Raw genomic sequence first — 229,799 nt, 5'->3', positions numbered from 1 at the left:
TCCAGCCACTGCAAACAAACTCCAGACATATGTGCTCCTTGCGTATCTGGTTAACATGGGTCCTGGGGAATCGAGCCTCGAACCGGGGTCCTTAGGCTTCACAGGCAAGTGTTTAACCGCTAAGCCATCTCTCCAGCCCTCTTCTCCTTTCTTACAGGAGAATTCAACTTTGTGTCAGACTACTGCCTCAAGCAATGAGATTATATGTGATTGGTGTAGGTCACTCAGCATAAAGTCCTCAGCACTCATCCATGGTGTCAGAATCTCCCCCTTCAAAGCTGAAATTATCTGTATGCGTGTGCATTTTCTCTGCCCTCCACCCACTGTCAGTGACTGTGCTTTGTGATTGTGAATAATGCTGCTGTGAACAAGAATGTACAAATTACCTGCTAATTCCAGAAGGTAATCAATTGATGGGTCATATGATTTCTTAAATCCCTAATATGGGCTGGAGAGATGGCTCAGAGGTTAAGGCTCTTGCCTGCAAAGTCCTAGGACCCAAGTTCAATTCCCCGTACTCATGTGAAGCCAGATGGCACATGGTGGCTCATGAATCTGGAGTTCGTTCTCTCTTAAATAAATTTAAAAAAAAATAATTAAAAATCTATCTCTTATTGCCCATGCCAGTGTCAATAGTGATACCATCATAGGGGACACTTTTTCTCTAGTGGAAAAAAAACGACTGTATTGTAGACTACAGAAAGGATGAAGATTGCATGGTCAACTCTCAAGGGTCATGCTTCATTAGAGAATGGGTGAACGAGGGCTGGAGAGATGGCTTAGCCGTTAAGGCGCTTGCCTACAAAGCCAAAAGTCCCAGGTTACATTCTCTAGGGCCCATGTAAGCCAGGTGTACATGGTGACGCGTGCGTCTGGAGTTTGCAGCGGCTGCAGGCTGTGGCAGACCTATTCTCTCTCTCTCTGTCTCTCTCTCTCTCTGGCTTTCTCCCTTTCTCAAATAAATAAACATAAAATATTTAAAGAAAATGAGTGAACGAGTTAAGAGTACAGAATTCCTACACTTGGGACTATTAACATTTGATTCACACCTGCATGCGGGTCTAAAGAGTCAACTAGCCTGCAGCAAAGTAATGGCTGGGCTGGAGAGCTGGCTTAGTGGTTAAGGCGCTTGCCTACAAAGCCAAAAGACCCAGGATTGATTCCCCAGGATCCACGTAAGCTGGCTGCAGAAGGGGGCGCATACATCTGGACTTCGTTTGCAGTGGCTGGAGACCCTGGCGTGCCCATTCTCTTTCTCTCCCTGTCTCTCTCAAATCAATAAAATAAATTAAAACAAAACAACACAAAAACTAATGGCTGAGAAGGGTTAGTTAAAGAGAAGGCCAGAACTTTCTGATTTCCAAGTCGACCCAAAGAAAGACGATTTTTTTTTTTTTTTTTTTTTTTTGTCCCTCGAGCGAAACATTACGCAAGAAAGAACGAGAACTATGGAGCAGTGACCCAAAACACCATTTGATACAAACTGTCCGTTTGGGCGGCTGTTTAATCTCTCTTACTGACTCGGTGGACAGTGAAAGCTAGCCTGCTTTGTGGAGGCTCAGCGGAGTCCTGAGCACCCTAGGAGATGGGGGGGGGGGGGGAGACGGAGAACTCAGTCCATCGGTACCGCGCCCCCCATCCCCATCCCCATCCCCAGGGCACGCAATAAGACCCGCAGAGGCGCCGGCGTGCGGCACTGATTCAGAGGCCTCCAAGACCGGGGCGCACGCGGAGAGAGGTGTGCGGTTCGCGGCTGTCCCCAGGTTCCCCAGTGTAACGCACAGGGGGTCGGGGCAAGTGGGGAGGGGGCGTGCGGAGAGCTCCGGGGTCCAGCGAGCCGCGCAGCCCGCGCAGCTCCCCCGGGCTGCGGGCCCGCGCCCCGTGCCCGCCCGCCGCAGTCGGGGAGCCCCGGGCGCCGGCGGAGCGCAGGCGGGCACGTGGGTTCGGCCGCAGCGCGGCGCCAGGCTCGGGTTTCCCGGCCTCGCGGGCCTCGGAGGGGGAGGGAGGGAGGGAGAGTGTTCCTCCACCCCACCCCTCCGCCCCCCTGCACTCTGCACCGGTCCGAGGGAATTTGCGGTCGCTGACGCGCATCCTTCTTCGCGCGAGCCACCTGCAGCTCCCACCCCGGGGCGCCCGGCTCCCGGGGCGGCATCGCTGGGCTGGGCCGGCGCGGCCTGGGCACCGCGGGCAGGGGGAGGCTCCAGAGGCCATGCGGGCGTTGGCGCGGCGAGGCGGCGGCCCGGTGCCGCTGCTGCTCGGTAAGACCCCCCCCCCCGCTGGTGACCCCTCGGCCATCGCCGCCCCCCAGCTCGCCCCTCCGCTCCCCTCCCCCGGGCGCGCCCTCCCGCCCGGGCCAGCGCGCTGCCTCCCCGCGCCCCCCTCCCTCTCCCGCCGCATCGCTCCTCCGCGGTCCCCCCCCCCCACCGTCCCCAACTCCCAAGTGACCCTCCCCAGAGGGTCAGGCCGACGGTGAGGTGGACATGGGGGCCGGGAGAGAGGGGGGGGGCCCGTGACACTCTGCGGTCGCCACCCCGGTCCAGGTGTCCGGGGACCACGCCTGACCCCCCGACCCTGGGATTCTGTGGGTGCCCGAGGGGGAGGGGCGCCGTTCGGATGGATGGAGCGAACTCCGATGAGAAACTGCGCCGCATCCTCCTCTTTATAAAAGCGGGTCATCGCCAGGAACAGACGCCCCCCCCCCAACCTCCACCACCACCACCACCACCTGCGCCAGATTTCGGTGGGATCAACGACTAGTTAGTTCGAAAATATTATGCCAATGGGATTTACAAATTCAAATGCCAGCTGCCTTTTCCTCCCACATTCTCTTCTTATCCTAGGATTAAAAACCCCAATGGGATTTTTTTTTTCTTTCCCAAGGACTCTGAGGACTGTCCTCCCAAAATCACCTGCTTGGGTGGCATAGCTGTGATTGAAAATGGTAATGACGGTAGAAAAGTCCCCTTCCAATCCGGTTCGCGTCAGCTTTCTATTTGGAAATGTGAGAAGGTTTGGATCAAATTTGAGTTGAGGGAGACCGAGTTCTGCGAGCCTGGGAGCTCCGATCCCGCCCCAGGTCCGCAACCTTGGGGCCCCACGCAGCACCTCAGCCCCGGCTGCCCAGTAACGCTGCGTCCACCTCCAGCTTCAAAATTTAAGGATTCCAGCTTGAACTATGGCAAATAGAGAAAATCTTTGTAATATAAGTGGGTAAAAATTCTTTCCAGTAGCTTTTTTTCCCCCCTTTCTTTCCTTTTTTTAAAGCTTCATTAAAAAAAAAAAAAAAAAGCCGGTTGTGGTGGCGCACGCCTTTAATCTCAGCAGTTGAGAGGCCGAGGTAGGAGGATGGTTGTGAGTTCGAGGCCAGCCTGAGAGTACATAGTGAATTCCAGGTCAGCCTGGGCTAGAGCGAGACCCTACCTCAAAAAAAAAAAAAAAAAAAGAACAAAAAAAATCAGAACTATCAAGTAAATGTACAAAAACCATTTCATACTTTTTGAGCATGTATCATTACTAGTTGGTAAATAGGCATATTTAAAATACTTAGTACAATATGCTTTGCTTTTTAGATTCCATTAATTGAAAAACTTAGCTATTGTTGAGTGCTGTATTAGTGCATTTTCAGTAGCAGAAAAGGCATTCTAAAGATATTGAGGGGGTTGGGAGTTTAGCTCAGAAAAAAGAAAAAAACAGAAATTGCACCTACATTTAAGCTGCAACGGATTTTTTTTTCATATTTAGGAAAAATCTCAGAAATTTCTTTATCCTTCTGCAGGTTTTCCTAAATGAAGTGTAATTGGCACACAGCAGATAATGCACCAATACTAAAGAGCCAACCCAGTTTTTTGTTTTTTTTTTTTTAGTTTTCTGAGGTAGGGTCTCACTCTAGCTCAAGCTGACCTGGAATTCACTATGTAGTCTGAGATCCAACCCAGTTTTTATATCCACCTATAAAACCATTAACAGCTGGAGAGATGGCTCAGCAGTTAAGGTGCTCGCCTGCAAAGCCTAACAACCCTGGCTCAATTCCCCAGTACCCATGTAAAGCCAGATGCACAAAGGGGCGTATACATTTGGAGTTTGCAGTGGCTGAAGGTCTTGGTGTGCACATTCTCTCTGCCTCTCTTCTCTCTCTCTCTCTCTCTCTCTCTGCTTGCAAATAAATAAAATAAAATAAACCATCACTATGGGACAGACACTGAGTAGCTCAGTGAAGACTGTCTCATTAGCACCTGGCTTCTCATTTTCTCTTGTTTTTAAAGTTCATGTGATTGAAACCATTCTCTCTTTCTGCAGGGCTGGGGATCAAACCAGGGTGCTCAAGTTTATTAGGCAAGCGCTTTGCCACTGAGCACCTCACTAGCTTTATTTACTGAACATTCTGATCATGAGATTCAACCTTGTTCTGTGTAGTGTGGTCCTTCAAACAAAACGCAAGAAGGTGTTCTTTTTCTTGTTGTTTTGAGGTACGGCCTCACTCTAGCCCAGGCTGACCTGGAATTCACTATGGAGTCCCAGACTAACTTTGAACTTGTAGTAGTCCCAGGCTGGTCTTGAACTCATGATGATCCTCTTACTTCAGTGTCCCCACTGATAGGGTTATAGGGAAAGTGTGGGACAAAAGGCATGTGCTACCATGTCCAGTTCTGTACTTTGTGCTTCTTGCTTGCCTTGCCTTACCTTACCTTACGTTACCTCACCTCACCTCCCCTCACCTCACCTTACCTTACCTTACCTTCTAGCCTAGGAAATGAGTCAGAGGAGGAGGGAAAGAAGGCTGTTGGGAAAAAATGATTTGGATTGGAGGGGAGACCAGCCCTGCTGACCTGATGTGGTCTTGTTGTTTTTTCAAGATAGGGTCTCACTCTAGTCCAGGCTGACCTGGAATTCACTATGTAATATCAGGGTGGCCTCAAACTCACAATGATCTCTTACCTCTGCCTCGCAAGTGCTGGAACTAAAGGTGTGCGCTACCTGATGTTAAAATCCCTTCTGACTCTTTTTTTTTCGAGGTAGGGTTTCACTGTAGCTCAGGCTGACCTGGAATTCACTATGGAGTCTCAGGGTGGCCTCGAACTCATGATGATCCTCCTACCTCTGCCTCCCTAGTGCTGGGATTAAAGGTGTGCACCACCACACCCAACCCCTCTGACTCTCAGCAGTTGAGTTATAATTCTTACCATTATCTAGGTTTGGATTAGCTATTGATTTTTTTCCTTAGGTCCTTCACTTCTGTCTGTAGTAAATTATCCTCTCAAGATTAATTGGAGAGCTAAGGAGATGGCTCAGAGGGTGGGTGCTTGCTGAGCGAGCATGAGGACCTGAGTTCAATCTCCAGTTCCCATATAAAAAGCCAAGCAGGGCTGGAGAGATGGCTTAGTGCTTAAGGCACTTGCCTGCAAAGCCAAAGGAGCCAGGTTCGATTCCCCAAGACCCATGTAAGCCAGGTGCACAAGGGGGTGCATGTGTTTGGAGTTCGTTTGCAAGAGCTGAAGGCCCTGGTGCTCCCATTCTCTCTCTCTCTCTCTCTGTCTCTTTCTCTCTCTCCCTCAAAGAAATGAATGAGTTTAGCTAATAATTTTAATAAATAAATAACTTTAATAAATAAATGCATGCCTGTAACACCAGTGCTGAGGAGGGAAGAGAATTACTGGGACTCTGTGGTCATCAGCCAGTCTAACCACAAAATGTGGAGCTCCAGGGTCAGTGAGAGACTCTTTCTCTGGGAAATAAGGCAGAAGGCCGGTAAAGTAGGACATCCACCACCTTCCTCTGCACCCCATACGTATGCACACGGGGAACATGCCTCTGCACACACATGCACGCATAACACACACACACACAATCCAAAAATAGAGTAAGTGGAAACTCTTGCCTTCCATTAAAAAAATAGATCTACTTTTTCTAAATAAAAAGATGCTTCTGGGAACTCTTAGTTGTTCGTTAAGATTTTGTTGTTGCTGCTGCTGTTGAATTCTCCTCTATTTAAAAAATAATACGGTGGTGAAACATTACAGGTAGAGGAGGAAACTTCCTTCTATTCTCAGGGAAATTTCCAATAAGGAAAATGAATAGAAAGCGCATATTAGGTGAAAATCTTCTAATTTAACGTTTCTTTTTTTTTAGGATATACAAATACTTTTCTAAATTTATTTGGCATGAGAAAAATATTACACACATGGGAATATATTTTGACTCAGATAAACACAAAACCATATTCAAGAACACTGTAGTTAAGTTGGAGAGCAGTAATGATATTGATATATATATGTATATATATCATATATATGTATATATATCATATATATGTATATATATCATATATATGTATATATATCATATATATGTATATCTGTCTGTCTATCTATCTATCTTATGGTCAGGATTAAAAAGAGTATATCAAAAACTGGAAAAGCGTATTTATAGAGCAGCAGAATTAAACAATGTGGCCAAACTACAATGCAAACCCAGTAAACACTGAACACTCGTTTCTGTGTGAGGCACAAGTAGAACAAAGATGAAAGAGCCAGAGATGCAGCCACTTCTGTATGAGTGACCGATTTTATTTTAGTTAGTGAATTCCTGGTCTTTGTCTTTCCTCAGGGGAAAGTATGTTGGCATGAAACTTTCTTATAGTTATGGTTATTTAAAAAATATATATTTATTTATTTGAGAGAGAGAGAGAAAGAAAGAAAGAGAGAATGGGCACGCCAGGGCTTCTAGCCACTGCAAACGAACTCCAGGCACATGTGCCCCCCTTGTGCATCTGGTTTGCATTGGTCCTGGGGAATCAATCCAGGGTCCTTAGGCTTAGCAGGCAAACGTCTTAACCGCTAAGCCATTTCCCCAGCCTCTACTACTGGTTATTTTTATTTGGGAGGCAGTTGATGGTAGTGGCAAAGAAGGAGAGCCTTATCTGCAGTTATTTTGATCACTAAATACCAGTTAGAGATTTAAGATATTTAATTAATTTAGTTATTTCTTGTCTTTCTTTCTTTTTTCTTTTCTTTCTTTTCTTTTTCTTTTTTTTTTTTTGAGAGAGGGTCTCACTCTAGCTCAGGCTTACTTCGAACTCACTCTGTATACTCAGGGTGGTCTCGAACTCACAGCAGTCCTCCTACTTCAGCCTCTCGAGTGTTGGGATTAAAGGTGTGTGCCACCATACCCAACAATTTATTTATTTGGGAGAGGTAGAAAGAGTGAGAGTCAGGTCAAGGGAGAGAATGGGCACGCCAGGGCCTCCAGTCACTGCAAACAAACACTAGACACATGAGCTACCCTGTGCATCAGGCTTACGTGGGTACTGGGGAATGGATTATGGGTTCTTAGGCTTCACAGGTAAACACCTTAACCACTGAGTTATTTCCCCAGCCCCAATAAGAGATTTATCCATCAGGCTTCAATGGGTGAAGAAGTTTCAACCAGAGAAGAATAGCCATCCAGGGTTACTTATTTATTTATTTATTTATTTAAGAGAGAGACAATGGGCATGCCAGGGCCTCCAGCCACTGCAAACAAACTCCAGACACAGGCGACCCCTTGTGCATCTGGCTAATGTGGGTCCTGGGGAATTGAACCGAGGTCCTTTGGCTTTGCAGGCAAATGCCTTAACTGCTAAGCCAACTCTCTCGCCCCATACCATACCAGGGTTTTGGCCATTTCAAGCTACTTAAATATAGACGTTATGTTGAAGGCTTATGGGAAAGAAAATACTCTTCCATTTAAAGTAAAGTGAATGAATGGGCTGGAGAGATGTCTTAGTGGTTAAGGCATTTACCTGTGAAGGCTAAGGACCCAATACCCAATTCCTCAGGACTCACATAAGCCAGATACACAAGGGGCGCATGTGTCTGGAGTTCATTTGCAGTGGTTGGTGGCCCTGATGCACCCATTCTCATTCTCTCTGTCTCTCTGCCTCTTTCTCTCTCAAATAAATAAATAACTAAATGAAAAATAGACTGTTCTGCCATTAAATATGGCCACCTTTTGCATTTTGATAAGAAGCAGTTTGAGGGGCAGTTGTTTGGGCTTTTTAAAAAAAATTTATTTATTTATTTGAGAGCGACAAACACAGAGAGAAAGACAGAGGGAGAAAGAGAGAATGGGCGCGCCAGGGCTTCCAGCCACTGCAAACAAACTCCAGACACGTGCGCCCCCTTGTGCATCTGGCTAACGTGGGACCTGGGGAACCGAGCCTCCAACTGGGATCCTTAGGCTTCACAGGCAAGTGCTTAATCGCTAAGCCATCTCTCCAGCCCTGTTTGGGCTTTTTGAGACAGGGTCTTATGTTGCCTGGCCTGGCCTCTTAACTCAATATATAGCAAAGGATTACCTTAACCTTTTTTTTTTTTTCTTTCTATTTTTCAAGGTAGGCTCTCACTCTAGCCCAAGACGACCTGGAATTCACTATATCTTTTCAGGGTGGCCTTGAACTCAAGGTGATTCTTCTACCTCTACCTCCCAAGTGCTGGAATTAAAAGTGTATGCTATCACACTTGGCAACTCCTTTTTTTTGTTTGTTTGTTTGTTTAAAGCTCTGTGTGTGTGTTTCATATGTATGTGTGTCCACGTGCTTGTGGAGGCCAGAGGACAACTTTGGTATCATCCTTAGGAATGCTGTTCCACTCCTTTGAGGCAGTTTCTTGCTGGCCCAGAACCAGTTAGGCTAACCGGTCTATCCGGAGAGCCCAGAGTTGTCCACTCTCTGCCTCCCCAGTGCTGAGATTACAGGTCATGCCCTGCACGGACGTGGGTACTGGGGATTAGAACTCAGGTCCTCCTGCTTCTATGACAAGCACTTTACTGACTGAGCCATCTCCCCAGCCCTGATCTAGAACTGTTTTTTTTTTTTTAAGTAGGTTCTCACACTAGCCCAGGCTGACCTGACATTCACTATATGTAGTTTCAGTGTGGCCTCGAACTCACCATGATCCTCCTGAGTGCTGGGATTAAAGGTATGGACTACTGGGCTGGAGAGATGGCTTAGCGGTTAAGCGCTTGCCTGTGAAGCCTGAGGACCCCGGTTCAGGGCTCAATTCCTCAGGACCCACGTTAGCCAGGTGTACAAGGGGACACAAGCATCTGGAGTTCAGTTTGCAGTGGCTGGAGGCCCTGGAGCGCCCATTTTTCCTCTCTATCTGTCTCTTTCTATCTCTGTCTATCGCTCTCAAATAAGTAAAAAATAAAAAAAAATTAAAAAAAGGTATGGACTACCACATCCAGCTATAGAATTCTTTTATTGATAATTTTATATGTGTATATATATTTGTTTGTTTGTTTGTTTGTTTGATTTTCAAGGTAGGGTCTCACTCTAGCTCAGGCTGACCTGGAATTTTACTTTGTAGTCTCAGGGTGGCCTCGAACTCACAGGGATTCTCCTACCTCTGCCTCCCAAGTGGTGGGATTAAAGGCACGCACCACCATGCCTGCTGACGTGTATATATTTTTGTTTATAATCTCCCATTACTTTCTCTGGTCCCTATTCCTTTACCCCTTCCATAAAACCCCTACTTATTTCCAAATAGTTCCTTTTCTACTTTGATGTCTGCCCTGCCCTGCCCTTTCGTTTTTTGGTTTTTCAAGGTAGGGTCTTACCCTGGTCCATGCTGACCTGGAATTCACTATGTAGTCTCAGGGTGGCCTTAAACTCATGGAGATCCTCCTACCTCTGTCTCCCAAGTGCTGGGATTAAAGGCGTGCGCCACCACACCCGTGTCTTTTCTTTCTTTTCTTTTCTTACGTATTTGTGTGACCCACTGAGCTGAATTAGGGTTGTCTACATGGCCTTATTTACTAGAGTACATTTCACTTAACTTATGCTCTTCATTCTCCTTCCTCTACCTCTCAAGTGCTGGAATTACGTGCCTGGTTTGAGAGCCTGTATATATATATATATATATATATATATATATATATATATATATATATATATATATATATGTTGCATTTTTTTATTTGAGAGAGAGAATGGGTGTGCCGGGACCTTCAGCCTGCTGTGAATGAACTCAAGATGTGTGCGCCCCCTTGAGTACATGTGCAACATTGCACGCTTGTGTCGCTGTAGGTCTGGCTCTGTAGAACCTGGAGATTTGAACATGAGTTCTTAGGCTTCGCAGGTAAGCATCTTCACTGCTAAGCCATCTCTCCAGCCCTATTTTTTTTTTTTTTTTTGAGGTAGGGTGTCACTATGTTAGCCAGGCTGGTCTTGAACTCCTGGACATAAGCAATGATTCTGCTTCAGCTTCCCAAATAGCTGAGACTATAGGCTCAGGCTGTAGCACCCAGCAAGAAGCCATTTTCTTTTTTAAAACTTATTTGCTAATTTATTTATTATGAGAGAAAGAGAAGCAGACAGACAGAGAGAGAGTGAGTGAGTATGGGCACCCCAGGGCTTCCTGCCACTGCAAACAAACCCCAGATGCATGTGCCACTTAGTGCAGCTGGCTTTTCATGGGTACTGGGGACTCAAACTCCAGGTATTAGGCTTTTCAGGCAAGTGTCTTAACCACTGAGCAATCTTTCCAGCCCAAGAAGTTGTTTTCTAAATGGTTCTTTGAACAAAATGACTGATGACATCTTATTCCCCTTGAGCATTCTTGCGCCATTAAGAAGGCCCACCACTGTGGAGCATCTCCACAGTTCCCTGCATGTCTTCTCCTGAAACTCAGGAGCCCCTACCACGCAATGTTCGACAGAGAGAAGGGGCGGGGGAGAGAGAGAGAGATTGAATGGGTGCACCAGGGCCTCCAATCACTGCAAACAAACTCCAGATGCATGTACCACCTTGTGCATTTAGCTTTTTGTGGGTACTGGGCAATTGAACCTGGACCCTTTGGCTTTGCAGGCAAGCAGCTTAACCGCTAAGCCATCTCTCCAGCCCAGACTACCCTAATTTTGATTAGGCTCAAAAAAGCAAGTAATCTCAAGAGTATTGTATTTTATCATTGTCTCCCCCCACACACACACTTTTTTTTTTTTCTCCTTCTAATTTTGCCTTGAGACACAGTCTTGTTCCATTAGTCAAGCTGGCATCAAGCTCTCAATCCTGCCTCAGCCTCCCAAGTACTGGGATTACCAGCTCTCATTTTTCTTAAGTCTGGAAGGATCTTGCAGATAAAAGGAGTAGCAATTTGGAGAAGGGAAGTCGAGGGGCTTGAAACTGGCTTGGCCTGTCTTGCAGCTTGCTCTTTCTAGCCTGCTCTGTCTTCATTCATTCTGACATAGCAAACTCTCACAGTAGGAGTTGGGTCTGTGTAGATTGTTTTGGAGATCGGTTGGATGGTTTTTAAATTTTTTTTAATTTTTAATTTTTTAGAGAGAGCATGGAGAGCATGAGAGAGGCAGAGAGAGAGAGAGAAAGAATTGGCACGCCAGGGCCTCAGCCACTGAAATTGAACTCCAGACACTTGTGCCACCTAGTGGGCACGTGTGACATTGTGCTTGTCTCACCTTTATGCATCTGGCTTATGTGGGATCTGGAGAGTCAAACATGAATCCTTAGGCTTCACAGGCAAGTACCTTAACCACTGAGCCATCTTGCCAGCCCTTGGATTTTTTTTTTTTAGTATTTTTATTTATTTATTTGCAAGCAGTGAGAGAGATACAGAAAGAGAGACAGACAGACAGACAAAGGAATGGGCATGACAGAGCCTCTATTTGCTACAAATGAAATGAACTCCAGATGCATGCACCACCTGGTCGTTAGGCTTTGCTGGCAAGCGTTTTAACCTCTGAGCCATCTTTCCAGCCCTGGATGGTTTTTTTTTGTTTGTTTTTTTGAGACATAATCACATAGCCAGGGCTGTACTGAAGCCTTTCTGTGTGCTAAGGCTGACCTTGCTTTTAATATCTTTCTACCTCAGCCTCCAAGGTGCTGGGATCACAGGAGTTCATCACCACAGCTGGCTGAGTTTGTGATCTTAAGATTCCCCCCCCCCCACCATGACTTCCAAAACTGCATTTATCATGTCTCAGCTAGTCATATTTACATGGCCAAAGGATTTTCTGTTTTTTTTTTTACAACTTTCATTTTTTTGTTTATTTTTATTTATTTATTTGAGAGTGACAGACAGAGAGAGAGAGAGAGAGAGAGAGAATGGGCATGCCAGGGCCTCTAGCCACTGCAAACGAACTCCAGACGCGTTCCCCCTCTTGTGCATCTGGCTAACGTGGGTCCTGGGGAATCAAGACTCGAACTGGTGTCCTTAGGCTTTACAGGCAAATGCTTAACCACTAAGCAATCTCTCCAGCCCGGATTTTCTGCTTTTTGAGGTTTGTGAGCTGTGCACTTGAACGATCCAGTTACCGTTGGCCAGTGTTTTCTGTGGCTGAATTCTCAGGATCTGAAGTAGTGAGAACTTCTGTAGAAGTTGCCGGTGGTCGTTAACTTGACTCATATAGTTCTGTTCTTTGGGTACCAACACATGTAAAGGAAATATAAAAATAATATAAAGTACACGCACAATGTTCTTTTGTGGCTAGAGGAATTGCATAAGACCCTAAAAGCGGAACTATTGGAATTTTTTTTAGGTTAAACAGTATTTTTTTTTTTTTTTACTGCTGTCACTATAAATAAGTTTAATTGTTGGTCAAGAATCCTCCATGGAATTATTTACAGTGACACTCGGCAGGATAATGATGCTGCTTCTCTCAAATGCTGTGTTTTGATTCTAGGATACTCACTGAATTGAGTCTTCAAATACTTTGCTATTTGAGTTAAAGTTTTCCTGATGCCAGATAATCTGTTGTTGGAGGAAATGCAGATGTATATGTTAAGACTCTCAACACAATTAGGAAATGTTCTTTACTTTGGTGGGGAATGGCTCTGCTCTCAAGTTCCTCATTTCTGAAGAGGAGACCACTCTTGCCATAGGTGAGGCCCATGCAGCGTGGCTCCAGGCCTCGCTCACCCAGGAGCTTTGCAGGAAGAGCTGGGCGTGGTGGCGCACGCCTTTAATCCCAGCACTCAGGAGGCAGAGGTAGGAGGATTGCAGAGAGTTTGAGGCCACCCTGAGACTACATAGTGAATTCCAGGTCAGCCTGGGCTAGCATGAAACCCCACCTCAAAAAAAAGAAAAAAAAAAAGGGGCTGGAGGGATGCCCTAGCAGTTAAGGCGCTTGCCTGCAAAGCCAAAAGACTCAGGTTCGATTCCCCAGGACCCACGTGAGCCAGGTGCACAAGGGGGCGCACATGTCTGGAGTTCATTTGTAGTGGCTGGAGGCCCTGGTACACCCATTCTCATTCTCTCTCTCTCTCTCTGTCCTAATAAATGAATAAAAATAAATAAAATTTTAAAAATAGATGTATTTTAAAAAAGAAAGAGAGAGAGACAGAAAGGAAAAAAGAAACAACAACAACAAAAAGAAAAACAGAGAGATACAGTCAGAAAGTATTGTTAGGATCCATTCAGTGAGATGTACAGTTTCCCCTCTCTCTCTCTCCCTTTTTTTCTTTCCCACCTCTATTCTTTCCATAGGCACTTAAAAATATTTATTTATTAGAGAGAGAGAGAGAATGGGCACACCAGGACATCTAACCACTGCAAACAAACTCCAGACACATGCACCACCTTGTGTATCTGGCTTACGTGGGTCCTGGGGAATCGAACCTGGGTCCTTTGTCTTTGCAGGCAAGCTCCTTAACTGCTAAGCCATCTCTTCAGCCCAAGGTTTTTGTTTTCTTGAGACAAAATTTTGTTATGCAGTAAGGCTGGCCAGGAACACTTAATTGTCCTGCCTCAGCCCTCCCCCCCCCCCAAGTGCTGGGATTACAGGTGTGAGCCACCACACCCCCACACTCAGGTACATTTTGGGAATATGATGAGGACTTGGCCTCTACCATGGAGATGAAGAGACTCTGGATGGATTTCAGGAGGTTCATTATATTGTGTGTGTGTGTGTGTGTTATTTTATTTCTTTCACTTGCTTTTGGAAAAAGGATCAATTGCTTTTCAAAGGGATCTTTCAAAAATAATAAAAAAAGAAGGTAAAACCCAATGCTGCTAGTTGTGGAAGGTTTTGAACAGAGGATGTGTTTATTTTATTTTATTTGTATTTATTTGAAAGGGAGAGAGACAGAGAAAGCAAGAGAAAGGGGCACGCCAGGGCCTCCAGCCACTGCAAACAAATTCCAGATGCATGTGCCACCTTGCGCATCTGGTTTTCGTGGGTACTGGAGAATAGAACCTGGGTCCTTAGGCTTCATAGCCAAGTGCCTTAACTGCTAAGCCATCTCTCCAGCCCAGAGGATGTGCTTTTTACAAGCTTTTGCTTTTTTTTTTTTTTTTCTTCCAAGGTAGGGTCTCGCTCTAGCCCAGGCTGACCTGGAATTCACTCTGTAGTCCCAGGCTGGCCTTGAATTTACAGTTTCCTCCTACCTCTGCCTCCAGAGTGCTGGGATTAAAGGTGTGCGCCCCCACACCTGGCTTGAATGCATTTCTTTAGATGTCTGTGTGAATGATGCATCGTGGATCAGCAGGACTATTGCAGAGAGGCCAGCTAGGGAACTGTTGGCATAGTCCAGAGAAGTCACGGCCCCAACTGTTTTAATGTGGCAGCTGTAATAGAGATGCTGACCTGAGGGCAGATTTGAGAATAATAAAGTCATGGTAGTTGCTTGGATGGGATGGGAGGCATGGTGAGAAGTCAGAAATGCGGCCTGGAGCTGGATGTGGTGGTGCACTAACCAAGGAAGAGAGAAGCAGGGACAGAGGAGGTTAGGGAAGGAAGAAGCTTGAGGGCCACCCATATATAAGCTACCCTCAAAGTCCAGCTTGGATCTGATGGGTAAATAGAAGGAAGCTAAAATGGTGGTTAAAATCATAACAATTTAGTTGGGCGTGGTAGTGCATGCCTTTGATCCCAGCACTCGGGAGGCAGAGGTAAGATGATCACCATGAGTTCCAGGCCACCCTGAGACTATGTAGTGGATTCCAGGTCAGCCTGGACTAGAGTGAAACCCTACCTCGAAAAAAACAACAAAAAAAAGAAAGAAAGAAGAAAGGAAGGAAGGAAGGAAAGAAAGAAAGAAAAAAAGAAAGAAAAAAAAGAAAGAAAGAAAGAAGGAAAGAAAATGGGGCTCAAAGAGGTTAAATTCCATGTTATCAAAATGAAACTTCCACAGGAGGGAATTGAAACTCAAGTCTCCAACTCTTACAGTTGCCTTTGTCTGAGGTGGCTTGACAATCCCAGGTTTGCGTTATGTGACTTAAATCCATGATCCCGCACTGGAGAGCAGATCTTCTTTATCTGTCTCGTCAAATATTATTATTATTATTATTATTGAGACACAGTCTTGCTGTGTAGCTCTGGTTGACCTGGAATTTACTAGGTAGACCAGGCTTGCCTTGAACTTGAGGTGATCTTCCCGCCTCTACCTCTCAAGTGCTGGGATTACAGGTGTGCACCATCACACTTGGGTTTCTCTCTCTCTCTCTCTCTCTCTCTTTCAGGATGATGGTGACACATTATCCATAAACCTTTTCTAAAGTTACATTTAGCGAGTCGTGACTTTCATTTAGTAAATTATGTCCCTTTAGATGTCTGATTCTAGAGTTTCTTTGAAGCATCCACATAACTGCTACAACTATCAAGATACAGACACGTGCCTGCCCTCCCAAACTCCCTTTATTTTTTTAATTATTTATTTATTTATTTGAGAGCGACAGACACAGAGAAAGACAGATAGAGGGAGAGAGAGAGAATGGGGGCGCCAGGGCTTCCAGCCTCTGCAAACGAACTCCAGACACGTGCGCCCCCTTGTGCATCTGGCTAATGTGGGACCTGGGGAACCGAGCCTTGAACCGGGGTCCTTAGGCTTCACAGGCAGGCGCTTAACCGCTAAGCCATCTCTCCAGCCCCCTTATGCTCTGTTTAATCGGCCCTACTTGCCACACCTCACCCTGGCAACTAGACATCTCTTTGCCGTTGCTATCATTTTTCCTTTTCAGAATGTAACTTAAGTCAAATTGTAAAATAATGGTCTTTTGAGATAATTTATTTATTTGAGAGGAAGAGGCAGACAGAATGGGTGCTCCAGGGTTTCCAGCCACTGCAGATGAACTCCAGACACATGTGCCACCTTGTGCATCTGGCTTACGTGGGTCCTGGGAAATCGAACCTGGTTCCTCAGGCTTTAAGGGCAAGTGCCTTAATTGCTAAGCCATCTCTCCCCTTGTTTGAGGTTGTTTATTTGTTTTGTTTTTCGAGGGAGGGTCTCACTCTAGCCCAGGCTGACCTGGAGTCTCAGGGTGGCCTCGAACTCACGGCAATCCTCCTACCTCTGCCTCCCGAGTGCTGGGATGAAAGGTGGGTGCCACCACACCTGGCTCCCTCTTTTGAGTTTGTAATTTCACATATTATACTTTTTTTGAGAATTATTCATGCCATTTCATGCCAGTAATTTTTCCATTCTACTGACCAGTTGTGTGGGTATTCTAGAGTTTATCCACTAAGCAGATTTCTGCTTGTTTATTTGTTCCCAGTTTCTGGTCATTATGAATACAGCAGCCAGAAAAGCTTGACCACAGGGTTTGACTTGACCAGAGTCTTAATTTCTCCTGGATAAACATCTAAGAGTTGTGTTGGATAGTGGATTTTCTTTTGTTTGGTTTTTTGAAGGAGGGTTTCGCTCTAGCCCGGGCTGACCTAGAATTCACTATGTAGTGTCAGGGTGGCCTCGAACTCACAGCCATCCTCCTACCTCTGCCTCCCGAGTGTTGGGATTAAAGGTGTGCGCCACCACACCCGGCTGGATGTTTTCCTAATTACTTATTTGGGTCTGGGGAGATGGCTCGGTGCTTGCAAAGCCTGCTGGGTAGGGTTCTATTCCCCAGTACCCATGTAAAGGCAGATGCACAAAGTGGTGTATGCATCTGGAGATTGTTTGCAGCACCAAAAGGCCCTGGTGCACCCATTTTCTCTCTCTCCTTCTCTCTTAAATAAATAAAGTTTTGAAATATGTGTGAGTGTGTGTGCGCACATGCACGCACGGCATGGCATGCGTGTAGAGACAACTGCAGATAGCTTCAAGGTGTCTGTGCTCCACCTCTCGCTCTTGCCAAGATCGCAGAGGATTACAGATGAGCTGGCCCCGGAGTTGGAGATTCCTCTGGCTCCCCTCCGGTTGCTGCAGAAGCATCGGGATCACAGACGTGGGCGCCACTTTGCAACTGGCTTCGCGTGGGTGCGGAGAAATTGAACTCTAGCCGGCAGGCTTCGCGTGCAAGCGGCTCTTGACCTCTGAGACATCTCCCCAGGACGGGAGAGCGGACTTTCTACGTGCTGAGTTTTATGGGAAGCGGCCAGGCTGCTTTTCAAAGTGACTGTGCCGTTCTCGTCTGCCCAGGAGGGCCGGGGAATTGCAGTTGCTCAACAGGGTTGTCAGCCCAGACTGCTGTCTGCGTTGCTTTTGTTTCTTGACCATTGTTCTGAGGGCGCGGCGGCAGGTCACTGTGGCTTTCGCTTGTAGTTCTCTAATCACTAGTGATGTTGGGCAACTTTCCATGCACTGAAGTGTCATCCTGTGTTTTGTTTGGTGAAGTGTCTCCTAAAATGTTTTGCCCACTTTATTTACTTATTTTTAATTTTTAAAATATCTTATTAGCCGGGCGTGGTGGCGCATGCCTTTAATCCCAGCACTTGGGAGGCAGAGGTAGGTGGATCGCTGTGAGTTCAAGGCCACCCTGAGACTACATAGTGAGTTTCAGGTCAGCCTGGACTAAAGTGAGACCCTACCTCGAAAAACTAAAAAATAAATAAATAAATATTTTATTAGTTTTTTTTCCAAGGAGAGAGAGAGAGAGAATGGGCACACCAGGGTTTCTAGCCACTGCAAATGAATTCCAGATACATGTGCCACTTTGTGCATCTAGCTTTATGTGGGTGCTGGGGAATCGAACCTGGGTCCTTAGGCTTTTCAGACAAGTGCCTTAACTGCTGAGCCATCTCTCCAGCCCCTTGCTCACTTTTACTTTGGTTGGATCTGTTATTTTCATTTGGTGCACACAGATATATATGCCCCATGTGCATGCATACAGAGGCCAGAGCAGGGAAGCTGGGCGTAGTGGCGCACGCCTTTAATCCCAGCACTCAGGAGGCAGAAGTAGGGGGGTTGTTTTGAGTTCAAAGCCAGCCTGGAACTACAGAGTGAATTCCAGGTCAGCCTGGACTAGAGTGAGACCCTACCTCAGAAGGCAAACCAACAAAACCAAAATAGAAAACAAACAAACAAGCAAATCAAGTATTCTATTCTATCGCTTTTCTGCCATATTTCCCTGAGAGTCTCTCGCTGAACTTGGAATTTGATGGATTTTTTTTTTTTTTTTTTTGAGTTAGACTGGCTGACCAGCCGGCCTCTTGTCTCCACACTCTTCATCACTGGGATTACAGGCATGTGTGGCCACGCCCATCTTTTTACTTGGGGTTCTGGGGCTTGTACTTAGGTCCTTATGCTTGTGCAACAAGTGCCCTTACCTCATTCAACCATCACCCGAACCCCTCTTTTCTCTTTTTTAAACACACACACACACACACACACACACACACGAGAATGCGCATGCCAGGGTTCTTTTGCCACTGCAAACAAACTCCAGATGCATGCACCACTTTGTGCATCTGGCTTTATGCTGGTATGGGGAAGTGGAACCTTGGTCATCAGGCTTTGCAACAAGTGCCTTTAACTGCTGAGCCATCTTCCCAGCCTTCTTTCTGTCCCTCTCTTTAAAATTTTTAAAATTTATTTGAGAGAGAGAGAATGGGCATGCCAGGGCCCTCAGTCATTGTAAACGAACTCCAGACACATGCTCCACTTGGTTCATCTGCTTTACGTGGGTCCTGGGAAATTGAACCTGGGTCCTTTGGCTTTGCAGGCAAGCACCTTAACGGCTGAGCTATCTCTCCAGCCTCTCCTGGGATTCCTTAAATTACCAATTAGCTTGTGAAGCTCCGTCAGTGAGCTCTGAATTCATTTGAAGACCCAGTCTCAAAGGATCAGTGGGACGCCATGGAAGAAAGCACCAAATGTTGACATCTGCTTCTGCGTGCTCATGTACATGTCTGCCACACACATGTGAACATGGATACACACAAGCACACATACACATACACATACAAAACAAAGTAGACCTTGCTGGACATGGTGGCACACGCTGTCAATCCCAGCTCTTGGGAGGCAGAGGTAGGAGGATCACTGTGAGTTTGAGGCCACCCTGAGACTGCATAGGGAATTCCATGTCAGCTTGGATGAAAGCCTACCTCAGAAAACAAACAAACTAACTAACCAAAAGGACCTAACTAGACTTGAAAGGAACAAAGTGTCTACCACAAATTTAATTGCATCTCAGAAAAAAATTTAAAAAGCCCAAGAATATTGAATAGGGAGCTTTGTGCATAGCTCAGTGGTAGAACGTTTACTCATTTGTGGTGAGAATGGAGGGAGTTGGCATGGTCCTAGCTATAGTTAGCATGGTAGTTTGAACATATGCCCCCCCCCCATAGACTCAGATGTTTTCTTAAAGTTGAGTTGTGGCTTTACAATGGACTGTGTGTTTCAAGCACCTGGTAGAAAAAGAATTGGAAATTAGGTTTCCAGTGTGACCATGTTACTATATTTAATGAAGACCTTGTTTTGAATATTTGAATAAAATTATTGAATAAAATTATTTGTATTCAGAATAAAGTCCACTGTTGAAGTGGATGCCAGTAAGATGATTACATTGGGAAGAACCCATGTGATTAGAATCTACCAGAAGCCTGACACAGTGTGGTATGTGCCACATTTCACACGCTTTTCAAGTCTCTGTTGTTCTTCCAAAATTGTATTTGTAAAAAATGTTTAAAATTCCTGAGTTTTGTATTTTCTATATACTTTTTTTTTTAATCTTGCTGGTAAATAGCTTTTTAAAAATATTTATTTATGTGGTTATTAGAGAGAGAGAGAGAGAGAGAGAGAGAGAGAGGCAGTTAGGGAAAAAGAGAATAGGTACACCAGGACTTTCAGCCACTGCAAATGAACTCCAGATGCATGTACCACCTTGTGCATCTTGCTTATCTGGTTACTGAGGAATCGAACCTGGGTCCTTTGGCTTTCTCAGAAAGTACCTTAACTGCTAAGCCATCTCTCTATCCTGTACATAGCTTTAAAAAAAAAATAATATAGCTGGGCATGATAGCTCACGCCTTTAATCTCAGCACTCAGGAGGTAGCAGGAGGATCGCCATGAGTTCGAGGTCACAGACTACATAGTGAATTCTAGGTCAGCCTGGGCTAGAGCCAGACCCTACCTTGAAAAACCAAAGCAAAAGTAATAATAATCAGGACAGCAATAATAGTAACATGAAAGAAAGCGTGTTTACGTTTTGTTAGTGATCAGTGACTTTGTTTGTCCGGCTGGTTGTACATTGTTGACACGTCTCTGTTTAGAGTGATGAGTGAAGGCCTGCGGTGACTAGCAAGGGACATGCACGCTGTCCCTTCCGTGTGTCCATTTCCTGGGTAGCTGAGGTGCAGAGACTCCGCTCTAACCTGGACCATGGAACGAATAGAAACGGACGGCACTTTAAGTGTTAATAAAGCTGGTATTTACTTCCACCCATACACGCCCACAAAAGACGCATTTGTAGCTTCAGCTCTTAGCAATCACACTCCTGCTACAGGGTGGGCGTGTCACGGGGGGCGGGTGGAGCTGAATTCCAGCCACAAGGCCTGCAGAGCGCCAGCCGAGTCCCCGTGGTTTCGCTGCCAGTTCGTGTTTTGTTGCTTTTGGGGTTTGCTGGCTCGAGATGGTGGCTCTCTGCCTGGATGTATGGAAGCAGTTTCTTCCTCCGCGGATGAAACCTCCCCCCTGGATCTGTAAGCTTGAAGGGAGCCCCTCTCTCCCCTAAACTCTGCCTGGTTTGGATGTTCATCGCAGCGATGTGGAGCTGGCTGCAACAGTTAGCAATGCATGCAAACTGATGCCGAGGGTGGGGCATCTCTGGGGGAAACCCCGACACTGCCGTCCTTCCCCATACGGCGTGGGGTGCTGTGCGTTCTGTGGTGGTGGCCATTGCGTGGGTCTTACTCGGGGTGCTAAGATATGCAACTACAGCTGAGTCCTCAGGAGGGCCGTTTCCTATGGTCAGCAGGGGGTGGGGTAATCCCCAAATGGCCACCTTCATCTATGTGGTATGGAATAACACACAGGCTTAGTGAGTGGGGCCTGCCATGGGGTACCGTTGAAGGGCTAGCCAAGGCACTGATGTCCCCGAGAGTAATCCAACTAGGACAAGATTGCCCACAAGCCATCTCAGTGCTCACATGGCTGCTGCTATGGGCAATAAGATATGTAGCTGAGGCCAAGATGGCTCCCAGAGAGAACTTGTTTGTGTAAAAATAAAATAAAATAAAATAAAATAAAATAAAATAAAATAAAATAAAATAAAATAAAATAAAATAAAATAAAAGAGTTACAGGGGTTGGAAAGATAGCTTAGCAGTTAAGGCACTTGCCTGCAAAGACCGAGGACCCAGGTTCGATTCCTCAGGACCCATGTAAGCCAGATGCATGAGGTAGCACATGTGTCTGGAGTTCGTTTGCAGTGGCTAGAGGCCTGGGTGTGCACATTTTCTCTCTATCTGCCTCCTTCTCTCTCTCTAATAAATAAGTAATTTTTTTTAATAAAAAGAAGAGAAATGGACGTGCAGCTATTGTCCTCTGGGTCAGTCCCTGATTTGGCAAATAAATGAGATCAGAGAGAATGAGGGAAAGGTGATGGAAAACGCCGCTCAGATGTGACCTGTAAGAGAGAGGAAGGGAAAATGGCCGGTTCAGCCTGCAGATGGAGGTCTCAACGATGCTATGCCTCAGGAGACCGTGAGTTGGGAGAGACTGTTAAGCAAGACCTGAAAGAAGGTGGCTTGTGAGGCTATGGGTCATGGGTGCAGATGTGATCAACCTTAGAACGATGGAGGCTGAGAAGGTCCTAGTTACCTAATAACCCATCCCTCCTTGGGACAAAGGCAAGGGGAGGACAGTTGATCCCTGATGGACTGACTCATACGAGCCACCAGGGACAGCTGGTTATCGCTGGCTGAGGTCCCCATGAATGTCAGAGACTGGGCCATGATAGAAGGACAGGCTTTGCTGAGGGGAACTGGGCGTAAGAGAGGCAGTCTTTGATGCCTTGTTTGCCAGGTCAGGTAAGACTGTGCCCACAGGAGACTTAAGAAAGAAGTTTGCTTTTGGTGAGATTGCCATTTTCACAATATTGATTTCTTCCAATCCAAGAACATGGGATGTCTTTCCCTTTCCTAATGTCTTCTGCAATTTCTCGCTTGAGTGTTTTAAAGTTCTCATTGTAGAGATCCTTCACTTACTTGGTTAGTTTTATTCCAAGGTTCATTCGTTCATTCTTTTCCTTCCTTCCTCCCTCCCTCCCTCTCTCTCTCTCTCTCTCTCTCTCTTTCTTTCTTTCTTTCTTTCTTTTGAGACAATTGTGAATGGGAGTGATTCCTTCATTTCATGTTTGTTGTTAGTATAAAGAAAAGCTACTGATTTCTGTGTATTTATTTTGTATCCTGCTGCATTGCTAAAATTTTTTTGTTTGTTTTTATTTACTTATTTGAGAGCGACAGACAGAGAGAAAGAGGCAGAGAGGGAGAGAGAATGGGCACACCAGGGCCACCAGCCACTTCAAATGAACTCCAGATGCATGTGCCCCCTTGTGCATCTGGCTAACGTGGGTCCTGGGGAATTGAGCCTCAAACCGGGTTCCTTAGGCTTCACAGGCAAGTGCTTAACCACTAAGCAATCTCTCCAGCTGTGGAGTCTTTAGGGTCCTTTATGTATAGAATCATGTCACTTTTGGTTAGAGAAGCTTCTCTTTCCAGATGGCAGTGACCACTGAGATGACCCAAAAGGCACCATAGTGTTGAAAAGATGTGATGGAGGAATGTTCGCACTAAAACATCCCTATCACACCTTCCAAAGCTCAGGGTCCATTGCGGAAGAGGTGGCGGAAAGAATGTAAGAGCCGAAGGAAGGGTAGGACTGCTTACAATGCAATCGACCAGACAGAAATTGGCCTCAATATCCATGACCTCGCAGTACCTAGCACTACCTCCCCAAGACCCTCATAACAGGAGGAAAAGATGACATCAAAATAAAAGAGAGACTAAGAAAGAGGGAGGGGATGTGATGGAGTGTAGATCTGTGTAGGGGAAAGTGGGGGAGGGGAAGGAATTATCATGGTTTATTTTCTATCAGTTTGGAAGCTGTCAATAAAAAGGAAAAAAAATAAAAAAGAAAAAGAAAGATGTTGATTTAGCAGGATCCACAGGATTGGTTGAGGCTTTTCTTGGTGGGATGTGATCTCTGTGAGGTATAAGAGGCATTGGCAGATCTGAAAGATTTAGACCAATAAGTAAACCAGGTCAGTAAAGCGATGAGGCAATTTAGAAGAAACGAGAGACTCCAGCCGACCCAGGGGGCTGTTCCACTCACTCAGAAGCAAATGTTGCAAGATTTGTGTCAAGCTGGAGTTTCTAAAGAAAGAACCACAGAAAGCCACATGCTTTGTAAGAGAGCCTCTTTAAAGCCCGAAGAACAGTTCTCAGAAGGCGTGCGTGATAGACCAGTGCAGGAGAAAAAGACTAAGTTTATTCCAGGGTGGGCAATTATGCTCCCAGAGTGAGCCACATACACTTCTTTCTTGCCAAAAAATAAAAATAAAAGTAAAAATAAAAATAGAAATAAAGGTATGCTGAGGGTGGAAATTCCCCACCTTGCTCGAGGCTGTCACAACAGCCAGGTGTGGCTAAGGGAGGATGGCCAAGTCTGCGGCCTCAGTGCTGGCTCCTAGGAGCCTGTCAGATCAGGGGAGCCAGCCTGAGGGACAGACAGAGCAGCAGTTGGGACAGCAGCCACTCTCCTCTTTGGCCCTGGGCTGGGCCAAGCAGCTTGAGCATGTCCCACTAAGTCCATCCTGTAGAGAGATGCAAGGAGGCCCCGTGAAAGAATTCAAGAGTAAAGAAGCAATATCTCAGGCTGAGGAAATGGCCTAGCGGTTAAGGCCTTTGCCTCTGAAACCTGAGGATCCCGGTTCGATTCCCCAGGACTCATGTAAGCCAGATGCACAAGGGGCGCATTTATCTGGAGTTCGTTTGCAGTGGCTGGAGGCCCTGGCGTGCCCATTCTCTCTCTCTCTGCCTCTTCATCTATCTCTCTCAATTAAATAAATAAAATATTTTTTTAAAAAGAAGCAATATTTCTGTTTGTTTTGAGGTAGAGTCTCATTGTAGCCCAGGCTGACCTGGAACTCTGGAGTCCCAGGCTGACCTTGAACTCTTAGAAATCCTCCTACCCGAGTGTTGAGATTGAAAGATTGTACCTCCATGCCTGGCCCACTTGGAAGCTTTTATCAGCTCATATTTCCTCTAGTTCTGCATCTAATCAGGTATAAAATCTTCAAATACCACAGTTATATTTCTAAAAAAAAAAAAAAAAAAAAAGAAGAAGCAATATTTCACAGAAAATATCTGTAAGAGATACAGAAGATTAGATGGGATAGCGCCTCCTATCTATGGTGTTGTGCCCAACCTTGCTCTTTGGAGGAAACAGCTAACACAAGCAATAGAATCTTTGCGTGTAGTCTTGGCCCTTGCTAACATTGTTTGGATATTCCCTCAGCCACTGACGCTCAACACCAGCTGGTGCCTGCTTGCAACGGAGAGCCATGGATCTTCAGAGATCCTATCTGCCTTCTGTAAGAAAGGTTTCATTACACATAAGTGTGGTGCTTTGTTTGATTAAAAAAAAAAAAACAACAGCATTTTGGTTTTGTTTAAAATATTTTCATTATTTACTTGCGAGGAGAGAAAGATAGAGAAATGGGTACATTAGGGCCTCCCACCATTGTAAATGAACTCCAGATGTGTTAAACCACTCTGTGCATTTGGCTTTTTGTGGGTATGGGGATTCGAACACAGATGGTCAGTGTTGCAGGCAAATGACCTTTAACAGCTGAGCCATTTCCCCAGCTCTTACACATGTTTGTTTGTTTATTTAGTTATTTAGTTTCCGCCACCATGCCCGGCTATACATTGTTTTAATGCTAGCTTCTGAGTGTTTCACAGATTTAAAAAAGTATCTCAAAGCTGGGTGTGGTGGTGCACGCCTTTAATCCCAGCACTTGGACGGCAGAGATAGGGGGATTGTTGTGAGTTCGAGGCCACCCTGAGACTACATAGTGACTTCCAGGCCAGGCAGGACCAGAGTGAGACCCTACCTGGAAAAACAAAACAAAAAGAAAGAAAGGTGGACTTACTTCTTAGCACATAGGTATTCTCATTTACTATACCAGGAAAAATTTCAGCTATCAAAAGAGATCTTAGGGATGGAGAGATGGCTTAGTGGTTAAGCGCTTGCCTGTGAAGCCTAAGGACCCTGGTTCAAGGCTCGATTCCCCAGAACCCACTTAGCCAGATGCACAAGGTGGTGCATGCCTCTGGAGTTCGTTTGCAGTGGCTGGAGGCCCTGGCGCGCCCATTCTCTCTCTCTCTGCCTTTCTCTCTGTGTCTGTCGCTCTCAAATAAATAAATAAATAATGAACAAAAAAAATTTTAAAAAAGACATCTTAAATTTAGAAGAACTAATGAAAGTATGGTAGGCTGAAAAAGCTAAAAACTTGGATTAATCTAGACAATTTATTATCAGTTGTTCATCTTTTAGGCATAATGGAATGTAGTATAATTAGACCCAATTTTTTTTTATTTTGAGGTAGGGTTTCACTCTAGTCCAGACTGACCTGGAATTTACCATGTAGTCTCAGGGTGGCCTCAAACTCATAGGGGTCCTCCTACCTCTACCTCCCAAGTGCTGGGATTAAAGGCCTGCGTCACCATGCCTGGCTAGACCCATTTTTTATTGATTACAATAAGTTCTCTATTCAATGAATAAAGGTTTTACCCAATAGAAAAACACTTAAGAACACAACAATCTTCAAGAACCCTGTCACTGTAAACAGGGAATTGGGTGTTATATCATGTTAATAAAGGATCAATTTAATGGAAAATGAACTGTTTTGTATGCATTGCTAAGACTGGAACCACATTGACCTTAGAAATTTAATTGCTTTAAAAAAATTATAATTATGTGGGCTGGAGAGATAGATGGCTTAGCATTTAAGGTACTTGCCAGTGAAGACTAAGGACCCATGTTTGACTCTCCAGATCTCACATAAACCAGATGCACAAGATGACACAAATATAGAAGGTCACACATGCTCACAAGGTGGCACACGTGTCTGGAGTTTGACTGCAGTGGCTGGAGGCCCTGGCATGCCAATTCTCAATCTCTCTTTCTTATAAATATATATATATGTAATCATGTCCTCTTTTTAAGTTTAATTTTCAAATATGCAATAATCAGAACTTTAATCTAAACTTCTTATTTAAACATTTAATTTACAAGTATATTAATCTTTCATACCTCCATTCTCTGGTTAGGAGCCTGGCTCTTCCCTTTCTAATAATACCATGGACAAAGGAAATTGGACCTGTCCTTTAATGACCTCCAAGCCTAATGTCTGCCTAGATATCTATAGTTCTCTCCTTTGAGAGTTGAGACCCTAAATTCATTTAGGAGATGGGTGTCAACTTGATCTGGATATTCAGGATGGAGTGATATGAAGAGGGGTTTTCGTACTTTCTACTCTTGGTGACTTTTCGGCTTTAGCAGATAATCAAAGAGGACCCGGATAGATGGAGTTCGACTGTTGTAGGGGCTTCAGAAGGAAGATTGATGGAGTGGTAGAACCCTTTAGAGGAGTCCAGTTGTCTCCTGGTGCCTGCTTGACCTGAATGCAGGGACTAAACCATTGGCTGCCCTTTTAGCTCCTCCGTCCTCATTGGCTTTAGCTTTTAGCTCTTCCGTCCTCATTGGCTTTGGCTTTTAAGTATGGCTGTTGAGCACCCAAAAAGTCAGTTACACTAGTCTCCTGGTTTTGGCTTTCAGGTAACATTTAGATAAAACTTCAACAACAACAACAAAATCATTTTAAATAAATCTTGACTTTGTGAAGACCCAGTTTCCATAGTAGCTAAAAGCCTAACAGGCATAGTAGAAAACAAGTATAACTGAATTTTAACCTTGATTTCATGAGGCGTGACAACATTAAAAATTTACCAACTTATCAAATGAATTACATTCTTTTTTTTTTTTTGGCATTTCAAGGTAGGGTCTCACTCTAGTTCAGGCTGACCTGGAATTCACTATATAGTCTCAGGGTGGCCTTGAGCTCATGGTGATCCTCCTACCTCTGCCTCTGAGTGCTGGGATTAAAGGCGTGCACTACCACACTTGGCCTGAATTACATCCTTGAAAGAGCTTGTGAAGATGAGAGAGCTACCAGAGACCATGAACAATGTCCTATCTTGCAAGCATTTAAGCAAGAGACAAAAATTCAGAGAATTAAAGTCTTCCTATGTCAATCCTTTTTAACCACAGGCATCTTTAGCATTTTTGTATTATGAGATTAAATAATAGTGATCTTTGTTATAAGATAGTAAACCTTTTTCAGTTTAACTCCCATAACTTTTTACAATTTCTAGTTTATCTTTAATCTCTATTAGAGATTGGAACAATCTTTTACCTTACAAAGTCCTTTCTTATCTAAAAACTATGTTCCTTTCTTTTAAACCTCTTTACTGGAAACATACTTTGTATTTGATATTTATATATCTTTTTACTTGATGGTCCCTTTCTGCATTATTTTTCTTATTGTCATTATTGTTTTCATTATAAAATTTGAAATTCTTTTCCTTTTTTTTTTTCTTTTGAGGTAGTGTCTCACTCTAGCCCAGGCTGACCTGGAATTCACTATATAGTCTCAGGGTAGCCTTGAACTCACAGTGATACTCCTACCACTGCCCCCGAGTGCTGGAATTAAAGGTGTGTGCCACCATGCCCAGTTCTAGAAATTATTTCCATATGAAAACCCATGAAGCTGTATTTGACAGAAAGCATGTGTATTGTGTCTTAACAGTTACAAATACTGACAGAGCATATCAGCAGCCCTGTGCTGTGTTAGTAAACCTACATTAATCAGCTTGTTAAAGAGTTAAATCTCATAATCCCTTAGAAACTATCTACAATTTTGACCTTTTACTTGAATCTGTAAGGCAGTTTTAGAAAGCAAGATTGAAACTTGGCATTTTTGTATACCCACGTAATAAGAATGAAAAAGCATTTTTTCTTATAAATCCGAAACCAGAAATGAATTATTATTATTTTGGTTTTTCAAAGTAGGGTCTTGTGCTACCCCAGGCTGACCTGGAATTCACTATGTAGTCTCAGGGTGGCCTCGAACTCACAGTGATTCTCCTACCTCTGCCATATCCCCCTCCCTGAGTGCTGGGATTAAAGGTGTGTGCCATCATGCCTGGCAGAAATGAATTATTTTAACTAATCATATTTTAATACTTTATTTTAATAATTGCATAATATTGGTCTTTAACAATATAATCATTTCCTTTTTTTAGCTTAATTTTCAAATATACCTTAATCAGAACTTTAAACTTTTTATTTAACTATTTAAATACATATATATATATATATATATATATATATATATATATATATATATATATACACACACACACACACACACACATCAGTGAAACAGTGTCTTTAAAGAACTGAAGGAAAGATAATATGAATGTAAAAAATGAGTAAGAAACAGACGCTTTATTAGATGTACAAAATCTGGAAAAAAATAAACTTATTGCTCAGTCAGCAATAGGAAATGTTAAATGCAGACCTTTGGACAGGGAGAAAACAAGATGAGAGTCTGGGTCTACCTAAGAGAAGGAGAAACAGAAAGGATAACTAAACCGGGCGTGATGGCGCACGCCTTTAATCCCAGCGCTGGGGAGGCAGAGGTAGGAGAATAGCCATGAGTTCGAGGCCACCCTGAGACTCCATAGTGAATTCCAGGTCAGCTTGGGCCAGAGTGAGACCCCACCTCGAAGGAAAAAAAGAAGTAGTCTTTTCTTGTTTAAGTTTCCTTCAAGCATTATTGACTAAAACAAAAATAATGCCAACGTCTTGTGGGGCTTATCATTTATGTAGAAATGCAGGGCTCCACACCACAACACCTGAAAGGGATGGAATAGAAACGCTGTCGCAAGTTCTCCTTTTCCCTGAGGTGGTGTGGTGTTACTTCAAGGTACATAGTGCGAAGGAAAGGTTGCATCCTACAAACTTTGAAGTGACTGCTAAAAATTTAAAAATGCATTGCCAGTGACAGTAAGGAATGGAAACGAAGTGGAACCGTTAAAATAAAATTAACGGCTCAGGGAGTGTTGCAGAAAATGGGATCGAGGGTTAGATTGTAAGAGCCACAAGACAGGTAGAAAATACCATGAGGCACAGCGCCCCCTAGAGACAGAGGCCCTAATCACCCCACAGTGCACACCAATAACCGAATGGAGGTGGGCCCAGCAGGGAAATGGGGGTGGGGGGACCCGACATATTACAACTTATGTTTAAAAAGTTAAATTTAGAGCCAGGCGTGCTGGTTCATGCCTTTAATTCCAGCACTTGGGAGGCAAAAGTAGGAGGATCGCCATGAGTTCGAGGCCATCCTGAGACTACATTTGTGAATTCCAGCTCAGCCTGAGCAAGAGTGAGACTCTAACTGGGAAAAAAAAAAAAAAAAAATTAAAAATTCAGTTACTTTCAAAGGTGGCAGAAAAAGAGGCAAAGGAATGAAGAACAAGTGAGACAGAGACCAAAAGATAGAGTTAAACCTAATCACACCAATGGTTTCATGAATTTAAATAACTTAAATACCACAATTAAAAGGCAGAACTTGTCAGATTTGGCCAAAAAAAAAATAAAGCTGCAATTCATCTGGTGATTCAAAAAATCCCTTTGAAAATTACTGCTGACCTTTTTTATTTATTTCCTTTTTCTTTTTCTGTTTTCCTACTGAAGCAGGGTCTCACTCTAACCCAAGCTGGCCTGGCACTCAGTGTATAATCCCAACTCACAGCGATCCTCCTGCCTCTGCCTCCCAAGTGCTGGGATTAAAGGCGTGTGCCACCACACACAGTTCCTACTGTTGATCTTTTGTGTGAAACTAACTTGGTTCTATTCTAAAATTCATATTTAAGGCAAGAGATCTTACAAGGTCCTACTTTCAAAGATTCTACTTTACAAAGAAGCACAACACTGGGCGGATTATTTATTTGCTTTCTAGGCTACGGTAGAGTAACAGTAATGAAGAAAACACAAAATTGACACCTAGATAAATAAATAGATTGATGGAACAGTGCACTGATTCCAGAAATAGATGGTCCATGTATCTATTTGACAAAGGTACAAAAACAATTCAGTGGAGAAATCAAGGTGTTTCAACAAATGATGCTAAAACCATTAGATATTCTTATTCAAATGTATTCGTATGTAAAACTTTGATCCATATGCCAAATCACGTGAAAAGTTAATTTAAAATGGATTCTAGGGGCTGGTGGGATAGCTTAGTGATTAAGGCATTTTCCTGCAAAGCCAAAGGACCCAGGTTCGATTGCTCAGGACCCACGTTAGCCAGATGCACAAGGGTTAGACAGATATACAAGAGGGCACATGTGTCTGTAGTTCATTTGCAGTGGCTGGAGGCCCTGGTGTGCCCATTTTCTCTGTCTTTTTCCCTTTTTCTCTGTCAAGTAAGTAAATAAAAAAAATATATATATTTTTTTTTGGTATTTTGAGGTAGGGTTTCACTCTAGCCCAGGCTGACCTGGAATTCACTATGTAGTCTCAGGGTGGCCTCGAACTCACAGCAATCCTCCTACCTTTGCCTCCCGAGTGCTAGGATTAAAGGCGTGCGCCACCACGCCCGGCTAAAAATAAAAAACTTTTTACAAAAAGAAAGAAAGAGAGGAAAGAAGGGAGGAAGGGAGGAAGGAAAGGAAGGGTGAATGGTGTTTCTAAGGAATGACAGGCTGTCCTCTGGCCACATGCACGCACATGCGTGCACACATACACATTTAAATAGTGTAGTTGGGAGGCAGAGGTAGGAGGATCGCCATGGGTTCGAGGCCACCCTGAGACTATATAGTCGGATCTAGTTCACCCTGAGCTAGAGTGAAACCCTACCTTGAAACTTCCCCCCTCCCCCCAAAAATGTTTAGAAGCTAGCTATGTTGTCTAACTGAATGAGTGAGCTATGGGTTCAGTAAGAGACCATTTCTTTCTTCTTTTTTTTTTTTTTTCGAGGTAGGGTCTCACTCTGGTCCAGGCTGACCTGGAATTAACTCTGTAGTCTCAGGGTGGCCTTGAACTCATGGCAATCCTCCTACCTCTGCCTCCCGAGTGCTGGGATTAAAGGCGTGCGCCACCATGCCCGGCAAGAGACCATTTCTCAAGACCATGAGGTGGGGACTGATAGAAGGCATCCAATGTGACCCCTGGCCTCCAAACATAGGCTCACATACACCCACACCCATGCACTTACACACACATGTGAATGTATGCACATGCATGCATACTGTACACACGTACTCATGCAGAAAAGAAAAGTCATTCCAAGGGACTGGGCCACACATCTATAAAACCAGGACTGAGGTGGAATGATCCTGTGCTTGAGTTTAAGGCCAACGAGGGCAACAGAGTGAGGTACTGTCTCAGGAAATGAAACACAGAACCAGGTGTAGTGTGTTACACCTTGTAAGACTGTGGTCCCTCCACGCTCTCCTGTTGGTCAGTTTTCCCTGATTACATTCTGCCTTATTGTTTTGGGGTAGGATAAATACATATTTTCCGCTTAAGGTGTGCGCATACCAACATGGTTGTTTTGATTTTGTTTTACAGTTGTTTTGTCAGTAATGATGTTCGGGGCTATTACCAATCAAGATCTTCCAGTGATCAAGTGTGTGTTAATCAATCATAAAAACAATGATTCATCAGCCGGGAAGTCATCACATCCCATGGTAAAGTAATACTAAAATATAGTGGTAGCCATTTGGCTCTAGAGACCATATTTAAAAAAATTTTTTTTTTAAATTTACTTGCTAGAGAGAGAAAGAGAGAGAGAATGGGTACACCAGGGCCTTCAGCCACTGCAAATGAACTCTAGATGTGTGTGCCCCCTCGTGCATCTGGTTTATGTGGGTCCTGGGGAATCAAACCTGGGTCCTTTGGCTTTTCAGGCAAGTGCCTTAACTGCTAAGCCATCTCTCTAGCCTGAAGCCATATTATTTTTTTGTAAGCTGCTGGATCTGCCATGGCTCCTCTGGGTATTTTATGTGATACGCATTCTTATCTGGTACAGGAGCAGTACCTGTCCTGCTAGTTACCCTGTATTGGTGTGTGTGTGTGTGTGTGTGTGTGTGTGTGTGTGTGTATGTGTGTGCGTGTGCATGTGTGTGTGCATGCATGCGCACAAGGTCCTGGACTGGGTCCCCAGCCCTGAACATCTGTAGCTGGGATCCATATATGAGGGAGAACATGTGGCGCTTGGCTTTCTGGGCCTGGGTTACCTCACTTAGTATAATCCTTTCCAGATCCACCCATTTCCCTGCAAATTTCATTTTTATTTACTGTTGAAGAGAACTCCGTTGTATAAATGTGCCACATCTTCATTATCCACTCATCAGTTGAGGGACATCTTAGGCTGGTTCCATTTCCCAGCTATTATGAATTGAGCAGCAATGAACATGGTTGAGCACGTACTTCTAAGGAAATGAGATGAGTCCTTTGGATATATGCCTAGGAGCGCTATAGCTGGGTCATATGGTAGATCTATTTTTAGCTGTCTCAGGAACCTCCACACTGATTGCCACAATGGCTGGACCAGATTGGATTCCCACCAACAGTGTAGAAGGGTTCTTCTTTATCCACATCCTTGCCAGCATTTATTTTCATTTGTTTTCTTGATGTTAGCAATTCTGACAGAAGTGAGATGAAATCTCAAAGTAGTTCTAATTTGCATTTCCCTGATGTCTAAGGATGTAGAACATGTTTTTAGATGTTTATATGCCATCTGTATTTCTTCCTTTGAGAACTCTATTTAGTTCCATAGCCCATTTTTAAATTGGGTTGATTTTTTTATTGTTCTGTTTTTTTAGTTCTTTGTATATCCTGGATATTAATCCTCTGTCAGATGTGTAGCTGGCAAAGATTTTCTCCCATTATGTAGGTTGTCTCTTTGCTCTATTCACAGTGTCCTTTGCTTTATAAAGGTTTATAATTTCATGAGTTCCCAGTGGTTGATTAGTGGTTTTATTTCCTGACCAACTGGGGTTTTATTCAGAAAGTCATTGCCTGTGCCAATATGTTGTGGTGTTTCCCCTACTTTTTCTTCTAGCAGTTTCAGAGTTTCAGGTCTGATATTAAGGTCCATGATCCATTCAGACTTGATACTTGTGCATACAGAGAGATAACAATCTATTTTTGTCTTTCTACATACAGATTTCCAGTTTTCCCAGCACCATTTGTTAAAGAGGCTATCTTTTCTCCATTGAATATTTTTGGCTTTTTTTTTTTTTTTTTTTTTTTTTTTTTTTTTTGAGGAAGTGTCTCACTCTAGCTCAGGTTGACCTGAAATTCACTATGTAGTCTTAGTGTGGCCTTGAACTCACAGCACTCCTCCTACCTTTGCCTCCTGAGTGCTGGGATCAAAGGCATGTGCCACCTTGTCCAGCCCATTTTTGGCATTTTTGCCAAAAGTCAGATGGCTGAAGCTGCCTGGGTTTACATCTGGGTCCTTTATTCTGTTCCATTGTTCTACATGTCTGTTTCTGTACCAGCACCTTTCTGTTTTTGTTACTACGGCTCTGTGATGTATCTTAAAATCAGGCATTGTGGTACTGCCAGCCTTATTTTTGTTGCTCAAAATTGTTTTGGCTATTTGACATTATTTGTGCTTCCCAGTGAATTTTAGTATTGTTTTTTTTTTTTTTTCTATTTCTGTGAAGGATCCCATTGGAATTTTAATAGGGATTGCATTAAATGTGTAGATTGCTTTTGGCAAGATTGCCATTTTCACAATATTTATACTTCCAATCCAAGAACATGGGATGTCTTTCCATTTCCTAGTGTCTCCTGCAATTTCTTTCTAAAGTGTTCTAAAGTTTTCATTGTAGAGATCTTTCACTTCCTTGATTAGATTTATTCCAAGGTAGTTTTAAAATATTTTATTTTTGTTTATGTATTTATTTAAGAGAAAGAGTGAAAGAAAGAGGCAGATAGATAGATAAAAAATGGACACCCTAGAGCCTCTAGCCACTGCAAACTCCAGATACATGCATTACCTTGTGCCTCTGGCTTTACATGGATGCTGGGGAATTGAACCTGGGTCCTTAGGCATTGCAGGCAAGAGCCTTAACCTCTGAACCATCTCTCCAGCCCAAGATACTTTATCCTTTTTTGAGGCAACTGAATGGGAGTGTTTTCCTTATTTTATCCTCAGCATGTTTGTTGTTAGTATATGGGAAGTCTACTGATTTCTGTGTGTTAATTGTGTATCCTGATATGTTGCTGAAAGTGTTTATCAGCTCTAATAGTTTGCTGGTAGAGTCTTTTTTTCTCAATTTTTATTAACATTTTCCATGATTATAAAAAAATATCCCATGGTAATACCCTCCCTCCCCCCACTTTCCCCTTTGAAATTCCATTCTCCATCATATCCCCTCCCCATCTCAGTCTCCCTTTTATTTTGATGTCATGATCTTTCCCTCCTCTTATGATGGTCTTGTGTAGGTAGTGTCAGGCACTATGAGGTCATGGATATCCAGAGCATTTTATGTCTGGAGGGAGTGCGTTGTAAGGAGTTCTACCCTTCCTTTGGCTCTTACATTCTTTCTGCCACCTCTTCCGCATTATACCCTGAGCCTTGGGAAGGTGTGATCAAGATGTTACTCAGTACTCCAGTCACTTCTTTCCAGCATATGATACCTTCTGAGTTGTCCCAAGGTCATTGCTATCTGAAAAGAGAAGATTCTCTACCCAAAGTGAGAGTAGCATTAATATAAGGGTATGAATATTAAGAGAGGTGCTTACTGGGCAGTTTGATAAGCATAGTATACACATTTATCCAGACATCAGCAGATGTTATACCTCTAGGGCTCATGACTACCCCTGTTATAAATTTTCAGTATCAGGGATGTATTCCCTCCCATGGAGCAGGCCTCCAGCCCAATTGGAGGGCAGTTGGTTTTCACCAGGACAGATGTGCCACTATTGCACCCGTTGGCTCACTTGGCCTGGCTGGCCAATTATAAGGCTTGCAGTGTCCACTGTTGAGTATCTTCACTGGTGGTATCTTTTTCTCCCATTGAACTACACTAAAAACAAACTCCAGATGCACGTGCCCCCTTGTGCATCTGGCTAACGTGGGTCCTGAGGAATCGAACCTTGGTCCTTTGGCTTTGCAGGCAAACACCTTAACAGCTAAGCCATTCCTGCAGCCCCTCTGTTTTTTTGCTGGAATGACCTGTCAATTGATGAGATGGGGTATTGAAGTCACCCACCTTCACATTTTGGTAGAAGAGTGTATTGTGTTTTTCTGCTTATTCCTCCCCACTCCCAGGCTGCTTTGGTGTGGCTACTATGCCACCATCTTAACCAGAAGTCTATTTTAAAAAATTATTTATTTATTTGCAAGGAGAGAGAGAATGTAATGGGTGCATGAGGGCCTCTAGCCACTGCAAATGAACTTCAGGTGCATGTGCCGCTTTGTGCATCCAGCTTTATGTGGGTACTTCTTTCTATCTCTGACTCTAATAAAAAAATAAAAGAGAAACTTTATTTAAAACAAAAAAGGCCCTGTGTTCAAAGAAGGTCTGTTTGTGGTACTGAGGGCTAAGACCTTAGTGTTCAAAAATTGTTTTTAAAGTTTATTTACTTGTAACAAGAGAGAGAGAGAGAGAGAGACAGAGAAAGAGAGAGAGAAAATGAGAATGGGTACACCAGAGCCTCTAGCCACTGCAAACAAACTCCAGATGCATGTGTCACTTTGTGTGTCTGCTTTTAATGTCACTGCTATAGGTCATTAGGCTTTACAGGCAAACACTTTAACCACTGGGCCATCTCTCCGGCCCTCGATGTTTAAATTCTGAGGGTGGAGGGGGCCTACAGTTTAATCTATCACAGTGCATCTAACACTCTGGAAATGTAACCCAAGGCTGCTAATTTTTCCTGTGGAGAATTGTTCATAGAAGGATTTTCAGTCAGCAACATGTTATTTTTTAAAATATTTTTATTGAGCCGGGCGTGGTGGCGCACGCCTTTAATCCCAGCACTCCGGAGGCAGAGGTAGGAGGATCTCCGAGAGTTCGAGGCCACCCTGAGACTACATAGTGAATTCCAGGTCAGCCTGAGCCAGAGTGAGACCCTACCTCGAAAAACCAAAAAAAAAAAAAAAAAAAAAAAAAAAAAAAAAAAATTTATTTATTTATTTATTTGTCAGAGAAAGAGGGAGAGAGAGAATGAGCATGCTAGGGCCTCCAGCCACTGCAAATGAACTCCAGATACATGCGCCCCCTTGTGCATCTGGCCAATGCGGGTCCTGGGGAATCGAACCTGGGTCCTCTAGCTTTGCAGGCAAACGTCTTAACTGCTAAGCCATCCCTCCAGCCCCAGCAAGATGTTCTTAATAGGTCGCAGCACACTCAGGGGCTGGGTGCAGAATGTCAGCACGCATGTATTTGACACAGGCTCCGTGCTGAGAGGCCACGTCAACCATAAAAATCGTGAGTTCACGTTGCTCTGTGTACAACGTAGGTGCCGGAGTCCCCGGAGGACCTCGGGTGCGTGCCCAGGCCCGGGAGCAGAGGGCCGGTGTACGAAGCGGCCGCCGTGCACGTGGACCCGTCCGCGTCCGTCACGCTGCAGGTGCTGGTTTCCATCCCCGGGAACATTTCCTGCCTGTGGGTCTTCAAACACAGCTCTCTGGGCTGCCAGCCACGCTTTGACCTACAGAACAGGTGAGAAAGGGCACGGGGGGGGGGGCGGGGGGGCACAAGGACTTTGGAGCCATATTTTCACGCACAAAATGGGGTTCGTTTGAAATGCCTCTTTTATTCTTTGGCTCACTCAGGCTGACCTTAAACTTGAGATTCTCCTGCCCCTGCCTCCCAAATGCTGAGATGACCAGCATGCATCACCACGCCCCGGCTTGGTGTCTTGTAACTCTATTATTATTATTATTATTATTATTATTATTATTATTATTATTATTATTATTTGAGAGAGAGAGGCAGATACAGAGAGAGAATGAGCGTGCCAGGGCCTCCAGCTACTGCAAACAAACTCCAGATACATGCGCCACCTTGTGCATCTGCCTTTATGTCAGTCCTGGGGAATCAAACCTGGGTCCTTAGGCTTCACAGGCAAGCACCGTAACCGCTAAGCCATCCCTCCAGCCCGGTTACTCTTATCTCTAGTGAAATCATGAACTAAAAATAGAGTTAGGGGATGTTATATATCTGTCAAAACCCATAGCAAGTACAACACAAAAAGGGAACTCCAATGGACATTAGTTAATGATAATGCATCAGTATTATTTCATCAGTTATCACATACTACACCTGTGCAAGACAGTAATAAAGTGGAAGAATGTGTGTTGGGAAGGGCACATTTGAGATTTTCCTGTACTTTCTGTTTAATTGTGTTCTGTAAATTTAAAACCAACCTGAAAATAAAATCCTTCACTTAAAAAAGCATATATGTAAATTAAATATGTATTGTGTAGAGAAATGTAGGGAAACTGGGAGAGGGAGGAAAGTCATGACAGCTGAGTGACTGGCAAAATGTAAAAACAAATAATAAATATAGAGATTGTGTGTGTGTGTGTGTGTGTGTGTGTGTGTGTGTATGTGTGTGTGTGTGGTGTTTGTTCCTTTCTAAAAAAATTTATCTGTTTATTTGTGAGAGAGAGAGAGGCAGATACAGAAAGAGAGAGAGAGAGAGAGAGAATGCAGACATGCCAGGGCCTCCAGCTACTGCAAATGAACTCCACATGCATGCGCCACCTTGTGCATCTAGCTTATGTGCTATTGGGGAATTGAACTTCGGTCCTTAGGGTTTGCAGGCAAGCGCCTTCACCACTAAGCCATCTCTCCAGCCTGGTGCTTGCTCCTTTATGTGCTGAGGTACGTGTGTGCTGAGGAGAACATCAGGTGCACCTCCTCCAGCACTCACCTGCTCCAGCCACTGTGGACACACTCCAGACACATGAGCCACTTAGTGCATCTGGCTTACATGGGTACTGGGGAATCGAACCTGGGTCCTTGGGCCTCACAGGCAATCGCCTTAACCACTAAGCCATCTCTAGCCCACCTGTCTGGCTTTCTTTGCAACAGTCTCTGACTGATTCTGGAGCTTGCTCCCCTACAGGTTACAGAGGTGTGTGTGGCTCTGCACAGGCGTTCTGTAGGTCTTGGGGATTCAAACTCAGGCTGTCTCCAGCCGCCCCCTCAGGCCCTCATGCTTGCACAGGAAGTGCTCCTAATTACTGAGCCATCCCTCCAGCCCGAGAATTTTTCTTAAGTGTTGAGTTTCTAATTAGCTACTGTGTTATAAAAAAAAAAAGTTATAAAATTTTTATTTCATTCTTGTTAAAGTAACAAGCAAGTTCTTTCTGGAAAATGCTTGGGTAGAGAACATTTGATTTTATCTTTAGGTATGTGTGTGTGTGTGTGTGTGTGTGTTTCCATGGTAGGGTCTTGATCTAGCCCAGGCTGATCTGGAATTCACTCTGTAGTGTCAGGGTGGCCTGGAACTCAACAGTGTTCCTCCTATGTCTGTCTCCCGAGTGCTGGGAATAAAGGTATCTGCCTCCACTCCCAGCTTTGATTTGATTTATTAATTTTTTTTTTGTTTCACAGTATGATCATAAAAACATGCAATGTTGGATGATAGCCACAGAATATTGTAGAAAGACATTGATTATTAGTAGAGGACAGTAGCCTCGTTATCTGGATAAGAACATCTGAGCCAGGATGTGTGGACGCAGTCCAGGCCTCTAGCTGTGTACTGCGCGTGCAGGCTGCTGTCCGCCTGTCGTTGAAGCCGGCTCGGGCGAGAGGCAGTGACCACTGCGCGTGGCTTGACTCTGAGGCCGCCTTTCTTTTAATGCTCCAGGATGGTCTGGCTCTTCTTAGATATAATGAAATCACACAGAGAATGGAACTCTAAAGGCCTCGCAGGGGTTTCATGCTCTTTAAAGGACTGAGGTATGAAAGGAGAGCTCTGTGACTGACTTCTGCCAGTCATACATTTGTATTTTTTTAAATTTAAATTTATTTATTTGAGAGAGAGAGAAGGAGGAAGAGTGAGAGAGAATGGGCATGCCAGGGCCTTCGGCCACTGCAAATGAACTCCAGACACATGTGCCCCTTTGTATAGCTGGCTTACGTGGTCCTGGGGAATTGAAACTGTGTACTTTGGCTTTGTAGGCAAGTGCCTTAACCACAAAGCCATCTCTCCAGCCCCTGTATTTTGTTGTTGTTGTTTGTTTGTTTGATTTTTTTTTTTTTTCGAGGTAGAGTCTCACTCTAGCTTGGGCTGATCTGGAATTCACTACGTAGTCTCAGGCTGACCTTAAACTCATGGCACTCCTCCTAACTTTGCCTTGTGAGTGCTGGGATTAAAGGTGTGTGCCACCACACCTGACTTTGTGTTTAAAAAAAAATAATTAGTTACTTTTTTTATTTGAGAGAGAGAGATAGAAGAGAGAGAGAGAAAATGGGTGCACCAGGGCTTCCAGCCACTGCAAATGAACTCCAGACACATGTGCCATTTTGTGCATCTGGCGTATGTGGGCACTGGGGAATTAAACCTGGGTCCTGTGGCCTTGCAGGAAAGAGCCTTAACTGCTAAGACATCTCTGCAGCCCTTTTAAAAAAATATTATTTATTTATTTGAGAGAAAGAATATATTTGTTTCTCAAGGTCAAACAAGGTTTTGATTTCATTCTAAAATCTTGAGTTTGTTCTAAATCTTGGAGCACATTCATTTTCCCTTCCTCTTTTGAGACTATTATTCACTTCTGCTTTCTGGTTACCTTTATATTGGGGCTAAACCAAAGCATATGTCTGTTAAGGATCTTGGTTTAGCTGGGCATGGTGGTGCACGTCTTTAATCTCAGAACTCAGGAGGCTGGAGTAGGAGGACTGACATGAGTTCGAGGCCACCCTGAGTCTATGTAGTGAATTTCAGGTTAGCCTGGGCTAGAGTGAGACCCTATCTCAAAAAAAAAAAAAAAAAAAATATATATATATATATACACACACACACACATACATATGTGTGTGTGTGTGTGTGTAATCTTTAAATCAGCATGTATTAAACATAATAGTGAGTTTCATTTTGACATCTATACGTATATGTGTGCATTTTGATCATACTCATCCCTCGTCACCCTATCTTATTCCTTTATTCCTCTTTCTCTTTTCATGCATTTTTTTTCGCTTTCTTTTTGGTGTAGCAATAAGTTTAATTAGGGTTCCTTATAAAGGCATGCATGAGGGGTTAGTTACATGAGCAACTTACTAGTGGCTATCCACACCCCTGAAGGAAACCTCTCCTTCCCTAGTAACCATGAACTGCCTATACATCCTCAGGGAGGGTGAGCCTCTCGCCCTCTGTATCAGAGTGTTGATAGGAGCAATCTTGTGTAAATCTTGTGCAGGTAATCACGCCTGCTGAGCATGCAGGAGTGCACTGGGAATGCCATGCCTGGAAGATGGCATTCTGTAACATTCCACTTCTTCCTCCAGCTCTTATACTCTTTCTGCCCCCTATTCTGTGATGTTTCCTTTGCTTTGGAGGGGGTGGCATAGGTGTCCCATTTAGGAATGAGCATCAACAATCAGTTATTTTCAGAACTTTGACTAGTTATGAGTCCCCACAGTCACTGCTACCCGTCGTGGAAAGATGCTTCTCTAACCAAAGCTGTCAGTGGCATGAGTCTGTGGACATAAACACAATTTTTAAAAATCATTTTATTTATTTATTTATTAGATACAGAGGGAGAGAGATTGGGCACATGAGGGCCTCTAGCCACTGCAAACAAACTCCAGATGCATGTGCCATGATGTGCACCTGGCTAACGTGGGATCTGGAGAACTGAACCTGAGTCCTTAGGCTTTGCAGGCAAGTGCCTTAACTGCTAAGCCATCTCTCCAGCCCTAAAGACAAATATTTGAAAAAGTCATTTGACAGACCCATCATGTCCATTTAGCAAAACTGTAACAGTAGCTTCCCCACTAGGGCCTGTGACCTCCTTGGCCACAGGTTTTTGACCAGGTTTTCAGTACGAGGTATAATAAATTCTTTCGGCTTCAAATCCAATCACTGAATGGCTGGTTAGTCCCATAAGAGGCATGGCACTCTTGTACCATGTGGGCACATCTTGCCTGGCAGGTCGGTATTGTAGTGCAGAGTTCACAGCCAAATTAGACTATTGATGACTTCTCCCTCCGCAACCTTCTGACCCCTTCTGACGTAGTGAAAGCTAGCCAGAGCCGGGTGGAAGCTTCCATCTCTGTCCCAAGTGGATGTCTGTATGCACTGCAGCCCACGCAATAGGGTTTTTACCATATGGTTCTGGAGGACCACCAACAGTTACAGCAATATCCCTTGTTGTTCTGGGGGCATCAGGTACCTCCCTAACCAGCAGTTCAGGGAGGTCACCCACTTCTGGCATGGCATTTTCTTACAGCCTCTGGGTGGCTTTACCCATCCATGTAACACTCACAAATGGGGGCTTGGCGTGGAGCTTGCTGGAAGAGCATTTGTCTAACATGTGCAAGGCACCAGATTCATGCCCAGCCCTGAAGACAAAACATCACAAATGACGCGGAGAGCAACTGAGAAAGAAAGCACATCACCAAAGTCAATGTACAGGAGCAAAGCCGGCATTGGTCCTACTAGATGCTCCTTGCAGGGATGGGCACTTCTGCTCCTCAACCGCAGCAGGGCTCCCGGATCACGGCTACTGTCCCGTTGCTGAGGGAATCTTATGCAAATGCAGATTCTTCTGATCCAGGAGATCTGAGTGGAGCCAGAGACTCCTCATCCCTTGTCTCCCCCTCAATGATGCTAACAGTGCTGGAGCAAGACCATACTTGGAGGAGTGAGGATCAAAACATCAGAAGAGGGCCTGGAGAGATGGTCTGGTGGTTAAGGTGCTTGTCTGCAAAGTGTAAGGACCCATGTTCACCTTTCCAGATCCCATGTAAGCCAGATGCACAAGGTGGCGCGTGCGTCTGGAGTTTGATTGCAGTGGCTGGAGGCCCTGACACACCAATTCTCTCTCTTCCCTCCCTCTTGCTTGCTCTCTCTTAAATAATAATAATAATTACCAAAAAAAAAAAGCAGAAGACATGGAGTGAAGTCCAACATCACTAGGAGAGGGCATCACGAGATTCACGTCTGAAGAGATGCCCGTAGCCACATTTACCCTCTCTGATGCTCGAAAAGTCAAAATACTGGCATGGAGATGTTTTTCCCTTCTCTTGCTGTGGTGTGCCAGCTAGCGTGGTTACTGCGTCATAGGAAAATGCCCGCTACCCATTTTGTTTGCATTCTTTTCCGGTACAGACAGGGCCACGCCTGTGCGTTCTTTGTCTCACTGTATGCCACCGTGCCCTCACCCAGCTCTGCAAATAGGGACCTTCTGTAGCCTGATGCAAGTCGGTCACGGAGGGCGAGTGGCCCCCAAGGCTGTGTTTGATCCTGCCCCCATCTTCCCCCCTAGGCTGGTAGACATGAACTGGGGTGCTAGGATGGAGCTCACTTGGTTTCAGTGGCGAGGCTAGTTAAAAGTCAAGGTCAAAGTAGCCATTCTTAGGGCAGGGTGATGGGTGTAGGACGGCTGTGTTCTCCATGGAGCAGCCCTTGTGGCCATAGTCCTGGGGAGCCACCGACTCGCCTTCTGACTCAGCGTGACATTTTCTGGTTTTACTTTCATACATTTCCCAGAGTAACCAGTTCTCTTCTTTCCCGTTTTGCAGAGGAGTCATTTCCATCGTCCTTTTGAAAATGACAGAGTCCCAAGCTGGAGAATACCTACTTTTTATTCAGAGCGAAGCTTCCAGTTACACCATATTGTTCACAGTGAGTATACGAAGTAAGTCCACCTTGCTACTAGCTATCCCCAAGTACGGCCACGGAGCAGCCTCGAGACCACTGCCTGCGACGGCCACCCGACACGCAGCACTTAGGCTTCCCCCAACGTGGAGCTGGGATAAATTCCCTTCAAACTCTTCACATAACCTGCTGAGAACCGAGAATGTGACATCATTCTGTGGACTCTCAGAATGTGAAAGCTGGCTTAAATCTTGGCACAAGGGTTAGAGAGATGGCTCAGCAGTTAAGATGCTTGCCTGCAAAGCCTAAGGACTTGGGTTCAATTCCTCAGTACCATGCACAGAGTGGCATATGCATCTGAATTTTCTGTCTGTCTCTCTCTATCATATACATTTAGTTAATTAATTAACTTTTATTTTATTTATTTCTTTTTATTTTAGATAGGAGGGCAGAGAGAGAATTAGCTTGCCAGCCACTGCAAATGCCAGATGATTGCGCCACCTACTGGGCATGTACAACCTTGTGCCTGCCTCACCTTTGTGCATCTGGCTTACATGGGATGTGGAGAGTTGAACATGTATCCTTAGGCTTCACAGGCAAGCGCCTTTCCAGCTAATTCATCTCTCTAGCCCTACTTAAATATTTTTTAAAAAGCACGTGTGGTGGCACATACCTTTAATCCCAACACTTGGGAGGCAGAAGTAGGAGGATCATGGTGAGTTTGAGGCTAGCCTGAGACTACATAGTGAATTACAATTCAACCTGGGTGGGAGTGAGACCATACCTTGAAAAAAAAATTAAAAAACAAAAAACTTGGCACATACTCTATTCCAATTCTTTGGTTTCTTCAGTACCTGGGAGAAGTCAGGGAAGACTTAGAAATATTTCAACTTTGGAATGAGGAATCATGGGATATTTTGAGGCAAGATTTCACTATATACCCAGGCTGGCCTTTAACTCACAGCCATCACCCTGCCTTATCCTCCCAAGTTCTGGGATTGTAGACGTATACTACCACACCCAGTTAGACATCCTGGGCTTTAAAATATTTTATTTTTATTTATTTATTTGACAGAGAAAGAGAGACAGAGAGAGAGAGTGTGTGTGAACGGGCATGCCAGGGCCTCCAGCCACTGCAAACGAACTCCAGATGCGTGTGCCCCCTTGTGCATCTGGCTAACCTGGGTCCTGAGGAATCGAACCTGGGTCCTTAGGCTTCTCAGGCAAGTGCTTTAACCACTAAGCCATCCATCCAGCTCCATCCTGGGTGTTAGTTCAGGCTCTGATATTAACACCTCTGGCAGGTCAATATACAAGCTTCAACTTCCTTATCTATAGAAGGAGGATTAAAAATCCATGCCAGGGTATGCCAGGGCCTCTTGCCACTGCAAACAAACTCCATACACGTGCGCCCCTTTGGGCATCTGACTTTACTTGGGCAGTGGGAATTCGGTTCTGGCGATCAGGCTTTGCAAGCAAAACACCTTTAACCACGGAGTCATCTCCCCAGCCCCCGACAGAACTTCCTGACAGGCTGAAAACGTTGTCTGCATAGCCTCAGACTACAGGTGACTGTTAAACACTTTAAATTTGGCTAATAACTGAAGAACCAAAGTTTTAACTCTATTTAGTTTGAATTAATTAAACCATGAATTTAAATAGCCACAGGTAGCTAGTGATCCTGTTGGGTGGTGCTGATCTAGCCAGCGCAAACTGTCAGCAGCATCCGAACACTGGTTGGCAGTCACCACCACTGTGGGCTTTCTGGCTTCGGCTCACTTTGTCAGGTCGCCTCAGGCCTCACATTTGGGCAGAGTCAGTGCCCTGCACTACGAACACTGCCTTCCTTCCCGCGGCTATGAAGGAGGCTGTTTTAAAAAGGTCCTTGTGTCTTTGGAGGCTAAGCAGAGCTCTACAAGGTCTTGGTGAATACCACTTTAAAACAATGATTTTTATAGCTGGGCGTGGTGGCGCACGCCTTTAATCCCAGCACTGGGGGGGGGGGGGCAGAGGTGGGAGTATCACCGTGAGTTCGAGGCCACCCTGAGACTCCATAGTGAATTCCAGGTCAGCCTGGGCTAGAGTGAGACCCTATCTCGAAAAAACAAAAAAAAAATTTTTTTTTTTTAATTTTAGAGAGAAAGTGAGAGAGAGAGACACAGGGAGTGAGAACTCCAGATACTTGCACCACCCAGTGGGCATGAACGACCCTGTGTTTGTCTCACCTTTGTGCATCTGGCTAATGTGGGATCTGGCGACTCAAACATGGGTTCTTAGGCTTTGCAGGCAAGCACCTTAACCACTAAGCCATCCCTGCAGCCCCCACTTTTATTTAATAAAAATATTTTATTTATTTATTTATTTGAGAGAGAGGCAGATAGAGAGAAAGAGAGAATGGGCACGGCAGGGCCTCTAGCCACTGCAAATGAACTCCAGACGCATATACCTCCTTGTGCATCTGGCTGACGTGGGTCCTGGGGAATCTAACTGGGGTCCTTAGGCTTCTCAGGTAAATGACTTAACTGCTAAGCCATTTCCCCAGCCCCCCTCTCTTTTTTTTAAAAAAAAAAAAAAACTTTATTTATTTGCAAGCAGAAAGGCACGGGAGGGGGAAGAAAGAGAATGGGCGCCCCATGACCTTTTGCCACTGCAAATGAACTCCAGAGGCATGTGCCACTTTGTGCACCTGGCTTTAGGTGGGTCCTGGGTAATTGAACACAGACCATTAGGCTCTGCAAGCGAGCTCTTTGAACTGCTGAGCCGTCTCTCCAGCCTAAGACCACTTCCTATTAGCTTCCCTGGATACCCGTTTGATAGGACTTGCCAGGCAGCCTTCTTCCTTGGCAGTGACTCAAATACTCAAAGCTTGGTGCGCGCGCGTGTGTGGGCCGGTGGGGGTGGGGGGTCATACAGCTCCCCAAAGGGCTTGGAGCACCTACTCTTCGTAAGCGTGTCTGGCGTGCCTCATCTCAAGTGCTCACAACGGGCCTGCATGCTGATGTGAACACGGATAACCGAGAGGGTAGTGACAAGCACAGACAGGGACTAACAGGGACCAGGTCTGCGCTTTCTGCCCCAGCCCTCACTGGGCCTGCGCCAGCACGTGGGCTCCTGTGGTCAAAGCCACTAGCAGGAGTTGGCCCATTAGGTCCCGGGAGGGCACCGTCCTGGCTGGGGTGGGGCGTTAGGTGGCACCGTCAGCTTATTCGTCAAAAATTGCCCGGTGGGGGCTGAAGAGATGGCTTAGCGGCTAAGGCGTTTGCCTGCAAAGCCAGAGAAAGGATCCCGGTCCGACTGTGTAGGACCTACTTAAGCCAGAAGCACAAGGGGGCGCGTGCATCTGGAGTTCATTTGCAGGGGCTGGAGGCCCTGGCGTGGCCATTCTCACTCACTCTGTCTCTCTCTCCCTCTAAAAATAAATAATAAATAAATAAATAAATAAAAGGTATGCATTATTCAGCCTGGCTTCCACATTAAAAAAAAAAAAAAAGACAAGACTCTAGAGTGAGGAATGGTCCAAAAGATAGAAATTACAGGAAATACCATAAAATGAGGCAAGAAATTTGCAGTTTATAATTAAAAAAATGGATTAGTAGTCATGCTATATCAAGAGCTTCTGCAAATTAATAAGAAGCAAAACAAAATGAAAGCCCAGCAGACAAATGAACAAGACATAAATGGTCATTTTTCCTCTAGAACATGAAAACTGCATCATCAAAAAATGCATTAAAAGGGCTGGAGAGATGGCTTAGCGGTTAAGCACTTGCGACGCCTAAGGACCCCAGTTCGAGGCTCAATTCCCCAGTACCCACGTTAGCCAGATGCACAAGAGGGCGCATGAGTCTGGAGTTCGTTTGCAGTGGCTGGAAGCCCTGGCGCGCCCATTCTTTCTCTCTCTGCCTCTTTCTCTCTCTGTGTCTGTTGCTCTCAAATAAATAAATAAAATAAACAAAAAAATTTAAAAAATGCATTAAAAGATAAATATGGGGGCTGGAGAGATGGTGGTTAAGCGCTTGCCTGTGAAGCCTAAGTACCGCGGTTCGAGGCTCGATTCCCCAGGACCCACGTTAGCCAGATGCACAAGGGGGCGCACGCGTCTGGAGTTCGTTTGCAGTGGCTGGAGGCCCTGGCGTGCCCATTCTCTCTCTCTCTCTCTCTGCCTCTTTCTCTCTCTGTCTGTCACTTTCAAATAAATAAATAAAAATAAACAAAATTAAAAGAAAAAGATAAATACGGGTGCTGGGGAGATGGTTCAGCTGTTAAAGGTACTTGCAGAGCCTGATGGCCCAGGTTCAGTTTCCTGACACCCACATAAAGCCAGGTGCACCAAGTGGCTCGTGCATCTGGAGCTGGTTTGCAATGACAGAAGGCCCTGGCATGCTCTTACTCTGTGTGTGTGTCTCCCTCTCAAATAAATAAATAAATTTAAATAAAAATTAAAGACTTATCAACACATTGAATTTTTAAGAATTTGAACAGACAGTAATCCATGAGTTTAGTAACACCAGATAGTAAGTAGTTGGCTTCCTTGAAAAAGCTGTGAGGGTGGCCTAGAGAGACGGCTCTGTGATTAAGGTACTTGGCTGCAAAGCCTAACGACCCAAATTTGATTCCCCAGGACCCACTTAAAGCCAGACGCACAAGGGGGTGCATGCATCTGGAGTTCATTTGCAGCATCAGGAGGCCCTGGCATGCCCAGTCTCTTCCTCTCTCTCTCTCCCTCCCACCTTCTCTCAAATAAAAAAATAAATAAAGGGCTGGAGAGATGGCTTAATGGTTAAGTGCTTGCCTGTGAAGCCTAAGGACCCCAGTTCAAGGCTCAATTCCCCAGTACCCGTGTAAGCCATATGCACACACACAGGGAGAATCTTAAAAGCGGAAGGTTGAATGACAAATGGAGCTACATATTAATTGATGCTATATTTTCAAACTCATAAGAATAAGACAAGTCAGCATATTGCTCAGGAACACATACCTATGCGGTAAAAGAAATTTAATCTGGGAATGATACACAGAAATCCAGATGATAAACAGAAATCCAGGATAAGTTGTCTAGATGTCTTTTTTCTACTTGCACAATTAGTGTGTGCAAATAAGCAATGCAGGAGTCAGGGCTTAAAGTGTCACCTCTAGAGACAAGAGCCCGATGCCAGTCAAGGGCATTGACCCAGGAACAAGGAATTCTGCCAGGCCGACAAGGATAAGGGCTTATCTTCACCATCCCATAAAACCACTAAGACTCCTCTGTTCTGAAAATGGGGAATCTTTTTAAAATTTTTTTAAAAAAATTATTTATTAGAGACAGAGAGAGAGAAGGAGACAGAAAGAGGTAGACAGAGAATGAGTTTGGCATGTCAGGGTCTCTGGCCACTGCAAACGAGCTCCAGACTCATGTGTCACCTTGTGCATCTGGCTTTACTAGGGCCCTAGGGAATGGAACCTGGGCTGTCAGGCTTCATAAGGAAACACCTTCAACCACTAAGTCATCTCTCTAGGCCCAAAGAGAATCTTTTTTGTTGCTGTTTTTTCCAAGGTAGGGACTTGCTTTAACTCACACTGACCTGGAATTCAGGATAGCCTCGAACTCACGGCGATCCACCTATACCTCTGCCTCCCAAGTGCTGGGATTAAAGGTGTGCACCACCACGCCAGGCTTCAGAGGATCTTTAAGAAGAAATATGAGCCAGCGCTTGGGAGGCAGAGGTAGGAGGATTGCCGAGAGTTCGAAGCCACCCTAAGACTACATAGTGAATTCCAGGTCAGCCTGGACCAGGGTGAGACCCTACCTTGAAAAACCAAAAAAAAAAAAAAAAAAAAAGGAATATGAACCCTATTCTTCTCAGGCCCAAGCTTGAGTTTAAAAAAGAAAATCTAACACAGGCTGGATAAAGTGCCTGTGTTATGTTCAGATCCTTTGAACCCCGGTAAAATGCCAGGAGTTGTGGCACAAGTCTCTAATTCCTGCCCTGGGGAGGCAGAGACAGGGCATCCTTGGGGCTCGCTGGCTGGCTAGTTGAATAGAGCGGGTGAGCTCGACGTGCAGTGTGAGAGCTTGGCGCATGCATCTAGAGTTCAGCTTGGCGCATGCATCTAGAGTTCAGCTTGGCGCATGCATCTAGAGTTCAGCTTGGCGTATGCATCTAGAGTTTGTTTGCAGTGGCTAGAGGCCTTGGCTGGCCCAACTTTCTCTCTTGCTCTGTCTGACTCAAATAAATAAACAAACAATTTTTTAAAAAGTAATAAAAGTGGAGAGCTGGGCTTGAGAGATGACTCAGTGGTTAAGGCACTTGCCTGCAAAGCCTAACAAACCCGGTTTGATTCCCCAGTAGCACATAAAGCCAGATGCACAAGTGGTGCGTGCATCTGGAGTTTGTTCACAGTGGCCAGAAGCCTTGGAGGCCCCATTCTCCCTCCTCTTCTCTCTCTGTCTCTGTCTCTGTCTCTGTCTCTCTCTCTCCTTGTAAATAAATAAATGAAAGTACTTTTAAAAACAAGTGGAGGGCTGGAGAGATGGCTTAGCAGTGAAAGTGCTTGCCTGTGAAGCCTAAGGGCCCAAGTTCGGTTTCCCCAGAACCTATATAAGCCAGATGCACAAGGTGGCACATGTGTCTGGAGTTTATTTGCAGTGGCCCTGGTGCACCCATCCTATCCCCCATGCCCAGTCTGTCTGTCTCTCTTTCTCTAATAAATAAAATATTTAAAAAAACTGGAGAGCTATTGAGGAAAACACCTGATATCTCTGGCTTTTACGTGTACACCCCCACACAAACCTTCACCCCCCCCACACACAAACATGCAAACACACATTCGTGCAAAACGAGAACCAAACCAAAGAGCTCTGTAACATGAAACCAAGACAGCCTGAAGCCCAGGTACTTTTCCCAGAAAGGATGAGTTAAACTATGTCACAAAGAAACCTACATGTCCCCTGGCCTTGGCTTCATGGTTTTCTATGAAGTGAAGAGCAGATCCATGAATATCTATAGCTATTAGTGTGTTTCAAGAGTTATATTTTATGTATTCCTTCATAAATATGTGTGTGTATGTGTGAAAAGATACTTGCAGTTCACAATCAGCAAAGTATAGTTGTAATGCGTAAGGACTTTCTATAAATCAATAAGTAAAACAATATATACTATATAAGTAATATATGTCAAGTAATATATAATATTCTGAACAAAATTTGTCATAAGGAGAGAGATCAGGATTAAGTATAGGTAAAATGTCATTTAAAAATTAGCAAAGGTGGGGCTGGAGAGATTGCTCAATGGCTAGGGTGCTTGCCTGCAAACCTTAACCTCCCGAGTTAAGTTCCCCAGCACCCACGTGAAGCCAGATGCGCAGTGGAGCCCGCATCCGGAGTTTGTTTGCACTGGCTAAAGGCCCTGATATGCCCATTTTCTGTCTGCCTGTCTCTCTTCTTGCAAATAAATAAAAAAATAAAATTTTAAAAATTAGTGAAAGGGCTCTGTAGTTAAAGGCACTTGCTTTCAAAGTCTGAAGACCCTAGTTTGATTCTGCAGTGCCCCTGTAAAGCCAGATACACAAAATGGCACATACTTTTGGGGTTCATTTGCAGCAGCAGCAGGCTCTGGTGGGCCTATTCTCTCTCTTTCAAATAAATGCATAAATAAATACTTTTAAAACTAGTGAAACTAAGTATGAATGATCCACCTTGGGATGCAGTGAACTCCAGTTCTTATGAAAGTCCAAACAATGCCTACAATCCCAGCACTGGGGAGGTTGAGGCTGGAGGATTATGAATTTGAGACCAGCCTGGGCTACATAGTGAGATCTTGTCTCAAAGACAAAAAAAAAAAAAAAAAAGAAAGAAAGAAAGAAAAAGAAAATTCTAGTAGAAGTAGAAAGCTTAAACGTTGAGGCATGGCTAGGAATGTGGGGGAAAAGTGAGGTGTGTGTGTGCTTGGGTGCATGCGTACATGAGAGAGAGAAAGAGAGAGAGAGAGAGAGAGAGAGAGAGAGGAAGCATGCTGGATGGGAGGCTAAACTGAACCTCTAAATTCTGTTATAATTTCCACGCCATCCTACCCTGTTTCTACATTTCCCAATCATAATAGAGGTGTGCCTAGCTGCGGGTGAATTGATGGGAAGAAAGTTGCATTTTAGACCTTACGTTAAGTAAGGGCTTTAGACTACCCACCCGTGCTCATCTCCTCGCCTCGTGCACAGGGACGTGTGTGTTTTCACAAGTAGACTCCCCCTCTCGCTATGTCTCTGTGAGGGTCCTGGACAAACGGCGAGAGATGGACGTGGAAGCTGGTAGGACCATCAGAGTCGTGTTTCATACGCCAGCTGGGTGGAAGCTGGGGGGATGGGCGCTGAGGTGGGGTCTCACTCTAGTGCAAAGTGACCTGTAAGTCACTCTGTGGCCCCAGGCTGGCCTCGAACCGGTGATGATCCCCCTACATACCTCCTGAGTGCTGGAATTAGAGGCATGCGTCCAGCTAAAGCATTAGCCTTCCAATCATGTAGGATTTCTTTTTTTTTTTTTTCTTTGAGGGGGCTGCTAAGGCAATCCATTTTAAAATATTAAAATGCTGGTGCTTCATGATCCTTAGACACACTGCTGTACACGTTGAGAAGACCTTACTTTAGGAAAATGGAAAATCAAGACGCGCTGGTCTGCATCTCCGAGAGTGTTCCGGAGCCCGTTGTGGAGTGGGTGCTCTGTGATTCACACGGCGAAAGGTGAGGTGTGTAAAGGTCACCTCTATTAGTACGAGCATTTTAGTCTTTTTGGTTGGTTTGGTTGGTTGGTTTTCAAGGTAGGGTCTCGTTCTAGTCCAGGCCGACCTGGGATTCACTATGTCATCTCAGGGTGGCCTCGAACTCACGGTGACCCTCCTACCTTTGCCTCCAGAGTGCTGGGACTAAAGGTGTGCGCCACCTTGCCTGGCTGGATTTTGGCCTTTTTCTAATGTTGTTGACAGTATACTGTATTGTAAATTTTAATTTTCCCCACATTTCTTTTTTTTTTTAATTTTTATTTATTTATTTGAGAGTGACAGAGAGAGAAAGAGGCAGATACGAAGAGAAAGAGAGAGGGAGAATGGGTGCACCAGGGCCTCCAGCCACTGCAAACAAACTCCAGTCACATGCGCCCCCTTGTGCATCTGGCTAACGTGGGTCCTGGGGAATTGAGCCTTGAACCTGGGTCCTTAGGCTTCACAGGCAAGCGCTTAACTGCTAAGCCATCTCTCCAGTCCTTTCCCCACATTTCAAAGAAGGGTAGCTATGGGCCTCACAGGGAGGAAGCTAGACTTGTGAGAGGGTCTTTGAGATCTTTTTGTCTAACTACAGGGTATTGAATAGAATCCTCATGTATTCTAGCCTTTGTGCCTTACTGAGAAAAGCCCTTCTAAGTGATGGGATTGTTGCCTCCCAGAGCATATGACTGGGAGAAAAAAGGAAGGTGCCAGTTTAAACCAAGAATTTTCCTGTGACTAAATATTTAATTCCCCCCCCCCCACCAGGTAGGGCCTCACTTTTAGCTGAGGCTGACCTAGAATTCATTGTAGCTCCAGGCTGGCCCCGAACTCATGGCAATCCTCCTACCTCTGCCTCCTGAATGGGAGGATTAAAGGTGTGTGCTACCACACCTCCGTTACATGTTTAATTTGTAAGTACTCTGTTTGTTCTGGAAAAGCAGCTTTATATATATATATATATATATATATATATATATATATATATATATATATATATATATAATTGTTCAAGTACACAAATCTAGAACCAGAGAGCCTGGTTTTGAACCCTGGTTTGCTTACCAGCCTCAGACAAGTTCCTTTACCTTTCTACCACATGGGAACTCACCCTGGTTGACAGTATGTGACACACAGTCAGTGCCTGGTGGGTGGTAAGGCCAGAATGGTGCCCTCTCATTTCTCTAAACTATGGGCTGGAGAGATGGCTTAGTGGTTAAGGCACTTGCCTGCAAAGCCTGAGGATCCGCATGAGCTGGATGCACAGGGCGGTGCATGCCTCTGGAGTTTGTTTGCAGAGGCTGGAGGCCCTGGCGCACCCATTCTCTCCCTCCCCTGTGCCTCTTCTTCTCTCTCTCTCAAATAAATAAATAAAAATAAAACGTTTTTTATAATGTACGTATAGAAAAAGATACTGGAAGAGTCCATCCACATCAGCGTCGTGACAGTTGTCTTAGGTTGGTTGGACTTTGGATAATTTAAAATTGTTTTCTTTGGATGTTTCTGTATTCTCTAATATTCGTGCAGTGGACTCAACTATTACCCTCTTGCAATTACGAAGGAAGGAAGGGCACAGGAACAAACAAACAGTTACAAACAAAGGAGGGCATGCTTGCTTCAAGGGGTGAAGACAGGAACGATTCTACACAGATGCCGAAAGCCTTCTCTGCTTTGGGAAAAGCCATGGTTAGAGGTTCCTTCGGAGCCAAGGTCCACCATCTGCGCAGGCGGGAGAATTGTCCTGTTGAGCAATGAGACGATCTTGGTGCCTGATCTGGGGCTGGCATCTGGGCTTTTCTCTTCAGTGGGCTTTGGGAACACACTCTGTTGCTAATGGCATCTTCAATGTCCCTTCCCCTCCCTCTTTCTGTCCCCCTCCTTGTTCTCGTTCACACTTACAGGGAGAAGCCACAGCCCAGTCCCGCTGCGTGAAAGCCAGCGCACGCTCTCTTCTCTCCTTCGTCTCTTTCGTCTCTTCTGTGTTTTTCTCAGTTCTTCCCTTCTTTGCCTGCATTTATTATTTATTTGTTTATTTTGGTTTTTCAAGGTAGGGTCGCTCTCTTTAGCCCAGGCTGGCCTCAAACTCAGGGTGATCCTCCTACCTCTGCCTCCTGGGTGCTGGTATTAAATGTGTGTGTTAACACACCCAGCTCTGTCTATAATTAAATGATAAACAAAAATTAAAAAGGAGGGCTGGAGACATGGCTTAGCGGTTAAGCGCTTGCCTGTGAAGCCTAAGGACCCCGGTTCGAGGCTCGGTTCCACAGGTCCCACGTTAGCCAGATGCACAAGGGGGCGCATGCGTCTGGAGTTCGTTTGCAGAGGCTGGAAGCCCTGGCGCGCCCATTCTCTCTCTATCTGTCTTTCTCTCTGTGTCTGTCGCTCTCAAATAAATAAATAAATAAATAAAAATTAAAAAAAAAATTAAAAAGGAAAAAAAGAAAAGAAAGAAAAAGAAGGAAGGAAGGAAGGAAGGAAGGAAAGAGAGAGAGAGAGAGAGAAAGTCACCAGGCAGTTAGGCATGGTGGCACATACCTCTAATCCCAGTATCACTTCAAGTTCAAGGCAAGCCTGGGGCTGCATAGTGAGTTCAAGGTCAACCTAAATTAATGACCAAAAAAAAAAAAAAAAAATCCGGGCATGGTGGCACGCCTTTAATCCCAGCACTGGGGGCGGGTGTGGGAGAGGTAGAGGTAGGAGGATCGCCGTGAGTTCAAGGCCACCCTGAGACGACATAGTGAATCCCAGGTCAGCCTGAGCTAGAGTGAAATCCTACCTCGAAAACCACAACAACTACAAAAAAACAAAAGTCACCAAGCAAAAGAAATTTTAAACTACCTTTTTGTAACATTCTAGATAGATGCTAAGTAGAAAGCTAGTTCCCTAAGAATCCTAGGCTGAAAGCTTAGTTGGAATTTTCCTTTGGACCTGCTCTTTTTAAATTTTGTTTTATTTATATTTATTTATTTATGTTTGGTGTTTTGAGGTAGGGTTTTACTCTAAGTCAGGCTGACCTGGAATTTTTTTTTCAGTGCTTAGATTAAAACCAAACCCTTGCATGTGGTATGCAGGCACATCACTGAACTATGTTCCTAGTCTCCAGTTGTCATTTTGAAGCATATTTAGTCAAAAGGCACTTGTTTTGTAATTGCAGTTGTAAAGAAGAAAGCCCAGCTGTCGTTAAGAAGAAGGAAAAGGTACTTCATGAGTTGTTTGGGACGGATATCAGGTGCTGCGCAAGGAACGAGCTGGGCAGGGAATGCACCAAGCTGTTCACAATAGGTACCGGTAACATCGTGTGTCTTTCTTTTTGGTGACCACGCCTTAACAAGACTATTTGGGACTAACAACATCTGCCTGGGAAATCACTCAGCTTCAGAAATTCCTTGTTTCCTTTATACCTTGTTGTTGTAATTTTACTCTGGTGCAGGTCTTATGGATGGTAAGCAAATGCAGTACCTCTGACCTCTGCCCCCTCTTTGTGACCCTTTAAGTGTGACATTATGGATTCTCTAAGTGCTGATTTCTTCATCAAATAATACTCAGTCTCTAAAAGATGGGTTTATTTTCCTTGGTTTTTGGTACTGAGGATAGAACCCAGGTCTTCCTAGGCAAGTCTTTTACCCCAGGACAAGATTATTCTAGAATGTGAATTAGCAACATTGGAGACATTGAAACCTTTCATCTTCAGGACATTCAGAAAATATTTTTATTTATTTATTCATTTGAGACAAAAGACAGAAAGAGAGAAAGTGTGTGTGTGTGTGTGTGTGTGTGTGTATGGGAAAATTAACACCTCCAGCCACTGAAAATGAACTCCAGACACATGTGCTACTTGGGGCGTCTGTCTTTACATGGGTCCTAGGGACTCGAACCTGAGCTGTTAGGGTTTGCAAGCAAGTGCCTTTAACCATTGAGCCATCTCACTAGCCTCAGAACATATTTTGCAATCAGAAAAGAATTCCCCCCGCCTTTTTTTGTCTTCACTTGGGGTGTTTTCATCTTCCAGATCTCAATCAGACTCCTCAAACCACTCTGCCCCAATTATTCCTGAAAGTGGGGGAGCCCTTGTGGATAAGGTGCAAGGCCGTTCATGTGAACCACCGATTTGGGCTCACCTGGGAATTGGAGAACAAGGCCCTCCAGGAGGTAATGAGGCTGTCAGTGTTCTGAAACCGCAGGGGCCAAGGAGCGGGTTGTGCGGGCTGGAAACGTCACATACCCACTCTGGCCATGACCTCGTAGGGCAGCTACTTTGAGATGAGCACCTACTCGGCAGACAGGACGATGACGCGGATCCTGTTCGCTTCCATATCGTCAGTGGGAAGAAACGACACGGGATATTACACTTGTTCCTCCTCAAAGCATCCCAGCCAGTCAGCTCTGGTTACTATCCTAGGTAATGCGGGCTGCTCACGCAACGTTTTATTCCTATTTTAGTCTGGAATGTGAGATGTATCATCTAGATTCTGATTTCATTATAATGTTACCATCTGAAGGCTAAAAGGAAAGAAATTGAGTCACGATAGCTTAATCGGTAAGCTACACCATAGCCTTTGTTTCTGGCACACACCACACTGTAATGTGACTGTGTGTCTGTAGACCTGTGTCTTCCCATACACTGTGAGTTTCCTAAAGACAGGACAATCCCTTCTGTCCCCAGGGCATGACACTAAATAAACAGACAGTTGCTCTGAGAATGTGCTTCCAGCACAGTGAGCTGTGAGTTCACGCACCGAGATGAATGGGAGTTTGGGTGGGCTCCGTAGGATTTGAAAATAACCCCATTTAAGTAATGTCAGATTAGAGTGTCGCCTTGGGCCATAACAAACACGCTCAGAACTGCAGCCGTCCCCTTAGCACACTGACACAGACCTGTCCCCTGAGGAACCTTGTCAGTTGCTGGCCACACTCTTCCTGCGTTTGTACCCAGAGATTATGTAACAGGGGGCCCCCCATCACTAAGAGAATTGTTTTTGCAGAGTACAGTCTCCCAAACTCTGGCCGTAGTGCCCGCATGTTTGGCTGGCAGTGGGGGAGCCCTTCACACTCTTGAAATTGCCTGTAAAACCTGTAACTTTCTTTATATATTTGCCTGGGAAGGGAGCCAGCTGTTTACATCTCATTCTGAATGGAATCTTGGCTCTAAAAGATGATGAGGTCCAGCTGAGAACTGGGGGCTCTCACCTCTGGGTTTCTTCACAGACGGTCGTACTTGACCGGCGGCTCGGCAGCACTGAGCTTGCTGGCATTAAACAGTGGAATAAGAACTCACTAGTTGGGCTGGAGAGATGGCTTAGTGGTTGCGCGCTTGCCTGTGAAGCCTCAGGACCCTGGTTCAAGGCTCGATACCCCAGGACCCACGTTAGCCAGATGCACAAGGGGGCGCATGCGTCTGGAGTTCATTTGCAGTGGCTGGAGGCCCTGGCGCGCCCATTCTCTCTCTCTCTGCCTCTTTCTCGCTCTGTTGCTCTCAAATAAATAAATAAAAATAAACAAAAAAATTCTTAAAAAAAGAAAAACTCACTAGTTCTACCATCCCAGCACACATCGTAGGATTCTTCCTGCCCAATTTGCAAATGCTTTTTTTTTCTCTCTTGCAGAGAAGGGATTTATAAATGCTACCAATTCACAGGAAGAGTATGACATTGATCAGTATGAAGAGTTTTGCTTTTCTGTCAGGTTTAAAGCATACCCTCAAATCCAGTGTTCATGGACGTTCTCTGGAAAATCATTTCCTTGTGAGCAAAGTGGTCTCGAAGATGGATACAGGTGAGACATCAAAGAGTCCTTAAACTTAGCATTTTTGTCACAGTTCTCCTCGTTGCCCTTGAGAAGGACAACTTTGTATCTATGGAAGTGAATTCTCTCATTCTTTCTTTTTTTTTTTTGAAAAGATTTATTTTTATTTATTTATTAGAGACAGAGGGAGAGAGAGAGAGAGAGATAGAGAGAGAATGGGCATGCCAGGACCTCTATTCACTGCGAACTCCAGACGCATGTGCCACCATGTGCATCTGGCTTATGTGGGACCTGGAGAATCGAACCTAGGTCTTTAGGCTTCTCAGCCATGCACCTTCACTGCTAAGCCATCTCTCCAGTTCCAATTTTCACTCTCTCTCTCTCTTTTAAGTACTTGAAGTAAATTCTCTTATTAGGAGTTTATACACACACATATACATATATATCCATATCTGGTACTGAGGGTTGAACCCAGGGCCTCGTGAATGCTACCCAAGTACTGTGCCTCTGAACTACAAAGCCAGCCCCATGAGTTTGTGAGTTTGTTTGCTATCGAGTCAGAACTGAAGATGAGAACGTGAACAGCAAGCACGCTGTGGGCACCACAGCCATTTTCTGCTGGCTTCCAGGAGTCAAGCTTCCCACACGAGAAAAGGAGTCTTCGTGGTGTGAGCGCAGTCCGGGCCTTCTCTGAGTCATGAGATTGCCGCTTCCCACTTGAAAGCACTCCGTGGTGTGGTGCGCAAGGAGCCTCCCTCTGCATTGTTGGTGATTGAGGAAGTAAAACTCCGTGAAAACAGGGAAACACCTATATGCACACAGATTTTCGCTTTCATAACTAAATGCAGAAATAACCCAACTATAGAGAAGGAAGGAAAATTTACTCCTGAGGATTTGTATCACTGTACCCAAGACTCTCCTGGGGGAGGAATTCTTCTTTAAAAAAGTATTTATTGACAATTTTAAAATATGTATATATATTATATATAATGCATTTTGATCATAATCTCCCATTGCCTTGTCTTATCCTCTTCCTTACATCCTCCTCATTGAACTCCTTCATCTTCCCAACCAGTCCCTCTTCTACTTTGGTGCTTTTTTTAAAAAAATAAATTTATTTTATTTTTGTTAAATCTTTTCTATTTTATTTGTTTGAAGGGGGAAGAAACAGAGAGAGAGAGAGGGAGAGAGAATGGGCAGGCCAGGGCTTCCACCACTGTAAATGAACTCCAGACACATGTGCCACCTTGTGCATCTGGCTTGTGTGGGTTCTGGGGATTTGAACCTGGGTCCTTTGGCTTCATAGGCAAGTGCCATAACTGCTAAGCTATCTCTCCAGACCAAATTCTATTTTTTAAACTGTTTTATTTTTATTTATTTATTTATTTGAAAGAGGCAGAGGCAGAATGAGGGAAGAAGAGGAAGAGAGAGAGAATGGGTGCACCAGGTCTCCAGTGGCTGAAAACAAACTCCAGATGCAGGTGCCACCTTGTGCATCTGGCTTATGTAGGTCCTGGGGAATCAAATTTGGGTCCTTCACTTTGCAGGCAAGTGCCTTAACCGCTAAGCCATCTCTCCAGCCCATTTGTGCGTGTGAGTATATGACCCACTGAGTTGAATTCAGCTTGCGGGAGCATTGGCAGGGGTGTGTTGGGGGGGGGATGGTGAGTAGTATTTTCCAGAGCACTGAAGAAAATGTCTCTCTGTTCTTCACTCTCTCTCTGGAAAAAAAAAAAGCCAACTTTTCCCTTCACCCTCCTAATCATGACTCCTCTCACTTCTTGTTATTTTAATTTTTTTTGTTTATTTTTATTTATTTGAGAGCGACAGACAAAGAGGGAGGGAGAGAGAGAGAGAGAGAGAGAGAGAGAGAGAATGGGAGCGCCAGGGCTTCCAGCCACTGCAAATGAACTCCAGACATGTGCGCCCCCTTGTGCATCTGGCTAATGTGGGTCCTGGGGAATCGAGCCTCGAACCACGGTCCTTAGGCTTTACAGGCAAGCGCGTGCCCGCTAAGCCGTCTTCCCAGCACCCCCTCTCACTTCTTAAAACCAATCCTGTGTGGCATGGCTTCAGGTGAGACTGTGAGGGGCAGAGCATCAGTGTTGTTCGCGGTCTGGAATAAATCATGGTTGCCCAGCACGGGGTCCTGGGCCCACCTTCTCTGAGGTGGGGGGGAATCTCGCTGCTGCAGGTCTAGATGGCCCATGAGCGCCACATGCTCCTGGCTCCACCTCCTGCTCTAGAAGGATCATAGACACCCGCTGTCTGTGGAGGTGCCATGAAGATCAAACTTGGGTTCAGCAGGTTTAGCAAGCAAGCATCTTTAACCATTGGGCCATCCCAGTGCCTCTCCTTAAACTTAATAATAAATGTGTGTGATGTGGATGCGTGTTCATGTGTGTGTAAGTGTATGTGTGTGTGCGCGCGCATGTGAGGAGGCCAGAGGCTGCACATCGGATGTCTTTCTCTGCTGCTGTCTGTCTTACTGAGTCAGGATCTGTCACTGATTGCACCCAGAACTTGCTCATTCGGCTGAGGGAGCTAAGCCAGCTTGCCTGGGGGCTCTGCCTGTCTGTTTCCCAAGCTCTGGGAACACGAGGTAGGCATCACCATGCCCAGGATTTATTATGTAGGTGCTAGGGATCAGAACTTGGTTCCTCGCGCTCGCATGACAAGCGATTTGCCTACGGAGCCATCTCTCCAGCCCCTCTTCTTTCTTTTCCGTTGAAATCCGTGGCCAGCGGAGCTGCGCCCAGCATACCTGCAATAGCTCCGCTGTGGCCATGAGCGTGTGCCGGAGGCCTCTCGGCTTCTCCACCTTCCTCCACCTTCCTCCACCTTCCAGGCTTCGTTTCTGCAATCCACTTCCTCAAATAGGACACCAGTGTTTCTCAGGACTTGCCTTCCCGTGACGGTGCGTGATGAAGCCGTAGCTTCTGATCTGTCCCGATGCATAGCCTCTCTTGGTAAAAAAGGCCACAGGGTGCAACTGTGCGTTGCATAATTGCCAATTGCCTATAGACGTAAACTGCGGATGTGCCTTAGTGTTTTCCAGTTTCATAGAATCTTTTCCCAAAGACTCTCCTTAGCCTTGCTTTTTGTTTGTTTGTTTGTTTGTTTGGTTGGTTGGTTGGTTGGTTTTCGAGGTAGGGTCTTGCTGTAGCTCAGGCTGACCTGGAATTCACTATGGACTGTCAGGGTGGCCTCCAATTCACAGTGATCCTCTTACCTCTGTCTCCTGAGTGCTGGAATTAAAGGCATTTTTTCCACCCACTATATTTCTTTTTCTTTTCTTTCTTTTTTTTTTTGGTTTTTTGAGGTAGGGTCTTGCTGTAGCTCAGGCTGACCTGGAATTCACTATGGAGTCTCAGGGTGGCCTCGAACTCATGGCGATCCTCCTACCTCTGCCTCCCGAGGGCTGGGTATAAAGGCGTGTGCCACCACGCCCGGCTAGCCTTGCTTTTTTTTTTTTTAATAATTATTTTTATGTATTTATTTGAGAGAGAGAAAGAGGCAGAGGGAAAGAGAGAGAGAGAGAGAGAGAGAGAGAGAGAGAGAGAGAATGAAATGGGAACTCCAGGGCCTCCAACCACTGCAAATGAACTCCAGATGCCTGCACCACCTTGTGCATCTTGGCTTACGTGGGTCCTGGGGAATCAAACCTGAGCCTTTGGCTTTGCCAGAGAGCTTTAACCGCTAAGCCATCTCTCCAGTCCACCTCACTTTTTCTCCCCTGAAATATTTAATTCTCTCTTCACACATCTCACTTCCACCCCTGCCAGGCATGGTACACTTCTGGAGTAAAGCAGATGGTAGCCTTGTTTGGGTGAAAAACTGGGTCCTTACACAAGACAAGAACTAGGAAATGGAAAAGTTGTCCCCCAGCACAGCAGATTCTTGTCCCCTTCACTCCTGCAAGGCTCTAGCCTGTCTTTGTCTTAAGTCCCCTCCTCCGTTGTAAGCCATCAGCCATATCCTACGAAACTACAGCCTGAGATTGGAAGATGAGAGCTCTTCCCATGTGCCCGTTTGGAAGCATGCCCTTGGGCCTCACCAGCCCATCCTCTACAGTACGGACACCACCACACAGGGCAAAGTTGGCTCCCTTCATTTAGTCCTGATTTCTGAAGGGGCCTTCAAAAAGTCAAAACAGGACTGAAGAGACTGCCCTATGGTCAAAGACACTTGCTTGCAAAGCCTGCTGGCATAGGTTCAATCCCCCAGTATCCACATAAAGCCAGACGTACATAGCGCTGCATGCATCTGGAGTTCATTTGCAGCGGCAAGAGGCCCTGGTGTGCCCATTCCTTTCCTCCTCTCTCTCATTCATTCTCTGTCTCTCTCTGCTTGCAAAAAAAAATTTTTTTAAACCCTATTTTTAAAAACGTCAAAATAAGGGCTGGAGAGATGAGTTAGTGGTTAAGTCACTTGTCTGTGAAGTCTAAGGATTCAGGTTCGACTCTCCAGGCCCCACGTAAGCCAGATGCACAGTGACATAAGCAGGCAAGGTTGCCCGTGTACACAAGGGAGTTCAGTTGCAGTGTCTGGAGACCCTGGCATGCTAGTCCTTTCTCTCAGTCAGTCTCCCCCGCACCCCACCTTTCTCTCATTGACCCTGGAGCTCGCGGTTTATTGGCTAGGCTGGCTGACCAGTGAGCTGCAGTGATCCTTGTGTCTCTGTTCCCACTCAGTGCTGGGATGACAAGGGCATATAGACACACTCGACTTTTTCGCGGGTGCTGGGGGGTCAAACTCTGGTCCTCATGCTTACATAGCAAGTGCTCTTATACACTGAACCCCTCCCCTAGACCCAATGGTTGTATTATTATATCTTAGCTATTATTTATTTATTTGAGAGAAAGAGAGAGAGAGAGAGAGAGAGCATATGAACATTCCAGCGCCTTAAGCCACTGCAGGCAAACTCCAGGCATATGCGCCACCGTGTGCATCTGGCTTATGTGGGTACTGGGGAATTGAACCTGGGTCCTTTGGCTTCACAGGCAAGCACCTTAACCACTAAGCCATCTGTCCAGCCTCTTCGTTATCATTTCCGATGGCTTCATAGTGTTCTACTTTTTAGAAATTTTTACTCTAACCAACTTCTGTTGATGAGCATTGACTATAGAGTTGATTTTTTTTTTTTTGAGGTAGGGTCTCACTCTAGTCCTGTCTTCTTTAGCCACAGCGTTACCTCTTCCTTGGGCATCACCTGCTGCCCTGTCACCCAAACCAACTCCTGTGGTGACTGCAGCTAAAGTCTTCATCGTTTCGTTGTCTGTAATGCCCACTGAACTTTCCTACTGACCTTTGCCGTCCTTGGTCATCTGCATGCCTTCGGTTCAGTGTCTTGACTATTCCACTTACATAGGTTTTGTCTACCCAGCTCGATGTTCAAGGACCAGCATCGGATGGTCTAGATCTCAAAGGTTCCCCAAATGCCCATGTGTTGCTGGCTTATTCCTCAGAGTAGAGCTGAGAGGTGGTGGACCTTTTAAGAGGTCAAGCCTTGTGGGAGGTCAGTAGGTCACTGGACACATGCTCTTTAATTTTTTGTTTTTATTTGAGAGCAACAGACAGAGAGAAAGAGGAAGATAGATAGAGAGAGAGAGTCAGTGGACTCACCAGGGCTTCCAGCCTCTGCAAACGAACTCCAGATGCGTGCGCCCCCTTGTGCATCTGGCTAACCTGGGTCCTGGGGAATCGAGTCTTGAACCAGGGTCCTTAGGCTTCACAGGCAAGCACTTAACTGCTAAGCCATCTTTCCAGCCCTGGGCGCATGCTCTTTGTTTTCTCTATTTTTATTAACATCTTCCATGATTATAAAAAGTATCCCAGGTAATACCCTCCCTCCCCCCCACTTTCCCCTTTGAAATTCCACTCTCCATCATATCCCCTCCCCATCTCAATCAGTCTATCTTTTATTTTGATGTCATGATCTTTTCCTCCTCTTATGATGGTCTTGCGCCACCACACCCTTCTTGCTTTTTGATTGTGTGAAAGCATATCCAGTTGCTCCTGGCTTCCTACTCTCTTCTGCCAACCAGCAATGCACTGGCATCTAATGAACCTTGCAGGCATAGTGGATAATCCTAATGTCAAGTTACTCTTTTCAAAGTGTGTGTTTAATGTGCATCCAAGTAAGCACTAGAGCCTACCAAACCCCTTGAAGATCTCTATATAAGCTGGGCGAATTTAAGCCTCATTGAACTGCTGCATATAAATCAAGAGTGATTGTTAGTGGGCTGGAGAGATGGCTTAGTGGTTAAGGCACTTGCTTGCAATGCCAACAGACCTCAGTTTGATTCCCCAGGACCCACGTAAGCCAGATGTACAAGGTGGCGCATGCATCTGGAGTTCATTTGCAGTGGCTGGAGGCCCTGGTATGCTCATTCTCTCTCTCTCTCTGCCTCTTTCCCTCTCTCAAGTAAATAAATAAAAATACTTAAAAAAAAAAAAAGAGTGATTGTTAGTGCTGCCTTGTTCTCTGAGGAAGCAGGGCAGGTCCTCGGCCTGATGGGTTTCTTCTGTGTCCTGGGAGGTCAAAGTATTCAAAAAGCGAGGAAGAGCTTCCTTGTCTCTGAGGGCCCCTCTGCAAGCTGGAACCTTAAAGTGCACATGAGCCACATGGAGATGACCTTGGAGTGTAGATTCCGTGTCCCTAGATTTGGGCCGTGTCTGAATCTTGCGTTTCTCAAGTTCTGAGATGACGTGGATGCTGACGGGCAAAGCTGCCTGTCCATGGACCCCACTTTGAGGAGCAAAGGCATCAGCATAAGGGCATCAAACTAAGGGCACCAACGCAGGCACCTGCTCGTCCGGTGAGCGTTAACCGGTGGGAACAGCGTCATGGAAGTTCTCACTCGCACGCTCCCTTTCACTGCAGCAACTCCTGTAAGAAGTGGGCTCAGCTAGTCTTTAATTCTTTCTCAAACAGCATTTCTAAGTTTTGCAACCATAAGCACCAGCCAGGAGAATACATATTTCACGCGGAGAACGGCGACGCCGAGTTCACCAAAATGTTCACGCTGAATATAAGAAGTAAGTTAAATCGAGAATTTCATGATTTTCAAATTTTTTAAATTTCCAATGTGCGCACCAGGGTCTCTTGCAACTACAAAAGAAATGCCAGGTGCTTGCGTTACTTTGTGTATCTGGGTGTATGCGGGTACTGGGAACTGAACCTGGGCCATCAGGCTTTGCAAGCAAGTGCCTTTAACCAATGGGCCATCTCCCTAGTCCCATGAATTTCATTTTTTTGTCTTCTCTCTTATTCTGTATTAATTTTAACCAAGAAGAGCCAAGTAATAGCTTAGGAGGGATGCTATAAAATGGTTTTTGGCCATAGTGGTGCATGACCGTAATCCTAGCACTCAAGAGGCAGAGGTAGGAGAATCTCAGTGAGTTCATGGCCACCCTGAGACTACAGAGTGAATTCCAGGTCAGCCTAGAGCAAGAGCTTACCTTGAAAAGCCCAAACAAAAAACAAACAAAAACCTGTTTTCTTTTATACATTTTTTTTGTTCATTTATTTATTTATTTGAGAGTAACAGAGAGAGAAAGAGGCAGCTAGAGAGAAAGGGAGAGAGAATGGGTGTGCCAGGGCTTCCAGCCACTGCAAACGAACTCCAGACATGTGCGCCCCCTTGTGCATCTGGCTAATGTGGGTCCTAGAGAATCAAGCCTTGAACCAGGGTCCTTAGGCTTCACAGGCAAGCGCTTAACTGCTAAGCCATCTCTCCAGCCCCAAACCCTGTTTTTGTATGCTGAAATGCTTTGAAATTTTACTTTCCAATCTACTGGGCTTTATTTACATATGTCCCTTTCTTTGCTTCTCCTGAGGCACTTAAAGACACATTCCATATGCTGTAGGCTTGATGCGTTGAAAGGTCACATTAAAGAAAGGCTGAGGAGGGCTGGAGAGATGGCTTAGCAGTTAAGGTTTGCCTGCAAAGCCAAAGGACCCAGGTGCAACTACCCGGGACCCACGTAAGCCAGATGCACAAGGGGGCACATGCATCTGGGGTTCATTTGTAGTGGTTGGAGGCCCTGAGTGCCATTCGCTAGCTGCCTCTTTCTCTCTCCTTCTCTCTCTCTCAAATAAATAAACAAAAATTAAAAACTTTAAAAAAAGAAAGGCTGAGGAGTCAGTCATGTCACTTGCTATTTGTTATTTATTCAGTTTAATAATTTTTATGCCATTGGTCAGTCCAAACGATAAGATTAAGGGGAAGAGAAAGGACAAGAGTGTATATATCATTAGAATTTTATTTATTTAAATTTTTTGGAGATTCTCTTCCGAAGCTAAGAATCGTGTTGAAGTGCAAAAGCAGTGGGGGTCTATATAACAGCTCCCTCTAGGAGGAGCTAAGTTGTGGGGAGGTGTAGGGACAGCTGGCAAGAAGGTTATGTGGTGAAAGGGAGGGAGGGACTAGGCATCCCAAATGAGATGCCACCCAGGGGCACTCACTGTCCTGGAGGCCAATTAGGTGGGGCCAATGAGGCCAGCTCTGGGAAGACCCCTCCTACATGGGCTCATTTCGCATGTTTTTCTCTGCAGGGAAGCCTCAAGTGTTAGTTGAAACCTCTGGCAGCCAGGTCTCCTGTTCCTCCGATGGATACCCATTACCCTCTTGGATCTGGAGGAAGTGTTCCGACGAGTCTCTCAAGTAAACAGCAGCTGGTGTCCCTGGAAGAGCAAAGCGGGCCGGGCGGGCGCACACCCGTAATCCCAGCACTAGGGTGCTGAGGCAGGAACGTCTAGAGTTTAGGCTAGCCTGGGGTACATAGACTTGTTTCCAAAAAACAAAAGAGGGACTAGGGAGATTGCTCAGTGGTTAGGGCTTGTTGCAACAGGTTCAGTTCCCTAGCCACCCATGCCAAAGCCAGGTGGGCATTTGTTTACAGTGGCAGGAGATCCTGGCACAGCCAAACTTTACTCCCTCACACTCATGCAAATAAATAAACTAACATCTTTTAGGGCTGGAGAGGTGGCTCAGCGATTAAAAGCACTTGCTTGCAAAGCCTATCAGCCCAGGTTCGATTCCCCAGACCCATCCAAAACCAGATGAACAAAGCGGTGCATGCGTCTGGAGTTCTTTGCTGTGGCAGGAGACCCTGGTGCACCCATTCTCTTTGTCTCCCTGCCTCGCTCCTTGCAAATAAATTAAACATTTTTTAAAATATATTAAAATGGAAGAAGGAAAGGAAAGAAAGACACAAAGAAAGGGGAGTAAAATGCCTGATTCTATCATGAATACAGTGTAGGAAGCGATGGCACGTTTAAAATACCTTCTGAGTCACATTAACTTCCCACAGCCATCGTTGCTTCTTTTAAAGCTCTCACATAAGGTCCTGACTTCTCATGCGATCTGCCTGTCTGACTTCCTTGTCTGTCATTTATTTTCAGCTGCACTGAAGAAATCACGGAAGGAGTTTGGAATAAAAAAGCTAACAAGAAAGTGTTTGGGCACTGGGTGTCAAGCAGTATTCTCAACATAAGCGACGCCATGAAAGGGTTTCTGGTCAAATGCTGTGCGTACAATTCTGTGGGCTCGTCTTGTGAAACCATCTTCTTAAAATCAAAAGGTTGGCAACCATTGCTGCCTTAATATTCTACCTTCAAGAATTCCCCATTCGAAGTTAGGTCCTGTGGTTGGCTTTTACTGGGGGGGGGAGGGAGTTTACAAGAAAGTGTAGTTTGGTGTGTAACAAAGGAAGACTTTTGAGCAAGAATCCCCAGTCATACGCTGTTGTGTTTGGGGTCATGGGCCCAGTTCCCCTTATGTTATTATGACTTAAGCTACGGTTACGTGGGCCACGTGAGTTAATGCTGTGAACAGTTCCCGCTGGAAAGCCCAGCTCCAGTGATTTAGACTTCCTGTCATTTTCTCTTTCGTTATTTTACTTCTTAAGCCCACTGTTTGTAAGTTTGGGGTGTTTTTTTCTAGAGCCTTCCTAAAGCAAACAATTCTGAAAACTGGCCTATTACATTAATAGCTTGGGACCACCAACAACAAAAAAAACTAACTTTTATAGGCTGTTTTTGCATACTCCAGAGGCTGAGGCAGGAGGATCACAAGTTCAAGTCCAGTTTGGGCTACATTGTGAGACTTTGTCTCTGAGGAAAAAACAGCCAATCCCCCAACATGAAAGAAAGAAAGAAAGAAAGAAAGAGAGAGAGAGAGAGAGAGAGAGAAAGAAAGGAAGGAAGGAAGGAAGGAAGGAAGGAAGGAAGGAAGGAAGGAAGGAAGAAAGAAAGAAAGAAAGAAAGAAAGAAAGAAAGAGAATTTAAAAAACCCATCTTCTCAATATTTATGTGGCACCTTTAGAAAAGAAACACATAATTTTTTTTTTATTTTTATCGTTTTGGTTTTTTGAGGTAGGGTTTTGCTCTAGCCCAGGCTGACCTGGGATTTACTATGTAGTCTCAGGGTGGCCTCAACTCATGGTGATCCTCCTACCTCTGCCTCCTGAGTGCTGGGATTAAAGGCATGTGCCACCACATCTGGTGGCACTTTTTTCTTTTCTTAATCTGACTTGAGTTTGATGGTGGGTTAAATTGATATCGTGCCTGCAACCCTATGAGCTATTTTTTTTTAATTGGTTCAGAACCATTTAGAATTTTCCAGAAGTGGAACTTGTTTCTAGAAGCAGTGCCTGGTTTTCTGTGGGGAGCAGAGTGTAGACAAAGTGCTTGTCAGGATTGGAAATGGTGGTTACTTAAACAGGATGTGAGAGATTCTAGCTCATGGGAGACTTAACTATGAGCGTGACCAGGAATTCTCACGGCCTGGTGGCCGCTTTTCTTGCAGACCCTTTTCCCTTCATCCAGGACAACATCTCCTTCTATGCCACCATCGGGCTTTGCCTTCCCTTCATTGTCGTTTTAGCCATGCTAATCTGTCACAAGTACAAGAAGGTAAGGACAAGGAGAAAGCGGGCGTGGTGGTGCACACTTTTAATCCCAGCACTTGGGAGGCTGAGGTAGGAGGATCGCTGTGAGTCCAAGGCCAGCCTGGGACTACATTGTGAGTTCCAGGTCAGCCTGGACTAAAGTGAGACCCTACTTTGAAAACACCAAAAAAAAAAAAAAAAAAAAAAAAAAAATTTTTTAAAAAGCTCAGAGCTGTGTCTGCGGCCCTGACTGCTGCCCGCTGACTCCCTGGTCCCCCTCTCAAGCAATTTAGGTATGAAAGCCAGTTGCAAATGGTGCAGGTGACGGGCTCCCTGGAGAACGAGTACTTCTACATAGACTTCAGAGAGCATCAATACGACCTCAAATGGGAGTTTCCAAGAGAAAATTTAGAGTTTGGTAAGAGAGGAAGGCCCCACGGGTCTGTGGCATTTCCTTTTCCTGGGAAAGCCTTTAAAACATATACTCATTCCACCTTTACAGGGAAGGTCCTCGGATCAGGCGCTTTCGGGAAGGTCATGAACGCGACAGCGTACGGAATTAGCAAAACGGGAGTCTCAATCCAGGTGGCTGTGAAAATGCTGAAAGGTAAAGTTCAGACTGCAAAACAATCTCAAGAGGCCAGAGGTGGCACGCGGACTTCCGTCCTTCCCTTCTCCCTTTTCTGTCATTTTAAAAAAGTAGCTTCTTTTTCCCTTCCTCCCTCCGTCCTTCCCTCCCTCACTCCCTTCCTTCTGAGAAGGAAAGAGAGAGAATGGGTGCACCAGGGCCTCCAGCCACTGCAAGTGAACCCTAGATGCATGAGCCCCCTTGTGCATCTGGCTTACGTAGGTTCTGGGGAATCGAACCTTGCTCCTTTGGCTTTGCAGGTAAACACCTTAATGCTGAGCCATCTCTGCAGCCCTCTTGCTATCATTTTTATGGTTCCTGTTTGTGAGGAATCCAGGTCAAAAAGGAGCAGGTTGGAATTAAGGTCAACTAAGTCCATGCATATAAAAGTAGAAATCATGACTGCACGACGCTGCTTCTCCTCCTCTATGTGTTCAGTTTTGACCCGCTTCCGTGCTCTGTGTGGACGTAGATTCTGGGTGGAAGAGCAAACTGGAGCCCTCTGTCTTCTCACTTCCCACTCTGCTCCATCCACTTCCCCCTAGTATCAGCCCCATTGCTCCTCAGCTGATTTTCCTCCAGTGCGGAGGATGAACCGACGGGTCTCGGACATGCTAGGCAAGCACTGCCACTGAGCTGCATCCCCGGCCCTGCATTTCATGAGACTTGATCTAGCTATATAGCACATGTTAGTCAGAGAAAGAGGGGGGGAGAGAATGAATATGGGTACTCCGGGGCCTCTAGCCCCTTCAGATGCATGCACCACCCTGTGTATCTGGCTTACATGGGTACTGGAGAATCAAACTTGGGTTTTTAGGCTTTGCAAACAAGTGCCTTCACTGCTAAGCCATCTCTCCAGCTCCTAGCAGGTTCCTTCTGAGGGGAGCAGTGATCTCTGTGCGAGTAAAGCAGAGCCCCTCCCCACCATGGTTCGCTGACATGAACGGACAATAGGCAGATTGACGGGAGACACATAAGTATGAATGTGGACGGCTCAGGAACCTGAGACAGAGTCTCAGCGTCCAGGAAAAGCCAAGTGGTTGGAGCTTCTATACATCCTGAGTTATAGACAGAAATAGAGGCTTGGGATGGGGTTTGTGTTGCTGGAGGAATGTAAGGTGTGTGTGTGTGTCTGTCTGTCTGTCTTATAAGGATAAAGTCTTAGCTGATGGTCCGCAGAACTTTCTGAGTAGGGTGTCCTGGATGTGGAGACTTCTAATCTGTCAACCACATTCCTGCCAGGAAGGGAACCTTTTTTTTTTTTTTTTTTTTTCAGTTCAATAAAGGAACTTCAGAAAGTCGCTCGTACTGGGGGTGGAGGCGCTCGCCTTAATCCCAGTACTTGGGAGGCGGAGGTAGTCAGATCCCCGTGAGTTGGAGGCCAGCCTGGGAATTTGGAGTGAATTTTCCATGTCAACGCTACCTGACAAAAATAAAAAATAAAGTAGAAAGTCGCTTTCTGTGCTTTTGTGTGAGTGTGTGCATGTTGTTGGCACATGTGTGCATGCATGCTAATGCATGGGCATATATGTGTTGTTGGCACATGTGTGTATACATGTTTGTGCATGAATGTATACACGTTGGCACATGTGTGTATACATGTTGGTGCATGTGTGGACGGGGGGAGTACAGTGCACATGTGTGTATGTGCTTATGGAGGCCAGAAGTCTACGTCATGCGTCTTCCTCACTCTCTGCCCCCCTCATTTCTGAGGTAAGGTCTCCTGACTTAAAGTAGATACCACCAATTCAGCTAGACTAGGTAGCCTAGCCTATGAGCCACAGCAATTCCATCTCTGCCACCCCAGCGCTGGAATTATAGACGCTCGCCACCACACCTGGCTTTTAACACGGGAACTGGGGAGCCGAACTCAGGTCTCAGCGCTTTCCCTTCACTGCGTGAGGGCCACCTCCACGGCCCCCCTCTGTGCTTCTGACACGAAGGGGAGTAAGGGACTGGACAGTGCTGAGTGTGGTGGCTCACGCTTACGGTCCCAGCACTCGAGTGGCTAAGGCAAGCAGATCAACCTAAGTTCAAGGTCAGCGTGGGCTTCATAGTGAGGCTGGGGCAGCATGAGTCATAGAGTAAGAAAGACCCTATCGAGAGAGAGAGAGAGAGGGAGAGAGATTGAACAGAAAGAGGACTAAGAGATAGGACAGTGGCATGAAAAGGCAGGGAGACATTGAGGGCCACCACACCTTGGAACTTGGGGTCCTGTTTATTGTTTTCTGAGCCTAAATGCTTCCAAGCAACTAAGCCCAGCCGGCAGCTCTTCGTCTTCGTGTTACTGGAATGTTCAGTGGAAAGGGATGCTCCAGGTCGTCCCCCCTCACTTCCTCCTCCTCCTCTCAGCCATCCCAGACCTTTGCAGCCTCATGCATCTTCCCCCATGCAGTTTAAAAACATTTTTTTTTCTTAGATTTATTTGTATTTATTTATCAGAGACAGAGAAAGGGAGAGACAGACCCTGGTGTGCCTATGCAGTTTCTTTTTTAAATGAAAAGCTACTATATGTGATTATTGGTCAATGATACATAAAATTTTTTCAGTATTTTTATTTATTTTCCACAAGATAGAGAGGGGAGAGAGAGAGAATAGGTATACCAGGGTGTTGCAGTCAGATTCGCATTGCTGGTAGAAATCACCTAACCAAGGGCAGCTTGTGGGGAAAAGAGGTTTATTTTGGCTTACAAGCTCAAGGGGGAAGCTACATGATGGCAGGAAAAATTATGGCATGAGCAGAGGGTGGACATCACCCCCTGGCCAACATAAGGTGGACCACAGCCAACAGGAGGGTGTGCCAAACACTGGCATGGGGAAACTGGCTATAAAGCCCATAAGCCCGCCCCCAACAATACACTCCCTCCAGGAGGCATTACTTCCCAAATATCCATCAGCTGGGAACCTAGCATTCAGAACACCTAAGTTTATGGGGGACACCTGAATCAAACCACCACATTCTGCCCCTGGCTCCCATAAACTGGTAACCATACATGATGTAAAATGCAGTGCATTCATCCAACTTTAAAAGTCCTCATAGTTTTTTATCAATCCTAATGATGTTCATACATCCCCATAGTCCAAGATCTTTTAACTGAGTCATAATACCAAAAGATAACCTCAAAAAAACCATAATAGCACAGAATAAACATTCATACTGCAAAATATGGCATCAGGCATAGCAAAGAATATTGTCAATACAAGATTTAAAACAACCAGGGCAAACATCAAATTCTGTAGCTTCAAGTCCAACAACTCTAGTCAGTAACAAATCTCCAAGACTGATAATTGTAACCAGCAACAAGTCTCTGGCATTCCAATTCCACCCCACCAGCGAGGCTACTCACAGTCCTGGAAAACTTCATCAGGGCTGGCAGCTTTCCTTAGCATCCATCTCGTGGTCCTGGCATCTCCACGGGGTCTCCATGACAATCCACAGCTCATCCTTATAGCCTCATGGGGTCTCCATGCAGGTAACCAACAAACCTGCTTCACACTGCCCATGGCCATTTCCAAAACATAAGTCTGTGTTGCAAACTCAATGACCCTCTCTGATTACAGGTAATCAGATTCACATTGCTGGTCAAAATCACCCAACCAAGAGCAGCTTGTGGGAAAAAGAGGTTTATTTTGGCTTACATGTTTGAAGGGAAGCTCCACAATGGCAGGGGAAATGATGGCATGAGCAGAGGGTGGACATCACCCCCTGGCCAACATAAGGTGGACCATAGCAACAGGAGAGTATGCGAAATGCTGGCAAGGGAAGACTGGCTATAACACCCATAAGCCCACTCCCCAACAATACACTGCCTCCAGAAGGCATTCATTCCCAAATCTCCATCAGCTGGGAACCTAGCATTCAGAACTCCTAACTTTATGAGGGACACCTGAATCAAACCCCCACACAGGGCTTCCTGCCACTGCAAACAAACTCCAGACACATGTGTCACCTTTACTTGGGTACTGGGGAATTGAACCCATGCTGTCAGGATTTGCACGCCTTAACTGCTGAACCATCTCTCCAGCATGGTACATAAAGTTTTGCAGATCAAATTTAGGACATGAAGAGGAATAACCACCCCCCATTCCCGTAACTATAAGATGTGTTGAAAAATCAGGAGCTATAGCAAAATGTTGTCATTTATTAAATCTGAGTGATCCATAGATTTCTTTAGTGTTTTTTTTCTTACTATATTCTACAAAACAATATATTTCATTGTGCCTTTTTTTTTTTCAAGATGGGGTTTTGCTTTAGCCCAGGATGGCCTGGAATTCTCAGGGTAGCCACAAATTCAGGGTGATCCTCCTACCTCTGCCTTCCCAAGTGCTGGGATTAAAGGCGTGCGCCACCACATTTGACCATTGTCCCTTGTGACATTTCCATACATGTGTATTGTGCACTTTGAGTAGATTCATCCCCATTATCCACTCTTGTCTCCTCTTCCCCTCCCTTTAGTAGCCTTCACCCCCCCCCCTTTTGTTTTTGTTTATTTGAGGTCGGGTCTTGTTCTAGCCCAGGCTAATCTGGACTTCACTATGTAGTCTCAGGCTGGCCTCAAACTCATAGTGGTCCTCATACCTCTGCTTCCCGAGTGCTGGGATTAAAGGCATGTGCCACAATGCCCTGCTATTTATTTGTTTGATAAAGAGAGAGAATGAATGGTCATGCCAGGGCCTCTAGCCATTGCAAACAAAACTCCAGACTCATGCGCCACCTTGTGCATCCGGCTTATGTGACTCCTGGGGAATTGAATCTGGGTCCTTAGGCTTTGCAAGCAAGTGCCTCAGCCTAAAGTTCACATCCTTAGGGAAACCTTCTGTCACACCATAGACAAGACCCTCTCCCTGGGGGCTAGGAGTGTCGCCTAGTGGCAGAGCACATGCAGCCTGTATGAGTGAGGCATGTGAGGTCCTGGGATTTACGGTTAGCATTAAAAAACAAAAATCATTGCAGTATGTCACCTGAGCCCTGAGTGATCTGAAAACATTCCCCATAGAATTTATCACGGTTTTAGTTGGGTGTTTGGCTAATTATTCACTTAGTATCTCAAATACTGTCCTCCAAAGCCTCACGCGGTCAGCCTGTGACTTCTTCCTGCGCTGCCTTCTGTCTTGACCGTGAGTGTTCAACTGCTTCAGTCTGCGGGGTTCTTCCGTGTCTGCCCCACCATGGCAGATTAACTTGGCTTCCTCCTAGCTTCTGTTTCCAGAGCTCAGTCTGCACACTTGGTGCCCCTTTCCCTCATATGTAACCTCACAGCGCCCTAGATTCATTTGCCACATCTTATCTCTCTTCCTACAGTCACCCCTCAGTTTCTGTGGGAAGCTGGTTCTAGTAGCCTCCACAGACACCAGGATCCCAGCTGATCAAGCCCCCGATATGAAATAGAATTGGGGGCTGGGAAGATGGCTCAATGGTTAGTGGTACTTCTTTGCAAAGCCTGCTAGCCCAGGTTCAATTGCCTAGACACCCAAGTAAGCCAGATGTAAAAGTGGCGCAAAAACTGTCTGAGGCACTGGCATGCCCCACCCCCCACTCTTGACACATGCTCACATGCATGTGTGCAAATAAATAAATAATTTGAGGCTGAGGAGATGGTTTAGCAGTTAAAGGCTCTTGCTTGCAGAGCCTGTGGCCCAGGTTCAATTTCATAGGAGCCACATAAAAAAATTTATTTATTTATTTATTTAAGAGAGAGAGAAAGAGAGAGAATGGGCATACCAGGTCCTCTAGCCACTGCAAACGAACTCCAGAAATATGTACCACCATGCATGTTTGCCTGGGGAACCGAACCTGGGTACTTAGACTTTATAGGCAAGTGCCTTAACCACAAAGCCATCTATCTCTCCATTCCTCCCCCCCTTTTTTTGAGGTAGGGTCTCTCTCTAGCCCAGGCTGACCTGGAATTCACTATGTAGTCTCAGGTTGGCCTTGAACTCATGGAGATCCTTTACCTTTGCCTCCCAAGTACTGGGATTAAAGACGTGCACCACCATGCCCAGCAGGCATACCTTTGCAAGGCAAGAAACCCTGGCACACTTATACACACATGTGTAAATGAATAAAATGGGCATGCCTGGTGGTGCACGCCTTAAATCCCAGCACTTGGGAGGCAGAGGTAGGAGGACCGCCATGAGCCCAAAGTCACCCTGAGAGTACATAGTGAGTTCCAGGTCAGCCTGGGCTAGAGCGAGACCAACCAACCAACCAACCAAACAAATAAATCAATGGTATAGTGTTTGCATAGAACCCACACATCCTGCCATGTGGTTTAAATCGCCTGTAGGCTACTTAGGATACCTAATACAGTGTAAACCTCCCGTAAGTACTTACTATAGTGTATTGCTTAGGGACTAATGACAAGAAAAGAGTCTAGATGTTAGTATAGACATGGTGTCTTGAGTGATTTTTATCTGTGGTTGGGCTAATCCATGGACACAGAACCCATGATATGGCGGGCTAACTATAAAGCAATGGCTTATTTTGTTCATCTTCCTTCTTGAGGAGACTCTAAGCTCCAGGAAAACAGAGGCTGTGCCTCAGTAATCTCATCCCCCAAACCTGGCACAGTGTCTTTAACAAAGGAGGCACTGAAAAGGTAATGAATAAGTGAATGAATGAAAAGGTGCATGAACATAAAAGTGCTTTGAAAAGCTTAAGCTGGGCGTAAAATATAGGATATGGGCTAGAGAGATGGCTCAGTGGTTAAGGAGCTTGCCTGTAAAGCCTAGCGACGTTTGATTCCCCAGGACCCACGTTAGCCAGATGCACAAGGGGGCGCACGCATCTGGAGTTCTCTTGCAGTGGCTGGAGGCCCTGGTGCACCCATTCTCTCTCCTTCCCTATCTCTCTGTCTCTCTCCTGTGCTCGCAAACAAATAAAATATTAATATATACATATATATGATGTTACTGTAGTTATAAGGACATGGACAGCTTAAATCACAAATCCCTGTCAAGCAGCTGAAGATGTGATGTGCTTGTGGGTCTCAATGTCCAGTGAGGGATTCTACTCCCAAGCCAAAATCTTGAAGGCAAAGACGTCCCTGAGAACTCACTCAAGCCAAAACAGATGATAGCGATGTTCACCGTAAAGGCTAGGATGTCTTCCAGGACAAAATAACGGGGGCTGGAAATCAAATCAAATCTTCCCTGAGGGACTGGGAAGATGGTTAAGTGGTTAAAGGTACTTGCTTGCAAAACCTGATGGCCTGAGTTTGATTCCCTACTACCCACGTGAAGCCAGATGCACAAAGTGACGCATGCATCTGGAGTTTACTTGCAGTGGAAAGAGGCCATGGAGAGCTCATTCTCTCTCTCCCTTTCTCTCTCTCTATCTCAAGTAAATAAATAATTTAAAAAAAGAAAAAAAAAGAAAGAAAGAAACTTCACTAAATGCAGTTACCGTGCCAGTAAGAAGGAATGTTTTGGCGTAAGTTGAGTGTGTGGAGCTTGAAGCAGGGATTCCAAAGACGCTTGTCCCTGGTGCTCTGAAACCCACTGGGCCTGGGTGACGGGAGCGCTGTGAGCCCCTCACTAACACTGTGTGTGAGCACCGTGCAAAGCTTTGTCTTGCTGTCGGCCTCTGTCCAGGGCCAGGTTGCCTAGGCAGCTAATACGTATGTGTTAGCCTGCTTGCCACTGCAGCTCTCGCTTCCATTAAAGGACCCCTCACACATGCCCACCAGAACTTGGTTAATGGGAATGGATCCTCTGGCCTCCTCCCAGTCAGTCCTCTCTGACTCACTGGCAAATGGAAGGTTCTTCCTCAGGTTTCAGCCAACCATGCTTCTAAAACTCCTGTTCTTGTGTGAGCTGAGTAAGTCTGCGAGTCAAAACTCAAAACTCAAAACAAAAACAAAACAAACAAACAAAAAAAAACAAAACCAGAGCCAGGCTTGGTGGCACATGCCTTTAATCCCAGCACTTGGGAAGCAGAGGTAGGAGGATCGCTGAGTTAGAGACCATCTTGAGAATACAGAGTGAATTTCAGGTCAGCCTGGGCTACAGCGAGACTACACTTCAAAACACACACACACACACACACACACACACACACACACACACGAAAAAAAAATGAGCATGGAGGTGCACGCCTTTAACCCAGCACTTAGGAGGCAGAGGTAGGAGGATCGCTGTGAGTTCAAGGCCAGCCCTAGAGTACATAGTGAATTCCAGGTTAGCCTGAGCGAGAGTGAGACCCTACCTCAAAAAAACAAACCAAAAAACCAATAACAACAAAACTTTGTGTGAGGTGATACATGCCTTTAATCCCATGTACTCAGTGTCTGTGAGTTAGAGGCCTGGGGCTACAGAGAGAGATCCAGGTCAGCCAGGGCTAGAGTGAGACCCTATGTTGAAAAAAAACAAAACAACACCACTGCCAAGAAAAGCTCCTCACTTCCACTCATGTGTTAACTTCTATGATGGAGAAGAATAATGTTCTATTTTTTTTTCCAAGGTAGAGTCTCACTCTAGCCCAGGCTGACCTTGAATTCACTATGTAGTCTCAGGGTGGCCTCGAACTCATGGCAATCCTCCTACCTCTGCTACCCAAGTGCTGGGATGAAAGGCGTGCGCCACCACGCCTGATCTTGTTCTATTATTTTAATGTCTGTTTTGAGTGCCAATAGGGAGGATTTTTAGTTCTGTTGACAAGGGAAAACTCTAGTGGAGTGGTATATTATTATATTCAACATTTACATTGCACTCTTTAAAATTCTGACTTAAAATGCCTTATTGTCGAAATCCATTACTCCTGTGGCTTGTTTTTCTCTTAGGATGATTTGGAATTTAGTTGTAATCTGAACTTGGGTAAACAATATAAAATTACTTGAACTTGACTTTTTGTTGTTGTTGTTATTGTTTCTATGCTCCTCCACGGACAGAAAAGGCAGACAGTTCTGAAAGAGAGGCCCTCATGTCGGAACTCAAAATGATGACCCAGCTAGGGCACCACGAGAACATCGTGAACCTGCTGGGGGCGTGCACGTTGTCAGGTAAGCGGCCTCCCCAGAGGGATGCAGCCTGAAACTAGCCGACAGTCTCACGCTGCTGGGATGAACTTGCAACCCAGGCACAGTTATGGAGGAAGGGACTTATTGAAGCTTACAGACAGAGGGGGTAAAGTTCTGTGGGAGTTATCAAGACCGCACAAACCACTCGGAGGCAAAGATGAAAGCCTTTGTTCGGGAAGAGCCCGAGCTGCTGGGGCTGACTCGCAAGAACGGACCACAGCCCACCTGAGTTTTCAGGTAGTGGGTTTTACAGGGCTTTTTGCAGTTGGGGGAAGGTGAGGAAGGGAAAAGAACTCGTTTGTTAAGTTGAATAAAAAATGAGTTCCTTGGGCTGGAGAGATGGCTTAGCGGTTAAGTGCTTGCCTGTGAAGCCTAAGGACCCTGGTTCGAGGCTCGATTCCCCAGGACCCACATTAGCCAGATGCACAAGGGGGCGCATGCGTCTGGAATTCGTCTGCAGTGGCTGGAGGCCCTGGTGCACCCATTCTCTCTCTCTCTCTCTCTCTTTCTCTGCCTCTTTCTCTGTCTGTCACCTTCAAATAAATAAATAAACAAAAAAAGAGTTCCTTTAGGGGAGAACACTTTAACCATTTAGAATAGCTAGGGTGAGACAATGGAACAATGACTGAGTAACTTAAGAGATAAGGAGATAATGAGGAATGCGGATAATCCACTTTTCTATGCCTTGGTCACCATTCTGCTAACCGTTGTGACTCCATCTTGGGAGCCCATCCTGACTTGACAGAGGGAAGTTCCATAATGGCAGAAGAAACTGGCTCCCATTCACAAAACAAAACAAAAACAACACACACACACACAAAAGCAATGGGCCACCAACACAAACAAGCACACTTCAGGAACTCCACCTGCAAAACTCCAGCGCTCTGCATATCTTAGGCTGAAATTCAGATCGGTCCCCCCAGAAGCAAACACCCTAGGCTCCGCCCACAGTGACACCTCCTCCAGCCGGGCTGCTGGAGACCTAAAGCTTTACTAAAACTGAATCTGTTGGGGGACATCTGTTCGAATCACCACAGGGCCTTTGCCCACATTGTTCCTTTTTACCCAGTGTGCCCCAGTTCAAGAGGAATTGGGCCTTGGACCCTCCCTACATCGGGTGGGTCAACACCAAGAATGGCCGCTCTGTGGGGAAATGGCAGGGAGCTGTGACCTGCTGACAAACAACAGCCCTGTTGGGTGCAGCTTGTGGTATCTGAACTCCTTCCCTGGCTGTGAAGCTGGCATAAATGCAGTAGCCAGGACAGCCGGAGAGCTCAGTCCCTGACCCACTGAACTACCTCCAAACAAGTCACAGAAACTGACATTTCAGATGTCACCATCCCAGAATTCGCTGAGGCATGCTCTTTGATTCTCTCATTTTTGCCCAGGAATACCCAAATGGGATGCATGCCCGAGGGCTAATTCTTTCAGAGACATAAGACCCAGGCCTGGGAGTAAAAGATGAAGAAAAAGAAAAACATGGGTCCAAGAGCGGGTTGGGAATGTATTTCCCTCTTACAAGGGAAGCAACAAATCACTATTTACTTACCAAGAGTGTGAGTCAGTTCCCCATGGCTTTGACAAAACACCTGTGGTAATCAACTTCAAGAAAGGTGGAGATTATTGTGGCCCCTGGTTTCAGAGGTTTGGGACCCTGGTCACTTAGCTTTGCTGCTGTTGACCTGGGCTGCCTCGGTGCACCTCGGTGGAGGAGGCTGCATGCACTTGGCACCCAGGAAGCAGAAACTCTGGGAGGAGCAGCAGGGGTTCCAGTAGCCCGTCTAGTGCCAGCCTTCATTCCAGCTCAAGCCTTCATTCTAGATCAACCCTTCATTCTAGATCAACCCTTCATTCTAGATCAACCCTTCATTCCAGCTCAAGCCTTCATTCTAGATCAACCCTTCATTCTAGATCAACCCTTCATTCTAGATCAATCCTTCATTCCAGCTCAAGCCTTCATTCTAGATCAAGCCTTCATTCCAGCTCAAGCCTTCATTCTAGATCAACCCTTCATTCTAGATCAACCCTTCATTCTAGATCAACCCTTCATTCCAGCTCAAGCCTTCATTCTAGATCAACCCTTCATTCTAGATCAACCCTTCATTCTAGATCAATCCTTCATTCCAGCTCAAGCCTTCATTCTAGATCAACCCTTCATTCCAGCTCAAGCCTTCATTCCAGCTCAAGCCTTCATTGCAGCTCAAGCCTTCATTCAGATCAACCCTTCATTCCAACTCAAGCCTTCATTCTAGATCAACCCTTCATTCTAGATCAACCCTTCATTCTAGATCAACCCTTCATTCTAGATCAATCCTTCATTCTAGATCAACCCTTCATTCTAGATCAATCCTTCATTCTAGATCAACCCTTCATTCTAGATCAATCCTTCATTCCAGCTCAAGCCTTCATTCTAGATCAACCCTTCATTCTAGATCAACCCTTCATTCTAGATCAACCCTTCATTCTAGATCAATCCTTCATTCCAGCTCAATCCTTCATTCTAGATCAATCCTTCATTCTAGATCAACCCTTCATTCTAGATCAATCCTTCATTCTAAATCAATCCTTCATTCTAGCACAAACCTTCATTCTGGCACAAGCCTTCATGACCCGCCTTCCTTCCCTCCAACCCCACATTGTTCTGAAAGGTTTCACCGTCCCTGACACCACCGCGTTCTTAGGCCAGACTTCCACACATTTACTTTGGTGGGACACACAACTAGCATTTTCTTCCCAATTATAGACGGGAGAATCCAAGAGGCCAGTAGTATTTGTGAGGTCTTGTGTACAAGGACCAAAGAGAATGGTGAGAAAATGCCGATTTCCAAAGAAGTTTGAGCAAAAAGCTAAAGTAAAACTTAAAATATAAAATGCTATTGGCTCAGAAAAAGTATTTTCCCAAAGTCAGGGGAGAACTTATTCTCACATATCACAGACTATGTCATGTGCTGCACAGAGTTCTGGAAAAATAGAATGTATACCTATAATTAAAACTGTAACTTATTTCAGGACCAGTTTACTTGATTTTTGAGTATTGTTGCTATGGCGATCTTCTCAACTACCTAAGAAGTAAAAGAGAAAAATTTCACAGGACATGGACGGAAATTTTCAAGGAACATAATTTCAGTTTTTATCCCACTTTCCAATCACCTCCGAATTCCAGGTAAGAGACAGGAGTCAGGGTTTCAAAATTACACTCCGCAGGACATAGACACAAAGTATGATTGTTGCACACCCACTGACCAGCTCTTAAGGGCACTGTGTGGTCTACGGCTCCAGGATTCGGAGAAGTCATCCATCTGTGCTGTAGAGTTCACCATTATCTTGTTCTACTCCATAAAGTTTCAGTGACTCAAGGGAAACCAGCCCAGAAATATCAAATAGAAAAATCCAGAATTAAACAACTCATAAGTTTTAAATAACTTTACTAGAGCTTAATATAATTGTTCTTTTATTATTATTATTAGTTAGTGGTACATTTGTTACTATGCATAATTTAGTAATGAAAGTTTATCATATATATATGAAAAAAATACAGTATACTGGGCTGGATAGATTGGTCAGAGGTTAAAGGTGCTTGCTCATAAAGCCTGATGGCTGAGGTTTGATTCCACACTACTCAGGTAAAGCTGGATGCACAAAGTGGTGCGTGTGTCTGGAGTGTGTTTGTAGTGTCAGAAGGCTCTGGTTCACCCATGCTTATTCTCTCTCTCTCTCTCTCTGCCTCTTTGTCTGTCCCTCTCATTAAATAATAAATAATAAATAAATAAATAAATGCAAGGGCTGGAGAGATGATTCAGTGGTTAAAGTTCTTACCCACAAAGCCTAATGACCCAGGTTTGATTCCCTAGTACCCATGTAAAGCCATATGCACAAAGTGACACACACATCTGGAGTTTGTTTGCAAAGGCTATAGGCCCTGACACACCCATTCTCTCCATCCTTCTTCCCTCTACCTCTTTCTGCTTGCAAATATATATATATTTTTTTAAATGAAAGAAAAAAACAGTATATACTGAGCTTGTCACTATCTGCAGTTCCAGGCATCCACTGGGGTGGGCATCTACCTGGAATGCACCACCCCTATGGACAAGGGAGGGTGAATGGAGTTTCCCTCTTGGTCTGGATTTATAAGACCTTCCCTTTTCTTCAATGGAACCACACTCTCTCTACTGATTGCCACACAGGTATTGGCAGAGTAAAGACTGTTCCCAATGTCCTTGACGTATTCATAGAGAACAGCTCATGCCCTGGGTATGAAGAGCTCTAAACTCCATAAAGTGGGTTTTTAAATATTACGATAGATTGATTGATGCAAAGTCAACCCCCAGTCATTTTGTCTTTGTGCTCCGCCTTGGGCTTTCTACCATCTGCCTGGATCTTACCAGGATTCGGTGGTTTCAGTGGGCAGACAGGATGCCACCAGTCGTGTGTGCTGCCCTCCTCCTCGGCCTTGCCCCTTCCGGCTGGTTACCTGTGTGCCGTAGCTGTGTGGCACCTTTCAGACAGAAGGGCTTCTCCAACAGCTCGTTTCCCATCTCCCTGCAGAGCTGACACCTTCCCTGATTCTGAAGGAAGATTCACCACAAACAGCTTTTCTGAGAAAGATGTGTTTGAAATTCCCAGTTTTGTCATCTTAGAACATACGTTTCAGTTCAGGCCTTTGGCCTTGGGTCTCTCAGGCAGAGACACGGCATCTTAAAGGCACAAGGCCCCATAGAGGTCCCATGCATGTCTGAAGGCACTGGACCTTAGCCCTGGATAACCTTTTCCTATTTACTCTCATTTCTCATTTCACATAAAGAACTGAGAAAATTCTATGTCATAGTCATTCTTTCTCCTTTCCTTTTATTCTTCTTTCTTTGTGCTTGTCCATGTGTGTTGGGGGGGGGCAGGGGGGCTCTAGGGGTCAGATCCAGGGCATACTCTGTTCATACTATTCCACTGAGTGGTACCCCAGCCTGCCATGCCTATTCTAGAACAGAGAATCCATCCTAACATAAATGTGAGTGACCAGTAATTATGTCCTTTGACTCATTGAAAAAAAAAATTTAGGGGGCTGGAGAAATGGCTTAGCGGTTAAGGTGTTTACCTACAAAGCCAAAGGACCCAGGTTCGATACCCCAGGACCCACATAAGCCAGATGCACAAGGGGCACATGCACCATTTGCAGTGGCTGGAGGCTCTGGTGCGCCCATTGTCTCTTCTTCTTCTTTCTTTTCTTTTTTTTTTTTTTTTTTTTTTTTTTTTTTGAGGTAGAGTTTCACTCCAGTGCAGAATGACCTGGAATTCACTATGTATTCTCAGGGTGGCCTCGAACGCATAGTGATCCTCCTATTTGTGCCTCCCAAGTGTTGGGATTAAAGGTGTGTGCCACCACGCCAGGCCCTCTCTCTGTCTCTCTTCTATCTCTTTCTCTTTCTCTGCTTGTGAATAAATAAATAAAAATTTTAAAAATTGTTTATTTTTTATTTATGTGTGTATATATATATATACATATATACGTGTGTGTGTGTGTGTGTGTGTGTGTGCACACCAGGGTCTCCTATCACTGCAAATGAGCGCCCACCTAGCATTACACGGGTGGCTGGGGAATTGAATCTAGGCCATCAAGCTTTGCAAGCAAGTGCCTTTAACTACTGAGCCATCTCCCCAGTCCTGTCCTTTGATTCATTTTGCTCACTGAGCTGTTAAATACACTAGCAATTATTTCTGGAATTTTTTTTTTTTTTTTTTTTTTACTGAAAAGTATTAAGCCATTTTTCCAAAGATAATGGAAATGATAAATTGAGATAAACTCATATGTTGGAAAATGCTGAATCAATGTTTACTTATCTGTATCTATATGATACCTATCTATATCACATACTTTTTAAACGAATGTATTTATTTCATGGAGAAAGAAGATGAACTTTACAAAAGCAGCCTGGAAAAGAGGACGTTAAACTGAGCCTGTAGGTCGGGGGGCAGAGTATGTGTCCAGCATCTACAGGGTCCTAGGCTCCTTCCCCAGCACCACAAAAAACCAACAATTAAATAAACAAGGATGGAGGGGGGAAATGCTGGAACCAACACTTGGCGTATTCATACAAAATTTCAACTTAAAAAAATAAAGATAGTTGACAAAACACTGCAGGTTCTCAATAGCTCATCTCTATTACATGAGCTCTTCAAAGGAATAGACCCTGGGTTTTGAAACACAAGAATGAGGTATAATTCCTGGTTTCACTCTTTATAAGATGTATGATTTAAATATTAATCTCACCTAATGTGTTTTTTGGTTTTTTGTTTTTTTTTTGTTGTTGTTGTTTGTTTTTTGAGGTAGGGTTTCACTCTACCCCAGGCTGACCTGGAATTCACTACTTAATCTCAGGCTGGCCTCGAACTCACGGTGATCCTCTTACCTCTGCCTCCCGAGTGCTGGGATTAGAGGCATGCGCCACTCTCCCGGCAATGGCATGTTCTTTCAATACCCAGTTTGCATTATGACAGTGGCCAAGTGATCACTTTTATCCAGTTAGATCAGCCAACCTTACTCCCCAGATTTTTTTTTTTTTTTGAAGCAAGCCCACCAGATTGCTTTTTTGTTTGTTTGTTCTGTGTGTGTGAGAGAGAAAATTGGTGTGCCAGGACCTCCAGCCACTGTAATAGAACTCCATGTGTGTGTGCAGCCTTGTGTGCATGTGTCACCTTGTGCATCTGGCTTAGTTGGGACCTGGACAGTCAAACATGGGTCGTTGGGCTTCACAGGCAAGTGCCTTAACCGCTAAGCCATCTCTCCAGCCCACCTCAGATGTTTTTAATGCATACATTGTACCATTGACAGGTTGGCCGTGTGCTTTTGATCTAAAAACCCATTTGTAATTGGAATCCATTCCTCTGATGGATTGTACTTTTCTAAACTATACATCTGCTCAGAGAAAGAATGTAAGGAATGAACAAATTTCTTTTTGACAGTATGCCTAGTTCAAGAGAAGCTCAAACGCACCGGGACTTGGATCAGATCTCGGGGTTTAATGGGAGTTCAACTCATTCTGAAGGTAATATTTTCATTTAACGAGTAGCACTTTCAAATGGAGACAGGTACAAGAGTTTCACGTTGCGTTTTTCGGAAGTGCAGTGGTAGAAGTTTTCTTCCTTGCTAATGTCAGTTATAGGCGTTAAACGTGTACCTCCGCTTGGAAAGTTAAAAAGCCCACAGTGACAAATTAAGAGTGTTTTATTTGGATAGGTTATTCTGGTTTTTTTTTCCTTTTTTTGTTGTTCATTTTTATTTATTTATGTGAGAGCAACATACAGAGAAAGAGGCAGATAGAGAGAGAGAGAATGGGCATTCTAGGAGCTCCAGCCACTGCAAACGAACTCCAGACGCGTGCACCTCTTTGTGCACCTGGCTAACATGGGTCTTGGGGAATTGAGCCTCAAACTGGGGTCCTTAGGCTTCACAGGCAAGTGCTTAACCACTAAGCCATTTCTCCAGCCCTGGACAAGTTGTGCTTTTTAAAGTCAAAAGCTAACTAGAGGGCTGGGAAGATGGCTCAGCAATTAAAGGCACTTGCTTGCAAAGCCTCATGTCCTGGGTTTGATTCCCCAGTACCCACGTAAAGCCAGATGCACAAAGTGACACATGTGTTTGCAGTGGCAAGAGGCCCTGGTGTGCTCATTCCCTCTCTCTGTCTCTGTCTTTTTGTCTTTGTGGTTTTTTGAGGTAGGGTCTTGCTCTAGCCCAGGCTGACCTGGAATTCAGTATGTAGTGTCAGGGTGGCCTCGAACTTCTGGCAATCCTCCTATCTCTGTCTCCTGAGTGCTGGGATTAAAGATGTGTGCCACCACGCCTGGCTCCCTCTTTCTCTCTACTTACAAGTAAATAAATAATTTAATAGCTAATTAGAGACGTCTTAGTTAACATCTACTCCTTAGCTTTCAGACTGGATGGCTTTGAACATGTTATTTGGATATTGGCGTCACAAGTTCTCATTTATAAAATGAGCCTTAGTCATTAACCCCTTCCTCACAGGACTGTGACAAGGGATAAACCATAGACCATGAAGTGCAAACTACAGTTTCTAAAATAGGGTAGAAATTCAGGGCTCATTCCTTTTCCAATTTGACAAATTTTTACCTAGTTGTGGGGGCAGGTGTCAAGCACAGGGCAGCCATCGATCATGTAGGGAATTCATCTTTGTGTGGCTGAGGCTAGCTGCTCCACTCAGCACAAAGGCAAACAGTACTGCCGGGAAAGTGACGTGACACCATCGCATCCCTGCATGTCCAGGACCCGTCAAGAGACAAAACTGGCTGGGCGTGGTGGCACACACCTTTAATCCTAGCACTCAGGAGGCAGAGGTAAGAGGATCACCATGAGTTCGAGGCCAGCCTGGGACTGCGTAGTGAATTCCAGGTCAGCCTGGGCTACAGTGAGACTACTATGAAGGAAAAAAAAAAAAAAAGACAACAAACTGCAACAAATTTAAAGCTCTCCATCATATTGACTTGGTCAATATTTCCAGAAAAATAGAGTAAGTGTTCAAATTGGCTGAGGAAACGTGGTTGGTTTTAAAGACAGAAAAGGGCTGAAGAAAATAGAAACAAAGAACCAACTATTCATTTCAGAGTTTTCTTGGGGAAAATAAAACAGTAACTGATTGGCTAATGTCTGGTTACTTCAGGTTGATCGTTATGTGTGGCAGGGAGGGGGTGCTAAGGGTTGAAGCAAAGACCATTTCATTATCTTACTGACTGAAACTGGCCTAAGTGGGAAATTTGGTTGTTAACTTCTCTTGGTTTCTCAGAAGGTCAGATAACAAAGGTCCTTTCCCTTTGTGGTGTAGCGTGGGTGACACCATTTTGGTTTGTTTTGTTTGAGTTTCGTCCAAGCCAAAGATCTCCTGGCCTTGCCTGCGACCATAACTTTCTTGTAGAAGATTGATTTAACAGGGCAGCTTCTTCGTGTTCAGGGAGAAGTGACGACTGGCTGAATTTTGCAGATGAGGTTGAGTATGAAAACCACAAAAAGGTGGAGGAAGAGGAAGACTTCAATGTACTCACGTTCGAAGACCTTCTGTGCTTTGCGTACCAAGTTGCCAAAGGAATGGAATTTCTGGAATTTAAGTCGGTAAGCTCCTTTAAAGAGAAGAAAAGCATAAAAAGATAATTACAAAAATATGCTTAGATGCAATTATGAAAAAGAAATGTGCTTATATTTTTTCTTCTGTATTTTAACCTGTCTTGCCTGTCCCTTCTCCCTGACACTATTGAAGTAAACTAGAATGTTATCTAGGGAACATAAAGGGCCAGAATCCCTTCTTAGAATGTGAGTGTGTGTGTGCGTGCGTGCACACACATATGTGCACTATATTATTTGCGGATAGGCGTCTATATCCAGAGAGAAGCTCAAGATAGGAAGTCTTTAGAAATTCCATGGGGATAGAGGGATGGCTTAGTGGTTAAGGCACTTGCCTGCAAAGCCAAAGGACTCAGGCTCAATTCCCTAGGACCCACATAAGCCAGATGCACAAGGTGGCACATGTGTCTAGAATTCATTTGCAGCAGCTGGAAGCCCTGGTGTGCCTATTCTCTCTTTCTCTTTCGCAAACAAATCAATGATTTTTTTAAAAAAGAAATTCCAATCAAGGTCAGGCATGGTGGTGCACATCTTTAATCCCATCACTCAGGAGGATCACTGTGAGTTCAAGGTCAACCTGAGACTACATAGCTAGAGTGAGACCTTGCCTTAGGAAAAAAAAAAGGAAATTCCCAATCAAAATGAAGTATAGTGTTGTTGGCTCCTATTTGGACTTGAGTTGCACCCCACAAACATAGCCTTTGATTTTAAGGGTGAGTAGAGGCTCCAACTCAACATGCTCTGTGTGCCCCCCCCCAAGACCTGGGTGTGTGCATATTGCATCCATGTGCTGTGAATTAACCCTGTCTGCCCTCTGCATTCCCAGCGGCCAACTCCATATCCACAGGGCCGCGTCAACGAGGCCACAGAGAACCTGCCTCACACCTCGGTCTCCCCAGTTTTGCATTCTTACCGTCACGCTCAGCCCTGCTCTTTTGACAGCAGATTGAAGCCACTTCTCTGGCTATTTTCTTTTATTACTTTCTTCCTTTGAGAGACAGAAGGAGCCATTCCCCACCCTCTCCTGCTAAAAGCTCAAGCCTTTAAGATTGCTGGGAGGAAAAAAAAAGGTTGTAAACAGATAAACAGGAACAAAGAAAAGCCACACAACTTTTTTTTTACATATGCATGTGTGTGTGATCCATACAAAATATCAACTAGACTGGGGCTGGAGAGGTGGCTCAGCAGTTAAGGCACTTGCCTGCAAAGCCTAATAACCTGAGTTCCATTCCCCAGTACCCACATAAAGCCAGATGCACAAAGAGGTGCATGCACCTGGAGTTTGTTTGTAGCTGCTAGAGGCCTTGGTTTCCCATTCTTTCTCTCTCTGCTTGCAAATAAAAAAAAAAAAAATAAAGCTTTTTTTAAAAAAAAATTAAGGGGCTGGAGAGATGGCTTAGTGGTTAAGGTGCATGCCTGCGAAGCCTAAGGACCCGGTCCAATTCTCCAGGACCCACGTAAGCCAGATGCACATGGTGGCACATGCGTCTGAAGTTCATTTGCAGTGGCTAAAGACCCTGGCATGCCCATTCTCTCTCTCTCTCTCTCTTCCCCTCTCTCTGTCTCAAATAAATCAATACATAAATAAATACATAAATTTAAAAAGATATCAGCTCGAAGGGCTAAGCTGTTGAACGCTAAACATGCTGTTCAGAAAGTGGGGTGTAGAGCTGAGGAGTCAGGCTGCGGGGTTCACTCGGTTTGCTGCCGTCACGACGTAGCCGAACCATCTGCCATCCGTAGCGAAGCTGAAGCCAGGAGAGAGTCCACTCCGCTGGCTCGCTCCACATCAGTGACGCTCTCGTCTGTTTCTTGTAGTGTGTTCATAGAGACCTGGCAGCCAGGAACGTGCTGGTCACGCACGGGAAGGTGGTGAAGATCTGTGACTTCGGACTGGCCAGAGACATCCTCACCGACTCCAGCTACGTTGTCCGGGGCAATGTGAGGCTGCCCTGCCCCCACCACACACACACCGTCTCTATTTTGTCATGATTATAGGAAACATCTGCACTCACCCTAATGCGTTTTTTGATTTACAGCAACATAAAGAAAAACCCTCCTAGCAGTTTGCTCATTTAGGCTTACAAGATTTCTCTGCAGCTTAATAAGAGTTAAACAAAATAGTCAAACACCCGTCCTTGGGCTAGCTACTAGATCCATAAAGAGCACATGTGTGTGCTCTTCATGCGAGAAAGCAAAAACATATTTACTTGCATTTATTCCAGTATCCATAACTAGAAAGTGGCTGTCGAGTTTTGTTCACAATCATGAGAAAAACAGATCATTACAGCAAGGCATTTTTAAAAACACTTGGCACATAAATATTAAGTATAAAATGTAAAAGGCTTAAATTTTAACTAGTGAGCATCTGCCCTCCTGCTACTATTAATGCAGGAAGACCTAAGACATGAGTGAACCTACTTGTTAAAAAAAATAAAATGGAAGCCGGGCATGGTGGGGCACGCCTTTAATCCCAGCACTTGGGAGGCAGAGAGGTAGGAGGATCGCCGTGAGTTCGAGGCCACCCTGAGACTACATAGTGAATTTCAGGTCAGCCTGGGCTAGAGCTAGACCCTACTTTGAGAAACCAAAAAAAAAAAAAAAAAGGAAAAGTGGGCAGTGGGCAGTGGGCAGGGATGTGGTTCAGTTGGCAGAGGGCTTGCCTGGCCTGCATGAAGCCCTGGGTTCAATCTTTAACACTGTATAAAACTGGGCATGGGGGCTGGAGAAATGGCTTAGCGGTTAAGCGCTTGCCTGTGAAGCCTAAGGACCCCGGTTCGAGGCTCGGTTCCCCAGGTCCCACGTTAGCCAGATGCACAAGGGGGCGCACGCATCTGGAGTTCGTTTGCGGAGGCTGGAAGCCCTGGCGCGCCCATTCTCTCTCTGTCCCTCTATCTGTCTTTCTCTCTGTGTCTGTCACTCTCAAATAAATAAATAAAAAATGAACAAAAAAATATTTAAATAAAAAAAAAACTGGGCATGGTGCCACACACCTGTAATCCCAGCATTTAGGAGGTAGAGGCTGGGTGATCTGAAGTTCAAGGCTTTCTTTAGTTATATAGTGAGTTGGGGGACGGCCTAGACTACATAAGACCCTATCTCAAAAACCAAACCGGAAAAAAAAAAAAAAAAAAAAACCCAGAAAAGAAAGGTAGCTAAGGGGCTAGGGTATGTGTGACTTAGAAAATGTGAGCTCTGCGTTCAATCCCTGACAGTAAGGGAAAAAGAATTACCACATGTGGGTTTGAGTCTCTGTTCTGCTTCTGGTTTGTTTGTTTGTTTGTTTTTGCCTCCATTTTGGGATGTCTTTCTACATTATTGTCTCTAGTTGTGAAATAATAACAGCTACAAATAATAGTTTAGTTCTTAGCACGTGCTAAGCACTCTATTGGATGTTTTACGTATTATGTAGCTCTCAGAGCATTCACGTTGAGGTAAAGAAAATCATCATGCCTGTGGTTAATGGCACGTGGGTTTGAATATGAGCAGTTACACTCCAGTCTCCACCACCCACCCTGGTCCTGGGTTTGTTGCCCATAAAGGCATGGTATTTGCTTTCTAGATTTACGTACGTAAACCAATAAGATCAACATCAAAGTTCGTGGTAATCATCTCATAAATGTGACAAATCAAATTATCCTGAATTGCCATGAGAGTCAAATAATCACCTAATTTGCTTAAGTTTGCTCCCAGCAATGATAGCTGGAGTCATAAGAATGCTCCCTGCTTCTATATGGCTACGCAATTTCTGCCCTATCGGCTGGGCGCTTCTTCTGCAGGAAGGTGAAGTCCATTCACAATATTCTGTTCGTGAGTCAGACAAACCAAACCGGCCTCTGGTTCATTCTTCTCCATTTGTGTAGGATTTAAAACAGGGTTTTGGGCTGGAGAGATGGCTTAGCGGTTAAGCGCTTGCCTATGAAGCCTAAGGACCCCGGTTCGAGGCTCGGTTCCCCAGGTCCCACGTTAGCCAGATGCACAAGGGGGCGCACGCGTCTGGAGTTCGTTTGCAGAGGCTGGAAGCCCTGGCGCGCCCATTCTCTCTCTCTCTCTCTCTCTCTCTCTCCCCCTCTGTCTTTCTCTCTGTGTCTGTCGCTCTCAAATAAATAAATACTTAAAAAATTAAAAATCATAGCCTCAGAAAGAAACCCTGTTTTTTTTAAAATTTATTTATTTATTTATTTATTTATTTATTTATTTGAGAGCGACAGACACAGAGAGAAAGAGGCAGAGAGAGAAAGAGAGAGAGAGAGAGAGAGAGTGGGCACACCAGGGCCTCCAGCCACTACAAATGAACTCCAGACACATGCGCCCCCTTGTGCATCTGGCTAACGTGGGTCCTGGGGAATGGAACCTCAAACCGGGGTCCTTAGGCTTCACAGGCAAGCGCTTAACTGCTAAGCCATCTCTCCAGCCCTGGGACTATTATTTTACCTGGCTGATTGAACAGGCACCACGATAGGTTCCTGGACCCAGGAAAACAAAACCAGAGTAAAGCAATACCCCCAGAAACTACCCAGGGTTCGGGTCAGAGGCTGCGCATAGCAAACCCCGTCCCTCTGTCATGCTGCTGGAGGCCGTCGTCACCAAGGCCACAGATCAACCAAGTGTCATTTCCGGACGTGACACTGCAAGTTGCCTGCCGGGCATTCTTCTACGCCTCTTAGAAATGCTTCTAGAAGATTCCACTCGCTGACTCGAACCTGCCTACCTCAGGCCAGCTGACTAGCTCTTGCTTTCTTTTCCTGTTCTTTAATATTTTATTTATTTATGAGAGGGAAAAAAAAAAAACAGGCAGAAAGAGAAAAAAATGAAAATGGGTATACCAGGGCCCTACAAACGAAGTCCACATGTATGCACCACCTTGTGCCTCTGGCTTTACGTGGTACTAGGGAATTGAACCTGGGTCCTTAGGCTTTGCAGGCAAGCTCCTTAACCACTGTGTCTAGCTCTTTCTTAACAGAAAGTAACTATTTTCTGTTTTGTTTTCCAGTTTTACATATAAGCCTGTGTCCGAGATGACTTTTAAAATAGTGCTTTTTTGTTTTTCGCTACTTCTTGTTTTGTTCTGTGTATGTAGTAGATTTGCAGAAGGAACACGTCCAGTGTGCCACCTGTCTATTTTCTTTCTTTTTTTTTTTTTTTTTCCTGAGATAGGGTGTCACTCTAGCCCAGGCTAACTTGGATTTCATTATGTAGCCTCAGGGTAGCCTTGAACTCACGGTGATCCTCCTACTTCTGCCTCCCAAGTGGTGAGATTCAAGCCGTGCACCAACATGCCTGGCTTTAAATTGTATTTATTTAGAGAGAGAGTATGGGCATCTCAGAGCCTCCTGCCATTGCAAATGAACTCCAGACACATGTGCCACTTTGTGCATCTGGCTTTATGTGGGTATTGGGGAACCAAATCCAGGTCATCAGGCTTTGCAAGCAAGCACCTTTAACTGCTGAGCCATTCCAAAAGCCCTGATTTTAAAAAACAAAACAAAACAAAAACTAAACATTATGAGTGCCCTTAGGGCTGGGCATGGAGGTGCACTCCTTTAATCCCAGCACTCAGGAGGCAGAGGTAGGAGGATCGCTGTGAGTTCGAGACCACCGTGAGACTAGATCGAGAATTCCAGGTCAGCCTGGGCTAGAGTAAGACCCTACCTCAAAAAAAAAGAAAGAAAGAAAAAATGAAAGGAAGGAAGGAAGGAAGGAAGGAAGGAAGGAAGGAAGGAAGGAAGGAAGGAAGGGTCCTGGGTTCTACATATGGAAAATGCATTTGCTCTCCTCTTGTGTCTCCCACAGGCACGCCTGCCCGTGAAATGGATGGCACCCGAGAGCTTATTTGAAGGGATCTATACAATTAAGAGTGACGTCTGGTCGTATGGGATATTGCTCTGGGAGATATTCTCGCTTGGTACGTCTGGTGCACCTGGTCGGCCTCTCGGGGCTCCCAGCTTCATGATCTCTCTCGCTCTGCACCCTTCCTTTGCCCCTTTCCCTCTCAAATCAGAGGTGGGTAAAATGCCAGCCAGGTGCTCCGGCAGCTCTCGCTTCTCTTGCCATTGTGTTGTGTGCTGATGTCCAGGAGTCTGTCTTCCCAGACTGTCTATAAGCCGTTGTCAAGCCTGTGACTTCCTGACCCATATGCAGCCTTCCGTGCAGGCTGCACTGGCACTTGGGAACTCCCTGGGCATGTTTGCCAACTGAACGCGTGGGTGGAGGCCCGGCCCCATTGCTCTCATGTTTTTCTCAGGTGTGAATCCTTACCCTGGCATTCCCGTCGATGCTAACTTCTATAAACTGATTCAGAGTGGATTTAAAATGGATCAGCCGTTCTATGCCACAGAAGAAATGTAAGTGCAAATCAGACCGTGGATCAGTTGGAATCACAAATGTAATGTACTGTAAATCTACTTTTTTTGTTTTTTTTTAAGATTTTTATTTATTTATTTGAGAGTGACAGAGAGAGAAAGAGGCAGATAGAGAGTGAGAGAGAGAATGGGCGCGCCAGGGCTTCCAGCCACTGCAAACGAACTCCAGACGTGTGCGCCCCCTTGTGCATCTGGCTAACATGGGTCCTGAGGAATCCAGCCTCGAACCGGGGTCCTTAGGCTTCATAGGCAAGCGCTTAACCGCTATGCCATCTCTCCAGCCCGTAAATCTACTTTTAAATGCATGCCAAAAAAAAAGGGGGGGTAAGGACTGGAGAGATGGTTCAGTAGTAAAGGTGTTTGCTAGCAAAGTCTAACAGCCCAGTGCCTACAGATGCACAAAGTGGTGCATGTGTCTGGAATTCATTTGTAACGGCGGGTGGCCCTAGTGTGCCCATGCTCTCTCTCTCTGTGTCAAATAAATAAATAAATAAAAATTTAAAAAGTTAAGCCGGGAATGGTAGCACACGCCTTTAATCCCAGTACTCTGCAGGCAGAGGTAAGAGGATCGCTGAGAGTTTGAGGCCACCCTGAGACTACATAGTTAATTCCAGGTCAGCCTGGACCAGAATGAGACACTACCTTGAAAAACAAACAACCAAAAAAAAAAAAAAATTAAAAAGCTAAACATCTTTAATACCAACGTCACATGATTTTTCCTTAAAAATCAGCAGAGAAAGTAGGGAAGGGCGTGGTGGTACTTGGCTGAGTTAACAAGCCAGCCTGGGCTTCTGAAGACATAAAGAGCAGAGCAAAGGCCTTTTCTTTTGTGGGAGCTCTCCTTCTGGGTTCAGAGAGTTCAGTCCTTTGCTGGAGGAGTCATGAGGATTTGACTTCACCTCCAGTTTCTTCCTTGCTGTGCGCCTCTGTCCGTCATCCGCTTCCCCTTCCTGCCGTGGTACAAATCCGCGCACTGCTTTGCATAAAGTGCTTCACAGTGTGGAAAAGGTTGTTTGACTCCACTTCCACTTCTCATCACTTTTCTGTGATTATTATTATTATTATTATTGGGTTTTTTTTTTTTTTTTTTTTTTGGTGGTAGGGTCTCATTGTAGCTCAGGCTGACCTGGCATTCACTATGGAGTCTCAGAGTGGCCTTGAACTCACAGTGATCTTCCTACCTCTGCCAACAAGTGCTGGGATTAAAGGTGTGCACCACCACGCCTGGCTTCTATTATTATTTTTTTTTATTTATTAATTTGAGTGCGACAGGCACAGAGAGAAAGACAGATAGAGGGAGAGAGAGAGAATGGGTGCGCCAGGGCTTCCAGCCTCTGCAAACGAACTCCAGACGCGTGCGCCCCCTTGTGCATCTGGCTAACGTGGGACCTGGGGAACCGAGCCTCAAACCGGAGTCCTTAGGCTTCACAGGCAAGCGCTTAACCGCTAAGCCATCTCTCCAGCCCTTATTATTTTTTTTGAGAGAGAGAATTGGCACACCAGGGCCTCAGCCGCTCTCATCAAACGTCACATGCTTGTGCCACCTAGTGGGCATGTGCGACTTTGCATTTGCCTCACCTTTGTGCATCTGGCTTATGTGGGATCTGGAGTCAAACATGGGTCCTCAGGCTTCACAAGCAAGCATCTTAATAATTCTTTCATCTTTTTAAATTATTTATTTAGTTAGTTAGTTATGAGTGTATGTGTATGAGAAAGAGAGAGGAAGAGAGAAAAAAGCAGAGGCAGAGAATGGGCATGCCAGGGTCTCCAGCCACTGCAAACTCCAGACACATGCACCACTTTTTACATCTGGCTTTACTTGGGTCCTGGGGAATTGAACCTGGGCCCTTTGTCTTTGTGGGCAAGTGCCTTAACCGCTAAGCCATCTCTCTTGTGCCCATTTCTCATCTTGATTCTTGTTCTTTGGCTCTTACAGATACTTCATAATGCAATCCTGCTGGGCTTTTGACTCAAAGAAACGACCGTCCTTCCCTAACCTGACTTCCTTTCTGGGATGTCAGCTGGCCAGTGCAGAAGAAGCGGTACGTAGCAGCTGTGACGCCATAAACCATTCCTGAGAGGAAATTGATCACTGGTAATAACACTGTTTGTTCACATCCTCGGATCCAAATGTACCAAGTTGTCTTTCTCACCACGAAGTTGTCTAGATTGCCCCTTCAAAGTTGATAGACAGAGTAAGACCTAATTATTGATGATTTGTAAATATTGTATTTATTTACTAGGAAGAGGGGAATGGGCATGCCAGGGCTGCAAATGAACTCCAGATTTTATGCAGCCCTTTGTGCATCTGGCTTTACGTGGGTACTGGGGAGTTGAACCCAGGACAGCAGGCTTTGCAAGCAAGTGCCTTAAACCACTGAGCTGTCTCTCCAATGGGACTGATGTGTGGTTTTTTGTTTTTTTTTTTTGTTTTGTTTTGTTTTGTTTTTTGAGGTAGGGTCTCACTCTAAGTTCAGGCTGACCTGGAATTCACTATGTAGTCTCAGGCTGGCCTCGAACTCTATCTACCTCCTATCTCTGCCTCCCAAGTGCTGGGATTAAAGGAGTGCCCCACCACAGAAGCCTGGCTTCTGATGTGTTTTCAAAGGATATATATATATATATATAAAGATACTCTCCTGAAGATTTCACTCAAGTGATAAATAAATCAAAGCTGTCAAGGGTGCAGAGCAGGGGATCTGACAAGTAGATAAAACTCAGCTCTGGAGAAACTACTCGCCTTTTCTAATTCAGCATGTGGCATGAGCACGGAGCCATCCCACAGCTTGGCCCCGGGCTCCGGAGCCTGGGAGGCATCTGGCCTGGCACAATGAGAACCTGATGCCAGCCTGCTCACCACTCCTAACAGATGGGTCTCGATGCAACCCACTTTCTTCTGTGGCTTCCTCGTTCTCACCTGTAAAACGAGTTGCCAAGCCAGACGATCACTGAGCTTTAGGAACTTGGAATCACCTTGCTAATCTGTCCACGCAGCAGTTGGTAGAGTGGCCAGAGCCATCCCAATGAAGCGAACAAGTGTGGAACCTTGAATTCCCCAAACCCAGGTTCAAATCTTTGTTCTATCACGTATATCTCATATGATGTGATCATCATTTAGTCTCTTTCCTTGGGGGGGAGTGGGAAATCATTCTCTGTTTCCTTTTTTAAAAATGTTATTTATCGGGCTGGAGAGATGGCTTAGTGGTTAAGCGCTTGCCTGTGAAGCCTAAGGACCCCAGTTCAAGGCTCGGTTCCCCAGGTCCCACGTTAGCCAGATGCACATGGGGGCGCACGCATCTGGAGTTCGTTTGCAGTGGCTGGAAGCCCTGGCGCGCCCATTCTCTCTCTCCCCCTCTATCTGTCTCTCTCTCTGTGTCTGTCACTCTCAAATAAATAAGTAAAAAATGAACAAAAAAAATATTTTAAAAAAATGTTATTTATCTATTTATTTGAGAGAGAATGTGAGTGAGAGAATGGGTGTGCCAGGGCCTCTAGCCACTGCAAATGAACTTCGGATGCATGTGCCACATTGTGCATCTGGCTTTATTTACATGGGTACTGGGAAATCGAACTTGAGTCCTTTGGGTTTGCCAGCAAATGCCTTCACTGCTAAGCCATCCCTCCAGCCCTCTGTTTCCTTTGACCACATACTGAGAAATTAGTATTAGTATTAGATGTCAGTTAAATATAAATCTAAGCTGGGCACGGTGACACATGTATCTGCAATCCCAGCACTTAAGGACACTTAAGGTAGGAAGATTGTGACTTCAAGGCTAGCTTGCACTGCATAGCAAGAAAAATAAAAAATAAAAATCTCAAAAATAAAACTAAAAAGGCAGTTTGATTTATTCAGTGGATTGTCTGCTCTATGAAGGTCTGAGTCCATTTTCACATCTCAGTTCTGTTCTCTGTTGTGATGGTATGCATCCATCTGTTCCGATTTTTTTTTCTTCAATTTCATATAGAAGCTGTTGTCAGGGAATTTAGGTCAAACGGCTTGGAGATGGAAAGCCCCGAGGGACATAAGTGGGCGGTCAGGCACATGACCTCCCGTGAACAGTTAATGACACTGGAACATAATGGAAAGGCAGAGTTGCAGAAAAGAGGGAGAAATGAGTCTGTGAAGTCGAGAGGAAAGGACTGGCGGATGTTTCCATTAGGTAGAGGGGTTCGGATTCATGGGCTAGTCTGATGAGAGCTGGTCTGTGAGGAACATTTTGGAGGGCGAATGGGATATTCCAGGCTTAAGGAATAATTGAAACAAACTTCAGCCCCGGGGCAAGTGAGTGGACAGTAATGGCTGTGGGTGACGTATGGCGTGGAACAGGACCGCGGAGGCAGGGAAGACTGAGCAAGGGGTGCAGCCAGGGTGGGATCCCCTGCCCACGGTCCCCTGGGCTCGTTCAGAACCCATCCCCCTGCTCAGGAAGCCCGCAAGACGCGGTGCCCTGTCTGTTCAAGGAAGGATCTACCAGCTTCTCAACTGGGTCCTCGCCCCTGTCTGCCCCGGGCCCCTCCGTGGAAGGTGCCCTTCCTGCTATAGCCTCTGTGGCATCCCGGCGGCTCCTGGGAGCGGGCGCCCCCGTGCGGGAGGGTGAAACCAAAGCCAGGCCTGTGCCTGTCAAGAAGGAGGCCGTGGCCAGGCCCACGTGGCTACTCTGCGGGATATTTACTTACTTCTTCATTTTTCCTTTGGTATTGGGCGTGGAACCCACAGGCAGGCTAACCCCCCAGTCCAATGTCAGACACCTTTTCCCCCGTGGGTGTATGCATGTGTGGTGTGGTGTGTGCAATTAAGCAAGCACCGTGCACACACGTGTGAAGGGCGGAGGAAGAAGTTGTTCTTCCACATGATTTCCTTTTTAAAAATATTTTAAATTTATTTTTATTTATCTGGCAGAGAGAGAGAAAGAGAGAATGGAATGGGCATGCCCGAGCCTCTAGCCACTGCAGATGAACTCCAGATGCATGCACCACCTTGTGCATCTGGCTTATGTGGGTGCTGGGGATTTGAACCTAGGTCCTTAGGCTTCACAGGCAAGTGCTAAACCGTCTCTCCAGCCCTCTTCCACATTATTTCTTTGAGACGGACTCTTACTGTTTTTTGGCTAGAGTGGCTGACCAGCAAGCCTCCTGTCTCTGTAACGCCCCTCAGTGCTGTGGGGACAGGCATGCACCGATTTATACCTGGGTGGCAAGGATTGAACCCAGGTCCTCATTCTTGTGCAGCAAGTATTCATGCCCACTGAGCCATCTCTGCCTCACTGCCCTCACTGCTGGGCACCTTGGTACAGAGGCCTAATCCATACAAGGGTATGACAGAGCAGGCCGCTGTGATCCAACCCTTGCTTCTCCAGTGACTACATCACCTCTCTGTTTCTTTTCTTTTTCTTTTTTTTTTTTTTTTTTTTTGTTTTTTTTTTGAGGTAGGGTCTCACTCTGGTCCAGGCTGACCTGGAATTTACTGTGTAGTCTCAGGGTGGCCTCGAACTCATGGCGATCCTCCCACCTCTGCCTCCCGAGTGCTGGGATTAAAGGCGTGCGCCACCACGCCCGGCTGCCTCTCTGTTTCTTCAGCACAGCCCCATCTACTCCCTGGGATGATCTGGACCCATGTGAGTGGCTGTGCAGAAACGTTGGCTTTGTTTTCCTCAGGGACTGGGGAAGGGAGATGCCACTCAGAACCAGGGAGAAGGGCGGGGACTACATAGCGAAAACATCCATCTAGCCTGGGCGCCAACAGAGCTCAGTCAAGGAGCCGCCGGGTGCCACGCTCAGGCTGCGTTGACATGAGTGTCTTAGGACGGGGCTAGAGGTGTGGCTTCCCAGCACGGCACTTGTCTGGCCTGCGTGGGGCCCTGGGTTCCGTCCATTCCCAACAGCACGAAGCAGAAACTACAACAGATGACTATGGCTGCAGGAATGCACCCCGGAGAGGCAGCAGATGAACCCCACAGAGTATACCAGTGTCTCTAACTATTGCAAGTAAATTCCAGATGCATATACCACCTTGTGCATCTGGCTTTACGTGGGTACTAAAGAATTGAACCCATGTCATTAGGCTTTGCTGGCAAGCACCTTAACTGCTGAGCAATGTCTCCAGCCCAAATTTGTCTTTTTGTTCCTTTTTTTTTTTTTTGTATGCTAGAGAGTAAGAAATAGATAGATAGAAAGAGAGAAACAGAGAAAGAGAGAGAATTGGAGGCCAGAGCCTCCAGCCATTATAATTGAACTCTAGACAAATGTGCCACCTCGTGCGCATGTGCGACCTTGCATGCTTACGTCCCCTTGTGTGTCTGGTCTGCGTGGAACCTGGAGAGTTGAACATGGGTCCTTAGGCTTTGCAGGTAAGCGCCTTAGCTGTTAATCCATCTCTCCAGTCCCCAAATTCATAATTTTAAATCCATCCATTAGAAAATAAAAAAGAGGCCAGGCAATGTGGCACATGCCTTTAATCCCAGCGGTAGGAGACTCCCCGTGAGTTTGAGGCTGCTCTGAGACCACATAGTGAATTCCAGGTCAGCCTGGACTAGAATGAAACCTTACCTCGAAAAACCAAAAAAAGAAAGAAAGAAAGAAACAAAGAAAGAAAGAAAGAAAGAAAGAAAGAAAGAAAGAAAGAAAGAAAGAAAGAAAGAAAGAAAAATCAAAACGAGTGACTCACTTGTGCCCCAGAAGCTGCCCCTTCTTGGGGGTCATGGTGGGAGGCAAGACGGCGTCTGCCAGCAGGGTGGTTCAGGTAGTGAAGCCACATGCTCCGCTGGTAAGGGTCGCTGGCGGGGACAGTCCCGAGCTCAGGGCCCCAGCAGCTTTGAGTTCAGCAGGCCCGCTGTCTCACTCTGTAGTGTCGCAGCATCCTATGGGAAGCAAATCACTAGATTTGCTGGTGCGCCGGGGTGCACCAGACACTGCGCACATCGTAAAATCATTACCTCCAAAAAGACAGGAGGAAACTTACATCTCAGGAAGAAATGGAATTTACCCGACATGGAAATCCAGAATCATCAGTATGGCTATTATCAGTCCAAAATAATAATAATAATAATAATAATAAATATTCTGGGGCTGAAGAGATGACTCAGGGGTTAAAAGCACTTGCTTGCAAAGACTGATGGTACTGGGTTCAAATCCCCAGTACCCGTGTGAAGCCAGATGCGCAAAGTGGTACATGGGTCTGGAGTTTGCTTGCAGTGGCTAGAGGCCTCTGGTGTGCCCGTATTCTACCTTTCTCTCTCCCCCCACCTCTTTCTGCTTGCAAATAAATAATAAATAAATTTTCTTAAAAAGTCAATAAATATTCTGCATAAAAAAGGAAATACAGGAAATTTAGATGAACACTTAATCACCTACCTCACGGACCCTGGTCAGCTTCACCACAAGCCCACCATTATGGATGGGCTTTGTTCTTATCAAAGTCTGCATTTGTTTTTTGTCTGTTTTTTGTTTTTGATTTTGAAGTAGGGTCTCACTCTGGCCCAGGCTGACCTGGAATTCACTATGGAGTCTCAGGGTGGTCTTGAACTCACAGAGCGATCCTTCCACCTCTGCCTCCCGAGTGCTGGGTTTAAAGGCGTGAGCCACCACGCCCGGCAAAGTCTGCATTTTAAAAATGTTTAAAAAGTAAAGCTGGGCATGGTGGTGCACCCCTTTAATCCACTTGGGAACTCTTGGGAGGCAGAGGTAGGAGAATCGCTGTGAGTTTAAGGCCAGCCTGAGACTCCATAGTGAATTCCAGGTCACCCTGGGCTAGAGCGAGACCCACCTCAAAAAAACAAAAAATAATTTTTTTTTTTGTAAAATTTAAGGGGCCTGGAAAGAGATGGCTTAGCAGTTAAGGCATTTGCCTACAAAGCCAAAGGACCTAAGTTTGATTCCCCAGGACCCAAGTTAGCCAGATGTACAAGGGTCACATGTGTCTGGAGTCCGTTTACAGTGGCTACAGGCTCTGACATGCCCGTTCTCTCTCTGCCTATCTCTCTCCTCTGTATCTCTCTTACTTTCTGCTTGCAAACAAATAACTTTTTAAAAGTTATTTTAAAAAAATATCAAGGGATGGAGGAAAGGGAGGAATAGAATACATGGACCCTAAATCACAAAGAATTCTTAAGAACATAACTATAATTCTTATAAATAATTTTATTACTATAAACACATGTAAACCTTTTTGTGTCGGTGAAGAGCAGGCAGGAGGATCAGGAGTTCAAGGCCAGCCTGTGTTACACATTTGGGCTGGGGAGATGGCTCAGCAGTTAAAGGCATTTGCTTACAAATCCCCAGTACACACATAAAGCCAGATGCACATGGTGGCACATATGTCTGGAGTTTGCTCGCAGTGGCAAGAAGCCCTGGAGCGTCCACTCCCATTTCTCACAGTAAGTATGTGCATAGATAAATAAAATATTTTTTAAAAAGAATAGAAACAATAATTACATAAAATCTTTGACTCTAACTTCATTTCTCCACTAATAAAAGGACCAATATTGTCAGTTAATGTGTAAATTGTCTCTCTGTCATATGCATAATAAAAATAATGATCGGGGTTTTTTCTGTTTGTTTTTTGGTTTGGGTTTGTTTTTTTTTTTTAGTTGTTTGTTTGTTTGTTTTTTGAGGTAGGGTCTCACTCTAGCCCAGGCTGACCTGGAATCCACTATGTAGTCTCAGGGTGTCCTTGAACTCATGGCGATCCTCCTACCTCTTCCTCCTGAGTGCTGGGATTAAAGATGTGCGCCACCATGCCCGGCATTGATTGGTTTTTATCTCAGTCTCTCGCTGCCGTATGGTTATATAGCTTGCAAGTCTGAATCACATGGTGATCTTTTCTGTCCTTCCCGCATGCAGATGTATCAGAACACGGATGGTCACGTTTCAGAACGCCCTTCCAGCTACCAAAACAGGCGGGCACTCAGCAGAGAGGTGAGCTCCGAGCCACCCTCTCCACAGGCCCAGGTGAAGATTCACAGAGAAACAAGCCAATGAGGAGGACGTTGTCCCCCCACCCACCTTGGACAGGCTATAGATCACCAAACAAGATCAGCCTCCTTACTCAGAGGAGATATATTATCAACTGCTGCTTTGCTGGACTTTTTCCTAAAAAGCTGTCTGCCATCACTCTTAAAGGGCCTTTTGTAAAACCAAACCTCCCTGTCCACAGGAAGGAAGAGCCAATAATGCGCTTTATTGGTGCATCTGCCCACACACACGGGCCTTCCCAGGCTGGCTTGATTGAGGGAAAATAGTGTGCCCAAAGTATAGTCTATTCTTGTAAATACATGAAAACAAAAGCATTTTGCTAAGGAGAAGCTAATATGATTTTTTTTAAATCTATGTTTTAAGATAATATGTAACTTTTTCAGCTGTTTAGTGATATATTTTATGGATGAAAATAAACTTTCTACTATAGAAATGTTTGTAATCGAATTATTTCCTTGGGGTATTTAGGGGAAGACTAAGAGCTCATGAACTCACTAAAGTTGCATGCAATGTTTGGACATATGTGCTTTTATTAATTAATCAATTTAGTTTCGGAGTTTTTTTTTTGAGGTAGGGTCTCGCTTCAGCCCAGGCTGACCTGGAATTCACTACGTAGTCTCAGGGTGGCCTCAAACTCACGGTGACCCTCCTACCTCTGCCTCCCGAGTGCTCTGATTAAAGACGTGCACCACCACGCCTTGCCATGTGTGATTTCTTTTTTCTTTTTGAGAGGCCCCCATCTTATGGAGGGGGCATTGAAACCTGACCTCATTATGTAACCAGGCTGGCCTTAAACTCGTCATCCTCCTGCCTCAGCTTCCTATACTAGGAATATCAATGCACATGCCTGTACAGATGGTTGTTAAGGGCTGTCGTAGTGACCACCATTCGGTATCCATTCCCACTGTGGCGGAACAGTGCCGTTGTTGGACATGTGTAATTCGGTTGAGAGGTCGGTGCTGCGCCCTCCAGCCAGGGTGAGACCCCGGCCGCAGCTCACGGCCCTTCCCCGCTCCAGACTCTGCACAGATCTGGAGGAGGACGCACAGAGCGGCAGGAGGACCATTGCCACAGTGCCAGGCTCTGACAAGGACAGCAAGCAGGCCATCCTTCCGCTGTCCCTGGAGCTGGGTTGGTCCCTCTCCTTTTCTGAGACAAGGGTCTCTAGTCCTCCCACAAGACACCTCGTAACTTCCTTTATAAAAGAGATATTTTTAGGGCTGGAGGGATGGCTTAGTGGCTAAGGCATTTGCCTGCGAAGCCTAAGGATCCAGGTCCGATTCTCCAGATCCCACAGAAGCTAGATGCACATGATGGCGCATGCATCTGGAGTTCGTTTGCAGTGGCTGAAGGCCCTGTCACACCCATTCTCTCACTCTCTCTCCTTCTTGAGGTAGGAGGATTGCTGTGAGTTCAAGGCTAGCCTGAGATTACATTGTGAATTTCAGGTCAGCCTGAGCTAGAGAGAGACTCTACCTCAAAAAAAAAAAAAAAAAAGAAAAAGTATTTATTTGCAAGCAAAGAATGCGAGAGAGTGAGCGTATCAGTGCACCGGGGTCTCTTGCTGCCAGGCATCATGGCACAAGCCTTTAATCCCAGCACTTGGGAGACAGAGGTAGGAGGATCACTGAGAGTTCAAGGCCAGCCTGGGACTACAGAAGAGCTCCAGGGTAGCCTGGGCTAGAGTGAGACCCTACCTCAAAAAACAAAAAAGAAAAAAAGAAAGAAAAGAAAAGAAAAAGAAATTACAAGGCTGGGCTGGAGAGATGGCTCAGTGGTAAAAGGCACTTTCTGGCAAAGCCTGATGGTCCAGGGCTCAATTCCCCAGCACCCCATAAAGCCAGATGCACAAAGCGGCAGTTCATTCAAATCACCACTTTCCAGCTCTGCCTCCGCCCCCCCCCCCCTAGAGTCAACCATTTGATGACAAAGCGCATTCAGTCCAACTCTAAACGTCCCCAAATGGTTCAAAAGACCAAAGTCCCTCGTGAATCTGGAGTTCACAATCTCTCAAACTGTGAGCCCTGTAAATTCGAAACGAGGTGCATACTTTCAACACATGAACAAACGTGTTTATTCAGCACAGAATCAACATTCCCATTTCCAAAACTTTCAACACATGAACAAACGTGTTTATTCAGCACAGAATCAACATTCCCATTTCAAAAAAGAGGAATCAGGAGCACAGCGAGAACAGAACCAGACCAATGCAAGATTGAAAACCAGCAGGGACAACAGAAGCTCCTGCAGCATGTCCTCGGGCACCAGGGCTCCCAAAGGCTTGGGCAGTTGTGCCCACCCTCCCCCCCCCCCGCGCCCCCAGCTCTGTTACTTGCCTCCTGGGCAGATTCCCCTCAGAGCCAGCAGCTTTCTTTGATGTCTGCACCATAGTCCCAGCATCTCCAATGTCCTGGGGTCTCTCCACCACAACCCAGGGTTCAGCTCGCCTTCACGGCTCTATGCCATGGTCCCGACGGCCTCCCTACAGTGACTAGGCGCCTGCTCCACACGGCCTAGCAGGCACCTCTGGAACCATACTGCCATCCAATGAGCCTCTATTTCTGGCAACTCAATGCTTCCAAAACCAGTACCAGGTGGGCTGAACTGCTAATTGTTAATCCAGTGGGAGAGTAAAGCCCGATGTTGAGGAGCAGGGATCTCCTTCAGCACTCTCCCTTCAGGCCCCTTCCTTTCAAAAGAACCAACACTCCTCTTATTGTCCCAATGCAGAGCAGCTGCCGTCCTCAATGGTGTTGATGCTTAGACAATTGCAGCTGAAGTGGGTGCTGTCTCTGGACCTGGGCTAAACATCTGCCTACACTTCCTTCTGTGTCAAACTTTCTGTCTCTCATAGTCTCCTGCCCTGTAATTTCTTCCACGAAACACGCCAATCCATGACTCCTAAGTCCAACCTTGCTCGAGTTCTCAGGACACGGGCAGAGTGCGGCCAGACAAGCTCAGGCACAGCCCGGTTCCCCAGCAAAGCCCTTTCTTTCCCCTCTGAAATCCACAAGCTGCGCCTCCACAGTCCACTCTTTGTTCTGCATTTTGGTAAGGTCCAATGTTCCAAGTCCTCTCATATGCCTCACACAGACCAGTTCCAAGCCACTAAAATGACACACAGTCAAGTTCATCAAAGCAATGATCCCAGTTCTCCGTATCTGTTCTCTTTAAAATTTTTTTTAAAAAATATTTATTTATTTATTTGAGAGAGAGAAAGAGATAGATAGGGAGGTTGGTAGAGAGAAATGGGTGCACCAGGACCTTCAGCCACTGTAAACAAACTCCAGACACATGCGCCGCCTTATGCTTACATGGGTCCTGGGGAATCGAACCTGGGTCTTTGAGCTTTATAGGCAAATGCCTTAAGCACTAAACCATCTCTCTTTTTCTTTTCTTTGGTTATTTATTTGATAGAGAGAGAGAGAGAGGGAGGATTGGTGTGCTAGGGCCTCCAGCCACTGCAAACAAACTCCAGACGCAAGCACCACTTTGTGAATCTAAGTTTATGTCGTTACTGGGGAACCAAACCTGGGTCCTTTGGCTTTGTAGGCAAGTATCTTATCAGCTAAGCCATCTCCCAGTCCCAATTTTCTGTAGCAGTTACCTTCTTATCTCCAGGATGAAACATCTGACCAGAAACAGCAGTGCATGGAAGGAAAGGATTTGTTCCATCTTACGGCTTCGAGGGGAAGCCTCATCATGGCTGGGAAAGCGCAGCAAGGGCAGACAGCTCCGCATCACATCTCCCCATCAGCAGGGAGGAAGAACAAAGAAGGCCCTTGCTTGCACTGGAAATGGCTGGACTTGAAATCACAAGGCCCACCCCTAGAGACAAACATTTTTAAATTTTACTATTTATGTACACAGTGTGTATGCAGTCATGTTGGTACCATTGTTAACTCCTTCCTGTCCTCCCCCGCTCCACAGGAACCCTCCTCATTGGGGATTGTGGGTCGTGCATTGTGGGGGCAGCCATCACTTATGGGGAAGAGGCAATGTCTCTGTGCATAATGTCCCAACTTGTGGCTCTAACAATCTTTCTGCTCCCTCTTCTGCGAATTTCCCTGAGCCATGTTGGGTTCGTTTTATGTCTGTTTCAGTAATGAGGTCTTGGGAGTCTCTGTGTCTCTGCATATCTGGTTTGGTAGGAGTTGGGTGTTCTCTGTGTCTATCTCCTTCACCCTTGTGCTGGTACCACGTTCACCGAGAAAGCAAGACTCATTTCTTTCAGCAAGGCTCTACCTCCCAAAATGCCTCACAACTTTCCCAAATTGCCACCTCTGGGTACCGAATATTCAAAACACATGAGCCAGTGGGCTGGGGGGGAGCATATCATTCAAACCACCAAATGCTTCAAATATATATATATTAACATAGATTGAGCATCTCTAATCCAAATATCTGAAATTCAGACTGCTTCTACATTTGAAACTTTAAAAAAACTATTTTATTTCTTTATTAGAGAGAGAGAGAGAGAGAGAGAGAATGGGCATGCTAGGACCTCCAGCCACTACAACCGAACGCCGGATGCATCCCACACTTTGCTCATCTGGCTTTATGTGGGTACTGGCCAATCAAACCTGGGTCCTTTCGCTTTGTAGGCAAGTGCCTTAACTGCTAAGTCATCTCTGACTACACTGCAAGAGGCCACCGGCTGGGAAGTACTGCCTTCCAGACCCACCCATTTTTTTTCCAAATTTTTATTATTAACAACTTCCATGATTATAAAAAAGATCCCATGGTAATACCCCCCCACCTTCCCCTTTGAAACTCCATTCTCCATCATATCCCCTCCCCATCTCAATCAGTCTCTCTTTTATTTTGATGTCATCATCTTTTCCTCCTCTTAGGATGGTCTTGTGTAGGTGGTGTCAGGCACTGTGAGGTCATGGATATCCAGGCCATTTTGTGTCTGGAGGGAGCACGTTGTAAGGAGTCCTACCCTTCCTTTGGCTCCTACATTCTTTCCGCCACCTCTTCCGCATTAGACCCTGAGCCTTGGAAGGTGTGATAGAAATATTACAGTGCTGAGCACTCCGAGACCCACCCATTTTTTCAAACTTCTTCTAAGGCGTGCTTTTGGAGACCAGCGCAGGGGAAGGCTGGGCCGGAGCGAACCTTTCCAGCGGGTCTATACAGCAATCGTGCCAGCAGGTGGCGCCCGAGCACCACTATTTCTAGATGGACTCCCAAACACCACGCCTGATTTCCTAATTCCATCTTGATTTCTGAAAAGGCAATTATTAAGTCATAGAATTAAAGAAAAGATCGATCTGTTGGTTAGGAGGGAACAAAGCCTCATCTCATATAGCTTCCATTCATTTATTCCAATGGAGTTAGATTCATTCCATTCGCTTATCCCATTCTCAGCGCTAAGTGCCAAATTCTTTCAAGAGCTCCTCGTTCTCACACCATACTCTGCGGCGGATGTCTTCCTTCCTACCCACACCCCACAGTCTGTGGCAATTCTTCCTCATCTTTTCTTCCTCTTTTCTTCTTTTCCATGAAAGACTCTCTCAGGAACAGCCTTAGCTGATCTCGTCTATGATCATTCTATAGCATTGTAAAAAAAAAAAAAAAAAAAAAGTCAATGGTATATGTCATGCAAAAGGGTGCAGAACCAGGGTGTGGAATATGTCAGTGTAGCATTGACCTGTTTATTCCACGAACACCAGCAGCACCAAAAAATACAAGTAAAAAAAGGAGGGGTAATTATTAACTAAAACACACACAGTCACGTGCTTTTTTCTTACTTCCAGATTTCCAACATGTATCAGCTTCTGAATTATCCTAATAAGATAGAAAAAGCATTGAGGACTTTTTTGTGGTTGAATCCATGTGTTATTCAGACACTTCAGTGCTGGGGCACACATCCGAGAAGGACATTTTAAAGGAGGAGGGCTGGAGAGATGGCTCAGTGGTTAAGGTGCTTGCCTACAAAGCCTAAGGACCCAAATTCAATTCTAAAGTGGTGCATGTGTCTAGTTCAATTGCACTGGCCAGGGGCACTGGTGCACCCGTTTTCTCCCTTTCTCTATCCGCCTCTCTCTCTTTCCCTCTTTCTCATAAATAAATACTTTTTATTTTTAGGGGCTGAAGAGATGCTTTAATGGTTAAGGTTCTTGCCTACAAAGCCAAAGGACCCACGTTTCATTTCTCAGGACCCACGTAATCCAGATCCACAAGGTGGCACACGCATCTGGAGTATGATTGCAGCGGCTGAAGGCCCTGGTGTGTTCATTGTCTCTCACTCTCTCTACTTGCCTCTTTCTCTCTCTCTCAAATGAAGTAAATTAAAGACAGTCTTAATTTTTATTTATTTATTTATTTGCAAAGGAGGAAACGCTTGTTCTTGCTGTGTTTGCAGAGGTTTCTGTCTATGGTCAGCTGGCCCCAGTGCCGTGAACCTGTGATGAAGCAGAAAGAGCAACATAGAGCCTGGCGAGGTGGCGCATGTCCAGCACTGGGGAGGCAGAGGTAGGAGGGTCACAGTGAGTTCGAGGCCACCCTGAGACTACATAGTGAATCTCAGGTCAGCCTGGGCTAGAGTGAGACCCTACCTCAAAAAAAAAACAAAAAACAGGGCTGGAGAGATGGCTTAGCGGTTAAGCGCTTGCCTGTGAAGCCTAAGGACCCCGGTTCGAGGCTCGGTTCCCCAGGTCCCACGTTAGCCAGATGCACAAGGGGGCGCACGCATCTGGAGTTCGTTTGCAGAGGCTGGAAGCCCTGGCACGCCCATTCTCTCTCTCTCCCTCTATCTGTCTTTCTCTCTGTGTCTGTCACTCTCAAATAAATAAATAAAAATTAAAAAAAAAACATTAAAAAAAAAAAACAAAACCAAAAAACATGGTAGCAGAGCCTGTGGCCATCAGACAGAAAGTAGAGCGAAAAGGGAAAAAAGGGGTGGGGACGGGCTTGCTCCCTACTTCCTTCAACTAGGTCCCGCTTTCTGCTTTCCACTGCTTCCCCAAATAGTGCCATGATCTGGGGACCAAGTCAGATGATGGGACTAGGGTTAGAGGTGCACATGGCTACAGCCAGCTGCGCGCGAGGGTCTTTGGGGTTGGGATGAAACCTGAGCTGTCTCTCAGGCCTCCTCGGCGCACCCGCCCCGCGCTGGCTCGGGAAGTGCTCTTAACCGCAAGGACCAAGGACGTCTCTCCCCGCAGCGCGAGCTTTCATGGAGCACGTGCTGTGTCGCCCCGGGGGTCCAGAGAGGCCGGGGCGGGGAGGGCCCCACCTCCGACCCGGCCTGCCTTGTCCGCAAGAGCTGCTTGGGGACAGCGATGGCAAAAGTGGTGCCGAGCCTGAGTCCGTGCGGCTCAAAGGCGAGGGTGAAGTAAAGGCCTCTGCTGGCTTTGATTCTGGGAGTGACCTGGAAGGAGTCGGCAAACTTGAGCTTGGGCTGGGATGGAGCTCAGTGGTAAAGCACTGCACACACTCACACACACATACACACTCACACACACTCACATACACACATACGCACACGTATACACATACGCACACGTGCATACACACGTACACATGTACACACATACACACATGTACACACACGCATACACATATACACACATATACACACGTGTACACGTACACACACACACACCTTAAGCCCGTGTTTACTTATTACCTAAGCGTTCTGGACCTGCTCCTTCCAGGGCATTTAAATACCATGCTAAGCTGCCATTGCATAAAGCAGGTTGTGTGGTCGGCAAACAGAGCCCAGAGCAGGAACAGCCACCCTGCAGCAGAACGGGACAGGGCGCTGTTCCCAGTTGCAGGGAGCCATGGACATGCAGAAAGTCAACTCCATGGACTTCGGAGAGTTTGTGGACGTGTTTGGGAACGTCATCGAGAGATGCCCTCTGATTGCAGCGGCCGTCTGGTCCCAGCGCCCGTTCTCTGACCTGGAAGACTTAGAAAGGCATTTTTTTGAGTTTATTGATACTCTCCCACGGTCAGGTAAGGCCTCAGTGTCAGACATGATTTCAAATAGGGGAGCAGAAATTTTTTAGATCATTCCACTCTGGTTGCCAGTATGTGAAATATTCATTTAGCTGGTTGTTTTGTCTGGCTCCAGCCCAGGCTGACCTGGAATTCACTCTGTAGTCTCAGGGTGTCATTTAGCTTTTTTTTCAAGGCAGGGTCTCACTCCAGCTCAGGCTGACCTGGAATTCACTGTATAGTCTCAGGGTAGCCTCAGACTCTCTGGAGATCCTCCTGTCTCTGCTTCCTAGGTGCTGGAACTAAAGGCGTGCGCCACCACACCTGGCATTCATTTAGCTGTTCTTATTGAAAGGTACAGTAAACATTCCCGCGTTTAGTAAGCAAGAGTTGGGCTCTTGCAAGGTGTTAGGTTCTAAGTGTAGTGAAGGAATGTTCGTGAGGATCCAGGAGGCTGAGGTAGGAGGATTGCTGTGAGTTTGAGGCCAGCCCAAGACTACATAGTGATTCCAGGTCAGCCTAGGCTAGAGTGAGATCCTACTTCAAAAAAAAAAAAAAAAAAAAAAAAATAGAAGAAAAAAGAAACAATGCCGGATGTGGTGGTGCACGCCTTTAATCCCACCACTGGGGAGGTAGAGGTAGGAGCATCTCCATGAGTTCGAGGCCACTCTGAGACTCCATGGTGAATTCCAGACCAGTCTGAGCTACAGTGAGACCCTACCTCAAAAAAAAAAAAAAAAAAAAAAGGAAAGGAAAAAAACACAAACAAACCCCAAACTGTATGTTAGTGCTGGGTAATATGGTTGCTGACTACATGGAGGATCTGGGCAAAGGTCTCAGTGAACTAGAGGTCAGAAATCAGGCTGAGGGCCCACCCCCTTCCAGCCACCCAGTGTCTACTTTGGCAGTGCACTAGGTTCAAGTCAGGACACAGTGGGATTTCAGTCGATCTCACTGACATTTTTTTTTTTTGCAAGAAAGGACCAGTTTGGACTAGATTGGAAGGAAAGTGAATTCACTTAGCTAGGCTCTCTGGTGGGGCAGACAGGGAAGAGGAGAAACTGGATGAATCCCTCTGGAGAAAGGGGACTGAACTTTGTCTGGTGAGAGTGAAAGAAACTGGAGGTGCTTCTTACCATGGGGCAGGAAAGAGGGGACCTAGAGTTTGGGGGAGAGCGGTGAGATGGAAGTGGCACGGTTAATAGTTTCCAGCTCAGGCTCCCCCCCCACCCCTGCTCCTGGCTGTCTTGGACCCTGGGCGGGTGTGAGGTGCCCTCAGGGAACAAGGACAAGAGGCAAGGGCCACTTTCCTAGTGAGGCCTTCCTCAGACATTGGCAGGGAAAGAGACCTGCTGTTCTCCTCTGCCCACCAAGGATCTGGAGGTCAGGACAGGCTGACATCTCAGATGGCTTTCGGGCCTGACACAAATGTATCGATGTGACCAACTTGTTTTAATTCACTGTAGGCACATCTAGGAAGAACAGAAAGTAATGTCGTAAAATTAAACTGGGGCTGGAGAGATGGTTTAGCTGTTAAGGCATTAGTCTTCAAAGCCTAAAGAACCCATGTTTGACCCTCCAGGCCCCACGTAAGCCAGCCTCACAAGGTGACGCAGTGTGCAAGGTCACCCATGCGCACAAGGTGGTGCGAGCATCTGCTGTTGATGCAGAGGCCACCCTGAGACTACATAGAAAATTCCAGCCTGAGCTAGAGTGAGACCCTATCTTGAAAAATCAAAAAAAAAAAAAAAAAAGAAAACAAAACAAAAGATTAAGCTAGTCAGGCATGGTGGCACACACCTTTAATCCAAGTACTTGGGAGTCAAATGTAAGAGGATCACCATGACCTCAAGGTCACCTTGAGACTACATAGTGAATTCCAGGTCAGCCTAGGCTAGAGTGACACCCTACCTTGAAAAATCAAAAGAAAAAAAAAAAAAAAGAAAGGAAGGAAGGAAGGAGAAAGAAAAATAAATCATCAAGCGGTATATTATAAATACATATATACATTTTATTTATTTATCTGAGAGAGAATGGGTGTGCCAGGGCCTCCAGCCACTGCAAATGAACTCCAGACATATATGCCACCCTGTGCAACTGGCTTGTGTGGGTACTGGGAAATTACGCCTGGGTGTAGGCAAATAACTAACTAAGCCATGTCTCCAGAGCCAATTTTAAAGACATATTTTATTTATTCATTTTCAAGCACAGAGAGAGGAGAGAGAGAGAGAGAGAGAATATGGGTATGTAAGGGCCTCCAGCCTCTGCAAATGAACTCCGGTTACATGGACCACTGTGCATCTGGCTTTACATGAGCACTGGGGAGTTGAACCCAGGTCGTTAGGCTTTGCAGGCAAGGGCCTTAACCGCTGAGCCATCTCTCCAGCCCTATATATACCATTTTTATTTGTTAAAAATATCAAGTAGGGCTGGAGGGATGGCTTAGTGGTTTAGGTGCTTACCTGCAAAGCCAAAGGACCCAGGTTCCATTCCCCAAGACCCACATAAACCAGATGCACAAGGCGGCGCATGTCTCTGGAGTTCATTTACAGTGGCTGGAGGCCCTGATGTGCCCACTCTCTCTCTCTCTCCCTCTTTCTCTCTGTTAAATAAATAAATAAATGAATAAATAAATAAATAAATATTTTTTTAATTTATTTGAGAGCAACAGACAGAGAGAAAGAGAGAGAGAGAGAGAGAATGGGCGCACCAAGGCCTCCAGCCATTGCAAACAAACTCCAGACGTGTGTGTCCCCTTGTGCATCTGGCCAACGTGTGTCCTGGGGAATCAAAAATATCAAATAAGGCCTTAGCAGATAGTTCAGTGGGTAACAGTGCTTGTGGGGCAAACATGAGTGCCTAAAGGGGCCCAATTCTCCCCGAGTTTGATTCTGCAGCACCCATGTAAACAGCCAGGAGTGACCTCACACACCTGTTACCCCAGTGGGCCAGGGGGGCCAGGACAGGGGCCTCCCTGGGGCGTACTTGATGGTTAGTCATTCTGATGAAAAAATGGCTTCTCCTCAGCCAGGCGTGGTGGCGCACGCCTTTAATCCCAGCACTCGGGAGGCAGAGGTAGGAGGAACGCCATGAGTTCAAGATCACTCTGAGACTCCATAGTGAATTCCAGGTCAGCCTGGGCTAGAGTGAGACCCTACCTCGAAAAATCAAAACAACAACAAACAGCAGCTCCAAATTCAGCGAGAGATACCATGTCAAGGAAACACACGGATACTTGATAGGAGAGGACACCCACGTTCTCCTGTGACCTCTGCGTGTGCTTGCACAGGGTACACATGCCCACACACACATGCATAAGCCACACACACACATCACAAATACTAGACACACACACACACACACACACACACCCACACATGCTTGCCAAAAATCAAATCAAATGAGTTTTACTACAAATAAGGAGCAAACCCAGTGTAACAGTCTCTGGACCCTAAAACTGGAAGGGAAATTGGGGTGAACAGGATCAGTAATCTGCCTAATGAAGGGTTTGTTTTGGGTGATTTTCACAGAAATAAAATAGGATAAACTAAGGTTGACCTCTGGTTAGGTCACACACACTATTCGCTATGGCAAATAGTGGCCAGCAGATGGCGGCACAGGATTAATATTGGCTCCAGCCCTCCACCCAGTCAAGAACGAAGGTAAAGCAACAGTAAGGGCTGTAATAAAGACAAGGTTAACACACACACACACCCCTGAATCAACTGATTTGTAATAAAAATCAAAGAGCCGGGCACGGTGGCGCACGCCTTTAATCCCAGCACTGTGGGAGGCAGAGGTAGGAGGATCACCTTGAGTTTGAGGCCACCCTGAGACTCCGTAGTGAATTCCAGGTCAGCCTGGACTAGAGTGAGACCCTACCTCGGTGGAGAGAAAGAAAATCAAAGAGTATCTGGGTACAGTGGCTCATGACTTTAATCCCAGCACTTGGGAGGCTGATCACTGTGAGTTCAAGGTCAGCCTGGGACTACAGCGTGAGCACCAGCTCCGCCTGGCCTAGAATAGAGACCCTTACTAACATAAATAAACAAGTAAACAAGCAAGCCAAGCAAAGAGTGGACTGGGACTGTAGCTCAGGGGTAGCATTTGCCTAGCTTGTGCCAGGCTCCGGGATTCATTTTCAGTATCACGAAATAAGCTAAATCAAAACAAAACAAAGTGTACTCATTTGTTTACTTCATCCAAAAGGCAGCACTCTTACCCAAGTATGTTGGTGGATTGGTGCCCTTTGAGTCTCCTGTGGATATATCACAGGCTTGTCTTGGGCACTGGATGGATGGTAGGCAAAGCAGGCGCTTGGCTGCCATGAGCTTTCATCTCGGAGAAGGCAGGCAGGGTTAAAATAAGCCAGTAGAATTATTTCACATTCTAAACATTGTTAGAAGAACACGTGAATATTACAGGAAGTGCATAATGAAGGAGAGCTTCCTGAGACAGTTGAAAGAAAAGTTTAAAACTGAAGAATTAGGGGCTGGAGAGATGGGCCAGCAATTAAGTTGCTCGCCTGCAAAGCCTAAGGAGCCGGGTTCCCCAGTACCCATGTAGAGCCAGATGCACGGGGGCACATGCGTTTAGAGTTCATCTTTACATGGGTACTGGGGAACTGAACCCGTCTGCAGTGGCTGGAGGTCCTGGCGCACCCATTCTCTCCCTCTCTCTCTCTCTCTCTCTGCTTACAAATAAATAAATAAAATATTTTTTTAAAAAAAACCTGAAGACTGACGAGGAGGCAGCCCATGTAAAGGACAAGGTCACTCAAGGAGAGGAAACCAACACAGGAGTGATCTTGATGCTTGAGGAACGCGGGCAGACCAGCAAGATAGCTGGAGAATCATGAAAAGTACTGGGAAGGTGAGGTAAAAGAAACCGGGAAAAGGCAGACCATGCAGGGCTTTCTTGATAGCGTACAGGCCATGAAGGCTGTCTTGTTGAAGAGCATGGATTTAACCTAATGTGCAGGAGGCCCAGCGTGGTGATGGGGTGGGGCCACATGGGGCACTGAAGGAACAGCTCATGGGGCTCTTGCAATAGTAGGAGTGAAAGATGGGGTTGCTTGAACTATGATTAGAGTAGTGGAGATGGAAAGAAGTCATTGAATTCTTGGGGATCGATGTTAGAGCCAAAGTCAACAGGATATGTTGAGATGGGTCGGCTGGGGGCAGATCAGGAACCAAGAATACTGAATATACTCCTAAGCACTTAGGCTGAGTGAGCTGGCGCAGTTTTCTTAGGCGTGAAAGACTTGGCAATGCCAGGATGTGGTGGAGAAAGGAGCTCAGGAAGGCTGGAGTGCCTGGTGCCCATGCATGGTGAGCTCAGTAAGTACTCCATTGGATCATGATGAAGGGACTCCATGGATAGTTAAGGGCTATCTAGATCTGGGTGTCGTCAGAGCATTGATGGCATTTAAAACTGGACGAGAATTCTTTTAAAAAATATTTTGCTTTGGGCTGGAGAGATGGCTTAGCGGTTAAGCGCTTGCCTGTGAAGCCTAAGGACCCTGGTTCGAGGCTCGGTTCCCCAGGTCCCACGTTAGCCAGATGCACAAGGGGGCGCACGCATCTGGAGTTCGTTTGCAGGGGCTGGAGGCCCTGGCGCGCCCATTCTCTCTCTCTCCCTCTATCTGTCTTTCTCTCTGTGTCTATCGCTCTCAAATAAAAAAAAAAAAAAACATTAAAAAATATTTTGCTTTGATTTATTTATGAGAGTGGGGAGAGAGAAAGAGCACCAGGGTCTCGAGCCACTGCAAACGAACTCTAGATATATGCGCTACCGCGTACGTCTGGCTTACATGCTTTCCAGGGAATTGAACCTGAGTCCTTAGGCTTCGAAGGCAAGTACGCTAGCCGCTAAATCATCACTCCAGCCCTGGGTGAGAATTCTTATCGCATCTGTATGCAAGGACAAGGAAAAAAGTGTGAGTCCTGAGGTCTGGGGTCCTCTGATGTCATTGACCTGGCAGAGCAAGATGAAAGTCAGAGTCAGCAGAGCATGAGGAGAGAAGGCCAGCCATGTGACACCCTCCCTAAAGCTTAGAGGGAAGAGGGTCAGGCATTGGTCGGTGAGTTCAGATGAGGTCTCTGTCGCCCATCCACCAGCTTGATTAGTGGAGATTGGCTGAGATGGGTGGGGCTGGAAGCTTGAAAGAGTGAAGCTGGAAGGAGGGTGGAGGAAGTGGACAGCTTTGAAGTGAGAACAGAGAAGTAAGGAGAAAGTGGGAGAGAACAGGGGTACAAGGGAGGGCTGCAACTGCGCTTTCTGGAAAAGTAAGCTTAGAGTACGTTTGTACAAGGATAGGAATGGAGACCATGGAAAGACGAGTGCCTGAAATTTCAGAAGAGAAATCCAAGCAGTAAAGAGAGGCTGGAGAGATGGCTTAGTAGTTAAGGCGCTTGCCCGCAAAGCCAAAGGTCCCAGGTTCAATTCCCCAGAACCCACGTAAGCCAGATGCACAAGGTGGCGCCTGTGTCTGGAGATCATTTGCAGTGGCCAGAGGTTCTGGTGCACCCATTCTCTCTTTCTCTCTCTCTCTCCCTCTGTCCCTATCTCTCCCTCGCTAATAATAATAATAATAATAATAATAATAATAAACACAAGTGGCAGACATGGTGGTGCCTGGAATCCCAGAACTTTGGAGGTAGAGGCAGAAACATCAGGAGTTCAAGGCCAACCTTGGTTCCATGAGCCCATCTCTCCACAAAGAACACACATGGATGGGCTAGTCTCTAGGACAGGCCACCTGCTGTTCCAGGGGTGGGAACTTGCTACTGGGGATAGAAACACAGAGGCAAGTGTGTCCTCAGGGCTCTGTGCAATTGCCTACAGCTCCTGCTCCCTGGCCACTGTTGCCTGCCCTGTCTTTTTTTTTTTTTTTTTTTTTTCCTAGAGGAACAATGAGGGTTGGCTGTGCCAAGAACTCTTCTACACACCACACATAACCCATACCCACCCCCACATCTCTAGACATGGGGTCCCGTGACACAGTAGGGAAATCCTGAATTTCAGGGAAGGCTCTGAGATCCACGGGACTGGCCTGGTCAGTGCTTGCTCAACCAAGTGGGAAGAGTTTCAGGAATGTGGGCTAGAGAGATGGCTTAGTGGTTAAGTGCTTGCCCTTGAAGCCTAAGGACCCCAGCATGAAGCTCGATTCCCCAGGACCCACGTTAGCCAGATGCACAAAGGGACTCACGTGTCTAGAGTTCATTTGCGGTGGCTGGAGGCCCTGGCGCACCCATTCTCTCTCTCTCTCTTTATCTGCCTTTCTCTCTGTGTCTGTTGCTCTTAAATAAATAAATAAGAGTTTCAGGAATGTAACCACTCTGCCCTGTCTTCAGCCCCCCTACTTGGATTTATGGCCACTGGCGGGGATACCTTGGGTAGACAGTGTTGGGAGAAGTTGGGGAGGCCTTTGCTGTGGACCTGTTGGCAGGTGGGTGCTGTCCCTGCAATTCTCAAGGGACCAGTGGTCTGTGGCCCTGTGAAGGTGAAGGTGGGGTCATTGACTGGGCAAACCAGTTCTGATTCTGCTGGATAGATTCCCATCCCAATTACTTCCTTTTCTTGTAATGTGGTGCTGAAGGGGTGTGGGTGTAAATTTTAGTTTCTCTCTTTCTGTCCCTCTCTCTCTCTCTCTTTTTTTTTTACTCTATTTTCTTCTGGTCTTTGCTCTGCTCCTTTCTCCACCTCCTTTTTCTCATCCTTCCTCACCTCCCCCCAAGAGTGGAAAACACATGCTCACTCTTGGGCAAACATTAACCCGGGGGATGCTTTCAAGGGGAGAGATAAACCCTAGGGGGAGTGAGAAGTGAGGTGCAATGGCAAAAGGTAGGTCTGGACTGGGTGGGGATGCTCCTCAGCAGCCCTCTTGGGCTAGGCAGCCTGAGCCAGGAGGATCTGAGAGGACATAACCACCCCCCCCCCATTCCAGCTCAGACCACCAGTAACTACTCCTCTGTCACTTGGGCTGGTTCTGGTGAGCGCAGTAAAGCAACCGGAGTCCCTGACTGGGCAAGGGAACTGAGTGGCTGTTTCAAAACTGGACAGGAAGAGAAGTTGGGGGGATGAGCTGTGCGCTACACAGACCAGCAAGACTCCCCCATAGCAGTCAGGGCAGCCTGGACATCCCCCAGCTGGGTGGGGTGACCCTGGCTGAGCCCATGGTGTCAGAGCCACCTCTGGACCCGAGGCTGGGGCCACTGGTCCACCAGGTGGGCAATTTAACACCCAGTTTTCACACCACCCAGGCAGGGTTGGATGTACGGAGCAGAAGGAGCAGAAGAGAACTGTTTGGAGTGGAAGAAGCACGAGAGAGGTTCAAAAGCAAAGGTGTTAAAGAGGTGGGGATTCTTGGTGACAGGGGTTATGTTTTGAACTCCCCTTAACATTTCAGGGTTAGCTAAATCCCCAAGGGACTGACTGCCATTTTGGAGGAAGGTTCCAGGTGTATTCAGCTGAGTGACCTTAGGCAAATCACCTTTTTCTGAGCTTGTATTAAATATTATATATTTGAGAGAGAGAGAGACAGAGAGAATGGGTGACCAGAGTCTCCAGCCACTGCAAAGGAGCTCCAGATGTATACGCCACCTGTGCATCTGGCCTATGTGGGTCCTGGGGAATCAAGCCTGGGTCCTTTGGCTATGCACGCACCTTAACTGCTAAGCCATCCCTCCAGCCCTTTAATTAATTAATTAATTAATTAATTTTTAAATGTTTTATTAAATGTTTTCATGGCCCTCTCAGGATACGAGCCCATGAATTAGCTGGTGGTTCAGTCCTTACTTTTCTGTCATCCAAGGAAAACAAAGTTTGAGGAACTTAAGCGAGGGTTTCCTTCTTTTCAGTTTTATTGAGCTACAGTTTACCAAAGAATATTATTTTAAAATTTCATTTATTTATTTTGATTTTTCGAGGTAGGGTCTCACTCTGACCCAGGCTGACCTGGAATTCACTATGTAGTCTCAGGATGGTCTCGAACCCACAGCAATCCTCCTACCTCTGCCTCCTGGATGCTGGGATTAAAGGCGTGCTCCACTATGACCGGTTACAATATTATTTTTATTTTATTTGATTTGATTTTTTGAGGTAGGGTCTCACTGTAGCCCAGGCTGATGTGTAATTCATTCTGTAGTCTCAGGGTGGCCCCCAACTCACTGTGACCCTACTGAGATGAAAGGAGTGCGCCACCATGCCTGGCAAATAGAAAGAGAGAGACAGAGAATGGGCACACCAAGACCTCCCAGCCTCTGCAAACAACAGACACATGCCCCACAGAAGCCACGTGTGGGTACTGGGGATTTGAACCTGGGTCTTCAGTCTTTGCAAGCAAGTGCCTTTAATCACTGAGCCATCTCCCCAGTCCTTACCAAAGGATGATATATATATATATATATATATATATATATATATATATATATATATATATACACACACATACATATACATATATATATATGTCATCTCCTGTTGCCAACAGAGCCTCCCACTTATTCTTCCTGCTTTGTTGGGATGGGAAGAGCCAGCTAAGACCCTGGGTTGTCCAGTGCAGTTCCACTACTAACTGACTTCTTATTTTTTGGTTTTCTGAGGTAGGTTGGGTCTCACTCTAGCCCAGGCTGACCTGGAATTCACTGTGTAGTCTCAGGATGGCCTCGAACTCACAGCGATCCTCCTACCTCTGCCTCCCTGGCGCTGGGATTAAAGCTAGCTGACTTCCTATAATATGGCCATTTTATGTTTAGGCATTGAGCACTGGGGTTTAGGTAATGAATTGTCTGTAATCCTCAGAGCTCCTCCACAGGTTCGGTGTCCTTGTCCTTGGTTTACTGATAGTCATTGTAACCACCACATCTGAGGTCTTGGCTAGCCCCAGAGCTAAGTCAAGTGACCAGCCTGGACACAGGAAGTCCCCCGGGGTGTGGGTCAGGAGTCAGAACCTAGGTGTTCCCGTTTTTTAGGCCTAGGAGACTATTATTTTCTTCCAAGAAAACTTTATTGTTTGCGGGCTCTTGGAGAGAGCCGGGAGACCCGCGCCTGGCAGGGTGGGCGCGCGGCGGTGTGGACGTCCTAAAAAACCAGGCAAGCAGTTCTCACTCAGGGCCAGAGAGTTCCGGTTGGAAATGGGGTTTCTTTGCAGCTTAATCCGTGAGGATTTTAGTACTCTTCATTCCAGAGGTCCAGAGCTCACAGCTCAGGGTCACAACATCTTGGGGATTTATTTGCCCCGAGAGCCCGGCGCATGGATGTTATCCTCCTAGTACCACCCCGCCCCAGTCTTTTCTCCTCTGGAGCAGAACGAAACCCATTCCAGGCCTTGGGCAGGAAGTCCTCGGGCCTTCGCGTCCGGCCCCTTTCAACATCAAAGCCCCCCTGAGAGCCAAGGACTTTGAAAAGATACAAAAAGCCCAGGCTCCTTATCGCGTCCCGGCTCGCGCTCTCTCTCTCTCTCTTTCTCTCCCTCGAAAGGGTCGTAAATTCCCAGCCCCGGCGGCCACCCTTTCCCCCCTCCGCACCCTTCCATGCCCAAGGCCTCAAAGGACACACTTGTCCCTCCCACCCCACCAACGGGGTCCTCGAGGGAACCAGGAGTGGTGGGGGACAAAGGGACACAAGGTCTGGGATCTATTAGAATAGAGGGTACCCTGGGACACCTCTGCCCGGGGACCCTGCTTGGCCTGGGGAGGGTGGAGGAATGGGGTGGGCAGAGCCGGGGACACCGGGCTGCGACCCTGCAGAGCCCGGTGACCGGCTGGCGGGCACGTGTGTGTGCTTCTCCGCAGGTCAGGAGGGCATCCTGCGCTGTCACCCGGACCTGGCGGGCCGCGATCTGCAGCGGGGCACGCTCACCGCCGAGTCGCAGCGGGAGCAGAGCGGCGCGGGGCTCACGACCCTGAGCGGGGACGAACGGCGACGGCTGAGCGAGCTCAACGCGCGCTACCGGGCGCGCTTCGGATTCTCCTTCGTGCTGGCCGTGCGTCTCAGCGACCGCGCCGCCGTGCCCGAGGAGCTGGCGCGTCGCCTGCACCAACAGCCCGAGCACGAGCTGCGCACCGCCCTGGGCGAGGTGAAGAAGATCGGTCACCTGCGCCTGCTGGACCTGCTGGGCTCTGAGCCCGCCAGGCTGTGAGGGCCAGGCGCGGGGTCTTTAGGTGGCTGGATAGCAGGTGGAGGGGGCGGGGGAGGGCGGGATGGAGAAGAGACCCCCACCCCCGCCCCGCGCACGACCTGTCCTAGGGAGGAGCGGCCTGACGCAGGGCGCTCGCTCCAGGCTTAGCTTCACGTGCGCAAAGAGAAAGCGAAGAATCGAAGCGATCACACGAGCCATGAGTCCTTTTGTCCACCCACTCTCTCTCGCGCGCGCGGCTGACATGTCCACAGAGTTGAGCGCGCGGCCCGGGCGTATCCAGCTCGCAGATTCAACTGTCTGCGCTCCGCAGCCTTGTCGGGTTACAGCTCATTTTTCCGCTGCCCTTACCTTCTCCGGCTAAGCCTGAGCTGCAAAGCCAAACGCGGGGCGCGGTGGGGGTGGGGGTCTTTCATTCTGTCTATCTGCTTGTTTTTTCTTCCTCGGTTGATACACCTGATATTTACATATGAGCGCCAGCGGCTTTCTGGCTCTGGGACACCTTTGGGAGCTGCAGCTGGAAAAAATCAAAACACTATCTCTAGTCAAGGGATGGGAGTGGGGAGCACAGACGGGTAGGAAGGGGTGGGGGAGCAGCCCCTGTACTCCCAAGGTGTAGGGGGAAGAGTGGAGCTCTGTGTGTGTGTGTGTGTGTGTGTGTGTGTGTGTGTGTACGCGCGCGTCTCCAAGCTAGAAAGGCCTGAAGGTCAGGAGTGAGTGGCCGCCTTATCCCTTCTCAAGGTTGACTCTGGAGTATGGGGGGTGGACAGGACCGCTCCCGGAAGCCACTGGCTATTTAAATACTAACACGAATTGGCCAGCGCTGGCTGCTGTGGACCCTGGGGGGGGGGTTGTGAAGAGAGTATCCCACCGCGCTAATAAAACGAAGAGGAATGGTACCCGCAGAAATCCTTCCCGGTAGAATAGGTCAGCCCTAGGTCTCCGTCGTCCCCCCCCCCCTTACTCTCCCCCAGAACTACTTAGATTTCTCTTGGCAAAGGAAAAGCAAACCACGCATGCGCGACCCCCCCCCCCAACATCGACAGGTGAGAGGTGGAGAACAAGAACTTCCATTAGTCAACAGCCTAGTTCAGGGTTAGCCGCAGCAACAAAAACAATCAGAACAAACTCTCCCCCCTCCTCGCCACTTTTTTTTTTCTCTCTCCCTTCTCTCCTAAAGCGCAGTGTGTCATGACACTTGGCTTCTGTGGTTCATTGAAATAAAATCCCTCCTTGAGCGCTAGGAATGACAGCCAAGGGACCTCTTTCTTCTTTTCCCAGTTCACCCCTGAGTGAGTGAGAGCAAGAGAAGCTGGAATGGGGGGAGGCAGATGCCAGAGAACCTGGCTGTCTCCAGCACCCTGGGCCCAGGCCGCCCTCCAGGTAGGAGTGAGTACCTCGGTGCCCACCGAGACTGAAACTCCAGGGCTCTTCCCGTACTTTCGGACCTCTGGACCGTGATGCTGGACCCTGGGGCCCCGGGGCTAGATGCCCTTTAACCAGGGTAATTTGGGGGTTTTCCTGACACCGGAGAACCTGTTTGGTGAAGTATATATGAATACATGTGTGCATCAGATTCATCTAAGAATTCAAATACCACACTCTGGATCTAAGACTCCACCAGTACTCAAAGCACCCTGCCCAGCCCTGGGGTGAATCCAATCCTTAGATAAAGAGCCCTAAAATGCAGAATCCACCCAGTTTATGTAGATTGGCTAGACCGAAGATGCTAAGAATCTACCGGGACAAGATTCCCAGAGCTGTTTTTTTTTTTTTTTTTTTTTTTTTTTGGTCGAGGATTGACGATGGGATCTGAGCGACCAGCGGGTCTCCAATTACACAATTACAGCTGAGCAGTTCGAAGCTAGTCCGGGAAATCGGTTATTGCCTTGCGGGAAAGGTGGGTGGGTAGGGCAGTAGTTGGATCTACCCTGTGGAGGAATCTGGGGTGATGGGCTGGGAGTGGGCTGCACCTGGCCTCTACCTACGACTCTGAGCGCGGGAAGCGGGACGCAGGACGCAGGATCTCTTTCCAGAAGAGCCAAGGAGCTCAGCAGCTGTGTATGACCGTTGGAAAAAAAAAAAAATGAGGGGCAGTTTTCTTTGGGCCCATCACGGCTCACAGTGACAAATACCCTCTGCTGGGTTCGGAGGCTCGTCAATTCCCTCTGGTGCGCAGGATGCGGGGACAAGTCCCCGCAGCCAAGATCTCCGTGCGCTGGGGAGGGCCAGGTGGAGACCCCGCCCAGGCGCCCTAGCAAACATCAAGGGGCGCAGAAACGGCTGGTCAGCTTCAGAGTGGGCGATTAATACTTCACTTACGATTTCGTTAACAAAAAGAAAAAAGAAAACATAAAGAGAGACAGCGTCAATGCTAACAATTGGAGAGTTGCGCTTTTAACCCATCCAGGCGCAACACACGCTAAGGAAAGAGCTTCTACCCAACCCCGCCTCCCATTCCTCCTGTCCTTGCCCCCTTACAAATAAACAAACATCCCAGCCCCGAGTGAAGCGACAGCAGCCAGGCTCGGCCTGGAATTCCAGAGCTGGATCTCAGCTCGCTGCTCACCCAGGTAACTGGGGAACCGAATGGGGCCTTAAATATATATATATTCAGAAAGGTAAGAGTATTCAACAGAAAGAGGAAAGGCACACACAAATTCATTTTAAATTGGACACCTTTCCAAGTTACAAAATGTGGGTTTCAACTCCCAAACAGAGCCGAGCTTGGTTCAAAGTGCCCACTAGAAAACAAAAGTAGATGGAGACCTTCATAGTCCGATGGAGAAACATCTAGAATGGAATTTAGGAAAAAAATTCACCTTCCGATTAATGGGGGAAAAAAAAACCTGGAGTTAGCAGGTGCTTATAAAAGAAAGAACTAGAGATGGTGGGCATAACCATAGCAACTATGGAACCTGATTTTTCTGGTACCATTCCGGGTAGAGGTGGGGTGGAGAGGTCCAGATCCCTGAATCACACTGGTTGGGATGTGTTTCCAAGGTGGCACCAACAGCTGTAGTAATAATTAACATCAGTACAGACTGGTAGGGGTTACGAAGAACATACGCCGTAGTTCATTTCATGTTAAAGACTTGAGCGACTAGCTGTGTGTGACCTTGGGGGGAGGGGGAAATCACGAAACCCCCTGGGCTTCAGAAATAGCCCATTACACCCCTGCAAGCTGAGAGAGGAACATTTGCCAGCGCTCTTTCCCTCACCAGCCACATAAAACCTACCCATGGGCTTTCCACGGAAGAGATTTTCATATGTTAAACAAAGGTCACTTCAGGCCTGAGACAAAGGGGAGCAAATAGGTGTTCATTGAAGGCCCTCCCGCCAAAGCCTCGAGCAGGGTTTGGGACCTGCTGGTCTGGAGGGACTAGTGTCCCCCACAGCACCAAGGGATGGAAGTTCCGAAACCCCTCAAATTCTCCCCCTCAAAGACAAATCGTTTCCTGTGCTCATCCACCACAAAGAATCGAAATGCTTCCACAGCATCCACGCACCCTAATTTTAGGACAAAGAAAGAAAACAGGCAACTGCTACCTTAATACCACTTTCTCCCAGTGAACAAAACCGGGTTTCTGTTGCCAAACACTGCTTCTCCGTCCATGGGCTCTTGACATTCTTTGATTTCCCCTGGCCATGAGAATATAGTTTGGATAAATGAGGGCAAAATGTATTCCCTGGGTGGGATCAGAAAGCTTGGTAGTCCTTTCCAAGAACACAGCAAGGCAGCTGGATATTCCCACCCCCCACCCCCCATGCATCAGAGCAGAGAGAAAACCTCGGCCCTGCCCGACCTGCCCTGAATTCAGAAAGTTTCCCTCAGCTCGACAGGACCAGATCCCCAGCTTGCTCGGGAGGAAGGCAGGGTTCAGGGGCTGCACCAGGCCACATCTGCTTCTGGGAGCGCAGCCCCCAGCAGCTGCCGCCCTTCCCCGCTGCTCTGGATGGACACGTTGGTCTCCATTGTGACCTGATGGGCTGCACAGGTGGCGGACTCTAGGGACATCCCTCAGAAAGAGCAACGCTATTGATTTCCTTCCCAGAGACGGTAGCCAAGTGGGTTGTGGGCAGAGCCGGGTGCAGTTGTTGGGGTCAAATCATGCATTACTGAGCCTCCCTTTGTGTGAGTGGATTGTCAATTGAGTGGATGGCTGAGAAACTCTCAATCAGTAGGGGCTGAACAGTTTTCTACAGCACTCCAAGCTAAGTAAGCTCACCACAAACACTCCCTTCCTTCCATCTCTTCATGGAAGGTCCTGAGAATTTAGGTCAATGCTGGGTAAGGGCTCCTAGACCAGGAAGCCGGGCTGCATTACTCGTACAAATCTCTAGAACTGCCAGGGGCTCAGAGGGGAAGATTTCTGTACTGAAGGTTGGAAGAGGCAGTCTGTCCTGGGTTAGGTAGACCACGTCTCCTCAGGCTCTGGGAGCCATGGGTATCAGGCAGAGGCACGGTCCCCTTGGCCACAGCAAACAGTAGGGACCTTTGAGCAGGGAGGGAGTGTGTCAATGATCTGTAGATTTAAGGAGTGTCCCATCTGCCTGGTGGAATAGCCTGCCCCTTCCGGCAGCCTCTAAGCCACCACCACCCCCCCTCCAGCCCCTGCCCAGGCCACCAGCCTGGATCCAGGAAAAGAAGAGTCTTCAAGGAATGTGGAATGGCCTCTGCACCAACCAGTAACAAAGAGACGTCCCTTTGATAACCCCTGCCGCCTTCCTGTGGCTTTATTTACCTAGATCGCTTTCTTCCCACCCTCTCCTGCTGGGGCTGCCCCAACCCAGTTGCAGCCACAAGCCTCCCTTACAAGTCTACCTCCCCGAGGGCGATCTGCTGCAGGCTTCTCGGGTCCCACAGTGGGCTGGGTGACAGGCGTCTACTGTGGAAGCCAGCCTCCAACCGTGGAGCATGGGCCCCTCTTGGGTGTTCCCAACTCACAGGCCAAAACCCTCCAAGAAAGCTGCCAAACACATTGGACCAAGACTATGAAAACCCTCAGCGGGGTCCTGGTACAGGCAACGGTGTGTGCCCTCAGGGTTGTAGCCACGCAGTTAGAGCCTAGAGCAAAGGCTGCAGCTCAGAGGGGACTCCAGAGGACAGGCAAAGGCCACCAACATGCCAACCTGCTGTGGCTGTCCCGATGGTACCCTAGCTTCCTTCCTAGCTGCCACCTTCTATGGAAGTCCGAACTGCTCCCATAGCCTTTGGACAACCTAGCCAGACCACTTCGTGGCTGACAGGGTAAATCCAGTCATGTGGGGAGAGGGCAGGGGCGTAGGAGACTTCCACTCAGAGCAGTTTGGCTGAGGGCAACACTTCAACTTTTTTCTCCTCACAAAGTGGCCCAGACTCTGGGGGTTGTAGCCATAGTAGTGCTGGGAAACCTGGTTTTGGCAATGAAGAAAATTAATTCTATTTTTTAAAAAATGTTTATTTACTTACCATGTATGTATGTGTATACATACATACATACATACATACATATATATATATACATATATATATATATGGAGAGAGAGAGAGAAGGAATGGGTGTGCCAGAATCTCCAGCCACTGCAAGGAACTCCAGAAGCATGCTCCACCTTGTGCATCTCTGGCTTACGTGGGTCCTGGGGAATTGAACCTGGGGCCTTTGGCTTTGCTGGCAAGTACCTTAACTGCTAAGCCATCCCTCCAGCCCCAAATTCTTTTTTTTTTTTTTTTTAGATAAGCATTTCTTTCCTTGGCCTTAAACACTCCAAGTGAGTCTTGGACTTTGTCGGGGGTCTCTACTGGCTCTGGGGGTCCCCCCCCCCGTTAGACACAGACACCGAGTCGCCCTGGTCGCTCCTCCTGCAGTTGGAGGCTCAGGCTGGAGCCCTTGCTGCAGGTCAGAGACACAGCTGGAAAACGGGGACAATTAGCCAAGAGGCTGTCAACCCCTGCCATAAAAACTCAGGAAGTGGCCACCATAGGGCCGAGGGATGGCTGTCCCTAATAAAGCGATTGTTCCCAAGAATGCTGGCGTTCCCGAAGATGTGAGCCTGGGCCGGAGCCAGGCTTAGGCTTCCAGAGCTCAGGCCTGGGAGGGGGTGGGAAGGATGGGAAAAGGGAGCCCGTCTCAGGAAGATATTCCCCAGATCTAAAGATTGCAGCGCCCACCTCCTAACCTCCCTCACCCTGGCCACCCTGTGGGGACTGCTTTCTTTTTTTTTTTTTTTTTCTGACTTTCCCTCTGTTCTGGCCATTCATTTCCGGCTTTGTTTCTTGGGAAACGAAATGGCGCTCTGGTTGCACCTAGTGCCCAGGGCCTTGACAACTAGGGTCCCTAGGGTGTACAGCTTCTTTCCTGCCCTGACACCCCCCCCCCAATTTTATCACTCCTTACAAACACCGAGGGTGGGAGGAATGCTCTCGCGTCCCACTGCCTTTGGCTGGTTCTAGTAACAACGTGAGCTGCTTTCACTGGACAGCTTGGTGGCTGTCACTTGTAAAGTAAGGAGGGTTAAGGACATTCGCTTTGTCCCAGAGGGGCCCAATACAGAGAGAAGAGTTTGATAATGGGAACCCAGGTATCCTGGAAGGAGCTCAGCCTGGGTCTTTGGGGTGGCAAGCCCACACAACCCCAGCAGAGGCAGGCTGCTCAGTGGGCTGGGCAGCTCCTGTCTTTGTATCTGAAAGGCAAGTTGGACTCTATACGCAAAGCACCACAGTTTGCTCCCTCCCTGACTTATGGAGATGAGCACTGACAGGAAACTTAGCCAAAATCTGGGTTCTTGCCCAGGTTCCAGCCCCATCCATGCCCCCTCTAGTCCTGGCCCCTTGGCTGCTGAGTCCCATCGTAGAAGGTCTGAGCCCTTGCCCACTCAGACCTTCTAATTAGCAATAATTAATACTGACCCCAGATTGCCATATTTCCTGGGATGTAAAACAAATTTATTTGGAGAATGTTTTGCTTTGTAAGGGAGCAAGTGTTTTTTTTTTAAGTCACAGATGTGATGTAAGATATAATTAACTAGGTAGGAGTGAGCAGAAATCTTAGACTTTCTTTTGTTGATTTTTCAGACCACTTACATGCATTTATAATGAATGCTATAATAAATGCTCGCTGAATTTTCAAACTGAACACACCGTGTGTAGCCTGCCCTTTGCTCAAGGCATAGAAACTTACTGACATCCTAGCAGCCCCTTGGGCTCCCCTCGAAGGTGCACAGACTAGCCAGACTTCTGCCATAGGCCCATTGGTTTTGTAGGTCAGATTTAACATTCCTTGATGTAATTTAAAAAACAAAAAAGGAATTGCTTTAGTTGAACGCAAATCCCAAGTGTAAGAAGGTTTCAAGGGTGCAGGCTGAAACTACAGCTATAATGTATCTTCCGGGTAAAATGACTGTTGGTGACAGTTGTTTGACTCTCCTTCAGGAATAGGAATGGGGAAGGAATGGCGCTGGTCTTTGAGATCCTTGATTGTTCAGAAACGTTCTATCAAAGCAATAGTCTCCCCCCCCCCTCTCTTTCTCTCTCTCTCTCTCGACGGGAGTTGTTTGTTTTTTTGTTTTTGACTGCCTCCGTTCCTGCAATGCGTGAACAAGAAGACTCCAGTCTCCAAACCCAGATTCCCACCAAGGTAGCTCTTTCTCTCTCTCTCTCTTGCAAGTCTCTAGATTTCATTCTTTGAACCTGTGATTGGAGGTTAAAGTGCGCCAGGTTGGAAGGAGGAAGCTCCCAACAATAGAAAACGGAATATTTAGCTGTGATCTGCTGGCCGACCCTCCTGGGAGCTCCCTCCTCGTCACCCCTTTATCTTTTAAAATGCAAATCGTGTTTCGCGGGGTGGTGGTGGTGGTGGTGGTGCTGGTGGTGGTTTGGGCGCTCGGAGCGCGCTGCGCCTCGACGTCTCCAGCCATTGGTGTGTCTGTGTCATTACTAATGTAGTCTTGTAAACACTCGTTAATCACGTAAGGCCGCCGGCCTGGGGCTCCGCACGCCAGCCGGTGGCGAGTCTTCCCCGCCTCTGTAGCCTAGTGAGAAGGAGGTGGGAGGAAAAGGAGGAAGAAAGAGAGGGAGGAGAGCGAGAGGGAGGAGGCAGGCCAGAGGGGAGGGACCGCCTGGGAGGCAGAAGCGCCCCCAGCAGCCAGCAGAGCACGGCGGGCTGAGGAGTTGCCTCCCGGCCGCTCCTCGGGTCCCCTTCCTCCCTTCCCCATCGTGCGCGCCCCCGTATCCCCCGCACCTCCCGGCCCTGGGCATCCTCCAGCGTTCGTCCCCTGGCAGCATGGTGAGGTCTGCTCTCGGGCCTTCGCCACCATGTACGTGAGTTACCTCTTGGACAAGGACGTGAGCATGTACCCCAGCTCCGTGCGCCACCCGGGCGGCCTCAACCTGGCGCCGCAGAACTTCGTGAGTCCCCCGCAGTATCCGGACTACGGCGGTTACCACGTGGCGGCGGCGAACTTGGACAGCGCGCAGTCCCCGGGGCCGTCGTGGCCCGCTGCCTACGGCGCCCCGCTCCGGGAGGACTGGAACGGTTACGCACCGGGGGGCGCCGCGGCCAACGCCGCCGTGGCCCACGGTCTCAACGGGGGATCCCCGGCCGCAGCCATGGGTTACAACGGCCCCGCCGACTACCACCCTCACCATCACCCGCATCACCACCCGCACCACCCGGCCGCCGCGCCTTCCTGCGCCTCCGGGCTGCTGCAGACGCTCAACCCCGGAGGACCTCCGGGGCCCGCCGCCACCGCAGCCACCGAGCAGCTGTCCCCCAGCGGCCAGCGGCGGAACCTGTGCGAGTGGATGCGGAAGCCAGCGCAGCAGTCCCTCGGAAGCCAGGGTAAGCCCGGGCACAGCGCAGGGACCCGGCAGGCCACTGCGGCTCCCGCTCCGCGGGCCGCGCGTCCCCAAGCGCACCGGGCGTCGGGCGAGATCGCCCAGTGCCGAGTCAGGAAGGGCGGGGAGAGACCCGGGAGGTCGGACCTCAGCTGGTGGAGGTGGCGGGGGTTCACTGGCTACCCCACCGTTCCAGGGAACGTGTTAGGTCTCACAACCTTGGGTTCAGTTTCGGGGCAAAGGAAACCTTTCCTCTTTCCAACCGTTCCTTGGGACACCTTCGGGGAAGCTCCCGGGAGTGTCCTAAGCAAGCAGTGACTGCTGTGGGCAGGGCCACATCCTCCCCTCGGTCGCCGCCGGCGCTCCTTGACCGGCCTCTGGCCGCGGAGGACTGGGGAGCCCCGCACTCCCGCCGGGCCGCGTCCACAGCGCTGCTCGGTGGTCTAAGCAACTCCCCCTCCGCAAAGAGCCGAGGTGGGGTTGGACCACAGCGCAGGGAGGCTGCGCGTGGGCCCAGTGTGGCCATTCGGGCTGACTCAAAGGGTCAGCAGCTGTCTGTCTCTTGAGAGAAGATGCTGTCCCCAGGAACTAAAGCGAAGGTGGGGGGAAGGTTCTCCAGGATCCCTGAACCCTTTATCTACCAGGATATTCCAAGCCAAAGCTAAAAGGTTAGGTAGGAGGCCAGAACTGTGGGAGTCCTCAGGTGTCTGCACGTAGCGCAGGGAAAGGGGAGAGAAAATTCTGGGCAGATCCAGCCACTTCTCCACACAGGGGTCATTTCTCCTGAACCTTCTCTTTGGCGATCTCTAGTGTGCGCGGGCGTTGTGTGTTCAAGATTGGAGCCAGTCTCAGCCCTACAGGTCCTGGACCTTGGGACTGCTTGACTCTCTGCCCCTGTCTCTGCCTCTTTCGATGTTCGGGTGTGTATGGGCATGGGAAGGAAATGGCAGAATAGGTGTGGTGGGAGAATCCTGTTGGAACTCCCTTTTTTTTTTTAATATATGCTCCATGAAGTCCCCCCCCCCCCACAAACACACAGCCTCCCCGTGCTTGGCGCTTCCGCTTTTCTCACGTCGCTCCTTCCCGGTGCAGCCGGGCCGTAGGCACGTTATGACCACTTTGCCGAGCTTTATAGCCAATTACGGCCGTATAAATCAGAGCGCCAGTTGGGGGCTGTCTCTGGACACCGGCTTGTGCGTCACAGCGCACGTCCGGGGAGCGTCCTGGTGGGACACGCCGCTGAGGTCGAAGGCCACAGATTAGCCTCCGGTGGGTTTCAGAGCATTGACTTGATACGTTCCACCCTTCCATACACCCCCAAAAAAGAAGAGGTGCCCTTTATCTTAGCGGGGCGCTTCCCCAGACCCGAGTCTCCACTAACGCTTCCCTCGACCAGCCAGGCTCCTCAGCAGTAGGTGGAGGTCGCCTGGGCTGTCGCGGAAGACCTTTGGCGTGTCACGGGGCCTGGTGGCTGGGAGGATGGGGTCGGGGGAGGGGAAGGGGTTGTCGCAGGAGCCCAGGCCGTGGGGTCAGCAGATGAGAAGCCACTGTGAAGTCCCGCGTCGCCGAGGTGGCAAGGCTGCGCCCGGCGCCCGGCGCCCTTGTGATGTTAATGTGGAGAGGCTGCGGCCCCGCGGGCCAGAGCCCGGGTCTTCTGCAGCGCGTCATCTGTCAAGGGACCCAGGGTGTGTGGGTGGGTGGGGAGGGGGGGCGTACGCGGTCTGGCTTGCTTTGATATACACCTTTCCAGCCCGGCCATTGTCTCTTTTAGGGCCCGGAAAGAGGGTGGTGACATTCGCAGTCAATAATGAATTCTGACAAGTCCTTCTCATCCCTCCCCTCTTTCAGTCCCCTCCTAGGTTCCCAGGGGGTGCGGGGCGCCTCCAAGGCCCTTAGGGGCGCGGGGCTGCAGAGGGCATCGGGTCCAGGTCACCGCGTCCTCCTGGGGATACTAAAAGAAAATGGGGGGGGGAGAGTAGAATCCCCAAACAGGGCATTTCTGAGATCTCGCCAAGGCGAGTGCGACGTCTTGGTCCAAACCAGGCTCTAGAGCCAGCCCTGTCCCGTTGTGTTAGCGCGACCTGGTCGGGTTCGGTCCTTTGTGCAGAGGGGTGGCACCCGGGGCAGCCGCCGAGGGCTCGGGCGGTGGCGCGCGCGAGACGTGTGAGTTCCCGGTCCTTCCCCAGCAGGCGCGGGGTCGGGGCCGCAGCGCCCATTCAAATGCGCCTGCCCGGCTGTGTTTATGTTAATGCGCCTGGCGGGGGTGGGGGATGAAAGCGGGGCCGACATTTGCTCAGTAGTGGTAATTCAAACAGAATGCGGTTGTTATTAAGGCATTGAAAGGGCTTTTCTTTGATAAGATCTCCTTGTCCGGCATTGTTTGCCGCTGTGTTCTTTCGGCGGCCCGGGGGGGCAGCGCCCTGTGATCCCTCCTGGTATCTTCCCAGGGCGCTTTTGTTGTGGTTTGCAATGGGTTTTACCTGAACAAAGTCGGCCTGCGGGGCATTAAACACCTCTGGGCCGCTCGCAGCCCCTTTAGATTCCCTCTATGGGACTGGGCACTAGGAAGGGCGACCTGTTCAGCCTCGAGACCACCCAAACCTCGGACGGGCACTGGAGATGGATGGAAAGAGAATAGCTAGCTCTCTGGGCTCTGCTGAGACCCGGCCCTGGGCAAAGCCGGTGAATTAGCCCGGCTGGGGCCTTCTCCAGCAAGCAGACACACACTATTTGTCAAAGCCCTTTAGTAAAACAATCAATCCAAGATTTAATATGTTGACTCAATCGGATGATCATAGATCACTAGTCAGGATAGCTCTGGCAGGGTATGCCGAAGGAATAAATGGATAATTTAAAAATAAAAGAAGAAGAAGAAGAAAGGATTTCCCCAGGGTCAAACCTGGTTGCGCAGGTGTAAAATGTTCCCAGCAGGAAGGAGTTTCATCTTGCCAACATGCAGTCAGCTCAGCATTCCAGGGGAAGGGCCTGATGAGGCTTGGGGGTGACGCTGATGATTTTTTGGGAACCTGGCAGCTCCTGCACCCTTGTTTCTACTTGTACTAAAACAAACAGAAGGTTACCCCCACTGCACCCTGACACCACAACGCCAGCGGTTCTCAGCGTGGGACTCCTACCTCCGATAGCCACACAATGTGGGTGTCTCCCGGTGCTCTGGCGCTGGACTCCTGCCTTTCTTTCCCCTGGCACTAAATATATTCCACTGTTGGATTTAGTTCATCAAAAAGGGAGGCTGGGCTCCTCTATCTTCTCTGTGTGAGAGATTTTAGTTTTTCTCATTAAATTTTTTAAAAAAATTATTTCCATGGGTGGGGGGCATGCATGTGGGGGGGGGGGTGCCCAGGGCAGGGTCTCCTGCTGCTAACAAATGAAATGCCAGATGCATGTACCATTTTGTGTCTGGCTTCACAGGGGCAATTGAGAGATGAACCCTGGGCCATCGGGCTTTGCAAGCAAGCATCGTTATCCACTGAGCTATCTCCCCAAACCCCTGGCTTTTCTTTACTTTTAAAAGCCACTTAACCCCAACGTTATTTTAGTTGTCCCCCTCCCCTCCAAGACTCACACCCTTCCACTTCCCAGGATCATGTGTGTGTGTGTGTGTGTGTGTGTGTGTGTGTGTGTGGTCAAGCTAGGCAGCAGCCAGCCAAACCCTGACCCCCCCCCCCCACGCAGTTGAGGAAGAGAAATGGCCCCTGGGTTAAGGAGGTTTGTCATGACCCATGACGGATGGATGGGTTGTACTTCTCAATCCAAACTTCTCCTTCTTCCACAGTGAAAACCAGGACGAAAGACAAATACCGAGTGGTGTACACAGACCACCAGAGGCTGGAGCTGGAGAAGGAGTTTCATTACAGTCGCTACATAACCATCCGGAGGAAAGCTGAGCTTGCGGCCACACTGGGGCTCTCAGAGAGGCAGGTGGGGACGCCCAGCTAGCTGTGCCCTTGGCTTTTTTTTGGGGGGGGGGAGAGTCTGGCCACCGGTTACATACTTCATTGGACAGGTTAAAGGACAAAAGCATTGGCCTTTTGAGAACTTCTTGTAAAAAAAAAAAAAGATTTTTTTTTTCTTCTTCTGATTGTCTTTCCTGATACTAGTGATTTGAGAAATCTGAGAGGTGTGGGGTGGGCTGGAGGGGTGCGGAATACTGACATTATTTTAATCCAGAATTCTAGTTGGGTCAGGCAAGACCTGTTTTCTTTGTACACAGCACTAGGAAAAATAAATAAATAAATAAAAATAATAAAGGACCCAGTGGACACAAATCTGAGGAGGCAAGACTTGCCTCCTATGAACACTGTTATAGTCTGGAAGGGGAGGCCAGATCCCCAGCCAGGAAGCTCCACATTAAAACTCATTTCCAGCTCCAAGGTGAGGACTATGTCAGTGCCATTTAGCTGCGAAGGCCAAAGGTTGCCCTGCGGATTACAGCCTTGCCCTGGCCTCCTGCCTGGGGAGGGAGGACTTTTGCAGCAAGTTTCTGTTTTCCTTAGTTCTAAGACTCCGTTTCCAGAAAAGGCTCCTTTGGAAGGAAACATGGGGAGCAAGAAAAGAGGACACTTCTTGGGGGTGCTGATCTGAGGCCCAGTGTTGGGCTCTTAGGTGTATGTGGGATGAAAGCTTCTGGGAGAATCTGGGGTTCTTTCATGGGAGAAGACAGTATTGCTGTTCCTCTCTCCCTTGTTTTCTTCCTTCACTAACTCCTGTTCTGCCATTCCTAGGTTAAAATTTGGTTTCAGAACCGAAGAGCAAAGGAAAGAAAAATCAACAAGAAGAAGTTGCAACAGCAGCAGCAGCAGCAGCAGCCGCAGCCTCCGCCGCCTCCGCCACAGCCTTCCCAGCCTCAGCCAGGTCCACTGAGAAGTGTACCCGAGCCCTTAAGTCCCGTGTCTTCCCTGCAAGGCTCAGTTCCAGGCTCTGTCCCCGGGGTCTTGGGGCCAGCTGGAGGGGTATTAAACCCCACTGTCACCCAGTGACCCTCGGTGGTCTGCGGAGGCAGCAAAGCAATTCCAGGCTGAGCCATAAGGAGCACGGATGCTGCTAGAATCCTTGGAGGAGACCCCTCCCTCTCACCAACAAACAGACAGCTTGGAGCGTGGCCCTCAGAGGAAAAGTGGGGGCCCAGAAGTATGTGTAGACAGTGGGATTGTGGGCCTCGAGGGAGAATCAGCCAGAGACTTGACTCTTCTTTCCAGACCACTGGTAGAAATGCTCCTTGCTTGCACTGGCTGTAAGGACCAAACTTTTCAGCTTCCTCTGCCCCAACTCTTTGCCCCCTAAAGCTCCCGTTGCATTTCTGGCTTGAGCTGAGGACAGAGGGACCAGGGGAATGGGCAAGTCCTCGGACAGACCAGACGTGGCTGTTTCCTGCTGACTGCTTTCTGAGGACCAGCTGGCCCCCTCCTGCCTTACGGGCAGGCACAATTTCGGAAGCCAGAAGCAGCCAAGCTAGAAAGCTGGAGTGGCCCAAGCCTGCAGAATCTCCAGGCGGTCTGTGTCTGTCTTCTCCTCCCCTCCCAGACCAAGATGGGTGGCTGTGGTGTGAGGGGGGTGGGGGTGGCTAGTGGGCTCCAGGCATCACACACGGGCGGCCCCTGCCACAGGGCCTTGTTTAGAGAGCCTGTCACCAGACCCTCTCTGGGCTAAATGTATGTCAGTGCTGTAAACGCCAGAGCCAACCTGGACTTCCTGTCCTTTTCACGATCTTGGGGGTGATGAAGAGGAGGAGTTGTTGCTGCTGTTTGGGTCATTGATCTGTGTAACATCCTAGCCCGCCTTTAAAAAAAACCTGGATTCAATGGGGGGGGGGGGCGTGATATGGTGAAGGGCAGCGGGGAGGGTGGGTGTCTGAACACAGTTGGCTTCTTCTTTTTTTTTTCTAAAAAGATAAATGAACTTTCCAGATTTCAGCTTCTGAAATTCATCTTCTTAAGAGCTTGCCTGGAATTATTTATTTTTATTATTGTTATTTCCCTAAGCAGTGAAATGCTGTCGGTTTGCAAGGTAGAAAAGGCAGAGGGAAATCAGAGGGGCAGTGAAGGTGGTCTGGGCAGCCTGGTTTCCCCGGGGGGTGGGGGGGGGGAGCCTGAAGAAGCAGGTTCTGAGACCCGCCCTGCCCCCAAGCCCGAGTCCAGCCTTGGACTGTGGAATGTGTGGTTTTCCCGGGGGTGCCTTTGGGCAAAATGCACATCTGAATCGTCAGCTGCTTCCCAGCTGCTACGGACTTGTGTGGGTGGGGACCTCTCTCAGGGCAAACACTAGACAACTCAAGCCATCAGTGACCCCCCCCCCACCTAGGTGTGCCTCATAACCCAGCGAGTTAAACACAAGCATTAACTTAAAAATAATAATTCTTTTTTTCCTGTTTTCCCAAGACAACATTTCCACGTCCTCTAAATCACTAAGCATTTTTCTGCCCCCCATCTACGCTTTACTCACCCCCCACTACCACCCCGCAAAGAATTCGAGATGAATATAGGAACATTTAACTTGTGGCTTTGTATATCATTTGGTATTTGGTCGCCCGCTGGAACCATTGAGGGTCTGCGTCCTGGAGCTGGGCACTCCGGACAGGCCTGGGGAGGGAAAGCTTTGCCCTCCATCTAGGTCTTTGACTTGAAGCCTGGGTGGGGAATGTAGAGCATGGGGCAGGGAGACGTGGCCCTTGCAACCTTTCCGCGGTCCTTCCGGGTGTCGCCTTGGCTTGGGCACCTGGTTTGGGAAACAGGCTCAAGTGGCTGCACCCCCGGGCCGAAGGGGAGGGAAGGGCAGGGCGTGCGGGCGTCTATGGGGCCCGGAGCTCCGGGTTCAGGGCCAGGTGATGGCAGCGGCTCCCCAGATCCCCCGGCGCGAGGAGGGTGCGCAGCCCCGCGCCCCGGCCGCGCCCACACGCCAGCCTCCAGCCGCCGCCGCGGTTGCTATGCGTTGCTGTGAAACGCCTGTCAATAAACCCTGTTTGGACAGTGGAGCGAGAGCACAAGGGTTGTTTGCTTAGTGGTTAGAGGTTCAAAAGTCGGCATTGTCCCGCTGCAAGCGATTACAAGTTCTTCCCCTTGCTCGGGGCTCGGCCCCCTCGTGCGCAAGGCTGCCCGGTGAGATGCCACCCGGGAAATGGTCCAGGAGCCCCGGCTGCACCCGCCGCGCCGAGGATGCTCCGCGCCCAACGGCTGCGCAGCCTCCGCTCAGGGACCTTGGGGATGACCTGAAAGCTCCGGGAGCCCCCAGCCTCGGGCTGGGGTGATGATTCCCGGGGGGATGGGGGGGTTCGCGGGGATCTACGGCCCTCCAGGCACGGAATCTGGGGCTCGGGCCGCCAGGAGGCGCGCGCGCTCTGGGAAGAGCTGGCGTTTGGCCTATGCTCCCGGAAGGGACTCCTGGGCTCACCTGGCCAGAAAGGACTAGTTACCTCTGCTCGCCGCGTAGCCCAGGACAGTCACGGGTTCGTTGAAACCCAAGTTCAGAGGCGAAGTGGCAACGAGACGCCGCAGCTGGGTTGACAGAGCATGCTTTAAGCACACCCAGGGGCCTGGACCCCAATCACCCCCAAACTCTAGAAAGCTAAGTTCAAACTAAGTCACCTTCAGGAGATTTTAAAACCTGTTGACTGTTTTAAGAAAGAAATAAAAAGAGAGTAGGAATCCTGTACCATTCTTAGAGTCCCTCTGCACAAGTTGTTTTTTTATTTTTTATTTTATTTTATTTTATCTTATTAATTTTTATTAACATTTTCCATGATTATAAAATATATCCCATGGTAATTCCCTCCCTCCCCACCCCCACACTTTTTTTAAAAAAAAAAAAACCGGGATGCAGGTGTTGTGGGAAGGCGAGGCAGGAGGATCACGAGTTCGAAGCCAGCACAGGCTTAATGACAAGGAAGGCCCGGTTTCAAACACAAAATAACTCCCCCCCCCAAAAAAAAAAAACTATTACAATGGATTAGGACAGTAGTATCAGATACGGCCGAGTGCGGTGGTGAGAAATTTAAGATAAATATGGGAATAAAATATACTACTATGTGGAATATGGAGAGAAAAAAGTCTGTTTTCTTTTATTGCTGTGAACAGTACGGCTTTGTCATACAAATCCAATAAAGTTAACGAGACGGGCTGCTAATGAAAGCAAAGAAAGCCTCATTTCTGTTACAAGCCCAGTGTTAAATGACCAGTGCGTTTCTCCTTCTACAAGATAATGACAATTCCGTGATAGACATTTAATTTGGAAGATCTTTACACTAAGCAGCAATTGATATACAGACAACAGTATTCCTGCTGCAATTACTTACGCCACCAAGGGAGGGGGAACGGAGGTCAACAGCCCCTAAAGAAAGAGATTTCAGGTGCTGAATGCACGGTATGGAAAGGTATGTTTTCAGGGTCGCTGATTACGCCTTGCTTTAGACACAAACTGCTGTTTTCCAGCCTATTGACCTTGGGGACATGATAGCTCTGCTACCACTTCCCTATCTGGAACGTGGGAGTCAGATGAGGTAATGAAAATTCATCTTTATGGCATACACTTACGATCAGAGCTAGTAAAGACTGAAGTGATTCTTTTTATCATGAACTATCTTCTAGAAAGTGCTGCAGGGCCCTCCCAAAAAAAACCAAAAAACAAAACAAAACAAAAAAACCCTTTTAACAGGGTAATTTCTTAAATCTTGATAAAATCATCCCTTCCTGGAATTTGTTTTTTCTCCTATGCGTTTAGCTTTGCTCATGTTGTTGAAATAGCCTCAAGTCTGTGGTCTACTGATTTCCACCCATAGGTGCCTCCAAAGCGCTCATTCGCATTCCAGACGTGAAGACAAGGCACTGATCTGATAACGCCCTTGTCTTTTCATCTGACACAAGAAATGTCCAAACACAACTGGTCGAATCAAGATTAGTACTTAAGAGTGTTGCTGGGAATCTCCTTATAAATGACTGGTATTATTATTTTTTCATCCCAAAGGATGAAACAGTCTGCATCGAAACATCTCTAAACAGCTTCTCAGAGTCAACCCAAGAGCTGGTGTGGTTTCCATTCTCAAAGGCTCATCCATCCCTAGAAATCCTCATGATTTTCCCTTCAGTTGAGCAGGCCAATGTTGTGTTCAATGAGTTTTGCTTTTGGAGAATTAAGAAAAAAAAATCACATCTAATTATGTAATAAATTCATCTGTAAACATTTAAAACATTTATTTTCTTAAATCATAACTAGCATATATATAAACTTCTGATTTCTATAGTTCTTAAATTTATTTTTTCCCTTCCCTTTTTTCTCTGGCTGTTCCTCAGGGTGTGCCAACTAAGGCAGGTTTTAGTGACAGTCAGGAGTAGCTGAATGACATTGGCCCAAAGCATTATTCAGGGTCTTTAAAATATCTATTTATTATTATTTATTTATTATTAATATTATTATTATTATTTTGGATTTTTGAGGAAGGGTCTCACTCTAGCTCAGGCTGACCTGGAATTCACTCTGTAGTCTCAGGGTGGCCTCGAACTCATACTCTCAGTGATTCTCCTACCTCTGCCTCTCGAGTGCTGGGATTAAATGCATGCACCACTACGCCCAGTATTCAGGGTCTTTTTATCCTTAGCTACAAATCAGAGGGAAACAATATAATTTGGGTATCATACTTCCTAAAAGATTATAAAGTTAGGGGCTGGGGAGATGGCTTAGCAGTTAAGTGCTTGCCTGTAAAGCCTAAGGACCCGGGCTCAAGGATCTTCCCCAGGACCCACATTAGCCAGATACACAAGGGGGCGCATGCATCTGGAGTTTGTTTGCAGTGGCTGGAAGCCCTGGTGGGCCCATTCTCAATCTCTCTATCTTCCTCTTTCTCTCTCTCAAATAAATAAATAAAGATGAACAAAAAGTAAAAAATAAGATTATGAAGTTAGATCTAGAAAATATATATATATTTATTTTTTTTCTTTTTCTTTCTGTAATCTGCTCCAGGGATTAGACCAACATTTACCTTGACATTCTTCTTGGAGGAATCTGTCCAGAGACTGGGGGAAGGGGAGGGGGACAAGGGCACAGGTGACCTTGTGTGTATCTTCTCTAGCACCCCAAACATTACAACTGTTTTAACAACAGTGTTTCCAAGTTGGAATTTGTCTTTAACCACAGCAGGTATTGATAATATCACCTGTTCCCCAGCCCCAATGTTAAATGACCAGTTTTTTTCTACAAGATATTAGCAATTCCATCACCGAGCTGCATTCCCAGGACATAACCACTTTAGATCTATGAAGACTCCCCTCAGAGAAAATGATGACCAAACCACCCCTTCGCAGGAAAACATTGACTTAAAAAATATGTCATATTCATGGGCTGGAGAGATGGCTTAGTGGTTAAGTGCTTGCCTGTGAAGCCAAAGAACTCCGGTTCGAGGCTTGATTCCCCAGGACCCACGTTAGCCAGATGCACAAGGGGCACACGTTTGGAGTTCGTTTGCAGTGGCTGGAGGACCTGGCTTACCTCTTTTTCTCTCTCTCTCTCTGTCGCTCTCAAGTAAATAAATAAAAATGAACAAAAAAAATTTTTAAAAATATCATATTGAGTTTATGTGTTGGGTTTAAGTGTTCAATACTTTATTGGCAAGTAGGAACCTCTGCCAGTCCATGCATTTTAGTGTTTGCTTGCTAGGAAAGGAATTATTTTCTCATTTGTACGTGTGTTATCACAGAGCGTTCAGGGTTGACAGTCTGCTATCATAACACTTTGTAGCCACAGTATGGCAATATAATAGCATGTGAGCGGTGGTTGATAAATTCCTCCCCAACCTCTGAAAGCAAACAGTGGAAACAATGTGGGAGTTAGTCATTGTGTAGAACGATATACATTGGCTTATTGTGTGGTGCTTAAATCATTTTAATTTATTGGTAATTAGTAGCATCAACAACAAGGATTAAGTACCTCCACCACAGATTAGGGCCTGGGCAGGCTCCACTGGTTGCAGACAATTAGTCTGCTATTTCTTCAGTGTAATTTTTAATTTTTCAGTGATTTTAAGCAACCATTACAATAAAAACCCAATGTCTTGGGGGACCCTATCCTCCCACCTCCGTTTTACTAGACAGAATTATGTTAGGATGTACATGCAATGCCAGAAATGACAGGTTAAAAATGAAGCCAGGGGACTGGAGAGATGGCTTAGCAGTTAAGTGCTTGCCTGTGAAGCCTAAGGACCCCGGTTCGATTCCCCAGGACCCACGTAAGCCAGATGCACAAGGTGGCACATGCGTCTGGAGTTCATTTGCAGTGGCTGGAGGCCCTGGCGTGGCCATTCTCTCCCTCTCTCTCTCTGTCACTCTCAAATAAATAAATGAAAATAAACAAAAAAAAATTAAAAATTAAGCCAGAATCGGAGATCACTGTTCAAAAAGAAAACAAGAACAAAACAAGCATGTAGGAGTAAAGAATGATTTGGGGGCTGGGGAGATGGCTCAGCAGTTCAGGCGCTTTGCCTGCAAAGCCGAAGGACCCCAGGTTCAATTTCCCAGGACCCATGTAAAGCCTGATGAACAGGGTGGCGCTTGCATCTGGACTTCATGCAGTGTGGCTGGAGGCCCTGGTGTGCCCATTCTCCCCAAACCTCTCTGTCTCCCTTTTATCTCTGCTTGCAAATAAATGTTTTTTTTTAAAAAATTTTTTTTTAAAGAATGACTTTTTGGAATATACACATAAAAGACAAAAATATTTTCCCTCAAACAACTTTACTGAAAATAATGCATATTTCAGAAATCCAATTTTTTTCTAATCACGTCCACTTGTTTCTGATATCATTCTTACCAGATCAGAATCCCATGCAGTCATGTTTGTAACTTTAAAAGTCTGTTACAGATCTGTTGACACACATAGGGCACATCAGGCTTTTCTGTCTCATTTCTACCGTTATTCTTGGAATATATGGACATTTATAGTGTTGATGATAGCTCCTCTTGGGTGGACTCTCCGTGACAGACCCAAGAAGGGAAAAGGCTATCTAATGACTATATAATATATAATATATAAACTATATATAAACTATATAATAATATTAATTAATATAATTAATTAATATAATAATTATAAACTATATAATATATAATATATAATGACTATCAATGACTATACCACACGAAGCAGTGACGTGGGTAAATTTCTAGGTAGATGCCATTAGAAAAAGCTTCCTGTGCTGTGCTTGCAAATTTAAAGCCAAACAAAACAAACCAGAGATAAACTTTTCCTGGCCACTTTTTTTTTTTTTTTTTTTTGAGAAAGATCCAGATCTCCGTGGCGAGTCTGGCCTTGAACTCCTGATTCTCCCAACGCTACCTGCCAAGATTACAGATGTGCCTCAACCACCCCGGGGTTCCTTTGTTACTTCTTCACGCTCAGGGAAACTATCAGTGTGTGTTTTCGACAGAGGAATGTTAAGAAAATGGATTCTTTGCTTCTGCTGCAATTCTCTAGGTGTCCAAAATCCGCCCGAGGGAGGGACGCATCAGAGGTCACAGGAGACCCAGCCTCACCCCCACCCCTGCCCTGCCGCGCGCCCTAAAACCACCGGAGAGATGGATGGTCCCTGCGTCCCCGTGGCGGGCTCCTGGTGCATGATCCCTGTGTGCTTTTTCTCCCCAGCAGGCCCAGAAGACCCGGCTCTGGCTGCGGGAACCCATCCCAGGCGTCGGGGACGCAGTGTGGGGCTCTCCGGGCGACGGGAGACCCTGGGAACGCCTCCTTTCACCGCTTGCCACCCCTGTTTACTCCAGAACGGTTCCCAAGGGTCATCTTTTCTCCTTAAAACTATATATATTTGCAAGCAGAGAGAATGGAGAGAGAAAACGGGGCGCGCCAGGGCTTCCAGCCGCTGCAAAGGAACTCCAAACGCAGGCGTCACTTTGTGCTTCTGGCTTTACGTGGGTCCTGGGGGATCAAACCCCTGGTCCTTAGGCTTTGTAGGCATCTGAGTTAACTGCTGAGCCATCTCTCCAGCTTCAATATTTTAAAATTTATGCACACCGTGTGTGTGTCGGGGTGGGGGGAATCTCTTGCCACTGCAAACGAATAGTAGATTTTACGTGGATGCTGGGGAATCGAACCTGGGCTTTCAGGCCCTTAACCTCTACCCCATCTCGCCAGCCCCACACGCTGAGCACCGAGGGGCTGGGAACAAGCTCAGAGCGCACACCGGATTCGGTGAGAAGCGCTGGGAGCCGTTTCAGTCGGACGACGCCGAGCGGCTGGGGCGCAGGGTGGCGGCGAACCCGCGGAGGGACTCCGGTTTTGGAGCTGGAGGAGCCCCGCAGGCTGGCGGCGGCCGCAGGCGCACCAGACCCCCGGCAGGTGGCGCTGCCGCTCCGGCGGTGCGCAGAGCCTGCGGGACTCGGTCCTCTGCCGCCCGGCGGGGATCCCGGGCCCTGGGGCGGCCCGAGGGCCGGCGGGCACGCCTTTGCCAGGCTTAGGCCACGACTTAGTTCTCCTGGTCAAGGGCACGGGACTGAGGGTCAGGCTTTAGGGGATATTTCCTGGCGCAGGATGAGATCGAACCGACATCTTTCTGCCTTTCCCCAGCGCGTGTGACATGTTCGTCCCAACTGCTGGGCATCGAGGCCATCAGAAGACGCAACCTGGGTAGAAGTCTTGGGTTGTGTCAATCTGGATTCTCCTCTTAGCTAAAATGATAGATGAGGTTTTTTTTTTTTGTTTTTTTAAGGCCTGATCCCAAAGGGGTCCCACTTTGGAGTGTGGAGAAAGGTGGGCGGCTCTTAATCTCCCATGGCAGCTAAATAATTGACTCTGGATCTTCTCTCCCTGCCAGTTTCCTTCCCTACACCGCTGCCCTTGGCTTCCAAAGGAAACTCCTTCCTCAGTTTAAGAAGTGGAGGTGGGGCTGGAGAGATGGCTTGGGGGCGAAGCCTAAGGACCTGGGTTTGATTCCCCAGTCCCCATGTAAAGCCAGATGCTAAGCCATCTCTAGCCTCCAACAGACTCTTTTGGATGTGTACTCCATTTTAAAATAGGGACATAGGCCGGGCGCACACCTTTAATCCCAGCACTTGGGAGGCAGAGGTAGGAGGATTGCTACGAGTTTGAGGTGGCACTGAGACTACATAGAAAATGAAAAAAAAAAAAGAATATTTCACTTATTCAGTCGTGTGTGCTGGATGTTGGGGAGTCAACAGTGAGCATCACAGATAGAAGTCAGTCCTAGAGAGAGAAAGAGAGGGAGAGAATGAGTGAAGCAGGGCCACTAGCCACTGCAGATGATCTCCAGACGCATGTGCCCCCTTGTGCATCTGGCTTATGTGGGTCCTGGGGAATCGAACCTGGGTCCTTGTGTCTTTTGCAGGCAAGCTGCTTAACTGCTAAGCCATCTCTGCAGCTGAGGAGCTTCATTCTAGTGGGAAGATACTTACCTATGTTTAACGTAGGTATTAATTCAAGCAGCCAAGCTGTGGCCAATGTTTAACTATTGCAAATCCATCAAGATTATACTTTTTCTGCTTTTATTATTACTATCATTTCTATTTTACTTCTTTTAAAAAATATATTTTATTTATTTGACAGAGAGAAACAGACGGAGAGAGAATGGGCATGCTGGGGCCTCTAGCCACTGTAAATGAACTCCAGATGCATGCACCACCATGTGCATCTGGCTTATGTGGGTCCTGGAGAGAGTTGAACCAGGGTCCTTGGGCTTTGCAGGCAAACACCTTAACCGCTAAGCCATCTCTCCAGCCCTGCTGTTTTACTTCTTTCTGAAGCAGGGTCTCACTGTATTCCAGGCTGACCTGCAACTCAAACTCACAGCAATCCTCCTGCCTCAGGTTTCTGAATGCTGAGATTATAGGTATAAACCGCCATGCCCGGCTTGTACTCTGTGTTTTCAAATAATGTGATTCAAATTGAAAGTGCTGGATCCAAGGATATGATGTACTGCTTCTTTCCATTTTTGAGGCTGGGTCTCTGGGGAGTCCTGGTTAGCCTACAACTTGCTGCCCAGGCCAGACAGGCCGCAAACTGTGGCTATCCTTCTTCCCTTCCTGCCAAGTGCTAGGAGTCCAGGAGTGTCCACCATGATCACCTTAGCATGCACATTCTTGTTTTTTTAATTTTTATTTTTTGGTCTTCCCAGGTAGGGTTTCACTCTAGCTCAGGCTGACCTGGAATTCACTCTGCATTCTTAGGGTGCTCGAACTCATGGCAATCCTCCTACCTCTGCCTCTCGAGTGCTGGAATTAAAGGCGTGCACCACCACACCTGGCCTGGTATACATTATTTTTAAAAACATATTTTTTTATTTATGTGTTTGTGAGCACACACAGAGAGAGAGAGAGCACATGTGTGCACCAGAGTCTCTTACCGCTACAAACTGCAGAGGCATGTGCACCTTACATCGGGATTTATTTACATGGATACTAGGGAATAGAACCTCGGTTCTTAGACTTTGCAGGCAAGTGCCTTAAGTACCAACTCTCCAGCCTGGATCCCTTCTTTTCTAGTAAACAGAACTGAAAAAAAATGGAAGAAGTAGGTGGTGATTTGATTCAGGTGTCCTCCATAAACTTAGGTGTTCTGAATGCTAGGTTCCCAGCTGATAGAGATTTGGGAATTAATGCCTCCTGGAGGCGGTGTTTGTTGAGGCGCATTTATGGGTGTTATAGCCATTTCGCCCTTGCCAGTGTTTGGCACACTCTCTTGTTCCTGTTGTCTGCCTGATGTTGGCCAGGAGGTGATGTTCACCCTCTGCTCATGCCATTGTTTTCACCTGCCATCATGGAGCTTCCCCTTGAGTCTATAAGCCAAGATACCCCTCCTTATTTTTTTTTTTTTTTTTTAGTTTTTTGAGGTAGGGTCTCATTCTGGCCCAGGCTGACCTGGAATTCACTATGTAGTCTCAGGGTGGCCTCGAACTCATGGCGATCCTCCTACCTCTGCCTCCCGAGTGCTGGGATTAAAGGCGTGCGCCACCACGCCCGGCTCCCCCACTTTTATTTTCACAAGCTGCCCTTGGTTGGGTGACTTCTGCCAGCAACGCAAACCTGACTGCATCAGAGTACTTATAACATCTGTTGAGCAGCTATTTCTGAAAGTTACCAGATTCATGCAGCCCCCTCTCATGGTTATAAGGGCAGTGGTCAACTGTGTTTATGAGGTACTGGGTTTGAGCCCCAGCACCACAAGAAAACGTATTTTTTTTTCTTAAAATTTATTTATTTATTTGAGAGTGACAGACAGAGAGAAAGACAGATAGAGGGAGAAAGAGAGAGAGAATGGGTGCGCCAGGGCTTCCAGCCTCTGCAAACGAACTCCAGATGCGTGCGCCCCCTTGTGCATCTGGCTAACGTGGGACCTGGGGAACTGAGCCTCGAACCGGGGTCCTTAGGCTTCACAGGCAAGCGCTTAACCGCTAAGCCATCTCTCCAGCCCAAGAAAACGTATTTTGAGATGGACAGAGATCTTCCTGGAGAGCTTTGGGCTTTATAAGCCCATTGCAGATATTATTAAAGAGAGGCAGAGAAAAATCCATCTCTACACACACACACACACACACACACACACACACACACACACAGGAGAAAGTAAGGTGAAGGGACAGGTGTAGGTTTGTAGAGCTTGGCCTTCAAGGGTTGAGTGTTGCCGTCACCTACCAGGGTGGCTGTCACCACTGACACCTTGATATCTGCCTAATGATGCCAATTCTGGACTTCTGGCAAGCCACCAAGTTTATGACACTTTGTTACCACAGCCCCAGGGAGCGAATACAGCAGCATTCCTGTTGTTTATGGCCTTGTGACAATAAACAACTCCAAATTTAGTGAAAGCACAACTGTGTTCGTGGATTCTACAGGACAGGAACTTGGGGTGCAACGGAACAGCTTGCTATGGTGCCTAGAGCCTCAGTCAGCTAAGGCGGACCGGAAAGGCTGGGGCACTGCGTCCACCTGGTAACTTTCTGACTCATATTTTGGAAGCCAGGGATGAGTCAAAGGCTGAATTCCTCTGCGATTGTTAACCAGAATCCCTCTGCCTGAGAATGGGTTTTCCCCCGGGTGGGCAGACATCATTCACACTAGTTCAGAAGAGCTACTGTTCCTAGAGAGTAACAGAGATGGCGGTGGAGTGCTTAGGGGCTGAGCTTCAGAATCTCGCCTCAACTTCACCTCCTTTTAGCTGCTTGAAGCCATGGCTTGCCTCCCAGATTCAAGGGGGTATGTACTCCACAAGCCTACCTCCCAAGAACAGCGATATAAAAGCCTTGTTCTGGGCTGGGGAGATGGCTTAGCAGTTAAGGCACTTGCCTGTAAAGCCAAAGGACCCAGGTTCGATTCCCCAGGACTCACATAAGCCAGATGCATATGGTGGCACATGCATCTGGAGTTTGTGTGCCCACTTTCTCTCTCTCTTTTTCTTTCTCCCTCTTCCTTTCTCTCAAGTAAATAAAAATAAAATATTTTTAAAAAGTAAAAACCTGGGCTGGAGAGATGGCTTAGCGGTTAAGCGCTTGCCTGTGAAGCCTAAGGACCCCGGTTCGAGGCTCGGTTCCCCAGGTCCCACGTTAGCCAGATGCACAAGGGGGCGCACGTGTCTGGAGTTCGTTTGCAGAGGCTGGAAGCCCTGGCGCGCCCATTCTCTCTCTCCCTCTATCTGTCTTTCTCTCTGTGTCTGTCACTCTCAAATAAATAAATAAAAATTAAAAAAATATTTTATTTTTAATTATTTAGTTATTTATTTATTAACAAAGAAAGTGGGGAGAAAGAGAGAGAGACTAGGTATGCCAGGGCCTCCAGCCACTGCCAATGAACTCCAGATTTATGTGCCACCTTGTGTATCTGGCTGTACATGGGGACTGGGGAATCAAACCATGGTCCTTATGCTTTGCAGGCAAGCACCTTCACTGTTGAGCCATCTCTGCAGCCCACATGAATTATTTTTATTTCCCATGTCCAAGCTTTTCCCTCACCAAAGTTACCACTCATCGGGACACTGGGCTCCTATGTGAGCCCTGGATCTAATGAGCTAAATTAGGCCCAGGTTCAGACTAAGACCCTGGTGATCTGTCCCTGGAGAGATTCCTCTTCCTTTCCCTCTTCTTGGTTTTCTGTGTTTGCTTGCTCCTGAGAAAGGACCTTGCTCTATGGCCCAGGCTAGCCTTGACTTTACAATCCTCCTGCCTCAGCTTCCTGTGCACCATCACACTGAGCTCAGTGTGATTCTTCCTTATCTGAAAACTTAAAAAATAAAGAGAAACTTTTTTTTTGTTTTTTTTTTTGAGGTAGGGTCTCACTCTAGCCCAGGTGGACCTGGAATTCACTATGTAGTCTCATGGTGGCCTTGAACTCCTGGTGATTCTCCTACCTCTGCCTCCCGAGTGCTGGGATTAAAGGCTTGCGCCACCATGCCCGGCTAAAGAGAAACTTTTTTATAAGTTACTTTTTATAATTAACAACTTCCATGATTGTAAACAATATCCCATGGCAATTCCCTCCCCCACTTTCCCCTTTGAAACTCCACTCTCCTTCAAATCCCCTCCCCCTCTCAATCAGTCTCTCTTTTATTTTGATGTCATCATCTTTTCCTCCTATTATGATGGTTGGTCTTATGTAGGTCATGTCAGGCTTTTTGCCACTTCTCCATCAAATAATCCTAACACATAATTGTTAGCCTTGTCCAAATAGATAGATTTACCCTCCCCTCATCTAAAAAGGGATTGTTGGGAATGTATTAAAGTATCTTGTTATAATTGTTCTGTTTTATTATTAGTTATCGCTGTTAACCTCTTACTGTGCCCAATTCACAAATTAAATTTTGTTTTTTAAAAAAGTATTTATTGGCCGGGCATGGTGACACATACCTTTAATCCCAGTACTCAGGAGGCAGAGGTAGGAGGATTGCTGTGAATTTGAGGCCATCCTGAGAAAACATAGTGAATTCCAGGTCAGCCTAGACTAGAGTGAGACCCTACCTTGATAAACATAGATAATTTATAAAAGGGGTGGGGGAGAAAAGGAATATGGGAGTGTCAGGGCCTCCTGCCCCTGCAAAGAACTCCAGACACTTGTGCCACTTTGAGCATCTGGATTTATGTGGATCCTGGGGAATCAAACCTAGACAGTCAGGCTTTGTAAGCAAGTGCCTTTAACCACTGATCCATCTTCTCCAGGCCCACAAGTTAAACTTTACATAGGTGCATTTGCATGGCAGAAAACAGCACATGGAGTTGGATACTATCTGTCCATCGCTTCAGGAATCCAGAGGTTTAGAGTATCTCCCCCCATGGATGAAGGGAGGAATTTGCACTAGAAAGCTCTAGAAATCAAAAAGGGGATGATAATAATTGCAAGGCACACCCACCCGTCCCAGGGCGGAGGTGACAAAATAATGAAGCCCTAACAAGAAAGACGTGGGAACTTCGAGGAGTTAGGGCCCCGAACTCTGCTGCCAGGGTGACATGGGTGAGGTCTTCGAGGGCATGCTGATGTGGGGGAAACAGGAATAACGTGCTGCCAGTGGAAGGAGCCATCACTCTGAGAAGAAGCCAGAAGAGGCCGAAAGAAATGAGTCCTTCCTCCCGCCTCTCGCCTCCTGCCTCGCTCACATCGCACGCCGCAGGCCAAGTCTGACCACCTGCCAAAGCTAAAAGGTAGTTTTCAGTGTCTCAGCCTTGCTCCTGCTGCACGGTATGTGGAAGGCAGATTTGAGGTTAACATGTGTGCTTAGCAGTTTCACAAGCACTATCTCCTATTTATTTAGTTAGTTAGTTTAGGCTTTCTTGAGGCAGGGTCTTGCTCCAGCCCAGGCTGACATGGAATTCACTATGTAGTCTCAGGCTGGCCTTGAACTCACAGTGATCCTCCTACGCCTCCCAGAATGCTGGGATTAAAGACTTGTGCCACCAGGCCTGGCCACAAGTATTATCTTTTCTTGACATCCCCTTCCTTCCTTCCTCTCTCTCTCTCTCTCTCTCTCTTTCTCTCCCTCTCTCTCTCTCTCTTTCTCTCTCTCTCTCTCTTTCTTTCTTTCTTTCTTTTTTGTCCAGGACTCTTCTCAGAATACACATAACCCCTGGATGCTCCAGTCCCTTATATAAAGCAGCATGGAGGGAGGGAATTACCATGGGATTTTTTTTTTTATAATCATGGAAAATGCTAATAAAATTTTTTTTTAAAAAAAAAGCAGCATGGATCCAGGGCATGATGGTGCATACCTTTAATCCCAGCATTAATGAGGCCAAGGTAGGAGGATCACTGTGAGTTCAAGGCCAGCCCAAGACTACATAGTGAATTCCAGGTCAGCCTGGGCTAGCCTACCTTGAAAAACCAAAATAATAATGATACTAAAATAGCATGGTATTTGCATATAATTTCCCCATCTCTAGATAACATATTATACCTAATATAAAGCAAATGCTATGTAAATAATTGGTATACTGAATTGTTCAGGCAGTAATAACAAGAAAGAAAATCTGTGCATGTTCAGTACACATGCAATTTTTTTTCCCCTGAATACTTTCAGTCTTAGATTGGGTGGCTCCACTGAGGTCAAGTTCACAGACAGCGCCCACACCACTTGTTCCATAAGGGTCTCTGTCTCGTCTATCCTTCCAATTCTGAGCTTTCTGATCGCCAATGCAAACAGCGGGCCATAGAGCACTCTTGGTTTGATAAGAGCAAGCGCAGAAGTTTGAATAAGATCCCTTATAGTATTAAATTCCAGAACATAGGCTTCTCATATGTGGGATAGTATATAATCATGAGTATTATTTTTATTTGTGGCATTTTCAGAAAATATCAAATTATTAGGGCAAGCTGGGCATGGTGGTGCACACCTTTTATCCCAGCATTTAAGACGCTGAAGTAGGAGGATCACTATGAGTTCAAGGCCCAGTCTGAGACTACATAATGAATTAATTCCAGGTCTGCCTGGGCAAGAGTGAGACCCCACCTCAAAAAACCGAAAAAGTAACAGCAGTGGAGGTCGCTAGTTGTCACCCTCTTTCTCTAATGTGCTACCTGCTTCCCATTTATTTTATTTTATTTATTTATTTTTATTATTTTTATTTTTTGGTTTTTCGAGGTAGGGCCTCACTCTAGCCCATGCTGACCTGGAATTCACTGTGGAGTCTTAGGGTGGCCTTGAACTCACAGAGATCCTCCTACCTCTGCCTCCCAAGTGCTGGGATTAAAGGCGTGCGCCACCACGCCCGGCTTATTTTATTTTATTTTTACTTGAGACACACAAAGAGAGGCAGAAAGAGAAGGAGAAAAAGAGAGAGAGAATGGGCCTGACAGGGCCTCTAGTCACTGCAAACGAACTCCAGATGCATATGCCACGTTATGCATCTGGCTTACATGGGTCCTGGGGAATCAAACCTGGGTCCTTTGCTTCACAGGCAAATGCCTTAAGCACTAAGCAATCTCTCCAACCTTCCCATTCACTTTTTAAGTACTTATGTTTTGTTAGGGTGGTTCAAAGCCAAGGTGTTAGGAGCGAGAAAATGTAAGTGGGCCGAGAAGAAACTGATGCACAGAGATGCATTTCTAAGCCTTGCTCAAAAGCCAGCTGTGTGGGACGTCTCCCTGTGGGCTGGGCTGCCAGGGAGAAACAGCAGCAGCTCGTGAGGGGGAAGAAAGCAGAATTTCTCTGCCTGGCTCTCTCCTATCTCCAATTAGGCAACTCAGTGAGTATTAACTCCCCCACATGCTCGGGTTTCTGTGGCTGTGTGGAATGCCAGATCCCAAGTCCTGGGCTAGGGCATTTCATCCATGACTGGTGAGAGAGACAGACACTCTAAGCCGCAGATGGTCAGTGCCAGGGAAGACCTGGTGTGGTAGATCTGACATGCCCAGCATATCCCAGTAGTGCGTTTTCTGTGTATATCCCCAAAGATAAAAAAATAAAGCATAGTGCTCAAAGATATTTTCCAATCTGTCTCTGGAAACCATAAAAGACCAAGGTAAGAATGCAGATTTTATAAAACAGGCATATAGGAGAGTCACTAACAGGTTTCAAAAATAGAGATTTTGTCTTGTTTTGTTTTTCAAGGTAGCGTCTCTCTCTAGTCCAGGCTGACCTGGAATTTACTATGTAGTCTCAGCCTGGCTAACTCACAGCAATCCTCCTGCCTCTCAAGTGCTGGTATTAAACGTGTGTGCCACCATGAGCTGGCTAAATAAGAGATTTTTAACAACAAATCCCACCATCTCTGTGCTCCCTATCCTCTTATCTGCCTAAGTGGAAGAAACAGTAGGTGGCGAGAGAAAGAGAGAGAGAGAGAGAGAGAATTGAAAGTTCGTTGTGTGTTTTTGTTTGTTTGTTTTTGTTTTTCAAGGTAGAGTTTCCTTCTAGCCCAGGCTGACCTGGAATTTACTATGTAGTCTCAGATTGGCCAGAATTCATGGTGATCCTCCCACCTCTGCCTCCTGAGTGCTGGGGTTAAAGGTGTATGCTACCATGCCCAGCTTTTGAGGGTTTGGAGGAGCAGCCAATATGATCCAGAATTTCATTCAGGCATGAACATCACTTGCTAATCTTCCTGTTTCCATCTAAAACATCACCTACCAAAGAGACGGGCTAGCTGGGAACAGAGGGACCTTGGGTTAGTAAAGCCAACAGGAGAGGGAGAAGAGAGTGGCTTAATTTAGGAGCAGGAGGGTTCATCTATCTGCCACTGTTGGCCTGAAGTTCTAGGGACCCTGACATCTGCTAATGAGTCCTTTGGTGTCGCATGAGACGGTCAGATCTTATGAATGGCCAGCTGCATGCATCACATCTGTGTGGTCAGTATCTGGTGTGTATCCATGGACATTGTTCAAGTTCATCAGAATGGAAGAAAGACCACGAACAGCCATCCCAATAGCACCTGTAGGCTTTCCTCACCTGTGTGTTTGACTCACCAGGTGGGAGTGGCTGGTGTGAGTTTTCCCACAGTTGTCGCACCAGCAGAAGTGAGACCTTGAAACAGGGAACTCTGTCCTCATCCTGAGCCTCGGGGTCCCCTCTCTGTAGAGAGGGTGAGTGCTCAGGTACGAATGGGGTCTTCCTGAAAGCCTGACTGATTTCACAAATGAATCAAGAGATTCTAGAGTCAACAGTGACCAAGGCCTAGCCAGGGGCTTCCCAAGGGTGCACCATCTGATCCAAAGAGGAGAGTATAGCTTGAGTCTCACTGGAAGGCAGGCATGGTGCCATCTTTTCGTGTATTAAAGAGGCTGTGGTGGGCGGCACTGCCGGGGGGACCAGGAGAAGGCGTCCATGGGGCACTGGCGCGGGACATCATTGAGGTTCCACCAGAAGCTGAGACTGGCGGGTTGCTGTGGAGCATTATGCGGGAACCCTACAAGCCATCCTCCCTGGCTCAGAGGGAGATCCTCTCTGATCAGACACTCAGGAAGCGGTGTGAGTCACATGGTCCTCGGGTAGTGACACGCTAAACTGGTTCTCCACCTCACCCACATTCTGCCTGCTTGCCTTAGGCAGAAGCCAAATAAGACCACAACGTCTCTGGAAAATGTTGAGCGCCTGGTGGCCTATGGTTCTAAGAAGTACGCGCTCCGCTGCTTCTGGGAGTTGGAGGCATATCCAGGACTGACACTGGCTTCTCATCATCAGGGCGCATGGAGAAGCATTGCTGACCAGCATGTCACTGCCTTTGCTTTTCCTCCTGCTTCGTGTTAACTGAGGCCAGCTGCACATTGGCACTGAGGGGGCCCCGACCCACCTCAGACCAAGAGGAGTCTGGTCCTGATAGTAGCATTCACCTCCTCCCATTTTTTAATTGATTAACGAATTAATTTGCAAGCAGAGAGAGGCAAAGAGAAGAGAGAGCGAGAGTGAGCAAGTGCACTCCAGGGCCTCTAGCCACCGTGAGCTAGCTCCACACGCACGTGCCACTTTGTGCATCTGGCTTTCCACGGGTACTGGGAAATTGAACCTTGATCGTTAGGCTTTGCAGGCAAGCGTAGCATCTTAACTGCTGAGCCATCTCTCCAGCCCACCTCCTCCCATTTTTTTTTTAATTTTTTTTTGTTCGTTTTATTTATTTATTTTTTTGAGAGTGACAGACAAAGGGAGAAAGACAGATAGAGGAAGAGAGAGAGGATGGGTGCGCCAGGGCTTCCAGCCTCTGCAAATGAACTCCAGACGCGTGCACCCCCTTGTACATCTGGCTAACATGGGACCTGGGGAACCGAGCCTCGAACCGGGGTCCTTAGGCTTCACAGGCAAGCGCTTAACCGCTAAGCCATCTCTCCAGCCCCCTCCTCCCATTTTTAACAAGAAAAATGGTTATCCAAAATGAAACGCTCATTTTTCCATCCTAATGTATAGCTACGTATCTTCATACAAGTATTCTGTTAATGGGGAAATAAGGAGAGCAGTGTATGCAAACTCCTTGCCTGTCACTAAAGCATGTTCTATTGCCGCAATAAGAAGTCCCCCCCCTTTGAGCCGGGCGTGGTGGCGCACGCCTTTAATCCCAGCACTCGGGAGGCAGAGGTAGGAGGATCGCCACGAGTTCGAGGCCACCCTGAGACTACATAGTGAATTCCAGGTCAGCCTGGGCCAGAGTGAGACCCTACCTCAAAAAAAAAAAACCAAAAAAAAAAAAAAAGAAGTCCCCTCAAATTACCGGTTTACAACAATACAAGTTTAGGAGGCTGGAGAGAGGGCTCATTGGTTAAAGGCGTTTGCTTGCAAAGCCTGATGGTCTGCGTTTTTTGATTCCCTAGTACCCATGTAAAGCCAGATGCACAAAGTGGCACATGTGTCTGGAGTTTGTTTTCAGTGGGAAGAGGCCCTGGCACACACATTTGTTCTCGCTCTCTCTCTTTCTGCTTGCTAATAAATAAATATACAAATTTATTATCTCACAACTTGTGTAAGTCAAAAGTTCCCCTCGGTTCAGCATGTTTCTCTGTTCCCACATTCACAGGGTTGAAATCTTTGCAGGCACTATGTTGCATGCCTGTAATACCAACTCGCAGGAGTAAGAAGTAGGATTCCAAGTTCAAGGCCAGCCTAGGCCACATAGGGAGACCCTATCTCCAAAAAAAGGGCGGGGGACCTGGAGAGATAGCTTAGTGGTTAAAGTGCTTGCCTGTGAAGCCAAAGGACCCAGGTTGGATTCCCCAGGACTCACATAAGCCAGATGCACAAGGTGGCACATGTGTCTGGAGTTCTTTTGCAGTGGCTGAAGGCCCTGGCTTGCCCATTCTCTCTGTATATATCTGCCTCTATCTCTCTCTCAAACAAATATTTTTTAAAGGTTAAAAAAATAACAATAACAACAACAACACACACAAAACAAAACAAATCCCTCCAGGTTGGAATCAAGCTGGAATCAAGGGGGTTTTGGGAGGAATCTGCTTCCATCTTTGTTCAGGTGATTTGCGGAACCCACGCCCACGAATGGAGACGGGGGTCTTGCTCATGTTGTTGTCCAACCCAGAGGCAGCCCCTGGCTCCTGCTGGCCTCTCTCCACTCCCTACATGTGGATTTCTTCTTTTTAGAGCCTGTAACAGCTCAGCAGGACCTCCTGAAACCTAGAATCTGACTTTTCTTTCTGCCTCATCTCTTGGATTCCAACTAAATACAGTCCTGAGCTTCCCAGGACTCATATGATAGTTTCATTATTTTAAGGTCCCTAACCTGATGAAATCTGTAAAATCCCATTTTCTCTGTAGAGCACAGATTCAAGGTACTTCAACATGAACATATTTCATTATTTTAGGGACTGAAATTCTGCCTACCAAGGGGGTATGCTCTCTCTCCTGCTGGTCAGGAACTGGCTGTGGTACTGGGGTGCCCTTGGGATTGGAGGTGTTGTAGTCAGCTCCATGTTGCCGGGGTGAACTTCAAACCAGATGCAGTCTATGGGAGGAAGGGATTTATTTGAAGCTTAAAGATCCAAAGAAAGCTCCATAACGAGTGGAAGAAGCAGGCTCCCATTCATAAATCCAAGCAGAGAGCCGCCACCAGCCAGCCCACACCACATGCAGTAACCAGCAGGGCCCCCAGCAGAGCTCAGGGCTCCTTGCATACCTCTGGGTTAGAAATCAGATTCCCCTTCCCACCAAGTGACACCTCCAGCCAGGCAGCTGAAGACAAGCTTTAATAAACAAAACAAAACAAAACAAAAAAACCAAAACAAAAACCTGAGTCTATTAGGGGACACACATTCAAGTGACCACAGCGGGACAGGATGCAGGGGTGGTGGTGGACGGGGTGGGGGGGATGTCCACAATTCAAGGCTAATAGAATCTGAAGTCAAGGAAGGCTGAGTCTCAGACAATTTGAACGACGACGGTCCAGCTCTGCTTTACTTATCTTCAGACTTCCACTTAAGAGAGAAACAAATTGCGCACTTAAGCCACTGTCTTTTGGGGTCTTAGTCACAACCCAAACTAATCAGTACAGTACTATTCAAGGAAGTTACTTATTAAGAAGATCATGGGGGAGCTGGAGAGATGGCTTAGTGGTTAAGGTACTTGCCTGTGATGCCTAAGGACCCAGGTTTTATTCCCCAGTTCCCACATAAGTTACATGCACAAGGTGGTGCATGCATCTGGAGTTCATTTGCAGTGGCTGGAGGCCTTAGCACACCCATTCATTCTCTTCCCCCCACTTTCTCTCTCTCTCAAATAAATAAAATATACTTTTTAAAAAAGAAAGAAGACCATGGGGGACTAGAGAGATGGCTCAGTGGATAAGGCACTTGCCTGCAAAGCCTAAGGACCCAGGATCGATTCCCCAGGACCCACATAAAGCCAGATATGCATGCTAGCACGTGCATCTGAGTTGGTTTACACTTGGCTGGAGGCTCTGGTGTGCCCATTCCCATTTTCATTCTCTCCTTCTCTCTCACATAAATAAATAAACATTAAAAGAAGAAGACGACCAAGGGACAATCAATTCCTTAATCTTAGACACAGAGGATCCTTAAACAAATTCTGCTTCATCTAGAGACTTTTCTCTTTGGTTGCCAGACTATCCCCACCTCAAATGAGACACGCATGCCTTGTGGGTGGGGATGGGTGCATATGAGCCAGAAGGGGGAAGAATATGTGACGTCAATGCTCCAGCATGAAGAAGGAGCAGTGGTTTATATTTGCTCATGTCCGCAACCCAGACACTCTGGTGAAGGCGCAGGATAAGACCACACTGTCCTCATCTGGGAGGGAGAAAATATATATATATATATATATATATATATATATATATATATATATATATATAAATGTATTTTTGCAGTGCTGCAAATGGAACTCACAGCAATATGCATGCTAACTAAGTGTTCTGCCTTTGAGCCACCCATCAGAGAAAATAATTTTAGTGAAAAAATAATAGGAATAGGGTGCTTGCACATATATTAAAGTTGGAACAACACAGAGATTAGCAAGGTACAAGAATTGACATGCAAACTCCATATTTAAAACTTTAGGCATATAAGGTGGGGTGGGGTGGGGCACGCCTTGAATCCCAGCACTTGGGAGGCAGAGGTAGGAGGATTGCCATGAGTTCAAGGCCACCCTGAAACTACATAGTTAAATCCAGGTCAGCCTGGACCAGAGTGATACCCTACCTTGAAAAATAAAAAACAAACAACAACAACAACAAAAAAAAAACCACGTATGCCTAGAGTCTTATTTATCATGCTCTGCTCATCTCACTGATGCATATACGACTTTATAGCGGAAACTTGGCAAGGGGTTCCCTCCTGGGCTGAGCTCTTGCATTCCTAAAGCAGTTATTTGGAGCCGCTCTTTGCAGAACTGGACCTTCCTTCCCGCTTAGCTTCAGGCTGACGTCTTTCCACTGCTCAAGCTGTCAACTGGGGCATAGGTTTCCAGAAGGCCGGCTGGTTTCCAGGCACCAGTGTCAGGTATTTTTGTTTTATTTTTTCTGAGGTAGGGTCTCACTTTAGTCCAAGCTGGAATTCACCATGGAGTCTCAGGGTGGCCTCCAACTCACAGCGATCCTCCTACATCTGCCTCGAGTGCCGGGATTAAAGGCGTGCGCCACCACGCCCGGCTTGTTGTTGTTATTGTTGTTGTTTGCAGACACCTTTCTGCTTCCTATTATCAGGCCTCAGTTTCCTTTAGCATGCCAATGGTAAGCTGGAGCCGACTTTGATTCAACATCATCTGAGAACTCATCCCTTCTCTTTCTTTTTGGTGTGTGTGGTATACGTGGCGCAGGCACACGTCTGTGCACGTTCAGGTGTGTGTGGAGGCCAGAGAGAGGTGAGCGGCCACCTCTGTGGCTCTTATGTCCCTGAGACAAGAGTCTGTCACCGAACCAGCGGCTCCATTTTCTATGGTTAGACTGGATGACCAGGGAGTGAGTTCCAGTGATTCCCCTTGTCCCCACTCAGGTTATAGGCAGGGGAGGCCATGCCTGGCTATTTACGTAGTTATTTATTTGACACAGACAGACACAGACAGAAAGAGGCAGATAGAGTGAGAATGGGCACATCAGGGCCTCCAGCCACTGCAAAGGAACCCCAGACACATGCGCCCACTTGTGCATCTGGTTTACATGGGTCCTGGGGAATCGAGCCTCGAACCGAAGTCCCCAGACTTTACAAGCAAGCATTTAACCACTAAGCCATCTCTCCAGCCTCCGGCTTTTTGATGTGGATGCCAGTGAACTCAGGCCCTTACACTTGAACCACCACCATTTCATCTACTAAGCCATCTCTCCAGCCCCATTCACTCCTGTTATGACCCTTCCAAGGACTTAATTTTCAAGAGGCGTTGCGAGTGGACCTGTTGAAGTCACGATTGGCCTCAGTTATTTTAGTTTACTTTTGTTTTGTTTGAGGTAGGGTCTCATTCTAGCACAGGCTGACCTGGAATTCACTATGTAGTCTCAGGGTGGCTTTGAACTCATGGTAATCCACACTCAACCACACCTGGCTGAGTGACCTCAGTTATGAACTTTTTTTTTTTTTTCTCGAGGTAGGGTCTCACTCTAGCCCAAGCTGACCTGGAATTCACTATGTAATCTTAGGATGGCCTGGAACTCATGGTGATCCTCCTACCTCTGCCTCCTGAGTGCTGGGATTAAAGGCCTGGGCCACCACACCTTGTCCTTTTGTTGGTTTGTTTATTCATTTTTTTTTCTTTGAAAGATTTAAAAATTCCTTAGGGAAGCACTTTAGCAATCTGTATCATTTTCTACCAAAGTTTCAACTCTCTATCCTTCTAAAGACAGTTTCTCTGGGCTTCAGACATTCTTTAAATGTGAAGAAATGAATCTCTTTTTTGTTTTTGGTTGGTTGTTTGGTTGGTTGGTTGCTTTCTCAAGGTAAGGCAGCACTCCAGCTCAAGCTGACCTGGACCAGTATATCATTGTTTCTAGCTCCGTCCACTTTCCTGTGAATTTCATCATCTCATCTAGAACTCCATTGGGCATAGGTACCACACCTTCATTATCCTTTTTAGCCCTTTCTAGGAACACCTCTCAAAAAATTTGTGGAAGAGTCAGGCATGATGGCACATGCCTGTAATCCCAGCACTTGGGAGGCAGAGAGGTAGGAGGATCACCACGAGTTCGAGGCCACCCTGAGACTACATAGTGAATTCCAGGTTAGTCTGTCTGAATTAGAGTGAGACCCTATGTTGATTCACCCCCCCAAAAAAAAACAAGAAGAAGAGGAGGAGAGGAGAAGGAGGAGGAGGAAGAAGGAGACAGAAAAAAATAGTCAACTGAGACAATGTAGTAAATTCCAGGCCTGGGCTAGAAGCGAGACCTGACAAACAGAAAGTCAAGTGAATCTCTGCAATTGTGTTGGCTGTCAGGGGCATAGAGTAAACTCCCTTTTTTAAAAAAAATTTGTTTTTCAAGGTAGGGTCTCACTATAGCTCAGGCTGAGTGAACTCCTTTTTAAAACCAACAGCATGGGGCAGGGCAGATGGCTCAGCCAGCAAAAGGCATTTGCATACAAAACCTGTCCACCCCTGTTCAATTACACCAGCCGCCCTTGTAAAGCTGGACGGGCATTCATTTGTAGCGAATCCTGATACACATATACAAGAAATACACACACACACACACACACACACACACACACACACACACACACACAAAACAGCACCAGCAACATCAACCTCAGAGCACTTCCCTGGTGGTGGTGGTGGTGGGGGGGGACATAGTAAGGTAGTTGGGCCCTGTAAATAAATAAATATAACAATGTCGCTGGATCCAGCTTCGGAGTGAAGTGCAAGTGAATTACAGACGTGGTCAAGTCTGTGACAAATACAAGGAAGGAAATGAAATCACCCAAGCCCCACTGGCTGAGATTCTTTTTTTTATTTTTAAATATAGTATCGTGCAGTTGCGCTGAGTAATTGGTAACGAAATCACGGGAAGAAAAGAAGTTGGTTTTGTTAGTTTTCTTTTGTAAAAATAGTATTTTATTTATTTATTTTCAAGGGGAGAGAGAGAGAATGAGAATGAATGGGCATGTCAGAGTCTCTAACGGCTGAAAACAAACTCCAGATTCGGGCCACTTTGTGTCTCTGACTTGACGTGGGTACTGGAGAATCGAACCCATGTCTAGGCTTTGCAGGCAAGCACCTTAACCGCCAAGCCATCTCTCTCCAGTCCTGTTTCCTATTCTTAGCAGTATGGGACCTGAAGCTAAGTGTCCTGGGAGATAACTGTACCTGGGCTGGGGGTTCCCCGGCCTCCACCACCCGGTCCACTCTCGGACTCAGGTCCCCAAGTCCAGCGGCCTCTGCGTGACCGAAAGTGCGACGGGGTGCAGGTGCGGGCAGGGGTGGGGGGGGCTCCCTGGGTCCAGAGCCCGGCTGTGTTCCGTGGCAGGCGGGTTGGGGTTCGGGTGGATTAACATCCGAGATCGCAGCTCCTGGGGACGCGTCGCGAAGTCTCCAGGCGGCATCCCGAAGGGACCGCGGGGCTTCCGGCTTCAGCGCAGCGAGGTCACCAAAACGCAGGGGCGGGGCGCGCTCGCCCTTGGACTTGTGGGCGCAGGGCCCCACAGGGTGGGTGAGAGGGGGATGCTGCTCTTGCTGGCGCGCAAGGGCGCCAATCCCCCAAAAGTTTCCAAAGACACCCGCCTCTGTTCGCAGGAGACCGGGTCACCCTAAGGTTCTGAGAGCCAAAGAAATTCACTCCTTTGCAGAAAACAAAAACCCGAAGCCGCAGGCGGGGTGTGTGCGTACATTATTTTTTTCTTTTCTATTCTATTCTTTTCTTTCTCTTCTCTTCTTTCCTTTTCCTTCCCTCTTCTGTTCTCTTATTTTCGTTCTTCCTTTTTGTTTTTCCAGGTAGGGTCTCCTTCTCTCTAGCCCAGGCTGACCTGGAATTCACTATGCAGTCTCAGGCTCAGGCTGGCATGGAAGTGCTCACTACCTCAGCCTCCCAAGTGCTACCATTACAGCGTCTGCCACCACTTCCCGTTGTATTATTTCTTTTCTTTATTTCATTGTTTCTCTGGCTCAGGAAAGCCCTTCCCCTTAAGGCCTCACCCTTTGGGAGACCCCGGTCTACTTCCTGGGTCCAATCCTGGAGCCCCCAGCGCCTCTGCACATTTTGGACCAACCACAAATTATGTCTGCGGGGCCAGTTACCCCAGGATGATGATCATTCCCAGTACGCATGCGGGTATGGCTTACGGGCTCTGGATCTGCTGAGGGATCACAACCGAGTCCGAGCCTGGTTTGAAACCCTGAGGAAAACCCTCTGGGAGAAACTCAATTGTTCTTCACTGTTTGCCCAGCTGGGCGCCCCCCAAAGACCAAGCCTGTACTGGTGCCTACAGCACATCCCCTCCTGAACCCTCTCTTCTTATACTGGAGACTGTGCCAGGCCCTATCCTCCTCTTTAAAGACTTGCCTCTTCCTGACATCCTGATTCAACCTAGGCCAAGGGCAGGAAAGAGACTGGAGAGACACAAGACCATCAGCCTTTCTCCAGAGCTCCATCCACCTCTTCTCCCAGCGAGGCCAAGTCTATCAGAGACCATACTCCATTCCGCGCTCACCAGCTACCGCAGCCAAAAGACAAAAAACAAGGGCTGAAAAGATGGCTTAGCCCTTAAGGCGCTTGCCCGCAAAGCCTAAGGATCCAGGCTTGATTCTCCAGGTCCAGATGCACGTGGTAATGCATGTATCTGCAGTTCATTTGCAGGGGCTAGAGGCCCTGGCACACCCATTCTGTCTCTCTTTCTCTAATAAATAAACACAACTATTTTTTTTTTAAACCCTCAAACTCTCCAGCCGGCTTGCAGAAGATGACGGTCCATCAGTGGGCCACAAAAAGTTGGGGTCCAGGCCTGGAAGAGCTCGTAGTTTGCTCTGGAGCCCCAGGATCTCCACAGCGCAGCCTGTGCACCAACAGCGAGGTAAGACTCAGCAAGGAAGACTCAGGAGGTTTGTCCTGGGAAAGGGGTCTATGAGGAAGAGCATTAAAAAGTTGGGAAGTGCTCAGCCAAGATCCGTGGATATATGATGAAGGACATCCACGCTACCAGAGTGCGGGGACTTGCCAACAGAGGGGGCAGAGGCTCTCGGGTTCCGAAAATGAGGGTAATAGTCATAAAGCAATAATAAGTGTGGTGGAATGAATGTTAGGTATTTGTTATTCTTTGATTTAAACTTCACACCATTTCTGTGGAGTACAAAATTTGCAACCACTGTTCTTTTCCTTTCTTTTTTGAGGTAGGGTCTCGCTCTGGCTCAGGCTCACCTGGAATTCACTGTGTAGTCTCAGGGTGGCCTCGAACTCCTACCTCTGCCTCCTGAGTGCTGGGATTAAAGGCGTGCACCACTACACACGGCTTGCAGAGAGTTTGAGTGAATTGACCTCCATCTCCAGTGTTGATCTATCACACTCAGAACCCCAGTCCGTGTGCGCAGAAAGGGCACGATCGCACCAGGCAGTTAAATTCAACTTTCTAATCCAGATTGTGACTCCTTTTCTCTAAGAAACAGAACACAGCAAAACTAAGCAATGGAAAACAAAACTGCCCACACCTTTCTTTGTAAAAATCTGGGATTGAACCCCAGAAAGACTAGAATGCCAATTAGGGAGTTGCGTGACAAAGCCCGAGTGGTCTTCAGAGGCGGAAGCCCACCACATCAGGGGTATCTTTGCCCCTAACACAAGACACTGGCCCTGGGGCCTCTGAGGGTGGAGTCTCCCCCCCCCCACACACACACAACATTTTCTTTAAAAGAGCCACGGGGAAAGATTTTCCGGCTGGGAAGAGGAGGCCCTGGCCAGATGGAGGTGATGTTATTCACTCCAAAAGTCCCAGGCTGTGTTGCCTGAGAAAACCTTCTTCCTCAGCACGCGGGAGGCTGAGGGTAAGAGCATTCCCCAGAGTTCCAGGTCAGTCTGGGCTACAGGGGTGAGATCCTGCCGCAAAAGGGGGACAGAGTGGGTGGGTGGAGGATTGCCTGTGTTTAAGGCATTTGCCTGCAAAGCCAAAGGACCCAGGTTCAATTTCTCAGGACCCACATAAGCCAGATGCACAAAGTGGTGCATACTTTTGGGCTCATTTGCAGCGGCTGGAGGCCCTAGTGTGCACATTCTTTTTCTATTTGCCCCTCTCTCTCAAATAAATAAATAAAAATTTAAAAAAATAAAAATAGGTATTTAAAAATAAAGCAAGAATGAAAACTCCACCTACTCCATGCCACTCCAACTCAAACCCCAAATCTTAGGTTTGATTAGTTTTCTTAATTACTTAGGTTTCCCTGCTTAGGGATGAAAAATTCTAATTTAATTTTTAAAAAAGGAATTGGAAGCCCGGCATGGTAATGCACGCCTTTAATCCCAGTACTAGGAAGGCAGATGTAGGAGGATCACCATGAGTTGCAGGTCACCCTGAGACTACAGAGTGAATTCCAGGTGAGGCCTGGGCTAGAGTGAGACCCTATCTTGAAAAACCGAAACAAAAACAAACAACAACAACAACAAAATAAAAAAATTGGAAGAGAAAGGTTTAAATAAGGCCAGGAGAATCAGTTTTCATCACTTCTCAATATTATCCATATTTATTAGGCTTTTTAAAACCACAAACAATCCAAATACAAGGCCCAGACTATTGAAAAGAGGAACTGACCTGGAGACTACAGACCCGTTTGTGAAGAACTGTACGGGTCAATGAAAACCAGTGTTTCCACTCCCCCCTCAATCGCGCACATCTTCATAATTCATAAAGATGTGGAAATCACACTTGGCTCTGTGAAGTTTTGTTTCCCAGGTGTACCAGGTCTCCCTGCCTGTCTTATCCAAATCCCAGACAGGAAGCTGGAAATGCCCTTGTCATACGATCACCTGAGATGGGTCTGCTCTGACACCACCCCTGAGGTCCAGCTGGGGGGTGAGGGGGGAACCTCTTGCTTCTGCTGCCACTAGGCTCCAAAGGGTGTAGGCAAAAGTGTGGGTTGGAGGAAGAGGAGGAGGAGGACGACTCGTGTGTGTGTGTGTGTGTGTGTGTGTGTGTGTGTGTGTGTGTGTACACATCAAGTTCAACGGATCTTTGAAACGTCAAACACTTCCTTTTTAATCACGTCTCCCCAGCCAGAGCAGCTCAGATTCTAGCATGGAGAAGTGCTCCAAAGTGTACACGCGTGCAACTTCTCTAAGCAGGCCCCAGGATGGAGCGTTGGAGACCCGGGGAGGCGCGCGCCCAACCGATCCACTGATGACCTTACCCTTGAAGAGGCCTTTCCAAGGTGACTTTGGACAATGTCTCTTTTCCCAGGCGTTCCGCCAGCGCCAGTCTTTTGCAATGATATACCGGCGTGTCTGGAAGAATGGCTGCCACACGGTCGGTTCCCCAACCTATTCGACTGCCCGCACCCAAGGGTTCGAGACCCGCCGCCGCCGCCGCAGGGCAGGAGCAGCCCGGGTCTCTCACCGAGGTTCCTGCGGCGGCCGCCGGGGCGCCACGTTGGAGGGCTGCGGCGATGCGCTAAGGCCGGGCGGCAGGCGACCCTCGCGGGCAGCCGAGGGGCCGCTGGGGGGCACAGCACCCCCGAGAGGTGGCGGTGGGGGCAAAGCCAGCAGTTCCTCGCCTGAGGTCACGGCGCAGTCCTGCTCGGGTTCCGCGCCCCTGCCGCCCCCGGTGACAGTGCCGCCCGCGCCGCCGCCGCCGCCGCCGCTCTTCTTGCCCTCCTCCTTCTTCCACTTCATGCGGCGGTTCTGGAACCAGATCTTGATGTGCCTCTCGGTCAAGTTCAGCATCACGGCCAGCTCCACGCGGCGCGGCCGGGAGATGTACTTGTTGAAGAGGAACTCCTTCTCCAGCTCCAGCAGCTGCGCGCGCGTGTAGGCCGTGCGCGTCCGCTTGTTCTCCTCGGGCTCCGCCGCGTACGCGCCGCCTGCGGGGCGACAGGGTCGCGTGAGTGTGACCCGCAGACCTCGCCCGGCTCCCCACCCACCCTTCGGGCCTCCGAGAATAGCCACCCGCTGCTCTGGACAGGGCCGCGGGCGCAGGGAGACCTGCCCTTGCCAACGGAGCCCTTTCTCCAAGCTGGCACCTTGCGCCCGCGCTTCGTTCTGTCAACCAGTGGTTCCGGAATTAGCTCCGTTTCACGGTGTTAAAACGATTAAAATGCATACGCAGTTCATACGTTCACCGACTCCTTTTACGAAGGCAGCAAACTGCAGTTAACACAGAACTTTAAACAAACTTGCTAACACTGACCAAAGTAAGAAACACACTTCAGATCACTACCCAGCCCTTCTGTTTATATAACTGACATTTTCTTCCTTCCCTCCCTCCCTCCCTTCCACTTCTCTTTCTTTTCTTCTTTCTGTCTGTCTGTCTGTCTCTCTTTCTTTTGTTGTTTATTTTTTATTTTTGAGGTAAGGTCTCACTGTAGCCCAGGCTGACCTGGAATCACTATGTAGGCTAGCCTCTCACAGTGATTATTTTACCTCTGTACACCCGACTCCAGAACTGGGATTAAAGGCATTCACCACCATGCCAGGCTCACTAGCTTTAGGGCTGGAGATATGGCTTAACAGTTAAGCAAAGGCACTTGCTTGCAAAGCCAAAAGACCCAGGTTCAATTCCCCAGGACTCACATAAGTCAGAGGCACAAGGTGGCACATGCATCTAGAGTTCGTTTGCAGCTGCTGAACGCCCTGCTGAACACCCTGGTGTGCCCATTCCCCTCCCCCCGCGTCTTTCTCTCAAATAAATAAAATTTTAAAAATTAAAAAATAAATAAAACAATAAAAAGACTACCTTTAACCAAGTAGAAAGTTAGTTTTCCTCTTTGTTCGCTGTTTCATTTAAACACTGTTAAGCTCAACCCATTACGTTCATTTCACAATAACTCGCGGTTTGAAAATCCGCGTGCGCACTCAGGCTACGGGCACGGCTTGTTATCTCTGACCATGTATTAGTCTTCTATGTTTTAATTAGTGGTAAATTCTCTGTAATAGGATTTTAATCTCAATCAGTCCCCTTCCTGCCTGGAGAAGGACTACTGCGCTGGGGAAAGTCACGTTTCATGGGGAGGGCACCGTTTGTGCCCCAACTCTACGTCGTGGTCCAAATGTTGGTACCGGGTAGAGGGACACTAGGAGGGAGGACCCAGCCTGGGATGGCCTTGAAGAAGGGGTGCCGTAGCAGCGGGCTTGGGGGCTCGAGCTCCCAGCTCCCAAAGGCCAACAGGGCCGCAACCCTGATCTATCAACACCCCCCCCACACACACACACACACACGGTGTTTGCCTGGCTCCTCCAGATCCCAGTCTTTTCCTTCTGGGCAGAGTCCGCCGGCCCCTCGAGGGGGACGCTAGCGGGGGCTCCCGGAGCTGAAAGGTAGGGTGTGTGTGTGTGTGTGTGTGTGTGTGTGTGTGTAGGGCGAGCGATTCATTTCTAGATAGAATCTGCCTGGGTTTCCCCCAGACCAAGAGGAGGCGCCAGAAGCCTTGGCCTGGCCCGGGGCCCTGGTGGGTGAAGGAGTCCAGCTCCCCAAACCACCACCTCGTTCCAGACTTCCCTGGCCTAGCAGGGAGACGCAGCACGACCTTAAAGGGACACTGTAAAAGGGCGCCCAGGGTTCTTAAAGTCAAAGCCCGGCTTGCTTGGGCTCTTTGGTCCTTGGCTGCGGCAGGCACCTTGCAATTGCAGGGAAACGGTACTGGGGTGCAGGTCCCCCTGGTAACTTGTGACCAGGTAGAAGAGGCTGGTGATGGAAAGTCGAAGATGAAGGCTCCTGGGAAGATGCCAAGGGTCCCCAGGGCTGGCCCTTAGGTAAGAGACCGGCTTGGAGAGGGTGAGGTGCCTGAAGCCCGACTCTTCGGGTCCAGTTATCTTCCGGAAGTTGCTGTCCTCGTTAGAATTCACATTTTTACTGTGCTTGAGAGCGCTTTGGTCCCTGTGTACTCTTCAAGGGGTGAGGCATATCCCTGGGCACGGGCAGGCGGCTTTGGTGAACCTTAAAGGTCAGACAGGACAGTACAGTGACAGGGTGATGGGGGACGTTACTCCACTTAAGAAATTCTCCTTTGCCCCTTTTCTTCCGAAACAGGCCAAGAGGGCAGAGCCAGACAGGATGCCAGACAGGGTGTCCCCAGTGCTCTGTGGGAGGGACACCTAGGAGGGAAGGCCACTTGGAGAGCCCCCAAGTAGAGAGGGACCATCTTCCAGCCTACCAAGAACCCAGCTGACCCCCAGCCTCTGGGGCCAGGCCTTGCATTAGGAATAAGTAAGCAAAAGCATTGGCCCAGCCTCCACCCACTTGGTTTCCCAGGAGGCTGGGGTGACCATCAGTGGAGTTTGGGGCCTCATCCTGGCTTCAGGACTTTGTCTTAGTGAGAAAATGTACTAGCAAGGGGCAAGCCCCAGGAGGCCCTCTGCAAGCTCCGCACTCACCGGACCTGCTCAAAGCCTCGCTGTTCGCCCCGGGTCGTGTCAGACATTGGTCAGACACAACCCCCCCCCCCCAATTCTCAGGGGATGCCAACTCCAGCTTCTTTACCCCTGCTCCCGACAGTCAAGTAGGAAGGCAAGAAAAAGCAACTGTTTGCAGTACAGGTGTGACCAGAAGTAACTGTGGCCCGGAAGCGATAACATTGTGTGCCAGCGTCAATGACAGAGGAGCGAGAACTCCGGGCTGCATCCGGCTGGCTCGCGGGGGTGGGGGGGGGGAAGGAACCTGGGGGTGGCCTTGGTCTTTGACTCCCAGTCTCGGGGAAGAGCTGATACCCGCTGTGGTGCGTAGGGCCGAGGAATCTCTGGGGTCCTGCTTCAGGAGCCGCAGGAGCCTGCACGGACTGTCTGCAGCCAACTGACTTCCTTGGACGCAGTGCCAGGAGACCAGGACGCTTGGTTGGTCAAAAGGGACTTAGCATCTCAGACGTCTCTTCCAGCTGCCAGCCTTCAGCCTACCCAGGTGAGCGCTCCTCTCTCTCCTCAGCCTCTTACCCTGGCTCCAGGGCCACTTTGGGGACCTGGGTAAATGCAGTTTTCTTTCCTGCCTTTCTGCATCTGCCCCCCCAGCCTGTGATTCTCTAATGAAGCTTCTAAGATAGGCCAGGCAAAGTGAGGGGACCCGGGGCTCCCAAGGCACTTCAGCCTTGGGCCAGAGACCTCCTAGGCCGGGCTGGGCCAGCTCTGCCCGATGCCCCACCTGGGGGGGGTCTTTGACTGCCAGATCTCCCGATACAGAAGGATCCAGAGGGTCCGAAGCTCTGGTGTTGATTTTGTCTAGGGGAAGTGGATTGCCACTGGGTTCCAGGGTACATTAAAAAGGGCTCAGCACGGGAGCTTGGACGGAGCAGGGGACCTGGGTGGGAAAGATGTTCCGAAATGAGCCAGGAAAACGCTTCTATGCCGCAAGGATTCATTGGCGCTGGTCTTTTATTCCAACCCAAGGCGGCTGGAGGACCGGGGAGAGCCGGGGAGAGCGCGGCAGCTGAGTCCAGACCTGGAGAAAGTGTGTGTGTGTGTGTGTGTGTGTGTGTGTCAGGGGGAGAAGCAAACTTACCTCCCCACTGGCCTTTCCACGCGTGAGCTTTGGTGGACTTCATCCACGGGAACGGGAGCTGAACCCGGTTGGGTTCTTCCAGAATCCCGGGCTCGGTGCCATCCGGGTAGGGCCCGGCGGGCGGGTGCGGCAGCGCGAGCTGAGCTGGGAGGTGGTGGTGCAGGTGCGACCGGGCGGCGGGGTCGTCGGCCAGGGGGGGCACCTCGTAGGGAGAGATGTCGGGTGGGCTGCCCTGCTCCAGCGCCCCCAGGGCGCCGGCGAACGGGGGTGGGGGTGGCGGCGGCGGCGGCTGGCGCCCCATGTACAGACACGCAGGGGGGCTGGAGCTGAACTCGGGCCCGGGAACCCTTTGGAAGGCGCACGGGTCCTTGTAAAGCTGGGTGGTGGCCGCGTAGTACTGCTCCTCGCCGTTCATGGCTGCGAGGCCCGGAGGGAGCCGGGAGCGCGCTCCTACCCGCGGGCGCTTTGACAGGTCTCCGGGGCGCTCCCGGGGAGCCCCAGGGTGGCGGGGACGGGCGGGCCGGCCGCTGCGCCATAGGCTCCGGGGCGCCCCACGTGGCTCATCCGGGGGCCGTAATTGGCTCGGCTGACTGCCTTAAGAAGGAGGCCCGGGTGCCCGCCAACACCTGCATTTGTTTCTGTTTTATGTCCAAACGGAGTTTCTGCCCCCCCCCCAACCTCTGGTGTCCTTCACAGTGGGAAGGCCATTTGGAGGGTCCCCAAGTAGAGAGGGAACCACCTTCCAGCCTACCGACTACGCAGCTGATCCTTGCATTAGGAATAAGTATGCAAAAGCGTTGGCCCAGCCTCCACCCGCTACGTTACCCCGGAGGCTGGGGTGACCATCAGTGAGTTTGGGGCCTCGTCCAGGCTTCTGGACTTTGTCTTAGTGAGAAAATGTACTAGCAAGGGGCAAGCCCCAGGGACTTATGCAAGCTCCGCTCTCAAATGACCTGCTCAAAGCCTTCCTTCCTCCCTCCCTCTTTCCCTCCCTCCTTTCTTTTTCTCCTTCGCTCCTTCCTTCCTTCTTTCATTCCCTCCTTCCTTCTTTCCTTCCCTTCTCTCTTCCCCTCCTTCTTTCTTTCCTTCCCTCCTCTCCTTCCTTCCCTCCTTCTTTCCTTCCCTCCTTCTCTCCTTCCCTCCTTCCTTGTTTCCTTCCCTCCCTTCCTCCTTCTCTCTTTCCCTCCTTCCTTCTTTCCTCCCTCCCTCCCTTCCTTTCCTCTCTCTCTCTTTTCTTTATTTGAAACCGGGCCTCACTCTGTAGCCCAGGCTACATCCTTTCTGTTACAATTTGCCCAGTGTTGGCATTACAGACATGAGCCTTCACTCCCGGGTTTCATATATATATAACTTGTATTTATTTGCACGGGCTCAAGGATCTCTTGCTACTGCAAGCAAATGCCAGACGCACATTTGTGTCTGGCTTTAGGTGGGTGGTTGGGGAATTGAACCCGCTTGGACAGACTTTGCAAGCCAGTACCTTTAAGTGCCAAACCCTTCCTTGCATTTTTTGATGTGCATGAATAATGATTCACTAATAGAATTCACAAGTTACAGAGTATATGCAGGTTTATGCATTTTAACTGTTGGGGAATTCAGTGGGAAAAAATGTTTTCATGGGCTAGGAAGATGGCTCAGTCAGTAATGTGCTTTCTTAAGACCCCGTCTAAAAGCTTGGCTGGGCAACTAGAGCCCTGTAACGTTGCAGAGCTGGAGAGGCTGGAGATGGGGGACCCCTGGGGCTTTCTGGATAGCTATCCTAATTGGTGAGCTCCAGTTTCTGAGAGACCAGGTCTCAAAAATAAGGCGAAGAGGGATCCCTAAGCATGCACATACACACGTCCCCCCCCCCAAAGTATTTTCACGCCCCAGGTCTGTAGGACGGAAGCTGTTTTATTTCATGGATGGGACTTGTTCACCAACGATGTCAGGTACCTGAAATGCACAATCCATGCTGTCTGCAGTGGCATGTTTTGTTGCTGTTGTTTTAAATCTGTGGCTGTGCTTCTGGCCTGTAAGCAGGGCTTTTGGAAGTAATCACAGCGCCCTTTTTTTCTTAAAATTTTCTAAATCAAAGGCTGCTATTAAATTTGATTTTAGAAAGTGGGGCACAATTGGATAACTCAAAACAATTTTCCAAGGTGGGCGTGGTGGCACACGCCTGTAATCCCAGCACTGGGGAGGCAGAGGTAGGAGGATCCCTGTGAGTTTGAGGCCGGCCGCCTGAGACTACATAGTGAATTCCAGGTCAGCCTGGGCTAGAGTGAGACTCTACCTCAAAAGACAAACAAAACAACACAGAAATTTTTTTTCCAGTGTGCTTTTGCCAAGGCTCAGGAAACAGCATCTCTCCTGTGCTGGAGAGGTTGGGCAAGGGGTTTCCTGATCTGGACTCTAGCCCAGTCTGTGTGCCATATTTTTGCTGAGATTGAAATGAGGCAGGCATGAGAGAAGACAGGTGAGGGTTTCAGAAACGAAATCACCACGCTGTATTTTCAGAACAAAGTCTGCGCCCGGCCATAGCTAGCGTATTCTGTATTCTGAGTACTCAAGGGCGTCTGAGTCAAACATTTCCCCCTCCACCCCCTGGCGAGGAAGGACCGCCTTCCAGGGCCCTGTGTGCTCATTCCTTGTCCTGGGTGCAGGGCCAGCCCTTGACCCCATCCTTGGGAAACCCCACTCCTCCAACAGCCCCGATGTTTTAGGGAAAAATCGGGCACCTTTGCAGAAAATTTCTGAACCCCAGACAAGCCAAGAAAATCATTGCCTCAACAGGACCACTCACCCACTGACTTGTAGATCTAGGAGATTTTTTTTTTTTGTTTTTCTTTTTCGTTTTTGGTTTTTCCAAGGTAGGGTCTCACTCTAGCTCAGGCTGACCTGGAATTCACTAGGGAGTCTCAGACTGGCCTCGAACTCGCGGCGATTCTCCCACCTCTGCCTTCCGAGTGCTGGGATTAAAGGCGTGCGCCACTTAGGAGAGATTTTTAATCTGTTTTCTCCTAGTGGGAGTATGTGTGTTCAGTGCGTATAGACTAAGTGGACTGTTTTGAACACTTCGGTTTTTTTTTTTTTATATATATATACAAAGAAAAAAACAAAAACAGCTGAGAATTTGTACTTCTTGGGCAGATTCCGCGCTTTCCGGTTCTCTTTTCTCGCCTCTAGCGCTTTTGTGGGATCCGGGAATCCGCCCAGGTTCTCATGGAAGTGCAGGGAGGCCCGAGGCTGGAGAGAACTTAGAGGATTTCTTTAGGGAAAAGATCCACCTGTGGCCTGGGGTGGGGGGGGGCTGAGAGTGAAAGGCCTGGGACCTAATCTCTACCGCCGGTGTCAATGCGCCCATTGTTGCTGGAGGACCGACGCTATCACCTGGGCCGCAAGTAGCCACATCGATCAGAAGACGGGGGGCGGGGGGGGGGCAGGAGGGGGCTGACCCTCGGAGATAATCGGGGCCCGAGAGTGGCCGCGGGTTGACCTGGCGACGCGGGTACGAGAGGTCCTCGAGCTCTCTGGCGTGCAGACAAAGATGGGCACCTTTCTCCTCCCTCTCCTCCCCTCCCCCAGACTTGGGTCGACCCCTCCCCAAAGAACTCGGACTGCGCCCTCTCCCTCCCTCCCCTGCCAACCGCCACCCCCAGATTGTTTACCTCGCCCTTCTGCTGTAATTGCACATTTCTGTAAATTGATCTCCATTTCTATGCCTCATTTGCTACCATTTTATACATACATATATATATTTTTTTTTCTTTTTTTTTTTTTCTTGTGCTCGGCCCTGCAGAGAGGCACTGTCAGCCAAGAACAAATGCACCCACTGCTGCAGGCCAGTAAAAAAAAAAAAAGCCCGGGGCGCCTCCTGGGCATTCGCAGTCCACTTTTCCTGCCGGCGGCTGCGTGCTGAAGAAGGGGCCCCAGAAACAAAGGTCACGTAGCCATTAATTATTACTCACGGCTAGAGCAAGGCTACTGCACTTAAAATATATTTTTTATTTATTTGATTGAGAGAGACAGAGGAGAGAGGAGAGGCGGGTATGGGCGCCCCAGTACCACCTGGCAGAGGCTTGCACCCCTTGGTGCGTCTGGTTTTACTTGGGTACTGGGGAACCAAGAGGGCCACCAGGCTTTGCAAGCAAACGCCTTTAAATCCCTGGGCCAGCGCTCCATTCTCCCGAATTTTATTTATTTATTTGGTTTTTTTTTTGTTTTGTTTTGTTTGCTTGACTATCACATACATTCGTTTAGAACCGTCCAGGCGAGCAGGACCTTGCATGGTGTTTCTCTGTGTATCCAGCTCTCCGGGCATCATAAACCGGCCAAGTCCATTACAGGTGACAGGCGCACCCGCCGGGCCCCCTCCGCGGCGCCCCGTGCTTCCAACAGGCGCGCTGGATACTCAGCCATTAGGCGAGCGCCTTCCCGAGCCATTTAACAGCAGCTCTTATGGATAAATAAACAAAAAAGGCTGTAAACCAATTATAGTGTGGACAGTGAAAAAAATCGTTTATTAGCAGGACGTCCTGATAGTCCCCGCTGATATTGCAGGTCCCCCCCCCACACCGCCTGCCCTTTTCAAAACCCTTCTCTCTCCGCAGAGAAACACTTTGCACCCCGTTACCGCGTTCTTGTGACCCGGCTGAGTTTTCCAAGGAGGTTTCTCGGGGTTGACTCAGGCTGGTTTGGACTAGTGATAAGAATTAAGCCGTCGCATCCGGGTCATTATGGGCGGGGGTGGGTGGATGGCAGACCCTTAAAGTTGAATTTGTGTGTAATTTAACGTTTTAGCTCATAGTCTCGTTTAAGCTATCATTTCACTGTGGAACTGATTTGGTTGACATCCGTGTTGACATGTTTGAGAATAAGACCTAAATTATATGAATTGAGCAGAAAAAAAAGCTCTGTAACCGGAAACGATGTATAGTTAATTGAAAAGACACTCCTTTCATAGTTGACCTTGAACTTGCCCGGGGTTAGCCTTGCTTGGATGTCCACAGGGTTTTGTGCCCTCTGGGGACTCTTTCTGGCCAGCCTGTCCCTTTGGTAGATTCCCAGCCCAGCGCACAGACAGGGAGGAGAGTGGCCCAGGGAGTGAGGGAGGGAAGGACGTCCCACTGCGAATCCAAGGCGTTCAATTGGTTCTATTGGGACAGTAAGTGGGGAGTTGAAGTCGCTTTCCAGACAATTTCAGCTCCCCACACACACCCACACCCAGTGCACAGCTCAACACAGCTTCAAAATCGAATGCTGTGGCGCGGTGGTGGTCAGTGGTCTTCTTCTCTTACCTGGCTGGCTCTCTTGAGTATCAGGGTAAAGGGACAGTGGGGGTGGCCTTTACACACCCCACTGCAGAGGCAGCCCAGATGCCACCTGTGCAGGAGGGAGTCTCACAAGCCAGCCTGTCTTCGAGTTTAATTCTTCTGTGCATGCCTCCCTCAACTGTGCAGCTGAAAGAAAAATAAAAATATGAAAGGAAGATCTGCTACTGTCTTCTCCCCTCATCTCCTAGACCTCCCCTGGCAGCTCTGAATTTACCCGACCCCCCCGTGTCTCCTCCCACTCAGGGCCCCAGCTCTGGCTCTTTAATCCAGATGTGCAGCTCTGGCTCTTTAGTCCAGATGTGCAGTCTGCAGACAGCTGAGCTTTCACGTGAGGGCTTGTGGTCTCAGCCAGCGGTGTGTACCCAGCCTCGCTCCAAGCGGAGCCCCCTCTTGCTTGGTTTTTCTGCCCCTCACCGTCTGTTTTCTGTGCCCAAACTGACCTTCTCTCGGGAATAATCTCCCTTTTCTTCCCGATTTCTTTGGCAGTCCAAAGTCTTGCCCCAGACTGCCAGGTTCCTCTACTGCCTCCCCCAACTCACTCGCCTGGTTTATTGGTTTCCATAATATTTATTGATCAAATGCCTCACAGAGCCATGGCTGCATACCTGCCTGTGAGGGACAAAAAACTCAGAAGTAGAGATACGTTCTGGCTTTTGGTGTACCACGGGCACTCAGCTCTCAGGAGCTGCACACCTGTCTTCCAAATGGAGTTCTTTCTGCCCAGCTCAAGCTGTGAGCTCCCCCTGCCCAAGGGCTTAAGCGTTAAGAAGAAAAACACAGTGCCGCCCCATAAACACATGTCCATTGTACATAGTAAAAAGAGGGAATTTTTATTTATTTATTTATTTATTTTGGTTTTTTGAGGTAGGGTCTCGCTCTAGCCCAGGCTGATTTGGAATTCACTATGTGCTCTCGGGGTGGCCTTGAACTCTCGATGATCCTCCTACCTCTGCCTCCTGAGTGCTGGGATTAAAGGCCACCACGCCCGGCTCATATCTTTCAAATAGTAATAGTTGCGACCCTCCCCCACAAGCCAGATACTCCCATTCTGTTTTGGAGTGGAGGAAACAGATGCAGCACGATGTTAAGTTACTTGCCCAGGGTAAGACTTCTAGTAAGAAAGAGGCAGAGCCCAGATCCAAGCTGAGGCCATCTGGCTTCAGAATCCATTCTATTGCTCCATAAAAATATCTTATCTTAATATAAAGTAGGGACTCAAGAAACACACACACGCACGCATGCACGCATGCAGAGGCGCACAGACAGATCCTGTGAGTCCAGTGTTCCCAGGCTCTTTTTCTTTTCTCTTCTATGATTAAGATCAAACCTGTGCCCTTGTACATGCAACATAAATACTTCACTCTTGTGACCCGTCCCCTCCCCCTGAAGCATTGCTTTTAAGCTTGTTTATTTATTTATTTTTAGATTCTATTTATTTGAGAAAGAGAGCGAATGGGTGCACCAAAGTCTAGCTATTGCAAACAAATTCCAGATGCACGCGCCACCTCATACATCTGGTGTTACGTGGGGACTGTGGAATCTAACCCAAGTTCTTAGGCTTTGCAGGCAAGTGCCTTAACTGCTGAGCAATCTCTCCAGTCCTAAGTTTGTTTATTTTTATTTGTGAGGAGAAAGAAAGAGAGAGAGAGAGAGAGAATGGGGCATTTCAGGGCCTATTGCAGTGCACATGAACCCCAGAAACTTTTCCTCTCTGTACATCTGACTTTATGTGGGTACTGGGGAATCGAACTGGGACCGGCAGACTTTGCAAGCAAGCACCTTTATCCACTGAGCCATCTCCCAAGCCCTAGCGTTGTTTTTGATGGGCACGCAGGCATTTGACCATTGATCATTGCTGTGTCTGAAAGAATTGCAGAGCTATTACCTGATGTCCATGTCACCAGACACTCCCAGACATACAGGCTGGGAATTGGGCACATCATCCGTGCTTTAGGGGAATGTGGCCCCAAGTATGGGGGGAGGGGTTGGGGGGAAGAAGGACTTGCTTGATGGGGTGGAGGAGGAGGAAGAACCAGAAGCCACTCACTGCCTCAGCCTGGGAGAGAGGGGTGATAAGGGGCAAGGCTCCTCTTGTCCATAGCCAGAAAAGCCTGGAAAAGAAAGGAGTGAGGCTGGGATGTAGTTCAGTGGTACTGTGTATGCCTAGCATGTGTGAAGCCTTGGGTTTGATGCCTCACAAAAAAAAAAAGAAAGAAAGAAACAGAAGAGCCAGGTATTGTGGCACACGCCTTCCATCCCAGAATTTGGGAGGCAGAGGTAGGAGGACTGCTGTGATTTCAAGGCAAGCCTGAGACTACCGAATGAATTCCACATCAGCCTGGGCCAGAGTGAGACCATACTACAAACAAACAAACAAAAAAGACAAGATAAAGAAAGAAAGACCAGAGCCGGGCGTGGTGGCGCACGCCTTTAATCCCAGCACTCGGGAGGCAGAGGTAGGAGAATCGCCGTGAGTTCAAGGCCACCCTGAGACTACAGAGTTAATTCCAGGTCAGCCTGGACCAGAGTGAGACCCTACCTCGAAAAACAAAACAAAAAAAAAAAAAAAAAAAAAAGAAAGAAAGACCAAACAAACAATAACAACAAAACCAACACTAATTTCAAGAGGTGAACCAATCCAGATGAAAATGTCCTAGCAGGTAGTTGGGTGTGGAATGAGCATTGCAGGAATTTTTTTTTTTTTTTCCTAGCCAGAAGCTACCCCTGCTACATTTGCTGGGGAATCATGAGAGTTTCTAAGTGAGAATTCTGCCCCATTCTTGCTCTGTGTAGATTAGAACTGAGGTCATGTGAAACCCTGGTGTCTTGGAAAGGGCAACATGACTACAGGTTGGTATGTCCCCCAAATCCAAGGCCCACACGAAAGTCTTAAAATTGGAAATCTGTGGGGTTCTCGTGGGACAGTGACCCCCAACTCAAAGGGGGAGCACCCTTTTATGAGTGCCTAGGGAAGCTCTGAACCCTGCTTCCCACTATCTGGCTACGGTCCCTACTGTGGTCAGTCTCCCTCTCTGAGATTCCTTCCGCGGCAGCCACCGCTGCCTGGCGAATTGTTGCGCAGAGGGAAGAAGTGGAACTTGAATGCTTTTATTTTTCTGTGCTTTCTCTAATCCTACACTGAATCACTTCAGGCAGACAATACCAACTTCACTTAATCAACAAACTAACACACCCACAGGGCAGTGTCCTGGAAGATTGACTCGAGAACTATCAGTGCCACTGGCGTGTTTGTGAGATACAAACATCTGACCAAACCCTAGACAACTTGAGGTTGGGCTAGCTTGAAAGTCTTCATTTTAATATTCTTTTATTTATTTTTTATTATTTTGTACAGTGTGGGGGGGGTCTAGTTTATGGGCCTTGAACATGCTGGGGTAGTCCTAGTGAGCTTCAGCTCCAGCTCTGAAAATTTATTTTTTCTTAAATACCTTTATTTATTTAAGAGACAGAGAGAGAGAGAGAAAAAGAGAGAGAGAGGGAGGGAGGGAGAGAGAAAGAGAGAGAGAGAGAATGTATGCACCAGGACCTCTAACCACTGCAAATGAACTTCAGACACATGAGCCACCTAGTACATCTGGCTATATGTGGGTATTGGGGAATCAAACCTGGGTCTAGGCTTCACAGGCAAGTGCCTTAACCACTAAGTCATCTCTCCAGAACCTAAGAATACATCTTAAAACCCACACATGTAATCTGGAGAGATGGATTAGCAGTTAAGGCACATGCCTACAAAACCAAAGGACCCAGGTTCAATTCTCCAGGACCCACATAAGCCAGATGCACAAGATGGTGCATGCATCTGGAGTTCGTTCACAGTGGCTGGAGGTCCTGGCAATTTGATTCTCTGTCTCTCTACCTGCCTATTTCTCTCCCTTGCTCTCTCAAATAAATAAATTAAATAAATCGAATAAAACTGAACCCACACGTGGTCATTCATGTGCACACTGTGATTTGAAAATAGTAACAATAGACACGCAGACTGTACTTTACTTGATTTATGGAGACTTCTAGATAGATAGCTGGATTATTAAAACACCCTTCAATATCATGATGTTGTTGTGAAGTTTAAGTGAGTAAACATGGGAAAAATGATTTAGTGGAGGAAGCAGATGTTATTTCATGTTTTACGTGGACACAACACTTGTCAGTGCCGAACCTTTTCATGGTTGGTTATAAATCCCCAACACTGTCATAGGGTCCCTTTCTCTTTTCCACATACATTGTTTCTTTATGTGCCGAAGGATTTAGCAAGGATTAGTGGGATCTGATTTTATTATGGTATTTCCCTGGCTGCTCTTTGGAAGCAGGAGGATCCTCCTTGGGATGCTGATGTGACTCCGCAGAGGGCTCTGGAAAGGGGAGTGAGTACTTCCCACCCCAGTAGCTCACAGCACATAAGGGCAGGGACAAATAAAGAGAGGCCATAAAACCAAAGCAAATTGATTCATCTCCAGGCAGGACCATTAACTCGTGTCTTAATGCAATACTCTCTTTGCCCTAAACATGACCAAACAGCTTCCTTTAAAGGTAAATGAATTTTACATAATTTGTAGCTAATTCCATTTAATTCTGCCTGCATGAGCATGTGATAAGGGAATGTTAAACTGGTTAACAACGACGGGCTAAAAGGGGCGTCCAGGAGGAGCCAATATTTGATTTCCAAGTGCTCAGGCCCAACGCTGAGAAATCCAGATTACTAGGAGTGTGTTGGTTTCTTGGTTATTTGCTTTTGTTCTTTTAGCTCCTGAGTAAAGGGTGGTGAGGAAACTGAGTTCCCATCTGTCACAAGGCCAGTAACAACAAAACAAGGGCTCTCTCTCTCTTTCCCTCTCTCTCTCTTTTTAAATTAAAAAAAATCATTCTTAGTCTGACAAACTCCCCTCAGACTTCAGGGAATCAGGAAGAGTAAAAATAATATAATCAATAGCAACTTTGTTATCTAGTAACTTAAACAACTCTTGCCTGCTGGGATGGTAGAACAGGCTTTCTTATCTAGCAAACAGGGAGACTTTCAGGATAGTAAGTTATTTTTCACAAAATGCTTCTGAGTTAACGTTCCTAGAGAAAGTGCCTAAGGTGGGGACCAGGACAAATTCTAGTCATCATGTCACTTAAGATCATGGGACTTAATTTGGCTCTTTAAAATCAACTACATATCATGTCTTCTTTTTATCTAATAGCCTGTGAAGTGTTGGGCAAGCACTTGGATATTGAAATCATAGAATGGGAAGTTCTCCCGAAATGTCCGGCTCAACGTGATTTTCAGCTACAAGGTAACAGGGGAGGCAACTTGGTCTTCCTTCCTGTACTGATAGATCACTACTCACCCAATGCTGAGCTCTCCTGAGCCTTAATAATTGGCACCGGAGCCACCGATTCACGAAATATACACTCTACTAGTAACCGAGGCTTGGGGGGGGGTGTAGCTCAGAGCTAGGCATCCTCAAGATTCCATCCCCCAGCGCCCTACATGAAAACAATGACTTTTTTTTTTTTTAAAGTAAGGAGTAGGCCCATTTTGATTTGCGTGTTCCATGTCTATCTCTTTGCAAGCAAATATAACAAAACACGTTTTAAGAGAACCATCTCTTCCGCAGTTGCCTGAACCTCACTTATGTACTAACCTACTCACTGGAGAGCCCTTTCAATAATCGAGGGCGGTAGTGACCAGGCTTGTCTTCACATCCACGTTCATCCCTTGGGCACTGAGCTTCTGTTACCAACTCTGTTGCTGCACGTTTCCTTGTCCTAACATCCTGTGCAGGAGTGCCCTCAAGTCCCTACACAGGCAGCTCTACGTAACGTCACCCACAAACCATGCCCTGCATGCAAAATAAATGAGTCTCTCGTTTCCCATGTTACGCCAGCCTACATATAAGCGGACCCAACTTTCCATTAGTTTCTTTGAGAAAAGAGGCACTATGGACCTAAAAAGTCAACTGAGGGGAAGAAAATCTCTCTCTCTCTCTCTTTTTAACTGATGCTGCATTGTAAAACGCCATCAATCAACACTGTGTGCTCCATTTACCCAGTCATTGATTAGCCTCTGCCAACATGGTCACCGTCAAACCTTGAGGTTTCTGAAAGCTGGAGTTAGAGATTGCCACGAATCCAGATAATCAGGTGCGTTTTCTTACCTTCCCAGCAAACGGTGACAGGTGATAACAAAAAGGCAAACAGGAGCCTAACCCCTCGCCCTGTGTAATCTGTCTCTGGCCCATAGTTACACAAAATTTGGATTTTTTTTTCAAGAAAGTGGAATGACATTATTTACCTTTTTTTGTATTTATATGTCCAGTAGCTGAATTTAAATATAGTAACTTGAGAAATTCAGCAAGGAAAAGTACTAGAAAGATGCTATTCTTTTCTTTTTCTCTGTGTGTTTTTCTTATGAACCTCTACCCTATATTGCAGGGGCCTTTTAAAAAGAAATACAAATCTGATGCCACCGATTTACAATATTCAAGGATTTTTATTTTTTATTTTTGGCTGTGGTGGGGATGGAATGCTGAGCTTTGCTGTGTGTTAGTCAAAATGTTTTACCAACAAGACTTTGGATCTGATTATTGCTTGATATGAGGAGAAAATAAGCAGAAATGGCTGGTATATTCTTTAGCTAAAAAGAAAAATTTTTTTTTTTCTTGTGTCCATGGTGCTGGGAATGGAACCTGGGGCCTCCCAAGCTCTAGGCAAGCTCTCTACCATTGAGCCACATAGCTTACGGTCCTGAGGGAGTAGTGTAACCAAATTGGTAATGTTTTAACAGTTTTTTTTTTTTTTTCAGTGTCAGGTAAAGTGGTAAATGGTCTTAAGAAGAAATAGTGTCAGGGCTGGACAATGGCTTAGCTATTAAAAAGACTTTTACAAAGCCTGCTGGCCCAGGTTCAATTCCCCAGGCACCCATATAAGCCGAACACAAAGAATGGTGAACGTATCTGCTGTTCGTTTGCAGTGTTAAGAGGCCTTAGCAAAACCCCCACACGCATGCACACACACGTACGCATGCAAGTAAATATACAAAAAAGCAAAATTTAAAAAGTGCCAGATGTGATGATATACACACCTTTAATCCCAGCACTTGGAAGGCAGAAGTAGGAGGATCCCAGTAACGTTGAAGCCAGCCTGGGACTACAGTGTGAGTTCCAGGTCAGCTTGGGCTAGAATGAGACCCTACCTCAAAAAAAAAAATAAATAAAATAATTAAAAAAATTTTATTTTTATTATTATTTTTTTATTTGAGAGCGACAGACATAGAGAGAAAGACAGATAGAGGGAAAGAGAGAGAATGGGAGCGCCAGGGCTTCCAGCCTCTGCAAATGAGCTCCAGACGCGTGCGCCCCCTTGTGCATCTGGCTAATGTGGGACCTGGGGAACCAAGCCTTGAACCGGGGTCCTTAGGCTTCACAGGCAAGCACTTAACCGCTAAGCCATCTCTCCAGCCCAAAATTTTTTAAAAAATTAAAAAGGTAACATACAGTCTGCTAAATATGTTCCTTGTTCACCTACATAAACTTTATTTTTCTACAAAAATGTATGTGAAAAATCGATTTTGGCCAACTTAAAATATCACTGGTTAGGGGATGGAGAGTTGACTTGGCAGTTAAGGCACTTGCCTGTGATGCCTAAGGACCCAGGTTCAATTCCCCAGGACTCAAACGAGCCAGATGCACAAGGTGGCAAGTGCATCTGGAGTTTATTTGCAGTGGGTAGAGGCCCTGGTGCACCCATTCTCTCTCTCTTTCTGCCTATCTCTCTCTTTCTCCATGTCTCTCATATAAATAAATAAATAAATAAATAAATAAATATCACTTATTAGGACAATTGCTTCAGTTGCTTATATCTAGTAAGTTACTGGGTATTTCATAAATGTCCCTTTTTATTTTTTTCCACTCTTTCTGTCCCGGGGGGAGCCTGTGACTAGCTTTTAGTTTTTACCAGTGAATCATTAGAGTTCTTTCTCATTGGATGACTAACTGGAAAATAGTCTCTCCAATAGGCAAGCAAAATGCTAGTGAGGTGGTTCTGATTTCACTGCTTAATCAAGTAGCTCTTCGAGGTTGTAATGAATGTTGTGAGTCATCTCTTCGGAAAGACACATGAGTGAGCTACACACCACCTTCTGCATGAGACTTCAGGAAGTTCATAGCCCACCCATGCACCCAGCCCACCCATGACCGTCCTTCACAAGACCACGTTGCCCGGGATCCGCCCATGCCCACACCTTCTTTTCATCTCTACTTCTGCATTTTTGGTTGATCGTGCTGCAACTTTACACAGGTTGCCTTCTTGTCAATGTCCACATGGGTCACGTCGCTGCTTATTTGATTTGGATATTCATGCTGTGTTGATTTAGCACTGCTCAGTGTCTTTCCCTTGTTCACAAGGATGATGAATATTCTCAAGGTCAAGTGGTGAGTCTGGAAGATATGAAATCATACTTCTGGACTGGAGAGATGGTTTAGAGGTTAAGGTGTTTGCCAGCAAAACCTAAGGACCCAAGTTCAATTCCCCAATATCCATGTGAAGCTAGATGCACAAGGGGATGCATGTGTTTGGAGTTTGTTTGTAGTGGCTAGAGGCTCTGGCATACCCATTCTCTCTCTCCCTCTCTCTCTACATATATATCTGCCTCTGTCTCTCAAATAAATAAATAAATAAATAAATAAATAAAAGCCGGGTGTGGTGGCACATGCCTTTAATCCCAGCACTCGGAAGGCAGAGGTAGGAGGATTGCTGAGAGTTCGAGGCCACCCTGAGGCTATATAGTGAATTCCAAGTCAGCCTGAGCAAGAGTGAGACCCTACCTTGAAAAACCAAAAGATAATAAATAAATAAATAAATAAATAAATAAATACTTTAGGGGCTGGAGAGATTGCACAGTAGTTAAGGCTCTTGCCTACAAAGCCAAAGGACCCAAGTTTGATTCCCCAGTGCCTATGTAAAGCCAGATGCACAAGGTGGCACATGCATCTGAAGTTCATTTGCGATGGCTAGAGGCTCTGGCCTGTCCATTTTCTCTCCCTCCCTCTCTCTCTTTCCATCTCTCAAAATTTTACAAAACTCTTTTAAAAAGAAGATGGCTGGAGAGAAGGCTTAGTGGCTAAGGCACTTGCCTACAAAGCCGAAAGACCGAGGCTCGATTCCCCAGGACCCATGTAAGCCAGATGCACAAGGTGGCACATGCATCTAGAGTTCGTTTGCAGTTGCTGGAGGCCCTGGCATGCCCAATCTTTCTTCCTGCCTCTCTCTCTCAAATAAATAAATTAAATTTAAAAAAACTCACATAAAAATAAAAGGAATTATACCTTTAACCTTAAATGGTTTAAAGTGCATCCAACTGTTCTGCTGGTCTTTTGCATACACCGAGTAGCTTGCATGAATGGTGTTCTTTCCTCCCTTCTCTTGGGTAAATATCTGTTCTGTGCCAGGCACCGTGCCAGGCTTTGGAGCTACAGTAGCGTCAGACACGATCCTTATCCTGGAGGCCTTGGATTCTAGTAGTGGAAAGAACTCACACGAGCATACACGGAAGTCCAGATGCTTCCAAGCCAAGGCTCTTCCTCCTCTGATTGGAAGCCAGTGAATACACACCACTCACACAGAAGCAATCTGGTTTCCCCGCTCCATCCTGAGTCACTTCCTGAAAGCAGATGGACCCTCGGACCATCGTCAGCCTCAGCGCTTACAGCACTTTGACTTTGGACTTTAAGCCAACCCATGTTTCCGATTTCTCATCTACTGAATGGTGGTTTGGCAAATGGTTGAAAGTATGGGCTCTGGGCCTGGAGAAATGACTTAGTGCTTAAGGCACTTGCCTGCAAAGCTAAAGGACCCAGGTTTGATTCCCCAGAACCTACGTAAGCCAGATGCGCAAGGGGCCATCTAGTGTTTGTTTGCAGGGGCTGGAAGCCCTGGCGTACCCATTCTCTCTCTCTTTCCCTGCCTATTTCTCTCTCTCTCTCAAATAAAGAAAGAAAAAAATATTTAAAAAAAAAAAAAACAGAAATTTTAGGCTCTGGAGGTGGATGGTCATGATTTGAATTTTATTAGCTTGTCAGCTAGGTGGCCTTGGGTAAGGCCCTTAATCTCTCTGTTTCAGGTACCTTCTGTGTAAAAAGGGGATGAAAATAATTTTTGACATAGACATGTACTTTGTGAGTTAGTTGAAAAACCCTTTGACAGGAACATGCTTGATTCTTTATTCACATCAAGTATTTATGGAATATCTGGTTTTTTCTTTAAAGAAATTCCCTACCTTCCCCTGCCCCGGGATGGCCTTGAATTTGCAGTTCCCCTGTCCCAGCCTCTAGAAAGTCAAGATTATAAATATATACCACAATACGCAGCTGCAAGGGTCCAGCTACTGACCTGGAGGTGTTTTTCTTCTGCTTTGCCAATATTCTAGCCACAACCAGGCACTCTGGCTCCTTTAAGAGTTTCCTTATTTTTTTTTTTTTCAAGGTAGGTTCTCACTCTAGCCCAGGCTGACCTGGAATTCATTATGTAGTCTCAGGCTGGCCTCGAACTCATGGGGATCCTCCTATCTCTGCCTGTGCTGGGATTAAAGGCATTTGCTACCACATCTGTTTATTTTTTTCCTTCTCATTTTGTAAAAGTTAATTTTAACAAATTCTGGTAAAAACATGTAGCATAAAATTTACCATTTTGAAATACTTGTATTTATTTATTTGAGAGAGGGAGAGAGAGAGACAGAATGGGCATACCAGGGCTTCTTGTCACTGCAAATGAACTCAAGATGTATGCATCACTCTGGTCATCTGGGTACTGAGGGATCAAAATTTGGCCCTTAGACTTTGAAAGCAAGCAGCTTTTACTACTGAACGTTGTCCTTAGCCCATAAATTTCATCATCTTAACCACTTCCAAGTGTCTAGTCCAGTAGTAGTAAGTATATTTACAATGTTTCGCAGCCTCTAGCCACTGCAAATGAACTCCAGATACAAGTGCCACCTTGTGCATCTCACTTACGTGGGTATTGGGCAATCGAACCTGGGTCCTTAGGCTTTGCAAGCATGCGCCTTAACCACTGAGCCATCTGTCCAGCTCCAAGCTTTGTTTCAAAACTGAAGAAAATGAGAATGTAGGATCTCCTATTGCACACACACGTGCATGTGCACACACACCATCCCTCTTAGAGATAATTGTCTAAGCACCAACTTATTTACGCCAGACATTTCTAACAGGATGACAGCTATATTTAGGAATATTAGCAAGGCAGTGTGAGGCACAGACTGAGTGACGGAAGTGGATGGACTAGATCAGAAATTTCAGGAGTAGATGAGACACGAGAGCATGCATGTGACACTTACAATGGAAATGAAAAACAGGGATGTGCATAATTTAACAGAAAGAGATTATAGAGGGGAAACAAAGGTATAGGTCTCAGAGACCTGCTGAATGGAAGACAATGAGAGAGCTGCTGAGAGGGGACATGCTGTGCCACTCGCCTCACTTCCCACAGCATTCCTCTGGGTGAAGCATTCTGACCCCGTTTCGTGATTCAAGGAGCTGAGGTTCCAAGAAGTCAGCTCATTTGCCCCAAGCCATACATTATGCATTGGGCTGAAGCGCATCTTTCCTAGAATTTGATTCCCAAGCCCAAGATCCCTTATTACCAAGGCACATCAAGGCTGCAAGTCTGGGGGACTAAGAAGGGGGATTTTGTGACAGACAGAGAGCAGAGGAGGAAGTTCTGTGGGTAAGATCATAGTTAATCCTATGTGTGCCCGCTGCGTTTGAGATGAAGGGGGAGTAATTTAAGGGGCTCATGGGCATTGAGATGAACTATGGATTAAGGGAACAGGGCTGAGCATGTGGACAGCTGGAGGCCCAAGCGCTGGCTAGCTCACTGAAAGACAAGTCTAAGGTCTGGGGAGATGGCTCAGCGGTTAGAGGTGCTTGCTTGCAAAGTCTGGTGCCCAGGGCTCAGTTCCCTAGTGCCCACATAAAACCAGATACGCAAAGCGGCACATGTCTGCAGCTCATTTGCAGCAGCAAGAGGCCCTGATGTCCCAAATCTCTTTCCCTTTGCTTTTCAATAAATTCAACTATATATATATATATATATATATATATATATATATATATATATATATATATATATCTGAGGTAGGGTCTTACTCTAGCCCAGGCTGACCTAACACCCACTCAAGACAGAGTCTTAAAGGAAAGAGAATGGGGCTGGAGAGATGGCTTAGCGGTTAAGTGCTTGCCTGTGAAGCCCAAGGACCCCGGTTCGAGGCTCGGTTCCCCAGGTCCCACGTTAGCCAGATGCACAAGGGGGCGCACGCGTCTGGAGTTCGTTTGCAGAGGCTGGAAGCCCTGGCGCGCCCATTCTCTCTCCCTCCCTCTATCTGCCTTTCTCTCTGTGTCTGTCGCTCTCAAATAAATAAATAAATTAATTAATTAAAAAAATATCTAAAGGAAAGAGAATGAAGGGTAAGTTCTTGGAATGACCTCACTTAGGTGGCAGTAAGGAGGAGGCGTCTGTTGCCAGTTGAGGACAGTCACAGGACAGTGGTTCAGTAGAGCAGCTTGTGTGCTTTGGCGTAGAACACTGATGCGCCAGGGCACTGGGATCCAGGTCGTCACCAAGGCCTCAGGCCACGGAGGAGTTCTGAGCAGTTTGCCACCCTGTTCATCTCAGTGAGACCCCTGCTTCCTTAACATCTTTGTCTTCTGGTTTTTGTTCTGTTTGCTTTTGTTTGTTTGTTTGTTTCATGTGGGCTTTGCTGAAAGCACTCACGGCCATTTTCTCTATGAAACCTCATTGATTCATTCAAATAGCGCTGTCACCTTCAGTGCCTCTGATGTGGGTCCCATGTGTCAAGGCCATGCCTGCCTCTCCTTTCTGCCCTCCGTACTTGGCATGTAAATCCAGCACTGAGCAAGCTCTCAATAGGTGTTTCTTGGGCTGGAGAGTGGGCTCAGCCTAATGACCTGGGTTCAATTCCCCAGCACCCACATAAAGCCAGATGCGCAAAGTGGCACATGCATCTAGAGTTCATTTGCAGTAGCTAAACGCTTTGGCCCTGGAACACCTAGTCTCTCTCTCTCTCTGCTTGCAAATAAATATTAAAAAGGAAATAAGTGGGGCTGGAGAAATGGCTTAGCAGTTAATGCGCTTGCTTGTGATGCCTACGGACCCAGGTTCAATTCTTCTGGTCCCATGTAAGCCAGATGTACATGGTGGCACACGCGTCTGGAGTTTGTTTGCAGTGGCTAGAGGCCCTGGCATGCCCATTCTCTCTCTCTCCCCATCTCTCTGTCTCTAATAAATAAAAATAAATCTTAAAAAAATAATGTGTTTCTTGAGTGGCTTTCCCTCCCTGCCTTTCCTCTTCTCCCTCTCCTTTTTTTTTGTTTTTTGTTTTTTGTTTTTTGAGGTAGGGTCTCGCTCTAGCTCAGGCTGACCTGGAATTCACTCTTTAGTCTCAGGGTGGCCTCGAACTCATAACAATCCTCCTACCTCTGCCTCCCGAGTGCTGGGATTAAAGGTGTGTGCCACCATGCCTGTCTCCCTCTCCTTTCCTAGATAGGGAACTTTAGCATTAGACACTATAGTGCTAAATACTGGGTGTTTAAAGAGAAATTAAACATAGTTTTTACTATTGATTGTTTAAGTGCGTTGGCAAATTCACACAAAAATAAAGATCCATTTCCTGATTGCTACTTTCCCCCTACATTTTTTTTTTCCTGGACAGAACAAGTTCTATACTCTAAGTACTAAAAATGGGTTTGAAGGTCTGGTGTTTAAGGTGGGTCAGGAAAGAGAAAAAGAAGCAGGGATCGTTGTCTAGGGATTGATTTTTACACACACACACCTCTCTATCGATAAACCCTTCCCCGGAGCTGGTTAATTATCAATTTTTGTGAGAAAGCAAAGCTGTCCTGCTCTTTTGAAAACGTTTTGAGCATGAATCGGGCTATCCGTGGTGTGTTTCCTCATCACAAAGACCACTTGCAGCGTGGCCCGGTTCAGTGGGCTCCTGGTGCCTTTGCCTGCTCTGCCTGCTGAGGCCAGCAGCTTATTTTGTGATTCATCTTTGTCATGTTTTCTTTGCCTTGTTTCTGTTTTGTTTTTGTCTTGCCTTCTCTAAGATTGATTTTTAATTTAAAAAAATTATTTGTGAGGAGAGAGAGAGAGTGTGGACACAGCAGGACCGACTCCAGATGCATGCACCATGTTGTGTACCTGGCTCCATGTGGGTACTGGGAATTGAACTCGGGCCATCAGACTTTGCAAGCAAATGCCTATAACTTCTGAGCCACCTCTTCAGTCCCTAAAATTGATTTAAAAAAAATGCATATTGCTCATCTGCCGTGCAGGACGCACAGAGTAACGCGTGTGTCTGGAATCCACGTGCAGCGACAAGAGCTCCTGGCTCACCCGTTCTCTTTCTCTCTCTTTCCTAGCAAATAAATAAATAAAGTTAACTTTTTTTGTTTCTTTTATGAGGTAGCATCTCACTCTAGCCCAGATTGACCTGGAACTCACTCTGTAGTCCTATGATGGCCTCAAACTCATAGTATCCGCCAACCTCTGCCTCCCAAGTGCTGGGATTAAAGGAAATGTGTCACCATGTTGGCAAAAAAAAACTCACCTTTTTTTTTTTTTTAAAAAAAAAAAGAAAAGCAAAGAAGATGTAGTTCCACCAACATGGGGTAAAGTACAGAAAATTGCCAGGGACAAAGGAAGAGAACAGAGAGATAAAGAGATCAATTCAGGAAGAAACAATTATGTCTGCCTAGTAAACAATAGAGCAAAGGAAACAGGAAGTAGAACCCCCCCCCAAAAAAAAAGGAGGGTGTGGAGGTGCACGCCTTTAATCCCAGCACTTGGGGAGGCAGAGGTAGGAGGATCACTGTGTGTTAGAGGCCGGCCTGAGACTACATAGTGAATTCCAGGTCAGACTGGGCTAGAGTGAGACCCTACCTTGAAAAACCAAAAACCAAAACAAAACAAAAAAACCAAAACACAACAAAAACGAGAGAGCAGGACCGGAGAAGTTGCTCAGTGGTTAAGGCATTTACTTGCAAAGCCTAAGGAGCTGTGTTCAGTTTCCCAGTACCCACATAAAGCCAGATACACAAAATGGCACGTGTCTAAAGTTTATTTGCAGTGGCCAGAAACCCTGGCATGCTCATTCTCTCTCTCTAATAAATGAAAAAAAAATGTTTTTAAATGAGAGAACAGAAGGAAATAGACAAGTCTGTAATTATATTTGAGGCTGTCAATATGCTGTCTTTAGAAACTCACAACTTAGGGGTGGGAGTCAGCAAGGTATGAGAGACACAAACATCACCATTGCTGTGGTTCAAATATGGTTTGTCCCTCTGAAACGCAGGTTGGAGTTCCATCCCATTGGGAGCTGTTAAAAGGGTAGAACTGGGAGGAAACTGTGATCAAAATATATTAGGTACATGTATGAAAATGGTCAATAAAAAGTTAAAAAAAAATCAGATGGAAACTATCCCAATATGATTTTGGGATGTGACTAGGATTAGATAAAGTCATCAAGGTGGACCCCCCCCCCCCGCAGAATTGAATCCTGGTGGTTTTACAGAAGAGGAGAAAGAGAGGTGGGGAGGCAGATAATTTGCTTGCCTTGCATTCGTAAGGACCCGAGTTCAATCCCCAGCACCTACATAAAATGCCAAGTGTGATGGTACACTCTTGTAATCCCAATGCCGGTGAGGCAGAAGAGGCACTCTGGGGCTCAACAGTGAGCTAGTCTAGACTAATTGGTGAGCTCTAGGCCAACGAAGGGAGACTCTGCCTCAAAACAGGGGTGGATGGATGGCATGTGTGACTGCTAAATTCTGTAGGAATCAAGTCTGTGAGCGTGTTTCTAGGGAAGATTAAGGGCGGGGATGGGTGTCCGTGCTTCACCGTGGGCAGCCCTCCCGCTGCTGGACTACATATGCAGAGGCTCCGGCTGCTTGTGCTACCCAGTGGTGTGCATATCGACGCCGCTGTTGCCGTTCTTCTTGGACATTGGAACCCAGCTTCTTTGGCCCTTCCAACATGGACTGAAGACCAGTGATTTATCCATGAAGCCTCCAGGCCTCCAGTGCCAAACTGGGACTGCTGAGGCATCCAACCTTGCAGACTGAGCAGCTACTAGGTTTTCAGGGTCTCTACCCCGTAGCCAGCTATTGTTAGACCGTCCAGATTATATCCTGTAAAGCTACTTCAATAAGTCCCCTTCATAATCCATGGTCATTTTATCAGTTCTATTCCTCTAGAGAACATAGGATAACAGCCAACATTGTCCCGTGGCCTCCACTTGCACACACCTGCACACATATGCCTATAAATATGCACGCACCATGCACACCCTCCTCACAATGCTCCCTTCACACATGTAAGAAGAAGACAAAGAAGAAGAAGGAGAAGGAGAAGAAAAAGAAGGAAATAGAACAGACATGCATGTTCTGTCACTCGCAATGTGATTTCCCATACTGCTTTGGGACTCTGCCAGCCGGAAGGCTGTCATCACAAAGGGCTCCTCGACCTTGAACCAGAATCACGAGCCAAAGTAAACGTCTTTCCTTTTCAAGTCCAAGTCTGTGATGTCATGTTATTTGCAACAGAAAATAAACAAAATAATCTGAGGATTACAGCCTGCTTGATTCATATATATGGGTAGGGGCTCACTCTAGCTCAGGCTGACCTGGAATTCACTATGTAGTCTCACGCTGGCCTCGATCTCATGGCGATCCTCCTACCTCTGCCTCCTGAGTGCTGGGTTAAAGCACCAGCACACTGGGCTCTTTTTGTATTTTATTTATTTATTTTTGGTACTATGAACCAAACCCAGGGCTTTGCACACTATCACTGAGCTATGTCCTCAGTAGGCCTTCATAATTTTCTTTTTGGAGGTAGGATCTCACTCTAGTCCAGGCTGACCTGGAATTCACTCAGTAGCCTCAGGTCTCAAACTGTTATTTTAACCACTGAGCACCTCTTGGGTCCCCCCCCCCCCCCCACACCGCCCATGTAGAGTTTCGCTCTGTAACCTCAGACTGGCCTCCGACTCTAGGCAACCCTCCTACCTCAGCCTTTCTGGTGGTGGAATTGAAGGCATGAGCCACTGTACATGGCTTATCTCTTGGCTTAAAACTTTTTTTTTTCCATTTATTAGCAAGCAGAGGGGGAGGGGTGGTGGGGGGGAATATGGGCATGCCAAGGCTTCTTGCCATTGCAAACAAACTCCAGGTACCTGGGCCACTTTGTGCATTTGTCTTTATGTGGGTACTGGGGAAATGGAATCCAGGCCATCAGGCTTTGTAATCAAATGCCTTTAACTGCAGAGCCAACTCTCCAGCCCTAAATATTTTTTTAAATTTATTTGCCGAGAGACAGACAGAGAGAGAGAGAGAGACAGACAGACAGACAGACAGACAGACTATATGGACACACTAAAGTCTAGTGTCACTGTAAGCCAGAGGTATGCAACACTGTACATGTGGATTTATGTGGCTACTGTGAAATTGAACCCAGATCTACAGGCTTTGCCAGCAGACACCTTTAACTGCTAAGCCATTTCCCAAACCAAAATTTTTAAAATATTTTATTTATTTATTTGAGAGAGAGGGTGTTCCAGTCAGGTCCGTATTGCTGGCAGAAATCATCTAAGAGCAGCTATTGGAAGAAAAGGTTTAAATTTGGCTTATAGGCTCAAGGGGAAGCTCCACAATGGCAGGGAAAATGATGGCATGAGCAGAGGGTAGAAATCACCCCATGACCAACATAAGGTAGACAATAACAACAGGAGAGTGTGCCACACACTAGCAAGGGGACACTGGCTATAACACCCATAAGCCCACCCCCAACAATACACTGCCTTCCGGAGTCATTAATTCCCAATTACCATTGGCTGGGGAGACTAGCATTCAGAATACCTAAGTTTGTGGTGGGACACCTGAATCAAACCACCACAGAGAGAAAGAGAGAGGTGCATCAGGGCCTCTAGCCACTGCAAATGAACTCCAGATGCATGTGTCACCTTGAGCTTCTGGCTTTATGTGGGTACTGGGCAATCAGACCTAGGTCCTTTGGCTCTGCTGGCAAGCACCCTAACCACTAAACAATATCTTCATCCCCCAGCCCCAATTTTCATTTTGAGACAGTCTTGCTAAGATTCCCAGGTTGGCCTCAAACTTACTCTGTACCTCAGGTTGATCTTGGACTTAAGATCTACTTGCCTTAGCTTCCCAAGCAGCTGGGCTTACATGAATGTATCACCCCACTATGCTTTTTAAAAAATAATAATTTATTTATTTACATGCATCTGGAGTGACTTTACAGTGAATGGCAAGAGGCCTTGTCTTCCATTCTCTCTCTCCTCACAAATAAATAAATGAAAATACATTAAAAATATATATTTAATGTTTAAAAATATATTTAGTAGTTTCTAAAATATTTAATAAACCAAAAAACCCCACCTTGAATTATTCCTTCCCAATCATTAGGACAATTGTATGTTTAATAAATGGAAAACAACAAGTACTGATGAAGAGATAACACTTGGTTAATTTTTGCATCAGTGGTAAGAATGTAAAATAATGCAGCCACTATCGAAAACAATTTGATGTATTCTTTATAAACCACTAAAACAGAATTACCCCATAAAGTTGAATATCCAAAGAAACTGAAGACAGAAATAAGGAAACCAATGTTCACTGAAGAATTATATAGTAGCCAAAAATGTGAAAATTAGAGGCTGGGAAGATGGCTTGGTGGATAAAGCACTTGCCTCTCAAGCTGGAGTCCCTGAGTTCAATCCCCAGATTCCCTGCACAAAAAGCCATAAACCATAGCGGGTTTGCATAATCCCAGGACGCTTACCCTGACTGCTGGCGAGGTAAGAGGCAGAGACAGGAGGGTTTTCTGGGAGCTTGTGGAGAACCAGAAGCCAGAGGACAAATTCTCCCTCAGATGAGGTGGACAAAAAAATTGTACTCTGACCCCCCATGTGCACTGTGGCACACGTGTGCCCCCCCCCCCACATACACAGAGAGAGAGAGTAAGAGTGAGAGTGAGAGAGAGAGAGAGAGAGAGACTGCAGAATTCCATGAAAGACCTATACCTTAGAATAGGCAAATTCAGAGACAGACAGTAGCCTAGAAGCTCTTAGGGGCTGTGAGAAGTAGGGGAAATTGTTCTAGATAAGTGACTAGCCTTTCTGTTTTGGGTAATAAGCAAGTATTAGAAATGGTGGTGATGGTTAAATACGCGAGTTAAAATTTCCAAATACATGTTCAACTCTGGTATACATTCCTTGAGTGAAGGAAGAAAGCACACTTTAACCCTCCCATCCTGTAGGAGTGATTAAAATCAAGGCCTTACCCATGCAAGGCCATTGAACCACAGTCCCAGCTCCTGAAAGCACATTGCTGAGCCAGGGTACTAAGGTCTAGCTTCATCATAAAGTCATTAATCTGTGGACACAGAGAGAAACAGGAAGAGAGAGAGAAAGAGAGAGAGAGAGAGAGAGAGAGAGAGAGAGAATGGGCATGCCAGGGCCTCCAGCCACTGCAGATGAACTCCAGATGCATGCATCCCTTTGTGCATCTGGCTAATGTGGGTCTTGGGGAATCGAGCCTCAAACCGGGATCCTTAGGCTTCACAGGGAAGTGCTTAACTGCTAAGCCATCTCTGCAGCCCATGAAAACACTATTTTGTTATTCAGTGGAACAATGCATTGTCCGAGTTTTCTGAGGCTAACGCTATAGGTACAATTGCCCAGGAAATACGTGCCCATGGAGTCACCCATTTTCAAGTTGAGTTTTTTTTTAAATTATTTATTTGCAAACAGAGATATAGAGAAGAGAGGCAGACAGAGAGAGAATGGGCACACCATGGCCTCCAGCCACTGCAAATGAACTCCAGACGCATGTACCACCTTGTACATCTGGCTTACATGGGTCCTGGGGAATTGAACCTGGGCCCTTTGGCTTCGCAGGCAAATGCTTTCACCACTAAGCCATCTCTCCAGCCCCAAGTTGAGTTTTTTTATGAACACTGCTGAGTTTTGAGAGCTCTAAAGATATATCTGAGATGAAAGTTCTCCATTGGGCATGTGGTTTACATTTTCTCCCAGAGTGTGGCTTGTTTCCATGCTCTTAATGGGATCTCCATCAGGTTGAAATTAGGTGTTTTTTTTTTCTTTCTTTCTGTCATCTTATCATGCCTTTGGTGTGCAGTCTAAGAACTCTTTGCCAAGCTACTGACCCCAATGACTTCCTCCAGCATTGTATTCTAAAAATTTTACAATTTTAAATTCAAATCAATAATCCACTTAATCAACTGCTGTGAATGCTGTATGGTGTGTGTTCTCTGTTACTGATCTGGAAGTGTGGGAACGTTAACTGAAGCTGATGGGCTGAGAACATGGACTGAGCTTGTGGTGTGCTTTGCAGGAGAATTTGGAAGCAGAGTTCACCAGTGAGCTCAGGTGTCTCAAAGAAGGGTGGAAGTTCTCATGTCTGTTAGCTACCCATGAGAATGCTGTTTGCTGCAGTTCTGTGTCCTGTGCTTGGATGCACAGTTGTCAGAGTTGTCAATGTTGGAAATTCCTAAGTAAAACTGATTTAAATTAAAAAAAGATAATCCACCTAAGTTAATTCCTTATACCAGGGGTAGGATTCAGCTAAGTTTCAGACTGTCTGCTAATGGATATCTAATTGTCTCAACACCATTCATTGCTTTTGCACTTTCGTAGAAGACAGTTGGGTGTCTGCTCAGGAAGGTGCCCAGGTGCCCGCTGACCTCTATGTCTATTCCTCCACAGCCCTGGCCAGTTGTGCCGGTAGGGTGAGCCTCAGAAACCCTGCACAGTGCATGTTCCACTGAATCCTTCATTTTCAACATGGCTTCCAAAGTCTATTTTCATTTCTTTTCTTTTCCATATAAATTTTAGAACAATCTGGTCCATTCCTTCAAAAACAATCTTGAGGCACTGGGGAATTGGCCCAGTGGATAAAGTGCTTACCATGCAAATCTGAGGACCTGAGTTCAGATACCCAGACCTAAGGTGGGGAGGAAGCTGCCCATTGCATGATGAATGCCTATTATCCCAGCATCCTTCCTGGATTTGATGAGAGGTGGAGATAGGAGAATCCCAGAACATTTGTGGAGCAGCTATGCTGGTAAATTCAGCGAGGAACAGAGAGAGACCCTGCCTCAAACAAGATGGAAGGCGAGCTGTCCCCTGACCACATGCACACCATGGTTTGTGTGAGTGACCACACACACAGAGGAAGGAAAAAGCTCAGGACAAACTGATGGAATCTCATTAAGAATTGTGTGTGTTTTGTACTTCATCGAATGTTAACAAGTTACACTTTTTTTTTTTTTGTTTATTTATTTGAAAGTGACAGAGAGAGAGAGAGGGAGAGGGAGAGAATGGGCACGCCAGGGCTTCCAGCCACTGCAAACGAACTCCAGACGCGTGCGCCCCCTTGTGCATCTGGCTAACGTGGGTCCTGGGGAATTGAGCCTTGAACTGGGGTCCTTGGGCTTCATAGGCAAGCGCTTAACTGCTAAGCCATCTCTCCAGCCCCAAGTTACACTTTCTTTTTGTTCAGCTTTTGATCTCCAACTTTCCCTCCAACTCTTTTTTTTTTTTTTTTTTTTTGAGGCAAGCTCAACAGGCTGGCCTGTTTAAAAAATGTGATAGAGAGAGAAAGAGAGAGAGAGAACAAAAGAGAGGGAGAATTGACATGCCTCCATCCCCTGCAATGGAACCCCAGGTGTGCGTACCCCCTGTGCTCATGAGGCCTTGCGCGCCTGTGTCACTGTGCGTCTGGCTTATGTGGGACCTGGACAGTCAAACATGAGCTCCTAGGCTTCACAGGCAAGAACCTTAACTGCTCAGCCATCTCTCCAGCCCTCCCTCCAACTCTGTGAGTGTGCTGGGATTACAGACACCGACCGCAGCTTCTGACTTTACATGGAGTTCTGGGGATCCGCATGTGGGCACTCAAGATTGTGCCTTTATCCACTGAGACACCTTTCCAGCCCAGCTTTTCAACATTTATATATTCCTTCTTGGATTGGGGCTTAGCACAGCAACGTCTGTCAGCCCCTTTTCCCTCAGACCCACATAAACCTGGATGCAAAGGTGGTGCATATATCTGTGATCCCAACACACCAAAGGCAATGAAAGGCAGATGCTTGCTGTTGGGTATTTCTTTTGAAGTGGCCAGAGACCTTGTCTGAAAGAAGGTGGAGCACGGACACCCTGAAGCTGTCCTCTGACTTCCACACATGCGCTATGGCAGCGTGCCCATACACACTTTCTCTCTCTCTCTCTCTCTCTCTCTCTCTCTCTCTCTCTCTCTCTCACACACACACACACACACACACACACAAATAGATAATATAGTCCTTCTCTTTGTATTTTTTGAAAAATATTTTATTTGTTTATTTATGTGAATTCCAGGTCAGCATGGGCTAGAGTGTGACCCTACCTGGAAGAAATGAAAACAAAAACAACAACATAAAAAATAAAATAAAGAAAGGCCAAATGCTATTTTCTTCTGATCTTTCTTTTTCTTTAAATATTTTTATTTATTTATGAGACAGAGAAAGAGAATGGGTGTGCCAGGGCCTCTAGCTGCTACAACCAAACTCCAGATGCATGCGCCACTTTGTGCATCTGACTTTACGTGGGTACTGAGGGAATTGAACCTGGATCTGTGGGCTTTGCAAGCAAGTGCCTTAACAACTGAGCAATCTCTCAGGCCCCCTCCCTGATCTCTTTTAATGGATGTGGTAGTTTGATTCAGGAATTCCCCATATACTTAGATGTTCTGAATGCTCAGTTCCCAGCTGATGGAGACTTGGGAATTACTGCTTCCTGGAGGGAGTGCATGGTTGGGGGCAGGCTTATGGATGCTATAGCCATTTCCCCTTGCCAGTGTTTGGCACACTCTCCAGTTGTTATGGTCCACCATAACAGGGGGTGATGTCCACCCTCTGCTCAGGCCATCATTTTCCCCTGCCATCGTGGAGCTTCCTCCTCAGGCCTGTAAGTCAAAATAAACCTCTTTTCCCCCACAAGCTGCTCTTGGTTGGGTGATTTCTACCAGCAATGTGAACCTGACTGCAACAACGGACAGCTGTCTTGATTTCTTCTATAGAAGTTTCTGGGCTGGAGGTTGTCTTTTGGGAATGGAGGTGTGGACTCACCTCTGTGAGCAGCATGGTACTGCCTGTGCTCAGCGGCTTGAGGGGTGGGAAGGATCAGTTGCAAAACAAGCAAACAAACAAACAAAAACAAAAACCATGTTAGTGCTTTTCTTTAAGGACATTGTCACATGCCATTTCCTACACGTTGGTGCATGTTATTTTGATGGGTATGTAACAGACAAATAAGTCCAAACTGTGCAACATATAGCCTCTAGACGTTTAAGAAGTCAGTGGGCTGGAGAGATGGCTTAGCAGTTAAGGCGCTTGCCTGTGAAGCCCAAGGAACAAGGTTCAATTCCCCAGAACCCATGAAAGCCAGATACACAAGGTGGTGCATGTGGCTGGAGTTCTTTTGCAGCGGCTGGAGGCCAGGCACTCCCATTCTCTCTATCTATCCGCCTTTTCTTCCTTTTAAATAAATAAAAAATATTTTTAAAAAAAGGTCATGGCTGGAGAGATGGCTTAGTGGTTAAGGCACTTGTCTGTGAAGCCTAAGGACTCATGTTCCACTCGGGTTCCACATAAGCCAGACGAAAGTGACGCAAGAGCCTAAGGTTGCACACGTGCAGAAGGAAGAGGGCGCGCGTGCCTGGAGGTCGATTGCAGTGACTGGAGACCCTGGCGTGTCAATTCTCCTTCCTCTCTCTCTCTCTCATTCTTACATTAAAAACAAAAGGCAGTCTGTTGGGCTTGCCTCGCAACAAACAAACAGAAAAAAGAGGTTGCCAGTGTGTGGCAAAGTAGTTACAGTAAAACGAGTACATATTGTATTTTGTATTGAAACTTTCAAAGAGACTTGTCTTCTATAAATGGCTTTTGGATGCAAAGTTACTCGACTGCCTCTAAGCATAGATGTGCCTGTGCTTGGCTTGGTTTGAAGGCAGAGAAAGGGAAGTGAGGCGGGAGAGGTCCAAGGATCAAATGGCCACATTAGAAAAACACCTCAGCTTCTTACAACTACGTGTGCATTTCATGTGCCCTGTTCTGTGCGTGGAAGACAAATTCTCTTGTTGTTATTATTATTTTTAGTTTATTAGACACAGACAGAGAGAGAATGGGCATGCCAGGGTGTCTAACCACTGCAAACAAACTCCAGATGCATGTGCCACCTTGTGCATCTGGCTTACATGGGACCTGGAGAATCGAACCTGAGTCCTTAGGACTCGCAGGCATGCGCCTTAACCACCAAGCCATCACTCCAGCCAGGAAGACAAATTCTTAAGTGAAGTATCCAGGCCTTTTGTATTCTTGGAAGTGCCCGATATACTTAAGAGCAGGAGTGGAAGAATAACACACTTTTTTATCATAGCATTTAAAAAATGTTCTTTATTTATTTATTTGCAAGCAGAAAGATACAGACACGCACAGAGAGATGGGTGGGTGGGGTATGAGAGAATGGGCATTGTAGCCACTGCAAATGAATTCCAGATGCATGTGCCACTCTGTGCACCTGGCTTTACGTAGGTACTGGGGAATCAAACCTGGGTCATTAAGGCAGGAAAGCACCTTAACTACTGAGCAATCTCTCCAGCCCGTTAACATAGCTCTTTAAAGATGCTGGGAAAGACTGTGTTTGGCCATTGAACTATTAGGCCACCTGTTACCCTACATGGAATGCGTATTTCATTTAGCTTTCTTGTATATATCAAAACTATTCTGGCGCTGGAGAGATGGCTTAGCAGTTAAGCACTTGCCTGTGAAGCCTAAGGACCGTGGTTCGAGGCTCAGTTCCCCAGGACCCTCGTTAGCCAGATGCACAAGGGGGTGCACGCGTCTGGAATTGATTTGCAGTGGTTGAAGGCCCTGTCACGCCCATTCTCTCTATCTATCTGCCTCTTTCTCCCTTTGTCTGTCACTCTCAAATAAATAAATAAAAATAAACAAAAAAAAGTTTAAAAAAGAAAAACAATCTATCACTTAAAAAAACTATTCTGGACAAAGAAGTCCTAATTATATAATATCTAGTCTCTAGCTATTAAAGAGGTTGCCTGTGTGAGAACACAATTAGAATTAGTAAATTGACACATCTTGTATATAAAAAAGCTTATACACTCCCCCATTCCTTGTTTTATTAAAAGATTTTAAAGGAACTAATTTTGTTCATTTGTGGCACTGTGGGTAGAACCCAGGGTCTTGCACAGGATAGGCAAGTGAAAATGTAATTTCAAACTAGGAAAAAAGCATACATTAATATGTTATTGATGTGGGGAATTCTTTCCTAAGGATGACATCACAAGTAGATACTATAAAAAATGCTTCAAGAGGGCTGGAGGGATGGCTTAGTGGTTAAGGCCCTTGCCTGCAGTCAAAGGACCCAGGTTTGATTCCCCAGGCCCCACATTAGCCAGATGCACAAGGAGGCGCACACATCTGGACTTTGTTTGCAGTGGCTGGAGGCCCTGGTGCGTCCATTCTCAATCTCTCTCTCTCTCTCTCTCTCTCTCTCTCTCTCTCTCTCTCTCTCTCTCTGTCTCTCTCAAGCACGCTCACGCTGTCTGTCTCTGTCTTTAAATAAACAAATTAATTAATTAATTATAAAAATACTCCAAGAAACACTGTGCTTTAGTGTTTGGGGGGATGGCTCAGTGGTTAAAGATGCTTCCTTGCAAAGCTTGCTGGCCCGAACTCGATTTCCTAACCATCCCCATAAAACCAGACAGGCATTTGTTTGCAGCAGCAAGAAACACGTGTGGTGTGGTGTGTATGTGCATGTGTGTGTATATACCTACAAACATATACATACATACACACACATGCACATAAAATAAGTAATTTTTCCAGATTCTGCTTTTTGGGGTTATTGTGAAAGGAAATGCTCAAATACACACAAAAAATTCTAAACCTTCTACTACATTAAAAGCCACAAAAATGTCAACATATAAGACAAAAGAATTGAAGCTCTTAAAATGTGAAGAGCTTTTACAAATAAATAAGACAAAGATAAGCACGGTAATAAAAAATATCAGTTTAAAATTTGAATAGGAAATATATAAAAGGAACAATGTAAATTGTCAGCATAATGGAAAAGTTAAGCCCAATTTGTATCCTAAGTTAATATAAGAGGTTTTCCACTAATAATCTCTGCACATCATTTTAACAAATATTTAAAGGAATCTTAGAAATTGACATTGATGAAGGTGTATAAAAGTGGATGGGTAATTATTTTATTGGTGGGTTTATAAATTGATACTTTCTGTAGACCAATTGGACAATAAAAAGTAAAGCCTTAATAATCAGTATATTGATAACCAAAATTAAAATTTTGTTTAGAGGCCTAGGAAGATGGATCAGTATTAAGGGCCCTTGCTTGTAAATAAAAGTGTTTTTGTTGCTGTTCTTTTGTTTTTTGAGGTAGGGCCTCACTGTAGCTCAGGCTGACCTGTAATTTACTCTGTAGTCTCAGGGAAGCCTCGAACTCATGGTGACCCTCCAGCCTTGGCCTCCCAAGTGCCAGGATTAAAAGCACCATGCCCAGCCTAAAAATCACAGGTCCACCCTCCATCATATATCCCCTCCCCCTCTCAATTAGCCTCTCTTTTATTTTGATGTCATCATCTTTTCCTCCTATTATGAAGGTCTTGTGTAGGTAATGCCAGGCCCTATGAGGTCATGAATATCCAGGCCATTTCGTGTCTGGAAAATTGCATTATAAGGAGTCCTACCCTTCCTTTGGCTCTTACATTCTTTCTGCCACTTCTTCTGCAATGGACCCCGAGCCTTGGAAGGGGTGATAGAGATGTCTCAGTGCTGAGCGCTCCTCTGTCACTTCTCCCCAGCACTATGGTGCCTTCTAGTCATCCCAGAGGTCACTGCCATCTGAAAAGGGAAGCTTCTTTAACCACAAGTGAGAGTGGCGTTAACAGAAGGGTATGAACGTTAAGAAAAGTGCTTACAGGGCAGTTTGGTGGGCATAATATATGCATTTAGCCAGACAGCAGCAGACATTACTCCCCTACAGTAGAGCTCATGACTCTCCCTGCCATGGGCTTTTGACTAGGTTTTCAGTACCAGGCATGTATTCCCTCCCACGGAGCAGGCTTCCGGTCAAATTAGAGAGCGGTTGGTTTCCCCCATAACAGACATGCCACTATTGAACCTGTTGGCTCATTTGGCCTGGCTGGCCACTCTTAAGACTTGCAGTGTCCACTGTTGTTTATCTCTGCTAATGGCTTCTCTCTCATAGGGCTGCATACAGTGTAGCTTTTTCCAGGTTTCTGTCAGCTGGTCCACAGGGAGGAAGTTTTCAACTCAATTCCACCTTGATTTCTCAGTGACCTTGCAGCCCAAGCATGTTAAGTCTTCAGCAATAGGGTCTTCAAGTTTCCCCTCCCCTCCCTCAGGTATTTGGAATTTTCAACTCAAAAACACGATATGGCGCCACCTACTCATATCTTCTTGGTATTACATTGTGAACAGGTCTATCAAATACTTGGGAGCTCCAATTCAGTGAAGCAGCTCTGAGCATGAGGACTACAAAGAAACTGCCTCGAGCAAACGTTCAGTTTGGCATCAGGGGAGCACACGGTAAAAAAAAAAAAAGAAAAAGAAAAAGAAAAAGAAAAAGAAAAAGAAAAAAGAAAAAAGAAAAGAAAACAGCCACCCTCACCATCCACTTAGCCTGACTGTTCCCATGGATACCCTGGACGCCAGACTCCTCCTCAGGGAGACAGGTCAGGTACCTCAAGTAACATAGCCTCAGTGATCAAACGATCAAACTATAAAATTCCCCTTTTGTGATGGCGCACGCCTTTAATCCCAGCACTTGGGAGGCAGAGGTAGGAGGATCACTGAGTTCAAGGCCAGAGTGAATTCCAGGTCAGCCTGAGCTAGAGTGAGACTCTACCTTGAATAAACAAAAACCAACTCCCCCCCAAAAAAATAAAAAAACAAAATCCCCTTTTAAATTAAAAAAAATTGTATTGGGCTGGAGAGATGGCTTAGCGGTTAAGCGCTTGCCTGTGAAGCCTAAGGACCCCGGTTTGAGGCTCGGTTCCCCAGGTCCCACGTTAGCCAGACGCACAAGGGGGCGCACGCGTCTGGAGTTCGTTTGCAGAGGCTGAAAGCCCTGGCGTGCCCATTCTCTCTCTCTTCCTCTATCTGTCTTTCTCTCTGTGTCTGTCGCTCTCAAATAAATAAATAAAAAATTAAAAAATATATATATATATAAAATTGTATTGTCACTAAACAGCTGGGGGAAAGTTGCCTTGTGTTGCCTGTCCTCAGGCCAATTGGAGATATCAAGATTCTTTATTTCAACCCAACACCCATAGCTGAGCTTCCAAAGTTTATCTGTGCTATCTCTCACAGATAATTGCTGTTATCGTACTGTTTACTATAAGTCTTTACAAACTTAAATTCATTCTCAATTTCCACCTTTTCTTGTCCTTCACTATTATGGGAAGATCTTGCTTTTTCTTCAGTGAGCAGAAAACAACAACAACAAAAATCTATAGCAACCAATCACAAATGACATACAAGGGAGTCTAGCCAAACAGCTGACTGTAATGAACTAAGGACAGTCGCATCTGCGCTGTGACCTTATCCCCAACTTCATTTGTGCCCATGGTTTAGATGACATTGCCAGCCTACTCAAAACTCTCTGGGCTCATGAACATCTTCAGTCTAGATCTTACATATTAAGGTTTCTTCCTGGTGTGGTGGCGCACACCTTTGATCCCAGCACTTGGGAGGCAGAGGTAGGAGGATCACCGTGAGTTCAAGACCACCCTGAGATGACATGGTGAATTCCAGATCAGCCTGGGCTAGAGTGAAACCTTACCTCATAAAAACCAAGAGAGAGAGAAAGAGAGAGAAATAGGCAGGTAGAGAAAGAGAGAGAGAATGGGCACACCAGGGCCCCAGCCACTGCAAACGAACTCTAGACACATGCACCACCTTGTGTATCTGGCTTACATAGGTCCTAGGGAATCGAACCTGGTTCTTTTGTCTTTTCAGGCAAGTGCCTTAATGACTAAGCCATCTCTCCAGCCCTACACTGTTTCTTTCATTCTGTAAATTCGCCCTTGGTCCCTATAAATGCCGCTATAGGGTAGTTGCAAGAATTTGGGCCGTGGAATTAAGACTACAGGTGTCTGCATTAGACCTGTGCATCTCAGGTTCCTGGAATTGGGGAAGTTGTTTAAGTGCCTGTATCTTAGTTCACTCCTCCTTAGATGCTGAAGGTACTTACAGTAATTTCTTTCATCATATTTGAAGGTAAATACCTCATTACCTCCCAGCTTTGACTGTACTGATAAGGAGTCTGTTGAAATTCTCTGGTAGATAGTGTATCTTTCTCCCCCCCCCCCCCATCATGGCTTTTAAGGCTGCCCCTTTGTGATTAATGCTCTTAGGTCTCATTGTAATGTCTCTGGCTGAGGAACTTATTTAAAATTATTTTTTTCTGGATTAGTACCTAATGAGCATGAGATTGTCCTTCTTTAATCATGAAAACCTATCGGTTTCTTTTTCTCGAGACAGTCTTACGTAGCCCAGGCTGCCCTTGAACTCCTAACCCTCCAGACACACACCACTATGCCCAATTATGTCATTGTTTATTGGAATGTTTCTTCTCTGTTCTGTCCAACATTTTTTAATTTGTAACATTTGTTAAACATATATATATATGTATGTATTTTGGATTCAATCTTATTTCCAAGTATTTATTTTTCTTTCCCACTGTCAGATGAGCAGGGCATGAAGATGGGGTGAGGTGGGGTGTTCTAGCACGGGCCTCTCATGGCCCAAACTGTGTCTGCACACACGCCCACAAGACCTCATCCAGTGAAGCGGTGGGTCCATTGGAGCTGGCTGCCTTGATTTTGTAGCAATGTGATCACAATGCACAGTGCTAATGACTCAGCAGGATTGGCTCATTATCTGCATAGCAGACTTTGGTCTCCACCAAGGACCTGAGAGGATCTTCTGTCCCCAAGCTACTCACTAGAACTCGGAGGCTTAGAGAACTGAGCTAGCGTGCTGAAAGCCACGCCGTGAGAGGAGATGGGTTTCTACTGCATAAAGAAATAGGAAGCCAGATGCTTCAAGTTCTTTCCCAGCATTTCCTGCTGGAGACTTCTCTACCATGAGGAATGAAGCCAAGGCTGGTGCTAGACGAGGAATCAATTGTCTTTTTTTTTTTTGTAGGTAGGGTCTCACTCTAGCCCAGGCTGGCCTGGTATTCATTATGTGGTCTCAGGCTGGCTTCGAACTCACAGCGATCCTCCTACCTCTGCCTCCCGAGCGCTGGGATTAAAGGTGTGCGCCAGAGTCCTAGGGTTCTTTTTTAATTTTTTTAAATTCTTTTAAAATACATATTTATTTATTTGAGAGAGATAGAGAGAGAGAATGGGTGCACCAGGGCCTCCAGCCACTGCAAATGAACTCCAGACGCATGCGCCCCCTTGTGCATCTGGCTTACGTGGGTCCTGGAGAATAGAACCGGGATCCTCTGGCATTGCAGGCAAACACCTTAACTGCTAAACCATCTCTCCAGCCAGTCCTAGGGTTCTTGACCACAGCCTGCCTGGAGTGAGTACCATGTGAGTGAAGACAAGGAAAGAAAGTAGAATAGCTTTCTGAGTCAAGGGAGGCTAGCCAGCAGCACCTCTGAGACCTTGTGGCTTTGGGGGTCATGCTCAGCAGGCACAGGGAAGAGCAGCGCAGAGCACTGGCTGGAGCCCTCCAGAGTGAGAAGGGCAGCAGAGGAGAGGGGGCAGGAGCCGCAGAGGTGCTTGGCAGGGATGCAGCCTGGGCATCAAGCCTCCTTGGAGGAAGCTAGTGATGGAGGCAAGAACGCTGACCACCATGCAGGCCTGGAGAAGGCGCTGTCGGGCAAGGAAGGGCCGGGCTGTGGAGACGAGTCACCACTTCCACAGCAAGGTCCAGAGTGGGAAAGCCAGTAAGACAGAAACCCAAAGCCATGTGCTACAGAGATGGCTTAGTGGTTAAGGCACTTGCCTGTGAAGCCTAAGAACCTAGGTTCGATTCCTCAGGACCCATGTAAACCAGATGCACAAGGTGGCGTGTGTGTCTGGAGTTTGTTTGCAGTGGCTGGAGGCCCTGGTGCGCCCATTCATTCTCTTTCTGTGTTTCTTTCTCAAAAAAAAAAAAAAAAAAAAAAAGTCGGGTGTGGTGGCACACGCCTTTAATCCCAGCACTCACGAAGCAGAGGTAGGAGGATTGCCATTAGTTCAAGGCCATCCTAAGACTCCATAGTGAATTCCAGGTCAGCCTGGGCTAGAGTGAGACCCTACCTCGAAAAACCAAAACAATAAAAAAATTTAAAAAAAAAATAATTAAAATAAAATAAAATAAAGATGCCCTTCTTGCTGGGCTTGGTGGCTCACGCCTCTAGTCCCAGCACTTGGGAGGCAGAGGCAGGAGGATCACTGTGAGTTCAAGGCCAGCCTGAGACCACAGAGTGAATTCCAGGTCAGCCTGAGCTAGAGTGGGACCCTACCTCAAAAAAAAAAAAAAGAAAAGATGCCCTTCTAGAGTTCACGAAGGCTCCCCTCCAGAGGCAGAAAAGTAAAAGGTTCTGACCAGATGGAGTGCCTGATGGTAAACAAGTCAGCCACGGCATCATTGGCACTTAAACCCAGGCCAACACAGAGAACCTGGCCGTGGTAGGGTGTTCAGCTCCAGGCCCTAGTTCAGGCCTCTCAGCTGAGTGGTGGAAACCTTGCCTGCCAGGAGGAAGATGTGGCCAGCATTGCTGCCTCGCCCCCCCCGCCGCCCCCATCGCTGTGGCCTGTTAGCATTGACGTTGGCCTCCTGACCCTTCCTTGGCTGCACCCAGGGCTAGGAGCGCAGGTGTTCTACAGCCAGCCCAGCTCCTGTCCTCTCCTCTGCATGAGCACTTTCTGTGGGAGGTCCTGTCACCAGGGCCTCAGGCTCCTGTTTTCCTCTATGACAGAGAAAGGCCCCTCTTCTGTGTCTATCTGACCCGGAAGCTGGGTGAGGTGTCAAGATTTGTCTCTGTCCCAAGAGCTAGAGGCACAGATGCCCAGAGTGACTGGAGTGCGTCCTGAGGGGATGACATTCCTTTTGGAAACACAGTGCAGCTCTTAACAACTGTTTATCTCCTTGCTCCGCCCTCAGCCTCTGCTGACCTGAGCCTCTTAGAGACAGACATAAGAGCCACCTGTCTAGCTGGTCAGTGAGACCAAAATGAACTGGATGAAACTGGACGTGGTGGCGCACGCCTGTAATCCCAGCTCTAGGGAAGCAGAGGTAGGAGGATCACTGTGAGTTCAAGGCCACCCTGAGTCTACATAGTGAATTCCAGGTCAGCCTGGGTTAGAGTGAGATCCTACAGAGAAAAACTTTAATAATAATAATAATAATAATAATAATAATAATAATAATAATAATTGAGGCCAGGTGTGATGGTGCATGCCTTTAATCCCAGCACTTGGGAGGCAGAGTTATGAGATGGTAAATTTGAGGCCACCCACTTTGGAACAGGGATAGGTTCTTTTTTTATTATTATAGGAAATATGTTTGTTTACTTATTATCTCAATTCAAAAATGCTCATTCTTTTCTCTGGGCCAATCCATTCTAGCAGGTCCATTACAGTATTTCTTTGGAGATATGACAGACACATGCAAAAGGAAGCCTGTGACAAGAGTTCAGCGATGTGACCACTTCTGTTTGGAGAGGTGTCCCTGGGGGACAGAACGTATGGAACCCAAGTGCCCCGTAGCTAATCATGTTCACCTTCTTGTCCACATATGGCCGCTGGTGCCCAGGGAACACTTGGGCACAGGAAGTAGTCAACTCTGACTTCTGAGCAGGTGTGATACGAGCTCTTCATCCTCTGCTAAAGCTGGGCCTCTATCCAAAGGCTCCAAGGCTTCTCACTTGGCCTTCTGCCCATGACGGCTTGTTGACCCCGCGCCTTCCAATTCCGTGTTGCTCCTTTTCTCCGTCTTGGTATCACTCACCTTACGCTGCGTGTCGCCAGCATCAGACTCTTTCGCGGTAGGATCTTGCTCTAGCCCAGACTGACCTGGAATTCACTCTGTAGTCTCGGGGTGGCCTCAGACTCACGGCGATCCTCCTACCTGTGCCTCCCCAGTACTGGGATTAAAGGCGTGCGCCACCACGCCCGGCTCTAGTAGGATTTAAATTGTTTTAAGAAATTATTTATTTATTTATTTGAGAGAAAGAGGCAGAAAGAGAGAGAGAGAGAGAGAGAGAGAGAATGGGTATGTCAGGGCCTCCAGACGCATGCTCCACCTTGTACATCTGACTAACGTGGGTCCTGGAGAATCGAACCTGGGTCCTTTGGCTTTGCAGGCAAGCACCTTAGCCACTAAGCCATCTCTCCAGCCCTCAAATAGGATCATAAGTTTTGTAAAGGAGGAAAAGCTGACCTTATGGTCCTACCCTCCACCCTCACCTTGAACCTTAAATGAATGCCTGGTTGCTTTCTTAACATCACTCTTTATCCTTTTATTATTTTTCAGGTTCAGTTGGAATAAAAGAATTTTTATTTCTTTGTCCCCAATCCCCCCAGTTCTCTGGTAGTTGCTTTAAGAACCAGCCACCATGCCGGGAAGAAGCTGTGCCGTGGAGAAGCCTTCCCAAGTTCCTGAGTGAGCCACCTTGGAAGTGGGTCCTCCGGCCCTAGCGGAGTCGTTCCGGTTGACACCATGACACATTCCCACCCAGCTCTGCTGAATCTCAGGCCAATGCATAAAACGTATTTGTTGCAAATGCTTTAAACCCCTGGGGTTGGAAGTGGAATGCTACCCAATAATGGCTGCCTATATTTTAAAACCCATTGAACTTAAGTTTTTGTTTTTTGCTAGATTTTCCAAGGTAGGATCTTACTCTAGCCCCGGCTGAACTGGAGCTCACTCTGCAGTCCCAGGCTGCCTTTGAACTCACAGTGATCCTCCTACCTCTGCGAGTGGTGGGGTTCCAGGCATGTGCCATCACACCAGGCCCAACTTCTATTTTTTAATTTATTTTTGTTTTTCAAGGTAGAATCTCCCCTCTAGGCCAGGCTGACCTGCAATTCACTCTGTAGTCTCAGGCTGGCCTTGACTTCACAATGATCCTCCCACCTCTGCCTTCTGAATGCTGGGATTAAAGACTTGCGCAGCCAAACCAAGACATTTTTTTTTAATGAAAAAATCAATTTTTTGGAGACAAGCTCCTGCTACGTAGACCAGGTTGGCTTTGAACTTGTGTCAATCCTCTGCTTCCCAAGTGCTAGGAGCCTGCAATTTTTGAGATTTTATTTTCTTTTTCTTTGTTAATTAAATTAATTAATTTTGAAAGAGAAAGGCAGATAGAGAGAATGGGTGTGTCAGGGCTCCTAGCCACTGCAAACAAACTCCATCTGGACGCACCCCCTCTTGTGTATCTGGCTTATGTGGATACTGGGGAATTGATTCTGGGTCCTTAGACTTCATAGGCAAATGCCTTAACCACTAAGCCATCTCTCTATCCCTTTGAGATTATTTCTCTCTGCTGCTACGGGTGCTCATCTGTGGCAGCCTGTAGATGCTCTTGTAAGATCTAGTGAGAGGCTTGGCTCTGCTGCTCTCTGCCAGGCTAGGTGTGCCCTCTTCCTTTCTAAAGCTGGCATTCTCCGGGAGCAGTGCAACTTCAGCACCTGGAGCCTGAAGGGAGCCCATGGGCCCTGGTTTATGGGCAGCTTACGAAATCTTTGTTTATCCTCGAACACTGGAATTCCTAGTGCAGTGCCTCCTTCTAACCTGAGGCACAACAGCTTCGAGACCCTTCCTTGTTTTGAAAGTCAATCCCAGGAGGGGAGGATGCGGGGAGATTCCAGTCTTCTTAAGCAACCTTAAGGTCATTTTCTTGATTTTAGCTAGTCTCTCACTTCCACCGCTGCACCCATATGCTGAAAATGACATGGTTCATTCCTCCTTGTTGCTGAATAAAGCCCCCCTTTTTTTAGATAGGGTCTTACTCTGGCCCTGGCTGATCTGGAATTCACTATGTAGTCTCAGGGTGACCTCAAACTCATAACAATCCACCTACCTCTGCCTCCCGAGTGCTGGGATTAAAGACATGCGCCACCACGCCTGGCCCTAAAATCACCTTTTTCTTTTATACTATCTCTGTTACTTTAAGTCAAAGCTGGAACAATTCCTTAAAAATAAAATTCCCTGAGCACTGCTTCTTGGCTGCCAAGAGTAGTCAGACCTCATGCACACTTTGCAAAGAAAAAGACAGAGGGATGGGGAGATGGCTCAGCAGTTGAGGCATTTGCCTGCAAAGCCTAATGACCCAAGTTTGATTCCCCAGGACCCATGTAAGACCAGATGCACAAGGTTGCACATGCGTCTGAAGTTCATCTGCAGTGGCTGGAGGCCCTGACATGCCCATTCTCTTTCTATTTATCTACCTTTTACTCACATAAATAAATAAATAAGATTGTATTCAATGTATGTGGAATTTAAAAGACAGGTAACAGGTCCTCAGGGAAACCCTAACTTCTGTGAGGTGATATTTTTAACCTCAAGGACATATTCTGCTTCTACATTGTTGTGGCATCTTGTTTGTTTTAGATAAATGTTTGAAGTTTTCATATTAGAAATTATGTAAAATTTTGCCAGTGCACTCTAATCCATTTATAGCCATTAACCACTTTTAACCAGTTAGTCAGAATTTGGAATATTCAATATACATATATATGTTTTTTCTATGTATTTTCACCTGTATTTCACTGTACTCCAAAGTCTTGAGTTAATAAATTAAAGTTTTTCTGATTTTTTTTCTGAGATTTCTATGTCTCAATTTATATTTGTTTATAATTAATTTATATTTTTTTTAAAGGCCATATCCACAAGTCTTTTAAAGATAAATCCAGCCAGGCATGGTGATGCATGCCCTTAATCCCAGCACTTGGGAAGCAGAGGTAGGAGGATTGCTGTGAGTTTGAGGCCACCGTGAGACTACATACTGAATTCCAGGTCAGTCAGGGCCAGAGTGAAACCCTACCTCAAAAAAAACAAAATAAGACAAACAAACAAACGGCTGGAGGGATGGCTTAGCAGTTAAGGCATTTGTCTGCAAAGTCAAAGGACCTAGGTTAGATTCCCCAGAATCCATGTTAGCCAGATGCACAAGGGGGTGCACGTGTTTGGAGTTTGTTTGTAGAGGCTGGAGCCCTGGCATGCCCATTCTCTCTCTCTCTTTCTCTCCTTCTCTTTCTCCCTCTTTCTTTCTGTCAAGTAAATAAATAAATAAATAAAATATTTTTTAAAAAGACAAAAAGTTAAATCCATCTCTACCTTGGGCTTTTTGTTAGGTTCTGGGTGAGATAACAAGGACTTTAGTATTCTTCAAAAGTCAGGTGTGGTGACACATGTTTGTCATCCCTGCTCTGGGGAAGTTGATGTAGGAGTGCAGAAGTTTGCGGTCAGTCTGACTCCTACAGCCATTAGGCTTTGCGAGCCAGTGCCTTATTTTCCGAGCCATCTCTCCAGCTCCATACCCCACAGTGTTGTGTCCGAGGAGAAGCTGGTTCGGTTGCCTTAGATATCAAGAATTTTGGACTAGTATGATATAAAGGCAGAAGAAATAGCAACAGCCACTGAGTATGACCTAAGGAGCAGAGAAAAGTGTGTGCCACCCTAAAGACCAGCTGTGCTGGTTTGAATCAAATGTCCCCCCATAAACTCACACATTGTGAATGCTTGCTGTGTGGCTTTTGGCACTGTGGGAGACGGAGCCTTGCTGGAGGAGGTATGCTGTTGAGGATGGACCTTGGGGTGTCATAGCCAGGTCCCTTCTCAAGGCCTTGACTCATTCTCCTGCTACTGTTGTCCACCTGCCTTGGCAGAGGCGATGCCCAGCCTCTGCTCATGCCATGCTGTCCCCTGCCATCATGGAGCTTTCCCTCATGGCTGGATGCCAAAATAAAAACATTTTCCTCCTAGCCAGGCTTGGTGGTGCACGCCTTTAATCCCACTTGGGAGGCAGAGGTAGGAGGATCATCGTGAGTTCAAGTCCACCCTGGGACTACCAAGTGAATTCCAGGTCAGCCTGGCTAAAGTGAGACCCTACTTCGAAAAACCAAAAATAAAGAGTAAAAACAGTTTCCTCCTATCAGCTGCTTTTGGTCAGGTGCTTTGTCCCAGCAATGAGAAGGTGACAACAACAATAACTGAAATGCCACCACTCTTGACTTGACCGTGTTAGGAGCGGTCCTCTCCCTCCTGTTCCTGTGCTGTTGCCCCCTTTGGAAAGAGCGGTGGGTGGAAGCGTCAATGCAGGCAGAGACCTTGACCTCAGAGAGTGACCAAAATCTCTCAGGGAGCCTTGGAGCAGAGGGGGAAGCACTGGAATGGGAAGGTCAGTTTTGCCTAGGAGCAACCATATCTCGACACTCCAGATGAGTGCAATGGACTACGCAGGTGTTGGCAAAGTGTGACCCCTGGGCCAGCCTCAGTGTGCACCCTCTCAGGCCTCTGCCTAGACCTACCGCCTCAGAAAACTGTGCAGAGCTCGGCAGTCTGCGACTGAATGAGGCTTCCAGAATGGGCGTGCCATTCAGCAGTAGAACATTTGCTTAGCACATATAGGACCCTGGATTTCCTCCTCAGAACTACAAAACACAGACACACACACACACACACACACACACACTTATGTAATAAGGACTGCATGTGACCCATGTTCATACCAAAGTTCAAGGACCTATAAGGAAGAACCATTTTCCTAGCCATCTTTCCTCCGCATCCAGCCCTCTTGATCTCTGCTTGGAACATAGGAAAAGACAGTGGCTGTCAAATATAAACTCAGAAATTCAGGGGTGTTTCTTGGGATCTTTGTCAGTGGTTAGTCTTATGACGCCCATATCATCTTAAGATGATAAAACCCCCTGGTTCTTGAAAATGCAAACAATTAGGCTTGTGAACTTGGGGTCCTGGCCATGGAAACCTGGGCAGGTTGATTCTCTGACCCTCAGCTCTTCCATCTGTAAAGTGGTCTCAGGGCAGGGTATTGTAGGCATCCTCATCCAGTGCAGACAGTAAGGACTCAGCACTTGGATTTGCATTATCAGTTGAGTAGCTTCATCTTAATTTGAAGAAGAAACTCAACTGGATCTCAAGGGAGTCAGCCTATAGGCATGTCACAAGGGCAAGGTCAGGGCTAGTGGGGGAAGGGAGCTATGGCCAGGGACCCCCAGAAGAGTATTGTCCAGAATGTCTTCACCCTTGGAAATGTCAGTAGCTTCTATCTTGTGACTCTGAACACTGAAGAAAGAATAGCAAATAGGAGACCATCTTACAAAGGTAACGAGGCTCGGGAGGCCGCTGGTTGCTTCGGCCTGGTCTGCAGTGTGTTCTGCAGTGGGGTGACTTGGGGAACCACTGGACACACCCCGCTGGCAAGCCTGCAAACAGAGCCGCCGCCATCTCCTGACAAGGCCCTGCCACAGGATGACTGATAGCCAGTCAATTTTCCTTTATAAAAATGACAATATCCCAGCTGATAATATTGATAGATGTGAATTTCAGCAGCCCTTGGGATAAAGAGCTACGGGCACCGTGGCGACATCTGGCCACCCGCACAGGCCGCCGATGTCACGCAGTTGCCCTTCACCCTGTGGAATGCTGACTGCTGCTAGCTAGGCTCCAGCGCATTTACGATCACTGGGGACAGGTCGTAGGGGTAAGTCTAACCAGCCAACCCCGGGCGTGGGGAGGTCCCAGGAAGAAACGCTTGGGGGTCATTCTTGTAAAGAAATGCTTTGTGGTGTGGTGCTCCCCCCACATAGGACAGGATGGCCACTTAGCTCCTGGGGGACACATGTGTGAGCAGCAAAGCAGGGCCACGATTTCTTCAGCGGCAAGAGTTCTGCGAGGGGATCGGCGCCTCCTTTCATCTGCAGATTTCAAAGTTCTTGGCATGACTCAGTCTTTCCTAATACCTTGTACCAGGCAATAGTTTCCATCTCTTCCTACAGGCAGCCTGAAGTACATGTCGGGTCACAGCGTGACTAAGTGAGAGGCTGCCGGGGTGGCCAGGGACAGGCAGAAAACAGTATCTGGAAGCAACGAAGCATGAGGAGCTCTGAACATGGTTCCCTGTGCTGAGAACAAGTCACCCATCAAGTACCTTAAAAACTCCTACTCCAGGGGATGGAGGGATGGCTTACTGGTTAAGGCGTTTGCCTGCAAAGCCAAAGGACCCAGGTTCAATTCCCCAGGACCCACGTAAGCCAGATGTGCTAGGTGGCACATATGTCTGGAGTTTGTTTGCAGTAGCTGGGGGCCCTGGTGTGTCCTTTCTCCTCTCTTTCTCTGTCAAATAAATAAATAAATAAAAATTCTGCCTCTGATCAAGCTGGTTTGGAGAGATGGAACCCAGATCCTCACTCAGGCTAGGCAAGTGCTTTGCCACTAAGAGGAGCTCCTAGCCTCTTAAGCCAAGATCTGTCCAAAAACAACTTGGTTCAGGAGGTGTGAGTTAGGGCACTGATCTAAATCCTGTAGTTTAATGAATTCCACAGGTAACTGTGGTGCCTAACCAAATTTAGCCTTTTAAAGAAATATTTATTAGGCTAGAGCAATAGCTTAGCAGTTAAGGTGCTTGCTTGTGAAGCCTAAGGACCCAAGTTTGATTTCCCCAGCACCCATGTAAGCCACATGCACAAAGAGGCCTTGGCATCTAGAGTTCGTTTGTAGTGACTAAAGGCCCTGGCGTGTCCATTTTCTTCCTCTATCTGCCTCACTCTTTCTCAAATAGATAAACTAAATATTTTTAAATCTTTATTTGTTTATAAAGCAGAGAGAGAAAGAGAGAGAATGTGCACACCACAGCCCCCAGCCACTGCAAACAAACTCCAGAGGCATGCGCTACTTTGTTCATCTGGCTTTGCATGCGTACTGGGGAATTGAACCTGGGTCCTTAGGCTTTGAAAGCAAGCGCACTAACCATTTAGCCATCTCTCCAGCCCCCATCTTAGCTTTTAAGAGTCAGTAAACAAGGCCCACCTGGAATACAGGAGCCTAGGGACTTCTCCAAAACAGGGACCTAGTTCGCACAGCTCCTCCCCGGCTCCCGCTCAAGATGTGTCCCCTCAGCCCACCTGACTCTCCGCCTAGTGGAGCTTTTGTGCTCCTTTGAAATGCTGGTTTTCAGTCACCACGTGCAAAACTTCCACCTGTTTGGTGCAGTTTAAGCTGTGACGTCAGAGGTGTTGTGGGAGGCAGACTTACCATGGGGGAAGAACGTAACTACAAAGTAAGCTAAGCCAAAAACACCACAAAAGTGTAGGACTAAACCAGACATGGTGATGGTGAAGGGTGACGCTCATCTATAATCTCAGCCTCCAGGAGGTGTAGGCAGGAGGACTGCACAGTCCAGGCTAGCCTGGGGCTACATAGCAAGATCCTTGTGTGGAGCTATATATATATTTGAGAGAAAGAGGCAGAGAGAGAGAGACAGAGAGACAACGAGAGAGAATGGGAGCACCAGGACCTTTAGCCACTGCAAATGAACTCCAGATGTACGTGCCCCCCCTTGTGCATTTGGCTTATGCGTGTCCTGGAGAATTAAACTGGGATCCTTTTGGCTTTGCAGGCAAATGCCTTAACCGTTAAGGCATCTCTCCAGCCCTGTTTGGTTGTTTTTTAAATGGGTCTCTTTGAGTTCTGCCAGACCTAGTTCTTTACAATTTTTTTGTTTGTTTTCCAGACAAGGTCTCTCTCCAGCTCAGGTTGGCCTGGAACTCACAGCGATCCTTCTAGCTCTGCCTCCTGAGTGCTGGGATTAAAGTTGTGTACCACCACACCTAGCTGCTTGACAAGTTTTTTGTTTTGTTTTGTTTTTGTGTTTTTGAGGCAGGGCCTCACTCTAGCTCAGGCAGGCTTGACAATTTTTGCTGTTCCGGGTATAATAAGGAATTGAAGAATGCTATGCTAACATAGGGCCATCCTGGAAATGCAGTCATGTGCTGCATGATGACATCTTGGTCAAGAACCATAAGCTTATATCACCTTAGCCATCTCCGTTGTAAGCTCCATCAGAAGTTTGCATGAGATAGTTCTCAAGAACATATTGCTGTTGTGAAGCCACCTGTGACAGTGTGATTGACACCTGCTTCCCGGTTCCCTCGCCCTGTGGTAGTCCTTTTTCTGGGAGCTGGAAGGCCGAAGGCCTTCTGTTCCATGCTCCCTTCCAGCAGAATGCCCAGGTTCCATTCTGCAGGAGCCCCCGTTGGCCTCGGGAGACAGGAGGCAGAGGTCCCTTTCGACTGCTCTGTGTGGCTCTCTGCAGGCAGCTGAGGCAGCAAGAGCCTTGTGGAGTTCTGGCCTCCATCGTCCTCATACTGGGGCAGGGGCAGAGCTGCAATACCATAGGATCTCCACGAAAGTGGTGTGTTCTAGAACGTGGCTTCTCGAACTTCTTCCGTTCTTGGCCCCTTTTCTCCAAAGAAAAATTTTTCCCCAGTAAATTTTTAATTTTTTTTCCATGTTTATTTGAGAGAGAGAGAGAGAGAAAATTGGCACGCCAGGGCCTCAGCCACCGCAATTGAACGCCGCATATTTGCGCCACCTAGTGGGCACGTGCGACCTTGCACTTGCCTCACCTTTGTGTGTCTGGCTTACACAGGGTCTGGGGAGTTGAACAGGGGTCCTTAGGCTTTGCAGGCAAGTCCCTTAACTGCTAAACCATCTCTCCAGCCCTCCCCAAGAAAATTTTAATACAACCCTAGGCAGATGGTTGTATAAACTAGATACAAAAACCAAACATTTACTGATAACCGATCATAAAGAAATTTCCTTTGAAACCATTCCAGGGGCAAGCATGAGGACGTGGTTTGGATCCCCAGCAGAGCCCGATGCGGCCGTGTGCGCCTGTCATCTCAGCACTAGGAAGTGGACTTACAGGAGGATTCCCAAGGCTTGCTGGCTCGCAGTTTAGCTCAATCAGTGAGCTCCAGGTTCAGTGAAAGACCCTGTTTCAAGAAAAGGGCAGGGAGCTGGAGAGATGGCTTAGCTGTTAAGACACTTGCTTGGGAAACCTAAGAACCCAGGCTCGATTCTCCAGGTTCCATGTAAGCCAGATGCACAAGGTGGCATATGTGTCTGGAGTTTGTATGTAGTAGTTAGAGGCCCTGGCATGCCATTCCCTCTCTCTCTTCTTCCCTCTCTCTATCTCTAATAAATAAATAAAAATAAAAAATACAAACAAACAAAAAAAGGTGGGCTGGGCATGGTGGCACATGCCTTTAATCCCAGCACTAGGAGGCAGAGGTAGGAGGATCACCATGAGCTCAAGGCCACCCTGAGACTCCATAGTGAATTCTAGGTCAGCCTGGGCTAGAGTGAAACCCTACCTTGAAAAAAACAGAACAAAAATGGTGTGAAATGATTTTGAGGAAGGTGCCTGAAGTTGACCTCTGACTACACACACACACACACACACATACACACACACACACACACACACACACATATACATATACACACATGAACATGTACACACATGTCACACACATACACACAAACCAATTCCTTGTCATATATATAATTTTCTCATTTATCAAGGACAAAAGTATAAGGAAAGACAAGAGTTTGAATGGAGGTAAGCTATGTGGGTGGATAAAGACACTCCCAGGAGCCATAGTATTTTTTTTTTTTTTGTTTTTTTGAGGTAGGGTCTCACTCTAGCCCAGGCTGACCTGAAACTCACTATGTAGTGTCAGGGCAGTCTCGAACTCACGGTGATCCTCCCACCTCTGCCTCCCGAGTGCTGGAATTAAAGACATGCGCCACCACGCCCGGCTAATAGTATTCTTAAATAAAACTCCTTTTGCCAGGAGTGGGCTATTCCCCTGAATCATTGGTCAGGGAGGCCTCTGGCACCCTAAAACCAACACAGGCTATTAACACTGCTATTGTCCACTAGAACTAGATGGCAAGAACCTCTTAATGAAGACATCACACCCTTTGGTTGGAGGACAGAGAGAAATGAGGTTGGACCTGGTAGGCTGCTAGAGGAGAAAAGCCGTCAACAGTTTCATGAAGCTGTGTAATCTGCATGCCAGGCCACTGACTGTCCAGGAGGCAAAACGTGCTTGCTGGCACAACAGTGGTTTGCCTGTTATGGGAGTGGTCATCTTCCTTCTGATAGGCTTGGAGGCCCATTCCACAGGAGGGAATTCATGCCTGGTACTGTGACCTGATTAAAAGCCCATGGCTTGGGCTGGAGAGATGGCTTAGCGGTTAAGCGCTTGCCTGTGAAGCCTAAGGACCCCGGTTCGAGGCTCGGTCCCCCAGGTCCCACGTTAGCCAGATGCACAAGGGGGCGCACGCGTCTGGAGTTCGTTTGCAGAGGCTGGAAGCCCTGGCGCGCCCATTCTCTCTCTCTCCCTCTATCTGTCTTTCTCTCTGTGTCTGTCACTCTCAAATAAATAAATAAATAAAAATTAAAAAAAAAAAAAAAAGCCCATGGCTGGGAAGGTCCTAAGAGGAAAGGTACTATTGTTGCTTTCCTAAATAGACGTGATGGGCCAGTCAAATTGCCTTCTAAATTTTTGTGTTTTGCCTGTAGATTAGCGCTGCTGGCAGCTTTGTTTGGAGGAGCTTCTTTTTTGCAGTGGATAGCGGTTGCTGCAGAGATTCCTAACTGGTCAAAGTGCTAAGAATTGGGCTGGAGAGATGGCTTAGCGGTTAAGCCCTCACCTGTGAAGCCTAAGGACCCTCGTTCGAGGCTCAATTACCCAGGACCCACATTAGCCATATGCACAAGGGGGCGCACGCATCTGGAGTTTGCTTGCAGTGGCTGGAAGCCCTGGAAGCCCTAGTGTGCCCATTCTCTCTCCCTCTCTCTCTCTCTCTCTCTTTCTCTCTCCCTCTCTCTTTCTCTCTCCCTCTCTCTCTCTCTCTCTCTCTCTCTCTCTCTCTCTCTCCTTCTCTCTGTTGCTCTCAAATAAATAAAAATAAACACACACGCCTTTAATCCCAGCACTCATGTGGCAGAGGCAGGAGAATTGCAGAGAGTTCGAGGCCAGCCTGAGACTACATAGTGAATTCCATGTCAGCTTGAGCTAGAGTGAGACACTACCTTGAAAAAAAAAAAAAGGCGACTATTGAATGCTTAGGCCTAAATGTGACATCTATACCATCTCCTCAAACACTTAGAGAACATCAAAGAAGAGGCAGAAAGAATGTGAGGTGCACGGTGACAGGTGGGGTGCTGTAGAATGCTGTCTTCTGGGCCTGACATGACGGCTGACTCCCACACTCTTACCAGCCTTGGTTCCCTGCACAAGAGCAGCGTAAGGCTGTGCCCATCAGCATTCTGGCATGGAAGTGGGCTAGCTCACCAGGCCTTGCCTCTCCTTGAGAATTTATAAGCTGCTAATGGTTGCCTAGCGGAGGGAGAGACATTTTCTTCAGTGGAGCCACTTGTTCATTGCCTGCTCTCATGTAAACGACCCCTCACCCATGCTTCTGCAAGTAACCCTAATAAACGCATTGGGTCTCAGGAAAAAAAAAAAAAAAAAAGACCTGAGAGCTGGAGAGATGGCTTAGCGGTTTAAGGTGCATGCCTGCGCAGCCAAAGGACCCAAGTTCGTTTCTCCAAGTCCCACGTTAGCCAGATGCACAAAGGGCGGGGAAACATAAGGTCTTTGTTTTCTTAAGTTAACCCACTATGTGTCTCTAAGAGCTGAAAGTGTTGAATGGGCAGCAAAAACGCTGCCAGTCACCGGGCGCAGCAGTCTTGAGTCTGAGCAGAGCGGTCCCATGGGCGTTTGTTAGTGCCCTGTGGCACAAGGGCAAGCCCAGCGCAGAGCTCCATGCGGGCAACATAACCAGGCAAAAGCTTCCGGAAACATCCCAGATTCATTACATATTTGATTTGGAATTAATTCTTGGTCACTGTGTATTCAGAAACATTTTACTATTGCCAATTTATTTATTTATTTATTTTACTCCTTTTATTTATTTAAGAGTGATAGAGAAGCTGGGCATGGAGGCGCACGCCTTTAACCCCAGCACTCGGGAGGCAGAGGTAGGAGGATCGCCATGAGTTCAAGGCCACCCTGAGACTACATAGTGAATTCCAGGTCAGCCTGAGCTAGAGTGAGACCCTACTTCAAAAAACAAAAAAACAAACAACAACAACAAAAAAAAGTGGGAGAGAGAGAGAGAGAGAGAGAGAGAGGGAGAGGCACTGCAAACGAACTCCAGAAGCATGCACCGCCTTGTGCATCTGGCTTATGTGGGTCCTGGGGAACCAAATCTGGATCTCCAGGTTTTGGAGGCAAGCGCTTGACCATTTCTCCAGGCCCCACATTTCTAGACTATCACATTCAGTTAGGCGACTCCATATGGGATTGGGACCTACAGTTTAAGAAGCTGAGCTCTGGGGATGGAGAAGTGGCTCATCAGCTAAAGGCACTTGCTTGCAAAGCCTGCAGGCCTGTTCAATTCCCCAGCCCCACATAAAGCAAGATGCACAAAGAGGCACATGCGTCTGGAGTTCAGGTGTAGTGGCAGGAGGCCCTTTTTAAAATAAAAACTTAATTAATTAGGTGGTTACTACACAAAACGATCATGGCATCTGCATACGTATGTAACTGCCTTGTCTTTACTCATTCTCCTCCACACTCACTGGCCCCATACTTGTCCCTCCCCCAGTGACGGCCCCACATCTGTTTTCTGGATGTATATTCACTTCCCTATGATCTCCTCCTTCTCACGATCCCATTTCCAGCTTTGTAGTCTGCAAGCACACATATATGCAAACGCGCGTGTACGTAACTTTAAATTCAGATTCCACATAGGAAACAAAACGTGATTCTCAGCCAGGAGTGGTGGCACTTGGGAGGCAGGGGTAGGAGGACGTCCATGAGTTTAAGACCACCCTGAGACTATATGGTGAATTCTAGGTCAGCCTGGGCTAGAGTGAGATCCTGCCTCAAAAAAAAAAAAAAAAAAATGCCTTTCTGAGTCTGGCTTATTTTGCTTAACATAGTAATTTCCAGCTGCACCCATTTTCCTATAAATGCCACCATCTCATTTTTCTTTTTAAAAATATTTTGCTTGTTATTTATTTGCTCATTTGCAAACAAAGAGAGCTGGAAGAGAGGAGGGGCCTACCAGGGCCTCCAGCCACTGCAAAGGGACTCCACGTGCACTGCCTCATGCACCTGGAACTTTGTGGGTCCTGGGGAATCGAACTCCCATCATTGGGCTTTGCAGGCAAGCTCCTTAACTGCAGAACCGTCTGTCCAGCCCTATTTCCTTTTTCTTCGTAGCTGCCTGCAGTTCCATTGCATATTATGAACCCCATTCTCTTTAATGGACATCTAGGCTGGCTCCAGATCTTGCTTATTGCAGCAGTAAACATGGTTGTGCAGATATCTCCGTGATATGCTGACGTAGAGCCCTCTGAGTATATGCCTACTAGTGCTATAGCTGGGTCGTATGGTAGTTCTGTTCTCAGTTTTTTGAGGAAACTCCTTAGTGGGTTGTTTTTTTTTTTTTATTTTTTGAGGTTGGGTCCCACTCTAGCCCAGGCTGACCTGGAACTCACTATGTAGTCTCAGGGTGGCCTCGAACTCATGGCGATCCTCCTACCTCTGCCTCCCGAGTGCTGGGATTAAAGGCGTGCACCACCACGCTCGGCTCCATAGTGGTTGTTGAAGTGTTTATACCACTTTACATTCCCACCAACAGCGAATAAGGGTGTCTCTTTGCCAACATTTACACAAGCATGTTGTCATCTGTTTTTTTTTTTATTATTTTCTTATTTATTTGCAAGGAGAAAGAGAGAAAGAGAGAGAGAGAATGGGCATACCATGGCCACCAGCCACTGCATAGAACTCCAGATGCATGCACCACTTTGTGCATCTAGCTTTATGTGGGTAGTGAGGAATTGAACCTGGGTTCTCCGGCTTTGCAGGCAAGGGCCTTAACCACTGACCCATCTCTCCAACCCCCATTTGTTTTCTTTTTTTTTTAAAAAAAAAAAGATTTTTATTTATTTATTTGAGAGTGACAGAGAAAGAAAGAGGCAGAGAGAGAGTGAGAGAGAGAATGGGCACGCCAGGGCTTCCAGCCACTGCAAGCGAACTCCAGATGCATGTGACCCCTTGTGCATCTGGCTAATGTGGGTCCTGGGGAATCGAGCCTCAACCAGGGTCCTTAAGCTTCTCAGGCAAGCGCTTAACTGCTATGCCATCTCTCCAGCCCCCATTTGTTTTCTTGATAGCCATTCTGAGCCTGGTGGAATGGAATCCTAAGGCAGTTTTAATTTGTGTTTCTTTGATGGCTGAGGATGTTGGACATTTTTCAAAGTGCTTATTGGATGGAGTTAGTTCTAGAAGAGTCTGTGAGTGCAAGAGAGTTGTCGTCAAAGAGCCAGCCACGTCCCTGCCCGCTCTCAGACTTCCTGCCACGTGATCTCCCCTTCACACAAGCTCCCACCATCTGCTTTTTAAGTGCTCATCAGAGGTTGAACCAATGGGGCATATTGGACTTTCAGCCTTCCAAATTGTGAGTTAAGCCTCCTCTTTTCTTCTTAATTACCCAGCTTCAGGCATTTTGTCATGGTGTGGAAAATGTGCACTATAGTAGAGTAACTAACCCAGAAAAGAAACCTGGGCTCTGCATCCCTGTCAACCTGGGTGTGATTCCCCAGTTCCCACATAAAGCCATATGTACAAGCCAGTACATGCATCAGGAGTTCATATGCAGTGGCAAGAGGCCCTGGCACCCATACTCGTTCACACACACACACTCTCTCTCTCTCTTCCCAAATAAACAAACATATTAAAAAATTTTTTACATTGGGTCTGGAGAGATGGCTCAGCAGTTAAGACACTTGCCTGCAATCCCTAATAACCTAATAACCTGAATTTGATTCCCCAGTACCCACATAAAGTCAGATGTACAAAGCTGGAGGCCCTTTCTTACTCTCTCTGTTTGTAAATAAAAGAAAATGAAAAAAAATTAAATTGGAGCCCGGCTTGGTGGCACATACCTTTACTCCCAGCACTCGTGAGGCAGAGATAGAAGGATCGCTGTGAGTTCAAGGCCAGCCTGAGACTACATAGTGAATTCAAGGTCAGTCTGGGCTAGAGTAAGACCTTTCCTTGAAAAATCAAGAAAAAAAAAAATAAAGAAAGAAGGAAGGAAAATAAACATGGCTTGTGGCTTTACTGTACACTGCATCAGGGAGACACTCTTGGGCATTCATCTCAGAGAAGTGAAAATCTGTACCTCAGTATTTACAGCAATATTACCTGTAATGACCTCAGACTGGAAACCACCTAGCCATCCTTCAGCAGATGAACGGTGAGGCTGACTATGACGGAGGTCTCTGGGGAAGCCAAGCTAAGCCACACCTTACAGAGTTCTGGTAAGTAAGGCTTGAGAAGAGGCCCTTGTGATCATTCGTCAGACAGTAGATAGCTAATTACTCATGGTTAATTTGTACGGTTCTAATATTGCTGGGTTACACAGATACGCTTCATTCTAATGTGCTTCGAATGAAAGCTAGAAATGGCTAAGCTTTGAGAGGAAGGTAAGTTCAGAGCCAAGGAAAGTGTAAAGGGCTCTTACAGCACACAACTGACCAAATTATGCAGACTACTTTTTGAAGGACACACACACAAAAAAATGTTACTCCAGTGAGCCCACTTGTGATAGGAGAAAGTTCCAGAGGCCTGGAAAGCAGCCACAACATTCCCTTCAGCCAAAGGGTCATCCGGAGCCAGGGCCTAAGGCTCTTCGATTCTGTGAAGGCCAAGGTCGTGAGGTCACCAAGGAAGAGGTATGTGCAGCTGGTAGAGGCTGGTTCATGAGGGTTCAGGGTGACAAGCTGGTAGAGGCTGGTTCATGAGGGTTCAGGGAGACAAGCTGGTAGAGGCTGGTTCATGAGGGTTCAGGGAGACAAGCTGGTAGAGGCTGGTTCGTGGGGGTTAAGGCACGAAGCTGGTGGAGGCTGGCTCACGGGGTTGGAGGAGATCAACCTCCTCTGGAGTGCATGCACGCGCCTGCAGCAGGAGATCCCGGCACAGAAGCCATGTCAGGTCACCCAGAAGACCCGGCTACTACCATTACCTAAGGTGATTCGTCCTGAGCACCGTTTTCAATGGAGATAAAACAGCCTTGCGGGGCGTGGTGGCGCACGCCTGTAATCCCAGCACTTGGGAGGCAGATGTAGGAGGATCACCGTGAGTTCAAGGCCAGCCTGAGACCACGCAGTAAATTCCAGATCAGCCTGTCTAGGGAGAAACCTTACCTGACAATCCCCTTCCTTCCCCCCCCCCCCGCCCCACCCCGAAAGCCTCCGTTTCCTTTGCAACATGAAGTTGTTCTTGTCACCACCCCTCTCCCCAACTTTGTCTTTTTTTCAGAGGGAAGACGTAATGCATCTCATAGAGATGCATCAAGTTATGTTATGTGGAATATATCCATTAAATTAAAAAAAATATGGCCCAACCAAACTCAAAACAGTACGCAATGAAACAGCCCAGGCCCCAAGGCAAGCAGAAAGGAGGGAAACTAAACAACGCTACAATGATCCAAACACACCCCACTCCTGCCCTTAGCCCTTAGAAGCCTGGCCAGGCCACCTGCACCTCGGATTAACGTTTCCACAGCATCCTCGCCTCCTCCAAGGCCCAGGAGCTTAGGGGAGGAGCCCGGCTCCGACTGCCAGGCCAAGGCGTCCGCGCCCGGGCGGCTCTCTGGCGCCCTCTGCAGTACAGCCGGCAGCGGCCCTGCAGCCTGCTGGGCCAATGAGACCCACATTTGCTGACTGTTCCTTAGCGTCACAAAAATCCGTTTTTAGAGAAGAAACACGATATTGATTGTTCACTTGCTCAGTCAAGGGGAATCTAAAAAGGCTTAGTTTATTTCTTTTTTTTTTTTACAAACAAGACTTTTAAATTTTTATTATTTATTTATTTATTTGAGAGAAAGAGAAAGAGAGAATGTGGAGAGAGCACACGGTGAGAGAGAGGGAGAGAGAGGAGAGAATGAGAATGGGTGTACCAAGGCCTCTTTCCGGAGAAACTCTAGATGCATGCACCACGTTGTGCATCTGGCTTTACATCAGTACTGGGGAATCAAACCCGGGTCATCAGGCTTTACAGGCAAGCACCTTAACCACTGAGCCATCTCCCCAGCCCCATTTTTTAAAAATTTTAAACTGCATCAAGCATTTTATTTTTTTTACTTTTCTAAGTTACAAATTTAATGTTAAAATTTCAGATGATAAAATAAGACATTTTAATGCTTTTAAAATATTTGCTTAATATTTTATTTACTTATTTGAGAGAGAGAGAGAGGCAAGATAGAGAGAGAGAATGGACACTCAGGGCCTCTAGCTACTGCAAGTGAACTCCAGATGCACGCACCACCATGCACATCTGGCTTACATGGGTACTGGGGAATCGAACCTGGGTCCTTAGGCTTCATAGGCAAGTGCCTTAACTGCTAAGCCATCTCTCCAGCCTTTAAAAATATTTTCACTTATTTTTTTTCAAGAAGAGAGAGAGAAAAGGGCATGCCAGGGCCTCCTGCCAGTGCAAATGAACTACGGATGCATGTGTCACTCTGCATCTAGTTTTACATGTACTGGAGAGTCAAATCTAGTCCTTTAGTCTTTGCAAGCAAACACTCAAATCACTGAGCCATCTTCTTCAGCCTCAAAATTAGGCATTTAAAAATTTATTTATTTATTTGAAAGAGGGAGAGAGAGAGAGAGAATGGGTGCACCAGAGCCTTTAGCCACGGGGGGGGGGGCGACGCCAGACGCATGTGCCATCCTGTGCATTTTTTTTTATGTAGCCCCATTCTAGGGAAACTCTCTGAGAAGCAGCTGTCCTAGAAGCTCATCTGTCTGTCTGTCCCACATCCACTCCTCCCCCTCCCATTCTTCCTAGCAGTCTTCCAGAAAATTCCCTAGGAACTAACTGCATGCCCACCCGCCGACTATGTGGCCTTAGATGAATGCCTAGACTTCTCACTGTGCCTGTTTATTGATTCCCTCATTCATCTACCTTCCTCCAACAGGGCCTTGAGCAAACAGAGCAAATGTGAGGACTTCTTAGCGAGGTGGCCAGACTGCAACCCAATAAGTACATCAGTGTGCCGGTGGGGGGAGTGCAAAAGGGAGGAATTTCAGGATGTAGGCTCCTGGAGGGGCATCCAGGCTGAGTGTGGAGAACAAACTATATAGAGTGAGAGTAGATTCCATCATCATCATCATCATCATCATCATCATCATCATGTGGAAACTGTCAGACAGTGGCTGTAATGGAGAGGTGACGTCATTGTGAAGAGAGAAGGGTGACTGGGACATCAGAAATAACAAGGTCAGAAGCTCCACAGGAAAATGAAATTTAAGACAGGGGGCACATGAGGTGAGGCAGGGAGGAGCTATGAGCTGACTGTGTTTGTCTGTTTGCAGTCCCAGAGATAGAATTTAGGCCTTGTGTATTTAAGGCAAGTCCTCTGCCACTAAGCTACATCTCCCGCCCTATTAAAAAAAAAAAAAATTGGCGGCTGGAATAATTGCTTAGTGGTTAAGATGCTTGACTGCAAAACTTAAGAACCTAGGTTTGATTCCCTACTACCCATGTGAACTACATGCACAAGGGGGCGCATGCATCTAGAGTTTGTTTGCAGTGGCTGGAGGCCCTGGCATGCCCATTCTCTCACTCTATCTGCCTCTCCCTCTCTCAAATAAATATATAAATAAAATATTTTTTTTAACTGGGGGACAGACTGGAGAGATGGCTTAGTGGTTAAGGCACATGCCTGCGAAGCCTAAGGACCCTGGTTTGATTCTCTAGGTCCCAGGTAAGCCAGATGCACAAGGGGTACATATGTCTGGAGTTCATTTTCAGTGGCTGGAGGCCCTGCCGTGCCCATTCTCTCTCTCTCTCCCTCTAATAAATAAATAAATAAATATTAAAAAGTCTCTAAAAAAATGGGGGGATAGTGCCTCATTAAGTTGGCTCAATCTGGCCTCTGACCAACTCTGTAGCCCACCCAGGCAGACATGGAACTTTCAATCCCTAACCTCAGCTTCCTGAGTGAAGTTGCTTTTAATCATCAACTTGACCTTCCGGGGAGTTTTACGAGGACACTTGTGGCTGCGGTGAGTGTGACAGAGGGGAGGCAGCAGGCATGGGACACGAGGCTGCTTGGTCATAGCTGAAGTGACAGGAAGTCTGCGACAGCGCTATCTGAACGCAGAGCGAGTGGACAGGCTGACCCCTTAGATCTGGAACTGGCGCGGAGAGGCCTCACGCATAGCTCAGTGCCTGCCCCTGACAGCGGGGATCAGGGGAGCCCCGAGGTCTGAAAGTTGTTCTAGCTGGTACCTAAGGTTGCAGGTGGGAGAGCAGCTGCTCCCCTCCCCCCCCCAAACACACACAGGTGCCTGCCCTGTCAGATCAGAAGCTGGGTCTTAAGGGACTGGGGGTGGGAATGCTTGGCAGGTTGGCTCCTCCAAGAGATGGTTGGATTCCAAACTGGTGCATCCCAGCACTTGACAAGTAATGAAGAATACTAAGAACTGAATTAAAATATGATGAGCTCATATTATTAAGATTTAATTAATTTATTTATTTGAGAGAGAGAGAGAAAATGGATGCACCAGAGCCTCCAGCTGCTGCAAGCAAGCTCTAGACACATGCACCACCTTGTACACTTGGCTGATGTGGGGAATCTAACTAGGGTCCTTAGACTTCACAGGCAAATGCCTTGACTGCTAAGCCATCTCTCCCGGCCCCATGAGCTCATGTTTTAGTGACTAAAAAATGTATTTGTTTCTATATCTACTGAGGTACTAAAAGTTGAACCCTAAGATGGCTTTTGTGCATTCCAGGCAATTACTCTACCACTGGGCTCTTACCTTCAGCCCTTAAAGTTTTTAAAATATATTTTAAAATATTTTTATTCAATCATCTATTTATTTATGGGGGGGGGATAGAGAGAGAGAGAGAGAGAGGAAGAGCGAAAGAGAGGGAATGGGCACGCCAGGGTCTCCAGCCACTGCAAACGAACTCCAGATACATGCACCATCATGTGCATCTAGCTTACATGGGTACTGGGGAATCAAACCTAGGTCCTTAGGCTTCTTAAGCAAGTGCCTTAACCCCTAAGCTATCTCTCCAGCCCTTATATATTTTATTTATTTGCAAGTAGAAAGAGAGTGTCGGGATGCCAGTGGGGTCTCTTGCCACTGCAAACAAACTCCACATGCATGTGACACTTTGCATCTGGCTTTATGAGGATGCTGGGGTATTGAACCCAGGCCGCCAGGCTTTGAAAGCAAGTGTCTTTAACCACTGAGCCATCTCTCTGGCTCTTTTCTTTTTCTTTTTTCTTTATAAAACAGGATCTCACTAGATTCCCCTGGCCAACCTTGAACTTTTAATCCTCCCACCCCAGCCTTCCAGATCAATTTTAGTTTTAAATGTAAAGAGATAAAAGTATGAATCTGGGGCTGGAGAGATGGCTTAGTGGCTAAGCGCTTGCCTGTGAAACCTAAGGACCCCGGTTCAAGGCTTGATTCCCCAGGACCCACGTTAGCCAGATGCACAAGGGGGCGCACGTATCTGGAGTTTGTTTGCAGTGGCTGGAGGCCCTGGTGTGCCCATTCTCTCTGTCTCTCTCTCTCTCTCTCTCTCTCTCTCTCTCTCTCTCTGCTTCTTTCTCTCTATCTGTCGCTCTCAAATAAATAAATAAAAATGAACAAAAAAAATTTTAAGTATGCATCTAAGTTACTGAAGAACTGACGTGGAAATGGGAGCTGGGATGGGAGGAAGGGTCAGTCAGCCTTCTGAGGGATTTTGTTTATGTGTTTGCTTTTTTGTTTTTCAGGGCTCCTGGATTTGTGAGGTAAGAATACGTTCCAGATGCGCGTGAGCTAGTGCAACTTGCCGTCAGCTCCAAGTTTCAATAGAGATGACCATAGTAATAATGGTGGCCATCAGCCTGTCCATGAGAACCCTCACAAGCACCGTCATGGGCATCAGGCCACCCCAAAGCCTTCCATCAGCAGGCAAAGCGCTCTTTTGTGGCTCCTGGGCCTCCGTTTAGGTGCGGGGCTGGGGAGCGGGGAAAGTAGGAGAAGAAGGAGCAGGAGCTGAACTTCCAGACGACATCCGGGTCCCTGCGGGATGCTGCCTGGGGTGGGATGGGGTGGGGGTGGGGGGCGGGGACGTGGCCCCGGGCTCAGCATCTCCTGCGCTTGGAAGCTATTGCGGCCGTGCACAGGCAGGGGGCGCTGCGACTTCACAGTTTCGCGGCCCCGGGGCGCCCGCGGCGAGGTTCTCCTGCAGCGCGCGCCGCGAGCCTGCGAGCCCCGGGAGGAAGGGCAGCCGACGCCCGCAGAGGGCTGCTGGCGGGGGGGGGGGGGGAGTGGGGGGGGCCCCCCGAGTTGGACTCTCCCCAAGTTTGGAGGCTGTGGTCATCCTCCGGCTGGCGCGGTGCCGTGGACTTCTCTCCCCGGAGCTCGCCGGCGGGCGTTTTCCTCCGCGCCGGGCGGTTTGCGAGTCGGGGCTCCCGCTCTGCAGACCCCGGGCCACCGGCCGCCGCGCTCTCCGCCGGGTGCTCGCTCCCTGGTCGCCGCCAAGGACAAATGCCCCGGTCTGAGCAACCAACGGCTCATGGTGGAAGTCTATGTGGGGTGTGTCAAACTAAAAAAAAAAAAAAGTGTTGGGGGGTTAATACAGCGGGGCTCAACAGTCTGTCTGTCTGGAGCAGCTGCCACCCAACTCCAATTCTACCGAGCGGCAGGGGGCTAAGAGACTTTTTTTTTTTTTTTTTTTTTGGTTGCAATAGTGT

The 229,799-nt window shown here is 46.9% G+C and overlaps 4 protein-coding genes and 1 pseudogene across 4 annotated transcripts; 4 read left to right on the top strand and 1 right to left on the bottom strand.

Annotated features, from left to right (window-relative positions):
- The first annotated feature begins 2,613 nt into the window (after positions 1-2,613).
- On the top strand, positions 2,614-102,763 carry Flt3 (fms related receptor tyrosine kinase 3). Its single transcript, XM_045154476.1, has 24 exons — positions 2,614-2,756; positions 31,849-31,906; positions 36,760-36,962; positions 42,996-43,111; positions 51,651-51,780; positions 54,952-55,079; positions 55,807-55,946; positions 56,043-56,196; positions 57,401-57,569; positions 64,477-64,580; positions 66,100-66,208; positions 66,949-67,127; positions 68,354-68,460; positions 68,721-68,853; positions 68,938-69,042; positions 77,952-78,062; positions 81,090-81,243; positions 85,038-85,120; positions 87,068-87,195; positions 89,023-89,145; positions 92,998-93,109; positions 93,449-93,548; positions 95,503-95,608; positions 102,405-102,763. Exons 1-24 carry the CDS (start codon positions 2,614-2,616, stop codon positions 102,540-102,542), a joined length of 3,033 nt encoding a protein of 1,010 aa, XP_045010411.1. The 3' UTR covers positions 102,543-102,763.
- Positions 100,264-102,367, top strand: LOC105944101 (annotated as a pseudogene).
- Positions 102,764-110,329: 7,566 nt separating the features above from the next.
- Urad (ureidoimidazoline (2-oxo-4-hydroxy-4-carboxy-5-) decarboxylase) lies at positions 110,330-121,629 on the top strand. Its single transcript, XM_004659980.2, has 2 exons — positions 110,330-110,504; positions 121,283-121,629. Exons 1-2 carry the CDS (start codon positions 110,330-110,332, stop codon positions 121,627-121,629), a joined length of 522 nt encoding a protein of 173 aa, XP_004660037.2.
- An 8,290-nt stretch (positions 121,630-129,919) lies between these two features.
- On the top strand, positions 129,920-135,438 carry Cdx2 (caudal type homeobox 2). Its single transcript, XM_004659979.2, has 3 exons — positions 129,920-130,445; positions 134,235-134,380; positions 135,184-135,438. Exons 1-3 carry the CDS (start codon positions 129,920-129,922, stop codon positions 135,436-135,438), a joined length of 927 nt encoding a protein of 308 aa, XP_004660036.1.
- A 29,894-nt stretch (positions 135,439-165,332) lies between these two features.
- Positions 165,333-169,837, bottom strand: Pdx1 (pancreatic and duodenal homeobox 1). The gene is made up of 2 exons (XM_004659978.2): positions 169,423-169,837; positions 165,333-165,799 (listed from the first exon to the last, which is right to left on the bottom strand). Exons 1-2 carry the CDS (start codon positions 169,835-169,837, stop codon positions 165,333-165,335), a joined length of 882 nt encoding a protein of 293 aa, XP_004660035.1.
- Positions 169,838-229,799: the final 59,962 nt, after the last annotated feature.

Source organism: Jaculus jaculus, chromosome 7 (assembly GCF_020740685.1).
Source record: "Jaculus jaculus isolate mJacJac1 chromosome 7, mJacJac1.mat.Y.cur, whole genome shotgun sequence".
Lineage (NCBI taxonomy): Eukaryota > Metazoa > Chordata > Mammalia > Rodentia > Dipodidae > Jaculus > Jaculus jaculus.
Note: the sequence above shows the minus strand (reverse complement) of the source record. Positions and strands in the feature narration are given on the sequence as shown.

Bases quoted from the DNA above. Each gene is read 5' to 3' on its own strand.
- Flt3 (XM_045154476.1), top strand. From the start codon at position 2,614: ATGGATGGAGCGAACTCCGATGAGAAACTGCGCCGCATCCTCCTCTTT. The intron at 93,549-95,502 runs GTAAGTGCAAAT...TGGCTCTTACAG, and splicing joins TTCTATGCCACAGAAGAAAT to ATACTTCATAATGCAATCCT. The intron at 95,609-102,404 runs GTACGTAGCAGC...TCCCGCATGCAG, and splicing joins TGGCCAGTGCAGAAGAAGCG to ATGTATCAGAACACGGATGG.
- Urad (XM_004659980.2), top strand. From the start codon at position 110,330: ATGGACATGCAGAAAGTCAACTCCATGGACTTCGGAGAGTTTGTGGAC. The intron at 110,505-121,282 runs GTAAGGCCTCAG...GCTTCTCCGCAG, and splicing joins TGATACTCTCCCACGGTCAG to GTCAGGAGGGCATCCTGCGC.
- Cdx2 (XM_004659979.2), top strand. From the start codon at position 129,920: ATGTACGTGAGTTACCTCTTGGACAAGGACGTGAGCATGTACCCCAGC. The intron at 130,446-134,234 runs GTAAGCCCGGGC...CTTCTTCCACAG, and splicing joins GCAGTCCCTCGGAAGCCAGG to TGAAAACCAGGACGAAAGAC. The intron at 134,381-135,183 runs GTGGGGACGCCC...TGCCATTCCTAG, and splicing joins TGGGGCTCTCAGAGAGGCAG to GTTAAAATTTGGTTTCAGAA.
- Pdx1 (XM_004659978.2), bottom strand. From the start codon at position 169,837: ATGAACGGCGAGGAGCAGTACTACGCGGCCACCACCCAGCTTTACAAG. The intron at 165,800-169,422 runs GTAAGTTTGCTT...GTCGCCCCGCAG, and splicing joins GTGGAAAGGCCAGTGGGGAG to GCGGCGCGTACGCGGCGGAG.